Source organism: Balaenoptera ricei, chromosome 7 (genome assembly GCF_028023285.1).
Source record: "Balaenoptera ricei isolate mBalRic1 chromosome 7, mBalRic1.hap2, whole genome shotgun sequence".
NCBI classification, from domain to species: domain Eukaryota; kingdom Metazoa; phylum Chordata; class Mammalia; order Artiodactyla; family Balaenopteridae; genus Balaenoptera; species Balaenoptera ricei.
In genome coordinates, this window is record NC_082645.1 from 59,898,908 (window position 1) to 60,105,521 (window position 206,614).

Sequence of the window (206,614 nt, forward strand, 5' to 3'; positions counted from 1 at the left end):
TACATTGGCATAGAAACTATTTTGCACTGATTCACATATTCACAAAAAGTCAACATTTTAAAAAGTGAACAAATAAAAGGAACAATAACCACCAGGAATCCTGGTGACAGCTGGGTGGTGAGATGTGGTTTTGTGTACTTAACACAGACAATTATATGAAAAGGATAGCAGCCAAAAGCACTGAGAACCTGGACCAAGCATTTCTAGGTGCAAGAGCCCAGGCCCTGGCATTGTACACTCTGAGGTGAAGAGAGACAACCGGGTTCAGGAGGCAAAGCTGGAGAAATACCGTGACATGGCTTTTAAGTCTCCCTGTGGTTTAGAGCAGTGCAGCTCAAGGGGTGGGTTGAGACTGGGTGCTGGTCTGGGAACTGTTTCATTCCCAGTCTGTGACAGGGTGAGCAGAGAGACCGAGTAAGTTTATAACTGATGAATCTAGTAAAAATCTTGGGCTTGTCTGCCTTTCCTTTTTCCTGTTCACCACTTCATTCCCAAAACCTAGACCAATGCCTGACATGTAGCTGGTAAGCACTGGCTGACAGGGCAGTAACAAGGAGAGATTGTGGGGCGAGGGCAGAGACCAGGAAACAATGCCAGAAACTAGAGTACATCTTTTTTTTTTTTCCTACTAATTCATCTTTATTGTGTTTTACAAAAGTACTGGTCTGTGATAGGTTGGAAACGGGCAAAACAAAACAAAAAGCAACTACTGGTCCTTCACCTCGGATAGTTTGAGAAGTGCTGGTGTACAGTGCGTCAACGTAGAAGCGGTGCTTGGCAAAGTTGCTAGACCTCCTGGCCATTTATTTAGCAATCTAGTAAAGGTTTAAGTGTAGTAGGGTTCCTAGAATAAGTCACTGGTTGTAACTTTGGAAATTCATTCTGTTTGCAGTTCCCGGTATTCTAACCACATACAAGTGTCAGTGCATACCCTGCGGATTCCACCCATCACTAAGGCAGATGCTTACAGGTAAGCTGCCACAGGCTTACAGGTAAATGCTGAGCAGATGACTCAGCAAGTGACAAAAGGACAAAATCGAGTCCACTCCACATTGCTCTAGTCTCGGTAGATGTGGGGTATGCTTTACCCAGCACTTACAGAACGTTCAGGTAATTCCCACTCCTGTTGTTTCTCGCCATGTGGAGGGACAGCAACTGGTCTCTTCAGTCCTGTCTTCCTCATTCCTGGGAGAGGTGAAGTGACTTAGCTAAAAAGTGAATTTGGGAAATGAATTAGGCATGTTTAACCTAGTCCTTTTTCACTCTCTCTTGGAAGCCAGCTACTCTGTAAAAGGCTCTACAGGGGCAGACCCCCCCATGGATAGAGTCTCGTGGCTGTCCAGCTGTGGGTCTTGATTCTGGGGTTCAGTACTGGGGGGCAACTGTTTCCATGCAGCCTGAGCCATTCTCTCCTGTACCAGCTTCATCAGTAATTAAGCTCATGTTTTAATCTTCATCTGTTGGCAACTCAGTCTCTCAGTTGGTTTAAAATGTGGGCAGGGAACACAGGAATAATACTTTGGGGGGCTTCTCAAACCTCACCAGATGGTGGTGACTGCATATCATGGTATTGTCTCATAGGCTATTCTGGCCTGTATTCTTTACTTGCCCTCCATTTATTTCCTTGCAGAGGGTCAGCAGATCTTAATCACTTGGTAACTCTATTATATTGATACCTAATCTGTTCTCTTGTGCAAAGTAGGAGCTAAACCTTCCTCTGTCACACTGGGGAATGAGGACGATCTTCTGGCTTGGCCAGTATCCCCTTCTGCCTGCACCTCTGTGGGCGTGTTTATCCTAAAGCTGCACCCCATCTTTCCAGGTTTATGAACATCAATAAACTCATACTTTGTGACATGTCATGATGGAAAACAAACACAAGGGCTCTGGAATCAAAAGTAAGAATCAGATAAAGGCAAGTCTTTGCTCTTCTAAAAAGTATCAAAGGGGCTTCCCTGGTGGCGCAGTGGTTAAGAATCCGCCTGCCAATGGGGGACACGGGTTCGAGCCCTGGTCTGGGAAGATCCCACATGCCGCAGAGCAACTAAGCCCGTATGCCATAACTACTGAGCCTGTGCTCTAGAGCCCGCGAGCCACAGCTACTGAGCTTGCGTGCCACAACTACTGAAGCCCGCATGCCTAGAGCCCGTGCTCCACAACAAGAGAAGCCACCGCAATGAGAAGCCCGTGTCCGCAACGAAGAGTAGCTCCCGCTCTCCGCAACCAGAGAAAGCCCACGCGCAGCAATGAAGACCCAACACAGCCAAAGATAAAAAAATAAAATAAAATAAAAATAAAAAGTACCAAAAAAAAAGTATCAAGAACAAAATGTCTTAATGGCTATTTCTGTGATATAATTCAGGTAAACAGAAAAAGAGCTCATGGCCTCTGCAGCCTTCCTATTCCCAAGGCTCAGTGAAGTCTCTTTCTTTGGTTCTCCCTGAGACAGGCTAGGAGGCATTTAAGCTTACAGTCTAGTTCTCTGAGGTTCCGTTTCAAGTCACTCTTGCTACAAACTTCTCTGACCTCGCATTTTTCTTTGGGTCACTGGAACAGTGTTTGGCTATTCTGCCTGTGAACACTGCCTACTTTCTCTAGGCCAGTGTGCCAGACGCTTCTGCTGGTAGCCTTTCCTAATGGTGACTGTTTGTATGTGTCTGGCTGAGCTTTAGAGGAATGACTGACCCTAGATTCCACTGTCATCATATTGACATGGTACGCTTCCTCAAATGGACCTTGTCTATGCCAATAACTTTGTCTGTAACTCCCCCCCATACGGTATTTTATTTGCCATATTATTTTATATTATAGATTAAGTCTTTAAAGATAATGCCCACCCCGATGTAGTTAAGACCTTTGTCAGTCAAGGTTTTCTATTTTTATCATTCAACTATCCTTTTACATTAAACATCTTTTAATGTAAAGAATGCATTAATATATAAAAATATAGGCTCCAGGTTTAGAAAGCCACTCTCTTTGGAAAGTTACTGACACTTCATAACAAACTATTAATAAATACCCCAAGGCAGGATGAATCAAGAGTAACTTACATTCATATATAAACATAACTATAGTATAGATAAAGTTGCATAACGAGAATAAAATTTAATGTAAACGTGCCAAAGAGAAGAAAGCACGAGATTTATAAAGCTTACATGAAGTCAGAAAATGTTCAACTGAGTAATAAGCAAAGCTTCATTAACTTGGCAGTCTTGGGGACTTAGAAAGTGAGGTGGCTCAAGCCAAATTCCTTGGGTGTTACAGTTCCTGCTGTCCCAGGCCAGGCAACTGGCAATGGAACTGCAGTAGGGGTAAGCACTGCATGTGTTGTACATCGTTTTCATTGTAGGTCAAACCCAGCAAACAGGGAATTCTTTATTCTTGAGAGTTTCCCTGTGCCCATGATCAGCTTCTGCATGCACTTGGAGGAGAGACAACCCTATTAAAATGTCTTTTAAAAAGCTAAAGCTAAATGACTAAACATTAAAGCTTTGAGGAATGGGGGGAAGAAACCTACAAGGAAAGCGTCAGCTTGCTTATCCAGGGAAGGAGCAGAATTTAATTCTCATTCCAGCATGGGGCTGCTAGGCACCCAGCTCCTTTCACTCTGGGTAGAAAACAAATCCCCAAGTTGCTACCGGGCCAAATTTTAAAGGCCAGTCAGGAAATGAGCAGCACTCCCGAATGGGAAAGGCTGGATCCGTGTTTTTTCTAAAGTAAACAAAAGATCTGCAAAAGTATTTCCTTGCACTATTTGGCAAGAGAAAGAAGCACCTGGAGAGTAAGTTAGGAAGAGAAAGCCTATAAGACAAGGGAGTAAAACAAGGATGGTTATAATGAAGCTTTGTCTTTGTCTCACTAATCTCCAGAGCCCAAGTATTCTATTACGAAACAAAGCAGCAAATGAAGAAATGCTCAGAAAGACTGGTTGATTAAGAATACATTCATGGAGGGGATAAACAGAGTAAATGCTTTTCTGGATCCTGAATTGCATCTTTCATTTGGATTTTTAAAAAAAACCTTGAAAAATATCTTCCAGAGAGTCAAAGTGGAATATATACATTAAAATAAATGAGGGCTGTGAAGGAAGACGTATGAGCAAGGAGAAAAGCTATTATCTTTAGAGGCAGAAATTTCCTTGCTTCAATGCGTCATGTGACACTGGCAATTTCAGCCATTCTCTTTCAGTGCAAGTTCCCAATGCTGCTTAAGGGGACGCCATTCCAGCTCACCTGAGGGAGTGCGGCGTAACTAAAAATGTATGGAGAGCTATCACGTCTGTTCAGCAGGACAGCCTCAGGAGAAAGACGTTACTCTCAAAAGGCAGGACGTGAGAGAAATGAGGCAGCAACTGCATAGTGTTCCTTGTGTTAAGTACACAGCATTTAAAAAAAAAACCAAAACCAACAACAAACTAATGCAAGAGACTCAACAGCATCTCATCATTAACTTTAGGAAGTTACACAGTTTTAGAGCTTTTTCTCAATGAGAAAGGCTTAAAGACTTGAAGGGTGAGTGCCCTTCCCGGAAGTTTTCTGAAACAACCAACAATTGATATATAAAGATTAAGTAAGAAAAAAACGAATTTCTTTTTCTGCAATGAACTAGGAAGTGTCACATAAAGGAGCAATGGGTTGAAAACACTGCCAAAGAATTTGTGTAAGGATAACAAAACTCATAGTTTTCCTGGACTAAACCCCACCAGCCCAAGTAGGAGAGATGTTTGGGGCTTTTTAGGAGGCAATGAACAGCTCACCTAATTTAGTAGTTAACACCTGATAGAAAAGCATATATTTTCTGGAGTCCAGGCTCTACTTAGTGCCTACCTGCTGGAGAAAATCAAAGATAAAGACATAAATCACTCGGATGCCAAGGACACAGCTAACTAAACACCATTTGTGACTACTTGAAAGTCCATGTGCTCCTAAATATTATTTTTTTCTCCTTATGTAATGTTAACATGTATTTATCCATTCACCTGCCTCTAGCTGTTCCTGACTAAAGGTTAAGTGGCTGTGAAACCACATGCACCGTAGAATCCAAAGCAGCTGTTTTAAACTCTTGGACAGTGGTGGTGCCTTGTAGCTTGCTTTTGATGAGCTCCGGGAGCAGCTGGGCGTGAGCTGTCTTTGACCATCTGGAGGTTTTAATGTGCTCCATGCAGATCATGCCAACCTGGCTTGCCAGAGCTGGGGTCATTGTGCCCTGAGACACTTCAGGATGGTGCTCAAGGGAGCTGTGCTCTACCGCCACCTGGGCCCCTCCGGCAGGTGAACTCGCATTTTCAATTTAATGCTGTTTTTCTTACCCTCTGTAGGGACTCACACGCAGAACTATTATTACTTGCTTGTTACTGCATGTTGCTGACTCATACGCAGAGGAAAAAGTAATTTTGTCTTAACACCTCTTCCCTGTCATTTAAGGCATATGTTAATGAAAGACAGATTTTGGCATCCACTCTCCTCTGCAGCTTTGAGGCCACAGTATATATTCATTATAAATGAAGATGCAACTGTTATTTTACTTCTATTTATATTTATAACTACACCAAAGCCAACCTGCAGGTAACTTTGTGCCTCTCAAATCCCAAGCCATATTCCAAGAAATGCTCAACATGTCATGCTTGAATTGGCATTACTGTACATACAGTGTTTTAAACAAAGATGTTTTCACTCATTTTATTATTGACACTCCCTGATCACATATTCTAGATTATGCTGGAGCTGATCCCTTTGAGGGTTCCCCCTACCCCCCTGAAGTACAGACTGATTTATTTTCTTTAAGTGAGGAGTGTGCAAGTGATGGGTGCTCTGTGTGCTCGCAGGGGAGCCAAGTGGAAGGCTGAAGCCCGAGGGGGGTGGGGCGAGAGCAGAAGTAAACATCTGCAGAATGCTGAAAAGAGCTGACTGCAAGCTTTTGCTTTGCCATTCCTCTCCGTTCCTTTCCTTCTCTTCCTTCCCAGTTTGTAAGTGTGGATAAGTATACCTACTTTTTTCATAGAATCACTGGATCTAGAATGAGCTGTCTCCTTGAAGATCGTCTGATCCAAACTCCCACCCATTGCTATAATTCTCTGCTTGATTCAGGAGCTCTTTTTCTTCTCCAGCAGCTTTCCCGAACAGCATTTGAGTCTGTCAATTAAAAGTGTACTGATGAGGGCTTCCCTGGTGGCGCAGTGGTTGAGAGTCTGCCTGCTAATGCAGGGGACACGGGTTCGAGCCCTGGTCTGGGAAGATCCCACATGCCGCGGGGCAGCTGGGCCCGTGAGCCACAACTACTGAGCCTGCGCGTCTGGAGCCTGTGCCCCGCAACGGGAGGGGCCGCGATAGTGAAAGGCCCGCGCACCGCGATGAAGAGTGGCCCCCGCTTGCCGCAACTAGAGAAGGCCCTCGCACGAAACAAAGACCCAACACGGCCAAAAATAAACAAACAAACAAACAAATAAATAAATAAAAGTAGCTATTAATAAAAAAATTAAAAAAAAAAAAAGTGTACTGATGAGACTAGAGGTTTTGGAATCAGACAATTCTGGGCCCAAACTGTGTTTCTGCCACTGACTCGCGGTGATATCCTAGGCAAATTACCCAATACCTCAGAGCTCCAGTCTTATCTGTTAAATGGTTACAATAAAAACTAATTCATAGGAGTTTGAGGATTAAATGAAGGAAAAATGTGGTATATAAAAGTGTAGTATATAAAAGACTTAGCACTCAGAGGTAAATTAAGAGCAGCTAAGCAGTTCAACAGGAACTAGGACCCATGCTTCCTGTCTGACTTGCAGGCAATATTTTTCCATGCATTTTACTGTCTTTCTCACGAGGTCTCATAAAACCACTGAAAAAGTTTCTGTTGCTGGAGTACTCTATATGCTGCCTTGTAGACTGTAAATGCTGTTATTAATAACAATACCTCACATATATTCAGTGCTTTAGATTTTACAATGCACTTTTCACAAGGAGGGGAGGTGAATACCCACACCAACATGTCTACTGATGACTAACAGAGGCAGAAAGCAGAAGGAGCAGAGGCTCAAAAGAGGCCTATTAATGATGCAAATGTGAAGTTATCTGCACTTGTGAGGAGCATAACAAACATTAAAACCAATTAGAAGTAATAATGCGTGATATATTCTGGCTTCAGAAATTGGCTTTGATGAGTTGGAAAACCAGAGGAATACAGCATAGGAGTCTGGGGGCAAGAATTTAAGTTACCTGATGTTGAACGGTTTATATGGTCCTGATGCCCCGGAGGGCAGCTCTTCGCATATGGGTGAATAATTTTCACGTACAAATGAGTATAGCAACGATTTAGACTGCATGATGGTGGAAACCTCGATGTGTTCATAATTTAGAGACAACGCATATGGAACTGAGACGAGCAAAGCAAATAAGTTCTCAGAAGTCAACATTAACTGGGTGTTTCAATACGACAAATGTGTCATACCGAAATGCAAAACTTTTAATAATAGAAACCGTTACCTTGGCTTTCTCACAACCTTATGAAACAGTACTTCATGTGTGTGAGAATTTTTACATTTGGAAAATGTTCAAAAGTGAATTTTTATAAATGGAGGAAAACGGAGGGTGCATTTTTAATATAGCATATTTCATTGTTTCTGTATTATAAAATGAAGGAACACATCTTTTTCTGTTAGAAAGAAAATAGTCCTTTTGAAATTCAGCTCCCTCAGCAGATGAATTTTTAAATATCAAACTCTGCCTAACTAGTCCTAGTTCCATGGATGTGAGGGAAAAAATGAGAATTTCATGCAGTTATCAAATATTTTAAACTAATACCCAAGCAGATACATTTGCAACATTTCGTGATTTCTTAATATCTATAGGCAATATTCCAAATCAGGTCTTTCTTTTTTTTTTCCTCTGCCAAAAAAATCTACATTTTGTCTGGCAGCAGACTCTAAGTAGGGGGTTGATTCAGGTAGGCTAAGGGAGAGAAAGACTGACCAGACAAGCAGAAGACACTGATAGAAATGGCCCATTGAGCAGCCATGTGGAATAGGAGGTCTATGCTAGACAGAGCCCAAAAGAGCCCAGTTTGTGTCTCACAGTCCAAATTTGGTTGATGTATTTTTGAAGTTTCTAAAGGTTAACTACATGCTGTAATACATTATAGAAAGACACGGAGCAGAATTTTACTGTGCCAGTCAAGAAGCTGGCTTGAATCTGCTATTTAGGACAGAGAGAGACAGTACAATTTACATGTATGAGAATGTGGGAATAATTTTACCTTCTGTTGTTTTTAAAACCACCTTGGGCCATGATTTTTAAATTGAGACACAAGAAGATCTGCCGGGGTTCCCATAGCAACATTAACTTATCTAACTGCCCTTGCTGTACGTAATACTTTCGTTACTAGTTTGGCTTTTAAATATACACTTTAATTAGGAAAACAACTGAGTTAAGAGTCTCAGGCAAATTTTGACTTTTACATTTACTGCATGTTTAAACAGAAACCTTGATATTGTACTTCTGAGGACTTGTTATCAAGGCAAATGTATGCAAAAACCTTCCGTGGTTTTCCTTGCCCCGATCTCTGACCTCACTGCATTCCATTCTGTTGACGACTCCTCAAGCAATCTCTCTAAATATATTTATAAGACGCCATGGCTAGGATAAAACAGAAACAAACCAACCTCAGATGGCTCTAGTCCAGAGACTAGAACCCAATGCACCCTCTATTCAAGGCTGTCTATAAGCTGACGCCCTCCCCATCTTTTCTCCACTATTCTGAATCATGAATATCCCCACCAAACATACCTGTCTTCTCACCATCTTCTGAGAGCATATGTTCTAGGACTAGCCTGAGACCTACCTCCTCCCAGAACCCTGATTCTTTCCCTTCCATCCCATAGCTGATCTTTCTCTCTCTTCAGAACCATTATTACTACTGCTACCACCACACGATGTCTGTGACTGGGCAGCAACCCTCCCCTCTTTTCTGATAACAGTGTCTTGATTTTCCTTTGAGGAACTTGCCTCCATTCCATATAGTCTGGTGGTGCCAACAAATAACCTGTCCTGCCCCAGTCTGTCAAAAGATGAATCCATGATCCAAATCGGACCAATCATATTCTTCCAGGAAGCTGAATTTTAAGTGAGTTCAAAAAGGAAAAATAGTTGGAACTGGGGCTTCCCTGGTGGCGCAGTGGTTGAGAGTCTGCCTGCCAATGCAGGGGACACGGGTTCGAGCCCTGGTCTGGGAGGATCCCACATGCCGCGGAGCGACTAAGCCCGTGAGCCACAATTGCTGAGCCTGCGCGTCTGGAGCCTGTACTCCGCAGCGGGAGGGGCCGCGATGGTGAGAGGCCCGCGCACCGCGATGAAGAGTGGCCCCCACTTGCCGCAGCTAGAGAAAGCCCTTGCTAAGAAACGAAGACCCAGCACAGCAATCAATCAATCAATCAATCAATCAATAAATGGGGTGACTGTGTTCAGTCACATTTAAAAAAAAAAAAAAAAAATAGTTGGAACTGATCATTCTGATGGTGGTCCTTTCAAGAGATTGTCCATGTCTTCCAGATTTCTGTGGCTCATAATCAGTCAAGCATATCAGCTAGCTGATAAGCTCCCTATTTGAGTACTTGCTCACATATTATCTTAGATCATGATTTAGAGGCTTGGGATGCGCACAGTTTGCTTTGCCAGCTAGAGCCTATTTATGCTCTCAGACGACAAAGCTGGGTCTTTATTTATTGTATTATTCCATATAATTCAGCACAATGTAAGTACTCAGTATATGTTGTATAATGAATGACAGACCAGTTTTAGAAACTCCATTTTTACCAAGTGCAATTTGCAAGCCAATTTATGTCTTTTCTGAGGCAAGGTGGTAAATAAATTTTTAACTGCTACGATTTAAGAATTTTCTTGGGTATGACAGTTGTCTTAAAGAAGGCTTCCAACTTGTACACCTAAGAATAGCCTGAAAATAATATTAGCATTGGTCATACTTCCCCAATTTTAGGAAAGGAAAGAGAAACTAAAATTCTGTTTCAGACATTAGTCTGTGAATTAAAGAAAAAAAAAGTTTTGGGACGAACAACGACAAAACAAAAAAATATATACTTTTGTCTTGGTCTTGTGACTTTCCTTGGAAACAAGGTGAGCTGCCTCTCTGCTATCAGTTAACAATGGAGGAGAGTTCAACTGTGTTCAACTAATGTATAAATAAAGTAGATGGGTTTTTTTCACTTCTAAAAAATGGCAGGTTTCTGCTTCTCAGAATCATCTGACTTATATCGGTAATTTAACTGAATGCTTATAAAACTCAAAGAACAAACAAAATGGTTAAGATGTAATAAATCCAAACAAGCTTTAGCATATTAAGTTTTGAAAACACAGAATATTGTGCTCTCTTCCAAATCACTTACATGTGCTTAAAATGCACAAAAGAGCCCACCCACGGTAAACAGCAGGGTATACAAATTCTCTTCTTCTGACTGTCTTTTCAAAAATGAAAGATTTACAGAAGACTTTGAATAGTGTAATCCTCTGGTTTGTACCTTAACATGATACATAGTTCAGCCATGAGAAAAGAGTAAAAATACCAATTTGGAGCTTTTTTAAGTGAAGGGTAATGGTTTCTGGAATTTTCCTTGAACCCACACTCGGTGCATTTTCACTTTTTTTTTCCTATTAACTTGTAAGCGACGATCGACCAGATTTTGCTTCTCATTTAACCCAGCCTTGCAGAACATATCGTGGACTTCCCCTGTGAGACAAGAATGGCAGTCAAATGTATGATATGTGACTTGCGGGGAGGGGCAGTCAGGAACAATGGAACATTAATGGAATGAATGACAATATGAATTTTCATTTATACCAAGAAACATTCTCTAGTACAAATTGGTGAAGGAAACCCGTGACACCAAGTGGGTTTCTTCTATTTCACACAAACACACCAAGTATAAACAGTTGAACACAGCAGGTGTAACAGATTACAACACTATCGGTTGCCGCTTTCAATATTTTGAAAGGTGCCCAGATCTGAGTTTTTGTTGGTTTGCAGAGACCCCAAATGGCACATTGTAAAAGTACTCACATAAGTTTGGGGAAAGTCCTTCAATGCAGGATTCATTTTAAATGCTTTTTTAAAATGAGAAATTGACAAGAGATAAGTAATTTTCTACGGACTCTTAAAATCACATTCCCTCTTTTGGCTGTGGCATGTCATCAATTTTTTCATATCTGGGCTAACAGTACCTCCGAAATGGAAACTTCGTTAGGGTATGAGGATGAAACAAGTGATTCTTTAAATTGGAAAAAGATTAAAAGGCAAAAGGCCATTTTCAACCTTTTACATAGAACAGTTATAATCACTAAAGTGTAAAGACATCTAATGTTTATTCAATTCTTGAAGCCTCATTTTTAGAGCTTTTGAGTTTCTCCCTGCAAATAATACCCAAGGAAAGTTTTTACGGCTAATTATTTCCTCTTATAGATAAGCATACCTTTTGTAAAGAAATATGCTCTGGTACCATCTCCTCGAACATAAAAGTTTTCAGATAAACAATGCCCTAAAAAAAAAAAAAAGTGTGACAAGAGAAACTTAGTATTCCTTAAGAAAACCACCACCACCAACAACAACAAAACTGACATGAAATGTTAACACAGCATTCTTTGAAACACAAGAAAATAACTCCAAACTGAATATACCATTACCCCTTTTAAAACGAAGCTGAGTCTTATCATATCTTCCATAGTCCCGAAATAACAGCATCCCCCCAGGTTTCAGTAACTTGGACAGTCGGTTTACAACACCTTGCATCCTTTGAAAACAAAGCAAGAGACTCTGTGGAAGTCTTGTTTTATACGTCACATTTAACCTCCTTAATGATAAAATAAGCACAGCTCAATAAGGCCAAAGAAATGTAAGCCACAAATATAAGGGGAACAAAACCAAAAATATTTTGTATAGAAAGAAAAAAGGACACCAACTTGCTAAATAATCAGATTCAAAAAGCCTAGACTATCAAGAAATCACCCAAATGACCAGAGCGGTAACTTCACAGAGCTTGATGTGTGATGTCAAAGCTGAACTGCAAAACCACATAGACATTCCTGATATTTACAGCAAATTAAGGTAGTTCCAAGGCAGAAAAAAATGAAGTCGTTTCATTTTCCTTGCAAGATAAAAAATATGCCAGAACTGTCCCAATCAGACATACCTACTAAACGGGGATCACCTTTCCTCCAAAACTAGCTGCTTTTCCTCCTGACTTCTTTATTTAGTTCAAAGGTACTAAATTCACCAAAGTGTAACACCTCAGAGAAATCTTTGACTCCTTTTATCTTTCTCTTCTTCCACTATCCTCAGCACAACCATTTGGTCATCAAATTGTTATGTCTTTTTTTAAAAACTACATATTTGATAGTTCCTCTCTCTCGTTTCCCATTGGTACTCCCTTAGTATACAAACTCCAACATCCTCAGGCTGGAAACAGAATTGCTTCCTAACAGGTGTTATTATTCTCCCTGCCAATCCTTCCTGCATATTATTGATGAATTAGTATGCTTAAAATGATGGTTTTGTCAAATCATCCCTTTGCTCAAATTTTCATGATTTTAATCCATAGGATAAAATCTTAGTTTCTTATTTGAGCCCTTAAGATCACCTACAACTGACCTCAATCTTTCCAACACCTTTCCCACTACTCCCTAATCTGAAGCATCTTTAGCCAAACTGTTACATGCTTGGTTCTGAGCAGTCCATGCCTTTGCTCACGTGGTTTCCCCTCAAAGAATTCTCTCCTCCTTACTATTTGCCTGTTTAAATTCTATTCACACTCTAAGCCCCAGTTCAATACTGGGAAGCTTTTACTTTTTTACTTTCTTTCTTTTACTGCTTATTCTACCCACCTGGCTCCCAAACATGACCCCTCCTTGTGACTGTTTTTTTTTTTTTTTTTAATTTATTTTTGCCTGTGTTGGGTCTTCACTGCTGCGTGCGGGCTTTCTCTAGTTGCGGCGAGCGGGGGCCATTTTTTGTTGCAGTGCGCGGGCTTCTCACTGCGGTGGCTTCTCATTGCGGAGCACAGGCTCTAGGCGCACGGGCTTCAGTAGTTGTGGCATGCAGGCTCAGTAGTTGTGGCTCACAGGCTTAGCTGCTGCGAGGCATGTGGGAGCTTCCTAAACCAGGGATCGAACCCGTGTCCCCAGCATTGGCAGGCGGATTCTCAACCACTGTGCCACCAGGGAAGCCTGTGACTGCTTTTGATTTAATGTTTTTGGTTAAGTGTTCAAGGCCTTATATGTGATTATGGTACAGAGATGACAAAGATTTCAGATCTCATATCAACCAAGTGACTGACATTGGCTGCCAACGAAGCTCTACTGAAAAGGACTCTTAAGACTCACAGGGAATGACAATCTACAAAATCAATTATCAATGTCTGCCCTGGGCAGCGAATGGTAAATGGCAGCCTGTGTACTAAGTCCTTGCTGTCTCTGCTTTATCGAAGCTTCTTAAAGCTTCTGAGCATTCCTTATTTTAAAAATGAGGAGTTTTGATCAGATAATCTGTAAATTCCTTCCAATTAAAACACTGTTCAGGGACTTCACTGGTGGCGCAGTGGTTAAGAATCTGCCTGCCAATGCAGGGGACACAGGTTAGCGCCCTGGTCCGGGAAGATCCCACAAGCCGTGGAGTAACTAAGCCCATGCGCCACAACTACTGAGCCCATGTGCCACAACTACTGAAGCCCACGTGCCTAGAGCCTGTGCTCCGAAACAAGAGAAGCCACCGCAATGAGAAGTCCACGCACCGCAACGAAGAGTAGCCCCCGCTCTCCGCAACTAGAGAAAGCTGGCACGCAGCAACAAAGACCCAATACCGCCAAAATTTTTAAAAATTAAAAAAAAATAAAAATTTAAAACACTGTTAAGTGGAATAACACGGTGAAACAGTATGTCAGGTTATGAAAGAAGTAGGTAGTGAGAAAATGAAAGTAACCATGAAAACAAGAGAGAAATGACAGAAAAAGGTGCCATGATTAGAAAAAAAGCTCTTTAAAAAAACTGGAACATAAGTACATGAAAGAGAAAAAGAAAAGTATTTTTCCTTGTTTATTTTATTACAGGTTATTTTCACACTGCACTTATATCCTTAGAATCTGGCAATTAAAGAAAACCATATCTAAACCTTAAAATATTCACTTTCCGGATAAATGTTTTACGTACAGAGAAAAAAAATCTCTTTCTGCAATTATTAGCAAAACAAGCATGAAACGAAAACACAAAAAAACAAACAGCCAAACACTTCAAAATGTAGCCTCCTTCTGCAAATCCTCTCCTCCCAACTATCCTTTAAAGTCTGCGTTGCAGGTGAAGGCAAGAGGTGGGGAGCTGCTTCTCTTATCAGCCCATCTTGGCTCATAATGCAATTCCAGAGCCAGTTCCTGAGAAATGCAGGTGGGAGTGGCCTGCAGGTGACATGGACAAGAATGGGGGAAAGCTCCTTTTCTTTTTTTATCTGACTTGGGCCAACTCTGCTATCCTCACCTATTGCTGGATGGAGGGAGAGGAGAAGGAAAAGAAGAGATTAAAAAAAAAATGAGTGTTTATTGACTATTCTATACTTAGATCTTTAGAAAACATATTATACTTTTATTTCAATAACAAGAAGGACAGCTACCTCTTTTTTTGTAGCCTTCTATGGTTTATTCCCATTTGAGCTGGGACCCCAAGACTCAAGGTCTAGCTGAATTGCTTTTCCAAGCTGGCAATAAGCCATTTTTCTAGAATTTTCCTGGGGCTGAATCTACTACCACAGTGCTAGATGACCCTAAAGATACTGCCTTACTTTTCACTTACTATTACCCAACTTCTACTCATTCACCTCACTTTTAGATCATTTCCACGTAGGTAAGAAAGTAGCTACTGACATGATACATCTGAACTTATTTTATAATAAATAAATAGAATGAATATATGTACTATAAAAACAATCTTTCCAAGATATCTGCTTCCCCTTCTCTTTAACATTCAATTCAAATCATGACAAAAATACATTATCTAAACTAATTCAAATAGTCTTTTTGAGGTCTTATTTTGAATTTAAACATTTCCTGTTATAGATGTCAGATAGAAAATCTTGTTCACTATCCACCTACTCTATCCTTTTTACTATTCATCCTTTTAACTGTGAAACAAAATACATAGATGACATCCTTCTACCAGTACCTGAATAATGCCAACAGTATAAACAGATTAGCAGAAAGAAATAGGTTATAGAAACTGGGAGGAAGTAACTTCATGAAACTTGATATATCTCACCAGGTGCAATTATATATTTCATTCGTTATTTGGAAATCTAACTTGCTTTTCCATAAGTAATCAAAGTGCACATCTCTGAATGAGAAGTGAAAGGACTGTAAAGGGTTCTAGTGACCTTATAACAGCAAAGAAAGGACACAATACTCGATTTCTTTGGGAAAGAGTCACACTCACCAAACAAAAAGTGGTTGATGCCAAGTCTGTATCTATTACCAGAAGATCACGAAAACCCAATTTTAAGAAACGTTATGAAGGCACAACCCCTGACACTTACCACACATGTATCTTAATACATACAAGGTGGCAAAATTTTAAGGAAAGTGATCATTTTAATTGCTGGTAATATCTCTTTGTGCTTCCTCTTTGGAGAAAAGCTGTATTTATTTTTTCAAAACCTTATGTGAACAAAAATATTTAAGTCATGAATATTTAAATGAGGGCACTAGGGCAATCTTAGATTATAAAGGTCCGAGGTTAATCTGGCAAATCTTGATAACCCCTAATTCCCTAGTGGGCTTCTTTAAAACAAATATTTTAAAGCCCATCGACAGACCAGTGTGAAGCCAAACAGATTTACAGCCCACCTCTTCATGAACATTCAGCAAGATGCTAAATCAAAGATGTTTGTTTCTGATCACCATGTACAATTTCCCTCTTGGGAGTCTATTAGGCTGTTCTGAATTTGTAATTTCCTTGAAGCTCTGTCACTTTTAATAGGTATGTGTCTTGCCAGGAGATGCTTACTTCATTCTGACAGTGACAGAAAGCTCACTAAAGAAGTAGTGTCACCAGTTTCTTTCTGAAAGTCTGAAGAAAGGAAAAACTGCATTTAAAAGGCTGCATATTATACATAATGTAGTTCATTAAATAATAAACTCAAGAATTGTCATTTTTGCTTTGATAGTTCTGAAAGCCACTCCTGATAAAGGGGCTGTACACATTTGCTCTGCCCTTTCGTCTTCATTTACCTGTCAGGATGAATGGAAGAGAGCACAAAGACGAGGAGAATGACATCCAGGATCCCATCTGGAAAAGGGTAGGGTAGGCCATCGTCACAAACGTCATGAACAAAGGCACAGCACTGGGCTGCTCTGTATGACGCGTGCGACTGTCATGATAAAGGAATGAAAAGACAAAAAAAGTTGTTAGCAGACTTCTTGTATTTTTCTCAAATTAAAAAGGTCCATTTAACTTCTCTCCAGTGCCTTTCTTCTATAAATTTGATTTTTGGATTAGGTATTCTGTTAGGTTATTTCAAGCTGTCATAAAAACTTAAGTCTAGCGCTTGGACTTGATAACAAACATTCTTTTGCAATCCCTCTTTAGCTTGGAAAGTGGAGTAGGGCCGTCTTTCTGAGTCAGTAGGCAGCGCTGTTGGAAGCCCGCCCTGTGTTACTTCAGAGGCAATGAGATGGTCCTCGGCTCTCTCACTGCTTATTCCATGCCTCCTTTGGCATTAATATATAAATATCCTATAGTGCATAATCAACATTAGGTAATGGTGATGGCTGTACAACTCTAAGTATACTAAAAATCACAGGATTGTATACTTTAAAATGGTGAAATTTATGGTATGTGAACTATCCCTCAATAAAGATGCTATTTTAAAAAACCACATTAGAGTACACACACACACAATTTGCCTATAAAAACAACACTAGAAGGATATATACCAAAATACTAACAGTGATTCACTCTAGGACTCTAAAAAAGCATATTATAAGGTAAATTTTATCTTCCCCTTTAGGCTTTTCAGTATTTTAGAAAATGTCTACAACGAAAAACTATTAACTCTTATTATCAGAAATTATGTTCCATGTGTTTACTATACATTTTTGTTAGAATTTCCATTCCTTTTCCATTTCCTAAAATTACCTCTTTTTGCTATGATAATGCTTACTAGCATTTGGGAATTGGTCAAATAAGGCCCGGTTCCCACCACTGTTTTCCTTACAGTTGAGGACATTTTAGATTTGTAATATATGCCTTTTCAGACCTTTTTTATTTTTTTTCAAAAGTTTTAATTTAATGAGTGCCTACTATGTGCCAAACTGTGTGTAAAGCTCTAGGGACATAAATATAAATACCACCTTGTAGGAACCACTCCCTTGAACTCTATATTAAATCCCAAACAACTTCTATCGTTTTAGGGTAACATCTTAGGCATCAGTTGATGATATGATTCGCAAAATTGTAAAAGCTCAGTTAAAAATGGTCACAGATTACATTTGATGCAGTTACATTAAAAAATAATCACTTCAACAGCAAAAAATTAGATTTTTTAATATAGCTCTCTTTAAAGAAAATATAAGGCATACCTTTACCAGCTCCACAGCTCCAGAAGCAAAATCACAACAATAAAGAAAGAACTCTGGAGCATTCCTATGAAAATGAAAGAAATATTTAAATCTAGAGTCCAGATATGCTGAAGCTACAGAAGAAAGGAAAGTGTAGGTTTGAACTTATATTTCTTTAACAGAATTTTGGATGACACTTGGCTTGTTGTTTCTTCTTTTTAGACACTGTTCTCTGCAGTGGTGTGTGGATGCCTTCATGTTGTTTCTGAACCAACATTATCTCAAACACTTATCAATTACAGGGTGACTTTCAAATTCCTGCCCTGATTTTAAGGCCCTCCATTATGTGGGCCTACTTGCTCTATATCCCATCATACTCTCCCATGGGAAACCTCCAAAGCCATCCATCAGCATTGCTCAATCTTCCTCCTACCCCTCACAGGCACTCTTTCTTGTCTGCCTCCAGCCAGCATGGCCTGTAACTCCTCTTAGCTTAGCCAAGGTCTATCCTCTCCAAGGACCCTCAACCCCCTGTGTCCTTTGGTGCTTCGTTTCTCTTCCCGTGTGTACGTTTCTCATTTGCTCCTGGACCTCTCACAGAGGCTCTGATGCACGGATGATGATGTATATATATATATATTTTAGAAGTTGCATTTATGTGCTGTTAAATATAATATTAATATGTTTATATTAACAGCATGTAAATACAACTTCTAAAAAATAATAAAACACTAATATAGTCTTATCTTTTCAAGTGATTTTCAAACTTTTATTGAGCCTTATATATGGACCAAGCATTAGAATACAAAGTAGTAAATGAAACTGTCTAATAAAAACTGTCTAGTAAGAGTATGGGATTTGCGAGCCAATTACACCTGTGTTTAAATCCTGGATTTGCCACTTATTAACACTGAATTTGACTTAACTTCTCCGAGACTCAGTTGCTTTACCTACAATATGTAAATAAAGTAAGCAAATTCAGGGGTTTTTTTTGGGGAGGGGATGTTTACCCATATGAAAATCCTGACTAATTTTAATTGGCCTCCACTGAACTTAGACAAGTTCTATTTGGTCTTTACCTGAAATTCAGTAACGATGGCTGAGCCATGGTTACTAATGGGCAGGCACATACAGCTGTCCCTTGAACAATACAGGTTTGAACTTCGCAGGTCCACTTACACATGGATATTTTTCAATAGTAAATACTAAGTACTATATGGTCCGTGGTTGATGGAATCTGCAGATACAGAAGGAACCACAAATACGAAGGGTCGACTATAAATTATTCGTGGACTAACCCCCCACATTGTTCAAGGGTCAACTGTACTTTGAATTTTGTGGGTCAGTACCCTTCCTAATCATACCTTGTATGCTATTAGCAAAAGATCCTTGCATCATCTTGCTTAGTAGTGTGTCTGAATCACAGAAAGAGATCAGTATGTCCTAAACAGTAATTAAAGGTATGGTCCTGGCTCTTGTGGATTTTATAGCCTAGTTGGGGACATATACAATTTCTATAGAAGTGTGCATAAGGCAGGCACCCTCAGGTGAAAGTCTTAAGAATTTTGAAGGAGGGGGATGGCATTGCTAAGTGGGGAGAAGGGGAAAGGGTTTAGAAGTGGGAGTCACATGCTAGGGATGAGAAGCAGAGTTGATCCTGAGAGCCCAGTGTGTGACAGGCTATATGGGCTTTGAAGCACATAATTAGAACTTCTAATCTGATTCAGGGAGGCATTTCAAGCAAGGAGGACTTCTAAATAAATACGGAATATAAGCACAAATATGCATTTAGCAAAATCTCACCCAGGCTCACATTACTCTCTTAAATGCTACTCATTGATGAATACTACATTCATGTATAATATTCATATATAGTATAGTATTCAAATATAGTGCCATTCTGTGGCACTAGGGGTTTGCATTCAAATTAAGATCTGTCCAAATAAATTAATGTATCATGAATAGGATTTGGTTATGAAAAGTTAACCAGTACTGAATCAAAGTTAAAACTTGTGCTGCTTGTCTTTTCTCATCCATCCCATATAAAAATTGTGCTTTATTGCAGCATATATACCCTTATTGTTTCCTATGAAATCCATATATTTGTGACTTGTAATTGTTGGTTGGTCACACATGTTTGAAGTGTCTCAAAAAACACTCAGATACATATAGTACTATGTGGTATGATGGCTAAGGGCAAGGGCTCTGAAACCAGACTGCCCAGGGTTGAATCCTGGCTCTACCACTTAGCTGGGTGACCATGGAAGAGTCATCTAATCTCTCTGTAATTGGTTTCCTCATCTTTATTTTTTTTAATTAATTCTTTTATACTGTAGTATAGTTGATTAACAATGTTGTGTTAGTTTCAGGTGTACAACAAGGTGATTCAGTTACACATATACATGCATCTATTCTTTTTCAAATTCTTTTCCCATTTAGGTTGTTACAGAATATTGAGCAGAGTTCCTTGTGCTATACAGTAGGTCCTTGTTAGTCATCTATTTTAAATATAGTAGTAGTGCGTATATGTCAATCCCAAACTCCTAATAGAGATAAATATGGCATCTAAGTTGGTTGTAAGGATTGAATGGACTCATATATGTAAAGTTTCTAGAAAGGCGCCTGACTCAGAGTAAGCACCTAATAAATGTTAGTCATTCTTATTATTGTTGCTATCATCATCACCATCATCATTATCATCATTGTTATCATCATTAAAGGAAGATCTGCCTCTGCCTTCCAGGAACTTAAAAACTTAAGAAATTAACATGGTTCTATAAATACTTCCATATAGCTCAAAATGCTTCTCTGGACACTGGCACATCTAGCTATTATGAAAGGTATGCAGTCTATCTTTGGGCAGTAGTTACTAAACACTCACAAGATACAGAACAGTCTAGTAAGCTAAAGGAAGGCATGTGCCATTTGCCATGTGTCCTACCAGACGGCAGCTTGACCTCTGAAACTGAATTCCCACTGCATCAGCAACCCAAGTTGGTCTTGTGATCACCCAATGACTTTCCAGAGCTTTTCAGTAAAAACGGCTGACTGCCTTGGCCCTTCTCCCAGCAAACAGGTGTAAATATCACCACTACCACCACACCACCAAGCACTCTCTTGGCAAGGGGTTTAAGAATTAAATGATCCTTGGAGAATGATATGACCTCTCAATTCCAGAGGTCTAATTATGGTAAAATATTCTAAAAATGTAAAACATTAATCCTATCCTCTCCAAAAGTAATAAAACACAATTTCTGTGGTAGGAAAAAAAAGTCTAATCCTCCCTTTGGAAGGCTAATCACTGGTTGCCTTTTAAAGATGAATTAATTATCTCAGGTTATTGAGCTACAGTGATTTCTAAAATATGAATATGAGGCAAAAAAAAAAAAGACACATCCACAAAGAAAGAGTCAGGGGGTGAGGAGGCAAGGGCTTGCAATTATTAGTTGGAGGGAGAAGTAGAAGAGGGAAAAATACAACTAACAAGTGGGGAACCAGAGATATTAATCAGTCAGTATGTACCAAGCTCTATCTATATTGTATTGTTAGGCTACCTGAAAAATCAGATTAGAGTAAAATATGCTCTTTACCTCAAGGAATATATGAATAGTAGTTGAAGAAATAAGACATAAAGAAATGATATGCAAAATAATAACTTGAGATGAGTCATAAAGTAACACATAATCAACCGCCAGTGTAGTAGATTTATGTGTATTACAAGTTCAGAGATCACTGGGGTGAAGGAATCTGGCTATGTGGTATAAAAGAACAGGAAATTTTGGCCCAGAAATTGGAAAAGGGAAAACAAAGAAAATAAGTCCCGAAAGAGAAACACCATTCAGAACCGCAAACTGGCCAGCATCACTTCTGGCTGGACACTTTAACTGGTAATTTGATGATATTAGGGAATTACTTAATTTTTATTATGTTAGGTTTATAATAGTAATGAAGTATGTCCTGCTTTTTGGAGATCCATCATAAGTACTTAAAGTGTCATGATGTTGGCCTTATGTTAGTAACTGTTGAAACAAGGTGGTGGGTGTATGAGAATTCACTGTATTACTCAGTTTTTCTGAATGCTTTTACATTTTCACAATGGAAAGTTAAAAAAAAAAACTTTCTTAAATTTAAAAATAGGCATAGTGAAAAGACTGAAAGGAATTATAACAAAAATTCTGTCAGCAGCTATGCTATGGTGGTGGGAATAATGGGTGATTCCCCCCAACCCATTTTCCTCTAATGGGAACGTTCTACAACGTGCTTATGTTGATTTTATAATGGAAAAATAGCGGGAAAGCTATCATGTAAACTTAAAAAAAAATAGGGACTTGACAGACCAGCCATAGGTAAAAGGTGTTAAAGTTTTGTAAGGTGTATCTTCTTCCTCACCTACTAAAACGCATAGGTGAGGTGGTGAACGGGAAGGGCAGGTCAGGAGAACATCTTTGTTCCTATCACCTACTTCTGCCTTTTTGAATCTTAGGGTTAGGTGCTATAACTCCAAACAATTTCAAGTCTAGATACAGTCATTTGACATAGGAAGGTTTTATGCTGGGTGTGGCTCCAGAAGTGATGACAAAATAAAATGAGTTTAAAGCTTACACTTTATTTTGTGTAAGCTTTAAACTCAATTCTCTATGTGTAAAATGACACCTAAGTAACCTGGAGGGGTAAATAAATCTCTAAAGTTCAGCAATTCCCAGCTTAGCGGAAGGATCAAACCTCTTACTCTCTTCTTATTCCCTCATCCACATAAACACAAGCTTAAAAAATTACTTCAACTCATGGTGGACAACCCATGCCTGTGAAACATTATTTTCAGAGTAATTCTCAGTTCACATGAAATTAGACGCTCAGACCAAGACACTTCTTTTGAAATTTCATTTAGTCATTGTTTATATGGGAACAAGAACACTACTGGCATATACATGACAACTTTTTCCCAGAATTTCTCAACCTCCCATACGTATGTAGAATTTTGTAGGAGAAAACTCTAAAACTCACTGCAAAGTGTTCAGAATTGGAAAAACACTATTCCCAGCACCACAGCCAACCTAAAATCAAAGAGTAAACAAATATCATGAAAATAAAGTTAAATTTTCCTCACCAATGTCATATTTTTTTTATTAAAAAAAAAAACTAAAAGAAATTTACTGGATCTCTGGGTATAGGAGAGTTTTCTAAACTCAAAAGCAATGAAATAAATCACAAGAATAATATGCACTGAGAAATTTGACTATGGAAACATTTAAAATTTTTACATACCAAACCTCAAAATAAACCAAATTAAAAGGTGACAAACACACTGTGAAAAAAACATTTGCATTAAATATGATAAAGGGCAGAGCTCATTTTTTAAAAAGCATCTGATAAATAAAGGAAATAAACAGAACACAAAAGAAGTACAAATGACTTCTAAACGTTTGAAGGACTATATGACCTATTTAACAATCAAAGGAATGCAAATTAAAATAAGGTATAATTTTTGTCTAACAAAGCAGAAAGCACTAAAATAAGAATATTCCAATCAGTAAGGGTGTGATGAAACAGACCTACACTGCTGTGAATTGGTATTAGTACAACTTCTTAGAAAGCAATTTGGCAATATATTTTAACAGTATTAAAATTTTTTTATAAATTATGAACTAGTAAATTGAACCCAAGTAATAAAAGAAAATGCAGAAAAGTCTATACCCAAAGATGTTTGCTGTTGAAAACCTGAAAACAATTTAAATGCCCAGTCAAGTGAAAACAGGTAAGTAGAATCATAGTATTCCACATAGTAAAGTATTTTGCAGCCATGAAAATGTTTATAGAGAATTTTTAAAGATAGGGAAAACCGTTTATGTTATAATGTTCAATACAAACAAAGCAAAACCCCAAAATGCAGGTAGAGTATAGCTCAACTATACAAAACAGTATAAACAAAAGGAGAAAAAAGTCAGTTAAATGTTAACAGTGGTTAAATTAAATCCCTTGTTTATGGGACTGTAGATTATTTTATTCTTTCTCTTCAGCAAATTCTCTGTAATCAGTATATATTATCTTTACAATCAGAAGGAAAAGGTTTATTTTTTAAAATAGAAAATCAAGGTCTACACCAGATTATAGCAAATTACATACTTCACTTATTTCTATTTCACCTAAAAGTGGGTAATAACAGAAAGAGATAGAAATTAAGGCCAAAACTTTATTGGTATTTAAAACATCCTTCAAGTTAGAAATTAAAGTAGACAAATTAAAAAAAATTTAAATCACAAACTTAAAACCTGACTAATTAAAGATATGAGTCCCTTAAATAATTTTTATGCACAAAAGTATATGAACACTTAATTAATAGTTAGATTTGATCATTTTCCCCCCTAAAAAATCTGGATCATTATTAAAGTAGTATGGAATGTACATTAAAAAATTTTTGCCCCTGCAGTACCATACCTCTAGGATTCTGAAAGTGGCGTTGCTACCAGGAAACAATTCAGTCTTCAGAGGTCCTTTTCTGTGTTCTTTGGAGTCTAGGTTGGAAAAATCAGATCCTGCTTTGTTTTGACCATCTGATGAGCCAGAACTTTCTCTATAATGATCTTTTTCTTCAGGCATAGTAGGGCAGTGCATTCTTGAGAAACAATTTGCAGCATGAACTTTTACATGATTCCACGATAATTCTTTTACCTTCTCTTCAGTTTTTTGACCAACTGGAAGAATTTCAGGAAATTCCCTCAACAGCCAATTACGATCTTTGAAAAACTTATTCTTATGAATCTTATAAAATGTGTCCCAATATTTACTAGCTTCACTCTCATACTTCACTAAAATAAAGAGAAGAAAAAAGATTTATTTTACTATGAATTATATTTATCATTAGTTACTATTTTAATAATGAAATATATTTAATAATTAAATACTGTTAAATATATTACATATACTATTCATTTATAACAATTATATTTACTATCGAATAACTTTAATATTATAATAATTTTTATTTATCTGACTTTTTTTTACCTTTTAAAGGTTAAAACTACAGAGTATTAATCCTCACAAAATGTGTCAATGTGTGGGGTATTTGGGCTTACCCTGGTAAGTCTGCTTCTGTCTCAATAGTTTAGCCAATAAATTTTTGTGAGGAATATAATCATTGCACACTGCTTTCTACAGTCTAATCTTGAAATCTTAATGATCACATTTTTACCAATAACCTGTAAGGCTCTTTATTATCTTAGAGAAATGATACCTCATTTTTTATGTCTCTGTAAATGCAGTTTCAACACGACAAATGTCTGTGCAAACTGGTAATCAAACAGGAAATTGTGGAATAATAAATGACATAATCTTAGAGCTAGAACGGTCCACTGAAATAATCTACTCCAACCCCCTTGTTTCACGTTTGAAGAAAGGACACACAGAGAAATGAACCCACTTGTCCGGGTCCTGCAGCCCTGTCACAGCAGAAGCAGGACCGTATGTTCTGACTCCTGGGCCATCCCGTAACTCCATTCTTCACCCACCTCCAGAGGCACCTCTTCTTATTGACATCTCCTAATATGAAGCCTTAAAGAGAATTTCTGATGCAATTTAAAAAGAGATATGCATTTTGTGATGTCATCCCTTCGATTACCCTGGGTCCCAGCATCAGGGTTAGGTCAACAGCCTCAGACCTTCAGGCAATTCTTAGCTTTCTGCCTCTTTCTATCTGCAGCTTAAATTTGTATAATCATTAATTCACTCACTTTCTCACTCACTCACACAAGAAACATTTCTTGGATACTATTACATACCAGACCTAATCCCTGGGTTAGGAATTACTTTCACCCAGTGTAGACATGTGACATTTCTAAAGTGCCTTCAAAAAAATTTAAAAACCTTCCATTAATATAGAATAATTTTCAAGACTTAATGTTAGGTGAGAAAGCAAAATGTAGAACAGTAAGTATATGATGCAACTATTTATTAGAAACAAAAGAAGAAAAAAATTCATGTGTGTACATACACAGAAAAACAGTCATGTATGTATATACACATATTTACTGCTATATGGGCAGAATACTTCTGGAAGGATAATCACATAATTAGTAGTACTGGTTGCCTCTAAAGAGTGGAACTGAGTGGCTGGGGACCAGAGTTTGAGGAAGAATTCTCATTTGAATTTTGATCCATGAGAAATTACAATCTATTCCAAAAATAAACTAAAACTAAAAACAACAGACTCATTTCTTTGAGAATTTTAAAGAAGCCCTTACCCTCAGAACAAGCAGTTGCCTATAGTCAGGTTTGTCTCTGTTACAGAACCCTGTCCTGAAGCCCTTATATTTTTTCTTTTCTTTCCACTTTTATCTTTATGGCCTTGTACAATGGATCTCCACCCATCTGGCCACAAGACTTCCTTCCCATCAGGGCTGAATTGTATCTGGCAGCAGGACTGCTAGAAAGACAGAAACTCCCATCTGTATTTAAGGTCTGAGAAATGAAAGTAGATCTCTGTAACAAAAGAATTATGTGATGTTGAAGTCCAAAACATGCTCTCATCTGCACTAATGGGAGGAAGCCTATTTATCACTAATCTAAAAATGCTGTATATCTTTAAAATAGTTCTAGCTCTACTTTTAAAAATTGGAGTGTACCTGATATACTGTGTAAGAAAACAAAACAACATTCCAAAAATCAGACTCAGGAGGAATTAGGAAACCGTCAAATTTCCCCAGGGTCTTCTCGCACCTTCTCTTCTTCCTTTTATCTTAAGATCTCTCTTTGTAACTCACTCTATGTTGGTAAAAGATTTTTCTGCTTAATAAAAAGTGACCCACCTAAGAAGACCTATATTTAGTCAAATCTCTAGCATTTGAGTTTCCAATACCAAGTTACTTGTGAAGTGAGTTTGAACCTAACTATAAGTAACTAGAATGTAATATAAGTGATTAATTTGTGGGAATATCCCCCTCGGAATTAATTGGCAGGGGAAGAGATAGACAGCAGGGGAGTAACTTGAAAGAAAAGATGTTCATAGCAGTGCTATTTATAATAAGACAAAGTAGAAATAACTCAAACAGCCAGCAACATAGGAATGACCAAGCAAACCATGCATGTCAAAACAGAGTAATCTTATGTAGCAATTAAAATTTAAAGGATAAAAATATTAAGAGAAAATATTCACACAGAATGGTCTATACACTGACTGCAACTCTAAAATTTATTTTATATTCATTTATAAACATCAGATGGAAATTTGGAGTGATGGTAATAATTTAACGATTATTAGGTAGTTCTTTCTTTTGCAAAGTTTTATCTACATCTTACATGAAGATAAAGAATCTTGGTTGAATTCTTCATTCTACTTGCCCAAAGAGTTTCCTCATTTGATGAGGGGTTGAATTAGAGCAGCGGCCCCCAACCTTTTTGGCACCAGGGACCAGTTTCGTGGAAGACAATTTTTCCACGGAGGTCGGGGGGTGGGGGGAGGGATGGTTCAGGAGGTAATGCGAGCGATGGGGAGTGATGGGGAGCAACAGATGAAGCTTCGCTCGCTCACCTGCTGCTCACCTCCTGCTGTGCGGCCTGGTTCCTAACAGGCCACGGGCCGGACCCCCGAATTAGAGTATCTCTATGTTTAAGCTCTAAAAAGTCTATGTACTTTCCTATTAATTCCCATGAATTTATGAAGAACATTAAACATTCAGTTTTACAAACTGCAAAATCTTGGATCAGATTGCTGTCATAAATATGAGCCTGTACTACTGTTTAATTTCTACAGTTTATAAAGAAAATGAATCTGCAGTGAGGTGACTAGAATCTGGTTCAGGTACCAAATATACCAAGCACCTAAATTCAACCCTAGCTTATCCAATCTTTAAAAAGGATCTGAGTACTATTAAAAGATGATGGTCAAGGTCTGCTAATATATACGCTTTCAAGCCTTTTTCAAGTATTTCCCACTCAGGAATTAGGAGGAAAAAACCAAACATCACATAAATCATTGTACCAATAACAGCAGCACAATAGTACATACTACGTGTTTGTGCCAGGCACTATGTCAAATGTTACTTGGATTTTTTTTCCCATTTAATCCTAATAATACCTCTCAGATAGACATGTTCTTCCGATTTACAGACAAAGAAGTTCAAGGTCAGAGGGGATAAAAAAATTTGCCCAAGGTCACCCAGCAGAGCCAGGACCTGAACCAATTCTATCAGACTTTATGCTCTTAACCATTATACTATACTGCCTTCCTAACACAAAATCAAGATTAACCCCCTGCAAAATATCTCTGAAAATAATGTTTATCTGATTTTGTACTTTCCTCTCATTATGAAGCATCAAGCTGAAATTAAAACCTCAGTATGACTTATAATCAGTATAACCAAATAGTAAAAATAATGCTGATTGGAGTGAACCTACATAAAGACAGATCAGAAAAACAGACTTAATTAAACCCCATTTGAATTATATAAAAAATAAACTATGCAAGATTGTATGATGAAATTATGATGAGCAACAGGAACATAAAATGCTCTATGAGAATGGATGGGTTTGTGGGACAGCAACAAAACAGAAACAAAACAGGATAGGCTGGGATAAAGGCTAATGAGCTGGAACTTTTTTTTTTTTTTTTTTAAGTTGTGCTTTTAGCAGTACCTTCAATCAATGCTGGCAACTCCACAGTTCCCAGTAATGTATAACAGCTTCTGAGACCCCACGGAAGCTCAATCAAACTCATAATTATGGCTATGAGACAAGGTAAACACCTCCAGCATATAATTTAATTTCCTGAACTGCAAGAGTATCTGTGATAACAGGGGAATTGGAAGAGCAACTTTTCTGACCATGAGTGAAAAATTTAGTTTAATCTTGCTGTTCACTCAACTCAAGTTCAGGCCAAAAATGATAAAAGATTATAGTGTAGAGAAATCTGCCCTGTCTTCATCTTGTCCAACTGATTTTCTAAACAGGTATATTAATGATCAATTTTTCTTGGAGGAGAAAATTTTCCCTTTACTCTCCAAGGTTGCCAATTCAGAGTTAATTGCTCTCTGCCAACAGCTGTAAAAGGGATGTAGTGATCTGTTTAACCACAGCCAGATGAAGCAACTTTTCAATTATTCATTTATTAAATTCAATACTGCTGAGGGGAAGAAGGACTATGACACACTAACCATACTTAAATATTCAGAATTCACCCTGAATCACACTGAATATAACTAAGAAATTGAATTAAACCATGTATATGTATCTGACATATATGATATGATTAATATGAATTATGAAAATTTATTCTAAGTTGCAATGTAACAAAAGGCAATTTAAAGCTATTTTTGCACAGCAATTACACAAACACCTGAGCTCTCAAAGTTGGAAATTTCCACATGTCACTGATAAAGTTAATTGTCTAATAAAAGAAAACTCTTAAAGTTATGAAATTTAAAGTATACTTCTAAGAGCAGTGTATGAAATTAACAACCAAAGCTGACCTACAAACAAGTACCCTAAATTTATCAGCACACAAAACTTTTAGCTACTCTATTTTTTTTTTCTCACATAGGACACTCTCAAGTGGTAAGGTATTCACAAAGGAAGGTATAGTGGAATTCTCTTACTATTTTCCTTGACATAGATAACTCATCCTAGGTAGATAGTTATTTACAAGGGTATTTTAAAGTAAAAACAGCAGCTGCATTTGTTATTAACTTTAAAAAACCCATTACATTTGCTAAATTACCAGCTGAGATATAACACACTGGAGATGTTTTTAGGAAATTATAATCATGTTAACTCAAAAACTGCCAAATGTATCTTTCTCATTTCTCTGAATTAACCTGCTTTAAAAAGAAATCTGAGCTATTATAAAATTTAAAATAAATTACCAAAAGGAAATGTGGAATTAAAACTCATTAATCTGGGCATCTAATTGAAAGAAATATTGCTAATGAGAGCCTGGATGCTTTACATGTTAATCACAGGAATGAATATGTCAACCATTGTACAGCAAAAGACTGTCTCATTTGTGATGGATAAGTTCTTATTTTCAGAATTGTGAGGGTGTTTCCGGACTTCAGTTCTCACCAAAGACTGAGACAATAGGTGACAAATGGGAAATGGGAGTGACAGGAGAGACTGACACACAGAGACCAAAAGAAACTTGCCAGAGAGTTGGCCAGCATGGGAGAACAACCAGTATTTTCTCCCAGTGGCATTAAAATAAGTAAGATAAAATCAGTAGACAGTGCTCATGCCGTATACTATTCTGCAAATGGAATACTTTATGATGGGAGAAAACTGGCTCTTTCAAAGACTTAGGACCCACCTGGATAAGAAGAGATGGTGATTAACAGGGGCAGTGGGAGAAGAACCGGGTCACAGCTTCCTTTGGGTTTTCACAACGTTTGGGAATAGAGCTTTTAAACGGATCTATTCACCTTGACCCATATTCATCAGAGACATTAGATTTCCAATTAGAAGCCTCACCTAGGCTTCTGCAGACTAGCAGGTCGATGATCCCTGGTGGAGACTGGACTGGGTGTCTGGGTAGGTATCTACTCTCACTGTAATGTCCCGTCATTCAACACAGTTCCTCAGGACAGAAGTTTTCTTTCTTTGCCATGCTCAACTGCTGCTCTGTGCAACCTTGCTTAAGTGTGATGTAAGGGTCATCCTCACTGGGTGTGTTCCTCTCCTTGTAGCAGTTCTCTGACATGCGTGAAGTCCACTGCACTGAGTGGGGGGGTGGGGGGAGGTAGGAAGGGAGGACGCAGAGGGGTCCCAGCGGAAGCCTTGATCACTTTGAGTCATTTTAAAATGAACTCTTTCGTTTTGTGTCTCCACGGCAGCCAGAAAACTTGCTCAGAAACAGACTGCACATGCTAATAAGCAAACCAAATGCTTCAAAGCAGTACCATCAGCCCTCTTCAGCCTGCTTTTCCCGCTTCTATAGAGAGAGGCCAGTCACCACCTTTCTATTTCAGTCACATTACGGTTCTGTGGGAACTGTCATTTTCCTTTACTGTGGTTTCCAAGGCCTGAAAATAACCTTCTCATTAGCTTCACTCAAGTTCATTGTTAACATAAATAGGCCAAAATAGGCAGCCACGTACAGAGCCCTTTAAGGGAACATTATCAGCACTGCTCATCTATTTATGTTCTAAACAGAAATACTCAAAAGAGCATGAATAAAAAAAAAAATCCTTGGTTTTTCATATTCTCAGGAAATATACTGTGGATCATTTTTAACTTCCTGGAAAAGAATTAAGATGACTGATATCTTTTAATTCTGTTCAGGCTTGACTCTCTCTGTCACATCCAGGTGGCCGCTAGCAGAAGCTTGAGTAATGTGGAAAATATGTCTGTGCAGCTGCTGGCAAAGAAGCAGAATTATACTTCCTCAGAAACAGTGTGACGGAGTTCCTGCAAAGGAATGCAGTGCGGGCTGATCTGGGAGCAGAACTGCCACCGGTATGCACTCTCAAATCCAGCCCCAGCGCTCCCTGGCCACATCCCACTCTGGGACTGCATGGCTGGAGCTCCTAAAAATAGAATGGTTCTCCTGTGGACCAGGTGCTCTTCTTTCTTGTCTATCCTCCAGGACATATTCATGCTTACAGTAAGGAAGGAAAACTAGCTCTGAGGGATAACAAATGATGCCAGAGCATAAGACAGGGCCACACTGCCCCCTTCACTGGCAAAGGGCAGCTCATGAGGGCTGTCTCATTAGCTCAAGTTTCAACAGCTACCTTTGCTTCAAACCTTAGCCTCAAGTGTGGACTAAAGTCACCAGAACAATAGTTAACTACCAGTGGGATTAGTGCTTTTCACTACGCTTGGCTTGCACAGAGGAATGCAAACATCTTTCTCTGGGGAGTTTCAGGACAGCTGATCAATCTGGAAACAAAATTCTATCTCAGGGGTTGGCAAACTTTTTCTGTAAAGGGCCAGACAGTAAGTAGTCTGTGTGGGCTACCTAAGGTCCTTGTTGCAACTACTCAACTCTGTAGATATAGCTCAAAAGCAGCCATGGACAATGTTAACAAATGAGTATGTGTTCCAATAAATCTTTATTTATAAAAATAGGCAGTGGGCTGGATTTGGCCCCTGGCCATAGTTTACTGCCTTTCATTCTATCTAACAGGTACACTGACAGTGCTACATGAGTGATTGAGAAATGATGATGACCAGAACCAAGTTGTTCTGGCAAAACTAACCTATGGTATTAGAAGCCAGAATAGTGGTTGCTGTTTGTAGAGCCTTAGGGGTTTGGGAAAGTAATTGGGACAGAGCATGAGGAAGTTTCTGGGTTACTGGTAATATTCTGTTTCTTAAAGTGGGTGTTGGGAAAATTCACTGAGTTTTATGAAAACTTATTTATGAATTGTGTTAATTTCTATGGGTATCTGGTACTTCAATAAGCTGTTTCTGTTTTTTTTAAAGAAAAAAAAAATCAACCTGTTTTAAAGGAGAAATCATTTAAGAAAAAAAAGGTAGGAAAATCCTCTCTAGAGAGTGTAAGTGTTGGGCCAACTGCCTGTCGGTTCCCAGCTATGCATTGAGAAGGACAGAGGCCAAATTTTTTTTTAGTGTGCTTTTTAAAAAAAAATTTGTGGTAAAAAACACATAACATTTACCATCTTAACCATTTTTAAGTGAAGAGCCCAGTAGTGTTAAGTATATTTACATTGTTGTGAAACAGATGTCCAGAACTTTTTCATCCTGCAAATCTGAAACCCTATACCCATTAAAAAACAACTCTGTGTTTCCCCCCGCTCCCCTCAGCCCTTGCTAACCACCATTCTAATTTCTGTTTCTATGAATCTGACTACTTTAGGTACCTCATATAAGTGGAATCATAAAGTATTTGTCTTTTTGTGACTGGCTTATTTCATTAAACATAATGTCCTCAAGGTTCATCCAGATGATAGCATGTGACAGGGGTTCCATTTCTTTTTATGGCTGAATAATATTCCATATGAAGAGACCACATTTTATTTATCAATTTATCTGTTGGACATTTGGGTTGCTTCTACCTTGTGCTATGGTGAATTGTGTTGCTATGAAAATGGGTGTGCAAATATTTCTTCAAGACCCTTTCAATTCTTTTGGCTATATATCCAGAGGTGGGACTGCTAGATGATATGGTAGTTCCATTTTTAATTTTTGGAGGAACGTCCATACTGTTTTCAGTAGAGGTTGTACCATTTTGTAATTACTCTAACAGTGCATATAAGGGTTTCATTTCTACACATCTTCACCCACACTTGTTATTTTCTGGTTTTGTAATTGTAGCATAGGCCAATACTTTAGAAGCCATTTTTGAAGGTTGGCAAGGCCTTACCTAAATTAAACTCTAAATATCAAAGGCCTCCAAGAAAAGTACCTCAAATCCTTATTGAAACTTTATGTTCAATAAAAGACCAGAAACATTTTGATATGACTTTACCTTCTTTGCTCAAAGTTTTTGAATCTGTTGAATATTCCTAGCAGGTCAAGTGCACAACAGCATACTAAAAGATGCATAACCAAAGGAAAATTTTTAAATTATGTTTTCATATCTTGTTTGAAATGCCACCCTTATGTATCTCCCAGAGAAAGCAATAATATGACTATCGAAAGAGATTATACTTATAGGGTGAATACATAATTTATTTCTTTAACTTTGGTTCCACTACACTGGAATAACTGGGAATTCTCCCAAAGGAACAAGTAGATTAGCAAAGGTAGAAGCTAAGAACTCTCTAAAGTAGTGGCACGATTAGGAGGAAAAGAGACTGAGGTGTGAACTGAATCAGTGGAAGGGCAAACAGGAAAGCCAGGCTCCAGGAGATACAACATGTAGTTGCTTTACCTTGTTCTTCCAGAAGGACTCGCACAGCTGAGTTTTCCTCTACTTTTTTTCTGGCTGCTTCTTCTTCTTCTTTTGACCACTGCATGTGATCCCTTTCAAAAAATGAAGATTATAAAACATGCTTTATAACTGAAGAAGGCAGAAAAAGAGTGACAAGGGATAACTCTTTCATTCTAGCTTAGTCAAAGGCAAATGACACAAACAAATTCCAAGGCCAATGAATACGTTTTGTGTCAGATGTTCCTTGTGACAGTGCCGGTGCAACCCTGGAGCGCCTACAGTTCTTCTAACTCTGGGTGTGTTGCAAGCCCCAGCCACCTTCTGGAGATAACTGCTTAAGTGGTGTCCCAGGAGCACCATGGTGCATGTTTATCTGGGTGCTGGTATGGTTTGCTGTGTTTCATTCTAAGGCTAAATTTATTTGCTTTTCTGTTAATTTATGAACAGGGAATTCTTTAATAGTTTTTTCATACTCCTTTTGTACTATTCTTATTAGCTGCCTTAATTTCTGTATATGGATTCATTTATGCTTAAATGATAGACTACTTGATATAGCATATAAGAAGGTCATCTTTCTAAGATCTGGCACTTTCTATAAGTATTTTCAGTTTCAGAATTTACTCTATGTGAAAGAATATTATTTCCTGCCACCAAAATATCTTTCTTGGAATAGAAGCAACATCTTTATAGAAAAAAGGTGATTTTTGTTTTGTTTTGTTTTTTATAAAGCCTATGTTTCTTTTTTTGCAATAGGTAAGACTATAAGTAGGTGATGTAGTTTCCTGGAATAAACCATTTTTCTTAACAATAAAGAAATCACATACCCAAAATTCAAGTCTGTTGCAGTAGTCTAGGAGTAATGAGTCCCAGCGCTAAGGTGGTGGCAATGGGAAACAGAAAGGCAGAGTAGAGGGAGAGACACTGAAAGAAAACTATAGTTATAACCTGGAGATTAACTAGATATTGAAGGGAGAAGAATGAGAGTCAGGAATGATTCCAAGGTATTAAAACTGAGTACTGATGAAAGTGGGGGCAACACTGACAGAATAAGGAGTTGCTTTGGGTGGAATGATGATAAGCTCAGTACTATTTTAAGTCATGTTTATGCAATCAGATATGAGAGGGTATATTCCAGTGACCTGGCTATAAATACACCACTGAAAGGTGAGAAATTACATTTAAGAAGGATCAAAACTGGTATAGTGAAGTTCCCAGGAAAAGTATATGATAATGTAAAAATCAGAGTTTCACAGATGAAAATTTAACCACTGTTATTTCAAATAAAACCCAATCATTTACAACCCAAATAATCACTAAACAGCTTTATCACTTGCTTTAATGAATGAGATTAGAACAAATTTTTGCTTTGACTTAATATATGTGAGCAATCACATACATAACTTGGAGCTGATAACTACATTTTATATTCTGTACCTATAAATATATAGAGAATATTATTATATGACAGTTATGACGTTAAAGGCAATAAATCACTTATTGAAAAAATAGTATTACTAAGGCTGGGCACAAGTTTCTCATCTATGAATTTCTAAAAAATATAAGAAGGAAAATAGAACAGTCCATTTCCCTGTAAAAAAATCAAGCTCTGAGACAAAGAGAGCGTATATGGTTTTCAGCCTTACGCATTTGTTTTAAACTGTTAGTTTAACTTGCTTCTTTCTGAGTATTTAATAGATTTAGTTATTTCTTAAATTGCTCTAACTTCCTTACACTGTTTTTTATGTTGCTTCATTTTCTTAACTGCTAGGTGAGGGGGATATTATACCCTTAGCCCCAAGAGAACAGATTTTCCACTGTACAGTTACAGAATCCCCATAGAAACCTATAAAATGTTTCTACTATATTTATGGGGACTTCCTCCAGACCAGCTGCTTTATGGAGGTTCTTATATTAAGAGTCTGATTCATGTATACCCAAACCCAACAGACAGCAGTAAGAATCATTCAGGTTTATAAGTAACAAATACAATTACAATAGAATTTAAGCATAGAGACAACTAACAAACAAACTGAAAGTAATCAGGTATTTAACAACCACCACCACTACCACCACCACCACTACTGAAGGAAGAAAATGGTTCATACTGTTTGACTTGCAAATTATACTCTGGGAATTTATTGTAACGAAGCCACTAAAAAAAACCCAGAGAAGTTCTGTACAGAGAAGTATCTGTACAACAGTATTTACTGGAATACCAAATATAATAGCAAAAAACTGGAAACAACCTCAGTGATAGGATAATGGAAAAAGTATGGTAACTCAAAGGAATATTATACAGACATTTAAAATGATAGATATGAAGTTTATGCAACAACATGGAAAAGTATATATGAAATAGCATGAGGTTAAAACAACAGATCCCCAAACTGTACATGTATTATAATCACAACTATATAAAGTAATATACACACTGGGTGAAATAAAAACAATTATAGTAGAATAGTGGAATTAAGAGTAACTGCCTTAAAATTTCCTTAATATTGTAAAGCTGCTTCAACTAGAGATAATCTTTTTAAAAACCATATTTATAAAAAAACTATACTGCATGTTTAAGACATATAACAGTGGTCATTAAAACTTTATGTTATCCTTCTTGGGGGAAAACCCAGCAATCTTTATAATAAAAAAGAATATATGTTTTCTTAAAAAAAGAGAATTGAGAAGAAAATATAAAATATGCTGAATATTTTTCCTGAAAACTTGAATTTGAGAAAAAGAAATCTTAAAAATAAAAGATAGGATTTTTAGTAAGAAATTTTCACACCAAGGCTAGTAGAATTAAGTCGTAATTTTGGAGTGGCCATGAGTCCTATGACTTCAGTTCATATGTGTGCATGTGTGTGTGTGATTTCATATTCCTTCTACATGTATAGTGCAACTGAATGATGATTCCTTACTTTAGCTTTCAGTTGATGGCAATAACAGTCTAAATAATCATGCATTTGGTTTGGTTTTGAAAAGTTAAAACACACACACTCTCTCCCCAATCATTTAGCTTGGGTACTAATGTTTTTGAGGTTCCTACTTATAGAAAACTGCTGAATGTGGTGTCACTTCCTATTATAATTTTTAACAATCAGATATAAACCAAAGTACCCAGTGTAAGCTATGCAGATAAAATGTTTTTCTGTCTTGTCATTTATTGTGTATGAAAAAGTGTCATTATAGAACAAAATTTAAAGACAAATTTAACAAATGTATTAGGTGCCTAGTGAATTAAAAATAAAATATTGTTAGGTAAAAGGAAGAAATAAAGTTTATTAGTTTCACCTTAAAACTATTTCAGTAATCTTTAATTCCATAACAAAGTCATTTTATTACATAGTTACAATTATATTAATAGAAAAATTTAAAGAGAAAAAGTCTTACCTTTCGTTTAAATATCCTAATCAATTAACAGTTCTTAACTTTTCAAGTTCTCTTCCTGTATTTATGGATACACACACACACACAAAAACACTCTTCTACATAGCTACAAAATCTTCATAATTATGGCTTAAAACTGCTGTATAGGACTTGTGATTTGCGCCATGACAGAGTACCTAGAAATAGGCTTATCCTTCTGCTATAAACAATAATAAAACTGGATTAAATAGTATATAAAGCAATTGCTTTTAGGCACTGGACTACACTTCAGACAGCACAGGACTGTGATCCTTAAAAGAAGAGAAACACAAAAGGTCAGCTCCCACATTTACCCTGGCTTTCTGTCTGGGACATGTTCTAGACTGTGGTGCAGAGGTAGAGCCCAAGCAGAGCCTGGCTGACTCACTGAGTGGCAGTTTTGTGAGTTGAGAAGGCAGAAATCAAGATTCAGAGCTGCTGAGATGGTGAGACTTTGTGCAGCAGAATACTGAACAAGAGGGGGTTGGACAAAGGGGAGGGCCCCTGAAGTCTGCATAGGCAGTGCAGTGCTTGGAGATACTGGAGTTCTGGCTAAGCCAGAGCGGAGAGACCTCTCTGAACACTTCAGGTATTCAGTTAAGACCCCAGAAATGCCATGCTATAGGAATAAGAACCATGCTAGATTCAGAAAATATCAAAATAATTTCACCTGAACAGCACCTAAAATTAAATCTGACTTGACCAAGAAGATTTGGCAATAATTTAACCACTTGCCAGGAAAAAAAACTCAACACCTTTAAAGGAAGACAACATAATCCAGATTTCACATAAGATATCACCCATAATGTCCACCATATAATCAAAACTTTTAGCATGTGAAGGAGGAGGATAACATATTACCCTTCAGTAAATATATTTTTAATATTCTATGTGACAAAATGGGAGGCATGCAAAAAGCTGCACACTGAAGTCTGATGACTGACTTGTAGAAAAGTACTTGTATGATTGTTTGCATTGTGAACTAAATTATATGCTTTTTTCATGGAATGCTATTTTTACTTGAAAGAGCAACTGTAGACAAACTATAACTATTCAGACTTGAGTATTCGGCATCTTAAAAGTAAACAAAATGAGCCTATCACTTTAAGAAAAGAAAAAGTATTTGCTGTCAAAGATAAATTTTGTGCTTTCAAGGAAAAATTAGGATTTTGGAAAGGTTGTGTCCACCACCATGAGTTTGATAGCTCCCAATACTTAAGAGATTTTTCCTGATGGGAATAATGGTGTATTAACAAATGTGATTTTTGAATATTGTATAATGAAATGTGTCATCTGAATCTACATAAAACAGGGAACTAAACTTTCCAAATTATCCATACATGATGTCATAAAATGATGCATAGGTTAAAAAAAAAAATTCAAAATATAAGGTGTGGGCTTCCCTGGTGGCAAAGTGGTTAAGAATCTGCCTGCCAGTTCAGGGGGCACGGGTTCGAGCCCTGGTCCGGGAAGATCCCACATGCCGCGGAGCAACTAAGTCCGTGCACCACAACTACTGAGCCTGCGCCCTAGAGCCCATGAGCTACAACTACTGCAGCCCGCGCGCCTAGAGCCCATGCTCCGCAACAAGAGAAGCCACCGCAATGAGAAGCCCGCACACCGCAACGGAGAGTAGTCCCCACTCACCGCAACTAGAGAAAGCCGGCGCACAGCAACGAAGACCCAACGCAGCCAAAAATAAATAAATAAAATAAATAAATTTATTAAAAAAAAAAGTATAAGGTGTAACAATGGATTATAATATAGCACAATACCAAAAGTTCATTGATATGGTTTCATATTCCATATTGCAACTAAGAAACTGCTGCTGCTGAGATTTAATGTAGTATCAAGAAAAATATGGGGGGGCTTCCCTGGTGGCACAGTGGTTAAGAATCCACCTGCCAACGCAGGAGACACAGGTTTGGGCCCTGGTCTGGGAAGATCCCACATGCCGCGGAGCAACTAAGTCCGTGCACCACAACTACTGAGCCTGTGCTCTAGAGCCTGTGAGCCACAACTAGTGAAGCAAGCCCGCGCGCCTAGAGCCTGTGCTCTGCAACAAGAGAAGCCACCACAATTAGACCCCCGTGCACCACAATGAAGAGTAGCCCCTGCTTGCCGCAATTAGAGAAAACCCGCGGGCAGCAACAAAGACCCAACACAGCCATAAATAAATAAATAAATAAATATTTTTAAAAAAGGAAAGAAAAATATGGGGAATTCCCCAGTGGTCCAGGTCCAGTGGTTAGGACTCCTGCGCTTTCACTGCCGAGGGCCAGGGTTCAACCCCGGGTCAGGGAACTAAGATCCCACAAGATGTGGGGCACAGCCAAAAAAAAAAAAGAAAAATATCTAAAATTATCTTAAGACGCTATTATAAAACTCCTCTCTTTTACAAGTACATATCTGTGTGAGGCCAAATTTCCTTCATATAATTCAACCTAAACAACATTACACAAAAGATTAAATGAAGAAGCACATATGAGAATCCAGCTTTTTCCATTAAGCCAGACATTAAAGAGACTTACAAACATTTAAAACAATGCACTCCTTGCATGATATTTTTTGGAAGCAAATAGATATTTTCATGAAAATATGTAATTTATGTTAACATGTAATGAGTTTATTATTGTTGTTTTAAAATGAATTAATATTTTAATGTTCAGTTTCAATCTCTAATATGGAACATATCAATAGATATAATCCACATAAACAAAAGGTCTTTGGGGTCCCCAATGATTTAACAGTGTACAGGGGTCCTAAGACCAAAATGTTTGAAACTATTGCTCTAAAATAACATACAAAAAATAATCGAAAGATGTATAGCCAAAAAGCCAGTAGGGAAAAATAAAAGAACAGATGAGACAAAAAATAAACAGAAATATAACCAGATTGTATTAACTTACAATGCTACCAGGATAGGGTGTTATCTTAAATTTCTCTCTCTCTCTTTTTCTTTCTTTTCTGGTGTTATTTTAAGTAGCTCTAAAAAGGTACCAAATTGTTTTGATTTGTATTTCTTTTACTGTTGTATATTTTCCCATATGTTCACAGGTACTTCCTTCTGGGTCAATCTTTTATGTCTGTTGCCTATTTATCCATATAACAAAAGGTTTTCATGCTTCTCTAACAATATAACAAATATTCAAATGTTAACCTTGATGTATGGCAGTGGAAAGTAATTTATATTATCGATGTCTCTTAGTTTTTGTATTAGTAAAATAAATGTAATAGTTCTCAAAACAGTGTACAATTAAGACTACATACTTTGAAATTATAATTATCCTATTTCATCAAATCTAAGACACCATTATTTTCTGTACCAGTAAGAAAGAAAAAAACACTTCCAATTACAATTGTAAGATGCCATCAATTTTAAGAAATGCCATGACTTCACAGAGATGTTAATCGGTAAAAAAATGTCTCAGATGGATAAAATATAGTTGTTATAGGTAAATCAGAGAATAATTGAACTAACTTCAATTAAATCTTTTCTACTATTGACACTAATTTATATTTCTGAGTCCTGGCTTTCCACTTATCTTTTTTGGCCGTAATAAATATTTCAGTTGATTATTTTTATTAGTAAATCAGTTTCTTACTTAGGAATGAATGACTTACAAAAGACACACAGAAAGAACCAATGCCTTCCCACTTCTGCATACAAGGGAATAGAGGTCACAGCTGCTGGAAAAAAAACAATATTTACTTCTCTCATTAGACATTTATTGACAACCTATATCTATTAGGCACTGGGCTGTGAACTGGGGACACAAAAATGAAGAAGATTTGGTAGAACTCAAAACTGTTAGGAAGATGAGGAGTTGTAATTGATTATTAAAGAACAAAGACTTTATCAGATAGACAGTAAGATGGGAATATGTACATGGGGTACATATGTACATAGTAGTATTTCTTTTAAAAAAATCAAAATTCAAATAATACTAATGCTTATAAAAAATACGAAGTTTCATCTCTACCCTACTTCTTATCCCCACGTCCATCCCTGAGAGAAACAGTTATCAGTATGATGTGGACCTTTCCAGACATTTCTCTGTGTATATAAAAACAAAGATATGTATATACTGTAGCACACGTATAGAAATTCCTTAATAAAAACGAGGCCATACTAGAGATACTTTTCTGCAACTTGCTCTTTTTGTTTAATGACATACCATAGCCAACTCTTGATATCAATACACATGGATCTCTCTTATTTTTATTAACTGCTACATTGTTTTCCAATGTATGGATGTAACCATATTTTTTAATGGCTTTATTGGGGTATAACTGACATACAGCATACATTTAAAGTATATGATTCGATACATTTTGACAAATGTAATATGCATGAAAACGTCACCACAACCAAGTTAATGAATATATCCATCACTCTCAAGTTTTCTTGTGCACCTTTGTGATCCCTCCCTTCCACCCCTCCCCTTCTCGCCACACCCCGCTCCTGCTTCACTAACAACCACTGATCTGTTGTTGGCCTCTATAGATTAGTTTGCATTTTCTAGTACAGTAAAAGTAAAGTACATACTCTTTATTTCTAGCTTCTTTAACTCAGCATAATTATTTTGAAATTCATTCATGTTGTTGTGTGTATCAATAGTTTCATTCCTTTTTTATTAGTAGTATTCATTATATAGATATACCACAATTTGTTTATCCATTTACTCGTTGATGGACATTTGGGTTGTTTCCAAATTTGGCTATTACAAATAAAGCTGCTATGAACAATCATGTAAAAGTATTTGTATGCTTTCTTTTCTCTTGGATAAATATCTAGGAATGGAATGGCTGAATCATATAGAGGTTGTATGTTTAATTTTTTAAGAAACTGCCAAGCTGTTTTCCAAAGTGGTTACACCATTTATATTCCCACCAGCAGTGTATGAAAATTCCAGTTCCTCTACATCTTCACCAACAGTATTGGTACAGTATTTTGAATTTTAGCTGTTCTAATAAATGTGTAGTAGTATTTCATTGTGACTTTAATTTGCACTTCCCTAATGACTACTGATGTTTGAGCATCTTTTCATATGCTTGTTATCTGTGTGTCTTCTTAGGTGAAGTGTCTGTTCAAAATTTTGCCCATTTTTATTGTTTGTTTATTGAATTTTGAGAGCTTTTTATATAGTCTGATTTTATTCTGTCTTTTATCAGTCATAAAAATAAACAAACTATTGATATATGCAACAACATGCATAAATCTAAAAATAATGATCCTTAGTAAAAGTGGCCAGAAAAAAAAGAGAGTATATATTGTGATTCCCTTTACATAAAATATTGGAAAATGCAAACTAATCCATAGTGCATGCTATGTTCTTTCTCCCCTCCTTCCTTCTTTCCTCTCTGGTTTGTTGGCAGATAAATTCTCTTGACACCAAACCTTACTCAGGTTTATCTTTCTCTGTAAGCTTAGTTTGAAGGCTGGGTATTATGTATCCTCTGCACTTTTCTGTAATCTGAGGGTGTCAGAGGTGGGGGAGAAGGGGGAACTCCACTGGGTAGTTGGCAGCCTTTACTTTATGAGGGTCTGGGTCTGCTTTTTTTTTTTTTTTTTTTGAGATTTATTAAGTCCTATCTATGCTAGGTTTCACTTACCTAGTTAGGATGTGTCCTATTCCTAAGGGGGTTTCCTTTGGGCTTTGGATAGTTTCCTCGATTCAGCATGGGAACTCTGGGAAATGGTGAGCCCCATGATTTTCCCTGCTCTACTAAGACCTCAAATTCTTCTGTGATAGGTAAGAACATTTATTTTCAAGGGCTCTTTCTCAACCTTTGCTAGGGCTGCTTAATGAGTATGAGTAATGACTTGTCAGCTGACCTTTCCCTAGTACTGCTTCTGAGGGATAAAGATAGAGTTAGGAGCCACTCTGAGCCACACACGAATCTACAGTTTCTTTCCTTGGTCACTAACTGCCTATGTACGAACAGTATGAACTCTTGTAGTTGCGGTTGGCATAGTTTTTGCTTGCTTTTACTACTTCTTATTCATTTTGTTGGAGGAGGAATACTTTGTTTTTCAGATTCATCCCATCTTCTTTACCTGGAGGACTCAGGCTTCTTAGTGAAACAGACTAGAGCTCCTTTAGAGCAGTGATCATCTGCTGTTCGTCTCCTGAGTACTTCTCTGAACCTAGCCCAGTGATGGGTACATGTCAATAAAACAAAAGTGCTGAGGAAAAAAGGTATCATTTCATGTTCTATAATGGTTAACTCTAGGTGTCCTGAACAACAGAGCCTGATTAATTCTCCTAAAATACTTCTTTTGTCACACCATTTACCCGGTTTCAAAATGTGAAACCTCTCTTCCCAGTGGGCTGGTCTATTTGCTTGCTTTTGTACACGAAATTTACCTCATGTACAATGCACATCTTTGCTCATGCTCATGTCTAGAACAAAAGGGTTTTCACTATTTAAATCCTCCTCATCCTTCAGAGCCCAGGTTAAATCCTACCTACTCTATGAAATCTTATTGACTTTCTTACATCCCCATCTCAAAAATCTCTTCCTATTCTGAAGACTATTCCTATGGTCTTCACTGTCTTCACTGTATGACCCTGCACAGTCCTCTATACTGTTTATTTATTCATTGGTATATATCTCAACTCTCCATCTTATAATAATAACAAGAATGATGCCTTTTAGGGAGCTTACTACTACTAAATGTTTTACATATTTATTTCCTTTAATACTCACAACACCTCATGAAAAAAACTTGCTCAAATTCCTACAGCTGGAAAGGGGTAGAGTCAGGGCTTAAATTCAGACTTTTTGGGTTCTGAAGCCCATGTTTAGCTATGATATTTTTAAAATTTATTTTTTATTTATTTAATTTTATTTTTAATAGCTACGATATTAACTCTCAGTCCAGCTGTAAATTTCGAGTAGACATGAACTGGATCTCCTATTTCTCTACATTGATTCACTTATTCAAACAAACTTATTGGGTGCCTAAAATATAGAGAATATAGCAATGAAACAGATATAAGCTAAGCTCTTCTCTGAAGAGTCATACAATCTAATAACGAAGATAAAACAGATACATAAGTAACTAAAGTACATGTTAGGAAATGGTAATAATAATAATAATACAGTTAATTCTTATGTGTTGCTTATTTATCATGTATATACAATTTATATTATATATATGTTAATTCAATCCTTACAACAACTCTATGAGGTTAATATTACTATTATTATCCCATTTTAGAGATGAGGAAACTGAGGCACAGAGAGATTAAGTAACTTCCTGAAGTTAGACATGTAGACTGCCTCTTTTAACATCTAGATTGCCTCTCATGACAAATTATTGTACAAAGAAAATTCAGACTATATAGTAAGAAAGAATTCTTGATACCTGAACTCTATTGGCATGCTGGAAACAGTCAATTATTTAAATGGGTTATGTAACAGAAAGTCATGTTACAGGATATAGGTCTTACCTTGGATCTACAGAGAATCACTTAGCTCAGTGCTTTTAAACTAAAGGTCATGACACTTTTAGTGAGTCATGAAATCAATTTAGTTAGCCTATCTACATTTAAAAAGAGAAATAAACAAAAATGGAGCAGAAAAGAACAAATGGAAACTATGAGTGCATGTCTTACATGGTAAAACTGCATAGGAAACTTCTGTTCCTGTTTCATATATGTGCATGTGTTATACAAACAGGTACTGTTCCATGATGTAAACTGTTATCCTTACTGTGGGTCATGCCAAAAAGCTTGAAAGCTGCTGGCCTAGCTGATTTAGTTGTATGATAATACAGGTGCTTACTGCTTCCTTATAAATTTCAGGGATCCCCTGAAAAGTTCCTATACACTTAAACCAGGAACAGCGTGGAATAAGGAATGATTTTTCCATGTAACTGTGTAATTTGCTCAATACAGACAGATGTCTGGGCCATGTCTCACAAGCACTCTGAATATAGTTTCACGTCAGTGCCCCCCAAATTGATAAATGTACTAAGTATAACTAAAAGACTGTAAGTGGAATACAAAATGATTTAGTCACTGTGGAAAAGTTTGGCGGTTCCGCAAAAAGTTAAATATAGAATTACCACATGACCCCACAGTTCCATTCCTAGGTGACTCAAACAACTACATGTACACACATGTTCACAGCAGCTCTGTTCACAAGAGCCAAAAGGTGGAAATAGCTTAAATGTCCATCAGTGAATGAGTGGATAAACCAACTATGGTATATACACACAATGGAATACTATTCTGTCATAAAAAGGAATCAAGTACCGATACATGCTACAATATGGATGGATCTCCAAGACTTTATGCTAAGGGAAAGAAGCCAGACACAGAAGATCACATATTGTATAATCTCATTTATACGAAATATGCAGAAGAGGTAGTTCTCTAGAGACGAAACACAGATTGGTGGTTGCCAGGGGCTGGGAACTGTAGCATGAGTATAAGAGGCCTAATGGATAAGGGATTTTACTTTAGAGTGATGGAAATGTTTTGGAACTAGATAGAGATGCTGGTTTCACAAAATCGTGAATGTAATTAATGCCACTGAACTGTTCACCTAAAATGGTTAATTTTATGTTATGTGAAATTCACTTAACTAAACTATCAAGAATTAAGAGCCTATAGGCAGATGTAAATACTAGTAATATCCAGAATCTGGAGGGCAAATATTACTCAGGATATAGAAACTGAAGAAAAAGGGTATTTTTATTTTTTCTCAAAAGATTTTTAACAAGAGGTCCATATATAGAGTAAATAGTTCTTATTAACTAAACTAGAGGGTAAAGGGAAAAATGAACTGTACACAATTCTGATCAACATCTCTGAGAGAAAATTGACATGTACTTGTTAAGAAACTTCTTAAAAAATCAAAATTCAGCATGAGGAGACATTATTCTTAAATATAAAGGAGGAAATAAGGAAGGAAGTGAGAACTTTTAGACAAAACTTTGGACTTGAAGTAAGGAGAAAGTAAACCAGTCTTCTGGTTTTCAGTTTAATTTACTTATCTTCTCTTCAAGCAAAAAAATGGGGGGAACTGGGGTGGAGGACGTGGGGAGGTGATGTGAAGCAACTACTTTCCTCTTCCCTTGGAGAAAATTATTATTTTTTTATTATTACAGTATGTATCTGCCTTTGGAGAGAGTTCACTGGAGGTATCCTGCACAGGCAGGGTAACTTCTTTGGGGGTATGCTATGGAGGAGGATGGCTGTAGAGACCACATCAAGGTTTTTCAAACTCTGGTCAGCTGAACCCTAAAGGTCCTCTAGGCTGCTAGAGGGAGGGAGGGGTGGGAGAGGAAAAGGGAAGTGGAGCTGTCGATGCCCCAAGCCTCTATGACCACTTCACTTCACTCAGAGTAGGTTTGTTTTTACCTTTTAAATATTGGGATTCTATGTTAAGCCTTCACTTGGAAAAAAAATTCTGCTGAAGTTTGAAACCATTGGACTGCATCAAGGATTCCTAAAACTGGTAGCTCAACAGAATTACTAAAAGAACTTTTTCAAATTAGAAATTCCTGGGCCATACCTCAAGGGATTCTTGTGCAGCAGCCCTAAGCTAGCCCACAGTATCTGAGAGGCACTGAACCAGATGACCCTTGCTTCCCCGAGAGCCTATGACAAAACAGAACTTAAATGGGCAGGCAGGAATCTTGGGCAAAAAAGCTAGTGATAGCAAATGGAAAAAGAGGTGTAGACAACTAAATCACTAGAGTCTACTGACAAAAAACAAAACAAAACAAAACAAAAAACCTGGCAAATGAGGAGCTTGCCTAGGACCAGAAGTTCCTCTGAAGGTTTAACTGACAATTATCTCACAGCCTATTATAACTGTCCAAATTGCTGGTGATAGTCAAAATGGTTTAACTTAGCAACTGTCCAAGAAAGTATAATGTCGGCCACGCATGTAATTTAAAATTTTCTCGTAGCCATGATAAAAAAAGTGAAAAGAAAGGAAATTAATTTTAATAATATACTGTAATTCAATATATCCAAAATAATATCATTTTAACATTTATTGAATAATTAAGTACAAAAATTATTAATGATATACTTTACCTTTTACTTGTATTAAGTCTTCAAAATGTTATAGCACATCTCACACTTCAGACTAACCAGGTTTCAAGTGCTCAAAAACCATATGTGGGTAGTGGCCACCATATGTATAGTGCAGGACTAATTAAGAAAAAGTCAATCTATTTCCTTTTAAAATTGATATTCTGTTGCAATATAAACACAGAAAGTCCATGAATTATTTTCCCAGCCCTAGAGGTCCTGCTCCCAACGCTAGTCAGATAACAATCTTGTCTGCAGATATTATACCCCACCTCACATCTTCAGCCCTGACTGCTTCCTAGCAGTGGAGTCTATGTTCTGGACATTTTTCTCAGGATGTCCCTCTCTCAAAACCTATTCAAAATATCTAAAATTAAATGCACCATCTTTATTCCAAAATAGGAATAAGAGGTAAATACCTCTTATTTTGTCAAATTCCTATATCTGTTATGAGCACTCATATACAAGTCTTTATGTGGACATATGTTTTCATTTATTCTGGTAAATACCTAGGAGTGGGTGGAATTGCTGTGTCATATGGTAAGTGTATATTTAACTTTATAAGAAACCACCTGTTTGACATAGAGAACAAACTAGTGGTTACCGGGGGGAGAGAGAAGAGGGAGGGGCAATATAGGGATAGGGAATTAAGAGGTACAAACTATTATGTATAAAATAAGCTACAAGGATGAGAATACAGCCAATATTTTATAACTATAAATGGAGTATAACCTTTAAAAATTGTGAATCACTATATTTTATACCTGTAACTTATATAATATTGTACATCAACTACACTTCAGTTTAAAAAAAGAAGATAAACCACCTGTTTTTCTTCTATTATATTTTTAAAAAAATCAATTTACCTCTTGATTTTCCTACTTCTATTACTCACCTAGGATCAAACCTTCAGAGTTGGGGCTTCCCTGGTGGCGCAGTGGTTGAGAATCTGCCTGCTAATGCAGGGGACACGGGTTCGAGCCCTGGTCCGGGAAGATCCCACATGCCGCGGAGCAACTAGGCCCATGAGCCACAATTGCTGAGCCTGCGCTCCGCAACAAGAGAGGCCGCGATAGTGAGAGGCCCGCGCACCGTGATGAAGAGTGGCCCCCGCTTGCCACAACTAGAGAAAGCCCTCGTACAGAAACGAAGACCCAACACAGCCAAAAATAAATGAGTAAAAAAAAAAAAACAAAAAAAAAAACCTTCAGAGTCAAGTTCTATTTTTTCTTCCCTTACAATCTCTCTCTTATTGGCCCTTTTCTGCTTCTAGTTCTACCTGCTTATCTATCCTTATACTGTTATCCAAATACTTATACTTAATATACTATGTATAATGAATGCCATTTCTCTTTAGTGGCTCTGTAATACCTTTCACTTCAGGTGTGAATTTAAGACCACACACAATCTTGCTCCTACCCCACACCTGGCCTATTACCATTCCAACCTTATCATTTACCAATCTCCTAGAAGAGCCTTTATTTTAGACAAACTATCCTGTTCTCCTGAATATGCCTTATACTTCCTCATCTAGGTGGATATGACTGTCTACCCACCTAGAGTGCCCTTACTCCAGCTTTACTTATTATTCCACAAATATTTATGTGTCAGGCACCATACTGGGTACTGGAGAAAGAATAAATATCTCAGTTTCCCCACTTAAACCTTCCTTTATATGCCAATTATAACTCAATAAAGCTGAAAAAAAAAATCTTCCTGACTATGCCAAAATAGAAGTGATTCTACATTGTTGAGTTGTTCTTATATAGACCTATGCCTTATAAGAACACTCTGGGCCCCTACAATTTGCTGTCTTGTATTCCTAATTATCAGTTTTTCCTATAAATACCCATCTATCTTCACAAATAGAGGGTGGATTTCCTAAAAGCATGAATTAAGGTCAAACCAATGTGTTTTCCCTGGTGCTCAGTAAGCAGCAGGTACTGAGTACACATTTGCTGATTGATAAGTACTTGTAAAAGAGGCAAGTGGAGGGCTCTACCTAGAAAAGAAGCCCCCTCTGTGATATGCTGCCAAATCAGGATCAGAGGTGAGCAGGGAGGGCCTGCAAGAACCCAAAGCTGAGGAAAGCACTTGGGAAACTTCACTTTTCTAATTCTCTTTGCAAAGAAATTCAGAATTGACAACATTTAAGTTAGGATCAGTTACCCTTGCTTTTAACTTCAACAACGTAAGTGCTCAATTTAAAAAATCCTTTTCTGGCACTAAATGAAAATAATAACACTGGTGACGCTTAATGTACATACATTATATCACACCTAAAAAGATAACTTACCACATGTTGTGTTCAAAAACTTTGGCTGGATCAGTTAAAATCCTTGATCCCAGAGGGGCCACTGGGTGATAACTACTTTGGCATCTGTGAGGCACCTTTCTTATCCTTAGACAAGAAAAATAATTTCTCCAAATCACATTCATCCTAATCAGTACCTGGAAAGTTACAAACAGTTAATTAGTCAATATGGATTAAACAATATATTATTTATCTAAGAGCCAAAAACTGGTCTAAAAGGTTTACAAGCTGAGAAAGGACATGAAAACTAAAAAATTTGAAATGAAAGATGGGCATGGTAGCTTCTTTCCTGAAGTATTTTTCAGGCCAAGAGAAGGGAAAAGAATATTTGGAGTGTGCAACATTGCCTGGCGTTCTTTATAAGTCACAGCCTTGATCAACTTTGCTTTGTTTGGTATTTGCTTATATAATTTTTAGCACATGACCAAAGCATGTAAGCCCAGAATCTGGATTTTGTATTCTAAGAAGTTTTTTTAAGTGATTTTATTATTTTGTTTTGGGAATTCTACGCAAATGTATTTCTAGGGAATATTTGATGACCGCTAGACCAAAAACCCAAGTATAGGAGCAGAATAAGAAAACAAATTTTTAAAATCTCATTCCCTGGGCTGGGCTGAATAATATGAATATTGGTAAAATAAATAAGTAAATACTATATTAAGATATGATCCCAACAATTCTTAATTCTAACAACCCTGTATACATACATTTTAAAGAATAATCAGTAATGCATTTGCAAAATAGATTTCCCTGTACAAAACGCATGCTTAAATCTCAGCTCAAGAGGAGAATCATCATTTGATTAGCCAAATCTATCTCCATTTCTGGAGAATAACTTAAACATTTAAAGAGTATGTTATTTTAATTATGTACTGGCGTATATGTCGGCTTAAAACCTTCATGGAAAAGTATCAAAAATAAGCTCTAAAGAGCTTATTTTTTCCAATAAGAATCCATTGTAATATCGCTTGGCATTTCACCCCGATTCAGTTGTTAATCGCAACATTCAGCCTAACGCTGTAAGCTCTCAGGTAGAAACAGATGCTAAAAGGTGTGTATATATAATATGCATTAGAGACTATCCCAGGTGCTATCAGGCATAAAAAGTGACATGTATTGTACACCCTTTACCACCTTACTGAAAGTCAATGGGTTTTAAGACTATGAATTCCAAAACAAACTGCAGAATGTCAAAAACATCTCATTGTGCTTTTAAACATAAAATTCAAGATTTTCCTTTTGGGAAAAAAAGGCTTAGTTATACAGACCAAAAAGACTGCAATGATTCCATTCAAATGTGACTAACAGTGATGAGAAATGAAACATTCAATAGCTAGTGCAGATCTCCTGTTTCTTATTTGTTTTTCCTTCTCCACTAAATGCAAGCTCTTTGGTGGAGGCAAATGAAATCAAATGCTCTGCCTACCACTACCTTTCCTCTGATGTGCCTTTGTTCTTTTCTCCTGTCACTGTTCCACATAAGACTAACAAAACCCTACCAGCACAATTATTTTTAGAGCTCTCTTTCTGCACTGAACATTATTCATAAAATCTTCCGTATGCTTAAGAGTAGAAAAGGATTACACCTAGAAAAAGAGGCAATTCATGCTCAAAAGTATGAAATGATGTAAATGTTTTCCACCCAGGAAAGCCAAATCAAAATGAAATTTCAATCCTTCAAATAATCACGTGATACTTATCTATATCTATCTATATATCGAAGAGGAAGAGAAGGGAAAAAAAGATAATGTTTCTCTCACTATAAATGACCAAGAACATCTATAGACAGCTGGAGACAAAAAGGCATAACCAGATTGGATATTAGGCAATTCAGGAAAATGTCAGGGAAGTGTGTGCCTTGCAGACTGCTAGCCCATAGAAAAACACGGTGTAGCCAGGGCCTAAACATGTGGCAATTTGTCCAGCTTAGGCAGCTGTTCTTCTAATTAACCACACAAACATCTTTATTTCATTTATGTATTATCTACAACAGCCTTGCAATGCTCTTTATCTTTTTTATTATATAAATATATAGTAAACTGTATAATAAACATAGATACATAATAAAACTACATAAACGCTTTCTGAAGTAAATCGCAAACTTCTAAGGGCAGCACCAAGCTGCTTGTGAATTAATTGTTTGACTGACTACACAAAAATGGTACTTGTCTGACATAAATTTAATTGGAAGGAAGTTACTTCATATTTCCCAAGGTGGCTCCTTAGATCCTTGCAGTGTGGAAGAAGGAAGTGACTGAAGAGTTGACGCTATACAGGCAGCTATCCAGTTATAGTCACTGCAACGATTAATACATACGTGCTTTGTTATGACTATCATGTTAGCTTAATGTTTACTAGGTCATGGTTCCATTTTGTGATGAGAAAAAAAGAGAAGGGCAGGGTCAGCTCCCGAAAGAATTCTGGTAGAGAAAATTGGTTTCTGCCACTAGAGAGTCCCACTCTCTTTATGTACCCTCTATTAACTCTCTTTTGGCATACCCTAATTTGCTTTTTTTTTTTTTCCTGGAGTGCAAAGTTTATTTATTTATTTAAAACATCTTTACTGGAGTATAATTGCTTTACAATGGTGTGTTGATTTCTGCTTCATAACCAAGTGAATCAGCTATGCATATACATATATCCCCATATCTCCTCCCTCTTGCGTCTCCCTCCCACCCTCCCTATCCCACCCCTCTAGGTGGTCACAAAGCCCCAAGCTGATCTCCCTGTGCTATGCGGCTGCTTCCCACTAGCTATCTGTTTTACATTTGGTAGTATATATAAGTCCATGCCACTCTCTCACTTCACCCCAGCTTACCCTTCACCCTCCCCGTGTCCTCAAGTCCATTCTCTACATCTGCATCTTTATTCCGGTCCTGCCGCTAGGTTCTTCAGAACCCTTTTTTTTTTTTTTTTTAGATGCCATATATATGTGTTAGCATACGGTGTTTGTTTCTCTCTTTCTGACTTACTTCACTCTGTATGACAGACTCTAGGCCCATCCACCTCACTGCAAATAACTCAATTTCATTTCTTTTTATTGCTGAGTAATATTCCATTGTATATATGTGCCACATCTTCTTTATCCATTCATCTGTCGATGGACACTTACTTAGGTTGCTTCCATGTCCTGGCTATTGTAAGTATAGCTGCAATGAACATTGTGGTACATGACTCTTTTTGAATTATGGTTTTCTCAGGGTATATGCCCAGTAGTGGGATTGCTGGGTCATATGGTAATTCTATTTTTAATTTTTTAAGGAACCTCCATACTATTCTCCATAGTGGCTGTATCAGTTTACATTCCCACCAACAGTGCAAGAGGGTTCCCTTTTCTCCACACCCTCTCCAGCATTTATTGTTTGTAGATTTTTTGATGATGGCCATTCTGACCGGTGTGAGGTGATACCTCACTGTAGTTTTGATTTGCATTTCTCTGATGATTAGTGATGTTGAGCATCCTTTCATGTGTTTGTTGGCAATCTGTATATCTTCTTTGGAGAAATGTCTAGGTCTTTGGCATACCCTAATTTGAATATAAGTTTAACTAAGATATTATTTGCATAATGAAATTGTACAGATAAGTAGTACTTTCATTTGAAATAACACAAAGAAGCATAGCTAAAAATATTCTATTCACCCAAAAGAAGGCAGGAAAGGAAGAAGGAGAAACTAAAGATCAGATGGAACAATTAGAAAACAAATACCAAGATGACATATTTAAATCCAACCGTATCAGTAATTACATTAAGTGTAAATGGATTCCAGTTAAAAGACACAGGTTGTTAATTTGTATGAAAAAGCAATACTCAACCATATACAGGTCTCCCCCACTATCCAAAAGTAGAGGATTCCTGTGAAACCTTTTGTAAGCCAAAATGGCGTAAAGCAAAAAAGCAATTACCTTAGGACACATCTTGTTAATAGATGCACAAAATAAATCAAGATAAAGCACAGATGCTCAAAGCTATGGCGGCTTAATGCTGAGATGCTGAGTGTAGTTCCCAGGGAAGGAGCTTGGAGGTGCCACTCTTGATGCTCAGGGTTTGCACCGCCTCTGTAACAGCTCACTGCAAAACAAACACTGAAAGCTATTTTTGGTTAAGTAAAGTGAAAATCCTCTTCAGATTTCTTTCATTTAGCGACAACAGGTACCAATGTAGGTCTTTCATCAAAGTGAAGGAGGTAAAGCAAACTTTCAAAAAGCAGGGCATACCTGTATTGTCTATAAGAGAAGCACTTTAAAGATACAAATAGATTACAATTAAAAAAGAGATGGGACCTGGTAGCCCTACAAGCATTTGGTGTTAAACATAAACTCTGTGCAATGACGACTGGGATGGGAAAAGAGCAGGACAAATATTTGAGCAGAAGAGCAGTCTTTCTTGATTCCTTCTGGTGAGCAGGGGTTGCTGCTGACATTTCTTCTGATCTGAGGTGGTGGGATCTAGGTCTTTCCAGATCTCTCCAGTTCACCTCCAGTGTTTTAATTGCTCTGGAGATACAAGGGAGCAATAAACTTGGGAAGCTGCCCTTTACACCTGCTGGCATTTGAGGGTATAGGAGTGAGTTAAAGGGTTAGGAATCAAAATTACACTTATTTAATGAAGCAACTTAGTAGCTCCACTTTTTTGTCTTTCATAATTCACATATTCAGTTGTGAAATCTGACATACATACAGACAAGTGCATAAAACATGGATGTTTAATAAACAGTCATAAAAGAAGCAGCCCTTCAGCATACTTGTGCTCAGCAGCCCCTGCTCCCACCTCAGACAAAAGCCCCCACCCCTCCTGGTGCTCATTTCCTTCCTTGTGTGTCCCCAGTTTTGCCATCTACTGATGCATTCCTAAACAACACTGTTTAATTTTGCCTATTTTTGAACCTTATATAAATGGCGATCCTACTTTATATCTTCTGGGTCTTCTTGGGCTCTGTAGTACATTGAAAAAAAAGAAAAAAAAAAAAGAGATACCATGCAAACACTGCATGAAAAAATCTAGTGGAGGTATAATAATAGACAAAATAGACTTTTAAAAAGACTATTACATTTAATAATGATGAGCCAATTCATCAAGACATAAAAATCCTAAATGTACCTGTACCTAATACCAGAGCTTCAAAATACATGAAGCAAAAATAGAATTTTTTAAAAGGAAAAATTAACAAATTCACGGCAATACTTGGAGATTTTAATAGCCCTCTCTCAGTAATAAACAGAACAACACTCAGAGATGAACTATCAAAAAATCAATAAGGACATAGAAGTTTTGAACATTATCAACTTGACCTGAATGACATTTATGGAAAGAGCAATAGACCTAATAACAGCAAAATACACAATTTTTCAAGTGATCATGAAACATCTGCCAAGGCAGACCACATATACTGAGCTATGACAAGTCTTAATAAATTCCAAAGTATTCAAATCATACAGAGTATGTTTTCTGACCACAATAGCAATATTAAATGTTAATATTTTTGATGAATTGACTCATTAATAAATACCCCTCCTTATTTCTAGTAATAGTCATTTTCTTGAAGTCTGTTTTGTCTAATATTAATATAACCTCACCAGCTGTCTTATGCAGTGCTGTGTATGATATATCTTTTAAAAAATATATTTCTGTGTTTACATTTTAAAGAAGGAGTGTATTGCTTATTCTTGCTTTTTTATCCAAACATAAAATGATAATAAGATATCTAGAAAAATTCCCAAATATTTTGAAATTAAGCAATGTATTTCTAAATAACTTATGGGTCTAAGATTTACATGAGTTAGTAAATCTTAAGGTAAATTAGAAAATATGTTGAACTGAATAATAATCAAATCTTAAAATATCAAATTTTATGGAATGTAGCTAAAGCAATGTTTAGAACAAATTTATAGTTTTAAATGCTTCTATTAGAAAGGAAAAAAGATCTCAAATCAATGATCTCAGTTTCAATCTCAAGAAACTAGAAAAATAGTAAGTTTGATGCAAAGTAAGTAGAAAGAAGGAAATAATAAAAAATAAAAGCATAAATCAATGAAATAGAAAATGGACAAAACAGGGAAGATCAAGGTCAAAAGTTTGTTCTTTGAAAATGTTAATAAAACTGATAAACCTCTGACAAGACTGATACCAAACATTTGTGTTTCAGAAAATACAAATTTCTAATAATAGGAATGAAAGAGGAGACATCACCATAGACCCTACAGACCTTGTAAGCGCTAATAGGGAGCTATTATGAACAATTTTATTCCATTTATTAGGTGGGATAAATGCCTTAAAAATACAGTTTACCAATAATAACTTACTAAAACAGCACAAGAAAAAAATCTAAAGAGCTCTAAACTTATTAAGTAAATAAAATTTATAATTAAAAGCAAACAAACATCACATCCATTAGGATGGGTATAATTAAACAAACAAAAAAGAAAATAACAAGTGTTGGTAAGGATATGGAGAAATTGGAGGCTTTGTGCATTGCTGGTGGGAATGTAAAATGGTACAGCTGCTGCGAAAAATAGTATGGCAATTCCTCAAAATATTAAGCATGGAATTACCATACAATCTAGCAATTTTACTTCTGGATATATACCCAAACGGAGTGAAAGTGGGGGCTCAAAGAGATATTTGCATACCATGTTTATAGCAGCATTATTCACAATATACAAAAGGTGGAAACAATCCAAATGTCCATCAAAGATGAATGGGTAAACAAAATGTGATATACACATAAAATAGAAAATTATTCAGACTTTAAAAATAGGGGAATTTTGGAACATGCTACAACATGGATAAGCCTTGAAGGCATTATGCCAAGTGAAATAAGCCAATTGCAAAAAGACAGATGTTATATCATTCCTCTTAAATCAAGTCCTAGAGTGATCAATAAAGTTCATAGACACAGAAAGTAGAATGGTGTTGTCAGGGGCTGGGGAGAGGAGAAAAAGGGGAGTTAAGTGTTTAATGGGTATGGAGCTTTAGTTGGGAGAAGATGAAAAAGTTCTGGAGATGGCTGGTTGTGATGTTTGCACAACAATGTGAATAAACTTAATACCACGGAACTCTACACCTAAAAACAGTTAAAATGGTAAATTTTATGTATATTTTACCACAATAAAAAAACAAACCAAAAAACCTTCCTACAAAGAAAACTGGAGGCCCTGATGACTTCACTAGTGACTATTAAATGTTTAAGGAAGAAATAACACCAATCTTACACAGACTCTTTCAGAAAATAGGGGAGAGAACACTTCTCAATTTGTTTTATGAGGCCAGCATAACGTGGAAAAGTAGTACACTTGTATGAAATAAAGGTCTGAATATTGGCCACATTATTACAATGCAGTTTTCCCACAGACTTAGGGCTTCTCATTATAGTTCCTAGTTATCAGGTGTTTGTCAGGAATAAAACTTGCAGATATCCAAAGGAGGGAAGCCTGGTAAGAGTTTTCTAGGCATGTCTTGGTGTGCTTTAATTGCTAAGGCAGTTTGAGTTACAACAGTCCAGAGCAGAGAAATACGAAGGCAACAAGAAATCTCCACAAATTCTTGTTAGGTGTTTGAGTTTTAATTTACTGTTGGAAGCACCTTAAAAGGTTTGTGGTCCTGATGCTTCACTTAACTTAGCTCAAACTGATTCTGCCATATCAAATTCTAGTCCATATAATCAAGTGGTATTTCTTTTACTTACTTTGCCTATAGGTTCTCACTCTCAGCTCACCATCCTACGGTGGTTCTTCCTCTCAAGTCCTATCAAGGTCAAAATGAAACAGAATGAAGAAGGAGCATGGCTTTAGGGCCATGGCCCTCTGAGATCTCAACACCAAGACTCAGTCATGAATAGTCAGTTGGCTAAAGCAATCACTAAGGAACAGATCCAGAAAGGAACTGAAGCTCATATGGGTATCAGAGTGAGAGAATTTCATTATCAATAGCATTTATTATGCTATAACTACACTGGTATGCCATGAAGAGCTGACAGACTTCCTGCCAGCTCTCAGATGTAGGTAAGTGTGCACCCATTTTAGAATACAAGGCAACGAACAAATGTATAAAATGACTTGGGCTCCACATATATATCGTATGACAAGCCAAGGAGAAGGTGGTTTTAATACTAACAAGTTTTCTGAGCTTACCACTAACACCACATTATGCTTGCAGCAAAAGCAGCAGCCTTGGTGTAGAAGGATGACTTGTAGGGAAGAGATCTCTGCCCTACCTCCAAATTTTGGCTAAATGCTTTGCTTTCCACTAAAATGTGGCCCTTTTCACAATGACTCACAGCCCTTACCATACTAACAAACTATATCATATTCTTCTGGAATAGGTAAGATGTATATAGGATATTTCATGTTTTAAGTAACTGCAAATGTTATTTTTGTAGAGTAATTGTTTTAAGTACTTCTTAAATAAAAGGGATGATTTTAGTAAAAGGAAATACTGCATGCTATACATTGCAATTTGAAAAAATCTTTGAGGAAGTAAATCACCAATCCCAATTTATTTTTCATATAAATACTAATTTTAAAAAAGTTAAGTATTTACCATGTTTGAGGCCCTGTTCTAAGCACTTTACATGTATTATCTTATTTAACCTCTATTTCCCTATCAAGGGGTCTTATTTTTATACCCATATTACATAGGAAAACCTCACACAGAATGAAGTAAAGTAACATGCTTAAAGTTACCTAACCAATAACTAATGGTGCTTCAACTTGACCCCAAACAGTTGAAAGGGAGAGCCTATGCTCTACCTTTTTTTTTAAACATCTTTGTTATGCACATATGTACAATTTGTGCCCTACCTTTGTACACCACACATACAAGAAGGATCACAGTATTGATTCCCCAGTCTTTACTGGGGTTGCTAATTTGTTGTATTTGATTTAAGGAAGCCCAGAATTTCTTCCCTCCCTTCACCTTTCTTAATTCTGTTTTTTCTCTTGGGCCTTAATCAAATAGCAAGCAATGCCACCGGGAGACACCAGTCCCCAGATGTAGGGCAGCACAGTCATTCTCTTTTTCAGTACTCAAATCTCAAGATACGGGCAAAGTGCTCTTGCATAACCTAAATAACATAACATTTTAACACCCTGTTCTTTTCACTGGTCTTTTACTTTTACTCAGTTGAGGAGTAGAGGCAAAGAAGGACTTCTTTCCCTTACTATTTAAGCTTGAGCCTAAGATTGCTTCCTCACATCTCAATACTATTGGAAGGGCACCAAAGAACCAGAGCAAATAGTACTGTTGTTTGTGTGAATCTGTAATGATTATCCTTGGAGCACTTCGCTGGCTCTGAGCTGCCTCCCTAAGAATGATTTCCAGTTGTCTCAGCTCACTGAAATCTCAGAGAAAGAAACTGCCGTTAATCATACACTAAATGCCTTCCCTTTGTTTAAAAGTTAACTTCCCTTGGATGTTTCCTGGGTTCTGAGCATCCTTTAAATGAGTAAATTAGTGAGACATTCATGTTTTTACCTTTGTAACTGTTTAGCTTTCCTTCTAGGCTGGGAAGCTGGTACAAAGGTTTCATTCAGAGGAACAAACAACATCTAGATAAAGCTGCACTAACATTACCTGAGAGGCTACAATTAATGAGAGCAAATTAAAGTGCTATTGTTGTACTGTTGTGGATAGTGAAAGCGACAGGTAAGAAACACTTAAGTATCAACTACAGGTGTGAAAACTGAAGCTTCAATTAACCCTGTCAATTTCAGAGAACTCTGAGGGTGACCATCTGTGAGGCAAAGAGCTCAGGCAACTCGTACATCTTGTTTTCATCTCTCTTTGGATGATTATAATTTCAGGGAATAAATAAGGTTATTAGCAAGAACAGAACAACAACAATAATTACAGTAAGTATTTGCAGAGCACTTTTATCACACTATGACGTCAATCACTCTGCAGTTTCAAAATGGGAATCTCATGCTGTGTTTGCTCTCTAAGACCATCCTTAAAGGTGTCACCATGCACTCACACACACAAGAGGTTACTGGGACTCACATGTTATATGAAGGATTTCATGTAAACCCATCTCAAAGCTGTCTTAAACCTGAATATCTGAAGGGCATTCTATTCTAATTTCTCTGGAAGTTGTCTCCAAAAACATGCTGGACCAGAATGAAATCTGTTTTAACTCATTCACCTGCCATTTCACATTTGTGCGCACTACAGTAACTTCTGGAAGTAGTAGTCAGATTTGGTGGGTTGAGAAAAGGTATTAAGTTACATGCATACTTTATGTGTTACCAGTCCTTACAAATTCTAGTAAAAAACTCACATGAATGAAGTTAATGGAGTTCCACACTTAATGAGACTTCTGCTTTCTGATTCATTGCAAATGGCTCTAACCCTGGGTACCCTAGATGGCAGGAGATGCTTGCACTTGTATGCAGGATTTACCCAGTCATGTTTGGACTAATGTATCAATAAGGCTACCCTGGCACAAAATGGAATATTATAAAGAATTCAAGTCATAAATGAATGTTATATGTAAAAACCTTGGGGGGGCTTCCCTGGTGGCGCAGTGGTTAAGAATCCGCCTGCCAATGCAGGGGACACAGGTTCGGGCCCTGGTCTGGGAAGATCCCACATGCCGTGGAGCAACTAAGCCCGTGCGCCACAACTACTGAGCCTGCACTCTAGAGCCCGCGAGCCACAACTACTGAGCCCGTGTGCCACAACTACTGAAGCGTGCACGCGCCTAGAGCCCGTGCTCCGCAACAAGAGAAGCTACTGCAATGAGAAGCCTGCGCACCTCAACGAAGAGTAGCCCCCACTCGCCACAACTAGAGAAGGCCCACGCGCAGCAATGAAGACCCAACACAGCCAAAAATAAATAAATAAAATAAATAAATTAAAAAAAAAAATCTTAAAAAAGAAAACCCAAAAACCTTGGGGACTTCCCTGGTGGCACAGTGGTTAAGAATACGCCTGCCAATGCAGGGGACACGGGTTCGATCCCTGGTCCAGGAAGATCCCACACACCACGGAGCAACTAAGCCCACGCGCCACAACTACTGAGCCTGTGCTCTAGAGCCCGTGTGCCACAGCTACTGAGCCCGCCTGCCGTAGATACTGAAGCCTGCGTGCCTAGAGCCCGTGCTCCGCAACAAGAAAAGCCACTGCAATGAGAAGCCCGCACACTGCAATGAAGAGTAGCCCCCGCTCTCTGCAACTAGAGAAAGCCCGTGAGCAGCAACGAAGACCCAACACAGCCATAAATAAATAAATAAATTTATTAAAAAAAAAAAAAAAAAAAGGAATCTGCCTGCCAATGCAGGGGACACGGGTTTGAGTCCTGGTCCGGGAAGATCCCACAAGCCGTGGAGCAACTAAGCCCGTGCACCACAACTACTGAGCCTGTGCTCTAGAGCCTGCGAGCCACAACTACTGGGCCCGCATGCCACAACTACTGAAGCCTGTGCACCTAGAGCCTGTGCTCTGCAACAAGAGAAGCCATCGCAATGAGAAGTCTGTGCACCGCAATGAAGAGTAGCCCCCACTCGCCGCAACTAGAGAAAGCCCGCACGCAGCAACGAAGACCCAATGCAGCCAAAAATAAAAATAAATAAATAATTTTTAAAACAAAAACTCGAAATATAACATTAACGAATAAAAGCATCCAAATGAATGTATTTCCATAATTTCAAAAGAATGTGGGATTTAGGTAGGCAGAAATTATAGAACTGTGTAAATTCTACTTTAAAGAACTACAATTAGTTATAACTTGCAAAAAATCAAGGCAAACTGCACCATGGTCTATCAGGTAAAATTTTGACTGTCACATCACAGGAGGCATGACACAGTCAGAAAAGGCGCCAGAGAATGCAAAGTAAAATTCACAAGAATGATACAATTTCCACATGAAAACAGACAAGTTGAAAGTTTCCAGGGAGCAATACAGAATGCTAGGAATATAGAGTGGGTGGTCAGAGTATGTTAGATTCCTCATTAGGTACACTTGTGCTTTCTACCAATAACAGATGTTGCTCCCACTGGGATCAAGCCTTTTCTCCTCTTGTCTTAAAGAGTCTTCTTGGCCTGGTCTTCTGTCTACCCTCAGGCCTTTTATCCAATAGGAAACAGATCCCTGACCTCCTTGTGGCCTTGTGATTACTTGGAGCTTAATTCCAACATCTTGGTCTTACTGAAAAGATTAGCCTTCCTAAAAATACACCTTCCCATCTTCTCTTGCAGTTGGAGGAGCCATGTGACCACGTTCTAGAGGACAGAAGTCTGTTAAAGGGCAAAAGTCTTTGCCTCCATACAGAAGGGAAAGGGGCTGGAGGATGGCTTGCTGACACCCTCACTCTGCCTCTTTCCTGAATAAAGGAAAGTGAGGCTGTGTACAGGGGAGGGAAAGGGCCTGGTTCTTGACGGTATCATTGAACAGGTAAACCAATGATAGTTACCACTTTCCTCTGGATTTCCTGCTAGATGAGAAAAATAAATCCTTATATATTTTAGCCACTCTTAGGTTTTCTGTAATTTTCACCCAAGAGGATTCTAACATAACATCCATTACTGTTGAGTCCTAGGAATACAGGGACAAATCTATTTGGTTCCTGCCCTCAAGAACCTTATCACCAGGGCTTCCCTGGTGACGCAATGGTTAAGAATCCGCCTGCCAATGCAGGGGACACTCGTTCAAGCGCTGGTCCACGAAGATCCCACATACTGCGGAGCAACTAAGCCTGTGAGCCACAACTACTGAGCCTGCGCTCTAGAGCCTACGAGCCACAACTACTAAGCCCGTGTGCCACAACTACTGAAGCCCACGCACCTACAGCCCGTGCTCTGCAGTAAGAGAAGCCACCACAACGAGAAGCCCATGCACTGCAACAAAGAGTATCCCCCGCTCACCGCAACTAGAGAAAGCCCACATGCAGCAACAAAGACCCAATGCAGCCAAAAAGAAATAAATAAATTAAAAAAAAAAAAAAAAAAGAACCTTACCACCAAGTGAAGAAGAATGAGATGCAAACAGAGTCCTGATAAATGTGTAATAGAGGTGGGCATAAAGTGCTATTAAAGTACAGAGGCATGAGTGATTAAGTCTCTTGGTTGTGGCTAGGGAAAGCTTCCTGGTGAAGGCAACATCTGTGCTGGGTCTAGAAGAGTGAATGGTAATATCCCAAGGAGATAAGGGTAAAAGCCAGGGCACCCCAGACAGAGGGACTAGCACAAATAAAGACAAAGAAGTATGAAAACATATGGTATATTCAGGGAAGCAAAAGTAATTTGAAGAAAGATGCTAAGTAACTTTGGAAATGAGTAGAGTCTGTAAGACTAAAGGCAATAAGAATTGTAATAAGCACTGTGCTTTAGTTGATAAAGGGTTAACAATTCTGAAGTCACTATACAAATACACTGGAATTTAACAATTAAGAAGCAGATGGTGGGAATCAGGTTTCTCACCAGGAGTGGAAGGTTATAGATAAGTGAGGGGAGAAGGCTAGAATAATTCATATGGTAATGAATTAGAATTGGAGTCATCAGTATGAACTCATATTTAGCTTAATATAAATACAGATGTTACATACAGAACTAATTATAGATGTGTGTATATACATGGGTTAGCATACACACATATATTTCCTTATTCTGTTAGTTGAGAGGCAAACATACCCCTGTAGCAACAAGCACACCAGGGACCATCTTGGTTTCTAATACCATTCTCTAATAAAAGGAATCAGGGCTCCTTGGAAAAATAGCTGATGCTAGGATTGGGGCAGGGAATATATAAAATGAGCCTGTAGCATGGTGCCAGAAAGTAAGAAACTGCTCAAACAAAAACAAAAAAACAACCCACAATGATAAGGATATGTCAGAGGGACACATAAGCCAACTGAAAGCACTCCCAATGGACAAAGCTGAAATACTGATACTCTGAACCACAAAATAATTTTGGCTTATAACCCAAAATATAAAATAAATATCCATGTGTTCATATTGATAGAAATGGTTGATTGAATAAATAAATAAATAAATAAATGGGGGAGAAGGGACAAATCTCTCATGCAGAAGACTTCCAAATAATTTATGTAGACACTCCACCCTCAAGGAGGTGGAACGTAACTCCTCATTCCTTAAATGTGGGCTGTGCAGAGTTACTTCCTTCTAAAGAGTACAGTATGGGATATGGGGGAGTGACTCTGCAGGGGAGAAATTTGACAAACACTACCTCAGTCAGGTGATCAAGGTCAACATCAACAATGATAAGTCAGGTTGACAGGACATATTCTTTATATGATATGATGAGAATGGCACTTTGCCTCTGTATTCTTCTTCCTCCCCCAAACCCATAACTCCAGTCTAATCATGAGAAGAACATCAGACGAACCCCAACTGAGAAACATTCTTCAAAATACCTGACCAGTATTCCCCCAAACTGTCAAGGTCTTCGAAAACAAGTTAAATCCGAGAAACTGTCAGAGCCAAGAAGAGCCTAAAGAGACACGACAACTAAATGTAGTGTATCTTGGATGGGATCCTGTAACAGAAAAAGGATATTAGGTGAAAAAAAATTTTTTAATCTGAATAAACTATGGACTTTAGTTAACAATAACATATCAATATTGGTTCATTAATTGTGACAAATATAGATACTAATGTAAGATATTAATAATAGGGGAATCCGGTATGGAGTATACGGTAACTATACTATTCTCACAATTTCTCTGTAAATCTAAAACTATTCTAAAATTAAACGTTTATTTTTTAAAAGTAATTTTATATGCTTAGAGCCTATGATGTGAGGGACAGATGGAGGTTGGAGTGGAGAAATGATTATAAGGCCGGAAAATTAGGCAGGGGCCAGATAATGAGTAATCTTCATGTATACCAAATTAAGCAGTTTGAATATTTTCTTATAGACACTGTCAACAACTGATGAGTTCTAAACAGGTAAACAACATGATCAGATTGTATTTTATAGAGATTGTTATGATGGTCTTATCCTGCCAATCACTGCGCCCTAAACGAGAGCAGTAAAAACCAAAGCTCTGGGACTGGGGCATCTACAGCTTCTTAAATCTTCACATATGATCCTGGTGCACATCAATGACTGAGAACCACTCCTATACAGAATTGATTAGATGAGGGCTACACTCAAGAAGAATTTGTCACAGATCATGAGAGCCAAAGATAGTGGCATGAGAATCAAAGAAGGGGCAAAGTCAAGACACACTTTAGAAGCTGAACCAATAGATTTTCTGAAATGACTAGCTGTGAAAGCAGGATGAAGTCAGATATGAGCCAAGATTTCTGGCCTGGGTAACTGGGTAGATCATGACACTATTCACGACAGAGTTCAAAAAAGGTGGATAATGGTGGGATGTGGGTAGGGAAGGGAAGAGAATAAGGTCAGTTTGCACATGACAAATTTTAAGGATCCCACAATACATTCAAATGAATATCCCCAAAAGATAGTTGGAAATGAGTTCAGGTAATTAGTAGGCATTAGAGATATAGATTTCAGAGACAAGTCACTGGTCTACAGGTTGGTGGGTGAAGTCATGATGAATTGATCAAGAAAAAAAGGAGATAGATAGAACTCAAGGGAATACAATACTTAGGAGGCAGGTAGAGGAAGAGGAACCAGTTTATGTGATCAAATACTAAAGAACATTAAAAAAGGAGAAGCTAAAAATAAATAATTGGTTTTGAAGGCACAGATCAATGATGACCTTTATCAAAGTGATTTGAATCCTGGCTGTGCTGGCAGAATGCAGACTTCAGGAATAAGTAGGTCACTGGGGTAGGGGAGGTAGTAAACGTAGACGACTCTGATAGGCAGTGGCGAAGAAAAGAGAACTTGGGCCTTATCTTAAGGGATTCCCTAGGTCAAAGAAGTATTTGTTTAGATGCAAAGAATCCTAAGTATCTTTGTAGGATGAGAGAAAACCCAGTGTCGGAAACAAAATAGACTGAAGATACTGGAAAGAGATGGATTGTTGACAAACAAGTTTCGAGTAGTGGGAGGTAGGGAGGGGGAATAAGTACACGGAAAACATGTTATTCGTGTAAGGCATCAAGAACAATCTCATCCTCTGATGAGTGAGAACAGGTGTGTCTGTAGGGGAAGGGAAGATTGTTAAGAGAGCCCTTTCCCAATGCTCTCTTCTTTGTGAAGTAAGAGGCTGCAAGGTAGGGAACTTGAGAAAAGAAGGAACAGGAAAAAAAAAAAATGAGAAGGGAAACTAACAACATTTGAGTAAAGTAATGTCAACAACATAATTGGCCCACATGAAGTTGCAACTCAAATTAGTGATCATTTATTAGCTGCCTCCTGAGTACTCACTCCCCACTTCCAATAGCTCATGGACTTGGGATCTATGAGTTTGCAGAGAAGCCACAGTGGACCTGGCTGAAGCCAGAGATGGACTGCATAACCTACACTGAGCCAATCAGTACATTCCAAATCTGTGGGCATTGTGACTGGTTGAGAGGTGAGCATCAGACTAAATCTGGCCAACAGAGTGCATTTCTTAGGTCTAGTGCTAGAGATTTTGGGACAAAGATGATTTCTCATACCTGTTACACATGAAAGAGGAAGCATGAAGCCCTGGAGCTACTGAAAGCTGTATTAGTCAGCTCAGGCTGCCTTAACAAAATACCACAGCCTGGGTGGCTTAAACAGTAGAAATTTATTTTCTCACAGTTCTGGAAGCTAGAAGTCCGAGATCAAGGTGGCATCAGGGTTGGTTTCTGGTGAGGTCCTTCTTGCTGCTTTCTTGCTGTGTCCTCACATGGCCTTCCATCTTGCATGCTTGTGGAGAGAGAGATCTCGGGTATCTCTTTCTCTTCTTATGAGGACACAGTTCTATTGGATTAGGGCTCCACCCTTATCACCTCACTTAACTTTTATTTCCTCCATAAAGGCCTTATCCAAATATAGTCACGTGGGGGGGGGGGTTGGGGCTTCAACATATGAATTTGGGGGAAGGGGACACAATTCAGTCCATGACAAAAGCTATCTTGAAGCTACCTGGCCTAAGGATGATGGCACGGTACACATTTAGGATGAAGCCAACTCTGAAGAAGGAAAATTGGGAAAATAAAAAGAAGTTAGGTCCCACTGTTAATTAGATTAAGTTTCATTTGAAGCCAGTCCCACATCTGGCTTTTTCGGTTATTGAGCCAATATATTCCCTTAATTGTTTAAGCCAGTCTGAGTTTTCTGTTATCTCCAACCAAAAGTAACCTAAATAATATAGCAGTTATGTGATTTCCTCTACCACCAGGCAGTCTGAGGGAAAATATGTGGTTTTACCTAGATTAGGCCTGTCTAGGCTTGTAGTACAGAAAGTAATGGTGATTTAGGATGTGGAATTGAGGGAGAATATAACAAATGACCATAAAAGCCCAAAATGACTAGAAATTTAAAAATAAAGAGGAGAGAGGAGAAGGAGGGATTGGGGAAGGTTGATGGACTTGATGTGGTTGAAGTCTGGGTTAAACAGAAACAAGGGGAAGGAAAGACAGACAGAAGGTACTGGTTAGTAATTAGGCCTTCTGAGTTTAACCCATGTCACCTAGTAACAAAAACAGTAATGCTGTAACAAGGAGAAGGAAATCCTATTTGAATGAGAGATGCTTACAGTGTGGCCGAACCACAAGGCCATGAACACCTAGGAAAAAGAAACTTTATAGCATGGACAAAAAGCTGAAATATGGACCCCCAACTACCACCTCATTTTAATCTTCAGCAGGTCATTATAATAAATCTCCATCCTTTGCTCCTCAGGAACAATCCCCCACTGGACACATCTAAGATCCTATGACAACTTTTTAAATTGTATATTTATTATGATAATCTAAAAAATAAAATCAGTAGGAGCAAATGTATAACTTCTACTTGATTTCAGTGCCTATATGTGCATTTATGATCTTGTTGCAACAAGCAGCACAGATATAAGATAGAAATGATGCATCTGAGTATACAGCACATTGTAAAAAGATTCTGCAGTATTTTGAGTTGAGAAAAGTGGTGAGGGAATTGAGAAGACACATAGCATACACAGTTCAGATGGGATGAAGTCCAAAGAATCTGTGTGGTGGTGGTCAGTACCTTGTTTATAATGAGAGCTGCAATTTAGTTTTGGTAAAACATCAGCAGTCACGTTATAATGTTGTTAATTTGAATTTTATTGGCTTTGTGGTTGTATTTGTGCTTATTTTGATTTTATAGTTGAATAATAGCTCTATGTACAAGGAGCTTATAACCAGATTTGTGTTAATAATATAGTAAAATATCAACTCAGGGGTCTGAGAATTTTTTCCTTTAAATGAAGGTTTATATATTTTTCAACATTGAGAAATACAGTATTAGAAGATTCTGTTCCAGAGGATTCTTCTCCCGCTCTTCCTTAACAGCAGAAATACTCCAAGTAGGGCAGAATCACCTCAATTCTCCTTGGAAAACAATTTCAGGTGAAGAGGCAAAGGGTTTGGATTAAGTTGAATCCAGGATCTGCCACTTACTACCATATAACCTCTAACATGATACTTAACTTTGTTAACCTCAATTTCCTCAATAAAATGTGACTAATAAGATTATTGCAAAACATGGGAGGGTTACAGAAGGTGATCTATCTAGCATAATGTAGCATAGTGCTAGGTGCATGATAAGTGCTCAATAAACTTTAGTTGATATTACTGTTGTTACCGTTGGTCTGGCTCTCCTTACAATTTCCATAGGGCTTCATGAATACCACAGGATCAAGCTTCCTACTTGATCTGCTATGCTTATTATTCAGCCCTAAAGTAGTCCCAACTTCCCAAGAAAGTGAAAGAGTAATTTACCAATGAAGTGGGGTGGTATAGTAGAAAGTGCTGAACTGAGAACAGAATAAGCCTCAAGTTTAAGTCATGGTACAGCCAATCCATTAATCATGATTTTTGGGAAAGTCACTTACTTTGCCTAAGGCTCATTTCTTAAATGGAGATAATTCCGAAGTCACAAAGTTTTTACAAAGAACATTATAAACGACATAGTGTTTCACAAATGTAAAGTCAAACTATTATTCAGTGAATTCCAGAAACATTTCTAAAAGACGCCCCTTAAAGCTTGAAAAGGAAAAAAAAAAAATCACAAATAATTAGGAACCCCATTCCCACTTCCCTCTATTGAGCAATCAGGTATTGAGGTGGCCCATTAGGACAAAAAGGCAAACTGAAAGTAACAATCAAGCCTTTTACTTACCTTAACAGTGTAAACAAAAGGCAAAAAGAGGCACCAGCTCCCCAGTGTTCCATTTTCCCATGTGGAATGACACCAGGCAAGGATCAAGTGGATGCAACAAAGATGGGGGAAACTGTCTCACTGCCCCAGACCCCTGAAAAAGAGGCTAATGCCTTTTTGTGGGCGCACGGACCGGCGCAGCGTTGGGGGTTTAGGAAGAAGGGAAGAGCTAAGAGAGGAATGGTACTGAGCCAAAGTGGAGAAAGGGTCTCCGCAGAGGCCCCCAATAAGGAGTCCTCTGAATGCAGGCATCTGGTCTAGGAATTGTCAAATGAAAAAACTAGCAGTGGAACACTCTTCCCAGGGGATTCTGGGCAAGAGCAAGTTTTATAGTACATTAGAAGAGGCAATGTGGAAACACAGCATGATTGCCTAGGAGGTCAGGGATTTCCTTATAAGGCTAGCAGGTCCTGTTTTCTAGGGTAAGGTGAGCTAGCTAAAATCAGGTTGGAGGATTGTGATTGTAGTATGTTAGGTTTCCTTGACAGGTGTTTCCCATAAGGGCAGGCTGACAAAGGTTTAGAAATGTGACCTTGACCAGGCCACTGGTGTGACATCCATTTTGTGGGTCCCCACATATGCATTCACTTTATCAGAATGCAGATATACATAAAAGCATGGCCACGCAGAGTGGGGCGAGGCAGGGCGGGGGGTGGGTGGGGGAAGGCTTGACTGGAATCCCTACAGAAAACTGCAGTGCACTGGCTGTACACCAATTCTGGTGTGCGGATGGCAGCTTCTCCCGATGAGGCCTTGCAGGAAAAGTCTTAATTGCTAACTGCTAGGCCTGAAAGATCACACACACGATTCTGACCTAGAGTCAGACTCCTCACCCAAAGAAAAAAAGCACAAGCACTCTTTACTTAACATATAATAAACTTATTCAGAAATTACATAAACTAAAATATCAATACATTTAAGAATGATTAAAACAAATAGCCCGTGAATAATAATGCCACAGCAAGGTGCTTGAGAATAATTGAGAATGTTAATTATAGTCTTAACTTCCAAGGACCACAATATGTAGAGAAACCATAGTAATCTTCAATCTATAAAAGGTCTTATTTCTAAGACCATTTGTAAGTCAGCTATTAAGAGCTCAGAACCACATTTTCCACAGGAGCATTTTAATTGGTGATTAAGATACCAGGCTAGACTACACATGCTTTCAAAATCCATAATGTGGATGAAAAGAAATTTGTTTATTTTAGATGATCTTAGAAAACTGGCAAATTCCATTTTCCCAAACAGCTGAAACACCGCCAATCCATAATGCCTGGGGCAACTGGAATCTTATTTAATACAAAAAACAATCTGATTAAATGATTCTTTTAAAACAACAATAGCAAACACAAAAAACATGTCGGCCATCTCTTTGCCACCTGATAACATAAGGTGTGCCTATAAAGTTATGTTGTTTAACTAAAAATTACAACTTTACATCAAAATAAGTGTTGTCCTTTCAAATAAATCACCTTAAGAGATTACTATTTATTCCAATAACAGTAAAACATCTTTGAAAACATTTTCAGATAATTTCCTCATAGCAAGCTAATTGATTCTTTTTCATATCCTCAGTGGTGGCAATTTTTTTGCTTTAGGATATATACCTTTTGTTGTTTTTAGAGTAAGTTGTTCTTGTTGCCATAAATGTACAGATTCTCAACATAACCGGCTTGGAAGGATCATATTCATTAAGATATAGCTTCTGGTATGTTCTGTTTCCCTAAACAGTCTCAAACAGTCATACCTCATAAATCAAGTCCACATAGTACACACTGTACTGCCACAAATGATAGTATCCTTTGTGCTTATTCTGTTTTGAGAAGCCAAAACTATCTGGAAATATGAGCTAGATTTTTTTAAGTTTTTTTTTTTTTAATACTGATAACAAAAATAGAAAATATACAGGGGGAAAGAGCCCTCTTACAATTACAACAAAAAAATTATATGAAATACCTAGGAATAAATTTAGCCAGGAATGTACAGGACTGATAATTAAGAAAGCTATACAACTTTACAGAGGAGCATGGAAGATAATTTAATAAATAGGAAGACAGTACATGGGTTTCTGGAGCTGAAGATTCAATATTGTAAAGAAAATGTAAATTCTCGCCAAAATTAAAGTAATTTCAATCAAAGTTCCAAAAATGTTTTCGGAGAACTTGAACAAATAATTTTAAAGTTCACCTGGAAGAATAAATATGCAGGAAGTACCAAGAAAATACTGCAGGGGAAATGAGTGCTGTTGATTGTGGTGGGGTAGGGTTAAGGAGGGTTGGGATAGTCCTTGCCCTTCCATACATTACAATACTCTAGAAAGCAAATATATCCTGGCCATGTCTATAGTGCCAGGATATACAGTCAAAGCACTAGAACAGAATAGAAAGTCCAGAAACTAGTCAAATTATATATAAGAATTCCATTTGTAATAAAGCTAGTATTTCAAATCAGTAGGTTAAGACTGCCCTATTCAAAGAAGCGTATTAAGAAAAGGGGTTACCTATTTATTTTTTTTTTTAAATTAAAAAAAAAATTTTTAAACATCTTTATTGGAGTATAATTGCTTTACAATGGTGTGTTAGTTTCTGCTGTATAACAAAGTGTATCAGCTATATGCATACATATATCCCCATATCCCCTCCCTCTTGCGTTTCCCTCTCACCCTCCCTGTCCCACCCCTCTAGGTGGTCACAAAGCACCGAGCTGATCTCCCTGTGCTATGCGGTTGCTTCCCACTAGCTATCTATTTTATGTTTGGTAGTGTATACATGTCCATGCCACTCTCTCACTTTGTCACAGCTTACCCTTCCCCCTCCCCATATCCTCAAGTCCATTCTCTAGTAGGTCTGTGTCTTTATTCCCGTCTTACCACTTGTTTTTTTCTCTTAGATTCCATATATATGTGTTAGCATAGTGTATTTGTTTTTCTCTTTCTGACTTACTTCACTCTGTATGACAGACTTGAGGTCCATCCACCTCACTACAAATAACTCTATTTCGTTTCTTTTTATGGCTGAGTAATATTCCATTATATATATGTGCCACATCTTCTTTATGAATTTGGTAAAGTAGCAGGATACAAAATTAATGCACAGAAATCTCTTGCATTCCTATACACTAATGATGAAAACTCTGAAAGTGAAATTAAGAAAACACTCCCATTTACCATTGCAACAAAAAGAATAAAATATCTAGGAATAAACCTACCTGAGGAGACAAAAGACCTGTATGCAGAAAATTATAAGACACTGATGAAAGAAATTAAAGATGATACAAATAGATGGAGAGATATACCATGTTCTTGGATTGGAAGAATCAACATTGTGAAAATGACTCTACTACCCAAAGCAATCTACAGATTCAATGCAATCCCTATCAAACTATCACTGGTATTTTTCACAGAACTAGAACAAAAAATTTCACAATTTGTATGGAAACACAAAAGACCCCGAATAGCCAAAGCAATCTTGAGAACGAAAAATGGAGCTGGAGGAATCAGGCTCCCTGACTTCAGACTATACTACAAAGCTACAGTAATCAAGACAGTATGGTACTGGGGTTACCTATTTAGAAAAAATAAAGTTATATCCCTACTCTATCTAACACCAAATAAATTCCAGATGAATTAAAGTTTTTAATGTAAAAATACTTTTTATAGGCTTAGAAAAAATATAGGTGAATACTTACTAAAAAGTGGGGTAGAAAAGACTCTTTTAAACATGATACCAAAGCCATAAAATATAAAAGAAAAAAGAAAAAGACTAATTGACTGCTATAGGAATGTACAGGATGATATACTATAAAAGACACTCATGGAAATAAATGCAAAATATTACAATGTGTTAATATGATTAATATATAAGGAATGTTTAGAAAATAATTAGAAATGACCTCAGTAGAAAATGTGCTAATACCATCAATAAGCATTCATGAAAGAAATGCAAATGGCCACTAAACACTTAAAAATGTTCATCACACTAATAATAAATAACTTTTGGGGATGCTTCTGACTGCAAGTAACAGAAGACACTATTCAAACTGGCTCAGATAAATAGAGCATGTTATCTCTCAGAACTAATTCCAGAGGTTGGGCAAGTTCCAGGTATGGTTTCAGTTCTATAATGTCATCAAGGACCCAGGTTCATGCCATTTCTCCATCTTGCTCTAAATAGCATCACCTTCATTCTAAGGCTGGTTCGCTTTGTTAATTACAAACAGCTGCAGCAGTTCCAGGCATCACACTGGCATGACAATATCCAGAGCAGGAAAAGGACCATCTCCTTCTTATGTCTCTTTTTAGTGATGAGGAAACTTTTTCACAAGTTCCTCAACAGACTTGCTCTCAGATGTCACTGGCCAGAATTGGGTCACAAACTATTCCTAAACCAGTCTCTGGTAAGAGAATGAGTTCCTATGATTACCTTAGACCTTTTGAGGTTCTCAAAGTGTGGTCTACAGATCCCTAGGGGTCCCCAAGACACTTTAAGTGGGTCTGCAAAAGGTCAGAATTATTTTCATAATACCATCCACATGTTATTTGCCTTTTTTACTGTGGTGACATTTGCACTGATGGTGTACAGGCAATGGTGGATAAAATTGCTGGGACCTTGGTCTGAAACAAGGCAGTTGCACCAAACTATACTAGAGGTCATGCCTTCTTTACCAACCATGCATTTGAGGAAAAAAAAAGAAAAAAACCAGTTTCACTTAAGCATATCCTTGATGAAGCAATGAAGATTGTTTTCATGGAACCCCATTTTTACTTTGGCATTTTCTCAAAAACAAAGTAAGCCTGTCAAGAAAACAACTGACAGCATTTGTTGCCATTGATAAAATTCAAGGTTTCAAGCAAAAATTAGAATTTTGGGGACTTCCCTGGTGGTGCAGTGGTTAAGAATCCGCCTGCCAATGCAGGGGACACGGGTTCGAGCCCTGGTCCCGGAAGATCCCACATGCCGCGGAGCAGCTGGGCCCGTGAGCCACAATTACTGAGCCTGCACGTCTGGAGCTTGTGCTCCGCAACAAGAGAGGCCGCGATAGTGAGAGGCCCGCGCACTGCGGTGAAGAGGGGCCCCCACTTGCCACAACTGGAGAAAGCCCTCGCACAGAAACAAAGACCGAACACAGCCATAAATAAATAAATAAATAAAATTTAACAGAGATAAGCAAAACATTCTCTCTATAAATTTGATCTTTAAAAAAAAAAAAAAATTAGAATTTTGGAAACCCTGTGTCCACCACTGTGAGCTTAACAGCTTGCTGACACTTAAACACTGTTCTGATGAGAATAAAGTATTTTTGATATTGTAAAATGAAATATGTCAACATTTGGAAGACCTGCATAACTCAGTGAACCAATATTTTCCAGATGGCCAACATATGATATCACAAAATCATGCATGGGTAAAAGATCCACTCAAAGTACAAGACAGACCAATGGATTTTAATGTAACAGAGTAGAAAAAGTTCACAGGTATGATTTCAAATATTATATTGCAATTAACCTTTAAGAAACTACCACATGGACTTCCCTGGTGGTGCAGTGGTTAAGAATCCGCCTGCCCATGCAGGCGGACATGGGTTCGAGCCCTGGTCCGGGAAGATCCCACATGATGCGGAGCAACTAAGCCCGTGTGCCACAACTACTGAAGCCCGTGCGCCTAGAGCCCGCGAGCCACGCCAGGAGAAGCCACCACAATGAGAAGCCCCAGCTCGCTGCAACTAGAGGAAGCTCACACACAGCAACGAAGACCCAACACAACCAAAAATAAATAAATAAATTAATTAATTAATTAAAAAAAGAAGCTACCACTTACTGGGATTTAGTGTAGTATTAAAGGAGATTCTTCACACTCACCTGAATAGACTTTTAAAGTACTCCGCCCCTTTCTAACTACTTATATATCTGTGTGAGATCAGATTTTCTTCATATATATCAACCGGAACAACATATCATAATAGACAGTGCAAAAGCAAATATAAGAATCTAGCCATCTTCTTTTAGGCCATACATTAAGGAGATCTGCAAAAATGTAAAACCATGCTACTCTTCTAACTTTTTTCTTTTGGAAAATACTTTTAATAAAAAGGGTATTCATACTAATATGCAATAGGTTTATTATTGTTTTAAAAGGACTTAAATAAATATTTAAATCTTTTCTTAGGTTTAATTTCTAACACAGCAAACAATGATAACTATGATCCACATAAACAAAAGCTCTTGGGAGGCCTCTATAATTTTTCAGAGTGTCAAGTGGTCCTGAGACCAGAAAACTTGAGAACTGCTGCCATAGATTAATTTTCTGGGGTGACATGGAGAGTGGAAAGTCCACCAATTAAAAAAAAATTGGTGCAGTGGGTTACTCACCATCATTTTGGCAAAGGTGAAATGTGATCAGTGGTGTGCAAGAACAAGCATCCTCACACATTGCCAGGGAGATTGTACCAAGGAACCTTTCCTGAGGGAACTTTGGCAATACACATGAACATTTTTAAAGAAGAAATCTGATGGAAAATTCCATTTCTAGAAATATATCCTAAGAATATAATCAGAAGAATATATTAAGGATTTGTCACAGCATTACACTGAAAAACTGCAAACAATCCAAATATTCATCTTTAGAGAACTGACTAAATTACTGTACACCTATATAAAGGAAAATTATGTAGTTACTTAAAATGTTGCTAAAAACCTAAAGTTGTTGATATGGAAAGAAGTCCATGATTTATTAGGTAGAGTAAAAAAGGTACAAAAGAGTACCTATGGTATGATCTCATTTAAAAAAATTAATACACATACCAACACCTATGTGTATGCATAGAGAAAGTCTGGAAGAGTTTATGGTAGTTCCCTTTGACTGAAAGGCTCAAGGAGATCCTTATATTTTCTTCTTAATGTGTCTCAATATGTTCTTTTCGAGAAAACTCAAATTACTTTTATAATCAGAAAATATAAAAATATTTTAAAAACCAGTAACTATATACATTCTATATACTATCCACGCTTGGGAAGGAAGGGGGAAAAAAAGATGATACGGGCAGTAGTGACAGTAACACTAAAAGGTTACAAAATTTTCTGATGGTCACACATTTCTATGGAGGAAAAGATGTCATGGAGTTTGTAAGAGTTTGGTTGGTGGGACCCAGACAGAATGCTGTAGTTGGCTGGATTCAGGACCCAAATACCTTAAGGTCAAAGAAGTCCAGGGACAGGCTACTTTTAAAAGACCCCAATTTGTTAGACCAGGTGAGGCAGACAATTGCAGATGCTGAGAAGGTGGGGTAAAAAACCCGGAAAGAGAAAGAAATTGGAAAAAGCAAAGAGTAGCAGGAGAAGGTCGAAAACAGACAAATAAACCCACGTTAGAATATCAAATTCCAGTTATCCAGAAACTTCCTATTCACCAACTAGGGAGGTACTTCCTACACTGCTGTGTGACATTACGGCTGCTGTCTCTTTCCATTTGGTAACTGTGTTTCCGATGTGCTAGAACCTTTTCATTTATAGTACTTGTTAATCATCAGGCAGCACACACAGATGGCACCAGTCAGGTCTGCCCAGCCTAGCTGCTGGGAAAGCTTGTGCACCCTCTGCTGGTCAGCTCCACACCAGGACAAGAAGGTCTGTGTCTGTAGGAGACAACTTCTAAATGACAGGAATACACTTTTGTGTTCTCTATACAGCCAATTTCAATGAAGAGTTTGGAAAACATTTCCTGAAACTGCCACCTCAAAGAGACAATTCCAGATTAAAACAATGCCTTCCTTTGTTACACCAAAGAAAAACATCATAAAAACTAAAGTCCTATGAGAAAATATACCATCTAAAGCATCTTAAATTCGAATGACTTCAGTTTATTACATAATAAGTAAGTAAAGGTGTGCAGATGACTGCAACACTTAATATGACTATAAAGCTCCATTAGAATTTTACTCTGGTTGAAAACCTGAGATTATCATAACAAATAATACTTGTATAGGTTTTACAACTTACAAAGAGCTCTCACATTCATTTTCACACCTAATCCTTACAACAATTCTATAAGCCAGGGAGGAAGGCAGGACAAGCATTTCTGTTATCACCATTTTACAGATGGGAGCTGAAGCTCAAAGGGGTTAATGAGTGGCCTTGATCACACAGCTACAAGAACCCACACTCCAAGCAGGTCTCCTGACTCCAAATTCTACGTTCTTCTCAGAGCTCTATTCTACCTGAGCTGCTGATCTATAAGGGGTTTTCTGAAGAGTTGGTATGTATTCTAGGCACAGAAGTAAAAGGCCTAAAACATATGTTTCTATAATACATTCATTCCATTTTGTTTAAAATATCACCAAAATTTTAGGTGCTGAACTCTAAATCTGAGGGGTTTGCACTGCAGGCAGTGCTTTGTCCTAAAAGAACATCAGTTTAACAAGGGAAGTGGATATTTTAATAAGGAATCTACTGAAAACCAAAGTTAACTTCAGAATCTCTATGTTGGAATGTCTAGGCCCATAAAAAGTATCCTGTCAGGTTTCATGGCTTCTGCATTCACTCAGTCAATACTATATATATGTAGCAGGAAACTGGGGTTGGGAATCCTCAAGTTCTGGTCCTACTTTCTCTTGAATGTTTACCATCTTGATGATTTTTCCCTTATAAGCAAAACATTATAAATACTGTTTTGTCAGAGTGCCAAGCTAAAACTCAGTATGCTGAAGGAGAGTCACTGAAATTCAGCTATAATCACAGAGATCCCCAAAGCTAAAGAGCAAAGCAAAGTAGTAATAATAGACTCAAACAATTATATAGTGCTGACTATGTGCCAGGCATTACTCAAGTGCTTTACATATATTAAGTCATTTAGTCCTCCCAAGAACCCATTTAACAGATAAGTAAATTGAGGCACATAGAGGTTAAGTAATTCTAGTTACTTAGGGTAACCAGGTTCACACACTAATAAGTAGTGAGGCTGAGATCTGAACCCAGGCAGGCTGGTACCTGAGTTCATCTTCTTAACCACTAAAGCTATGCTGCCTCTATTCAGTGGTATCTACCATATTCCTGTAGCATTTTTAAAGTAAACTTTTAATTTTAGAACAGTTTTACATTTACAGAAAAGTTGCAGATAGTACAAAGAATTCCCATATATCTGACATAGTTTCCTCATTATTAAAATCTTACATTAGTATAGTGTATTTGTTACAATTCATAAGCCAGTATTAACACATTATTATAAACTTAAGTCCATACTTTATTCAGATTTCCTTCGTTTTTCCCTAATGTCCTTTCTCTCTTCCAGGATTCCATCTAGGACACCACATTACATTTCGCCATCAAGTCTCCTTAGGCTTCTCTTTGGCTCTAACAGTTTCTCAAACTTTCTTTGTTTTTGAAGACCCTGACAGTTTTGAGGAGTACTGATCAGTTATCTTTAGAATGCCTCTCAGTTAATATTCATCAGATGTTTTTCTCATGATTAGACTGGGGTTACGGGCTTTAGGGAGGAAAACCACAGAGGTAAAGTGCCATTCTTATCACATCATATCAAGGGTACATGATATGAACATGACTCACCACTGTTGATGTTAACCTTGATAAATTGGCTGAGGTAGTGACTGACAGGTTTCTACTGTAAAGTTACCAACCCCCCTCTTTTCCATACCATATGCTTTGGCAGGAAGTCACTATGCACAGCCAACACTTAAGGAGGGGGGAGTTATACTCCACCTTTCTGAGGGTGAAGTGTCTACATAAATTATTTGGAATGTTTTTGCAAGGGAGATTTGTTTCTTCTTCCCCATTTATTTGTTCAATCACTTGCTTATATCAGTACAGACTCATAGATATTTATTTTAAACTTTGGGTTATAACCCAATACTACTTTATTTTGTTGTTCAAACTATTCCTGCTTTGCCCATTAAGAGCTCTTTCTGTTGGCTCCTATATCCTTTTGACACATTCCCATCATTGTGTTTTTGAGCACTTCTTTACTTTCTGGCACTACAAGATGTTACAGACTCTTGTATATTCCTTGACCCAGTCCTAGAATCAACCATTTCCTCTAAAGACTGTTGGGACTTCCCTGGTGGCGCAGTGGTTAAGAATCTGCCTGCCAATGCAGTGGACATGGGTTCAATCCCTGGTCTGGGAAGATCCCACATGCCGCGGGGCAACTAAACCTGTGCGCCACAACTACTGAGCCTGCGCTCTAGAGCCCGCGAGCCACAACCACTGAGCCTGCGTGCTACAACTACGGAAGCCCGCACACCTAGAGCCCATGCTCTGCAACAAAGAGAAGCCACCGCAATGAGAAGCCCGTGCACCAAAACGAAGAGTAGCCCCCACTCGCTGCAACTAGAGAAAGCCCGTGTGCAGCAATGAAGACCCAACGCAGCCAAAAATAAATAAAATAAAATAAAATAATTTATTAAATAAATAAATAGAGTGTTTGTTCCTTTTATTGGAGAATGGTCTGGGCGCTGGATGTGCTCTTTGCTACTACGCTGTCCTTGCTTCTAGGCCCTCTCAACTGACAAAGCAAGGAAACATATGTGTGTATACTAAACCATGTATATACACATATCTTTATCTATAAATGTTTCATATGTATCCATCTGTATCTATAGTAAGCTAACTAGAGTTTATACTAATGTCTCCAACTCTAATCCATTACCACATGGATCATTCTAGCTTCCCCACTTGGTTGTCTATAACCTCCCACTCCAACAGTAAGAAACCTGGTTGCCATCATCCACCATGCAGCTATTAATTGTTTAATTCCAGTACTCATGTGTAGTAGTTTCAGAATTATTAACCCATACCTCTGCGGGAAACTTTTATCAACTAGAGGACAGCGCTTATGTATAGTTCCTACTGCTTTTAGTCTTACAGTCTCATTTTCAAAGTTACTTAGGTCAGCACCTTTTCTCTTGCTCCTTTCAGTGAGGTCACCGCATACATTTGTAATACAGTTAGATTCTTTTGTCACCGTCTGCATTATATCCTGGAACCCCCTCTTCCCCTTCTTTTTTAAATTTTGCATACATTAAGTTTTACTCTTTGTGCTGTAAAGCTATATGGGTTTTAATAAATGCATAGTCTGGGACTTTCCTGGCACTCCAATGATTAAGACTCCACGCTTCCAATGCAGGGGGCACGGGTTCGATCCCTGGTTGGGGAACTAAGATCTTGCATGCCGTGCATGGCACAACAGGAAAAGAAAAAAAAAAAAAAGAAATGCAGTGTTACGTATCCACCATTACACTATCATACGAAATTTCTCCACCCTAAAAAGAAACAATGCTCTGTGCTACTTAATCAACCCTCTCTCCTCCCTAAACTCTCTACAACAGTGTGTTCATGTTTATAAATTCATGTGATTCACTTCAATCCTGTTTCCACTTAGCAGATGATTGAAGGAAACAGAGTAAGTGTTTTGGTCAAAATTTCACTATGTGATGCTGATGGTGCTACAACTTGTGCCTTGTGACTCCTGATGTGATGCTCTTTCTACCACACAACTCCACTTCCTTGATTTCAGCAGGGAGAGGCATGGTTGTGCACACAGACAAGAAGAAGAGAAGACAGAAATGGTGCTAAGTGATCGTATCTTACATTAATGGAAGCTTTTACACTAAAAATATGAGAAAGTGGAATTCTTGTTCTGGTAATTTGGTGAGCCTCATACCCCAAAAACCTTTCTGCTATAAAATATTCCCAAAAGTCTGGACAAATACATTAAAAAATATATCTTGTTAAATATCGATACATCAGTGAGCCAGCAAAAAAGAAAGAGAAACTCTCAGAGACCAAAAGCTAGCAAAGATCCAAAGAGCTGAGAGAGCAATGAAGCCAGCAGTTGCCCAAATTCCACAGTGTTTAAAAAACAAAACACATCACTTATCTAAACTCAAGTTTGGTTTAACATTAGAAAATATATTTATGTAATTACCACATTATCAGATTACAGGGAAAAAATTATTTTATCACCTCAGCAGTTACAGAGAAAGTCTTTGATAAAATTCAACACCCATTCATGACTAAAAATAAAATGAACAAGACTTTTAGCAAATATGGAATGGATGAGAATTTCATTAATCTGATAAAAGGTAGCTACCAAAAACCTACAATGTCATCCTTAATGGTGAAATATTAGAAGTATTCCATTTATAAACATGAATAAGACAAGGATGTCCATTATCACTGGTTCTATTCAACACTGCACTGGAGGTCCTGGCCAACATAGTAAGAAAAGAAAGAGGAAAAAAAGTAAAAAAAATTGAGACGGAAGTAACAAAACTGTCACAGTTTCCAGAGGACATGATTATCTATGTAGACAAATCCCCCAAACCTTACAAATGACAATTATTGCTATTAAAGATAAATGTTGGCAAACAAAAGATCAATATACAAAAACAACGTTGCTAAACGTAAGATCAATATACAAAAAGACAACTGCATGTTTACATACTAGCAAAAATATAGTGAGAAGACCTAATTTAAAAATATACCATTCACACAATGAAGACCCAACGTAGCCAAAAAAAAAAATTAATTAAAAAAATACATATACCATTTACAACACTGACCAAAAATATAATGTACTTAGAAAGTTGCAAAATATGCAATCCATTAAGAAAAAGATTATAAAATTTCATTAAAAGACACTAAAAAAGATCTAAATAAATGGAGAGACATACTGTCTTCAGAGATAGGATAATTTGATATGGTAAAGATGTCAGTTCTCTTCAAATTGATAGGTAGATTTAATGTCATCCCAATCAAAATTCCAGTAAGGTTTTTGTAGAACTTAAGCAGATTTTAAAATGTATATGAAAGTGCAATTGCAAAAAAGAAATAAGACCCTCCTGAAGAAAAGGAATAAGGTAGAGGACTTGCTCTACCAGCTGGAAAGTCTTATTATAAAAGTGGTCAGGTATTCATTAACCCAGGGAGAGAAAAACAGAATAGACCAGAAAATAGAGCCTAGAAATACACTATGAATGTAAACTTGATATATAACAGAGTTAGCACTACAGATCTGTGGAGAAATGAGGGCCCCTCCAATAAATGGCTCTGGGACAAGTAGTCATCGGTGTACAAAAAAAAGAGGGACAATAAACGGGTGTTAGTTTAAGGTGCTTAGTTTGGGGTAATTTGTTACACAGCAATAGAAAAAGAACACCTTCTTTAATGTGTGTACCAAAACACAGGTTTAAGGTCTATAGAAGCACTTTTCTAGGAATAAAAAGCCCAAAAGAAACAAAAGCCCAGCCAGTAGAAAATGGATAAATAAATTGTAGTAAATTCACACAATGAAATACTATATATTGGTAAAAATAAATGAAATGAACTACAGGTACTTTGTCAAGTGTAATGTTGAAGCAAAAATAGACAACTTGTAGAAGAGTACATATATGCAGTATGATTCAATTTATATGATGTTCAAAAACATTCAAAACTTAATGTTTTATTTATATAAAGAGGAAAGAGGGATCCAGGAACAACGATGGGCACATAGGAGACGTCAAAGTTTTAGGTAATGTTCTGTTTTTTTAAAGTTGATGATAGCTATCTGGGTATTCATTTTATAATTATTATTTATATATTATGCTATGTTACCTATACATATTCTTTTGAATAAATAAAATATTTTTTTAAATAAGGGAATAGTTTGTAAACTTTACTATCAATCCTTTAAACCTAAATCTTTCTGGATTTTGTATATGAATGAATCTACTACATGTTCAGACATATATCATCAAAATATACAGAGAAAAAATAAAAGAACCAAATTTATGGTTAAAAGCCTCAATAATTTCAAAATAAATTTCCAAAAGTGACTCACTCTCACCTGAACTACTACAATTACCTGCTAACTGGTCTCTCTACTTCACTCTTGTCCTGATGCTGTACCCAACTATCTCTTTAAGGGAATGTAATATCACTCCAGAGATTTTTCCCATCACATTGCCATGGGCTCACATGCTCTGACCCCTGCCTACTTCTGGGACCTGATTTTATTCCTCTCTTCCCACATGCCCCAGCCACAGAACAGATCCTAACATTCTCCAGCATTAATGTCTATAATGCTAATGTGTACATTTAATGAAATCTTGGCATCTTTTCATTGACAGCACATCGTGAGTATTTCCCTGCTTTCCATTTGTTCTGGGGAATTTGGGGATGTTGATTTGTGGTTCTGCTTTATCATGATTTTACTTGACTCTTTCCTTCATCTTTAATATCCACTACATCAGAAGTCCTGTCAGTTCTACTTTCAAAATAAATATATCCTGAATCTGTGTCCTTCTTTCCATCTCTCCTGCTACCACTCTAGTCCATCTATCATCTCTTACCTGGACCAATGCAACAGCCACCATCTCCTTGTTTCCATTCTTGCGCCACTGCAGTACACTATAGCCACAATGATCTTACTATAACAAATTAGATCATGTTACACTCCTTCTTCAAAGTGTCCTATGGCTTCCCATCACAACAGAATAAAATCCAAAATTCCTTATACCCGATGTGACTTGGTCCCAGCCTACCTCGGCAAGTTCACTTCCCTCACGCACACTAAAGAATCACACTAGCCTTCTCATAGTTGTAGAATAATCCAACGTTGTGACTGCCTTGGGGACCCTGAATTGGAGCATCCCTCTGCCTGGACTACTCTAACCTCAGTTCATGCAGATTGGCTCATCCTCATCATTCTGGGCTCAGTTCAAACTCCACTCTTCAGAGAGGCCTTTCCTGACCATTCTGGGTACAGCAGGGCTCTCAACCACTCACTGTCGAGCACATCACTCTGTTTTCTCTTCTTCCCAGCACTTTATCACTACCTGAAAATCTTATTTTTAAAATCTATGTATTGTCTATCTCTCCCAACACGTGAGGACCTTGTTCCCTGTTCATTGTTATACCCTATGCCAAAATAGCTGCCAGCACATTGTAGATGAAAATAATTACATGTTGAATGAATGACCTCTTGTGGCCTTGGCTCAAATTTCTTTGTCTCTGAACAAATGTTCAGGTTTAATAACCGGAGTGTTTTATACATTTATTCTGTTATGCCTCTTTAAACGACGTATGTGAACAAAAAGCATTTTATTAACTTCTGAACTCATATGTCCTCTTTTCTGTCTTTAAAATATCATGGCAAGGATGGTTAAGTATTCTCTAAACATCACACAGACACAGAATGAAAAAAAAAAAAAAAAAAGAACTAATGTTTGTTTTATGCCCCAAATTAAGAGAAGTAATTTCCAAATCTTAACCTAGGGGTATCTGTTCATGACATTTTACCTTCAACAAGAAAATATCTACTTTATAGGTAGAACTGTTAGGGATTAAAGTTTTTTTTTTTTGTTTGTGAAGAAAAGAATCTTTATTTATTGATTGATTCCCATAGGTTTATTTTTTATTTATTTATTTTAACATCTTTATTGGAGTATAATTGCTTTACAATGGTGTGTTAGTTTCTGCTTTATAACAAGGGATTAAAGTTTTTACAAAGTTATTTCTTTTTATTAATATTGTGGTTTCCTACTTATTTAAAGAATGAAGACTAAATCTGATTCTATGTTAAAAGTACTTAGTTGCTGACAATAGACTCTGTACAACATTGTTTTTAGAATAGCCCATTCATTCAACATACATATGCATCCTTAGCACACTGCCTAAAATGTGGTTACTGCATATGTATGTTGAATGAATGAATGGACCTCTCTAAGCACAAACGTTGGGAAGACAGGCAAACAACAATTCTAATATAGTGCCACAACCAGTGTATGCAGAGTAACATGTTAGAAGAGGCAAGGCTATAACTTGCCTTGTCTCTTCTAACATGTTAGAAGATGGAGGGGTCAGGAAAAGTGTGTGAGTGATACCTGGGATGAGTCTTGAGATAAACAGGTAAGAGGAGAGGAAGGGAGCTCCAGACAAAGAAAATTTTAAATGTAAAGGCACCCTGGCTTGAGCAAGTAGGCAACATGTCAGAAGCACAAGAGCAAACGTGGGGCTTCCCTGGTGGCGCAGTGGTTGAGAATCCGTCTGCCATTGCAGGGGACACAGGTTGGAGCCCTGGTCTGGGAAGATCCCACATGCCACAGAGCAACTAAGCCCGTGTGCCACAACTACTGAGCCTGTGCTCTAGAGCCTGTGAGTCACAACTACTGAGCCCGCATGCCGCAACTAATGAAGCCCACACGCCTAGAGCTCGTGCTCCGCAACAAGAGAAGACACCGCAATGAGAATTCCGCACACCACAACGAAGAGAAGCCCCCGCTCACCGCAACTAGAGAAAGCCCGCGCGCAGTAACGAAGACCCAAAGCAGCCAAAAATAATAAATTAATTAATTAATTAAATAAATTTTTTGAAAAAGCAGAGACTCTTTAAAAAAAAAAAAAGGAGCAAATGTGAAGAACGGGCAAAGATGAAGCTGAAAATGTAGGCAAGATGCAGATAGTAAAGTGCCCTGTATACTACACTAAGGCATTCAGATTTTGTCCTATAAGGCACCTATACAAACCTCGAGGAATTCGTATACGTAGCCTTGAGGTTATGAGATTTCTCTAGAGAAATGTTTTATTTTTAATTTGCTAAAAATCTAAATAAAAAAATTTTTTTGAACAAAAGGATACTCTGGATCATCTGGATGACTACCTTTTAATTGATTACAGTACTGTCACAAGATTTCAGTTCACACGCTTGTGTTCAGGACTGCACTGGCAAACAAGTGGTTCATCATTGGCACAGGTTAATGAGAGACATGGAGACTTTTACATAAATGATGTTTGTCAAGTGAAGGTCAAATGAAATCATGACACAATGAACAAAGGAAGATTTTTACATTGGTTTAAATAAAGAAAAGAGGTGAAGTCACTCAGTAATCTCTCAACACAAGGACAATGCGGACAGGCCTTTCTGTAAGGAATTTATGCCCTGGAGGACAGTGAAGGTTTACTTTTTAGAGCATGATAGGTCCAGCAAAAACAGTCTCATTGGTAACAATGAATAAGCATTCATCAGAATTTATTTGTTTTACAGTTTTGCTTCATGTAATGTACAACCGTTTATACTGAACATATTTTAAGTTCACCACAGAGAATCCTAGGTATCTACTTAGGTTTGAGAAATTCTGCTCTGGGTGACTGGGAGCCACTGAAAGATTAAATAGGGAAATGACAGATTTGTGCTTTAGAAAAATCACTCTGGCAGCAGTGTGGAGGGTTGGAATTGAAAGTATTTAAGTAAGGCAGAAAGGAGGCTACTTAACATAATAATGTGATAAAATGGTGAGGCCCTAAATTACTCCGGGGGGATATGAAGAGGAGATGGATAACAGAACCAAAAGCACTTGGTTGAGGGTGACAGAAAAGAGGGCATCTAGGATGACTGTCCCTTGGGTGACTTGGTGGTGAGATACAGACCACTGGGAGACAAACAAGTTGGCGTGAAGAGGAAGGAGAAAAAAAGAGGTGATCAATTCAATTCAGCAATGATTTGAATTTCATTTCAGCCAAAGAAAACCCAGTTATCTTTTCTGGGTCCGTTTTCTCAGTGACAGCTGCATTCATGAATTACCAAATTAACTATTATAGCGCTCTCTAAAAATATACAAAGCACTCCACAGTATGCTGTAAATAAGTCATGAAAAAATCAGCAAAAGCCCAGGCCCTAAAGGAAATTCAGCAGAGTTAAAAAGAGATACGACAAATTTTTCCTAAACACTTAAAACCAATGCACTCACCCAGTATTGTACTTTTTGCTCTGTCAGTCAAATGCAATCACTCCCTAGCCCACGTCTGAACAAGAGGCCACGTGGGAGATGCAAAGACACCACCCTCAAGGCACTTAAAAGCAAAGCAATGGGCCTCGTCTGGTGCATGATTACTGAAACCTTAGTGTGGTAGGAATGTCATATCCTCAATGACCCAGCCCTTGAGGATATGACAGGAACCTTGACCCTACAGGCAGGGCTAGTCACAAAGTTATCTTTTACTTAGAGGAATCAACGTGGAGTACCCTAGGCAGTTCAATAACAATGTAAATATTTCATATTTCACTCCCGATAAGGAGGGGGGGGAAAAGGCGAGAGTAAGGACAATGCAGCAATTATCGCAAAACCAGCCTGCGTCTCCGCGGACCACAAAAGGGCGGGCCTCCGCGAAAGTAATTCAACTCTAGTTTGGTGGGAATGCCAGCACCTTCACCACTAACTCATAATAACAAAAGCATAGTGTTTACGGACCCAAAAGGTTTAACCGTCCACCTCATCCACAACGTCCAACGCGTGACTGAAGGGAAAGCCGAGGGCGTACCTTTCTTTAGCACAGGACACTGCCCTCGGGGGAGAGGGGCGGTAGCACACGACACTACCCCCCTCTCGGCGCCCTGTCAGGGCCTCTCAGAGCAAAAGTCGGGGTCTGAGAGACGTAAGGGTACCGGGGCGGCAAGGGACGGACCCCTGAATGCAGGGCTCGAACAGGTAACGGGAACCAAGAGGCTGCAGCACAGCGCCCCCATGGTTCTCCCGCGGCGCCGCGTGCAGAGCCGGAAAGGCGCGCCAGCCCTACGGCGCAGCCTCCGCCGGGAGCAGAGGAGGCGGGGCAGGGCGGGGCCACGGCCGGTTAGAGGCGGGGCCAGGGCAAGCGCTCGCTCCCCGCTGCCTTGTGGGGGTTGTAGTTCTGGGAACAAGTCAAGATCCCTCCGAGGACACTGGGAACTACATTTCCCAGTGAGGGAACGGCTCCGGCGGATCGCGCGTTACGGGCGTCGCAGTGTCTGCCGCCGGGTCCGCAGCCGCAGAGTGTTTGAGGGGCCAGCCAGGAAGGGAGTTTCTTTTCCTTCCCAATTGCCCGCTCTCGGGCGACGCCGGCTCTGCCTTCCTTCGTCCCACTGCCGTGCTCCCCCGGCCCGGCTCCAGGTGTCAGCTTTTCCTGGCCCCCTCGGGGAGTTGGGGCCTGGAGGTTCGAAGGTAGCGGCCGTTGCTCGGTGCCGGAGTGAGAGGCGCACCCCTCTTGAGCCCTGCCAACTCCGCCACCGGCCCGCACCTCCATGGGCCCAAGCCAGAAGCCCAACGTGTGCCGCAGGCTGAGTCGCCGGGCGCTGGGCTTCTTCTCTCGGGATGCGGGCGTGGTGCAGAGGACGAACCTGGGTATCCTGCGGGCGCTGGTGTGCCAGGTGACCGCCCGCCGGGAGCCGAACCAGGGGCAGCGGGGCGACTGGCGGGGGGTGGGGCTAGGGGTGGGAGTCAAGCTTCCGGCCGGGGTGCAGTTTTCACTCAATACAGCCCCGTTTTAAGAAGATCACCCGTGATGGGCAGGGTGATCCAGGCCTTGAACCTGGAGGATTAGTAAATAGCCTTTAATAGAACCGCCACATGCTTTTAGTTTTAACTTTCTTATGTCTTCTTGCAGACAGTTTTTTTCTAAAAATTGGTCACCCCACTTAAGCCAAAACGTGAAGGCGGAGTGAGGAAGAATTGAACATAATGTTTTTTTAAGAACGTACATGAAATTACTTTGAAAACTGTAAATGTAACTAACTTAAAATTGGTGCACAGTAGAAACTTAGGAGTTATTTGCTAAATCGAAATTCCTTGTGTCTTTTAGGAAAGTACTAAGTTTAAGAATGTTTGGACAACTCATTCCAAGTCACCAATAGCCTATGAGAGAGGAAGAATATATTTTGACAACTATCGGTGCTGTGTCAGCAGGTATCTTTTTGGTGAAAGTTTTTGCTGTAATTCATTTGACTGTTGATCTTAACTCTAATTTTTATAGAAACACTTGCCTACATTAGTGCTTAGTGAAATAGGAGAATGGAGAAATCGGTCCAAAATAAGGGTAGGGGGTAAAATGCATGTAATTTTAAAATCTTGTTAAATCTAAAGTTTGAGGTTTTATCCTTGTAAACACCAATTTGAAGCAAATTTATATTGCAGGCAAAATGACAGATTGCTGAGTACAATGTAGTATTTTATTCTGCTTATAAGAAACCAGAGTCAAGAGATCCAGGTACCTACTAATTAGATGCTGTTTTAGAGAAGACTTTCTGTGTTTTGTTTTGAAACTACTTGCCTTTGTTTTAGAAGAAAATTTTCAAACTTGCTCAAGTAGAGAATAGCATAGTGAACGCCATATATTCATTACCTAGATTCAAAAAGGATCAAGATTTTGCCACATTTGCTTATCTTTTCCCACCCCCTTTTCCTTTATTCCTTTGCTAAATATTTTAAAGCATATTCCAAACATCTTGCCATACTTGTTTGCTGCTCTTAAAAAATATGGTTATTTCCTTTTTCTTTTTTAACGGCTTTGTAATTCACCCTTTTAAAGTGTACAATTCAATGATTTTTACTTCCTTGAAATTCAATGAAAATGAATTTGATGAACCACTGATGGTTCATATAGGCAGCCATCACTAGAGTTAATTTTAAAACATTTTCATTACCTCAAAAAGAAACACTGTACCCTTTAGCTATCACCAGGATACCTTCATCACCCTCAGCCCTATGCAACTGCTAGTCTACTTTCTGTCTCTATAGATTCATCTGTTTTGGACATTTCAAAAAATTGAATCACATAATATGTGATTTTTGTGTGTGACTGGCTTCTTAGTAGATTACCAGTTTATTGTAAAAGTTTATAACTCAGGAACAGCCAGATGGAAGAGATGCATAGGGCAATGTATATGGGAAGGAGCACAGAGCTTCTATGCTCTTTGAGCCCGCCACTCTTCCTGAATCTCCATGTGTTCACCAACCCAGAAACACCTCTCCTTTTCTAATATATATATTTAATGCCATACATTTCCCTCTAAGGACTGTTTTTGCTGCATCCCACAAATGTTGATACATTGTATATTCATTTTAAAATTTCTTTTGAGAGTTTCTTTGACCCTTGTGTTAATTAGAAATGTATCATTTAATCTCCAAATATTTTGAGATTTTCCAGCTATCTTTCTGTTATTGATTTCTAATCTAATTCCACTGTATTCTGAGAGCATATTTTGTATTATTTCTAGTTTTTAAAATTTGTTGAAGTATACTTTATGGCCCAGAGTGTGGTCTATCTTGGTGAATGTTTCACGTGGGCTTGAGAAGAATGTGTATTCCCTTGTTGTTGGATGAAGTACTCTAAAGGTGTCAGTTGCACCCAGCTGATTGATGGTACTGTTCAGTTCAACTGTATCCTTATGGACTCTGCTTGTTGGATCTGTCAGTTACTGATAGAGGTTGTTTTGAAGTCTCTGTATTAGTGGATTTGTCTATTTCTCCTTGTGTTCTATAAGTTTTTGTCTCACATATTTTGACATTCTGTTGTTAGATGCATACACATTAAGTAATGCCACTCTTTATCCCTGATAATTTTCCTTGTCAAAGTCTCCTGTGTCTGAAATTAATATGGCTACTCCAGCTTTCTTGTGGATAATATTTGCATGGTATACTTACGTGTTATAACATATATTTGAGTCTTGTTTTTAATCTACTCTGACACTCTGTCTTTTGATAGGTGTATTCAGACCACTCACATTTAAAGTCATTATTGATGTAGTTGTTTTGATACCTCCCATATTTGTAACTATTTTCTATTCATTGTGTTTGTTCTTTGTTTCTTTGTCTTTTATTCTTTTTCTGCCTTCTCTGGTTTTAACTGAGCATCCTATATGATTACATTTTCTCTCCACTTTAACATATCAATTATATTTCTTTTTTAAACTTTTTATTGGTTGCCTTGGAACTTGCAGTATACATTTACAACTAATCTAAGTCACTTTCAAGTCACTCTCTCCTACTCTCTTCATGAGTAGTGCAGCTACCTTATAACAGAGTGTTTCTAATTCCTCCCTCCTGTGTTTTATAATATTGCTGTCATTCATTTTACTTATCCATAAGCTGTAATCATTGAATACCTTGTTGCTGAATACATTATTATAAACACATTTTTATCTGTTAAATCAATTAAGTATAAGAAAAATGATGGATTTTATTTTATCTTTATTTATTCCTTCTTTAACATTCTTCTTTTCTTTATGTAGATCTGAGTTTCTGACCTATATCATTTTTCTTCTCTCTGGAGAACTTCTTTGAGTTCTTAAGGCAGAACTTTCTTATAAGGCAGGTTCACTGACAACACATTCCCTCAATTTTGTTTGTCTGAAAAAGTCTTATTTCTCCTCACCTTTTGAAGGATAACCTCTCAGGATACAGAATTCTAGGTTGGTGGGAGTTTGTTTTGTTTCATCACTTTAAATATTTCACTCCACTCTCTACTTGCTTGCATGGTTCCTGAAGAGAAGTCCAGTGTAATTCTTAACCTGTTCATCTGTAGGTAAGGTGATTTTTTTCCCTCTCCCGTCTTTCAAGATGTTCTCTTTGTTTTTGATTTTCTACAGTTGGAATATGGTATGCCTAGGTATAGATTTTTTGGTATTTATCAGGCTTGGTGTTCTGTAAGCTTCCTATATATGTGGTTTGGTGTCTGTCATTAATTTTGGAAAATTTTCAGCCATTATTATTTCAGTATTTCTTCTGTTTTGTTCTCTTTCTTCTCCTTCTGGTATTCCCATTATGTGTTCATTACACATTTTCCAATTTCCCACAGTTCTTAGATGTTCTGTTCTGCTTTATTCATTCTTTTTTCTTTCTAGTTTGGGAAGTTTCTGTTGACGTATGTTCTAGATCACTGATTCTTTCCTCGGCTGTGTCCGGTCTCCTGATAAGCCCATCAAAGACATTCTTCATTTGTATTATGGTGTTTTTGATTTCTAGCATTTCCTTTTGATTTTTCTTAGGATTTTTGTCTCTCTGCTTAATTACCCATCTGTTCCTCCATGTGTCCACTTTTTCCATTAGAGTCCTTAGCATATTAATCATATTTATTTTAAGTTCCCAATCTGATAATTCCAAAATCTCCACCATAACTTAAGTCTGGTCCTCACACTTGCTTTGTCTCTTTAAACTTCGTATTTTGCATTTTAACGTGCCTTGTAATTTTTTGTTGAAAGTCGTACATGATGTATTGGGTAAAAGGAATTGTAGTAAATAGGTCTTTAGAGTGAGATTAATGTTATTCTGGCTAGGAGTTAGGCTGTGTTTGTTGCTTGCTGTCGCTGTAGGTGTCAGTGCCTAAAATTTTCTCCGGTGTTCTTGTTTTTGTCTCCCCAGTACTGACTCCAGCGGCTTGCTCCTGGGTTTTTGCTTCTAGTAAGCTGTGATTCTTGGTATCCACCTCTCTCTCCAGTTTTGGGGGCAGCAATTTGCCCTCTGACCTCAATTATCTGATGTAACTAATAAGAGTTGTTGATTTTCAGTTTGCTTAGCTATTTTCTTGTTGTGAGGACATGACTGATGGACCAGAAACCAGAAGTTAGAGACAATGGTGTTTTAGGTAGTGTTTGAGATTTGTTCTGACCCTGGAGGGCTCCTCCCAGCAGTCTTTTTCTGATTCTCTCCAGCAAATTAGCCAGCCTACAGTTTAGCCTGTATGGCCAGTGAATCTACAGATCTCTACTCATTTGCCTTTCACCACAGCCTCCACTGGTTGTGAGAGTGCTCTTAGGCTAGAACTTCTCACTCTGTTACAAATGAAGTCAGTTTCTCTGGGAAGAGACTTGGGGCTATCTGCTTTATGGCCTGCTTCTCCACCAGGCAAAATCTTCAAGCCAAGGCTCTCAAGCTGGCAGGGGGAGAGGGTCAGTGGCACTTTTGCCTCTGAATGACTCCCCTACTCTAGCTGAGCACATGGGGTTGGGGCAGACATTAGCCTCGGATTTTCTTGCCACTCTGAATGTGGAACCACTGCTTTATGAGGTGGTAATACTGAGAGCTCCAGTATTCTTAGGCATGGCAGGCCCAAGGTAGAGCCTCCATCCCATGAGTAGGGGCTAGGCAGAAGAAGGGAGTCCCACCTCTTGACTGCACTAACCTAGGACCCAGGCCCAGCAATGAGGAGGTGGATGCTGGATGGAAAATGCTGTCATTCTACCCTTCGAGGGAAGGTAACCCTCTGGGAGCCGGGGGTTGAGGGAGCCCTGTGCTCTTGGCTGTACCAGTCTGGAGTAGAGTTTTCATCTTGCTGAGCTAAGAATGGTGGGGAGGGAGCACATATTATTTCAAACACCATAGACTCTTACTGTTCTTACTGAGTTCTAGTAGATTTTTTTGAGTAAATGTTTTTTCATTTGTTATATGCCTCTAGGACCACTTCCAGAGACTTTAATTAGTTGTCCTTTTATAATTCTCACCATTTTCCTGGGGAACATGTCCATAGAGCTCCTCATACTCTCATGCTAGAAGTGGAAATCTGGACATCTTCTTATATCATCATAATGTCATTATCATGCCCAGGAAAATTAACAGTAATTCTTTGGTATCATTTAATGCCCATATTGTAACTTTTCCAATTTAGAGGTAGCTGCTTTAATTGAAAATTTAAAAAAAATCAGAGTAAGTGGCATTGATTGGTGATCCAATGGTAAATACCATTGGAGTTCTTTAATATGCTATTCAGGGGTGTTTTACCCATAGGTTAGAATCATATATGAGGTTGCTTTCATTCCTGTGAAATTCTGTTTGGTTTAAAGCTTTGAGTCAGTGAGAGTACATCAAAGTTGAATAAAATTGTCACCCTAAAAATTGTTTCTAAATAGTAGTTTAATTTTAAAGTTCATGAGTTTAAAAAAATGAAAACATCTATGTATACCTCTCAGTAATCAGGGAAGTATAAATTAAAGGTAAGAGACTATTTTTCATATCAAAATTATAGTGTTCAGTATTGGCAGAAGTATAAACTTATTCAACCTTTCTGAAACACAACTTGGGAGTAAAAAAAAAAGCCTTAAAGGGTATTTCCTTTTTTATCTACTAATTTGCATCGCAAATAAAGGAACTCTTTATCTAATTAATTTTCATTTTACGATGTTGGAATAACAGTTTATGAATGTGGAATTCAACAGAGATATTCATAATAAATGTTAAAGGGTAAAGAAAGAATTCAATATGATCCAATTTTGGAAAGTGATCAGCAGGTGGGTATGTGTATATAAAGAAAAGCTAGAGGGAAATGAACCAAGATATTAATACTGAGCCAAAATGTTAATATTGGGTAGTTTTATACTATTATAATTTATTTTAGTTTATTATGTATTTTAGATTTTTTTCTATGAATGTGTATTATGGATTTTGTGATCAGAAAAAAAATGTTAACATTTAATCGAGAAGAGGAAAGCAAAGTAGCAAGTTGTATTTTTGGTATTCCAAATCTCTGAATTAAAAAAAAAAAAAATCCCTCAAATCTGAGCAAACACTACCTCATTTATGAAGAAGAATAATCTTTTTTTTTTCCCCAGTGTTGCATCAGAGCCAAGAAAACTTTATGAAATGCCAAAATGTTCCAAATCAGAAAAAATAGAGGATGCTTTATTATGGGAATGCCCAGTGGTAAGATTTGTTTTTAGAGCACTTATTTCTAAAGCATTTTTAGCCTAGAAGAACAGATTATTGTTAACATACTGCATAAAGAAATAAAACTTAAGTATCATAGTGATTCTTAAACCTTGAAAGGAATCGAGAAGAGAGCATATCTTTTGATTATCATTTTTCCTCACGAAGTAATTCTTGTCCTAAAAAATTATATATTAATACTATGAATATATTTTTAACTTTTAATACCATTTGTAAATCTTGAAAACTAGAAAAAGTTATGAACTGATTAAAAGTTTTATAAGCAATATAAGCTAGTTTATAGTTATTCTTAGCGTTTAAGAGATTATTCTACTTAATATATTGAGACAATAAAATATTTATTTAGGGCAACAGTTACGTTACGTGACTCTTTGAAAGTGGATTCTTATGGGTTTCCTCTATGAATCTTTTTAGGAAAATAATAAGATAAAAATTAAAAAATAAAATAATAGATAAGCTCATTCCACCAGATGAGCATTGCCCCAGTGTGTATTTTTTCAGAACACCGTTTTCATAAGATGTTAACATCTTATAATTGCTAGAGGAGTTGGGAGAATTAGGTTTTTTAAAGGGTTAAACAAATTTATTTATAGAGTTACTTCTCAGAGCCTTTAATACTATTAATACTTATAATAATACTACTGTTCATGGTGATTGTCAAACCATTTTCCCAACTTTCTTGATCATAGAACTTCCTATTTTGAGATATATTTTTAAATATTAATTTTCCATAGGATCAGTGTTCTAAGAAACACTTAAGAAGTGCTGCAACACATATATACAATGGAATATTACTCAGCCATAAAAAGAAACGAAATTGAGTTATTTGTAGTGAGGTAGATGGACCTAGAGACTGTCATACAGAGTGAAGTAAATCAGAAAGAGAAAAACAAATACCGTATGCTAACACATATATATGGAATCTTAAAAAAAAAAAAAAAAAAAGGGGGTTCTCATGAACCTAGGGGCAGGACAGGAATAAAGACACAGACAGAGAGAATGGACTTGAGGACACGGGGAGGGGGAAGGGTAAGCTGGACGAAGTGAGAGAGTGGCATGGACATATATACACTACCAAATGTAAAATAGATCGCTAGTGGGAAGCAGCCGCATAGAACAGGGAGATCAGCTCAGTGCTTTGTGTCCACCTATAGGGGTGGGATAGGGAGGGTGGGAGGGAGAAGCAAGAGGGAGGAGATATGGGGATATATGTATACGTATAGCTGATTCACTTGGTTATACAGCAGCAACTAACACACCATTGTACAGCAATTATACTCCAATAAAGATGTTAAAAAAAAAAAAAAAAGTACTGCCACAGGGGCTTCCCTGGTGGTCCAGCAGTTAAGACTCCTCGCTTCTACTGCAGGGGGCACAGGTTCGACCCCTGGTCAGGGAACTAAGATCCCGCATGATGCGTGGTGTGGCCAAAAAAAAAAAAAAAAAAAAAAAGAAAAGAAAAAAAGTACTACAACAAACTAATCAGGTCTCTGAATCTGGCTGTTTGTTTTTTAGGAAAAATAGAATATGTGACCAAAAATAATGATTAAAGGTTAAGAGACTATGCTTTGCATTTATTATTAAAATTCCTTTTTTTTTTTAAACACTTGTTTTTACATAAAATTGTAGTTTTCTAGAGCTGCTGCTTTCTTTTTCCCTGGACAGTTGCCTTCTTTTCATAGAAGTCTCCCTTTTAAAAATCAGGAAGCTTTAAATCTACGTTCTCTTCCCCAACTCCCTATTGAAAGTTAAAAATAACTATTGTGTCCCTACATCTAAAGCCTTTTAATCCAGTCTCATTGGTGAGGGGAAGAGGATGACAGATTTCCTAACTGAGAAAAATTTTGAAGACACCAGTGCAGAACACCAAAAATTTAGAGCAATCCTGCAAAAATAAAGTTTCTAGTAACCGAATTCCTAATCTCAATTCTCTTTAAACATTTTATTCTTATTTGAAGTGGAGCAAGATTTTCCACTAAGAAAAACTAAAAAGCATATTGTATTAACATACTGATGTGAAACTACATTTAAACTAGCACCCTTCTTCTCTGAGATAATGTGTGAAATACAACTTTTAGTTTAGGAAAATAGCTTGAACCTATTAGTATGCTACTTAATCCTTTTTTTTTTTAAGTAGGCAAGGTATAAATGGTACATTTTAAAAACTTTTAAAACTCCATGAGGTGATACTTATGTAAGACACCAAAGAATAAAAATATTTACATCATTGCCTGTGATTATAGTGTAAGACTTCAGTAGCTAATAAGCTTAAACACACACACACACCCCCCCAAGAAACAAACAAAAAAACCTTGTTTCTTTCCCTAACATTTGAAAGGGGAGACAAATCTTAGGAGTATAAATAAAATAACTACATTTACATTCTTTTCTATTCACTCTTGAGCCCAAGCAATGTAAGAGTAATTTCAACTTCCTTATTCTTAACTTTCCTCTTAGAATATCCGTTTTATTTTATAAATCAAAGTAGAACCCTTGGCTTCTCTTTCTCTTTCTGCTTTAGTCTTCTACCTTATGGCAACTCCTCCGTGGCAGGTACACCGAAGCAGCTATCCTCTCCCTTTGTTGGGGGTAATTCATTGGAGATAGGTTCTCTTTAAAATTAGGTCTGACTCTTTTCTTCTTTGGCTGCCTTGATTCTGGATTTTAGCTTTTCATTTGAGGTTAGAGTAGAGCCACAGTGACTAATGGGATAATTTGCTCTTTTGCCATTTTAACTTCTATCAAAAGGAAAACAAGTCTTGGAATAAAGAAACATGTATTCTAGCAGGTGACTCTTAATTACTTACGCTATTATACATGGTTTTAAGAACTGTTATTGTTGCTATTGTTATCACAGCAGCATCAGTAGTACTCCTATTACTGTTGTTATTATGATAATGATTGGCTAACATTTGTTGAATACTTAATGATTAATACTTAATAAGTAATCAGTTATTTCAGGTACTGTTGAAGCACTCTATGTGACCAAACTCACTTAATAAATTAATGATGAAAATAATTATTCATGATTTTAATCTTTCCTTGTCTTAATTCTTTATTTGTGCATTAATAGTTCTTTTTTAATTTACTTACTTGACTATTTCTTTAAGTGTTTAGCTGTTTTCTTTGGATATGGATTACTGCAGATTGTTTATGACCATGCAGTTTCAGTTTTATACCTCATTTTTTTTTAAGGGAGAAATGCTTCCCAATACATCAGATTATAAATCCTCACTCATAGCACTGACTGCTCATAATTGGCTACTTCGTATATCAGCAACTACAGGAAAAGTCCTTGAGAAAATATATCTTGCTTCATATTGCAAATTCAGGTATTAACTGTGACTTTGTTGTTTAAAATTTTATTATGAAAAATTGAGACTTGTGGCCCAGGATATTTCAAGATTTTTTTTTTTAAGTTTTCCATTGTATACATGGATCTCAGTTTAAAAACCTATTCTATTTTTCTCTCCTCATGACTACTTTTGAAGATCTGAGGATGGAGACCCTTTATCATTTATCATTGTATTCCTCATAAGTAACTAACCTCTAGTAGTTGGCAGATACCCTTTGTTAAAAAAATTTACTTTTTACAAATAGTATTTTATATGTAGGATGTATTTTATGGCAGATTTTTCTGAAGGCTGGTCTGTTGCAGTTAATTACCTACGTAATATAATCTAAGAACTGTTAATTTTTAACTAGTAATTTTATAAATTAGATATAAATTTTTGGAATGAATATGTGCATGCAAAATGTGAATGTAACATTTTCAATGCTTTTTGTAACTTCCATTTTAAATCAGGAATGGTTTTTTGTTTTCTACATTTTGAATACTGACAGATCAAACATAATTTTTATTCACTGAGACTCTAGAAGGATTAAAATTATATATATATTTAAAAATAGGAATAAATGCATATAAGGATCTAAGGGAATTCTTTTAGTTATTTGTTTTTAAAATAAACTGCTTTGCTTTTATAATTTAAGTAACTGAAAAACTGTTCACTTATAAAATATCTATTATATTTTTATTTTAAGTAGAAGGAAATTGACCCAAATGAATAAATTTCTTTTTATTCTTTTAAAAGATACTTGAGCTGGGACACTCCTCAAGAAGTCATTGCAGTCAAGTCAGCTCAGAACAAAGGCTCAGCATTGGCCCAGCAGGTAGACATCTTTAAACGTTCAATAAAATAAAGAATTTTTTCCAGAGGAATTTGTCTGAAAATTTGTTATGAAATAACTAATGATCTTTGATTTCTGAAGCATGCTATAAAAGTTGTTTACCACAAATTTAGGCAATTCCCTTCAAGCCACTCTGGGGAAGTACCACAGATTATTTTATATTCCATAATGGAAAGAAATCTGAACCTTATTCTTCAAAGTAAAGGAGCTATCTTCTTCAAGCAGAGAAATCACTCGAGTTTTAATTGTTGATACTTTTTTCTATTTCCATTTTCTCATGTCAGTGTAATACTGTTTTGTAATGCTGAATGATATGACCATGATAACTCTGTGTCTTTTGATTAGACCCTTGATTATTAGAATTCCAATTCACAATATAAATTATGTTGTATAATAATACAATACAATATATTAATTTATATTATAATCCATTATATAGTAGATAAATATATTTTGTTATACAGTATATAAAGTATGTTTTTGTAAAATATATTTTGTTGTTAAGAAACGTTTACTGTTAATGCTTACTTCTATAGATTTTTGTGTGTATATGCAGTTTGTAGTATCTGAAGGGCTAAAGGTTTAGTGGACATATTTTGAACATGCAGGCCTTCCTGTTTAAGTAACTTTGCAATATAGATAGAGGAATGTTTTTAATTCATGAAAACAGTGTTTTTATTTTTTTAATTAAAAAAACTTTTTATAGAAGTATAGTTATATATATTATATGTTATATATTATAATATAATATATAAGTATATTATGTGTTATATATATAAGTATATATATAAGTATATATTATATTTATATAAATATAAGTATATTATATGTTATAGATGTACAATATAGTGATTCATGATTTGTAAAGGTTATACTCCATTTATAGTTCTTATAAAATATTGGCTTTATTCCCCATGTTGTACAATATATCCTTGTAGTTTGTCTTATACATAATAGTTTGTACCTCGTAATCCCCTACCCCATATTGCCCCTCCCCCACTTCCCTTTCCCCACTGGTAACCACTAGGAAAACAGCAGTTTTAGTATATGTGCTGCCGAAGCGAGCACAAAACAGCAGTTTTAAAATACTTTTGAGAGCTGCCTATGATTTTAGTCTTTCCTTTTAGGCAGGCATTCAGCAACCTGTTTTGCTGTACCTTGCAGTGTTCCATGTGCTACCTTTTTCACTCATAGGGATTCTGGAGATCAACAAAAAGGTAGGAACTCATTTCTGATTTAATTGTAATATTAATTTTTTGACAATAAGATGTAATATCATTTTTAATTATTTGTTTATTAGGTGTTTGGATTGGAAATGTTCCCTTGACTGTACAAAGCTTGGTGATTTAGTTTATTTTATATCAAAATACATGAGAACATTTGATGTGGGAAGAGAGTCTAATAGTCTCTTCATCTTTCTACATGTTTATTTATTTATTTAGTTAGTTATTCTTGGCTGCTTTGGGTCTTCGTTGCTGTGCATGGGCTTTCTGTAGTTGTGTTGGGGGCTACTCTTCATTGCAGTGCGTCGGCTTCTCATTGCGGTGGCTTCTCGTTGTGGAGCACGGGTCTAGGCACGTGGGCTTCAGTAGTTGTGGCACGTGGACTCAGTTGTCGTGGCGTGTGGGCTCTAGAGCACAGGCTCAGTAGCTGTGGTGCATGGGCTTAGTTGCTTCATGGCATGTGGGATCTTCCCGGACCAAGGATCGAACCTGTGTCCGCCGCCTTGGCAGGAGGATTCTTAACCACTGCGCCACCAAGGAGGTCCCTTTCTGCATGTTTTTATGCTTCTCAAGTGGATAGTGTTGAGTACCAATCATTAACAAACCACTGTTGTATAAAATTATGAAATGAGTAAAATATTTTTTTCATTGGGACTATTCCAAAGCTTGTTAAAAATGATCATAAAGAAAGGTAAAAAGCTGCAACAAAGTGCCTCATTTTAATTGCAAAGTATAGATCTAAAACTTGTTTTATGGTATATAAACAAGTCTTATAATTAAATATGTAAGTTCTTCAACTCATTCAGTGTTGGGTTTTATTGTTGTTGCCATTGTTCTTGATTTGTGGGGTGGTTATCTGGGAAGAAAGAAAGGACATATTTCCTTTGAGTAAAAGAATCAATAGTTTGCTAGTTTCCTTTAAAAAAATTGTTACTTAGTTTGGGTGAATAGTTATTTATTGGTCTATTCTACTAGTCTTTAATTAAGCACCTGAAGCATTATTGAGCCCAGGTCTTGAGGGTCCACTAATACTTGTAAGCAAACAAGATGAATGTATTTTAAAAATTTTATATAAGCATAATATACTAAACTGCATAAAGACTAAAGAATTAATTATTTATTAATTGTTCATTTTGTATCAGGCACTTTGAATATTTTACAACATATAATAATAGTGTAATATATAAAGTATTTAACTAGGAGGTTAAGCAGCTACCAAAATCATAAAGGTAGTAAATGGAGAAGCTGGAATTTGAACTTAGATTTGACTCCAGAGATTAAACCAAATTTTAAAATAAGAGTGGCTACTTTATTATAGCACTCATCATTTGAAAATACATTTGAATTAAACAAATCCTCCTTTCAAAGTGGAGAATGAGGATCAGGGAATAAAAAGTCATAGGCTAGTCAAGAGCAAAGCAAACCATGATTATCCTTTTAAGAGATGACAAAAAACACAGCTCATAAATGTAATTGTTCTCTTTGTGCTTGTGGATTAAGTAATTGTGTATATTTATTACAGTCTACAATAGGAATGAACACTTAGCAAAGTCATAAATTGTTTCTATTTATTCTTACATGTTCGAGATAATCATTTGAGGGATTTGATTTTGATTACAGTTATTTGAAGTATATCTTTCACTTACCATGCATAATAAGACTACCTAGGGGCCAGGCTCAGAATGTACTTTAAGCTATTTGTTGGGGTAGTAAATCTTTACTAAATGATTTGTCTTAAGTAGAAACAGAAACAGATTTTCACTTAATTTCTACTTGTTCTTTCTTTTTTATTTATTTGTTTTTGTCTGCGTTGGGTCTTCGTTGCTGCACGCAGGCTTTCTCTAGTTGCAAGCGGGGGGTACTTGTTCTTTCATTGCTATGAATATTTGTTTATGTTAGTTGGCTTTTGTTAAATATTAAAATAGGCACAGAATCAAGTTCTTTTTAGAGCTCTGTGGAGCATCATGACAGGATCCAGTGCATAGAACAGAGACAGAGACAGAAAGGGAACAACGAGCCAAAGCTTCTCAAGGTCAGCTAGGCTAAATGTTTCTGTATATATTTGGTTTTTAACATGTTCGGTTTTAACAGTATTAGATATTTAAAGAAAAAGGTAATGATAAAATTCTCGAGTTGGCTATTTTTTATTAGCATTACTTTCTTAGACCCAATCTTTTCACCTCCAGCTAAAAAATGTCCCTTCATAAATAATGTTTTATGAAGAATAGGTCCCTGTATTTATTCTGCCATGTATATCCTGCATGGTAGAATTAAATGGACTCAGTTTACACCTATGTCCATGAGGAAAAGGATTGTTATTAAAAGATATTGACAAAACTGTGAAGCAAATGTATGCTGCTGCATCATTTTGAGGGGTATGTGTTACACTCCCATTAGTGCTTCAGTTTGAGACCCCAGTGGCTTACCACTCTCCCCTAATAACACCTTAGCTTCCAGTTTCTGAATTATAATTAAGTTATAATGTTAGGCAGCAGTGTTGTAGTGGTGGCCTGAATATTAAACAGATGCACAAACCACTGTGAAACTCAGATGATTGGCCTTCTGGTCTTTTCTCAGGTGATATCTACCTTTCCCCTCAGATTTTCGGGAGCGTAACAGATGCCACCTTGTCTCATGGAATACTGATTGTGATGTACAGCTCGGGACTGGTCAGACTTTATAGCTTCCAAGCCATCACTGAACAGGTAGAGAAAACTGAAATTTGCCATATTGAAATTAACTTGAGATTTGGACTGAGGTATGAATTTTTTTTTTGAATTTTATTTATTTTTTTATACAGCAGGTTCTTATTAGTTATCCATTTAATACATATTAGTGTATACATGTCAATCCCAATCTCCCAATTCATCACACCACCACCCCCCCGCCACTTTCCCCCCCTTGGTAGGACTAGGTATGAATTTTTTAATGTGATGTTTTTAAAGTAAGGCACTGTGTAGATTTCAACTCTACAAAACTGTACAAATGGAGAAAGACAAAGTAACCTTTAAAAGAGGGGGGGTGGGAAGGTAAATAGAAAGGCCCTTGAATAAATAAAGACATTTCCTCTGTCATATACATGTGAATTTGATTTTTTTCTCTCTCCAGACAGCAAATAAGTAGGTGCTAAAGCCACCATTTTTGTTTTGTTTTGTTTTATTTTTAGTTCATGCAACAGAAACTTGACTTAGGGTGTGCATGCAGATGGGGTGGGACTACTGGAACTGTAGGAGAGGCTCCTTTTGGCATTCCTTGTAATATTAAAATCACAGGTATGGCTACTATATAGTACTTTCTTCACCTTAAAAATTAAGTGGTCATATTAATAGTTATTAATTGTAATCATCCAAATGTTTTTTGCATAATTTAATTATAAATTAATTCATTTTATTCCTATGCAGAGTATTCTTTGCTTTTGAATAGGCGTTCACAAAAATCTGTTATTCAGTTAGATAAAGGCCTGGGGATGCTGGACCTTGCTCAGCCAGAGATCTGTTACCTTTGGCAAGTTACTTTACCTTTCTGGTCTTGATTTCCTTATCTGCAGAATAATAAGTTGCAGCAAATGATACCATCTTAGTTCCTTTATAGCTTAAAATTTTACAATTCTGTGAAATTTACCCAACTTAAAGATCAACAAAGCACAAAAAAAATTATATATAATTTTATAAATATAATAAAAATGTTCTATATGTAATTAGCTTATCAAATTCAGCAGTTTATTAAAAGGAAATGAACTGCTACTCAAATTGAGCAATCTGTGTTAGATAAACCATGACTGACCAGAGTTCATCTCAGCAATACAAGAATTATTTAATGCAGACAGATGTAAAACTCATATGAATAAATTTAAAAAGATAATATATTTTGTTATCCTAATATTTGTTTATCTTTAGTCTTGGTTCATTAAGAATCATTCTTGGGACTTCCCTGGTGGCACAGTGGTTAAGACTCCAAGCTCCCAATGCAGGGGGCCCAGGTTTAATCCCTGGTCAGGGAACTAGATCCCACATGCATGCTGTAACTAAGAGTTTGCATGCCACAACTAAGGAGCCCACATGCCACAACTAAGGAGCCCGCCTGCCACAATTAAGACCTGGGGCAGCCAAATAAATGTAAATAAATAAATATTTTTTTAAAAAAGAATCATTCTTTATCATATTGAGGACATTTCCTTTTACTTCTAACCAATAAACATCACGTATTTAGGTGAAACTCCAAAGGTTTTTCTAACATGGGTCAAAATAAGACAGTAATTTTTTTCTATTATTACTATTTAACATTACATCATCAACAAATCAAAAAACAAATGAAAGATTTAATTGTGAGAAAGGAGATGTTCTTTTTATTAGTAAATGACAGACTATAAAAACAGAATCCAGTATAGCCATTATCCAAGAAACTCAAAATAAATATTCTAAAAATTACTCGGGGTTTTAGATGTCTTGGACAAGCTGAATTAGGCAGTTCTGTGATAACTCAGCCTCAGCAATACCACCTATATTTGATACAAATACTAGCAGGAAATCTATTAAGAATTTTAAAACTACAGGCTCCAGTGGTAACTACAATGTATTATTTTGAAGAGAGTTTCCCCAAATGGTACATCGTTCTCATTGAAATGCAGATAATAAGCAAGTAAAACAAAGAACAGGGTGATAAAGAAACCTCATAGAGCCTTTGATTGTGCTGTGATTTTGGTCCCTGTTTGTAGAGAGAAGACTAGATTTGAGATCACAATGTTGGTCTGCTACTAGTAAGAGTGAAATTCCACTACTAACTGGTGGTTATGATAGCAAATTACTTAACCTCTCTGGACCTCACTTTTATCAACTTTAAAATAATAACATTTGAAAATATCTGTGAAATCACATGCCATTGTAAAACAATGCAGCGATTATTGGACATTTAGCTTAGAAAAGTAGCATACTATGTTGGAAACTTTGAGTATTTTTTCAAACTATATTGACTGAAATCCTATTCATTTCTCCAGATTTGTTTTTCAGGATCATTAAGGTCTGTACAAAATAATATTCCTTTTAACTTTAAATAACGTTTTTTTTAAATGCAGCAGCAGTTCATTTTCATTACAGAAGAATTAGGAAATAATGATAAACAAAATAGCGAAAGTTTAAAATACTCATAGTCCTCCTGCATGGAATTAACTGTTATCACCTCAGTGTGTTTTTTTGGTAATCTTGTATATATGTCTGAAACCAAAAAAGAATCATACTGTGAATACTCCTTCATAACTTGCTTTTTTAAAAAAATCAAAAATAAATAAATAAATAAATAAAATAAAATAATGGCAATTCCCTGGTGGTCCAGTGGTTAGGACTCCGTGCTTCCACTGCTGGGGGCCCATGTTTGATCCCTGGTCAGGGAACTAAAATCCCGCAAGCCACACGGTGCAGCCAAAAACAGAAAAAAGAAAAGAAATAATAAAATAATTTAAAAATAAATAAAATAATTTAAAAAAACAACTCGAAGTATAATTTACATGCACTTAAATGCCCTCATTTTAACTGTACAATTTGAGTTTTGCCAAATGTTTATATCCATGAAACCACTACTACAATCAAGATTTAAAATCTTTTCATCACTCCAAAATGTTCCCCTGTGCCCTTTCCAGTCAATTCCCTCCCCATCCCCAGCCTTAGGCAACCAATGAACCTGCTTTCTTTCACTCTAGTTTTCTAGAGTTTCTTATAAATGGAAGCATATGATATGTACATTTTTGTCTGGCTTCTTTCACTCACCATATTATTTTTGAGATTCATTGCATATTATTGCATATATCTGTAGCCTAACCCACTTTTAAATGTTAATGTATTACAAATATTAATTTCCATCTAGATTATTTAATAGATGATCTTATGAAAACAAAGTTGGAGTTCTATCTTACTCTTTACATCAAAAGAAATAATAGATGGATCAAAGATTTAAAGTTCTGTAAGAAAACTTAGAGAATCTTTTTATCTCAGAGTTGAGAAGAGCTTTCTGACACAAACGCAGAGCCATTAAAGAAGGGATTGATAAATTTGGCTACATAAAAATAAAGTGCTGCAAGGTAAAAAAAAAACAAAAGCACACTCATATACCAACTCAAAAATCAAACAACAAACAGGGGAAATATTTGCAACATACACTGTAAAGGGGTAATTTCCTCCTTATATATGAGTTCTACGGACCAGTAAGAAGAAGTGACTACAACAACAACAACAACAAAATGAGCAAAGGATATTGTTCAGAAGAAGAGGAAATATAAATGACTTTTAATTTGGGGAGGACAAAGACCAACGTCACTGATAAGAGAAGCGCAAGTTAACACTATCATAAGATACTTCTTTTCAGATTCTCAAATATCAAAAAGTTAGGTAACAGGGTTGGTGAAAGTATAGAAGAGGCACTTTCATTTATTATTGGAGTCCCTTGCGGAGGACAATTTGTCAGTATGTTTCAAAATTTTAAATGCATATATTCCTTGAGCAATTCCATTTTTAGGAATTTATCCCAGATACATTCACATGTGTACAAAATGGCAAATGTACAGTTACAACATTGTTTCTAACAGCAAAAGATTGGAAACAATGTATATTGATACATTGATAGGTGACATTAGTATTCTTTCATTGTTTGCCTATGTCATAAACTTAATTGTTAAAAAGAAACAGGAATTCTTTTTGCACTGGTATAGAGAAGTTTCCAATATATATTAGTAAGTAAAAAAAGGAGTGCAAAACCATGTATATAAAAAACCTCATTTGTGTTAAGTATTCATATGCATATATTAAAAGTATAGATATATGAGTATATGCCTTTAGGATTGCTTGAAATATCTGGAAGGGCACACAGAAAACTGATAAATAGTAGTTATCTTTGAGGGATACAGATGGAAGGAAAACTTAGTTTTCATTATATTTCTTCTGATGCTTTTTGAATGCAGTACTTATATTACCTTTGCCAAAGAGTGGTCCTGTGTATATGTGTGCACACGCTAAGCTCCTCAAGGTTTTAAGATCTGGACTTATGTACCATTATATGCATGAACTGTAAATTTATTTAACCAGTTTACAATGGACATTTAGGTTGTTTTTAATTTTCTGTGATTATAAATAGTATAAGAATGCTCCTGTAATTATTAATGATCCTAAAATTTCCTCATCACAAGACATGGAATCAGCCATTCTCTGAGAACTCCTAGGCCCTTTCAATTGAGAATAGTATTAGAGATCAAAATTTGGGCTCTTGGGGCTAATGGGGACCCACCAGGGTTGTGGTGAGCAGAGTCCTGCTGCTGCTTTTGGGCGATTTTTAGCAACTGCTGGGAAAAGTATTTCTTTTTAAATACATCTTTTTGCATTGATTTTTTTTTTCTATTTTGAATTCCTATTTTATATTCTCTACAACATACCTACTTAAATTTTTAACCCCAAATTCAAACTCTAATTGTATTTTTTTCTCTTTATAATTCTTCTTTTCCTCATCCACCATCATTTGGTAGCCACCATAGTATCACACATGATGTTTATGTATCTTTCACAATTTACCGACTGATGTCCTTTGCCCATTTTTCTATTGGGGTGTCCATAATTTTCTTATTACTTAAAAAAGATTTCTTTATATATTAAGAATATTACCCTTCTCTTAAAAGGTTTTACAAAAAAGGTACTTTAAATATACTTGATATGTTTACACCTATCTCTTCTTTCTCCTCAAGATTCTCAGTTTGTGTAGTCACTTTTCATTATTTGTTGTTCTCCTTTGTATAGCTTTAAGTAGTAAATTGCCCTTATGAAGAAACCTAATAAGGCACACACTTCTATATGTAACATGTGATTTTTTGAGTGAATGGTCTCCCTAAGACAAGTCCCTTTACTGACAGTGGTGGCCTCATAAGCCAAAGATTAAACTCTCAAGTTAGAGGCATAAACAAAGGACTCTGATTAGTCACCTTCACAAACAGACCATGTGGTATTTCAGAAGGGCTGCCCCAAAGGAATTCTGGACTTCATAAGCAGCACTACCTTCCGTTTATACATGTCTCCAAAAGTAAGTCTGTTATGCTCTATATAAAATTAATTGTCATCAAAGAAGAAGACTTGGAAGCACTAACAGATAGTTCTTTTGTGTTGTCAGTCTCCAACAGACAGTGACTGACTGGATGTATCTAAACTACCTTAAAATTAACTTGTCTAGTGATTATACTAGTAGTAGTGGCTATCCTTTGATAAAGCTTCCACTGTAACAGGACCCATCCTAAGTGGTTACTTTTCATTATTTCTGAAGTGGAAATCTTAAACAACACTTCTTTTGTAAAGTTTGCTAAGTATAACCTGTTAGTCTAGAATATGAAGGTTCTCTTCCTCACATTTGAAGGAAGTATTAGACCTAATACCTTGTTGGATTGTTAGGAGAGTTGGAAATAGTATCTAACCAAGCCTTGTAGATAGCAGGTGCTTATTAAATGGCAGCTGCTTTTGTTAGATACACTTTGTCATTTCTGCCATCATAAGCACCTTCAGCCCATTTTTTATCTCCGTTCAGCTGCATGTCACACATATCCTGAAAACAGATGTCTGGAAAGTTGACTCATAACCTAACAGTTGTTTCCTACCAGCTTTTTCTTTTCTTAAGGCTATAGAAATAAGCAATAATCCTCTTTCCTGATTGTATTTTCTTGCCTTGAACATAGTAATTTTTCATTAGTGGAAGTTCATAGATGATGCGTGCAAAGAAAGGTTGAGTTCGGTTAATGAATGTTCCAAGGCTACCAGAATAAAGAAGCTAATACATTCCTTTTGCCCATCTCTGCAGATACACCACCACTGCTCTTTGAGGTGTCCTCCCTGGAGAATGCTTTTCAGATTGGAGGCCATCCTTGGCACTACATCATCACACCTAATAAGAAGAAACAAAAAGGAGTTTTCCATATTTGTGCCCTAAAGGACAATTCCTTGGTAAATCAAGGTGGTCAGACTTCAGTAGTAAATTTATATCAGAAATTCTTTATTCTCTACTTCTCTAATAGGTCCACATTCCTAAGAATTACTTTTTTATTTGTTTGTATTAATAATTTGTAAACAACGTAAAGTACAGGAGAGTACAAAGAATATAGCAAACACTTGTATGTGCTACCCAGAATTTGAAACATTAACATTTGAAAATTCTCAGGGCACCAAAGATTTATTAGGTTTTTTCTCCTTACCATCTCCTTGATCCCATTTAAACATCTCTGAAGCTGCATATTGGGAATCGTTGATGGAATGTATTCAGGCTGCCTCTGAAATTACTGGTGGAATGTGTAGTTGGTTCTGCTTCTTCATGGTTTGTTGCTCTTGGCTTTCCAGAGCAGAACCAGATAGAACTCTGTTGGTCACAGTATAAACACTGAAACACTTTGAGTTTTCAAGGATATTTTAAAGTTATATATGGCAGAATAGAAAGAAAGGGTATATGGCAAGACAATAGACAAAAAATTACCCCTTGAGTTAATTTTTCTTTTTTTTCTTTTTTAAAATGACTTAGGCATTGATTTATCATTTAATAAACATTATTGAGGGCCTACTGTGTGCCAGACTTGGCTGGGGACACATTCCCTTCCCACAAGTTGCTTACACTCTCAAAAGAATGTGTAGGGAAATAAGATGCAGTCCGTTAAGTACAGTGATTGAGATGAGTGCAAGAGTGAGTGCACAGAGGAGGGGGGTTCTATCTTTGTTTTATATTGCTGATTTAGTTTAGTTTATTTCTGGAGCCTCTTGATACATCAAATGAACTTTTTATGAGGCAGACTCAGCTTATTCCATACCCTTCTCTTCCAGAATCTTTCTCCATCAGTCACTGTTGGACCCAGTGGCTTTGAGAGTCACAGGTCACCTTTCACCACACTGAAGACGTACACAGTCTTGGGTCCATTTATCTATTTCCTTTGATGTCATGGCCACCAGGGAACATGGTGTATAGTGTGTTCTAGTTTTTTTTTTTTTTTTTTTGTCTTTTTGCAGGAGCATTCTTCCCTTCCATTTTCTCATTAACCTATCACATGTGGGAGCTCCTGTTTGGCCCAGCCCAGTGACATCCTCTTTTACAAATGGGGACTGTTTCCCGCAAGTCTGTGGTTTGATTATTCACCTCCCAGCAGTGGACATCCTTCAGCCACCAGGACCTGTCACATCTCTTTTTTGCTGAACTTTTCTATCTAGTCAAACCCTGCACAGTTCACATTCTAGACATTTAGTAGATATTCTTATATAAGAACTGATAATACATATTCTTTATGTGTGTGTACAAAATGGCCTTCAACATCTACATCAAGCATGCCTGTCAGGTATTCTCCTTGTATGATTACTGATTATAACATTTAGTCAGATCTTATTTCAACATATTTATAAATAATTGCTAAATCCAGGGGAGTTTTCAGTCCTTTTGCTGGACAACTTTGTTGAAGTGATATTACCTTAATGATGCATATGTGCATTACCTCCCCACCTGTCAGAAAAATAGATAACCCAAAAACATATATGTAGGCAAACTGAAGAATTCAGAAAATGATTCATAGCTTTCTGTTAAACTGAGCTTTAAACTAGCATTTGAGCAAATAATAAAAACTACAGAAGCTGATAATAATGCTGCCTAGTATTTAACACAAAGAGAGATAATGTTTCTTTTGCATGTTGTATTTAGATATTATAATGAAGAGAATAGTCTCCTAAAGAAAGAAAGCTATGGGGTTTTTTTTGTGTGTGTGTATGTGTATATATATATATATATATATATATATATATATATACACACACATACATACATACACAGCATAAAAAAGTTTTATATTAAACAAAGGAGCCTTTGGAGCTAATGCCAAAATGTACACATTAGTTTTAGTGGTTGCAACCAAGATGTTTAATTGTATTGATTTTCTTATATGTAAAATGCAGTAATACCACCATTTCTATTAGAAATTGTTAGGATACTTATAAAAATTCTTGAAAAATTAAAATGCATGTGCTAATTTGATACCTAAAATGTGTTAAATTCCAATTTTTAAAAAAGCATGGCATACAAAGCACTTGTGATGTAACCCCAGCCTACCTGTCCAGTCTCATGGCTGGACACTCTACTTCTCAATTTAATTTTATCTGCTACTCGTGTTTGTGGATATACATGCTAAATGGATCAACACTTCTGTGCTTTTGATTTTGCTGTCTCTTCTTTCTAGCCACTTTATTCTCATTTCAAGGCAGAGTTCAGGCTCCTGAAATTCTGCTTACCTGGGTTGGATGCTTGATAATATCCTGTGCATAGCTTGACCACTTTGTTTTCTACACTGCCTTATTCTATTTCTGTTTCAATATCTCCCTTGTTGAATATGAGCTTCTTGATGACAAGGATTATGTTTAGTGCCTAGTGTGATACCTTAAACATAGTGTCCTGTCAGTATATGCTAATGGAATTAATAATTTTATATGTCAGAAACTTTTATGAGTATCTAATAGGGAAGATGACATCATTTCATTTTACATTGGAAAAATTAATTTAAATGACTTGGATAAAGCCAGTGAAGTTAATGTATCCATGCTGGTATTAGTCCCCAGTGCTCCTGTGTGTAAGGTAAAACATTTATTACGTATGTGATCACATATGGAGGTATCTTTTCTTTATTTTAATGTCTAAATATACTACTATGAAATCAATCTCTCTACTTACCTTAAGTGCTAAGCAGTATTAGACCGTTTCCTCAGCATTAGAGTTTAAAATCTGACTTTTGCAAGGAGATTATATGACCTGTTTGGTTGCATGTTTATTTTTGTGCTATCTACTCTTCTGATTGACAGTTTGTTGAGGATAGGGAAGGGAGAAGGATGTTGTGGGGGACTGCATGTACATAATTATGGCAGAGTTAAGTAATGGAAAATCCGTGGACTTTGGAGTCTAATCTGCTGTTTAGTAGGTGCAGAATACTAAGCAAATGATTTATCCTCTTTGTGCATCAGTTTCCTCATCCATAAGATGGGGATAGCAATATATGCTTCAAGTATTGCTGAGATCAAAAGAAATATTGAGTATAAAACATCTAATGCAGTGCCAGACATACATTAGGTGCTTGAGTTATGGTAACTTCTTATTTGTGAGCTATAATATATAGTGCATGGTGCATCTATGAAATTTCTGAATTTAAATGTTCTGGATTTCTCAAGTTTGAGTGTCCTAATTCAGCCCTAATACACATCCCAGTTAAGCTGGTTAATGTTTTCTCTTCCTTTACTTTTGACTTACTGATCTATCACTGATGCTGGATTTGAAAAATTATTTTATTTTTCCTTAATTTTTATTTTCAATATTTTGTTCCAACTTCAGGCAAAAAACGGGGTCCAAGAAATGGAGTGTTGTTCTCTAGAATCTGACTGGATCTATTTCCATCCTGATACTTCTGGTAGAATAATACATGTTGGCCCAAATCAGGTCAAGTGAGTATTTTCCTTAGTTACTTTAAAGATAAAAGTAGCCTTTGGTAGTATTTATTGGCATCTTTATTTTTGCCAGCTAACTACTGAGCAAATTGTGGAAATAATTAGCTTGTTGTAGGGTGCTTCCTCAGAGAATGGCATCTAGAAAACCTGACTTTATTCTTTCAACCTCATCATTACTGTTTGTAAATATTACATTTGAGTAAGTTCTTTGTTGGATGATTGATGACGTGTGAGGAAAAGGAGATTACATATTGGTTCATCCTCATCAGGTCTTAATTCATTCTCCAAGATTAATGAGAGAGATGATTTACCTTTGTTCTAAAAGACAGCCTTACTGCTGGAGAAGCAGCAGGTTGTTTGAAGTAAATCTTGTTGTATTTGGTTTACCCACATCTTCCACACAGTTGACCTCTCCTTCCTTGAAACACTCTTCATTTGGCTTCCCTGACACCACAGTGCTCCTGAATATTTTCTTCCCTCTCTGATCTGTCTTTCTTAGTATCCATTCACGTTCTTCCTCTTCTACTCAGACTCTAAGTCCTCAGGACTTCGACACTCTTTTCTCACCCTTCATTCCCTGTCTGCTTGATTCTCCTGTTTATTCCCTTGGCTTTAAAGATCATGTATACACCAAAACTCCAAAATTTTTCTTAGCACAAATCTCTCATCTAAGCTTATGTCATAAGTCTGGAATCATTCTTGACACTTTCTTACCTTCTTGTCTTTCATCAGTATATGTGTACTTAAACACTCACTTGCATTTTCTCTCTCTCTCTCTCTCACACACACACACACACACCCACACACACACACACACACACACACTCACACGTACCATATATCCCATCAATCCAGTTTATTTTGCTACTAAACATTTCTTAAATCTGCCTCTTTCTGCCCTTGGCCACTGTCACCACCTTGGTCAGACCATTGTCATCACTAGCCTAGACTATAATAGTTGCCTTCTTACAGGACTCCAAGAATCTACTTTTTACTCTTTAAGTCTGTTTTCTTCCCAGCAGCTAGAGTGATTTTTAGAAACATTAACAAACACAAAAACCTAACCAAGTGAATTCTGCTTTAACCTTTTTATGACCTCCTATTGCACTTAAGATAAAGACCAACATACTTAGCTGGTCTAAAAGATTCCTCCCACTCAGTTTACTTTAGGCATGCTGTCTTTTCACAAAGCTGAGGACCTGTTCCCTCTATTTGAAGTCTGTTTCCCCTACCTGTTTTGCCTAATTTCTATTCATATTTTATGCCCCCTTAAATATCCCTTTTTCAAAGAGTGCTTCCCTGGCACCCTTCATTAGATTAGCTGCCCCATCATATTTTCACTGTACCCACTATGTAATCTTCTGTAGCACTTACAGCAATTTAAATTATTTGTGTGATTACCTGTTTAAATATCTAGGATGGGAATCATGAGCTCCATGACAGGGAAAGAGTCTGTCTTGTTGACACCTGTAACCCTGGCACTGAGCACAGGTCTTAGTACAGAGTAGGTGCTCAGTAAGTATTTGTTGAATAAGAAGAGTAGTGTCTGCATTCTTTATTTCGTATGCTTCGTGATAATTAGTCTACTCTGGATCAGTTATAAGGAGGATGAAGGGACTTAATGAAAAAAGATTATGAACTTTTATAAAAAGTCATAAAAAGTATGGTCAGCTTTTTATTTATTTATTTATTTATTTATTTATTTATTTATTTATTTATGGCTGTGTTGGGTCTTCGTTTCTGTGCCAGGGCTTTCTCTAGTTGCGGCAAGTGGGGGCCACTCTTCATCGCGGTGCGCGGGCCTCTCACTATCGCGGCCTCTCTTGTTGCGGAGCACAGGCTCCAGACGCACAGGCTCAGTAATTGTGGCTCACGGGCCTAGTCGCTCCGCGGCATGTGGGATCTTCCCAGACCAGGGCTCGAACCTGTGTCCCCTGCACTGACAGGCAGATTCTCAACCCCTGCGCCACCAGGGAAGCCCCTATGGTCAGCTTTAATAAACCTTACTCTTAATGTTTGTTACCACACATCTTTTATATTAGTTTGAGTTTAAGAAAATAAGGTCCACAAAGAGTGTGTGCCCTTTTGCTAGGTTTTAAAAGATAGGCACTCTTAAATATTGGCACTAATTAAAATAACTAATTAAGGAATTTAAAATGTAAATTCTTTTTATTTTTTTAATTATCTATTTATTTATTTATTTTTTGTCTGTGTTGGGTCTTCGTTTCTGCGCGAAGGCTTTCTCTAGTTGCGGCGAGCGGGGGCCACTCTTCATCGCGGTGCACTGGCCTCTCACTGTCGCGGCCTCTCTTGTTGCGGAGCACAGGCTCCAGACGCGCAGGCTCAGTAATTGCGGCTCACGGGCTTAGTTGCTCCGCGGCATGTGGGAGCTTCCCAGACCAGGGCTTGAACCCGTGTCCCCTGCATTGGCAGGCAGATTCTCAACCACTGCGCCACCAGGGAAGCCCTAAAATGTAAATTCTTTAAAAAGAAAAGTATTAAGTCATTTGCAGTTTTAAAATATTATTCTACCATGAAAACTCTCGGTTTAGAACTTAGTTGCTAATCCAGTCTATATTATATTTAACTCTGAGTGTTGTTCATTGATACCTCATTCTATCTTCAGAAATAAAAATGTAAATATCTACTATACTGCCATTGTTAAAGCTGAAATGTTGAAGACCTGCTGCAGGCTGGTAGAGAGGAGGTTCTTTAGAGTAACTTTTATTAAGCCAGTTTGGAAGATAGTGTAAGGACTATCAGCAAGCTGCTGCATTACCTACTTCAATAGCACCGGTTGTCACATATCCTGTTTTTCTGTTTAACATAATCTCTAAATTTGAAGAAATTTATGGACACTTAAGTTATCAGACATTAATATTTTGGACTAATCAGGAGGAGAAGAGAACTAACTCGGTGTTGTTACTATAATTTTCATTTGTTAAGTTTCTTTTCAGTAGTTCAACTTTGACACTTTGATGGTGTGTTGAGGTCTTAGGTTCTTAGAATCCTTTTTACCTTTTCAGAGTTTTAAAGCTAAGTGAAGTAGAAAATAATAGTGCCCAGCATCAGATCTCTGAAGATTTTGTCATTTTGGCCAACAGGGAGAAGAACAAAGTAAGTCAGGAGTACTTTAAAATCCTTTGTATATCACTGTCTTTCTATATAAGAATATAATATGCAAATGTATTTATCTTTTAGTGTGGCAGAAAAGAAAAGCACAGTCCTATAAAAGTCTGTTCATTTTGTCTACATGGGTAGCTAGTCTTAGCCCCATGTATAATATCTATGAGATTTGAAGAGAGTTGATTATATTGACTTTATCTTTTGCTTATTTCTGTTTCCTTTCTGGATTTCTCTTTAAGTTTTTATTGATGAATTATCAACCTTTGGGTTTAATTAATTGTGCAAACTTAGGGTAAGAAAGGTTAGATATAAACTTTAAAAAATTACACACCATTCTTTAACTCCAAATGGTTCTTTGCCTTTAGCATACAAATTAAGAGCCTGAAGAAAATCATGCAGAGGGAAATTTCCAAAAGCAGATCGACTGTTTATTTGCTGTACTATACTAAGGCAAAAATCAGAAGGGCAGGTGAAGTAGCAAATGTGTAACCTTTGTATTTCTATTTTGGTATTTTATCCATTAAAAACTTTACCATAATAAAGTATTTTTATTAATTGGAGGATCCAAAATCTGGTTCAGAATTTTCTCAGTTGAGGAAAGAATTGTGGATGTTAGGGAAGGGTTGGTTAGTTAACAAATTCGTTAATACAGTTTTGCCATTGACTACATAATAGGACTTGTCATATATTTTTATTTCTCTCCATATGATAGAATGAAAACTTACCCACTGTTACAGCTTCTGGACGGGTGGTAAAAAAAAGCTTTAACCTTCTGGATGATGACCCAGAACAAGAGGTATTACTTTAGCCAGAAATAATAAACCAAGCTTGTATGAACTTGCCCTGGGGTAGAGGTTGGGAAGCTCCATGCAACCTTAGTCTGTAGGATTGTGTGTGCTATTTGAACCGATGTGTCTCTGTCTCCTCTCTTTTCATATTGGAATTATTCTTAAGATTTTGTTTGCAGAAGATTTCATAGGACCGAAATAATTTGAAAACACTATTATTAGCTTGTTGTTTTGTTGATGTGCACACTTCCTCGGGCAATCTCTTAATAGAAAATTATTGAGTTATATCTTGATAACTATGGCTTTTGCCTTGTTTTTCACTTACTAGACATAGATGTATTTGTTAATGTTCATGAGCCAGAGGAGGAGGGTGTAAGGGTGTGGTAAATCAGTTCAGCCTTTGGTCTCAACTTGACATTGCCAGTCACTAAGCTAATACATTTTTATCCTTTTCTTTAAAAAAAAAAGCACTGGAATTACTCATGAAATCAACTCAAAGTGTTCATACTTCAAGTATATAGCCTTTGCGTAAATACTGAATCCCTTTAGACTCTATATAACTATATAGTTCATATGACCATTTCTAGGTAGAAATATTGAGTAGCCAGCCCTCTAAGGATAGTTTTTGAAAATCTTTTAAAATAGGTTGGAGGTGGCACAGTATGTGGCTACTCTCAAAAAAGAAAAAATACATATTCTTTGGAACCAAATATATATTTATTCTTTTGAACCATTGAGAACAAAGCAGAAGGCTTCCTACCCTGTATGTAAAACTGTATTCAAGAAAAACATACCAAAATTACCAAAAGGTAGCAAGAATAATTAAGAAGGGAGAAGGTAGTAGCAAAGAGAAAGATACTCTACATTGTGAGATTAGGAAACAAAAACTTTTCACCTGTAAAGGAAAAGTTGAAAGGGGTTGTGACTAAAATCTATAAAATTACTGACACTCAGGCAAGAAGTCACCTTTTGAAGTTTGACCAAGGTAAGATAAAGGCAAAAAGTAAACTAAAAGGAATCACTGGTAATAAATCTACGTAAATTTTTATGTCATAGGTGGTAAAGGCAGAAAATGTAAATGGATTAAAAAGCAGTTTGACCAAGTGTGAGTGAAGGGTTAGTATTTGGTGATTAAGAGAAACTTGCTGTGCCTGTCAAGATGTGCCATCCCTGGAAGGGTGAGCATAGATCTGCTTCCCCATGAGGCTGTTGGAGTCCCAGGTTTTCTTCCTTGAGACAGAGTTCTGGGGTTAGCTTTTTCTCTCTTAATGTCTTTACCATCTTTAATCATTTCTAACTAACGTCTCTTATCCCAGTCCTGTTCTGTGGGTTGGATTTCTGTTCCTAATATTCTCCCTCAAGTATAAGCAGCCATTTTTGCTTTCTTTAGGGAACCAAAAAGGTTTTTTTTTTTCTGCGCCACATGGCTTACAGGATCTTAGTTCCCCGACCAGGGATGGAAAGCACGGAGTCCTAACCACTGGACCACCAGGGAATTCCCTAAGAAAGGGTTTTTTTAAAAAAGGATGGCAAATAGGGTCATAAATAGTATATGATGGGCTATCAGTTCTTCTTGAAATGACTTGTGTTTTTCTGTTATGAGAACCTTCTGAGCACAGTGGGCAGTCTTGAGGTTTCAGAACTGAGTTTCATATATTTAGTCCTATCTGGAAACCAGTGAACACACCTATCAGTGTCAGCAGTTGAATACCTCTTTCACATTTGGAGACACTGTGGCTTGCTGTCATAATAGAGAATTTCAGTTATACTTTGGCTGAGACCTACATAGACTTGGTTGTGTTCATCAAAATCTGTAGGATACTTCTTGAGTCTTAAAAATCTTGAGACTGATGTTTTACTAGGCAGATAAGTGGAGACACATTTCTATCTATGCTCCCACCCATTCATTTTTCTTTCTACATATTTTTATAAATAATAGTTAAGCCACAAATGTAGAAATAATCCTAACTGGATTTTGCCCCTCTTTTCTTTTGCCTTATCATCTATTCCCCAAGACTTTCAAAATTGTGGACTATGAAGATGAGTTGGATTTGCTTTCTGTGGTAGCTGTTACTCAAATAGATGCTGAAGGAAAAGCTCACCTGGATTTCCACTGTAATGAATATGGAACTTTACTTAAAAGCATTCCACTCGTGGAGTCATGGGATGTGGTGAGTAGAGTCCATGGAATACAAAGTTGTAAGACTTTCCTTTATAGGTGACATTTATTGGAACAGATGTTACTGTGTTCATGTCAGTCCAGATTCACCTATACCAGTGACCACATGGAAGAGGTTATCATCCTACATGCAGGACAAAATGAGTACTTCTTTAGACTTTCTCCTCTAGGGAGTAGAGGATGCCTCCTTACCAATGGCTTTAAAGATAAAGCTTTATGCTTTTTTCATGAGACATGCTATTTCCTTACCATAGTCTAGTTTTCTCCCATTTTATAAGTTTGGTAATGTTTTTAAAAATAAAAATACACTGTATCGAATCCCCACAGTTATTTAATAGAGACAAATCTAAGCATGTAGGGTTTTTAAGCACTCTTGGAAGTGTTTGCTCTTCTAAGTGTTATAGAATATAAAAGTTATAAAGAACAGTAGATGTTACTTTACCCAATCATTGTTTTATCAGTGGAGAACCTGAAAGATTTAGCAACTTGCCCACGGTCACAAGTGAAATAGTGGCAATGTTGGCAATAGAATCTGGGTGTTCAGACTCCTAAGTCCAGGGCTCTTTTCAGTCTCAACATTTTGTGTAATGCTTTTCTCATAAGTCGTCTGCATATCCACAAATAATGAAAAATAAACTATTTCTGGCAGCTATGTTGCCTCCAAGTGTATATTTGAACATCCCTAGCATAGACGCTGTGACATTTTAATGACCCAGTAGTGAATATGATTATGTGAAGAGGAGATTCCATTTGCCTGTGTTTTCGTTACAGACATATAGCCACGAAGTTTACTTTGACAGAGACTTGGTACTACACATAGAACAAAAACCCAGCAGGGTCTTCAGCTGCTATGTTTACCAGATGGTATGTGACCCTGGGGAAGAAGAAGAAACCACAAACAGAAGTTGTAAAAAAGATTGCAATAGTTTTAAATTTTGAGATGTAACTTCTGAGACTTCTAGCCAAACACCCCAGCAGCCATGTCCAGTCCTCCTTTTTATTATCTGCATAGCATATTCTCCAGTATTTTCCAGAAAAGGTCTTGTGTTGACTTCAGATCACTGTGACTTCTTTTTTAAACTCTTGCCATACAGGGTGGTGAGGACTTCATTTTATGTAGAGATTTTTTACAATGACATCCCAAGAAGTCTAGCATTTTGCAGTTTTTAGGCGGGTGGTGATGCAAATATAAAACATTGAAGAGCAGAGAAGGAGGTTAATTCTAATTATTGGGAGAGGGTCATTGATGAGTAGGTGTTTAACGTGGTTGTTAAAGGATGGCCTGGGATTTTGATTGGTAAAACTAAGGGGGAGAGATAAAAAGAAAGATACAAAAGATACAGAAAGAAATCAAGAAATCCTGTATCCTCTCACCCAAACTTTAAGGATGGAAAATGAGATCTATAATATGAAAGCATACTTTGAGCCAAAAATGTGTCATCACAGTTTAAAAAATATATATATGTATATATGTTTTGTATTTGTATATAGTATCAGGAATTGGCTATAGTTCCCCAATTATCTTTTCTTCCATGGTTTTATTCTCTTGGTTTGATGTTCCCATTGTTTTTTTTGTGTGTGTTTCTGTTAGGCTAATGTAAAAGATTTCAAGCAAACTGTAAGTGAAATTTTTTTTCTCATATGTAGGCTGTTTAGCTGTTAATACATCTAAGAGTGTTGTGTTCATTTCACTCTTCTATTTATTTGGTGAGTCTTCCAATCCTGCTTAGGCAATATTTTCATACGTAGGCAATAAGATAAAGGTATCCTGGGTTGTACCAGCTCTGCTCCCTGTAGAAGAGTAGATAAAGTCCCAGGAGTTCTTACTAGCTTGGAAACTGACTGGCAGCTAGGAAAAGGTTTTGGCTCTATCTTAGCTGTGAGATGAGTATTTTTTCTTCTTTATTAGAACTGACCAAAATATGATCCTTGAACTCAGATATAATCATTCTTCAGAATGTTAAATAAAAGCAACCCAAGTAAAGGGAGGAAAATGTTTCTTTGTGGTTCCTGTTTGAAAAATCCAGTTGCTTGCAATACACATGTTTAGCACATTTCTCTGATTCAGGCTCAAAAGAATAACTAGTAAAAATAGAAGGGGAGGAGACAGCAGTAAAAATCATTGCTGATTCAAATTTAAAATTAAAATATGGGATTTTAGCTTGGATGATTTACATCAAAATCCTCCAGTTTTTCCTTCAGTTTTGGCCTGATCCCATGTTAAGAACAATGTGAATTCTGCCCTGTTCTGCCCTTAAAGTTTGCGGATAAATTTCAAGCTAATTATGATCAACAGGGCTGGTGAGAGAAAGGCGTTAGCTATTCCAAAAGTCTAGAAATTAGTAGCAGAGTCCATAAATTAAAAAAAAATAAAGGGAACAAACCTAAAACTGTCTTTTGTGCAAGAGAAAAGAAGATTGCTAACATTTCAGAATAAGGGAAAATATTTATATGTTGGCTAAAAATAAATCTTTCCGAATCTGCACTTATGTATAATAACCACTTGGGAAAGTAAAAGTGATTACCTCATGAGCAAGATGATAAAACTGTCTTTGTATATTAAATTCTAATACTTTTATATCTACTAGTTGAAAAATCCATTCTCGTTTCATGCATATTTAATAGTACTATTTAATATAATATTTGAAGTCAGAGTATTTTGGAGACATGATTGTGATTACAAAGCACAGTTATGAATAGCTGAATAGTTATGATGTGCTAGATATTGCCCCAAACTTCCAACTAGACATGAGCTATATCTAAATAGTCCTGCCCAGTGAATTTATATCTTGAAACACAAGTTCGATAAGAGGAAATAGATAAATATCAGAGAAAAGAAAAGAAACCAGTATGGTGGGTTTCAAAGCAGATGCAGTGCTATGTAAAGGCAGAAAGCCTGCTCTCCATTTCCAAAAGTGTTTCAGAAAAGGATGTCTTAAGACTTACTAAATCCTGTCAGATTTTTTTAAAAAGCAGGTTTGTTGAGTTTACCTTTCTCTAAGTCATTGCCTTCTTTTGATGAAGGAACTCATCTGTTCAGAAAGGCATCTGAGAACTATCTGAGATTCCTGGCTGCTTTTTTGGTGGGGGCAGGGTTGGGTGGAATACTTCCAGTCAAGACAGGAACTGACCACTAAGAAACGCCTATTGTCTCACTGCTGCCCAAATCAAACTAGACCTGGATCCACATGCCATATGGGCCAGGCAGGAAATGCACCTAGTGTGAAAGACAATAGGAAGTTGTGGACAGTGTAACAAATAGAGCTATGCCCCAACTAAAGGGACAAGCTGCTACTGCTTAATGAATTAAGCTGCTACTGCTTAGTTTCAGCCAGTTGTAACACCATGTGGGAATGTGGACTGCATGATTGTTAACAGGAAGGTTAATAAAAAGGGTGCCAAAAGATAAAGAAGATAGCAAAGAATGTGGGAAATGCACAGGTAACAGACATAGCAGGAAACAATAGAGCATGCTTCCCCCAAAATTATTGGCTTCCCAGCTCCCCACAGTGACATGCAGCTGCTCATTCCGCCGCCTGCCAGACATGAGACTGCTGTTCTCCTGAGGGTATATGGAAGTGGTAGTTAATATCCTCCTGCCCCTCCTTAACCCCCCTCTCTACCTGACTGTTGTAAAGGCTTTAACTATGTGCCAGCCTACTTAACAGGTGCTAGTGACAGGCATAAGACATTATGGGTGACATTTCTGAATGTTTAATGCAAGATTGGGTGAAACAGGGTAGCTTCTTTTAGCAGGTCCATATATTAAGCTGATGAGAGGTATATTTCTGCATTTCTCTCTTTGATCTAAGAGTCTGAATTCTCACAGTATCAGTGCAGCAAGATTATTGTTCTTTGACTTTCTAAAACGTTTCTCACAACTCAGAGAGAAAACAAAACAAACCCTATCATAGTTGCTATTTGAACTACCATGTGAGGAGATGATACTGTTCAATTTAAAAAAACTAAGGTTTTGTTCCACATTTTTCCATCAATTGAATGTTTTGTTTCTTGTACATACTTTTTTCTCAATGATAACTTATATTTATTGAGTGCTTTCTATCTGCCAATCACTGTGATACATGTAAAATGAATTGTCTCACTTAACATTCAAAATAACCATATGAGGTATGAACTACCATTTTTCTTCCTCATTTGTAAAATGAGGAAGGTGAGGCTTACAGAAGTTAATTTGCCCAAGGGCCTACAACTAATAAGTGCAGAGATGGAAAACACATTCAGATTTGTTTGACACAAACTTATGCCAAATTTCCTCTAAAGCTCTCAAAGGCAAAGGATGTTATTTTATCCCATATGTAGCATATTAACAATGATAACATTGGGTATATAGGAAAATGCTTAAAAGTCTTTTTAAAAAATGATTAGGTATCCAAATTTTGGACAAAGTTTGGATGAGACACAATTGGCCTATTCATGTATATAACTTGACATAAAAGATGGCTCTTCATGCAATGGCTGAAAAAAGTCAGTTTTTAAAAAGGTACAAAAAAATGGTACTCTCCTCTTGTTTGTGGTGATAATAAACACCAGTATTAGTAATTACTCTTAATGTAACTTGGCTTTCTTTTCAATATTAATATATTTTCTTACCTTTCTTACAATGTTTGCATGTATGACTTACCTTTTAGAATCCCAGGGATTATGCAGGGCTAATTTCCGGTCCCTGTGTTTCTATATAGTCTCTATCCTATAGAAAGAATAATTTATTTCAGGCCAAGGATAGATAATAGAAAGATAAGACCAACTGGCTTTTCCTAATTGTTTTATTATAAAAATTTTCAAATTTACAGCAAAATTGAGAGAATTTTACAGTAAATACCCAAATACCAACCACATGGATTCTACATTTTATTCTACATGTTTTATTACTTATCCATCCATGTTATTTTTATGATGCTTTTCAAAATAAATTGCTGACATCAGTATATATCCCCCTAATACTTCAAAAGGCATATCATTAAGTAGGGTTTAGTGTGGTTTCATTTTTTTAATTTTTAAGGTACATTCACATGCAGTGTAATGCACAAATGTTAAGTATAAATTTGCTGATTTTTCCCAAATCCATACACCTGTGTAACCCAAACCCTTTTCAAAATTTAGAACATTGCAATCATGCCAGAAAGTTTCCTCATTCCCCTTCCCAGTCATTCCCTACCCCAACTCCCAGATGTAACTACTGTTCTGATTATTTTGCCTCACAGATTAAATTTTTCTATTCTAAAACTTCATAGAAATGAAATAATGCAAAGCATAATGCCTCTTTCACTCAGCATGTTTTTGAGATTAATTCATGTTGCCTGTATCAGTGGTTCATTCCTTTTTATTGCTGAGTATTCTCTTGTATGAATATGTCAGTTTGTTTTTTCCATTTTCCTGTTGATGGACACCTGGGCTGTTTCCACTTTTCTCTTTTTTTTTTTTTCTTTTTTTGCTGTTATGAATAAAGCTGCTATGAACATTCTTATACAAATTTTTTTGTGAACACATGTCTTTATTCCTCTTGAGGAAACATCTAAGGATGGAATCATTGGGTCCTACGGTAGGTGTATGTTTAGTTTCATAAAAAAACTGCCAGACCTTTTTTCCAAAGGACTGTACCATTTTACATGCCTTCAACAATGGGGACTTAACCGTTACTCCACATTTTCTCCAACATTTGTGTTTGTCTTTTTTATCTTAGTATTTTTGGTGGGTGTGTAATCATTTCCAGTTGATACTTAGATTGTTTCTATAATACTTGTGCCTAGTAGCCCTCTTGTCAGATCTATATCCCTTCATCTTTTTAAACACCACCCCCTACAAGGAACTGCTGAAAACATTCTTTCTTTGTGATAATAGTTAAGGTAACCTAAAACTCAGGTTGAGTTATTCTTTCTCAAACATGGAATACATTGCTCACCAAGGAACCCTTTTTGCCTTTAATGGAGACCAACATCCGAGGAAAAACCTGGGTTGCTAAAGGGACATGTCAGACTGTTTCCACATGACTGCTGGAGCTGGACAGGATGGCCCCAAAACATTGTAATAAAACAGAATATGACCTTTCCCTATAATGATTATGAGTTCATGTTATTTCTAAATCAGGTGAATTTTTGATGCTAATAGGAAAGCATATTAAACAACCTTTATCCTTTCCCCAGTAACTATATTAGATCTCTGTGTGGTTTTAATTTATATTTCCTTATTAACTAATGATAGTAAGCACATTATGTGTTTGCTTGCCATGTGTAAATTTTTAGTTTTCTTAACAAATTTATTGAGGTATAATGTACATACAATGAACTATGCATATTTAAATAACACAGTTTGATAATTTTGATGTGTATGCATCCATGAAACCATTGCCACAATCAAGATAATGAATACATCCATCACCCCAAGAAGTTTCCTCTTGTTCCTTGTAATCCCTCCCTCCTGCCTCTCTGTTCCCCTCCCCCTTCCCAAGGCAACCACTAATCTGTTATTGTCACTTTAGATTAGTTTGAATGTTCTAGAATTTTATATACATGAAGTCACATAGTAAGTACTTTTTTTTTTTGGCTTCCTTCACTCAGTGTTGTTACTTTGAGATCCATCTGCGTTGCATGTATCAATAGTTCATTTCTTCTTATTGCTGAGTAGCACTCTATTATATGTATATAATCACAATTTGTTAATACATTTACCTGTTAATGTACATTTGGGTTATTTCCCTTTTTTGGCTACTACAACTAAAGCTACTATGAACAGTTGCGTACAGATTTTTATGGACAGACGTATACGTTATTTCTGTTTGGTGAATACCAAGGAGGGAATGACTGAGTCATATGTTTAGGTATATGCTTAACTTTTTAAGAAGCTTCCAAACTGTTTTTCCAAAATGGCCAAACAAAATTAATCTGCATGATGTGATACTCTATATAGAGAACCCTAAATTAGACTCCACATAAAAACTATTAGAACTAATAAATTAATTCAGGAAGGTAGCAGGATACATGATTAATATACAGAAGTCTGTTGCATTTCTTTATACTAACAATGAAATATCAGAGAAAGTTTAAAAAAAAATCCTGTTTAAAATTGCATCAAAAAAATACTTAGGAATAAACTTAACCAAGGAGGTGAAAGACCTATACACTGAAAACTATAAAACATTGATAAAAGAAATTTAAGATGATTCAAAGAAATGGAAGGATATCCCATGATCTTTGGGAGAATTAATATTGTTAAAATGGCCATACTACCTAAAGCACTCTACAGATTTAATGCAATCCCTATCAAAATACCCAGGACATTTTTCACATAGAACCAATAATCCTAAAATTTATGTGGAAACAAAGAAGACCCAGATTTGCCAAAGCAATCCTGAGCAAAAAGAACAAAGCTGGAGGCATAACTCTCCCAGACTTCAGACTATACTACAAAGCTACAGTAATCAAAACAGCATGGTAGGGCTTCCCTGTTGGCGCAGTGGTTAAGAATCTGCCTGCCAATGCAGGGGACACGGGTTCGAGCCCTGGTCTGGGAAGATCCCACATGCCACGGAGCAACTAGGCCCATGAGCCACAACTACTGAGCCTGCACGTCTGGAGCTTGTGCTCTGCAACAAGAGAGGCTGCGATAGAGGCCCGCGCACCGTGATGAAGAGTGGTCCCTGCTTGCTGCAACTAGAGAAAGCCCTTGCACAGAAACGAAGACCCAACACAGCCATAAATAAAGAAAGAAAGAGAGAAAGAGAGAAAGAGAGAGAAAGAGAAAGAGAGAAAGGAAAGAAAGAAAGAAAGAAAAGAAAGAAAGAAAAAGAAAGAAAGGAATTCCTTTAAAAACAAAACAAAACAAACCCAGCATGGTATTGGCACAAAAACAGACACATGGATCAATGGAGCAGAGTAAGAGCCCAGAAATAAACTCACACACCTATGGCCAATTAATCTACAACAAAGGAGGCAAGAATATACAATGGAGAGAAAACAGTCTCTTCAGCAAGTGGTGTTGGGAAAGCTGGACAGCTACACATAAATCAGTGAAATTAGAAAACTCCCTCACACCATATACAAAAATAAACTCAAAATGATTTTAAGACCTAAATACAAGACATGACACCATAAAACTTTTAGAAAAGAACATAGGCAAAACATTCTGGGACATAAATCGTAGCAATATTTTCTTAGATCAGTCTCCCAAGGCAATAGAAATAAAAGCAAAAATAAATAAATGGGACCTAATCAAACTTAAAAGTTTTTGCATAGCAAAGGAAACCATCAACAAAATGAAAAGACAGCCTATGGAATGGAGAAAATATTTGCAAACAATACAACTGACAAGGTGTTAATTTCCAAAATACATAAACAGCTCATACAACTCAATTAAAAAAAAAAAAAAAACACGGCCAAAAGACCTAAAGAGACATTTCTCCAAAGAAGACATCCAGATGGCTAATAGGCACATGAAAAGACGCTCAACATTGCTAATTTTAGAGAAATGCACATCAAAACCACAATGAGGTATCACCTCACACCAGTCAGAATGGCTATCATCAAAAAGTCTACAAGTAATAAATGCTGGAGAGGGTGTGAAGAAAAGTGAACACTCCTACGCTGTTGGTGAGAATGTAAATTGGGGCAGCCACTATGGAGAACAGTATGGAGGTTCCTTAAAAAACTAAAAATAGAACTATCATATGATCCAGCAATCCCACTCCTGGGCATATATCCAGAAAAGACGAAATTACTTTAATCTTCTTAATTCAAGAAGATACATGCATCCCAGTGTTCATAGCAGCACTATTCACAATAACCAAGACAAGGAAGCAACCTAAGTGCCCATCAACAGGCAATTGGTTTAAGAAAATGTAGTATATATACAATGGAATATTACTCAGCTATGAAAAAAGAATGAAATACTGCCTTTTGTAGCAGCATGGATGGACCTAGAGCATATCATACTAAGTGAAGTAAGTCCGACAGAGACAAGTATTATGCGATAACACTAATATGTGGAATCTAAAAAATAATACAAATGAATCTATGTACTAAACAGACTCACAAACAAACTTATGGTTATCAAAGGGGAAATGGGGGGAGGAATTAGGAGTATGGGATTAACAGATACAAACTACTGTAAATAAAGTAAACAACAAGGATTTATTGTATAACACAGGGAACTATATTCAAAATCTTGTAATAGGACTTACTTGGTGGTGCAGTGGTTAGGAATCCGCCTGCCAGTGCAGGGGACACGGGTTCGATCCCTGGCCTGGGAAGATCCCACATGACGCAGAGCAACTGGGCCTGTGCGCCACAACTACTAAGCCTGCACTCTAGGGCCCGCGTGCCACAACTACTGAAGCCTGCGTGCCTAGAGCCATTCTCCGCAACAAGAAAAGCCACTGCAATGAGAAGCCCGTGCACCACAACGAAGAGTAGCCCCTGCTCGCCGCAACTAGAGAAAGCCTGCATGCAGCAACGAAGACCCAACACAGCCAAAAAAATAAAATTAAAAAAAAATCTTGTAATAACCTATAATAGAAAATAATCTGAAAAAGATACATATATATAACTGACTCATGTTGCCATATACCTGAAACTAACACAATATTGTAAATCAACTATATTTCTATTTTTTTTAATGTAAATTGCTGTGGACAAAGACCAAAAAAAATCTGCAAACTCATGACTGCTTTCCAGCATACCAAGGGCCAACTGTGTTTCTAAAGAACCTCTTTTGCCAGTTATGTGTTTTACTGTCATTATATAATTTATTACATTAATCCATGAAATATGAGTATTGAAAAGTTTGCTTTTATTATTAAAAAGTTAAATGCTTTGAAAGACTTGCTATAATCAGGTCATTAAAAATATCTGTCAAATAAGGAGTGGACAAGTAGCTGTGAAAGACTGAGAGATGTCTTAGCCTTGGGTTCCCTCAAAAACAGAGCCTGAAGCAAAGCGTATGTGCTACTTCTGAGATAAGGAGTGAAATCCCTGCAGGAATGAAGAGCAGGAGGAATGAAGCAGATACAGAAGGAAATCCAGTATCAACCTGGCTAAGTGCAACTAAATGCTTAATCTCATGGATCAACCTCTGAGAAGGCACATGAACTGCCCCTGGGCAGTATGTGAGGGACAAGGTGGGGAAAAATGGAGAATAATCTATCCCCCAGTTCTTATCATCTGCCACTCTTCAAAGCTCACCCCCAGAACATCATTCCCCTGAATTTCCACACTGCACAAGGCTGAGTTCACCTTGACATCAATGGACAGAAAGCAAGGGGAACTCAGAGAAACGTGATGAGTGAGGTCGTTAGGCAGGTTGTGCCAGCATGAAGTTTGCAGAGTCCACACAGAATGGTGTTGGTAGCAGTGGCTGGAACAAGAGAGGGGTGAGGGGGGCTTCCCTGGTGGCACAGTGGTTGAGAGTCTGCCTGCCAATGCAGGGGACACGGGTTCGAGCCCTGGTCTGGGAGGATCCCACATGCCGCAGAGCAACTGGGCCCGTGAACCACAACTACTGAGCCTGTGCGTCTAGAGCCTGTGCTCCGTAACAAGAGAGGCCGCGATAGTGAGAGGCCCGCGCACCGCGATGAAGAATGGCCCCCGCTTGCCGCAGCTGGAGAAAGCCCTCGCACAGAAACGAAGACCCAACACAGCCATAAGTAAATAAATAAATAAATAAAAATTAAAGGAAAAAAAAAAAGAGAGGGGTGAGGCCAAGAGAATTTGATTTTGTACAAGGTGTCTGATAAAAGGGGGAACTGAAAAAAATGGAAGGATTCTGGACTCAGATTTCTTCACTTGTATCTCTGGGTTCTGGTCTGCTTTAAAAATACCAGTTCTGGAAATGATATCCAGTGAGTGTGGTTTATGCCAGAAAGATGGCGGAGGACACCAATCAGCAAAATCAAACCTAAAGAAAACTTCTTGGCCTTATATCTAAGATAGTTAAATGAATGTACCCTTTTATATTTTAAGTTGGAATAAAATGTTTACAAGTTGTATATATCTTTATACAATGATTTCCTTTTTAATTAACTTTTTAAGTTAACTGACCAGACTTCCTCAATAGTGTCAGATAATAGAACTTGTTTATTCTTTCTAAAAGATTAAGCCTTATTGATTTTTTGGATAGTTCTTTGATTTTAATAGTTGGGAAATGCTGAGTTTTTTAAAATTGAAGTATAGTTGATTAACGTGTTAGTTTCAGGTGTATAGCAAAGTGGTTCAGTTACAAATATATATATTATTTTTCAGATCCTTTTCCATTATAAGTTATTACAAGATATTGAATATAGTTCCCTGTGCTGTACAGTAAGATATTGATCTTTAATAACAGCTTTATTGTGCTATAATTCACATACCATAAAATTCACTCTTTGAAAGTGTACAATTCAGTGATTTTTAGTATATTTACAAAGTTGTGCAACCATCATCACTATGTAATTCTAGAACATTTTCATCACCCCAAAGAGAAACCCTGTACACATTTGCAGTGATTCCCATTCTTCCTTTCCCCCAGTCCCTGGCAACTGCTACTCTACTTTCTGTCGCTATGGATTTGCCTATTCTGGACATTTTATATAAATGAAATCATGCAAAATGTGGCCTTTTGTATATGACTTCTTTCACTCAGCGTAATGTTTTCAAAATTTCATCCATGTTGTAACATGTATCATTACTCCATCCCTGTTTTTGGCCAAATAACATTTCACTGTATAAATGTAATATATTTGGTTTATCATTTCATCTGTTGATGGATGAGTTGATTCCAATTTTTAGCTATTTTCAGTAATGCTGCTATACACATTTATGTACACTTTTTTTACAGCTACATGTTTTCAATTCTCCTGATACATACCTAGGAGTAGAATTACTGGGTCATATGGTAGCTCTATGTTTAACTTTTTGAGGAACTGCCAAACTATTTTCCACAGCAGCTGAACCATTTTACATTCTCAACAGCAGTATGCAAAAGGTCCAATTCCTCTACCTCCTTGCCAACAATTGTTATTTTCCATTTTTTATTATAGCAATACTAGTGAGTGTAAAGTGGTGTTTCATTGTGGCTTTGATTTTTATTTCCCTAATGACTAATGATGTTGAGCATCTTTTCATGTGCTTATTGGCCATTTATATCTTCTTTGGAGACATATCTACTCAAATCCTTTACCCATTTTAATGGGATTATCTTTTTATAGTTGAGTTGTAAGAGTTCTTTATATATTCTGGATATAAGTCCTTTATCAGATGTGTGACTTGCAAATATTTTCTCTCGTTCTGTAGGTGGTTTTTGCTCTTTCTTGATGGTGTCCTTTGAAGCATAAAAGTTTTTAATTTTGAAGAAGTCCAATTTATCTGTTTTTTCTTTTGTTGCTTTTGCTCTTGATGTCATAAGAAACGATTGCCTAATCTAAGGTCATGAAAATTTACTCCTATTTTTTTTCCAAGAGTTTTTCATCATTTAAATTGACTGTTTAATCTATAATCTTGGGATGAATGGAATTTAATATTACTTTTTTTTAAAAATAATACTCTAGTTTTTTTTTTTTTTTGGTTTTTAAAATTTTTTTTTTAATTAATTTATTTATTTTTAAGCTGTGTTGGGTCTTCGTTTCTGTGTGAGGGCTTTCTCTAGTTGCGGCGAGCAGGGGCCACTCTTCATTGCGGTGCGCGGGCCTCTCACTATCGCGGCCTCTCTTGTTGCAGAGCACAGGCTCCAGACGCGCAGGCTCAGTAGTTGTGGCTCACGGGCCCAGTTGCTCCGCGGCATGTGGGATCTTCCCAGACCAGTGCTCGAACCCATGTCCCCTGCATTGGCAGGCAGATTCTCAACCACTACGCCACCAGGGAAACCCCAACACTACTTACTTTTTTATTCCTCCATCTATTACCTGGAAAACAAATGGCAGTTTGATTCTAAGTTTATTCACAAACTCGAGGCGGGGGACTGCCCTGGGAGGGGTGAACATGAGGGCTAGGAGGGATGTTGCTGGGAGTCCATTCCCAGTAGGAGTTGGTGAGAGAAACAGGCCCCAGCCACTGGCCTCACTTAGAGCTAGAGGAATAAGATTTCATCCACTCCTAAAAGGAAGTGCGGGGGAAACGAGGTACTGCCAACATATCAGTTCAGGCCCACTGGTGGGTTATCTTAAATATTTTTACTTCCCCAAAGTTGAGGTGGTTGTGGTTTTCACATGCTCCTACAGTGAGTGAATACACATTCTATGATCAGTGAGATTAATATCTGTTGTTTTATAAATATTGACTCTAATAGGTGACAACAAAATCATGTCTGTGATATAAGCTTGTATGACTTTCTGAGCAATTATTAACTTTTTCTGTCTCAGAATCTTAGAATTTTGATAATGTATTATGATAATATCTGTTACCCATTTTTTTTATTTATTTATTTATTTGTTTTAATTAATTTATTTTTGGCTGTGTTGGGTCTTTGTTGCTGTGTGCAGGCTTTCTCTAGTTGGCGGTGAGCAGGGGCTACTCTTTGCTGTGGTGCACGGACTTTTCATTGCAGTGGCTTCTCTTGTTGAGGAGCACGGACTCTAGGCACATGGACTACAGTAGTTGTGGCTCGCGGGCTCTAGAGCGCAGGCTCAGTAGTTGTGGCATGCGGGCTTAGTTGCTCCGCAGCATGTGGGATCTTCCCCAGCCAGGGCTCGAACCCGTGTCGCCTGCATTGGCAAGCGGATTCTTAACCACTGTGCTACCAGGGAAGTCCCCCTGTTACCCATTTTAAACTTAGTAGACTACACAGAAGTATCTAAGAATGCGTTTGAGTCATCGCAGGGACGTGACTGCTAATAAGGACTAAAACATTGAGACACAGCAGTTTCTGTGGCTATCTCATGAGTTTGATCATTGAACTCATTAGGTGCTCTATCTTCAAAGAACAGCATTGTTAATTGTGCTTTTAATGACATAGGAATAAAACAAGATGCATTTTAACAGCTATTGATACCTGCTAGAAGAAACGTATGTTAGGCAAGGAAGTGCAGGTAATAATAAAATGTCCGTGTCAATGAATACTAAAATTGCATACAGATTCATGAAATAAGACTTTGTGTCTGCTGATGTTAATCTAAAATTCTAATGATGGAAAATTCTATGTTTAGGTGAGTTCAAAAGTGCATAGTCACTGACAGTCATTCTAATAAACAATATCATTTGGGGTATAGTACTAGAGTTAATACCTAGAACATTTACTCATCTTTGAAGTTTTGAAAAATATATTGGTGTTCCAAGGAAAATCAACAGATTAATCAGGAGGGAGGGGAATTTGCCGAGTTCTTTTTTTAGCAGCGAAATAGTACAGACTCACGAAAGACTATGAGGAGTAGGGAATGTCCTTAGTGAAGTAGGATCCAAGGTGTTGGAAGCAGCTGGAAATGCCCCGTTTGGGATTGGTCTGTGTCAGTATATGACTGAGGACAGGAAACCTGGGAATCACAGCTCACTGAAGCTCCTTGGCCTCAAGGTCCTTATCACAAGGGAAGGAACTTAGTTTGAAGTAGTTTCTGATGGTGTCTCTCCTAAATCTGGGTCTGTATTTCAAGAAAGGGGTCTAGATCTCTTCAAAGAACCAGTTACTGTCAGCCTCTATATCTCAGTGTCACTCAGATATTTTGTAACAGGGCACCTCACTGTTCCATTGCAGGTATGAATTTTAAAATGTTCAAAAGTGAGAAGTAAATCAATCTCTCATGCACTTTCTGAGTCTGTGTCTGGGCTGTCTCTAATCCTTATCTTTTACGTTTGGAGCTAAAATCCACATGGAATTGATTTTTGCTTATAGGGTGAGATGGCAGGGTGTCGCTTTTCTTTCCCTTTTCATAGAAAAATCTAATTAATCCAGCACCACTTTCGTAATGACACCTTTGTCATAGATCAGGTGTCTATATAAGGACTCTACTCCATTTCATTGGTCTATTTGTCAATATTTTCACCAATATCATACTGTATTAATTACTGTAGATTTATATCTTAATATTTAGTAGAGTATGTCCTCACATATTTTTCTTTCTCAGGAGTGTCATGGTTATTCTTGACCCTTGACATATTCTTTACTCTTCCACTTTAGAATCTATCTGTCAGGGACTTCCCTGGTGGCGCCGTGGTTAAGAATCTGCCTGCCAATGCAGGGGACACGGGTTCGATCCCCAGTCCGGGAAGATCCCACATGCCGTGGAGCAACTAAACCCGTGCGCCTCAACTACTGAGCCTGCGCTTTAGAGGCGGCGAGCCACAACTACTGAGCCCATGTGCCACAACTACTGAAGCCCGTGCGCCTAGAGCCCCGTGCTTTGCAATGATAAGCCACTGCAGTGAGAAGCCCACAAACCGCAACGAAGAATAGCCCCTGCTTGCCGCAACTAGAGAAAGCCCGTGCACAGCAACGAAGACCCAACGCAGCCAAAAATAAATAAATAAATAAAAGAATCCACCTGTCAATTCCACAAAAATTTTTTTTTTTACTTTATTTATTTTTATTTATTTATTTTTAGCTGTGTTGGGTCTTCGTTTCGTGAGAGGGCTTTCTCTAGTTGCGGCAAGCGGGGGCCACTCTTCATCGCGGTGCGCGGGCCTCTCACTATCGCGGCCCCTCCCGTTGCGGGGCACAGGCTCCAGACGCGCAGGCTCAGTAATTGTGGCTCACGGGCCCAGTTGCTCTGCGGCATGTGGGATCTTCCCAGACCAGGGCTCGAACCCGTGTCCCCTGCATTGGCAGGCGGATTCTCAACCACTGCGCCACCAGGGAAGCCCTCCACAAAAATTAACTCACTGCAATTTTGATTGGGATTACATTGACTCTATAGATAAACCCAGAGAGGAATGACATCTTTACTATTTTGAGTCCTCTAATACATTGACATAGTATATCCCTCCATTTATTTACATCATTTTCAATTTCTCTAGAAATGTTTTTAGGTTTTCTGTATAGAGGTATTGCACATCTTTCTTTAGATTTATTACTAGCTGTTTGGTATGTTTTGATGCTATTGTAAATGGTATCTTTTTAAATTTCGTTTTTTAATGGTTTGATGCTCAACAAGGGAAGTTCCATTGATTTTTGCATACTAATCTGTATCCTGTAAACTTGTTAAACTCATCTAATAATTCTAATATCTGTGGATTTTATTTTCTAAGAATGCAAAGAATTCAATTTTTTTAACATAATTGTCTGCTTTTTTCTTTTTTAAAATAATTTATATTTTGGCTACATTGGGTCTTCGTTGCTGCACGCGGGCTTTCTCTAGTTGTGTCGAGCAGGGGCTGCTCTTTGTTGCGGTGCACAGGCTTCTCATCACGGTGGCTTCTCTTGTTGCAGAGCACGGGCTCTAGGCACGTGGACTCTGTAGTCTGCAGCAGGCAGGCTCTAGAGCGCAGGCTCAGTAGTTGTGGCGCACGGGCTTAGTTGCTCCATGGCATGTGGTATCTTCCTGGACCAGGGCTCGAACCTGTGTCCCCTGTGTTGGCAGGCAGATTCTTACCCACTGTGCCACCAGAGAAGTCCCAAGAATTCAATTTTATTTCCTCTATCTTTAACAGTGTTATCTATTTTTCTTGCCTTATTGTATTGGCTAGGATCTCCAGTGTGTTCCTGATTTCAGAGTGAACAATTTTAACATTTTACCATTAAGTACTATGTTTCCTGTAGTTTTGTTTTCCGTAGATACCCTATAACAATTTAAAGATGTTTCCTTCTATCTATAGTTTGCTAAGAGATTTTTTTTCATGACTACATGTAGAATTTTATCAATGCTTACATCATTAAGATAATCATGATTTTTCCTCATTTCTTCTGTTAATGTGGTGAATTGCACTGATTAATTTTTGTATGTTGAAACAGTCATATTCCTGAAATAAACTCAACTTGGTTGTGATGTATCCTTTTATATTTTGCTGGATTCAATTTGTTTGTTTAATGAAAACCTTAACTTCTCGGTAGGATATATTAATTTGCAGTATTCCAATGTTTTTGTTGCAACAACTAGAAAATAACATGGATAAATTGCCGATTTATATTTGTAAAGATATCAGAGAGTCGTGGAACAAAGAGGAATGGGTGAACTAAAATTCCAGAACAGTAAGAACCCATCCTAGGTGAGCTAATGATTGTTGTCTTCCCTGGTGGGCTTGACTTAAACAGGGAGACTGTACTAGAAGAAAAAGAAGCCAGCAGAATTTTTGACAATCACACAGAGCTGGTGTGACCTATTAGAAACTGGAAGAGCCCAAATGCAAGGCTGGTTTTCCCCATGAGACATTTCCTGAAGGTGATGTGAGGCTGGGTGCTGGCCAGAAAGGCAGATTGTGATCTTCCATTGTCTTGCGGTGCTTGGGGGAAAAAATCCTACTAGGGAAAGGAGGCCTTCACAAATTCACAACTAGTCTCTCCCTTATGTATACGTACATGGGTGTATAAGCTTGCTAGGGCTGCCATAACAGAGTACCACAGACTGGGTGGCCTAGAAAAGTTTATTTTCTCACAATTCCTGAAGCTATATGTCCAAGATCAAAGTGTCAGCAGGGTTGGATTTTTCTGAGGCCTATTTCCTTGGCTTTTGGGTTATGGTGGTCTCCCTGTGTCTTCACATGGTCTTCCTTCTATATATGTGTCTGTGTCTTAATTCCTCTTCTTATAAGGACATCCATCATATTGGATTAGGGGCCCCCCTAATGAACTCATTTTAACTGAATTACCTCTTTAAAGACCCTATCTCCAAATACAGTTACATGCTGATTACTGGGGGTTAGGACTTCAACATGTGAATTTGGAGGTGAGAGGGGATGGGGGACACAATTTAGCCCATAACAATGGGGTTGTATGCAAAGAGCTAAGCTCAAACCTCTGAAGGACAGAACTACAGGGCTGAAGAATCAGAGACTTTATAAACTCTCAATTAAAAGCCCTGACCCAACTCAATCACTGATTGGATTGAGGTGATCTGTCCTTCAATCTATCTGTCTAACTGAGGAAAGGGGGACCCTTCACTAATGGAAGATATCAGCTGGAGCCTTCTTCTTTTACACACAATGTCTGTCATATAATAAAAGATTATTAGACCTGTAAAGAAGAAAAAGGTGACCAATGACAAAGACAAAATACTAATAATAGAAGCAAACCCTTCCTTTCATTGAAAAGGCTTTAAATTACAGATTCAATTTAATTAAGAGTTACTGGATTATCTGGTATTCTCTTTCTTCTTGTGTCAATTTTGGAGAATTGGGTCTTGCTAGAAATCTTTTTCATCTAATTTTTCAAAATTATAAAGTTTGTTTATAATATCCTTTTGTGATCTTTTAATATCTAAAGGATTTGTAATAATGGTAAGCACATGTAAAATGCCAGAAAGTTCAGTTCACAGCTGATCCAGGCTGTGGTAAGGTAAGATATTTTCTCTTTTTTCCTGATCAGTCTCATAAGAAGTTTATTATGTTCGTTAGCTTTTTTCAAAGAACTATCTTTTAGCTGTGTTGATTTTCTTCATCGTATGTATGTTTTTATTGCATGAATTTCTACTTTTATCTTTATTTTTTCCTTTCTTCCACTTTCTTTGGGTTTTATTTCTGCTATTTTTCTTTCTTTTTACCCCCCAGGTGCTCAAACTTTTAATTCTTACAAAATATTATAGAAATGAACCCAAACTAAACAGATATGTAAGTATGTACAAAATTTTACTTCTGAAAAAAAAATCTATAAAAGTAGACAGTTAAAAAAACCAAAAAGATTTAAAACCAGTACTATGAAATTGATTTTCTCAAAGTAAAGTAAAAATAATTTTAAATTGCTGATTGTAGTTGGTTTTCTAGGCTTATTTACATAATTTATTGTGGTCAGATGTATAAAGGAGCTTTTTTTTTTTTTAGAATATCTTTGGTTTCATTTTATTTCATCAAATAATCCTGAATTTTTTTCCCTTTGCAAATCTTTCAACATGAGGACATGGCATTTAAGTTACAAATCAACTTTGGTCTTCTTGCTATTGAGTCACAGGTTAAAAAGGCAATGTGATTTGTCCTCTTTCAGGATCAGACATTCAAAGAATTCTAATCAGTTCACTTGACAGAAGTGAGCTCGTGCTTTGAGGGCTAAGCAAGATAAATTGACTGAAACATTGGGAGTCTGCTGTCTTGAGTCTCATGTTCATTGCACTTCTTTGGTTAACCATATCATGTAGACATCAAACTCATCCAGGCATCTGAAAGGAGATTCAGCAGTGGACCACAGGGAAAGAATGAAGCAAGCCATGGAAAAAACAAAACACCACCACCAACAACAACATTCGCCTCTGGAGAAGGCCCTCATGTTGTTGAAAGGAGCTTTGTTTCCCTCTCCAGGCTGAACTGATATAGTAACAGGTTCATTCTTGTGGTCAAAATTCATTTTTCCACAAATAGGCTGGCTGAGATAATAAGTTGTCAAAGTACAATTTGCATTGTAAAGTCAAAGACCTTCTAAACTGTTGATATGTTTCGTATCTATGGGTTCTATTTCTTCCAGTAATTTAATAAACCTTTCAAAAGTCCTTACTTTATTATCCAGATCCAGATACCTTTCTCTTGCTTCTTAGTACTGCCTCATTATTTCCTCTTGATCTCCATGACTAGCATGTTCTGCCTATATCTTTTGTCTTAATCTATTAATTTCTTTGTCTAGAATTGATGCAGATTTTTTTTTTTAGTTTATAAATGTTTATTAAACCTCAGTAATTTTTACAAAGCAAATATTAATAGCAAGAGGCAAAATTTTTGCAAAATATGTACAGAAGTAAAAAGCCTGGATGACTAGCAACTCATTTTATCAAATCAAACCATTCTTTCCACTTTCAGACCTCCTGTAGAAATAATTGATTGCCAATCCTGAACTAAAGCACTGACAGAAAAAAAATTTACAACAGTATCAGATAATGTGCTCAGTTCTGGGAAAGTTATAAAAAGATATATGTATAAAAAATCCTAAGCCACAAATACTTTCATACAGAGCTAATACAAATCATGTTTTGTTAGGTACAGTATCTATGAGGTTGTGACAAAATAGACTTTCTGATAAGGCTTCCGTGGTAAATGAGCTCCACCTTTAGACTAGTAGAGAAAAGCCATTTAAACATTTTACAATTCTGCTTTCAAGTAAGAGGTAAAGAAAGGGTAAATGGTATCGTCTGTTGCACTGTTTTTTTCTTCTATCTGCTCTGGGCAGATTTATCTTCCTTTTTTGTGACATTTTCTCTTCTAGTTCTTTTTCTTTCATATCTAGCTCTTGTTTCTTTTTAGTTAAAGTATCCAAGTGTTCTTTCTGTTTTTCTTCAAAATGCCATTTCTCTTGTTTTTGGTTATCCACTTCAGAATCAGCAGGGTTTGATTCTTCCTTAAGTGGATCTGCTAGCTGATTAATTTTCAGTTTAATTGCGTCATCTTACTTGTTTTCTGCTTCTATTTTCAGACTTTTAAGATGCTCCATGTTTTCTTTTTGTTGTTCCATATTTTTCTCAACTATTTTCATTTTTATTTTATTTTCTTGAGCCTCATCTTCCAAAGCTGCAACATCTGCAGACTGGAGTTCTTCTATATTCTCAAGCTCCCACATTTTAGAAATACTTTTTCTTATTTTTATCTTAACTCTTTATAATGTAGTTGGCACCTTCTAAGAAAATTTTCATTGTGTTTAATATCCTTTTCAAGGGTAGACAAATGGGCTGAAGATTTAATATCTGGGCTTACTTATTTTCATCCTCCTTCTCCAAGTCAGTTTGAAATAAATCCACATCTCTGCTTAGAAACTTAGGTCTTATATTCTCAGATAAATAATAATGTCCCACAAAAACCTGATCACCATCAGCAGTAAAAGCTAGAGTTCTTGGCTAGCTTTGGGACTGCATTACTGCAAAAGCTACACAATTATTTTTGACTAGTAGCACTGTCTCTATGCCTCTCATGTCAATTAGGCTATTTGCAACAACTGCATTTTCTATTTCTAAATCTGTCAGAACTGTTGGAAACTGGATGATAAGCAGCTCTGTGTCTAACATCATACGTCTTATTCCAAAACTCAGAAAATATTATCTGTGGCTTGGTGAATAAAACCTTTTCATCAGTGCGTGAAGCATTCTTTCATCAGCATGATTATGGCAACAGTAGGCTTGCAGAAGTCCTTTTAAGCAAGATTCAATAGCCAGAGCAAGCTCAGGGTCCCAAAGATGAATGCAAGCTCCTGAAGAGCCTATGGGTTTATAGGTAAAATGTCCACATCTATAAGCATCATCTCTGGCTTCAAGAAGAGTTGGAACATGAGGGCCAAATCCTTTTAGTCGATCGGTATTACTTTCAGTTCTTTCAGTTGCTGCTGATTATAGTTCAGCATATACTTCACATCTAATTCTTCTCTCTTAATTCTGGTATGTTCCTCTTTGTTCTTTTCTATGGCTAAAACTGTTCAATCTCTTGATTGAACTTTCTTGATCCTGTAAGGCCTTTATACTCTCTCCTTTTATATATATAATTTTTATTTGATTATAGTTGATTTAAAATGTTGTGTTTCTGCTGTACAGCAAAGTGAATCAGTTATACATATACATATATCCACTCTTTTTTAGATTCTTTTCCCATATAGGTCATTACAGAGTATTGAGAAGTGTTCCCTGTGCTATATAGTAGGTCCTTATTAGTTATCTATTTTGTATATCAATCCCAATCTCCCAATTTATCCCTCCCCCTCTTCCCCCCAGTAACCATAAGTTTGTTTTCTACATCTGTGACTATTTCTGTTTTGCAAATAAGTTCACTTGTACCATTTGTTTAGATTCCACATATAAGCGATAGCATATGATATTTGTCTTTGTCTGACTTGCTACACTCAGTATGACAATCTCTAGGTTACACACTCTTTTAACTAAGATAATTTTTTTGCCTTTTCAGCTGCTCAAGTTCCAAAGATTGATTAGTACTATTTTTTTTTTTTTTTTAGTTCTTCAATTCTTCTGCAAAGCTACTCATCATCTTTCTTTAATGTTCAATATGCATTTAGGGAATGGTTATATAAAACTTCAGCTACATTATAGGCCCTTTTCTTAGGAGTAACATCTCCTTTCAATACCATACGTTTTGGTGTTCATGCATTTGTCTCTTGACTAATCTTTTCTATTTTATCTTGAATATCCTTGTATTTTTTCTGCTTCATTAAGTCTGACCTGCTGTTCTTCCATTTTCCTGTCAAGTCTAGCAGCACGATCTTCTCCAATTTTTATATTATCTCTGATAGCATTCAGTTGTTTATCAGTTTAATTGACCACTGCCCAAGGCATTTCACATTTCAAATATGTTAAATTAGCCTTCATTGTACTTAAACTAGCAATAATTTGTAAACGTCTTCTTTCTCTAAACACTGGCACTTTAGTTCAGTAAATTACTCTTCCTTGATTTATCTACTCCTTTGTTCTTTGTTTCCATAATGTATAAGTAATCTTCCTTCATCTGTTCAAGTGGGGTTGCTTTCATGAAGAATTTGTATTTGTCTCCCTCAGTTTTAGACAGCTATAACTGGTTGCTCATCTCTTGTGTTAAAACAGAAACTGGATTATCCACCTGCATGTTAAAATGATCAAGAACTGAAATTAGCTCTTCTTTCCTAGTAGAAGCCACGTTTCCGTTTCACTTTTTAGTTTATAAGATCAACTTCCGTCCATGCTGATGAGACGTCGCACAGCTGTAGAGTGACCATACACATTTGTTTTATAGCATCACCTCCACTGTTCCTTAATGTTATTGAGATAGTTGCTGAGTTCCATTGTTGCCAGCAACAAAGTTGATATTAGATCCAAATTTAAAGGGTGTAAGCATGGAATGACACATGAAGTTTCTTAGCTGAATACTCTCAATTATCCCAATTTCTCCTGCAAAGTAGAAGTATCATTAGTGAAAGAAACTGTACATTCATCTTCCTCACTTTATCAAAATCCTCCAGCTCTTGTCTCAGTCTTTTGGCATTTTTAGGAGAGAAGTTTTCTTTCTCTCTTTTGGCCATCAGGTCTCAAACAAGACGAAGTCTCCTCAAGTAACCGATCAGCGAGACTGTCACGGTGCAACCCTACGCTAAGGCTACCCTGGGCGCGTCCTGGCCTCGCCTGGCCGCCATTGGCCCACTGGAACCGCGTGCCTGCCACCAGGTGCTTTGCACCTGGCTCTGCTGTTTTTCTAATTTCATGAGACGGATTTTTAGATCATAAGTTTTTCTGTCTTCCTTCTTTCCTAATACGTGCATTTTATATGCTGTAAATTTCCCTCTCAGCATGGCTTTTACTGCATCTCCCAACTTGTGACAGGTTGTACTTTCAAGTGTTAATCCGCTTAAAATATTTTCTAATATCCTTAATGATTTCTTGTTTGAACAATGGACTATGTAGAAATGTATTTCTTAATTTACAATTGTGTGAATTTTCTACTTAAAATTTTATTTATTTCTAGCTTAATTCCACTGTGGTCAGAGAATATGCTCAGTATCATTTCAGTTCTTTGAAATTTGTTGAGACTTGCTTTGTGGTCCAGCATTTGGTCAGTTTTGCTTAATTTTCCATGTATGCTTGAAAAGTTCTACTTTCCCCTGGAATTTGCCTGTTCATTCCTGGCACTCTCTTGTGGCTTGTTTATCTTAGTAGTGGTTTCCTTTACTTCCTTTTTTGAAAAATTAAACTGTGAAGTATAACATGCATCGTGGAAAAAAACATAATTCAAAAAATAACCACAAAACAACAAAACCCATCCTCCAGGTCAAGATATAGAATATTATTAGCACTCAAGAAACCACATGTGTGTGCCTTTCTGATCACAATTGTATCTCTCCCCAGGATGTAACCATTATCCTGATTAATTTCCTTGCTTTTCTTTATAAATGTACTACCTCTGTGTGCATTTCGAAACAAAAGGGCTTACTTTTGCCTCTTGTTGAACTTTAAGTATATAATCACATTGTATATACTCTTCTGTGTTCTGCTTTTTTACTCAACATTAGGTATATAAGATTCATTTATGTATCTCCAGCTTGTTCCTTTTGTTGCATTTCAGTTGATTTTTATTACTGTATAACATTCAGGTGTGTCAAAATTTACTTACCTGTTCTACTGTTGATGGGCTTTGGGGTGATTTCCAGTTTAGGCCAATTAATAACAATACTACTGTGAACATTCTTGTACATACATCCAGATGCACATCTGCATGTATTTCTCTGAGGCATAGATCTTGGATTTAAATTGTTGGGTCGGGGGTACATATATGTTCAACTTTATTGGATGCCACATGATATTTTCAGGAAGAGTATACCAGTTTACAATCTCACCAGCATTGTTTGGATGTTCCTGTTGTTCCATTTTTCTCTCCAACACTTAATTTTGTCAGACTTTTAACTTTTTTCCCAATCTGATAGGTGTGTATCCCATTGTAGTTTTAATGTATACTTCCCTAATTACTAAGGAGGCTGTCTGTTTATTGATCATTTGGATATCACCTTTTGTATAGTACCTGTTAAAGTCTTACCCATTTTTCTGTTTGATTTGTGCTGTCAGTTTGTAATAGTAATGCTTACTAGGCTTTGCTGATTATATGTATTGCAAATACCTTCTCCTATTTTTTCTTTTTCTTTTTACTCTAATACCTAATAATAATGGAGTCTTTTGAGGAACAGAAGTTCTTAATTTTAATGTGGTTAAATTTATCAATCTTTACTTTATAGTTGTTACTGTTTGCATCTTCTTTTATAAATTCTTTACTGTCCTGGGGCTATGAAGATACTCTCCTCAATTCTTTTCTAAGAGCATTATAGTTTTGCCTTTCTTATCTAGGCTTTAATCTATCTGGAACTGATTTTTGTGTAGCCAAAGAAGCCATCATTCTGGGATCACTTCAGGGTCTTGGCTCAGTTCATCCTTCCCAACCTTGTGTTGGCCAAAGCCTCAGTATCCTGATAGCAGTATTACCACTATCTTCATTTACCTCAGAACAACTCTGGTTTTATTTTGATTTTTGGAGTGAGAGGGCCTTCAGAGACCTCCCGTATCTCTTGAGAGACCAACAATGCCTCAAAGAGGCAGGTCCTATCCAAGGTCTAGTTGTTCCTTAGCAGAAGGGCGCCTCTGTGCACCTAATCAGTCACCACACCATTTGGAAATCCTTAACAATATATTTTGCATATTGTTCCAGGTCAGTACATATAGAGCATTTTCATTCTTTTAAAAGGCTGCATAATGATCTATTGTATGAAATTTATTTAACCAGTCCCCAATGGTGGACCTTTAGATCCTATCCAATTATTTATTTTTACAATACTGCAGTGTCATTTCACACCTGAGTATATCTGTATTATAAATTCCTAGAGATAGAACTACTAGATCCTGTACCCTCCCCCAACCCCCAGCATAGAGTTTGTATCAATTTAAACTCCAGAAATGTAGGAGCATGCCTGTATTTCCACATTCTCACCAAATGCATTATAAAACTTTTATACTTATCCATCTGATAGTTGAAAATAATATCTCATAATTTCAATTTGTATCTTTTACTATGGGTGAGATTGAGTGCCTTTTTATACATCTAAGAGAAATTTGTGTTTCCTTTTCTTGGAACTATAATGTTCCTAGTCTTTGCCTTTTTTATTCTGTTGGGTTTTCCAGGTAGTTTTTAGGAATCCAAAAGTTTGCAAGGTCTTGTACTGAAATGTGTATAGAATATTTGCTTTATGCAACTTTAAGGAAATATACCACAATGTTCTTTGACAAAGTATATAAATGCAGTGTTGCAATTTAGATATTTTACTGAACTCATTAAAAAGAAGATTTTATGGGGTTTGGAGAAAAAGTAGAACTTTGTAAGTACACGGGGAATATTAAGCAAAACTGTTCAGTGCTGTACCATAAAGCAAGTCTGAACTGTCCCAAGTGTTATTCTTTACATATGAAAGATTATCTTGTTTTTCTTTCTCTATGAAGAACCAAGCTTTACAAAGATTTATTACTGCTGAAATTTTAATCTACTCAATTAATTTGTGAATTTGTAAATTAATTTAAATAAATATGCAAATCTGAAGTCCTTTAATAGATTAGACGTCATGGAATTGAAGGTCCACAGCTAAAATGGGCAACAGATTCCATTATCTTATTTCCTCTGCACTTAAAGCTAATTGCACTTTCAATGATGTTTTTATGATAGACTATTAGCCCAGCTTCTTCAGCATTCATAAACTTTAATATAGCTGAAATTTAAGAATATAAACACTAATCATTAACTTAGTACACTGTTAATTGAAACTGAACTCTGTTCTTGTTTTCGAATAATAGTAGTAAATTCCTTTGGAAGCAAACAAGGGAAAAGGATTTTCATGTCATCCAGTTTTTCTGATTTAGGACGCTAGCATATCTAATGCAGAATATCTTCAAAGTAAAGCAAGTTCACACTCTCACATTACTTCAAAGACTTTTGGTGTCTTTGGGGACTTGATAATTTATGTGTATTTGACCAGTAGAATATATTCTTATACTTCCTATTTTTGAGCCACTGATTAAATTATATTTAATTAAACTGCACAAGCATTTAACAATTCTCCTATAGAATATATCCAAACTAAGCATATAGCCTTAACACTATGTTTAAAAAATCTGACAGTTAGTCTAAAGTTATTGACTTTGCAATATATGTACTCCTTAGCACTTGCCCTTGGAAAACACTAACAGACATTTTAAACATTTGGGCCACAGGTAAATACCATTTTTTAAAGATGAAGTTATTTTAGGATTGGAGGAATTGCAAAGAATAACTGGTTTATTCCCCTACTTCATCCTAGATAAAAAGTGAGGCACAGAAAGATTGTGGCTTGCCCAACAGATAAAAGCAGCTCAAATGTACAAAACTTTCTGATTAAGTCTGCTTCCAGGATATTAATAGAATTATCATTCTGTTCTAAGTTTCACTTTTGATGTATGAAAGATGCAAGTGATGGAGACCATCCAAAGAAACTAGCCCCTCATTCTTTGGAGCTAGATTTTAGTAATAAAGAGGACATTCTGAATAACTAAAATAGTCATTCTAATGCTTACAGAGAAGCATCACTTAAAAGGTTCCCACCAAAAATTTAAGTTTGATGCCAAATATCCTTGCCCCCCAAACCATACCACTCTAGAATCAATGTATAGTGTTCTAAGTTTAATCTTGGAAAACTGCTTAGGGACAGAGTAAATGGAGTTATTCTTCTCAGTTTTAATGTCTATGTCAAACTAGAGAGCTAAGGCTGGACTTCCAGATCCTTATATATTTCCATAAAACGCCTTCCCATGAGTTTAGCCTGGGTGAATCATGCAAATTAAAAGAAAATTATTAGTACCTAATTGCCCCCCCAAATAAAGACTGTTCCCACACAGGCAGATATGGGCAAAATTTGAGTCAGAGCAAACATGAGAAACATGAAAAAGAAACACCATACTCACTTCATCGTTGGCAGTTACTGTCTTTGCCAGAAATTGCTGTTATAGGGGAGATTGCCCAAATCAAGGTCCTCAAACCCAGTGGCTTTTATGACTCTGTACATAAGCAAGGAAAGCCTTTATGATGTCACAGGAGGGGAGCCAGGAAGTTACTAGAATCTTGTTTTAGCACTTTAGACTTAAGTAATCGTCTTGATGTACCTCAAATGCAAACTTATTACCTAAGAGATGGGTTTGGAGGAGCTTCTAGAAGCTAAGTTTGTTGCAGCTTGGAACACAGCTGGACCTGGAGTGGCCTGGTCCACGATGGTCTGGGATGCACTGATTTTTATAGTTGCTGATTCCTAGAGTTAATCTGCCTTCCTAGCTGGGGAAACACTGGGGGAAACACTGAGGGAACTGACCTGATGATGGCTATGGGTGGATGTCCAGCCAGCAGACAGAACATGTTATCCAAAAGCTATGGCCACAAACTACAGAAAGATTATGTCAGCAACAGGAAGATGCAACCTGGGGTAACGTAAAACTCGTGAATATAGCTGTTCAGATCATGCACTGCACAAACCTAGATGATACCATTTGCATCGATGGTATGTCCCAGCAGGTGGACCAAACATAGATATTGGGAATGCAGGAATAATAAATAAATGGTTGTCCAAATAGGTATATGGAGATAGTGGAACAGGCAAAGTCTACCAATGGTTAAGGATTCAGAGACAGGTCTCCAGCCTAAGAAGATAAACCATAAAGGAAATTGTCATGTCTTTAACGAAAAAGAGAATCTTAAAGGTTTTGTCACCTTGGGGTGTCATCAGGAGGTGATTCAGCAAGTGGGTCTGACCACCTCCTTTTGAATTTCACCTCCTCTGGATTCTTGCTACTGCCATGGGCACTGTAGCCCACTGGTCCAGTGCTCTGCCATTAAAGTTCTGGTGCAAGTGTGGACAAAAATACCTTATTTTGAGTCTTCCCAATAAAGTAGAAACAAGCTAGAATTTTTCCAAAAAGATTTCACTAAATAAAAAACATGAACAAAAAAAATATTTAAGGAACATAGAAAGAACTATCTCCACCCAGCTTTTGCACTTCTAGGAATTTATCCAAAAGAAATAGTCATGAATGAGTGTCAATTAGGGTTTGATCAGAGAAGCAGAACCACTTATGAGTGATATAGTGAGATCTGTATAGAGATTAGACCTTATACAGTTGTGGAAGCTGGTTGTGCAGTCTGTGCAAGACTGCGGCTCTTCATCTGGTGCCAAGCCTGAAGTCGGCAGGGCAGCAATTAGGACAGGAAGATGCATGTGAAGTAGGAGAGAGTGGGGACAAACTGGAACCCACAGGATGAGCTAAAACCAAAAGGATGGAACCAGAACTTGCACCTGCCTCTCACTGCTTCCAAACATCCAAATTCAGTGATGTGGAAGACTTCTAGAAGATCGAGTGCACTTCACCACAGGGCTGCACATGTGCCTGGGCCAAGATCTGGAGAAGTTGAAAGAGGAGATCTGGTGGGAGCTGGATCTGTGAGGCGCAGGTACTACCCCATGAAGAACTAGCTGGAGTTGCCACAGGCCTGGCTGCTGGCCCCTCTAACAAGATGACCCATGACAGTGTGCATGAGCTCTGACAGTGCCTGACCCTACACCAGTCTTCCAGGTATAAGTATGACTGCTGCTTCATTTCCACCGTCTAAATCTCATGCAAAAAAAATTTATGGCTCTCACTAACTCAGAACCATGCAGGGCAGGGGGTTCTGGGAAATGTAAGTCCAGATTACTTGACACAGTACAAAGTCACCATAGAATGTGTGCCAAAAATTAACTACATAGATTTTCACTGCAGTGTTATTTATAACGATAAAGAATAGAATATGACCTGTCTAACAGTACAGAAATGGTTAAAATTTTATGGTATATCCACACATTAGAATATATTACAAAGGATGTAAAAGAATATTTATGTCCATAAACCTATGTTCACAACACAATTATCATGTACTGGTTATATAAATACAAAGTTTTGATTAAAACACTATGGTAGGGGCTTCCCTGGTGGCACAGTGGTTAAGAATCCACCTGCCAATGCAGGGGACACGGGTTCGAGCCCTGGTCCGGGAAGATCCCACATGCCACGGAGCAACTAAGCCCGTGCGCCACAACTACTGAGCCTGCGCTCTAGAGCCTGTGAGCCACAACTACTGAGCCTGAGTGCCACAACTACTGAAGCCCGCGCACCTAGAGCCCATGCTCTGCAACAAGAGAAGCCACCGCAATGAGAAGCCCGCACACCGCAACTAGAGAAAGCCCGTGCGCAGCAATGAAGACCCTATGCAGCCAATAAATAAATAAATTAATTTTTAAAAAATTAAAACTGTGGAAAGAAAGCAAGAAAAAAAAATCACCTGAGTTTATACAATAATGATCCTACCTATCTTACGTTCTGAGTTCACAAGCCTTGTCCCTATCACATTCTGTGAGAAGGCCTGAGCCTAAAAGAATGGGTATAACTTACTAGGGACCTGACCCAGATTCCTCACTCTCTGGTCTCTACTCTGTACCCACATGGAGGGCGCTCTCTTGTGACCTGCCAGATGGGAGCTGGACTCCAATATAAAACTCAAGGCTCCATATCTTTGAATATGACATTGTCTGCTTGGGAATGCCTTACAGCACTAACCCTGGCTTTCATCCGAGAGACTGACCTCTCTCCAGGTATTTGGCAGGAACCTGGAGATTAACATAACATATTTCACTCTTTAGGGGAAACCTGCACTCCCTCAATCGTCGTCACTAGGATGTAAGCCAGGATGTAAGCTTTAAAAGGGCACTGGACTGGTTTTTGTTTTGTTTTGTTTTTGTTTTTTTTTTTGGTCCACAGATGTGGTCCCAAGGTCCTGGCACATAATAGACTCTTAGAACATTGAACTAATTTTTTTCTGTATAGCAAATGGCTTAGTCTTTTATAGACAACACAGCAATCTCTTATTTTTAAATTCTAGACAAGGACGTCTCCTATGCTTTCTCCCTCAATCTCCATCTTTATCCCATCCCCTAGGAGAAGTTGCTGATTGGTTAGTCAGAAACCTGGACAGTGACTGGGCTGAGTTTTCTAGGGGTAGAGGTTTCATATGTTTAAAGCTCAGTAAAAGGTCAGTTCTTGAGGAATGACCCTTGCCCAAGTATCTCCCTTCCACATTCTCTCTCACCCTGTGGCTCCATTCCCCTGCTGCTAGAAGCAGGCACTGGATCTACTTTTCCTCATATCTGAACTGATGTCAGGTCCAGAATTCAAGTTTAGTATTTGGAGAGGACTGTGAGTTCCATGAGGACAGAGACCTTTGTCAATTTTTGCTCAGTTATATTCTCAGCACCTACCATATAGGGTCTGGCATTTCTCTCTTGATAGATAGATAGATAGATAGCTAGATAGATAGATAGGTAGATAGGTAGATAGGTAGATAGATAGATAGTAAATAGATGATAGAGACAGATCGATGTAGATAGGTAGGTATAGACAGATATACAGAGAGAGAATCTCTAAATCTTTCTATAGAGAGAGGTTGTTTTGATTGAATGAATGTGGAAAGAGCTCAAAGCATACTTTAGGAAAAAGGAGACTTTCACATGATTCTAGCTCAGCATACCAGATTTCTACTTTGAGGTGTTGGGTCATAATCAGCTTATTGTAAAATGCCATTTTACCTTCTATGTGTTGGTCATTGTCCTGTGCATACATTTTCACTAAGAACCTTAAAGTTTTACCAGGTTCTCCAGTGATGATAAAACCATTTAAGAACCCCAAATCTCACCCTGTTTTCCAACATGAGTCAATTTTTTTTAAAAAGCCATAGCATTAAAAAAAAAAAAAAGCCATAGCATTTATACAAGAAGTATAGTCAGACTTCTTAAAGGAAACCTATCAGGATAGCTGCTAGCCTTCCTAAAATCTCACTGATTTGAGATACAGATCCTTGGAGAAACACAGACCCCTGTCCCTGGCACTAGATAAGCATCTGGGAGAGTCACAGCTGGCCAGGCTGTGGTCATTAGGTTGTGATTGTCAGGTGTTAGGTTGTGATTGTCAGGTTGTGATTGTCAGGTGTTGAGGTAGTGCTTTTGTCCTAGGATAGCGCTTCTCAAACTTAAATTTCTTGCTAACCACCCGAGAAGCTTATTAATATGCAGATTATGATTCAGGAAGACTGCAGTAGAGCCTGAAGTTCTGCATTTCTAACAAGCTGATCCAAGGACCACATTTTGAGTAGCAAGGACCTAGAACACTGACCTCTCTTCTTTCCACATGCAGGAGGTGCTTTTGTCCCATGATAGTGGAGAAAAAGTAATTTTTGAAAGTGGTAAACTATTTAAACATTCTGTGCCTCTGTTTAATCACTTTTTTGATAAAAATAATATTACACGTAAAGTCCTTTTCTTCAGGAGGAAATGAGCCTTCCAAATGTCTCAATAGCTTATCCACATAAGGTACTTTTCTCCACCCTATGTGGTAAACAGAAATCACAAAAGGAAACTGTAGGAATCAGTCTAATATATCAATAATCACAATAAATATAAATAGATTAACTCACCTATTAAGAGATAAAGACTAGCAGAGTGACTTTTTCCCTAACATTTTATTATGAAAATTTTCAAACGTGCAGAAAAGTTGAAAGACTTTTACAGTATACACCCATATACCCACCACCTAGATTCTGCAATTAATGTTTGCTGTAATTGATTCATCACGTGTCTCTCCACAAACTGACTTTTTAAAAAAATCCAGTTATATGCTGCTTACAAAAGACACATCTAAAAACAACAGAAATTTGCAACTATGTGTGGTGATGGATATTAACTAAACTTGTGGTAATCATTTTTAAATTATATATATATAAATCATTCTATTATACACTTAAAACTAATACAATGTTACATATCAATAGTAAATGAATAAAAAATAAATTATAAATAAATAAATAAATAAAATATAGAACAGAAAAGTTAAAAAAATGGGATTCAAAAGTCATTTGCTGGAAGGCTAATGATGCTACCCATCTTGTGAAGTCCTATCCACGTTATCAGCTGGATATACTAATTGTTCAAGGAAAAGATGACCAGTTCCTTTCAGATGGACAGTTACTACCTGAAAACTTCATAGCTGCCTGTACAGAAAAGAAAATCCCTGTTGTTTTCAGATTGCAAGTGGGTTATGATCATAGCTACTACTTCATTGCAAAGTAGCTTCATTGCATAGCTACTACTTTATTACCAATCACATCAGACGTCATACAAAATACCTGAATTCCTGAAAAACTTCAGATAAGAGGATCTCTTCAGGATTACAAAATTGTAATAAACAGAATTACAAGGAAAAAAGATTTTAAAACATTGGATTTCTTAATGCTGAAAATGCTTTATTCTGTAGTTGATTCACCCTCTGGATAAATATAACAAACCTGAAAAAAAAAGTCATTTGCAATACCATATGATATCACATATGTGGAATCTAAAATATGACACAAATGAATCTATATATGAAACAGAAACAGATTCACAGACATAGAGAACAGACCTGTGGTTGACAAGGGGGAGGGGAGGTGGGGGAGGGATTGACTGGGAGTTTGGGATTAGCAGATGCAAACTATTATATATGGAATGGATAAACAACAAGGTCCTACTGTATAGCACAGAGAACTATATTCAATATCCTGGGATAAACCATAATGGAAAAGAATATGAAACAGAATGTATATGTATTTATAACTGAATCACTTGCTGTACAGCAGAAATTAATACAACAATGTAAATCAACTATACTTCAATTTTTAAAAAGTCATTTGCACATCATTTTATCTTCATTAGGAGTTCTAGTTCTATGTGTTCAAAATAATGGGGAAATACTGACAAATAAAAAAGGATTAGGTTTATACTAAATAATTTGAAGATTCTTCCTTATAGTATCCATAGTCACTACTGGCCTTCTCAATCTTTTTTAAAACATGGGATTACAAAGGAAACCAGCTACACTGAAGAGGAGTTATCAAAATTTTAAAAAAGAACAATTTGTGATACAATAGTATATGTGCTTCATTCTTGTTGCATTACAAGATCTAGCTGCAGGCTTAATAACTGTTGTTACTCTGAAGAGGTGCTGAGCACAGATGGAAAGTTGAGATACCCGCAACAGCTCTCCATGGGACATGAGAATATCAGTGATTTCTATTGGTGACAAAATCACAGCCACTGCGAATAGTAGTGGAGCTTGTTGTCTGCATTCATAATTATAGAAATTGCTAAATTTCAGTTACAAGTTAATGAAAATAAAGGTGCAATTTTTCTCCCATTCAGGTTTTATCCATAGACATCAGGTTAAGAACCCCAGGCTAGTCTGAAGCCGTCCTGTCACAGATCAGCAAACTGCCTCCCAGTTTTGGGCCCGTGTAAATTGTCTGATTACACAGCAGATTGAAATCCTGGAACAATGCATGTTCACTTATTCCAAACTGCTTCATGTTGACTGGAATCTCAAGGCTCTACGCTTGGAGCAACATATAAATGACAGAAGCCATGCTAAATTTATTTTGGTACAAAAGTAAAATTTGGACTTACACCATTTGGGTTTTCTCTTTAAAAAAGAGCTTTACCTGCTACCAGAAATTATAATCAAGGTTTCCCAAGATTCAGTGAGGTCTGTCTAAGCTGTTTGCAGATAAAATTTGTTTAGTGAAATATTTGGCCAATTAAGAAAGCCTCTCTGGTCTGCTTTCAGAGTTCTTTTTTGGACACGATCCCTTCATACTTGAATAAAATCCTGACATCTGTGAGCCAAAATTCTGGAAATATATTTCTGAGACACTCCGTCTGTGAACACCCTTTAAAAAAATGCATCAGTGACAGAGAAGACTGTAATTAGAGCACTTATTCCTATTATTACATAGCCAAACAAGGAAGCATTCCATAAAAGTTCTCCAAAAGTAAACAATGTTTTTGGCTACTCGTTAATAATAGTATAACCGAGTTCTTCACGTACTATAAAGTCCCATCCATATAGTCCAATGTGCTTGTAAAATTTGATTTATGTGGAAGAAAGCTTGGTCACAAGAAAAGTGTTCCAGCGCATTCTTTCCTTTGCTAATTCTCTGACTTGATTTTAGGCTCTCTATTCTAACCTTGTCAGTCTGTCAGTCAGTCCAGGAGTGTGTTTTTAAATGCCTTTTCTCTGTCAATGACTGTTCTAAACTGTATTAACTATATTTTCTTCCTTTCCATATTCTTTTTTTCCTTCCAGTTTTATTTAGATGTAATTGACATAAACACTGTATAAGTTTAAGGTGTACAGCATGATGATTTGACTTACATGCATCATGAAATGATTAACACAAGCCTAGTGAACATACCTCATCTCATATAGATCTAAAATTAAATAAATAGAAAAAAAATTTTTTTCTTGTGATGAGAACTCAGGATTTGCTCTCAACTTTCATATATAACATACAGTGGTGTTAATTATATTTATCATGTTGTACATTACAGCCCTAGTACTTATTTATCTTGTAACTGGAAGTTTGTATTCTTTTCTGTATTCTTTTATTTAATTAAATTTTTAATTGAAGTATAGTTGTGCTAATTTCTACTGTACAGCAAAGTGCTATGTTGTGCTAATTTCTACTGTACAGCAAAGTGACTCAGTTATACATATATATACATTCTTTTTTATATTCTTTTCCATTATGGTTTATCCCAGGATACTGAATATAGTTCCCTGTGCTATACAGTAGGACCTTGTTGTTTATCCATTCTATATGTAATACTTTGCATCTACTAACCCTAAACTCCCAGTCCATTCCTCGTCCCCCTTGGCAACCACAAGTCTGTTCTCTATGTCTGTGAATCTGTTTCTGTTTCATAAATAGGTTCATTTGTGTCATATTTTAGATTTCACATATAAGTGATATGGTATTTGTCTTTCTCTTTCTGAGTTACTTCACTTAGTATGATAATCTCTAGTTGCATCCATGTTGCTGCAAATGGCATTATTTCATTCCTTTTTATGGCTGAGTAGTATTCCATTGTATATATGTACCATATCTTCTTTATCCATTCATCTGTTGAAGGACATTTAGGTTGTTTCCATGTCTTGGCTATTGTGAATAGTGCCTCTATGAACGTAGTGATGCATGTATCTTTTCGAATTATAGTTTTGTCTGGATATATGCCCAGGAGTGGGACTGCTGAATCATATGGTACTTCTATTTTTAGTTTTCTGAGGAACCTCCGTACTGTTTTCCATAGTGGCTGCACCAACTTACATTTCCACCAACAGTGTAGGAGGGTTCCCTTTTCTCCACACCCTCTCCAGCATTTGTTCTTTGTAGAGTTTTTAATAATGGCCATTCTGATCAGTGTGTGGTGGTACCTCACTGTAGTTTTGAGTTGCATTTCTCTAATAATTAGCAATGTTGAGCATCTTTTCTGTATTCTTAGTGCTCTGGCATTTGGGGCCTTGTGGACTGGAAACCACCCCTCCCAGGGTTAAGTAATTCCTGGAGATAATTTGCCTGCCAGCACGCCTTTTTGTGCAGACTGACCACTTTGGAGTCTATCCCCCAACTCGGCTCCTTTTATTAGACCCAGGAGAAGAGGAAGGTGTGCGGAGAGCAGAGGGAGTGTGGAGAGCACCTTGAGAGGTGCCCGAGGAAAGGCCCAGCTTGATAGAGCTTCTTCCCCATGTCAGGGGAGGGGGCGTAGGTTAGACCAAGGCATTGCTTCGGTTCCTTCCACACTACACTGCTTTGTAAGATCTTCCTGACCCTTTGATTATTATTTTTTTAATTTAATTTACTTTTTGACTGCATTGGGTCTTTGTTGCTGCGTGCGGGCTTTCTCTAGTTGTGGCAAGCGGGGGCTACTCTTTGTTGCGGTAAGCGGGCTTCTCATTGTGGTGGCTTCTCCTGTTGTGGAGCCTGGGCTCTAGGTGCACAGGCTTCAGTAGTTGCAGCACATGGGCTCAGTTGGTGAGTTACCGCAGGCCCTAGAGCGCATGGGCTCAGTAGTTGTGGCGCGTGGGCTTTGTTGCTCTGCGGCATGTGAGATTTTCCTGGACCAGGGATCGAACCCGTGTCCCCCGCATTGGCAGGCGGATTCTTAACTACTGCGCCACCAGGGAAGTCTCCACTTAATTTTTTTTTTTTAATTTTTATTTATTTATTTATGGCTGTGTTGGGTCTTAGTTTCTGTGCGAGGGCTTTCTCTAGTTGCGGCAAGTGGGGGCCACTCTTCATCACGGTGCGTGGGCCTCTCACTGTCGCGGCCTCTCTTGTTGAGGAGCACAGGCTCCAGATGCGCAGGCTCAGTAGTTGTGGCTCACGGGCCTAGTTGCTCCGCGGCATGTGGCATCTTCCCAGACCAGGGCTCGAACCCGGGTCCCCTGCATTGGCAGGCAGATTCTCAACCACTGCACCACCAGGGAAGCCCCCCCAACTTAGTTTTTGAAATCGCTTCCATCATCATCCCATCAGAGTTTGGTGAAACAGGAATCACTTAGGAAAGAGATTGGTATCTCTTTCTAATCATCTTGCATCTCCCTAATCATCTGGCAAGATAAAATTACAATGGCCCTATCTCCTCAGCCCAGACATTAGGAGTGGCATTTAGCTGAGGCATTCATCCAGACAGAAGAGAAATAGGATCAATTCCTCAGTTCCCCAATTTTCATCTACCCCCTTTATTCCATAGGTTAGCAGGAAATAACCAGGTGAAGAAGAAAGGAAAGGGGCTTGATCCCACCTAGGTGCTGTTTACTCTAGAGCCCTCCTCCCCATGCAAATTTATAAAGCCAAGGTTAAAACATAAACTCCTTCAGGGTGAGGATTTTGTCTTATTTGTTGCTGTTCTTCCAAGGTCTGTGTTCTAAAAATGTGCTGGGATTTGTTTTGAGCAGGTGTAGTAGGACACACAGACACAAAAATGATTGCCACAGAGGAAGAAGTTATTTTCTTGTATTCACGGTGCCCTAGGAGCAAGAGGCCCAGCAGGCCATGCAGGCCCACGCGGGGCCACACAGGGCAGCACCACAGATGAGCAGGCAGAGAAGGGAATTGCGGGCAGGAGTTTTCGTTGTGGTTTTCAAGGGAAAGAATGAGCGAAGCAAGACAAGCAGGTGGAACAAACTTACCATTGGATAGTTTGAATAATGTCGGCGGGCTCTGCTTGTAGGGGTGTCCTCAGTTGGCTGGCACCTGGCCCTGTAGTGATGGGGCAGGGGATGGTGTCCCTAGTCTGGTAAAGTCTGGAAGAGAGTTACTTCCTGCCTCTTCCCACACTGGGGCTCCTCAGGCTGTGCCAGATACAGATGAAATCTTTCCTTGCTGCCCTCTTAGGGCGGCTGGACTCTGGGAGCCTCAGGTGAGGGAGGTGGTAGAGGTGGGCTCCACCGTCAGAGCGGGGGGCCCAATCTCCTCAGCAGTTCCCTCGGAGGAGAAACACCTCAGCAAAGCAGACATTTGGTTTGTGCCCTGAAGACGACACAGGAGGAAAGAGTATTCCTCCCATTAACGTGGATTTGTGTTCTTTTCAAAACTGTAACCCTTGTTTTCTTTCCCTAAGGAGCCTTTGAGCACTGCCTGGGCTTGGATTACAGCATGAGTCACGACGTGAGCTGTGAGTCACTTTATCTTAGTCATCTGAGACAGCTTTCTGATCCCCAAATCTCTGGTCTAGTAGAAGAGAAGAGAGGAAGATGTGTGAGCTCACTTCTCCTGCTTGTGATTTTTCTCTTGCTTCATATATTCCTCCTTTCATAGTATGTCCTAAGAAGGCACAGACAAGGTTGGGGAAACAGTAGTATTAGGCAAGGGTATTTTTCCACTTGTCTCTGTCATGGTCCTGCAGGAAACACCTGGTTTGCACAAGGTCTTTCATTCAAGAGAGTTTAATAAGGGGACTATTTACAGGGGTGCAAACAGACTCTTCTGTCTGTTTGGGTTATGAACCCCACAAGGAATGGTGAGGACCAGGGACAAGCACGAGCCGGCAGCCGATACCACGCGCAGGCCTGTAGAAGGGAGGGGGCATGGTGTTACTGGTCCCAGGGAGAGCTGTGGCTGGGGAAGAGGGGACACTCAAAAGTCCCCATGCAAAGAGGAACACAACCACTGTAAAAACCATGGTCTGGCAAGGGGGCATGGTGGGATAAATAGGTCGATGACTCCTCTTTCTTCCTGACCTCTGATCTTCCAGCACCACCCACTGACCAAAGTCAGTTGGAAGCCAGAGGACTAGGAGTCTGTCAGGGCACAGGGCAAGGCCAAGAAGGGTGGAGAGTGGAGGGGCAAACAGAGTAACCAACACACAGTCAACATTTGAATGTTTAAAAAATGGTCCACTTACTCCAGACAGCAAACCACTAAGTACAACTTATTAGACTTTACATTAGAATACTGGACTTCTGTACGCGCCAAAGAAATGCAACACTGCCCCGTGGAAGATCAGCAGATAAATGGCAAACAGGGCCCCTGGTTCCTGATCTCTTGATGAGTAGGGTTTAGATTTTCTCTCCCTGGCCCTTCACAACTCTCCTCACTCTGCATTTTGTGTCTGTCAGGGACAATAAAAATCTGTGCTAATATATACATGTTTCTAGAATCATAGGTTTTTCAGAAGGCTATCTTGTTCAATGCCCCACCCTATCCCCACACATCAGGCAGCCCTTTGATAGCATTGATGTAAAAAGTACTTGAGTAAAGTAACTTTGTAAACTTTACAAAGTACTTCACAAAGTATCTGAGTAAGTACTTTGGTGGCAAATTGTTTACCACCCCCTGAGGGAAACTTATATGACAAATCTGTTTTCTAAAAGTTGTTAATACCAAGCCACAACAAACTTTATTAAAAAGTTTCCTCTTTCAAGTGACAAGTTTTATCAAAGTTAGGTCCTTAAAGGACAACTTAAAAGTTGAAATTTTTCTCAGTTTAGCTGGTAACTTCAAGATGATTCAACATCATCTGTACTATTTGGCCATGTTTTCATTCTCCTGAGGTGTTTTGTTAAATGGAGTCTGGAATCCCACAGATTCTTCTTTGCTGCTGCTGTAGAGTAAAATCAACTCGAGGGTGGAGTGAAGGTGTTGGGCTAAGGGGGTGAAGAAGTTACCTGGGGACAAGCAATAGATACTTTTAGGGAGAAGAATAGGGACACAATGATATTGTTGTTCAAGAATTACTAGTTAAAGGTCGAAGAGGAAGAGATACAGCATAAAATTAAACAGGGAATCTTTGTAGCACTCAGGAACCCAAAAGGTCTGAAAAAATAAAACTGGAAGATTCAGTGATAGTTTCTGTTTATTCCTATGGATCTGTTCTCACCCTTCTCCACTCTGCTGTGTCCTGGAGGCTGACCTATATGAGCTACATCATCTTCCCTCTGGGTTTCAGATTAGCTTCAGCCATTTGGGACCAGGCAGGAGATTGGAGGGGAAGAGAGTAAGGCTGGACTATTCATGCTGCCTCCCGTTCTTCCTCCCTGTGGGGTCCCTGCCAGCTGACTGCATCCCTCAACTCAAGGCCATAGCCTCAGTCAGCCTGCCCTTTTTACACTGTTCTCTCTCTCTCTCTCTCTGTCTCTCTTTCTCTCTCTGGATTTCAGTAACCCTCTCCCATTCAGGCCTGGGCACTGCAAAACCCTTGTGGTTTCCCACATCCTGCCTGCAACTTTGTAAGTAGCCCTGTTCGTCATTAAATTGCCCAAGTGGAATGAGCCATCTGTTTCCTGCCAGCACCCTGACTGACACACTCAGTCCCATTCTTCTCCCAACATTTACTGAGTAGCTACTATATTTCAAGGAAGAATAAAATGATAAATTAGACAGTTACTACTCTCAAGGAGGCTGTCTGGGGAGTGGAGACAGCCACAGGAACAGATGGTTATATCACATCTTGATAAGTGATGCAGAGAGGCACTGGATGGGGAGGTGGGTGGAAGTGTAAAATAGGGGCATAGGCAGACTCAGGGAAGGTTTCTTGGTGGAGATGGGGTTGGACAATTTTAGAGGCAGGGACATGGGTAGGGAGTGGTGAGGAGATGGGAGAGAAGCCATAGACATCAGGGCCAGACCGTAGAAAGCCTTATACTGTGGGTAGGGGTCCTTCTTTTCTACTTGTTTACTCTTTCTTTTTCTCCCTTTCTTTTTACCAACAAGGGAAAAATAGTGACATCAGTGAAGTCTGCAGCCCCTTACTCTTAGACCTCAATCTTGCCCCACTACCAGTGCTTGACACTCCTACTTCCTTGCCTAAAACCTGTCTTTTCCATTGAAAATCACTCCCATACACCTCCTGCATATTCTAAGGCCTTTCAAAATGGCAAGATGACAATTTGGTAAACTAGTCCTTGGAGGTGAGCTACAGGAGGGAGCTAGAAGTGAACGTTCCCAAGTGCATTCTAGGAGCCCTAACAGCCAGAGCCCCATTTTCTTTAACAGCAGTTGATAACACTGACACTTTTCTTGTCCAATGGAGAAGGGTGAACTTAATGTTGGAAAGAAGGCAGGGAGTGAGTGAGCTTCACTCCACCAAGGTGGGGCTTTAGTTCAAATAGGTTTGAGCAGGTGGCACTTTTAAGATCCATTTTTATCACATATGGACAAGTCCAGGGTCCAGGAGGTATCTGCCTTCTCTCTCTTAAGCGCACACTGCCAGTAGTTTCCTTGCTAGGTAAGGTCAGGTCCATACAGTCCCAAAGTTTCCTCCTTGCTATCAAAGACAGCCAGTCCTCTAGAACTGCAGCTCATGAGGCTTCGTTAGTCAAAATCACACACACAAAGCCACCCAACGGACCCCTCTCTTCTGTTCACCGAGAGTGCGCACCAATGCCTCCCCTCATATAAGGAAAGAGACACGGGAAGAGTTAAAAGAAAGTGGTGGGTATGGAACCCTCAGGACTCTCGCTCTCAGCAAGTAACCGGATCGGTTACTCGAGCTCTCTGCAAGCACGCACGCCGGGCCAGGGGCGGCCACCCCGCAGGGAGAGCTCCGGGCTGCCACTAGAGCCCGAGGTTGGGGCTAGTCTCTGAGCACGGGCCAGCTGCCCGCCCCCTGGAGGCCCCGCCTCCCAGACAGGCACGCGAGAAAGCCCCTCCCCCGGGCGGAGACAGCTCCTAGAAGTCGTCGCCGCGTCCCGCTGCTGTGCCAGTATCCAGAGGGCGCCGCCGCTAACCTCTCGCGGAGTTCCTGTGGCTACCACCCCGCGGAGTATGGGGCGCTGATGGCCATGGAGGGCTACAGGGGCTTCCTGGGGCTGCTGGTGTCGGCGCTGCTCGTCGGCTTCCTGTCTGTGATCTTCACCCTCATTTGGGTCCTCCACTACCGGGAGGGGCTCGGCTGGGACGGGACCGCGCTCGAGTTTAACTGGCACCCTGTGCTCGTGGTCACCGGCTTCGTCTTCATCCAGGGCATCGGTACTGGCACCTCCTGGGAGGAGGCGGGGAGGCAGGGGCCGGGAGTTCCCGACCGAGTTCCAACCGAGTGGGGTTGGGCGAGGGAGGGGGTGAGGGAGAAGCGCGCGGCGGCCCGGGAGCGGAGTCGGTGGGGCGCGGCGCTGGAGGGAGGTGGGCGGGCTCCGAGGCCCGGGGGCCGCGGGCCGGGCCGACTTGGGCGAGCGCGGGAGCTGCAGCGCTGGGGCGGAGCGCGCGGGGCCGGGGTTTGCGGTGAGACGCGTGGCGGGGTCGGCTGGGCACTGCCGCGGCGCGGAGGGCTGGCCGGGCGCGCCGGCCCGGCTTGGTTATTAACTCTTTGCTGCGAGTGGTTGCGATGCGACACCAGAGGACACCAAACGCGGAAGCGGAGGAGAGATGCGGGAGCGTGGTGCGGCCCGGCAGCCCACGAGACCCCGAAAATCGCCCCCTGTGGACCGAGCCTGCGCCATAACAGGCGCGGAGGCCTCTTTAGGCGACCCCTTTCGTTGAACTTGCTTCAAGGCTGCGGGTTAGGAGAGGAAAGCAACGGGGGCGGGGGGTGGTGCGGTGAGAATGGAGGGGCGAGAATTTGCCTCTTCTTGTCTCATCCTCAGCCCTGAGCGAAGGGGCCCGTCAGCGGGTAGCCGGGGTGAGTGAAGGAAGCATCAGCTCTGGTTTCACTCCTAGAGCGTTAAACGCAGTCGAGCCGAGAAGCTGCCAAGACTCATAAGGGTGTTTCGCTGCCCTGCCTGGTTATTGGACAGTCTTGAGCCCGACTTGTTTTTGTGGCTGCTGCCCAGAGAAAGTTCCCCTGCGGGGCTTCCTGTTGGGCGCTAGCCCGGAATGCGGAGCCAGAGATGCCCGAGGGGGGCCCGCGGCTGCTGGGCTGGGAGAGATGCTTCTGCTTGGAACATCTTTGGGGTTTGCTGCCTCGGCCTGCAGCCTCTGGGATGAGGCTGGCACGGAGGGAGCGCTCAGCGGATGGCAGATTTTGTTCTTGTTTTTGAGATATAATTGACATATTAGTTTCAGGTGTATGACATGATTATATGTGGAAATGTATAATTACCATCCATCACCTCACAGAGTTAGAATTTTTTCCCCCCTTGGGATGAGAACTTTTAAGATCTAGTCTCTTTAGCAATGTTCAAATCTACAGTATAGTAGTATTAACTGCCGCCATCATTCTGTACGTTACATCCCCAGGACTTATAACTGGAAGGTTGTACCTTTTGACCACCTTCACGCATTTCCCCCCTTACCTCCTCTCTCCGTCAGTGTCCGGTTTTGTTGTCTTTGTCTAGTGCTGCTCACAATGTCCTGACAGCTTCCTTTCCTTCTGCTGCTATTGAGCTGGAGGAACCTCTAGCTAGTGGTGCAAGCGCCATTTATTTGTAACCGCTCTCCAAAAAGTGAAGTCAAGGCCTTGGCAGAGAAAGTATTTAGAACAAGGCAGAAAGTAGTGGACTGGAGTTATGTCGTAGAAAGTAGTAGAGAGGAGTGGAAAGGACTTGGGAAAGAGGTGCCCACCAGCCGAAACCTCTAGCCTTGCCTCTGAGCAAGCTGCCTTTTCTCCACCAGTATTTAACTTTCCACAAACAAACAAGAGAACAAAAAAGCGCCGACCTCGTTCCTAAAGAAAAGATTTTTGTTTCCATTTAAAACGTGGGCAGCAGCCTTGGCCAGTGTGGCTGGCGTGGCTGGCATCCTCCCACTCTGGGAGGTACTGGAAGCTGTTGCCAAGGCCCAGCTGTGGTTCTGAGGCTTCCCTGGTGTGAGATTGGCACCCGGGTGTGAGTACCACTGGCTGGCTAAGTTATTCGTTGCGTGTTTTGCCACTAAACTAAAATGAGAAAAACATACTCAAGTTCCGAAGTCGCTGTTGGCAGAAGCACTCTTTCCTCTGTGGTGGAGCCCTTAAGTTTGGCCAGAGCTGTCAACACCTTTTGTTTGCTCACAGCAGTAGGAGCAGTCTCTTCAAGCCAACTCCTCAGAGCAGCTTCTAATACTAAGAAACTTTCCGGAGGGGCTAGAATATCTTCTCCTCACCATGGAGGGTAAGGGAAACACAGGTGATAATACTTGTTTCTTGACTTCTAAAGAGGAGACGGTCTAACACTTATTGAGTGCCTTCTGTGTGCCCCCTAAGTGCACTATTTCACAGATATGTAAGAGTAAACTGAGGCACAGAGCAGGTGCTACTTCTGTGTAGCACTACTACACAGACGTAGTGTGTTTCAGGGGCTTCATTTTCAAGGTTCATTTCTCTGCTTTTATGGCAATACGCTTATTTTCTGTAAGATATTCTTTTTAGAGAAGCAAAAAGCTTCATGTAAAATGCACTTTGAAACTCTTCGTTCATGTTAGAGTCCATTACAGTTTTCCTAAAAGAATTTATAATTTGTTTAAACTTTGGACTTTTCTTAATCTGTTTATATTCACTTTGGGGCAAAAATGTGTGCATGGATATTTTGGAAATTTTCATCTGCTGCTTTTATTTAAGCTTAACTCCTGTATTTGTATTAGTTTTGGAATGTTTGTCCTGTCAACATTACCCATCCTGTTTACTATTTGGATTCCAGATATGTAAAGCACTTTAATCAGAAGACACACTTATTTTTAAAATTTATTTTATGGAAGTATAGTTGATTTACAGTGTTGTGTTAATTTCTGCTGTACAGCAAAGTGATTCAGGAATACATGTATATATTCTTTTGCATATTCTTTTCCATTATGGTTTATCACAGGATAGCGAATATAGTTCCCTGTGCTATATACAGTAGGACCTTGTTGTTTATCCATTCTATATGTAATAGTTTGCGTCTGCTAACCCCAAACTCCCAATCCGTCCCTCCCCGACCTCCCCTCCCCCTTGGCAACCACAAGTCTGTTCTCTATGTAGGTGACACATTTAATTGACATGAACGTAAGCTTTCTCGTACATATAGGCACATGCATAGCACTCATGAGTTCTTGCACGTCTTGGCCTACCTGCATGTCCTCACATCCAGCAGTAGGAAGCCTCCAGGAGAAGGACTAGGAGTAAATAGTTGACTTTATAGGCGGGGGGAAACACACATGTTACAGACTAGCCATGTTATAAAAGCTTTTTTTACTGTGTATAATTGCTTCAGGGAGCAAATTTTCAGGCTATGTTATTTCAGATCTCTATGTTATTTCAGAATGCACTTGAGTTCTGTGACACACAAATGTTCAGAGATGAGAAGGGAAGGCCAAAGTACCGTTATTACTCTAAGCATAAAATGCTTTACAAATGCAAACAGTAAACAATATTTAAAACTATGTGAGAACAAATATGTGTCCTTTGAAACACCTTTAAGAAGTAAGCTCTGAAGAAAGCAAGGGTAACATAGAAGTTACAAAATAAATATCTGTGTGTCTTTTGGAAAATATTTGTGTTCTAAAATAAAGTATAAGAGACTACAGGATAGTTAAAACTGAAATAAAATTTTAAACTAGTAGGAAATCCAGCAAACATGAATGAGGAAGTTTCAAAGAGAACTTTAGAAGAGCTTTGTGCTTCTCTGAAAGGACTGTTTCCCATGAAATAAGTATACTGCCAGGAAATCAGAGAAACAAAACTTGAAAAGGCCACAGAAAAGACTGAAACAAATAAATGCTCTCAAAGTGGCTGTTGATCTTTTAAAAGGTTCAGCAAGGTGGAATGTGTTCTTTAGGAAAAGGTAGAAAATTCAAGTATATAAATTTAGAGAAAAGAAGTCTCAGCAATTCTATACTCCTTACTTTTCCACATGTAGAACTCTTTTGACTGTATAAACTGAAGGAAGAGAAATTCAATAGTATAATGATCTCAAGTTGGTTTTGTGAGAGCATATAACTTCATTTAAGTCACATTTAAAAGAATAACAAAAAGAAATTAAGAGTAGTTCTTAAAAAGCAAATGGGATATCCTATTAATGTATCTAAAAGTGACCAAATTCCAAGATCACTTAAATATACTTGTAAAGGCTCTTGGGGTAAAACCTGGCAAAGAATAGAATGGAGAAAGTGCCCCAAATACCTACTCCAAAACCAGCCTTTGGGACACCATAGATAATTAAACCTATCATTCATAAAGAAATGAGGGTTTTTACAGAGCATAAAGACACAATTCAAGACAACCCCAAGCACATTTTTTTCGTTATAAATAAGTACATGTAGATCTCTTTGTAATACAACTAATAAAAATGTTTTAGACATGATTATTTTGCTCACTGTTGTATCCCCAGCATCTAGAATAACACCTGGAACTGGCACAAAGTAGGCCAATAAATAGTTGTTGAATAAATGAGTGATTATTTCAGTACCTTCGTCAATTGTTAGTAACAAAATGCAATTTTACAGCCACTCATTTGTGGTGATAATAGTAGCGTCCAAAGAAAAAGTGCCCTCCCTTCCCCTCAGTGATTCTGCTGTTTACCGCCGGTTTGGAAGCACTGCTTTAGTCAGCCTCAGGGGAGAATGGGCATCATGTTATATTGGAAGCACATCTCTACTCTAAAGGCCTCAAGCTCATTAGAATGTTACTGCCTAACTACCACCTGTGCCTCCTCACTCCATCAATTCTCCCCTTTTCCTTGTGCATCAAGTTTCTCCCCCATTGGATTATTTTCAATGTGTTATAATTTCTGTCATCTTTTTAAAAATATTTATTTATTTATTTATTTATTTTTGGCTGCGTTGGGTCTTCGTTGCTGCACGCGGGCTTTCTCTAGTTGTGGTGAGCAGGGGCCACTCCTCGTTGCGGTGCACGGGATTTTCATTGCGGTGGCTTCTCTTGTTGTGGAGCACGGGCTCTAGGTGTGTGGGCTTCAGTAGTTGTGGCATGTGGGCTCAGTAGTTGTGGCTAACGGGCTCTAGAGCACAGGCTCAGTAGTTGTAGCGCACAAGCTTAGTTGTGTATCTCTTGCAAATACTCTATGGACCTGGTTTTCTTATCCCTGAAAAAGATATATAGTGAGTTGAACAGTGGCTCCCAAAAGATATGTTTAAGTCCTAATCTCAATGACCTGTGAATAGGGCCTTAGCGTCTTTGCAGATGTAATTAAGGATCTCAAGATGAGATCAGCCTGGATTCAGGATGGGCCCTAAGTCCAATAACTGGTGTCCTTATAAGAGAAAAGAGAAGGAGATTTGAGGCACAGACACACAGAGGGGAGGCCATGTGAAGATGGAGGCAGAGATTGGAGTGATCTGTCTACAAGTTAAGGAATACCAAGTATTGCCGGCAGCTACCAGAAGCGAGGAGAGAGGTATGGGATGGATTCTCGCTCAGAGCCTCCTGAAGGAACCAGTCTTGCCAATACCTTGATTTTAGACTTCTGGCCTCCAGAACTGTGAGAGAATACATTTCTGTTGTTTTAAGTCACTCAGTTTTGGGTACTTTGTTATGGTAGCCCTAGGAAACCAATACAGGATATAACAGTTAACCACTGCACTCTGGGAAGCCCAAAGTATGGTATTTCCATCAGGTTTTTACAGACTTTTTGTTGTTCTTCCCAGTCCGGACACCGTTTACCAATCAGAGGCCAATTTTATTATAAGCAGTGTTGCCTAATAACATTGGTGAGAAACCTCTCTGTTTACTAGCTCATTTGACCAAAGGTCAGATCCTCGTGCAGCAGGGTATAGGTAGGGAATCGGAGATTGCCTACTCCTGGCAAAATAGGAACCTCTTAGCTCCAGCAGATTGTGGCTATGTGGGGATGCCCACAGTGGCCAGAGTTTCTCATTATCCAGGAGAATCTAGATTTTAAAAAACTGGTTCAGTCTAAAAGTAAACAAGCCACAAAACCAAAATATAACCCCTAAATCGTGCTGATCAAGCAAAACACATCTGTGGACCAAATCCAGTATATATCTTCCAGTGACTTCTAGAGTTTTCTATCTTGACTTGGTGGGGTTTTAAACTTTTCCCTTAAAGAGTAGAACAATCTTCCCTTTTAAGAAAGATAAAGCAGAAATCTTTGTTATAACTGTTTTTCTTCCTATAGAAACTTTCTTAAAAGATCAAAACAGGCTTTGAAATGACTGCAGACTTCAGCTGTACTTTTCTTTCTTTTAATTAATTAATTATTTATTTATTTTGGGCTGTGTTGGGTCTTCGTTGCTGGGCGCGGGCTTTCTCTAGTTGCCGCGAGCAAGGGCTACTCTTCGTTGCGGTGCATGGGCTTCTCATTGCGGTGGCTTCTCTTGTTGTGGAGCATGGGCTCTAGGTGCGTGGGCTTCAGTAGTTGTGGCACGCAGGCTCAGTAGTTGTGGCTCGCAGGCTCTAGAGCGCAGGCTCAGTAGTTGTGGCGCACAGGCTTTGTTGCTCTGCAGCATGTGGGATCTTCCCGGACCAGGGCTTGAACCCATGTCCCCTGCATTGGCAGGCGGATTCTTAACCACTGCTCCACCAGGGAAGTCCCAGTTGTACTTTTCTAAGTCTGTTCATTAATTCATTCATTCGATTTCTTCATATATTATCCTATTTATTTAATTAGCATGCATTTATTAAGCACTTACTGTATGCCAGACAGTGTAAAACAAATAAGTAAGATGCAGCCCTATCTACAAGTTTTTCTCATTTGAGTTTGTTAGAGGCGAGTTATGGTTTTCTTTTAGAAAACCTGAGCCCTAAATTTTTTTTTTTTAATTTTTTTTTAAAGTTTATTTATTTATTTTTCTCTGTGTTGGGTCTTCGCCTCTGTGCCAGGACTTTCTCCAGTTGCGGCAAGCAGGGGCCACTCTTCATCGCGGTGCGCGGGCCCCACACCATCGCGGCCTCTCTTGTTGCGGAGAACAGGCTCCAGACGCGCAGGCTCAGCAACTGTGGCTCACGGGCCCAGCTGCTCCGTGGCACGCGGGATCCTCCCAGACCAGGGCTCGAACCCGTGTCCCCTGCACTAGCAGGCAGACTCCCAACCACTGCACCACCAGGGAAGCCCGAGCCCTAAATATTTAGAGCTGTCTAGGACTTGAAGTTGAACTAATTTTAGAGGTCAAATGCCTAACCAGGGTTAAACCACCAATGATATCAGAGCCAATACTAGTTCTAATGTCATAATATTGGTATGAGGCATAAGAAAATATAGCTGGTGTTTCTGGGTATTTGTAAACGTCTAGCCAATTAATTGAATTTTTCTCTTTTCATACACTATTTCATACCAAGTAGGTGCCTTTGTGAGGGTTTTAGTCACTTCAAAGAGATGCTTCTAGTGCCAAGTTGCTAAAACAAATCTTCCAAATCATCCAGATCACTTCTTTCATTTGGATTCTCCAAAGGTTTTCAGTTTCATGATATTCATGCTGTGAGACAGTCTGAGAGCACGGGCATGCTTCAGAGCTCAGATTCTCTTTGGTAGCCACTGCAGGAATCTTTTCAAGAAGTGTATTTAAAGAGGGTTCTCTGCTTTTACATTTAAACTTGAGGTCCTTTGGACTGAGTCAGGTGAATTCTTAGGTGCACAGGGAAATAAGCTGTAAATCTTGATAATCGTGCTTGGAACATTCTACCAAGGAGGTCAAAGTAATACATTATTCAAAGTGTTAAGAAAAGTGTAATGGGCACACCATATTTAAGTAGAATTTATAAGTGTTTTAAAATTCCAGTGTACTTCAGTCTCAATAACTTACTCTTATTTTATTTTGGGGTTCACTTAAAGCTTACCTAAAGCTATTAAGTGGGGCCGAGTGCAGAATACTTTTTACTTATTTGAAAGGACCATTTTTTTTATATAAATTTATTTTTATTTATTTATTTTTGGCTGCGTTGGGTCTTCGTTGCTGCACGCGGGCTTTCTCTAGTTGCCACGAGCGGGGGCTGCTCTTCGTTATGGTGCACGGGCTTCTATTGTGGTGACTTCTCTTGTTGAGGAGCACGGGCTCTAGGCGCGTGGGCTTCAGTTGTTGCGGTGCATGGGCTTAGTAGTTGTGGCACGCGGGCTCAGTAGTTGTGGCTCACAGGCTCTAGAGTGCAGGCTCAGTAATTGTGGCGCGCGGGCTTAGTTGCTCCACGGCATGTGGGATCTTCCCGGACCAGGGCTCGAACCCGTGTCCCCTGCACTGGCAGGAGGAATCTTAACCACTGCGCCACCAGGGAAGCCCAACCATTTGGTTTTATATGAACTAACACTTGGGTCAGCAGTTGAGGTTTTGATTTGTGCGTTTTAAAAGAAGATCTGCTCATTTTCTGGGAAATAATAAATTACTATACTTTATCAAGATTTGTATATTCAACACATACTTACTGAACTCCTACTATGTGCTAGGCTCTGTGCTAAATGCTGGGATCTGACAGTGAACAAGACTGACGTACTCCTACCTTCGTAAATCACAAGATTTAAACACAGAAGAACTGAATTCAAATTGTTTTCTATGTTTGGGGACATTTCTCTCCTTCCAAGTGCCCTTCTCCCCACATTCACTTTGACAAATTCTAAATTTGCATTGCCTGCTGTGAGACAAATTTGTATATGTGGATTTTGTAATGGTATATGGATGGAAAGCTGTTTTGTAATGGTATATGGACGGAAAACTGGTGTCAAACCAGAGATTACATCTTGAAGAATATATATTTCACATATTCCTGAGTTGATTATGCTGCTAGGAACTGAGAAAATTTCTAATAATTAAATTCAAGTTACTTCATTTTTCCCTTCATTGTTGAAAAAATAATTGTACACAGGTATTGATTTCTTTTCCCTTTCCTTCCTTCCTCCTTTCCTCCCTCCCTCCCTTCCTTCTTTCCTTCCTTCCTTCCTTCCTTCCTTCCTTCTTTTTTAAGTTTATGACAATAGCATGTTCCACCACCAATAATTTTTCTTTTAGAAAGATTTAAAATGTATTTTTCACATTATATGTGTTCATGTTTTCCCTTCATTTTCTGGCCCTTTTGCCAACTAGGGCCTCTAACAGAAAAACCCTTGTTTCAGTCACAAGTAGCTGTTTGATAGCATTTTCCCTCCTCATGGACTTATGAGACCTTTTTCTTCCTTCTCACTGAACCTCAGGAATGGTGTCTAGGTAAGTGCCAAGCCAAAGAAGCAAGAAATATTTAAATTCCACTCTCCAGGCAGTTTATACTACTGTTGAGAAGAGCTACTTGTTTAAGAAATGTGGTTGAGGGCCTTCCCTGGTGGCGCAGTGGTTGAGAATCTGCCTGCCAATGCAGGGGACACGGGTTCGAGCCCTGGTCTGGGAGGATCCCACATGCCGCGGAGCAACTGGGCCCGTGAGCCACAATTGCTGAGCCTGCGCGTCTGGAGCCTGTGCTCCGCAACAAGAGAGGTCGCGATAGTGAGAGACCCGCGCACTGCAATGAAGAGTGGCCCCCGCTTGCCGCAACTAGAGAAAGCCCTCGCACAGAAACGAAGACCCAACACAGCCATAAATAAAAATAAATAAATAAATAAAATTAAAAAAAAAAAAAAAAAAAAAAAAGTAACCGGAACCCTTTAAAAAAAAAAAAAAAAAGAAATGTGGTTGATTTGCTACGGTTGCCCTTTCTCCTGAAGTCCACCGTATTTTGGTTACTTACGCATTTTAAAAAGCATGTAAACACCTTATGCAAATGCAGCATTTTGCAGTTATCTTCCATCTATCCAGAGAGCATTTTTGAAACATAGTCAGCTACCCCGCAGAACTTTTCTGTTGCCAGGATAGGTGCTGAAAACTCCATGCCTCACTCCTATGAGAGCTGCTGAGATTTCCACAAGCTGCCTACTTAGCAGTTGAGACTAATTGGCTACTGGGTTTGCAAGCTTACAGAAATATTGTTCTAACTTTAAAACTATTATGAACTCTTTCAACCATACAGAAAATAATATAACAGATCCCCATGTACTCATCGCCCAGATTTAACAGATGTTAAGATTTTTGCCATCATAAAAGTTTATAAACTTAAATAGAACTTAAAACTGGTAGGAATAACAGATAATGCAGGCTGATGGAGGGGAGAGGTTGGAGGCAGGCACCCTAACCTGAGCAAGAAACTAAAAGAGGAGATAGAAAAATTCTACACTAGACCCAGGGACTAAAAGAGAAACGTAATTGTCTGGGCCCGTTTGGATCAGAGGCAAGTACCTCTCCTGCTTCAAAAGTCCCTAGGGGCTTTCTCTTATAGTAATAGGACTGTGTTTTGTTGATAACCCCCAAACCATCAATAAAAGGTTAAATTGTGTTCCACTCATGCTACTGCTAGAGAAGGAAAGCTAGTGTGCAACCAATTTGAAGAACATTTGAAATGTAAATGTGAAAAGTTTAAAAATCAAGTTTTGACACTCAAAGAGGGTAGACTTCAGTTTTTTGGAAAATTTGACACATTTCTCTGTGGTGCCCATAGTATTGAGAAGAGTGAAAATTCTTCATTGGGAGAATCTTCAATATCTCTGAATTTTGGGCAACCTTTTTAAGGTACTTTTTATTGAAGAACCACATGCATGCAGAAAAGTACCTAAATCATAAGTGATGTATTTTCATCACATGAACACACTCATGTACCCATCATGAAACAACATTCCAGGCACCCCAGAATCCCCTTGGTAACCCCTGTAACTCTCCTCAGTCATGATAACTATTCTTGATTTCTAACATCCGAGGTTAGTTTTGATTTTGGACGTTTTTGATATAATATGACCCAGATTGAGGAGGAGAAGCTGTTTTGATTTATTGCTTATAATTTGCTATTTGAGCAAACATCCTGGGTATTTCCTTTTCGCATGTAGATGTTCAAGTTCCCTCATCTAAGATTCCTTCCCCTGGGGTGGTGCCTGGAGGATATAATGATGGTGACCACGATGGTGATAACAACAGTGATATTAATTTAAAAACACTAAATGATATTGAGCAAACTACTTCACATCTCTGTGCCTCTGCTTCCTGCTCTGTGTAATGGTAATAATAACCATACCTTCCTCACACAGTTGAGTCGAGGATTATAATGTAAACATGTAAAGCACTTAGCATGGTGCCTACTACCTTGCAAGGGCTCAGGTGTTTGTGTGTGTGTGTGTGTGTGTGTGTGTGTGTGTGTGTGTAATAAATGAGGCTAAACCAGGAGAAAGGGAAATGCGTTACTAGGTTTTTGGGTTTTTTTAATAAATTTATTTATTTGTTTATTTTTGGCTGTGTTGGGTCTTCGTTGCTGCGTGTGGGCTTTCTCTAGTTGTGGCGAGCGGGGGCTACTCTTCGTTGCGGTGTGCAGGCTTCTCATTGCAGTGGCTTCTATTGTTGCGGAGCATGGGCTCTAGGTGCACAGGCTTCAGTAGTTGCAGCACGCAGGCTCAGTAGTTGTGGCTCGCGGGCTCTAGAGCACAGGCTCAGTAGTTGTGGTGCACGGGCTTAGTTGCTCTGCGGCATGTGGGATCTTCCTGGACCAGGGCTCAAACCCATGTCCCCTGCATTGGTAGGCAGATTCTTAACCACTGCGCCACCAGGGAAGCCCCACGTTATTAGGTTTTAATATTTTGTAGATTTTTATTTTACTGCTGCCTGATCACAGATTGATTGCAAAAAACTCGATTGTGTAGATAAAAGGTTACTAAGTCATTGGGTAAAGAGGCATTTGCTTTCCTTAAAAACTAAAGAGTCATATAATTATGACAGTGAAATTTATTTTACTTCAACTTTTTGTTGAAGTTAGTAAATATTGGAAATAATCTGTATGTCAGTTGTATGTCAACATACAATTGATTATTATCTAGAAAATCCAATATGTATGAGAATATTATACAGTCCTTAAATTCATGTTTTCAAGGATAATTTAATGATGTGAAATGTTCATGATATAATTTTAAGTATAAAAATAAGTTAAAATGCAAAAAACAAACCAAAACCAAAAAACCCACTAGATCATATAGGGTGTGCCGCTGAGTCATCAGAGGAGAAAAAGCATGAGGAGGGGAAACCGTAGTGTTAGAGTTGACATCAATTTGATTTCTGGACTTTGATCAGTCTTCAGAAAGTGCTTTACATTTATTTATTTAAAAAATACTTAAGGGTCACACACACACAAATAAAACTACTGAAATCCGAAAAAGGTCAGTGGATTATATTGATGTCAGTTTCCTGGATGTAATACTATACTGTAGTTATGTAAGATGTTACCACTGGGGGAAACTGTGTGAAGAGTATATGGGATCTCTCTGTATTATTTGTTACAACTGTATGTAAATCTACAGTATCTCAAAATAAGTTAAAAAAAAATACTAACGGGGCTGCATATATATTTTGAGCCCAGGGCTGTCCTAGGCTCTGGGGATACAAGGAGAAACAGCAAGACACATTTTTGCCTTCAAAGAGGATGAAGTAGGGATGAGAAGGGGCCTTGAACTAGCTTTTATTTTTAATTAATTAATTAATTAATTAATTAATTAATTATTTTGGCCATGCGGCAGGGCTTACAGGATCTCAGTTCCCGGACCAGTGATTGAACCCAGGCCATGGCAGTGGAAATGCTGAGTCCTAACCACTGGACCTCCAGGGAATTCCCTGAACTAGCTTTTAAAAGTGTACCTTTTGGGATTTCCCTGGTGGTCCAGTGGTTGGGACTCAGGCACTTTCACTGTCAGGGCCCAGGGTTCGATCCCTGGTCGAGGAACTAGGATCCCACAAGATGTGCAGCACGGCCAAAAAAAACAAAGTGTACCTTTTAAGGTGTTGTGTTAAATGGTTTGAAAAAATTTGTTGAATATAGAAATGATTGTCTACAAAGTTTCCATATCCTCAAAGAAATATAATCAATCAACATTTATAAGATAGCCATATATGCACTAAAATTAGTAAGTGGTAGTCCTTCAGAATTTGGATTACATAAAAGGAATACTGTCCTAATGGTGAGGCCTGTCAAGTGTTGGAATGGAACCAAATAATAGGAAGATTGACATCTTGTGCTGAAAGCTCTAAAGAGGCTGAATTCACATCTATCTTTGTAGGTTTTTTGTGTTTCTACCTGAAAATGGACAAGATAATCTTTTACATTTTTATGATCCAATTAAGTTTCATATATTCAAATTATAAATGTCTTTGAAGGGAAAAGGCAGCATCAGTGTCTGCTTCTTCTTTTCTGGAATTAAGAAATATACATGATTCACTGCTATGTAATAGAATATATGATATAATAGAATCCATTTTCCAAGGAAGTATTCTTTAAACATTTTCAATCCGCCATATATTTCCAGATATCTAAATTTTCCCTGACATGGACTGAAGGAGTGGAATGAGGGTGGGTTGGGGCAGGATATTGTCTTCAGAACAAAAATTAATTGCATGCTGGGTAAGGTGGGTATATAACCTATTGCTTAAGCCAGGACACTAAAAAAAAAAAGCTTTTTAAGTATCTTTCTGTTGAAGTTTAATCTACATGCAGAAAAGTATACATATAAATGTATAGCTTAATGAATCTTCCCTCAGTGATTACCTACATAACCAACACCTAGTTTGAAAATCAGATTATTAGCCGGAGCCCAGAAATCCCTCGTGCATTCCTCTCCAGTTGCTATAACCCTTCCTCACAAGGGCAACCAATATCTTGACTTTTCTTATTGCAGAGATATGTGTTGCCTGTTTTTATACTTCATATCAATTGAATCATACAGTATATACTTGTTTATGTCTGGTTTCTTGGCATTGACATTATAGGTTGGTCCATATCATTGGGTGAAGTTCTAGTTTTAGTTCATTCATCCTCTTTGCTGTATATTATTCCATGATGTGAATATATCATAATTTATTTATTCAATCTCTTAATGATGGAATTGGGAAGTTCCCAGGTTTTGGCTACAGTGAATAGTGCTGTAATAATATTCTAGTACTTGTCTTTTGGTGAACTTATATACATACTTCTTTGGGGCATATACTCAGGAGTAGAATTACTAGATCATAAGGTATGAATATGTTTTGCTTAAGTAGACGCTGCTGGTTTTCCAAAGTGTTTGTTCTCATTCAAACTCTTATCAGCAGAACATAAGCGTTCTGATTGTTTCACAACCTCTCCAATACTCAGTGTTTTCCATATTTAGCCATTCAGATATGTGGTAGAGGTATTCTCATTTCTCTGTTGACCAATGAAGTTGGTATCTTTATTATGTTTATTAGTCACTTGGATATACTCTTTTGTGAAATACTTGGATATACTTTGTCTATTTAAATTTTTGCGCATATTTTTCTATTGTTTAGTCTGTTTTTTTCTTGTCAAATTAAGACACTTATATGAAGAAACCAGATCATAAGATTAAGAATTTCATTTTGGACATGTTGAGTTTAAGATATTTGAGAGGCATCTATGTGGAGATGTCAAGAAGCCATTGGATTATGTGGGTGTGGAGTTCAGAAGAAAGTTCTGGGCTGGAGATGAGAATTTTGGAGTCCCTACCATGCAGGTAGCATTTTAATGAAAGAGTGAATGAGATCACGCAGAGAGAGAGCAGAGAGAGGAAAAAAATCCTAGGACGGAGCCTGAGAGGCAGCAAGGTTCGTTCGTAAGTTGGGAGTAAAGAAGATTCCAGCAAAGAGCCCAAGAAGGAACCACTGAGAGGCAGGGAAGAGGGGGGAAGCAGAAGCCAAGAGAAAAGGGTTTCACAAAAGGGAGTGTTCACTGTGTCGAACTGTTCATCTTGTGTTGATTAAAAAAACAGCACCACTACATTCTGTCCCCTTTTGTCTCTTTTTAGCCATCATCGTATACAGACTGCCATGGACCTGGAAATGCAGCAAGCTCCTGATGAAGTCCATCCATGCAGGGTTAAATGCTGTTGCTGCCATTCTTGCAATTATTTCTCTGGTGGCTGTTTTTGATTTCCACAATGCCAGGAACATCCCCAATATGTATAGTCTGCACAGCTGGGTTGGACTGACAGCTGTCATTCTCTACATCTTACAGGTCAGTATCTCAGTGTATTTCTAAACAAGATATAAAAAGTAAAACAATTCAGATACTTTCGGTGTTTTCCGTTCATTCATAGTTTCTTGGAAATCATCTCATTCCCACTAGTCACTGTTCCATTTGTTTCCATTATAAGTATTTCCCCCTGAGGGGGCATCAGAACTGCAGAATTCAGTTATGAGCTTGAATGTAAGGGTTTAAATATGGACATATGTATGTAGAGAAATTGCCATCTCATAATATCTAGGCGGCCATTGTTTGGACTTTAAATTCCATGTGCTGGATAAACTAGCACAGGCAAGAGCTATAGATTTCTTTCTCACATTCTCTGTCACTTCTATTTTCTAGGTTTAACTTTATGAGTAAAGAGGTGAATTTTTACATCTTTGTTAGGTTTTGAAGGCTCAGTGATTATTTTCATTTCATTTAGTAAATGTCTTCATTTACTAAAAACACATACTCTTTTTTTTTAAAGATGTAACAGCTATCTTTATGGATTTTTTAATAAATTTATTTATTTATTTATACTTATTTTTGGCTGTGCTGGGTCTTCGTTTCTGCGCGAGGGCTTTCTCCAGTTGCGGCGAGCGGGGGCCACTCTTCATCGCGGTGCGCGGGCCTCTCACCGTCGTGGCCTCTCCCGTTGCGGAGCACAGGCTCCAGACGCGCAGGCTCAGTGGTTGTGGCTCACGGGCTTAGTCGCTCCGCGGCATGTGGGATCTTCCCAGACCAGGGCTCGAACCCGTGACCCCTGCATCGGCAGGCAGACTCCCAACCACTGTGCCACCAGGGAAGCGCCCACATACTCTTTTTTAAGTATTTATTTATTTGGCTGTACCAGGTCTTTGTTGCCGCATGTGTTCTCTTAGTTGCGGCATGGGGGATCTAGTTCCCTGACCAGGGATCGAACCCAGGCCCCTGCATTGGGAGCACGAGTCTTAACCGCTGGACCACCAGAGAAGTCCCCAAAAAACACATACTCTTAAGAGCACTATATTTAAATGTAAGTTAATGGAGTGAGATAGGAATTTGGCTGTTCTAGATCACAAAAGTAAAGGTTAATTTTTAATGTTTTTGGTGTTAACCATTTTGTTGAAAAATCTTTGTCAATTTTTTTGACAAACTATGTCAATTCACTTCCCTTCCTTAGTACATATATCCAACTCTTGATTGGGACATAATTGTGAACTTACTTTTCTGTGGATATAGGAGAAGAAACTGGAGTGAGTTCATAAAACCTCAAGGCATATTTTAGAATATATGAATGTATGACCTCTTTAAAAAAGGATCTCTTAGCAGACATTTATTTGTCATTTTTCTGCTTCTTAAAGTAAGGTTTTTAAAGCCTTAAGCCTTTTTGAATTTTAACTAAGTAAAAGTTGATATCTATATGGACACTATTAATAATTTAAGTTTGCATTAGCATGCCTGGAGGTAGGGATGGTGGATTGAAAGGTGCCAGACAGAAGGGGAGCATAGGGAGAACCCTGTATCAAACATGATCTTACTGATCAAGAAGGAACAAGGAAAATATCTCAAATTGGGTGGCTGAGCCTAGCCCAGATCTCCTGCCCTCAAAGTTGATTTTCCCTCAGTGTTCTCATCTGGGAGACAGCGTCCTCCTCTGCTGCCAGCTGGTGGACCCTCTCCCTTCAGAGAGTAGGATGGCAAGAGCAGGGGCCATTGAGATGCTGCCAGTTGCTTTGGGGACCCCCTTGGTCTACTAGCATCTCTTCGGGACTTTCCCAGCTTTCTGTTCTGCTTTCAGCGGTTTGTTCCCCTCACTTTGCCTCACCTCCTTTGTGCCACACCAGAATGCAGGATATTAGAGCCAGAGCGAAGTGTGAAGCATTCTGCTTATCTCACGTAGTCCTTCAAGTGAGATAGTCTTTACAGATGCTGAGGACGCACAGATTACACAGCAGGTGGCAGAGCTGGGACTCAGGCACTGGTCTTTCCAATCCTGAGCTCTCCCCACATGGTCCTACTGTTTCCACAACATCCCCACCATCACTCAGCCCGTGTTTGATCATCCTCAGTGGACGGCCATATTTCTGAGGAACAGAATGGAGACCACCCAAAACTTTATGTAGCTTGCCTGTGAGAGGGTTCTATGGTTCTGAGTACAGTAGTTAAAATGGATTAGATAACATGCCTTTAGTGCGTTAGTTATATGCCAAGGCATTCTCTGAACATCTGGAAAGATGTGCATCAGAATGTTAACAGAAATGATCTCTAGGTGGCTGGATTCCAGTTGATTATTTTTCTTTTCACTTTTTGTATCTTCTAAATACACATGCATTTCTGTATAACAATAAAAGCTTTTAAAGCTAAAAAAAAAAAGTTTCCTATACTAGATATACCTTTTAATCTAGAATTTCTAAAAATCAATTTATACTGTGCTCTATATCTTAATATATAAGATTAAGAAATATCTAGGAATTAGCAAAAAAGAGAATATTTATTGGAAAATCTATGGATCTTAGATAAAATGGTTCTCAGAGGAATATAGGCTTAAATGCCTTTATTTATTGAAAGAAAAACTTAAAATATGTAAATGGAGTATTCACTTAAGAAACTGAAGGTCAATTATATCTCGATAAAACCAGGAGAAAAAAAAAGAAACTAAAAGAGAACAGCAAAACATACAAGGAAAAGTAAACACCAAAAAAAGAAAAAAAAATCCATGAACAGTTGTATTAGTTCTCTATTGTTGCCATAACAATTTACCACAAACGTAGTGGCTTAAAACAACCCAAATATATTACCTCACAGTTTCTCTACATCAGAAGTCCAGATTGGCTTGGCTGGTTTCTCTGCTCAGGGTCTCACAAGGTCAAAATCAAGGTGTTAGCTGGCCTGGGCTCTTATGGAAAGACTCTGGGGTAGAATCAGCTCCCAAGCTAATTTAGGTTGTTGGCAAAATCTAGTTCCTTGTGATTGTAAGACTGAGGTCCCCATACTCTCACTGGCTGTCGGCTGAGGGTTGTCCTTAGCTCCTCTCTCTGTTCCTTGCACATGGCCCACTCTGTCTCACTGGCTTGGAATCTCTCTGACTTCTCCTTCTTTCTCCTCTTCATCTCTTCTTCCTCCAGTCAAAGTTCTCTGTTTTTGAAAGGGTTCATGTAATTAGATTGGGCTACCCAGATAATCCAGGGTTTTCTCCCAATCAGAAAATCCATAACCTTAATTACATCAGCAAAGCATCTTTTGCCATGTGACATAACATATTCATAGCTTGCAGGGATTAAGTTGTGGACATCTTTGGGAGGTGGCATGATTTAGCCTATCACAACCATAAATTAAAAATAGAAGAAATTACAAATAAAGTGAAAAGCTGGTTCTTTAAAACAAGTAGAATAAAATAGATAAACCACTGCAAATCTGATTGAGAAAAAGCACAATATGCAACATTCAGAATAAGAAAGAAATATAGTCATAGATATAAATAATATTTTAAAATTAGGACAGTTTATTAAATTTATTAAATTATTAATATATGGTAATATTCTTAAAAATCTTAAAGAGAGAAAAAAGGATTGTTTTCTTGCCAAATGTAAGCTACCAAATTTGACCCAAGAGGAACTAGAAAACCTAAACAGACCAATAACATTATAAGCAACTGGTAAGGTCATTTGAAATCTATCACTAAAAAAGACATCAGGCTCAGATTGTTTTATACCTTTGACCTACAAGGAACAGATACTTTAAACTGATCCAGTACACTGAGAGAAAACAAACTCCTCTTAGATGTTGCCCCACTGTGCACTACATACTTCACATCTAAGGTGGCAGTTCTGATGATAAACACCTTTACCAATATCCAACAGCAAACATCAGCTTAAACTGTGAAATACGGAAGACATTTCCATTAAATAAATAAGACACTGATGCTTGGTACCTTCGTCATTCAACTTTGTTTTAGAGGTTTTAGCTAATGCATAAGATAATGAAAAAAATCTGTATAAATAATAGAAAATTTGTGACTTTTTTCCTGTTTGCAGATCATATAATAATACATGTCTAGAAACCTAAGAGATGGCTAAAATAATGAGAGAATTTGGGAAGGTATCTGGATATAAGATAGCCATGCAGAATCCAATAACTTTTGCCCATACTAGAAATAACCATTTAGAATAAGAAGTAGACTCCTGTAAATCTTATAGTAGAATACTATAAAATCTTATTGAAAAACAGAAAACATGGTATGAATAGAAGGATACCATGTTACTGAAAGAGAAAAATTAATATAGAAACATCCTGCCCTCTTCAACTAATATTTATAGTTAATATAATTCTAATTTTAAACCCAATGGGAGTTTTAAACTTTATGCAGAAGAACAAATATCCAAGGATAACCAAGAAAATTTTGAAGACGTGAAGGGAGACCTGCTTTATTCAAAACAAGGTATTCATACAGGAATAAACAAAATATATCCATGGCAAGAACAGAGAGGACAGAAACAGCCCAAGTGTGTATAAGAACTTTTTCTATGACACTATGGTGTTTCAATTTACCAGGGAAAGAATGCTTATTTAATCAATGTTACCATCATAATTGGCTATCCATTTGGAAGAAACCAAACAAACAAAAAGACTCTGTACATCACACAAAAGAAAAAAAAAATTCCAGATACAGTAGATTAAAGGTATGAGTATAAAAAATCCAAAATCAGTGAAAAGAGAAAAAATTAAGAAGCATATAATCTGTATAATATTGAGATAGGGGAGGCCATAAGGTTGACAAGAAATCTAGAAACCATAAAGGAAAAGAAAGACATTTATGACTACATAAAATTTTTTTAAAATTATAGTCATCTCTCAGTATCTTTGGGGGATTGTTTCCAGGACCCCCTTGGACACCAAAATCCGAGGATGCTCAAGTTTCTTGTATAAAATGGTGTAGTATTTGCATGTAACCTGCACACATCCTCCCGTATACTTTAAATCATCTCTAGATTACTTATAATACCTAATACAATGTAAATGTTCTGTAAATACAATGTAAATCCTATATAAATAGTTGCTGATCCACGGCCAATTCAAATTTTGCTTTTTGGAACTTTCTGGAATTTGTTTTTTTTTAATATTTTTGATCTGTGGTTGGTGGAATTTATGTATGCTGAGCCCGTGGCTATGGAGGGCTGACTGTATATGTGACAAAAGATATTCAAGTCAGCAGGAACTGCACAAGGAGATATGGGGAATAATCATGTCATGTGTTAAGGGTTAATGTGTTTAATATACAAAACAACTCCTAAAAATTAATAATAAAAAGTCAACCTAATAGAACAATGAACAAAAGAGTTGAACAGGCAGTTCAAAGAAGAATTAAATCACCAATGAGCATATGATAAAATGTCCAACCTCACTAAGAAGCTAGGGAAATGTAAGTTAAAACAACAATAAAGTAACATTTTCTCTCATGAGACTGACAGAACAACAATAATGATATCCATTGCTGTCATAGATGTGAGGTAAGGATGCACTTCTGCCCTGCTTGTGGGAAAGTGAATTGCCACCGAATTAGGGAAGTAGTTTGTTAATATCTATTATTTTTTAAAAAAATATACTTCCTCTTACACAACATTGTAAATCAACTATACTCCAGTAAAAATTTAAAGTATATATATATATATACTTACTCTTTAACCTAGTGATCCCACATTTGGGGAGAGTGGAAATAAAATACTGTCACAAAAGGAATAAGAAGGATTTTTAGTGCAGCAATGTTTGCAGGAAACGGGAAGCAACCTAAATGTCCATCAATAAGGGAATGGCTAAATAATTTGTGGTAAATCCATGTTGAATATTATACAGCTGTTACAAAGAACGTAACTATATCTACTCATCAAGAGTGAAATCAGGGACTTCCCTGGTGGCACAGTGGTTAAGAATCTGCCTGCCAATGCAGGGGACATGGGTTCGATCCCTGGTCCAGGAAGATCTCACATGCCGGGGAGCAACTAAGCCCGTGCGCCACAACTACTGAGCCTGTGCTCTAGAGCCCGTGAGCCACAACTACTGAGCCTGCGCTCTAGAGCCTACACTACTGAACCCATGTGCCACAATTACTGAGGCCCACACGCCTAGAGCCTGTGCTCCGCAACAAGAGAAGCCACCGCAATGAGAAGCTCGCTCACCACAACGAAGAGTAGCCCCTGCTCACCACAACTAGAGAAAGCCCGCACGCAGCAACAAAGACCCAACGCAGCCAAAAAGAAATAGATAAATAAATTATTTTAAAAAAAGGAGGAAAGAAAGGGGGCTAGCAACAAAGCAATACAACCAATACAAGCTGAAAAGTCTTCACCCTTCCTCGTGTTTGTCTATGAATTGCAAAGCATTTTAAGTTGTAGGTATTTTTTCTACTTGTGAGATCTAGCCTCTGGGGGATTTAAAAAAAAAAAAACAAACCATTGTGTGTATGTAGAAGTTATGAATCATAATAAAGTTAACTCTCATGATTCCACCATCCAACTTAATTTAGAAAACATAGGACATCTCCTCACCCCCAACTTGATCCCACATCTTTCTACCCATCCCAACCCCTGGAGGTAACCATTCTCCAGAAGTTTTTTTCTCATTCCTGTTTTTCTTTATAATTTTACCACATACTGTAAATTCCCAAACAATATGTTTAGTTTTTATTTTTTTACTTTTTAAAAAGCAGTATCAAATGTATTCAATTACAGCTTTTTTTTTTCTTTCTACTGATTCAACTATATTGATTCCTCTAGATGTAGTTTACTCATTTTTACTTTTTTTTTTTCCTCAAAGAATTTTTTTTTTTTAATTAATGAATTAATTGTTGGCCGCTTTGGTTCTTCGTTGCTGTGCGCGGTGAGCGGGGGCTACTCTTTGTCACAGTGCACAGGCTTCTCATTGCGGTGGCTTCTCTTGTTGTGGAGCACGGGCTCTAGGCGTGCAGGCTTCAGTAGTTGTGGCACCTGGGCTCAGTAGTGGTGGCACACGGGCTTAGTTGCTCTGTGGCATGTGGGATCTTCCCGGACCAGGGCTCGAACCCGTGTCCCCTGCATTGGCAGGCGGATTCTTAACCACTGTGCCACCAGGGAAGCCCTTCATTTTTACTTTTGTATTCCACTGTATAAATAAGCCATACATTTACTTATCTATTCTCCTGCTATTAGACATTTGGGCAATTTTCAATTGTTTTCTGTTACAAACAGTGCTGCACTGAACATTCATATACACATCTCTTGGTCCGCATATGCAAAGGTTTCTCTGGCGGTATACTTAGGAGTGCAGTTATATACTCAGTCTAAAAGAGTAACATCAACTTGTTTGCCAAAGTGGATGACCCAAGTATGTTCCTGCCAGCAGCAAATAAGTGTTCCCATATGGCACATCCTTGCCAACATGCATCCTCTTCAAACTTTTAAAATATTGCCAAACTAGTGGGTATAAAATGGTGTCTTCTTGTGGTTTTATTGTTTATTTCACTGATTACTTATGGTTCACCTCTAAAAAAATACCTGTTCATGTCTTTTGTCCATTTCAAAAATGAGTTTGTTTTCCTTTTTCTTAAAGATTTATAGGTGTTCTGTGTCAAAGTCCTTTTCATTTATATGTATTGCATATATCTTCAAGCGTTTGAAACTTGTATTTTCTCTTTTGTTAGTACTTTTTGACAAATAGGAATTCTCAATTTTAATAAAACGAATTAATCATCTTTTCCTTTAAGGTTATTATTTTTTGTTTTGATGCCTTGTGTATGAAATCCTTCCCTACCCTGAGGTCAAAACAAATGAGATTCTCAGGTTCTACTCCAGACCTCCTGGATCAGAAACTCTGGGTTGGGGGCGGGGGGCGAGCCCAGCAGTATGTGCGTTCATAGGCCCTCCAGGTGATTCAGAGGCACAGTGATATTTGAGAACAATTGGTCTAAGAGAAAAGCCTACAAATAGCCCAGAGGTTACATTACAGTAATATTATTGGAAATTTTAATTTCTCTTATGTTTTCTAAGAATATTGAAGTTTTGTCTTTGATATTTAAGTACTTAATTCATTTAGAATTAACTTAGTTCATGATGTGATGTTGTTATCTAACTTCATTTTTTTCCATATTGATAAACTTTTTCCCTGGCACCATTTATTGAATCGTCCCTGTCTTTGCCACTTATCTGCACTGCCAGTTTTGTCGTATGTCTTTTCCTCTGCATCCTAGCCAGTGGAATTGAAGAGTATAGAAGTATTTACAAGGTATAGAATAGAGGTAGAGTTAAGACTCTTTGAATTGTTCTTATTTTAAAGAGAATACTTCTAATATTTCACTATTCAGTGCAGATGCTTCACATTTCCTCTAATTCCAGTTTGTGAAACCATTTTGTTTTTCTTTCGAAATCATGAATGGATGTAGAATTTTATTGAATATTTTTTGTGTATGTTGAGATGAATATGGTTTTTCCTCTCTAATTTGTTAATGTAGTCAATCACATCATTAGATTTTCTAATATTAAACTTGGGTGAATTGAAAACATTTTTTAAAAATTAATTAATTTATTTATTTATTTATGGCTGTGTTGGGTCTTCGTTTCTGTGTGAGGGCTTTCTCTAGTTGTGGCAAGCAGGGGCCACTCTTCATCGCGGTGCGCGGGCCTCTCACTATCGTGGCCTCTCTTGTTGCGGAGCACAGGCTCCAGACGCACAGGCTCAGTAATTGTGGCTCACGGGCCCAGCTGCTCCGCGGCATGTGGGATCTTCCCAGACCAGGGCTCGAACCCGTGTCCCCTGCATTGGCAGGCAGATTCTCAACCACTGCGCCACCAGGGAAGCCCTGAAAACATTTTTGATTGTTTCAAGATTCTCTTTTGCCCTCTGAAATATTCAGATTCTTATCTCCAGTTGTTTTATTTGTGTGCTAACTAGGCTTCTCAGAAATGTCATGTCACAACTTTCTGACTTTTGTTTAGCAGGAGAAAATGTGGTCCCTGGCTTCTTCCTTGCTCAGATCCAGAGAGCTGGTAGTATTTAAGAACACAGGACTTGGACCCAGGAAGACCTCAGTTTGAATCAGTTTCATTCATTTGTAATTTGTGACCTTGGACATGTTATTGAACTTTTTTGGACTTAGTTTGCTCACCTAGAAATTAATATTTTCATACATCCTTCACAACATCATAAGAACCAAAGACAAATAATGCATGGAAAGGCTCAGCATACTGGAATGACACAAGTAAGCTGTTATTATTAGAAGTGTAAGTCTTGTGGTAGGCTCCTTTATGACCTGAAGATGGCATTTTTCATTTCAACTCTAGATCATAGACACTTTCATGGTTGAGAATATGCATTTTATGTCACTGAAATTTTATTCCTAAATCCATCCATTTATTCAACAGAGTTAAATACCTGTTATGCGTCAGATACCTGTCTAGGTTATGGGGGATACATTGTTCCACAAGACACACATGGGCCCAAAGAGACATGCTCTCTGCCCTCATGAAGCTTACAGGGGAAGACAGGTCATTGAGTATTTGGTAGATTGGATGGGTATGGAGTGTTCTAGGAGAGCTCTCATATGGTATAGAGAATAAAGGAAGTCAGATCAAGAACTGGAGTCATGAGGTCTGTGGTCAAAGTGGAGAGAGTATTCTATGAATGGAATAGTATATGGGTAAAACTTTGCTTTATTTGAGAAACAGGAAGGAGTTTGAGCTGCCTGGAGTGGGTATGGAAGATGAATTGGAGGCTGGACAGGAGTAAATTTAGAAAGACTAGGTTGAAGATGTTTACAAAGGTTCTGATGAGAAATGATTGGTGGCCTGGAGGAGTTGCAATAGCAGTTAGCAAAGTGTATAGTTCCTGAAGATATTTAGGAGGTAGAATTAATGAGATTTGGAAAGTCAGTGATACAGGGGATGAGAGAGAGTCACTTTCAGGCTTGAAAAAGTGAGGGGGGGATGAGAAAGGGAACGTTAGAGGGGGAGGAGAGGGCTTTAGGAGTGCCAAATGCTACTGAGAAGTCAAGGAAAATAAGGTCTAAAAACTATCCATTGGATTTAGTGATCTGGAAGTCACTGATGACCCTGGAGAGCAGTTTTCTTGGTGGGCAGAAGCCAGATTTCAGTAAATTGAACAGGAAATAGAAGGTGATGTTGACTGAAAGAAAATGCACAACATAAGAGCTGTGAATTTAAGTTTTATTCACGGTCTTACTGAGGACGATAGTGTGGGAGACAATCACTCAGTAGCTCTGAGTAAACTGCTCCAAAGAGGTAGGAGAGAAGCCAGTAAGTATATATGTGATTTGGGGCTTGGGAATACATGCAGTAAAGTAACATCTTGGTAAAAGATTACTGCTAGTCCCAAAGAACAGATATCTCAAGTTTATGACTTTAGTGTTTTTCTAGTGTATGGGAAGATGCAAGAGTCTGAGCTCATTAGAATTCTTCTTGAGATGTACATCTAACTATCTAAGGGGCCTATTTGTCCAAAGAACAGAGCATCCTGTTTATGTCTTCCTTTCCTCTGTCTGTTGGTCAGTGACTGCAGCAGGTTAATCCTTGTAGAATTGGGTATTGAGCAAAATTCTCTTTTTTCTTCCTTTGTTTACAGTGAGAAAATAGAGACAACTCAATAAAGAGATTTGGGTAAGAAGGGGAAGAGAGAGAGGGTGGTAACTGGTCAGAGACAAGAGTCAAGTCAGGTGCTTGGGTGCTTTCTTTTTTACTTCATTTTGTTGTGAGAAGTTTGGGCATGTTAAAATGCTCACTGGATAGCACCATAGAGAAGGAAAGGTAGTGAATACTGGAGAGATGCAATAATTTGTAGCTATGTCTTCAAGAAGTAGGTTGTGGAGACTGCTGGAAAGTTGGAGAACACCAACTCCATTGCAATTGAAGAAGGAAAGGAATTGTTCGCTTGGGATGGATTTTTGGTTTGTTTCGTTTGGTGGCAGAAAAATGAGGCTCTTCTCTGAAGTTGCCTCTGTTTTCCCATGAGGTGGTAGTAGGATCAGCTGCCAATAGTGGGGAGGCACACAAGAGAGCCAGAGGTTTGCACATGGGAGAAACATGGAGGACCAGTTGATAAATCAGACAGTAGAAGGATTGTTGAGCAGCACTGAAGTGCTTATAGCCACGAGCATCATAACCATGAATTTATAGCGATGCTAGTCCCCTTGACTGCGTGATTTTTTTTTTTTTAATTTTATTTATTTATTTATTTATGGCTGTGTTGGGTCTTCGTTTCTGTGCGAGGGCTTTCTCCAGTTGTGGCAAGTGGGGGCCACTCTTCCTCGCGGTGCGCGGGCCTCTCACCATCGCGGCCTCTCTTGTTGCGGAGCACAGGCTCCAGACGCGCAGGCTCAGTAATTGTGGCTCACGGGCCTATTTGCTCCGCGGCATGTGGGAATCTTCCCAGACCAGGGCTCGAACCCGTGTCCCCTGCATTGGCAGGCAGATTCTCAACCACTGCGCCACCAGGGAAGCCCGACTGCGTGATTTACTCCAGTGGGACCTAGCACACCAGGGGTAGTCCTGAAGATGTCTGAGCCAGGTTGAGGTATTGCCAGCTGTACTTGATGAAAGACAGTGCAGCAAGAAAATGTAGGATATTGACAGGAGACTTCAATTTGAATGTCTGTCATTTCTTTTTACAAAAAACTATGGACATATTCTAGTTGGTTCTGATTAGATGTTTTTACCCCTAGAAGAAATGTGCCGTTATGTTTGAAAAACACAGCTTGCAAATAACCTAAGACAGAGCTGCTCAAAGAGTGGTCCCTAGGACAGCAGCATTAGCATTACCAGGGGAGTTAGAAATAAATTCTTAGGCTCTACTCCAGACCTACTGAGTCAGAAACTCTGGGGATGTGGCCCAGAAATATGTGCTTTAAATGAAGGAATGAGTGAATATAGTTATCCTTCAGTATCCACGAGGGATTTGTTCCAGGACCCCCATGGATACCAAAATCTGTGGATGCTCAAGTCCCTTACATAAAATGGTGTAGTATTTGCATATAACCCATGCATATCCTCCTATATACTTTAAATCATCTCTAGGTTACTTGTAATACCTAATACAATGTAAATGCTATGTAAAAAATTGCCTGGCAAAGTCAAATTTTGCTTTTTGGAACTTTCTGGAAATTTTTTTTTTTTTTTTTAAAGATCAAATTTATAGAGAGAATGTTTTGCTTATCTCTTTTAATTTTTTATTTATTTATTTATTTATGGCTGTGTTGGGTCTTCGTTTCTGTGCGAGGGCTTTCTCCAGTTGTGGCAAGTGGGGGCCACTCTTCATCGTAGTGCGTGGGCCTCTCACTATCGCGGCCTCTCTTGTTGCGGAGCACAGGCTCCAGACGCGCAGGCTCAGTACTTGTGGCTCACGGGCCCAGCTGCTCCGCGGCATGTGGGATCTTCCGGGACCAGGGCTCGAACCCGTGTCCCCTGCATTGGCAGGCGGATTCTTAACCACTGCGCCACCAGGGAAGCCCTCTGGAAATTTAAAAAAATATTTTCCATCAGCAGTTGGTTGAATCCCTGCTGGCTGTGTATACAATAGCAGAAAAATGAAGAGGAGCTGGGAGGAGCCTCCATATAATAATCTGTAAATCACTTGATTCTCATTAAATCCACCTCTACCCTTAAAAAAAAGCAAATCATACCTAATACAAAAGCTAGCTAAGCAGATGTTTCCTGGTCTCATTAATGACTTTTGCAAATAAAAGCTTTTATTATGTCTAAAAGTTTACACATATCTTTTTTTTAAAAACTCATCCGTTTCATAAAGTGAGATAAAACTGGCATAGTAAAATACATTTGTATCTTTAAAGGACAATAATAATTAACTGAGAAAAGCCCAGATACCTAACACAGGAACTTTAAAAGTAAACTTTCATTGTCTATTTCTAATTATAAAAGTAATATACATTTATTTAAAATTTTATAAAATCAGAAAAATGGAAAGAAAAATCCTCAAATCACTGATAATGCCATAATCTAGAGCTATCATTATATTTTGGTTTATTTCCTTTAGGCTCTTATTATGCCCATGAATATATAGTTAAGAAAAAATTTTAAGCATAATTAGAACCATACTACATCTTCACTTTCATATCTAAATAATAACTTTTTAAATGAGATTTTACTTTTCTTTAGCTCTCCTAAGAACTCCATAGTGGTGAAGAACAGTTTTCTGTAGGTGATGGTTCCTAAACTCTGGAGCACTTCGTTTGCACTTAGTAAGTGTTTGTAGGCTGAAGGTAACAGTGTACTGCCTTCACTTTTAGGGATTTTCCAGAATGCACTTAACCCATATCTCTGAAATAATTTGAGCGAATCAAAAGCAGTGGTCTTCAGACTGCAACATGTAGTAAGAATCACCCTGGCATTCCATAAAAATGCAGATTCCTAAACCCTACTTCCAGAAATTCTGATTTAGCAGATTTGGATGTGGCACAGGGATCTCTGTAAATAAACACCTTAAGAGTTTCTGATACAGGTCTTCTATGAACAGCATTTCAAGAAACACTGACTTAAAGGGACTTAAGGATTTTGTAATATTCAGTCCACTAGGATTTAAGTTGCCATGTTACTTGTAAGATAGTAAGGCTAAGATGGTTAAAAGGAAATAAAGAATGATTAATATAAATTTTAACTTTTTATAAGTTATTATACATTTGCATAATTTGGAACACTTTTAATCAAAGTTAAGTGTTCTGTAATTTTTTCCTTTCCTTTTAAAAGTAATTTTCTGTTGTTGAAAAAAAAAATGTTTTCATGGGGAAAGTAAGATTTAGGAGAGTTAAATCGTCTTGGGGTCCTGTACGCAAATTTCTGGTGTCCCATCTACTTAGATATTAAGCTTTATGGGATTACAAGAGACACACATGATAAATCCTGAAAAAAATAAGAGAAAACAGTAAGAATCATTCAAAACAATAAGAATCTTAGGAATAGAAGAGGCAGGATAACAGGAATATGGAAAAAAATATATATTTACATGGGTAAGTCACAGAAAAGATATGGTGACTTACTCGTAGAAATGTATTTGTGCTAAATCCTTGACAGTCACTCACCTGAGCCCCATTTTTGTATAGAAAGCACAACCTGTACATCAGGATGCTTACCCTTTGATACTAAAAGAATCACTAAAGATCACTGAAGGAGAATTAGGAACACTGAACCACCAAAGGGGACTCTCTGAACCATTTCTAATATACTCAGGCATTTGTGGTATTAATGGACAATAAAATATGCAAACCAGCCTATTGCATGCATTTTCAGTTACTTTCCATTCATTATTGTTGCCTTTAATCTGATTCTAAATGTGTTGTAGGGCATCACACCCCTTCTGCCTTCATTCCTCTCTGTCCCCCGTTAGTCCTTTGTTATCAATCAGGAAAACTGAACAGTGATGCTAGTGTTTCTCCTCATTCTCATAGTTGTTTTGTTAGAGTGGTAGATACCAAAGAGACACCTGAAAAAAAAGTCCCTTTAAACTCAGTAACTCAGTGGTCACTGAGTCATCTTTATTTTCTGGAGGAGAAGAGATTACTTAATGGGCAGGGGTCTGGGTCAACAAAACAAAACTGTGAAAGCATTAACAGACTTTAGTTTACGTAATAATCTTGTTGTCTTCTCTGCAGAGAAGTATCCCACTAGGGATTTAATTATCAAGGAAATGGAGAGAATTTTCTGCAGAACTCATTTCTTCCTCGTAAAACAAAATTGCCAGGTTTTTTCCACATAGTTTTTTAGGTTGAACTGAATAAATGTGTTCTATTGTATTTGGATTGAGTTACTTAAAAATCTTTTACTTCCCTTCCTACTTGGCAACCTTAAGGAAATTGATAAAAAAACAAATAAGTAAGTATCAGAATGTTCACTGTAGCCTTGTTAATGATAGCAAAAAACTAGAAACAGAAATGTCCGTTAATAGGGAACTGAATAATTTGTTACAGTCTTAGAATGTCAGCCATTAAAAAGAATAAACTAGATACATGCATCGACATGAAAAGATCTCCAAGATACACTATTCAGGGAAAAAAGCAATATGCAGAACAAATATGTATAGTAAAATCCCACTTGTACTTTAAAAAACTGTCCCTCTCTCTCACTCTTTTTTTAAAAATTTTATTGAAATATAGTTGATTTACAATGTGTTAGTTTCAGGTGTACAGCAAGGTGATTCAGTTTTATATATATATATGTATGTATATATACACACACACACTATATATATACACATACACACACATATGTATATTCTTTTTTAGATTCTTTTCCATTATAGGTTATTACAAGGTATTGAGTATAGTTCCCTGTGCTATACAGTATAGGTCCTTGTTGTTTATCTGTGCTGTTTATACAGTAGTGTGTATATTTTAATCCCAACCTCCTAATTCATCCCTTTGGTAACCATAAGTTTGTTTTCTATGTCTGACTTTCTCTTTAAACACACATGTGCACACACACACACGCTTGTTTAGTCATAGAAATTTTCTGGAAGGATACTCGAGAGAGTGAGTGGAACTGGAATGGGGAAACTTTTCATTTTATGCCCTTGGTTCTATATGAAATGTTTTCTCATTTTGTACATATTGCTTCTATAATAATTTTTAAATTAGTTAAAACTTACAATTAATTGATAACTTTTGTACTTTTTGATGTTTAGCTTCTCCTAGGTTTTTTTGTCTTTCTGCTTCCTTGGGCTCCACTTTCTCTCCGAGCACTTCTCATGCCCATACATGTTTATTCTGGACTTCTCATCTTTGGAACAGTGATTGCAACAGTACTTATGGGAGTGACGGAGAAACTGATTTTTGCCCTGTAAGTTGCATAGTTTTCCTAATTGCAATTCTTAAGCTACAAAATGTTAAATACTTGTTCACTGGACAAATATAATATAAATGTAATAAAATTTTTTAAATGTTGAAAATAAAAAATTTAAATATTTATTTTAAAAAATGTATTATATTATACATGTGATATAACTTTAATAATGCTTGGAAGAAAAACCAAACAGTCCAACAAATTGTACTATTACAAAACAGCTATTGAAGTTATGCATGCCCTTTCAATCGTTTTGATGTGTATGTTTTTATATTAACTGTAATTATGATATACCTACATTTTTGTATCACTTTTTAAATTTTAAGTTATACAGGTGTTTTAGATGCTATATTATTTTCATACTTATGATTTTTAACAATTTCATACTAATCCATTGAGTGAATTATAGCATATCTTAAATTTATTCTTAATGTCAGGCTTTAAGGGAATTTACATTGAAGCTGTACCAGTGTGCATTTTGAGCAGATAAATTCAAGACTGTTTGGCATGTTGCTGTATCACCCTACTTTTTTTAAATTTAACTTTAATTTTTTATACAGCAGTTTCTTATTAGTTACCTATTTTATACATATTAGTGTATATATGTCAATCCCAATCTCCCAGTTCATCCCACCCGCCTCCCCGCAGCTTTCCCCCCTTGGTGTATCACCCTATTTGTAATTGGACACACTCTCTCCTTTTTTGTAGGAAAAATCCTGCATACAGTACATTCCCACCAGAAGGTGTTTTCACAAATACCCTCGGACTTCTGATTCTGGTGTTTGGGGCTCTCATTTTTTGGATAGTCACCAGACCACAATGGAAACGTCCTGAAGAACCAAATTCTGTCCTTCTTCAGCCAAACGGAGGCGCTCCAGAGGGAATGGAAGGTTCCATGGCAATGAACTTTGGCAATATGGACAAATCAGATTCAGAGTTAAACAGTGAAGCAGCAGCAAGGAAAAGAAACATGACCCTTGATGAGGCTGGACAGAGATCCACCATGTAAAATGGGGTAGAGATGTAGCCATATAACTTCAATTAGTTCTATAGTTTAGCTTCTCTTATTTAGCCATAAGATGATTGAGCTCCACAGAGTCAATATTTATTCTAATCATAAAGTAGGATTTCTTGAAAACGTTTGTATTGATTGAGGCCTGTGAACTTACCTGAATTGGAAGGGAGATGATCAATGTAAATAACAGCAGGTGTAAATTGTGGTTATATTACCTTGTTCTTGTTGAGGACCAAAGCATTTAGCACAGTGCCTTGCATAGAACAAATGATCAAAATGTATCTATCGGTTGGTAAATTTGATAAACTGGCAGCTTCCCTGGCCTCTTGTCATGCAGTCATTTTCTGTTAATTCTGGGAGTCCAGTTGTAAAGTTTTGGAATCAGATCATGAATATGTGGGACAAGGTTAATGCTACACAGATGTCATGACTAGAGCACAGAAAAAAATTAAGGAAAGTAACTGGTTCCCTTTTCCCTGTGCCTACCCTTTGCTCCCTCCCCAGGTGTTTTATCCTTAGATTGGCCCTGGAGACCAGGGTTTATATTAGGGCATTTTGGAGCAGTGATAGGGCTGTAGGTAGCTGAAGATCTTGCCTGGTCGGACCTGGAAGTTTTTCCGAAACTGACTTAATCCCAAGGCTTCCTTGGGTTTGGTATACTTTATGATCCAGATTCTAAACTTAATTAGGATGAGAATATGCCTGAATGCTTAAGCAGTATAAACTACTCCACAAACTTTAAAGAGCACTTTTCCCCAAGTTTCTGGTTTTTTTAAACATGGAACTTACTAAGTGTCAGACACTATTCTAAGCACTTTATAAATCTTAGCTAATTCAATCCCCAGACAAAACTTTTGCGGTAGGCACCATTAAAAGCTCCATTTTACAGATGAGAGATCTGAGGCTTAGAGAGGTTAGTAACTTGCCCAAGGTCACACAGCTCATAAGTGGTGAAACTGAGATTCAAAACCTGGCAGTTTGGCACCTCAGGTCAGTCCATGATCCTAACCACCTCACTATGCTGTTTTTTCTGTTATATGCTAATTTATACCTGTTTTGACCCACCCCTGGATAAACCTCGTTTGGTGGAATGCAGTAGAGTTGTTAAAATTTACCTTCTGGCTCTGTTTCCAAGGCAGATTTCCCAAATAACCAAGGAAAAAGGCCTACCCTTACCTGGAAATTCATCATGGGCACCCTGCCACGGCCAACAAGCCATGGCTTACCTTGATGCCCCTTTGATCTTAAAACTGTCTTGGTAACAAAGAAAGGTTTAGGCAAGAACATCGCTGCTGAACAGCTTTGGGTTTGGAGATAGGAGATATGGACTTCATGGTCTGCCCTTCCCCGGGGCAAAAGCTAGGGTCCCTCCTGATTTGGGTGGAATTTTAGGGGACATCTTGTGCTTTGGTTCTCAGTAACAAATTAAGACTCAGAGATGACAATTTTCATGCATGAGACCTCTGTCTAGGCTCTGGGCTGACTTAAATTAAAACCTAGAGTGGCGCCTATGCTGAAATGTTGCTTTTCATTTGGGGTTGATTTTTGGTTTCCCTGCAATTTTAAACCATACAGTTTACACCAAATAAACTTAACATTTTTGGTGCTTAGTGAATTTCCTTTTAGGGTAACTGGTAATTACTTCCATAGACTGAGTACAAGCTGTACTCCGTCACATCCCTGAAGCTTCACAATATCCATTCAAGAGTCCCTCACCAAAACACTGTTTTCTTACTTAATTCTATTTCCAAAATTGGCAATAGTGTCATAAGAATCCCTAGTGCCCAGCCCGATGCCTGGCACGTAGTAGACACATAAATTCAGTATAAGTAGAGCATGCTACAATTAGGGTGCTAAGTGGAAGGAATAATTGCATTGTCACACACAAACATATTTTGGTGAATGGATATTTCATTACGTAGAGGTGCACAAAATTCCAGGGCTTTTTAGGGGGAAGGGAATAGTGACGGCCCCAAGGATTGAAGCTGCCATTCCATTTCATATAGGCCAAGAAAGAGGTTATTAGTTAAAAGTTAATTATGGATTTGGCACTAGACTATTCTGCTCCATTGAGAAGTATCTGAACACCCCTCATCTCAGCCCTTTATTTTATCCCTCTTGTGGGCTAATGTGAGGGTAATCTTACAGATATTACAGGAACTTCTTTTCTTTCTTTCTCAACCTTTATGAAAACAATGCATAGTCAAATATATCTAGAAAACCTTTCTGTTTGAGACTCTTCTTTTAATGGGCTTTTTATTCTAATGATAATTGTACCTTTATCTTTCAAAAGCTGGTATGTCCTGCCTAAAGCATCTCCCCCCAGAATATCTCATTAAAAAGCCCACAAAAAGAACACGGGAGAAGGAAGCCTTAGGTATCAGTTCTAAAACAGTGATTGAAATCTTCCCAAATAATTATAGCTTATATCACCTGCAGAGATAGTATGGCTTGGCTTACCTCATAATCTAATTTCAGAAAAAAAAACGCTTTATTTTAACATTCATCTAAATCAACACTAAAGCCTTTTGTCTCAAAGGGTTTATTGAGAAACTCAGATGAATATACTTTTTGAATTAATGATATCAAAAGTGTACAGCTTCCTGTGCTCCTTGTGTCAAACTGAATCCAAAGGTGCCCTCCAAAGCACCTTCTCCCCTTTCCTCTCGTGGTTTCATTTAAGCTGTGTGGGTTGGAAAGAGCATCTCAGAGCTTACGATCAAATGACAAAGAAGGTAATTGCACTTTTTAAGGAATACTGACAAGTGGTTTCTGTTTTCTAAAGCAGGGGTCCCCAACCCCTGGGCTGAGGACCAGTACCAGTCCACAGCCTGTTAGGAACCGGGCTGCACAACAGGAGGTGAGCGGCAGGCGAGTGAGCGAGCAAGCGTCATCTGCCGCTCCCCGTTGCTCCCCATCTCTCGCATTACCGCCTGAATCATCACCCCCCCCCCCCACTTCCATGTAAAAATTGTCTTCCACAAAATCGGTCCCTGGTGCCAAAAAGGTTGGGGACCGCTTTTCTAAAGGACAAAAATTAAGAGGATGCCTTGTTTTTAATTAGGCTCTTTTCCCTGCTGAGTTGGAAATTCCAGTGCAATACCGGTTGACTACAACTGCCAAATCTGAAAGCCCAAAGTAAAGTTTTTTGCTAATTTTATTGCAACATGATGGAATTTTTATCTTTGTATGTCCTTTTTTAGATAACTCTGACAGAAAGCTGTAACTGCTATGTCTTAGAGCTACACATAGGAAAGTATAGAAGAAAAACTATTCTTTATCCCCTACAAGGTACCTGAAAACTTTAAGTGGAAAAGATTTCTATGTTTAAATTTGCCTTTTTATCTCAACACATTTATGGAAAAATATTAAATAGCCTGAATATTTTATAATTTGTAGAAAAAAATGCATCTATTTTTTCTTGACTTGTTTTTATATAGTAATAAAAGTTATTTTGGAAGCTATTTGTGTATGTTACAATTTGTCCAGACAAGAAGTTGAAGAAGTTGTAGGCATTGTTCTTTTTTTTTTTTTGTCCACGTCAAACAGCATGTGGGATCTTAGTTCCCCGACCAGGGATCGAACCCATGCCCCCTGCATTGGAAGCACGGAGTCTTAACCACTGGACTGCCAGGGAAGTCCCTGTAGGTGTTGCTCTGAAAGTCTCTTTCCCAGGTTTTTTTGTTTGTTTTTCAATGGGGAAATTTTTTTTTAAAGTTTGCTTATTGTAAATGCTGTCAGATTTCTCTATAAATTGTACTCTGAGTACCATACCTTTTACATTGCTAGAAGGATCAGAGGACTGTTTCAAAACTGTCATGGTGTTCTCCATATAGGATCTGAGCTGGAACTATACTCTGTAGTGTGGAACGGAGCCAAGATGTAGGCAATCAAAGCAGACGCAGTTTAAGTTGGGAAAAAACCTATTAAAAGTGCTGGTTATTACAGTGCTGTGTTCATAGTAACGTATCCTTGAGAAAATACATAATTCATAATGGATGAATTGTTGGATTTTTTTTCCAAATAAAAAAGGATAATTAACATCTAAGTAGTGCCAATACTCCTCGAATCTTAATTTAACTGTTCATTTAGTCTTTTTAAAAAAATTAATTAATTAATTTATTTGGCTGCATCGGGTCTTAGTTGTGGCATGCGGGATCTTTCATTGCAGTGTGGGTGTCTCTCTAGTTGTGGCTTGCAGGCCATAGAGCGTGCGAGCTCAGTAGTTGCAGCACGTGGGCTTAGTTGCCCCGTTGCAAGTGGGATCTTAGTTCCCAGACCAGGGATGGAACCTGCATCCCCTGCATTAGAAGGCGGATTCTTAACTATTGGACCACCAGGGATGTCCCTCATTTAGTCTATTTTTCACCTACTTTTTGCCACCTGGGAAATGTTAATGGTATTTTATGATGTGTAGGTATAATCACACCATAATAGTATATGTCCTGTTATGCAATAGAGCCATGATATTGTGTGAGTTGAATTTGTATAAGTTACATCATATTTTGTCACTGATTTATATTATTAATTTCAGGGGTACTCTTTCATTTCAGATTGATCTTAATTGGCAAGTACTTTTGACACTTTTTAAATGTATGGCTCAAGCACATTGTCGTAATTTTACATATATCAGCTCATTCAGTTCAATTTGCAGTTGTGCTAGACATGCAATAGTGCCCACCATGCCCCGACCCCTCCAGGCAGCTCCATTTTACTGACTACATATTACCTGCATTTCCTCAGTCACAGCTAATTGGATGAGGCGGGGACAGAACACGTTGCCCACATGCAGCCTCTCCGTAGCTGGCCAACACACTATGGAGTGGCCTGGCATGAAATGAGAATGTTCTCTTTCATTTCATTCTAGATTGAGGAATAAGCATTTCAGAGGATTTTGGTTTTCTCTCTTCTAGGAACTTGAGCTGGGAAATATTTCAAGAATAAGGCAGTGAGAATGGAAGCTAAATGAATGCCTAGAGACAGGAGCCATAAGGGATCAGGAAAAAGTCTATAAAGAGCCAGATGGATTTTGTGGACAATACAGTTTCTGTTGCAACTACTCAACTGTGCCATTGTAGCCAGTAGAGACCACAGACAATAGTAAATGAATATGACTGTGTTCCAATAAAGCTTTATTTACAAAAGCATTGCAGGTCATATTGGACCCATAGGCCCAAAGTTTGCCAATTCCTGGTCTAGATCATGAGGTAGGGCCATGATATTTCATGGCAGGCTGAAATGATGAGAAATCAAGAACAATGTGGTAAAGAGACAATGCCGATGGTAGAGAGGAAGAATTGATAGTAGATGACAAGAAATACAAGTGGACAGTGGAGGAGTCTTAGGGGGGTGGCCAACTCAAATTAATGGTAGGTACTAGAGTGAAGATCCACAAAATCTTACTGAGCTCACAACTTCTGTTTCCTTTTCTCGGAGTTGAGCCATTATGCTATTGAGGAAGGTTAGACTAGACCACCTGAAGGCTACCCAAAGAGAGAACTTGGAGGGTGAGAAGTCACCTTGGATGTTCAAGCTTCAGATGAGCTCAGATGCATGAGAGATTCCAGGTGAGATCAACAGAACTACCCAGGTGAGCTCCAGTCAACCCACAAAATCATGAGAAATAACAAATTGTCCTCATTTTAAGCCACTATGTTTTGGGGTGGTTTGTTACAGATCAGTGGATGTGAAACACCATTCTTATTTTAAAAATCTAAATGGGTGTAAACTAAATTTAAATAGGAAGTGTTTTCCAGAGTATGTTCTGCAGGGCTTATTACATTCTCCTTAGGGGTTTTGTTTATTTTGTTTTGTTGAAAAAAGAAGTTTGGGAAACAGAGTTAAACGAACAAACGTATTTCTCTAATGTAAGACTTTGCAGACTTTCCCTCAACATTTATTATGAACATTTTTTTTTGCGGGGGCAGGCAAGCCAAAATTTATTGTGTTTTTTTGTTGTTGTTGTTTTTAATTGAAGTATAGTTTATTTACAATGTTGTGTTAGTATCTGGTGTACAGCAAAGTGATTCAGTTATTCATATATATATCACGGGATGTTGACTATAGTTCCATGTGCTATAAAATAGGACCTTGTTGTTCAACCTTTTCCAACATACAGAGAAGTTGAAGAATTACAGAGTGAACAACATTCACATACCTACCACCTAGAGTCTATAATTAACAATTGCTATATTAGCTTTATCATATTTCTATGTATCCATCCCTTTATTCATCAAATACTCGATCTTAAATTTTTATACATTTCAAAATGTTGCTAACATCAGTAAATTGGTGTGGGGGACATTCTTAGTTTGTTCACTATCATAAAGGGAAAGTATTCAATATTTTGTCATTAAATATATCATGTATGACCTTCATCCAGTTGATGAACTTTAATTTGCTGAGTTTTTTTTGAAAGTCATGAGTGAAATTGTTAAATTGTGTCAAATGATTTTTCTGCATCAACTGAAATAATCATATTATTTTTCTCCTTAATTCTGTTAACATGGTGAAATACATTGATGAATTTATGAATATTGAACCAACTTTGCACTCTTGTCATCTGTATTACAACTAGATATATTATAAACCCACAGTATAGTGTTAAAAGTTTTGCTTTATATAATCGTTAAGTATTTTAAAGAAATGAAGACATACTACACTCATGTTGCTCAGACCATATTTCAAATTAAAAATCTTCTTACAAATAAAAAAGAAAGAAAGAAAGAAAGAAGAAATGCAGAAGTAAAAAAATAACCTTTTAAAACTTACCCACATATTTTCTTTTCCACTGTTCTTCATCCCCTCCTGAAGTCTGTTTCCATCTGGCATCATTTAGCCTAATCCTGAAGAACTTCCTTTGGTAATTCTTTAGTGCAGGTCTGTTGATGATAAATTCTTCTTTGGTTTCATTTTTCTAAAAATAGTCTATATAATTTTCATTTTTGAAGGATATATTCACTAGACATAGAATTCTGGGTTGACAGATTTTTCATTTTGGCACCCTAAAGATGTCATTCTACCGTGTTTTGGCCTCAATAATTTATAATGTTAAGACAGTAGTCAGGGGAATTTCCTGGCGGTCCAGTGGTCAGGACTCGGCACTCTCACTGCTGGGGCCCGGGTTTGATCCCTGGTCGGGGAACTAAGATCCGACAAGCCAGGAGGCATGGCCAAAAACAAACAAACAAACAAACGAAGACAATAATCAGTTGTATTATTGTTTTCTTGTAGGTAATGTGCCTTTTGTTCCTGGCCACTTAGAGTCTGTCATACAGAGTGAAGTAAGTCAGAAAGAGAAAAACAAATACTGTATGCTAACACATATATATGGAATCTAAAAAAAAAAAAAAAAATGGTTCTGACAAAACTAGGGGCAGGACAGGAATAAAGACACAGATGTAGAGAATGGACTTGAGGACATGGGGAGGGGGAAGGGTAAGCTGGGACAAAGTGAGAGAGTGGCATGGACTTATATATACTACCAAATGTAAAATAGATAGCTAGTGGGAAGCAGCCGCATAGCACAGGGAGATCAGTTCGGTGCTTCAAGATTTTCTTTTTATCTTTGCTTTTCAGCAGTTTAATAATGATATATCTGGGTGTACTTTTTTTTTTTTTTTAATTATGCTTTGCGTTTACTGAGCCTCTTGAATCTATAAATTTACATCTTTTATCAAATTTGGGAAATTTTTAGCCATTGTGTCTTAAAATATTTTTCTGCCCCATTCTCTCTTCTCATTCTAGAACTCCATTTACAATGTGTTTGAGCTTTTGATATTGCTCTCAGGTCACTGAGGCTCTGTTCATTTTTAAAAATTATATACATTTTTAGTAAATAAGAGTTTAAGTCATTTTACATTTCTATATTTTATATCCCCTCTTCTACTAAAAAAAAAAACACCCAAATTTTAATTTTGAAATAATTATAGACTCACAGGAAGTTTCAAATGTAGTACAGAGGTATTTGACCCAGTTTGCCCCAATGATTATATCTTACATAATTATAGTATAATATAAAATTGGCATTGGAACAATGTGAGTATATAGTTCTGTGCCACTTTATCATGTGTAGATTCATGATATCACCACCACAATCAAGATCCAGAACTATTACAACACCACAAAGATCTTTCATGGTACTCTTTTATATTCTCATCCACTTCCTCTCCCCCGACACCATTTATATTCTCTACCTTCCCTCCCCACCCATTTTTATTATGGTTGTTTTAAATATTTCCTCTACCTATTGAGAATCACATCAGACAGTATTATAATTTTTTTTAAAATAAATAAATTTATTTATTTATTTATTTATTTATTTATTTTATTTTTAGCTGCATTGGGTCTTCGTCGCTGTGCGCGGTCTTTCTCTAGTTGTGGTGAGCGGGGGCTACTCTTCATTGTGGCGCGCAGGCTTCTCATTGCAGTGGCTTCTCTTGTTGCAGAGCACGGGCTCTAGGCGCATGGGTTTCAGTGGTCATGGCACGCAGGCTCAGTAGTTGTGGCTCGCCGGCCCTAGAGTGCAGGCTCAGTAGTTGTGGTGCACAGGCTTAGTTGCTCCGTGGCATGTGGGATCTTCCTGGACCAGGAATCGAACCCGTGTCCCCTGCATTCACAGGTGGATTCTTAACCACTGTGGCACCAGGGAAGCCCTCAGTATTATAATTTTTGATTCAACCATCAAACAAAGTTTAGAAGACCCAAGATTAGGAGGAAATCTATTGTATTTACCCTATGTATTTACTCTCTCCATTGTTAGTCTTTCCTTCCTGATGTTTCAAGATTCCTTTCTTTTTAGAAAACACTCTTTAACCATTCTTTTAGGGTACGTCTGCTGGCAACACATTCTCTTAGTTTTCCTTTGTCTGAGAATGACTTTATTTTCTCTTCATTCTTGAAGGATATTCCCAGGGAATATTGAATTCTGGGTTGACAGTTTTTTCTTTCAGCACTTGGAAAATGTTACCCCATTCCTTTCTGGCCTCTAAGGTTTCTGATGAGAAATCTGTGGTCATTTAAATTGTTTTTCCCTTATAGGTCAGGTTGTTTTCTCTCTTGTTGCTTTCAAGATTTTTCCTTTGTCTTTTGTTTTTGGAAGTTTGATTGTGTTGTGTATTGGCATGAATTTCTTTGTCCATTTATTACAAGCATGTTTCCATTTCTATCCCTGAGCATAACTACAATAGCCACTTTATAATCTTTGTTTACTAATACCAATGTCTTGATCATTTTGAAATGAGTTCCCATTGATTGCCTTTTCTCTTGAATGTGGACACGTTTAGGTATTTCTTTGTATGTCTACCAGTTTTTATTGTATCCTAGACATTGTGAATGGTTGAAGAGACTCTGGGTTCTGTTATATTCCTCTAAAGAGTATTGACCTTTTGTTTTAATAGGCAGTTAACTTGGTCAGACTGATACTATGCACTATTTATCTTGCAGCAAGCAGCAGCTGAAGTTTCTGCTCAATTCTTTTAGCTTAGATGAGTTGCTTGGAATCTACCCATGCATATATAGTTCAAGGGCAGCCAAAGATTTGAGTAGAGTTTATGTGCAGAATTTAAGGCTCTCCCTTATAGGCTCTATTCTTCCCAGGATCCTCCCCCTTCTTTCAAGCTCCTGTGGTCACACTGAATTTTGTCCTCTGGTTCTTCAACCAAGTAAAACAGAGTTTTCTGTTGAGTTTCAGCCTCCTTGCTTTACAGAGACCAGGGCCTTCCCTCAGCAAAAAAGCTAAAAATGGAAACTTATCTAGTGCCATTCCCTTTTTCCGAACATAGGTTGTACTCCAATTTCTATCTGGTTTTCATTGCTTTCCAGTGTCTTCAGGTAGTTTTAAAAAAATATTTTTTCCAGAACTTTTAGTTGTTATCTGTGGAAACATTTATCCAATAGAAGCTACTCCTCCATTACTAGAAACTAGAACTTTGCAACACTTTTAATTGCTAATATATAATATGAATCTCTAAGACAGACAATATAATGTGCAGTATTTTACTAACTGATTTTGACCAGAAAGATCTTGTTTGTTTGTTTGTTTCTTTGTTTTAATGGAACAGCTGCAGAATGACTGCTGTGCTTTGGGAAAAGCTGATCAGAGGACAGCCTTATTCAAGGTGCCCTTACAACTTCTTGCCAAATCCAGACCTTGCTTATCATCCACTTAGATTTAATGCTCACTTAATTAAATGCTGTAGAAAACATACCTGCTTTAAACACCTTGCAATTAAGATGAGTTTGACCTTCGTTATAAGGTAAGAATTGTAAGGTAATATTAAGTGATTGTGTTCACCACTTAAAAATGTCTGAGCATCTAGGTTTGTGCCACTGGACAAGAGAAAAATTCTTAATATGAGATTGTATTCTGGCAGCTTGACACTTAAAGATGGGAATCCAGACAAAACAAATATGTACAGAGATAGGTACATGAGGTGATATGCACCATGTGAAGGCAAAGGCATTTTTTTACATGGACTCTGAAAGGAATCTACTACTGACCAATTCAGTACTTTGTTCCAAGTGAGCAACCCATTTGTATTTTCCCAACTTTTTATTTTTTAATTTTAAACTGTAGAATAATTGAAAAATAGTATAATAAACACATATATCCTCTATAATGATTTACATTTTGCATTTCCCACATTTGGTTTCTCTCTCTTTCTCTGTGTGTCTCTCCCAGTCTCCTTCCCCACCATAGTTTTTAAGGTAAGTTGCAAACATAAGACTTCACCCATAGATACTTCAGCTTGCATCTCCTAAAAATAAATTAATTGCATAATATCATCTAATATCCATTTGAGAAAAGCATATAGATCTTGTCCCAGGTGATGTCTTTGGGATAAGTTAATTTCCCTCCTTAGTACAGAAATCATATCTCTTTTCAGAAGAAAAAAGATTGTGAAGTAGAAGAGGAAAGCAGAGGGAAAAAAGGGTGGAAAAGATCTTGTGAAGCTAATACTGGTTACTAGTGTGTAAAGTACACACAGTAGCTAAGGTCCTATTGTATAGCGTAATAGTCTCTGCAATTCTATTCTGGTTTACAATACTAAATTGATATGGCAAATTAACTGCTTTAAGTAGTGGTTGCCTGCGAGGCTTAGGACCAAGCACCTCCCTGAAATAGCTTACAAGATGGTCGGGAGCTGGTAAAACAGACCAAACATTGCCCCACCTTCTGCACCTTGCTAAATTCAGCATCTCCTCTAAAACTCGAATCAGGCATCACCTAGGAAAACCCCTCTCTGGCTCCTGCTCCTCTCCTGTGCGCCTGCTCCCACCACCCCTGGGTCTGGGTGGAGCATTTCTCCTCAGAGCATTCAAAGAACCCTGCTCCTGCCACGAGCCCTTCTTATCAGACTGTACCTGTTGCTCTTTGGCTCTCCCTTCCTGATTTCTGTAAGTGTAGAGAGTTTGAATTTGCACCCCCAGGCTTATGGTAGGGCCAGATAGATAGATAGATGTTGAATGTTTATGAAGGGTTAATCACCAAGATAAGCACATAGCAAGAGAGATGGCTGGTGGTGGGAAAGAGAAGCTGGGGCGGGGCCGCAGAATTGCTGAGAGCTGCTTCCCTCTGTGCCTGGACAGTGGGATTGTGGGGCTGGTCCTAGGCTGAATTAAACTTCCCTTCCTGGCTCACTGGCCTTTTTTTTGGCTGCGTTGGGTCTTCGTTGTTGGGTCTCCGTTGCTGCGCGCGGGCCTTCTCTAGTTGCAGTGAGCAAGGGCTTCTCTTCGTTGCGGTACGTGGGCTTCTCATTGCGGTGGCTTCTCTTGTTTCGGAGCAGGAGCTCTAGGCGCATGGGCTTTAGTAGATGTGGCACACAGGCTCAGTAGTCGTGGCTCACGGGCTCTAGAGCACCGGTTCAGTAGTTGTGGTGCACGGGCTTAGTTGCTCCGTGGCATGTGGAATCTTCCCGGACCAGGGATCGAACCTGTGTCCCCTGCATTGGCAGGCGGATTCTTACCACTGTGCCACCAGAGAAGTCCTCACTGACCTTTTTTCTTAGTGTCTTCCCTCCCTAGTTTCTCAGTGCCCTAACCCTTCTATTTTTCTCTCATCAAAAGCCATTCACACTAACATGTGGCAAGATAGGGAGGAGGAAGGAAAGTAAAAGAGGGCTGAGGCAAGGGGAGTAGTGACAACTTTTAAGTGTGACTTTATTCATCCCAGAGAGAGCAAAAGTACAAACACACCTCGAGTGTGTGCAAGAGTGTGGAGTGGTGATTAAGATTCAGTTCCCACGAGATAGAAAATCATTCCTTCCTTACCTAGCCTTCCACTCCCATTTTCTGTCTCTCTGTCTGTCTGTCTCTCTCTGTCTCTCTCTCTCATACACACACACACACACACACACACACACACACACACGTCTCCCTAACCTGCAGTTTGTCAGTTTAAATCAGCATGCAAAACTGCATACATGTGGGCTTCCCTGGTGGCGCAATGGTTGAGAATCTGCCTGCCAATGCAGGGGACACGGATTCAAGCCCTGGTCCAGGGAGGATCCCACATGCCGCGGAGCAACTAAGCCTGTGCGCCACAACTACTGAAGCCTGCGTGCTACAACTACTGAAACCTGCGTGCCTAGAGCCCGTGCTCTGCAACAAGAGAAGCCACCGCAGTGAGAAGCCCGTGCACCACAACGAAGAGTAGTCCCTGCTCACCGCAACTAGAGAAAGCCCGCACGCAGCAATGAAGACCCAACACAGCCAAAAATAAAAAACAAACAAACAACAACAACAAAAACCTGCATATATGTTTCTTTGCTTCATTAAAAAGACTTTTAAAATTCTATTTCCACCCTCCATAATTATATTAAATGTATAAAGTTGTTCTCCTCACTCCCTGTTCGGTTCTTGGGTTCATGACCTTCCCAAGTACAAATACTTGACTGATTTCAAGAAGGAAGCCCACAAGATCTGCAGGTTGTGAAAATCTCTGGTCCTTCAAGGAGGACGAGAAGAGGAGCCCAGAGCATCCGTGGTCGAGAGCCATTTTCCTCTGGCAATCTGCTAGATCCTTGCTCCCAGAGGCAGCCCAGTGCTGGGCCGCTGCGCTCTCGTATTTCCAGAGCACTGGATTGGAAGCAGGTGCAAGTGGAGACCGAGAATCATTCTTGTCATGACTATCTGTATGGCAAATCGTCTTTAAAGATTTCTTGTCTTTGGAAACAATGTCCAATAGAATGGACAAAGACAATGTTATGCTATAAAAAAATTATGTCAAAAATTGTGTTGTAGGTGAATACTTAATAATATGGAAAAATATTATTAAGTAAAATAATATATGAAACAATTTGTAAATGTGAATGTGCATATATATGTGTGTGTGTATATATATACATATATACATAACTGAAAGCATAATATACCAAAGAGTTAATTAGTTAATAATGGTTCTCTTTGGGTCAGAGTAGGATAATGGGCATTTAAAATTTACCTCTTTTTGTTTTATCTGTATTTCTTATAATTAACATGCATTACTTTTGTACTAAGATAAACATTTACAAGTACTTAAAATTATGTTTTATTAGAAATTCATCTGCCTGGTTGACATCATCCAAATCTTGGTTTAGTCTAATTTAACAAGAAATCAAAGACAATATTTTTAAAATCAAAATAAATGCTTTGTTAACATCAGGAAAGAGGAACCAAAGCATCCGCTAAAAGCCCAACTTGGTCAGACACCAGACTGGCCCAAGGATCCTGTGCTTTGCAGCACTGTTGATCCCCCAGATCCCCAGAGGCATAAATGTTGAAAGTTTCTGAAGGTAATGCAAATTACTGGAATCTGGGCAGTGTAGAAGCGTGAGAACTGGACAAAACAGGAAGATCTGAATTCTGGTAAGAATGCTATCATCGTCCAGGAGTGTAGCCAAGAAAAAATTCCTTGATCTCTATCCTCTCCAAAAACAGGCCCTTCTTATTCACTCAATCATTATTTATTGGGGCTTCCCTGGTGGCGCAGTGGTTAAGAATCCGCCTGCCAATGCAGGAGACACGGGTTTGAGCCCTGGTCCAGGAAGATCCCACATGCCGCAGAGCAACTAAGCCCATGCGCCACAACTACTGAGCCTGCGCTCTAGAGCCAGTGAGCCACAACTACTGAGCCTGCGTGCCACAGCTACTGAAGCCTGCACGCCTAGAGCCCGTGCTCTGCAACAAGAGAAGCCACCGCAATGAGAAGCCCACGCACCCCAACGAAGAGTAGCCCCCGCTCGCTGCAACTACAGAAAACCCGCGCACAGCAACGAAGACCCAATGCAGCCAGAAATAAATAAATAAATAAATACAGTTATTAAAAAAAAATATTTACTGAAGCTCTCCTGTGTGCACAGGCACTGACCTAGGCTCATGCTGGAATACTGTGAGTCTATGTTATTTTACAGACTTGCACTCAATTTAATTTACACCACCATTTCCATCTTTCTGCAACAGAATTATCTAGAATTCTCAAGGTTTAAGGGTGGAGTAGAACTTTGTAATCTAGATATGGAAGACTCTAGAAAGGAGAGGAAGTGAGTGGCTCCTTGTAATGAAAAGGCGAGACTGTGGTAAGGGATAAATGGAGGAAAGAGTTGGAGATGGACCAGAACCAAACCCACGTGGCTCAGAACAGCCTGGGGGAAGGGAGCAAAAGGGAGAAACCCTGAGCCAAAGCAACGGGGAAAATTGCAGATCATGGTGGTAAGTTCCTAAGCATGATTGTCTAAATGCCTTATTTTCCTTGAAGTACAATACATTATTCTTTTCAGGCAACCACAATCTGAACCAAACAATGTTGATTGTGTTTGCAATTACTGCAGGAGAGGGAGAGATTAAGCTAAACATCTTTGTCCTTGGAGATTAAATACTGTACCTAATCGGTAAGATCATAGATTTTGACCAATATAGGGAACATGTGCCAAAATCAGTAGGAACTGGTGTTTTGTTCCAGAAAAACTACACAGACTAACCATGATCATAAAGGACATAATAGGTCATGGAAAGTTGTTTTTATACTTCTCAGAAGATATTTAGTTACATTGCTAGACACAGCACTTTATTTTGGTTTTAATATATCATCATTTGATTGTTTTTCCTCATCGCACAATAAGGTGCTTGCCAAGAAAATTCAAAGGCCTATCAGTAATTAACA

At 38.0% G+C, this 206,614-nt stretch overlaps 3 protein-coding genes and 1 pseudogene across 11 annotated transcripts; 2 read left to right on the forward strand and 2 right to left on the reverse strand.

Annotated features, from left to right (window-relative positions):
* Positions 1-1,192: 1,192 nt before the first annotated feature.
* On the reverse strand, positions 1,193-86,958 carry METTL8 (methyltransferase 8, tRNA N3-cytidine). Of its 7 annotated transcripts, none has more exons than XM_059927252.1 (12): positions 86,737-86,958; positions 53,092-53,257; positions 49,170-49,324; positions 33,411-33,502; positions 24,026-24,102; positions 22,595-22,644; positions 17,612-17,675; positions 16,262-16,401; positions 11,682-11,788; positions 11,471-11,536; positions 10,568-10,731; positions 1,193-1,208 (listed from the first exon to the last, which is right to left on the reverse strand). In XM_059927252.1, exons 2-11 carry the CDS (start codon positions 53,101-53,103, stop codon positions 10,583-10,585), a joined length of 912 nt encoding a protein of 303 aa, XP_059783235.1. In that variant the 5' UTR covers positions 53,104-53,257; positions 86,737-86,958; the 3' UTR covers positions 1,193-1,208; positions 10,568-10,582. The 7 variants fall into 7 exon arrangements, 6 of the variants coding, with proteins under 6 accessions (XP_059783235.1, XP_059783229.1, XP_059783232.1 ...); XM_059927246.1 differs by having other exon boundaries at positions 24,026-24,396; XM_059927249.1 differs by having other exon boundaries at positions 24,026-24,396; positions 53,092-53,271; positions 86,737-86,757.
* Positions 86,959-87,250: 292 nt separating this feature from the next.
* Positions 87,251-120,438, forward strand: DCAF17 (DDB1 and CUL4 associated factor 17). The gene is made up of 14 exons (XM_059928084.1): positions 87,251-87,598; positions 88,030-88,133; positions 93,770-93,860; positions 97,080-97,216; positions 97,976-98,054; positions 99,200-99,289; positions 101,896-102,000; positions 102,462-102,567; positions 108,113-108,255; positions 111,653-111,762; positions 114,792-114,882; positions 115,604-115,687; positions 117,695-117,850; positions 118,630-120,438. The coding sequence occupies exons 1-14, from the start codon at positions 87,473-87,475 to the stop codon at positions 118,795-118,797; spliced, it is 1,590 nt and encodes a 529-aa protein (XP_059784067.1). The 5' UTR covers positions 87,251-87,472; the 3' UTR covers positions 118,798-120,438.
* Positions 120,439-136,834: 16,396 nt separating this feature from the next.
* Positions 136,835-140,889, reverse strand: LOC132368780 (structural maintenance of chromosomes protein 6-like; annotated as a pseudogene).
* An 18,605-nt stretch (positions 140,890-159,494) lies between these two features.
* Positions 159,495-194,903, forward strand: LOC132369007 (plasma membrane ascorbate-dependent reductase CYBRD1). 3 transcript variants are annotated; one of them, XM_059928086.1, is made up of 4 exons: positions 159,498-159,782; positions 174,452-174,660; positions 190,303-190,457; positions 191,169-194,903. In XM_059928086.1, exons 1-4 carry the CDS (start codon positions 159,590-159,592, stop codon positions 191,467-191,469), a joined length of 858 nt encoding a protein of 285 aa, XP_059784069.1. In that variant the 5' UTR covers positions 159,498-159,589; the 3' UTR covers positions 191,470-194,903. The 3 variants fall into 3 exon arrangements, with proteins under 3 accessions (XP_059784071.1, XP_059784069.1, XP_059784070.1); XM_059928087.1 differs by lacking the exon at positions 159,498-159,782 and adding an exon at positions 161,771-161,836; XM_059928088.1 differs by lacking the exon at positions 174,452-174,660 and having other exon boundaries at positions 159,495-159,782; positions 191,169-191,391.
* The last annotated feature ends 11,711 nt before the right edge of the window (positions 194,904-206,614 follow it).

Coding starts and splice junctions, on each gene's coding strand:
- LOC132369007 (XM_059928086.1), top strand. CDS start 159,590: ATGGCCATGGAGGGCTACAGGGGCTTCCTGGGGCTGCTGGTGTCGGCG. Junction 174,661..190,302: donor TCATTCTCTACATCTTACAG/GTCAGTATCTCA, acceptor TTTGATGTTTAG/CTTCTCCTAGGTTTTTTTGT. Junction 190,458..191,168: donor GAGAAACTGATTTTTGCCCT/GTAAGTTGCATA, acceptor CCTTTTTTGTAG/GAAAAATCCTGCATACAGTA.
- METTL8 (XM_059927246.1), bottom strand. Junction 33,503..49,169: donor GTTTTTGAACACAACATGTG/GTAAGTTATCTT, acceptor ATTTTTTGAAAG/GGATCACATGCAGTGGTCAA. Junction 11,537..11,681: donor TCAGCTTCGTTTTAAAAGGG/GTAATGGTATAT, acceptor TTTTTTTTTTAG/GGCATTGTTTATCTGAAAAC.
- DCAF17 (XM_059928084.1), top strand. CDS start 87,473: ATGGGCCCAAGCCAGAAGCCCAACGTGTGCCGCAGGCTGAGTCGCCGG. Junction 87,599..88,029: donor TGCGGGCGCTGGTGTGCCAG/GTGACCGCCCGC, acceptor TGTGTCTTTTAG/GAAAGTACTAAGTTTAAGAA. Junction 115,688..117,694: donor ATGATGACCCAGAACAAGAG/GTATTACTTTAG, acceptor CTATTCCCCAAG/ACTTTCAAAATTGTGGACTA.